The 280,691-nt window shown below is 32.7% G+C and overlaps 30 protein-coding genes, 2 long non-coding RNA genes and 1 pseudogene across 51 annotated transcripts; 10 read left to right on the top strand and 23 right to left on the bottom strand.

The window, feature by feature from the left end:
- Window positions 1–3,230: 3,230 nt before the first annotated feature.
- Window positions 3,231–6,335, bottom strand: LOC118049710 (fasciclin-like arabinogalactan protein 17). Of its 2 annotated transcripts, none has more exons than XM_035059795.2 (3): window positions 4,667–6,335; window positions 3,501–3,636; window positions 3,231–3,400 (listed from the first exon to the last, which is right to left on the bottom strand). In XM_035059795.2, the coding sequence occupies exons 1-2, from the start codon at window positions 5,991–5,993 to the stop codon at window positions 3,563–3,565; spliced, it is 1,401 nt and encodes a 466-aa protein (XP_034915686.1). In that variant the 5' UTR covers window positions 5,994–6,335; the 3' UTR covers window positions 3,231–3,400; window positions 3,501–3,562. The 2 variants fall into 2 exon arrangements, with proteins under 2 accessions (XP_034915686.1, XP_034915678.1); XM_035059787.2 differs by having other exon boundaries at window positions 3,231–3,408; window positions 3,502–3,636.
- A 13,728-nt stretch (window positions 6,336–20,063) lies between these two features.
- Window positions 20,064–24,668, bottom strand: LOC118049721 (E3 ubiquitin-protein ligase RHF2A). 2 transcript variants are annotated; one of them, XM_035059806.2, is made up of 9 exons: window positions 24,449–24,668; window positions 23,553–23,693; window positions 23,367–23,413; window positions 22,318–22,380; window positions 22,124–22,232; window positions 21,623–22,014; window positions 21,392–21,499; window positions 20,895–21,284; window positions 20,064–20,389 (listed from the first exon to the last, which is right to left on the bottom strand). In XM_035059806.2, exons 1-8 carry the CDS (start codon window positions 24,452–24,454, stop codon window positions 20,948–20,950), a joined length of 1,203 nt encoding a protein of 400 aa, XP_034915697.1. In that variant the 5' UTR covers window positions 24,455–24,668; the 3' UTR covers window positions 20,064–20,389; window positions 20,895–20,947. The 2 variants fall into 2 exon arrangements, with proteins under 2 accessions (XP_034915697.1, XP_034915706.1); XM_035059815.2 differs by having other exon boundaries at window positions 20,064–20,382; window positions 24,449–24,667.
- An 11,824-nt stretch (window positions 24,669–36,492) lies between these two features.
- On the bottom strand, window positions 36,493–37,869 carry LOC118049739 (uncharacterized). The gene has a single exon (XM_035059819.2). It carries the CDS (start codon window positions 37,154–37,156, stop codon window positions 36,635–36,637), a length of 522 nt encoding a protein of 173 aa, XP_034915710.1. The 5' UTR covers window positions 37,157–37,869; the 3' UTR covers window positions 36,493–36,634.
- Window positions 37,870–47,890: 10,021 nt separating this feature from the next.
- LOC118049749 (uncharacterized) lies at window positions 47,891–48,916 on the bottom strand. Its single transcript, XM_035059831.2, has 2 exons — window positions 48,553–48,916; window positions 47,891–48,441 (listed from the first exon to the last, which is right to left on the bottom strand). The coding sequence occupies exons 1-2, from the start codon at window positions 48,683–48,685 to the stop codon at window positions 48,257–48,259; spliced, it is 318 nt and encodes a 105-aa protein (XP_034915722.1). The 5' UTR covers window positions 48,686–48,916; the 3' UTR covers window positions 47,891–48,256.
- Window positions 48,917–56,928: 8,012 nt separating this feature from the next.
- LOC118049755 (sucrose-phosphatase 1) lies at window positions 56,929–61,885 on the bottom strand. Its single transcript, XM_035059843.2, has 9 exons — window positions 61,728–61,885; window positions 60,812–60,895; window positions 60,430–60,729; window positions 60,192–60,293; window positions 59,781–59,975; window positions 59,390–59,680; window positions 58,382–58,568; window positions 57,278–57,324; window positions 56,929–57,185 (listed from the first exon to the last, which is right to left on the bottom strand). Exons 2-9 carry the CDS (start codon window positions 60,869–60,871, stop codon window positions 57,093–57,095), a joined length of 1,275 nt encoding a protein of 424 aa, XP_034915734.1. The 5' UTR covers window positions 60,872–60,895; window positions 61,728–61,885; the 3' UTR covers window positions 56,929–57,092.
- Window positions 61,886–64,462: 2,577 nt separating this feature from the next.
- On the top strand, window positions 64,463–69,919 carry LOC118049770 (prolycopene isomerase, chloroplastic). 3 transcript variants are annotated; one of them, XM_035059881.2, is made up of 13 exons: window positions 64,469–65,244; window positions 65,812–66,018; window positions 66,108–66,207; window positions 66,982–67,064; window positions 67,177–67,233; window positions 67,304–67,456; window positions 67,566–67,644; window positions 67,753–67,901; window positions 67,988–68,122; window positions 68,225–68,338; window positions 68,712–68,822; window positions 69,067–69,175; window positions 69,481–69,919. In XM_035059881.2, exons 1-13 carry the CDS (start codon window positions 64,774–64,776, stop codon window positions 69,552–69,554), a joined length of 1,842 nt encoding a protein of 613 aa, XP_034915772.1. In that variant the 5' UTR covers window positions 64,469–64,773; the 3' UTR covers window positions 69,555–69,919. The 3 variants fall into 3 exon arrangements, with proteins under 3 accessions (XP_073261332.1, XP_034915772.1, XP_034915781.1); XM_035059890.2 differs by having other exon boundaries at window positions 65,192–65,248; XM_073405231.1 differs by lacking the exons at window positions 68,712–68,822; window positions 69,067–69,175; window positions 69,481–69,919 and adding an exon at window positions 68,405–68,693 and having other exon boundaries at window positions 64,463–65,244.
- Window positions 69,920–69,977: 58 nt separating this feature from the next.
- On the bottom strand, window positions 69,978–77,192 carry LOC118049761 (ABC transporter G family member 22). 3 transcript variants are annotated; one of them, XM_035059866.2, is made up of 11 exons: window positions 77,064–77,192; window positions 76,076–76,465; window positions 73,862–73,932; window positions 73,024–73,259; window positions 72,639–72,794; window positions 72,312–72,495; window positions 71,896–72,204; window positions 71,524–71,811; window positions 71,004–71,288; window positions 70,811–70,918; window positions 69,978–70,505 (listed from the first exon to the last, which is right to left on the bottom strand). In XM_035059866.2, exons 2-11 carry the CDS (start codon window positions 76,455–76,457, stop codon window positions 70,290–70,292), a joined length of 2,235 nt encoding a protein of 744 aa, XP_034915757.1. In that variant the 5' UTR covers window positions 76,458–76,465; window positions 77,064–77,192; the 3' UTR covers window positions 69,978–70,289. The 3 variants fall into 3 exon arrangements, with proteins under 3 accessions (XP_034915757.1, XP_034915748.1, XP_073261331.1); XM_035059857.2 differs by having other exon boundaries at window positions 76,707–77,189; XM_073405230.1 differs by lacking the exon at window positions 77,064–77,192 and adding an exon at window positions 73,658–73,721 and having other exon boundaries at window positions 76,076–76,091.
- A 3,563-nt stretch (window positions 77,193–80,755) lies between these two features.
- On the top strand, window positions 80,756–82,338 carry LOC118049783 (uncharacterized). The gene is made up of 2 exons (XR_004687757.2): window positions 80,756–81,883; window positions 81,993–82,338. It is a non-coding gene; the product is annotated as an uncharacterized lncRNA (long non-coding RNA).
- Window positions 82,339–83,374: 1,036 nt separating this feature from the next.
- On the bottom strand, window positions 83,375–89,991 carry LOC118049790 (calcium-dependent protein kinase 20). Its single transcript, XM_035059904.2, has 7 exons — window positions 88,642–89,991; window positions 86,494–86,637; window positions 86,237–86,389; window positions 85,712–85,827; window positions 84,703–84,870; window positions 83,814–84,038; window positions 83,375–83,712 (listed from the first exon to the last, which is right to left on the bottom strand). The coding sequence occupies exons 1-7, from the start codon at window positions 89,552–89,554 to the stop codon at window positions 83,632–83,634; spliced, it is 1,800 nt and encodes a 599-aa protein (XP_034915795.1). The 5' UTR covers window positions 89,555–89,991; the 3' UTR covers window positions 83,375–83,631.
- A 2,910-nt stretch (window positions 89,992–92,901) lies between these two features.
- LOC118049797 (uncharacterized) lies at window positions 92,902–99,077 on the top strand. Of its 3 annotated transcripts, none has more exons than XM_035059931.2 (15): window positions 92,902–93,147; window positions 93,422–93,601; window positions 94,449–94,519; window positions 94,602–94,740; window positions 94,841–94,926; window positions 95,013–95,166; window positions 95,240–95,430; window positions 95,932–96,137; window positions 96,233–96,322; window positions 96,701–96,822; window positions 96,950–97,051; window positions 97,498–97,607; window positions 97,738–97,825; window positions 98,264–98,463; window positions 98,578–99,077. In XM_035059931.2, exons 2-15 carry the CDS (start codon window positions 93,482–93,484, stop codon window positions 98,789–98,791), a joined length of 1,893 nt encoding a protein of 630 aa, XP_034915822.1. In that variant the 5' UTR covers window positions 92,902–93,147; window positions 93,422–93,481; the 3' UTR covers window positions 98,792–99,077. The 3 variants fall into 3 exon arrangements, with proteins under 3 accessions (XP_034915822.1, XP_034915817.1, XP_034915809.1); XM_035059926.2 differs by having other exon boundaries at window positions 92,902–93,308; XM_035059918.2 differs by lacking the exon at window positions 92,902–93,147 and having other exon boundaries at window positions 93,323–93,601.
- Window positions 99,078–99,194: 117 nt separating this feature from the next.
- Window positions 99,195–101,664, bottom strand: LOC118049815 (pentatricopeptide repeat-containing protein At5g06540). The gene has a single exon (XM_035059935.2). It carries the CDS (start codon window positions 101,439–101,441, stop codon window positions 99,588–99,590), a length of 1,854 nt encoding a protein of 617 aa, XP_034915826.1. The 5' UTR covers window positions 101,442–101,664; the 3' UTR covers window positions 99,195–99,587.
- Window positions 101,665–103,722: 2,058 nt separating this feature from the next.
- Window positions 103,723–106,460, bottom strand: LOC118049826 (arginine-specific demethylase JMJ22). The gene is made up of 2 exons (XM_035059944.2): window positions 105,044–106,460; window positions 103,723–104,272 (listed from the first exon to the last, which is right to left on the bottom strand). The coding sequence occupies exons 1-2, from the start codon at window positions 106,312–106,314 to the stop codon at window positions 104,032–104,034; spliced, it is 1,512 nt and encodes a 503-aa protein (XP_034915835.1). The 5' UTR covers window positions 106,315–106,460; the 3' UTR covers window positions 103,723–104,031.
- A 1,385-nt stretch (window positions 106,461–107,845) lies between these two features.
- Window positions 107,846–110,284, bottom strand: LOC118049851 (probable mannitol dehydrogenase). The gene is made up of 5 exons (XM_035059981.2): window positions 109,971–110,284; window positions 109,721–109,834; window positions 108,563–109,043; window positions 108,307–108,460; window positions 107,846–108,211 (listed from the first exon to the last, which is right to left on the bottom strand). Exons 1-5 carry the CDS (start codon window positions 110,069–110,071, stop codon window positions 108,171–108,173), a joined length of 891 nt encoding a protein of 296 aa, XP_034915872.1. The 5' UTR covers window positions 110,072–110,284; the 3' UTR covers window positions 107,846–108,170.
- Window positions 110,285–113,694: 3,410 nt separating this feature from the next.
- Window positions 113,695–117,490, bottom strand: LOC118049837 (myosin-binding protein 7). The gene is made up of 4 exons (XM_035059956.2): window positions 117,129–117,490; window positions 115,238–116,846; window positions 114,582–114,628; window positions 113,695–114,144 (listed from the first exon to the last, which is right to left on the bottom strand). The coding sequence occupies exons 2-4, from the start codon at window positions 116,675–116,677 to the stop codon at window positions 114,042–114,044; spliced, it is 1,590 nt and encodes a 529-aa protein (XP_034915847.1). The 5' UTR covers window positions 116,678–116,846; window positions 117,129–117,490; the 3' UTR covers window positions 113,695–114,041.
- An 8,630-nt stretch (window positions 117,491–126,120) lies between these two features.
- LOC118049843 (strigolactones hydrolase CXE15) lies at window positions 126,121–130,332 on the bottom strand. The gene is made up of 2 exons (XM_035059969.2): window positions 129,479–130,332; window positions 126,121–126,611 (listed from the first exon to the last, which is right to left on the bottom strand). Exons 1-2 carry the CDS (start codon window positions 130,147–130,149, stop codon window positions 126,305–126,307), a joined length of 978 nt encoding a protein of 325 aa, XP_034915860.1. The 5' UTR covers window positions 130,150–130,332; the 3' UTR covers window positions 126,121–126,304.
- LOC140954706 (uncharacterized) lies at window positions 127,214–128,005 on the bottom strand. The gene is made up of 2 exons (XR_012168156.1): window positions 127,672–128,005; window positions 127,214–127,572 (listed from the first exon to the last, which is right to left on the bottom strand). It is a non-coding gene; the product is annotated as an uncharacterized lncRNA (long non-coding RNA).
- A 9,819-nt stretch (window positions 130,333–140,151) lies between the features above and the next one.
- Window positions 140,152–150,301, bottom strand: LOC118049858 (D-lactate dehydrogenase [cytochrome], mitochondrial). 2 transcript variants are annotated; one of them, XM_035059991.2, is made up of 18 exons: window positions 150,007–150,301; window positions 149,720–149,822; window positions 149,524–149,624; window positions 148,987–149,035; window positions 148,693–148,785; window positions 146,263–146,377; window positions 145,944–146,004; window positions 145,076–145,112; window positions 144,940–145,001; window positions 144,486–144,582; window positions 144,043–144,117; window positions 143,867–143,975; window positions 142,841–142,950; window positions 142,581–142,643; window positions 141,888–141,967; window positions 141,657–141,787; window positions 141,345–141,388; window positions 140,152–140,674 (listed from the first exon to the last, which is right to left on the bottom strand). In XM_035059991.2, the coding sequence occupies exons 1-18, from the start codon at window positions 150,261–150,263 to the stop codon at window positions 140,555–140,557; spliced, it is 1,707 nt and encodes a 568-aa protein (XP_034915882.1). In that variant the 5' UTR covers window positions 150,264–150,301; the 3' UTR covers window positions 140,152–140,554. The 2 variants fall into 2 exon arrangements, with proteins under 2 accessions (XP_034915882.1, XP_034915883.1); XM_035059992.2 differs by having other exon boundaries at window positions 149,720–149,816.
- Window positions 150,302–153,098: 2,797 nt separating this feature from the next.
- On the bottom strand, window positions 153,099–157,841 carry LOC118049865 (probable E3 ubiquitin-protein ligase BAH1-like). Of its 5 annotated transcripts, XR_004687766.2 has the most exons (8): window positions 157,382–157,841; window positions 156,424–156,668; window positions 156,084–156,332; window positions 155,848–155,985; window positions 154,067–154,360; window positions 153,797–153,861; window positions 153,642–153,700; window positions 153,494–153,574 (listed from the first exon to the last, which is right to left on the bottom strand). XR_004687766.2 is itself a non-coding variant. In XM_035060004.2 (6 exons), exons 1-6 carry the CDS (start codon window positions 157,599–157,601, stop codon window positions 153,469–153,471), a joined length of 1,017 nt encoding a protein of 338 aa, XP_034915895.1. In that variant the 5' UTR covers window positions 157,602–157,836; the 3' UTR covers window positions 153,099–153,468. The 5 variants fall into 5 exon arrangements, 1 of the variants encoding a protein (XP_034915895.1); XR_004687769.2 differs by lacking the exon at window positions 154,067–154,360; XR_012168237.1 differs by lacking the exon at window positions 153,797–153,861 and having other exon boundaries at window positions 153,558–153,574.
- A 3,792-nt stretch (window positions 157,842–161,633) lies between these two features.
- Window positions 161,634–164,651, top strand: LOC118049883 (amino acid transporter ANT1). 2 transcript variants are annotated; one of them, XM_073405471.1, is made up of 4 exons: window positions 161,634–162,211; window positions 162,772–163,419; window positions 164,024–164,141; window positions 164,301–164,651. In XM_073405471.1, exons 1-4 carry the CDS (start codon window positions 161,996–161,998, stop codon window positions 164,426–164,428), a joined length of 1,110 nt encoding a protein of 369 aa, XP_073261572.1. In that variant the 5' UTR covers window positions 161,634–161,995; the 3' UTR covers window positions 164,429–164,651. The 2 variants fall into 2 exon arrangements, with proteins under 2 accessions (XP_073261572.1, XP_034915933.1); XM_035060042.2 differs by having other exon boundaries at window positions 161,641–162,211; window positions 164,024–164,651.
- Window positions 164,652–166,606: 1,955 nt separating this feature from the next.
- Window positions 166,607–174,514, top strand: LOC118049890 (probable glutamate carboxypeptidase AMP1). The gene is made up of 10 exons (XM_035060053.2): window positions 166,607–167,807; window positions 169,117–169,363; window positions 170,147–170,295; window positions 170,421–170,489; window positions 171,273–171,360; window positions 172,722–172,805; window positions 172,906–172,994; window positions 173,644–173,757; window positions 173,884–174,018; window positions 174,131–174,514. Exons 1-10 carry the CDS (start codon window positions 166,851–166,853, stop codon window positions 174,311–174,313), a joined length of 2,115 nt encoding a protein of 704 aa, XP_034915944.1. The 5' UTR covers window positions 166,607–166,850; the 3' UTR covers window positions 174,314–174,514.
- Window positions 174,515–178,341: 3,827 nt separating this feature from the next.
- On the top strand, window positions 178,342–181,327 carry LOC118049911 (uncharacterized). The gene is made up of 9 exons (XM_035060086.2): window positions 178,342–178,504; window positions 178,604–178,807; window positions 179,179–179,323; window positions 179,528–179,598; window positions 179,817–179,865; window positions 179,947–180,017; window positions 180,138–180,238; window positions 180,573–180,678; window positions 180,896–181,327. Exons 1-9 carry the CDS (start codon window positions 178,351–178,353, stop codon window positions 180,988–180,990), a joined length of 996 nt encoding a protein of 331 aa, XP_034915977.2. The 5' UTR covers window positions 178,342–178,350; the 3' UTR covers window positions 180,991–181,327.
- A 1,240-nt stretch (window positions 181,328–182,567) lies between these two features.
- Window positions 182,568–194,207, bottom strand: LOC118049899 (ubiquitin C-terminal hydrolase 12). 2 transcript variants are annotated; one of them, XM_035060064.2, is made up of 32 exons: window positions 193,992–194,207; window positions 193,779–193,842; window positions 193,473–193,623; window positions 193,206–193,363; window positions 192,158–192,423; window positions 191,845–192,063; window positions 191,661–191,769; window positions 191,465–191,580; window positions 190,758–190,856; window positions 190,477–190,586; window positions 189,568–189,642; window positions 189,268–189,346; window positions 189,031–189,177; window positions 188,833–188,913; window positions 188,600–188,719; window positions 188,385–188,507; window positions 187,901–187,978; window positions 187,718–187,806; window positions 187,507–187,615; window positions 187,100–187,168; window positions 186,913–187,020; window positions 186,639–186,694; window positions 186,365–186,542; window positions 186,169–186,270; window positions 186,008–186,079; window positions 185,633–185,698; window positions 185,325–185,390; window positions 184,164–184,250; window positions 183,919–184,035; window positions 183,661–183,735; window positions 183,433–183,519; window positions 182,568–183,208 (listed from the first exon to the last, which is right to left on the bottom strand). In XM_035060064.2, the coding sequence occupies exons 1-32, from the start codon at window positions 194,019–194,021 to the stop codon at window positions 183,167–183,169; spliced, it is 3,348 nt and encodes a 1,115-aa protein (XP_034915955.1). In that variant the 5' UTR covers window positions 194,022–194,207; the 3' UTR covers window positions 182,568–183,166. The 2 variants fall into 2 exon arrangements, with proteins under 2 accessions (XP_034915955.1, XP_034915964.1); XM_035060073.2 differs by having other exon boundaries at window positions 193,473–193,620.
- A 1,363-nt stretch (window positions 194,208–195,570) lies between these two features.
- Window positions 195,571–203,808, top strand: LOC118051183 (universal stress protein A-like protein; the record flags this gene model as incomplete). Its single annotated transcript, XM_035061755.1, has 5 exons — window positions 195,571–195,584; window positions 202,430–202,614; window positions 202,731–202,837; window positions 203,017–203,135; window positions 203,679–203,808. Coding segments are annotated over 5 exons (555 nt in total), but the record flags the coding sequence as incomplete, so codon positions are not given.
- Window positions 203,809–204,203: 395 nt separating this feature from the next.
- Window positions 204,204–206,345, bottom strand: LOC118051188 (glycerol-3-phosphate acyltransferase RAM2). Its single transcript, XM_035061768.2, has 2 exons — window positions 205,673–206,345; window positions 204,204–205,560 (listed from the first exon to the last, which is right to left on the bottom strand). The coding sequence occupies exons 1-2, from the start codon at window positions 206,276–206,278 to the stop codon at window positions 204,661–204,663; spliced, it is 1,506 nt and encodes a 501-aa protein (XP_034917659.2). The 5' UTR covers window positions 206,279–206,345; the 3' UTR covers window positions 204,204–204,660.
- Window positions 206,346–210,986: 4,641 nt separating this feature from the next.
- Window positions 210,987–215,877, bottom strand: LOC118049924 (uncharacterized). Of its 2 annotated transcripts, XM_035060116.2 has the most exons (9): window positions 215,510–215,876; window positions 213,981–214,163; window positions 213,531–213,707; window positions 212,836–212,934; window positions 212,591–212,758; window positions 212,057–212,215; window positions 211,899–211,973; window positions 211,692–211,787; window positions 210,987–211,557 (listed from the first exon to the last, which is right to left on the bottom strand). In XM_035060116.2, the coding sequence occupies exons 1-9, from the start codon at window positions 215,714–215,716 to the stop codon at window positions 211,525–211,527; spliced, it is 1,197 nt and encodes a 398-aa protein (XP_034916007.1). In that variant the 5' UTR covers window positions 215,717–215,876; the 3' UTR covers window positions 210,987–211,524. The 2 variants fall into 2 exon arrangements, with proteins under 2 accessions (XP_034916007.1, XP_073261554.1); XM_073405453.1 differs by lacking the exon at window positions 213,981–214,163 and having other exon boundaries at window positions 215,510–215,877.
- Window positions 215,878–217,171: 1,294 nt separating this feature from the next.
- On the top strand, window positions 217,172–220,502 carry LOC118049936 (exocyst complex component EXO84A). Its single transcript, XM_035060128.2, has 7 exons — window positions 217,172–217,411; window positions 217,528–217,625; window positions 217,736–218,783; window positions 218,991–219,500; window positions 219,685–219,873; window positions 219,977–220,113; window positions 220,273–220,502. The coding sequence occupies exons 1-7, from the start codon at window positions 217,271–217,273 to the stop codon at window positions 220,433–220,435; spliced, it is 2,286 nt and encodes a 761-aa protein (XP_034916019.1). The 5' UTR covers window positions 217,172–217,270; the 3' UTR covers window positions 220,436–220,502.
- A 3,616-nt stretch (window positions 220,503–224,118) lies between these two features.
- On the top strand, window positions 224,119–227,250 carry LOC118049952 (uncharacterized). Of its 2 annotated transcripts, none has more exons than XM_035060154.2 (5): window positions 224,119–224,574; window positions 224,683–224,841; window positions 225,511–225,592; window positions 226,574–226,749; window positions 226,885–227,250. In XM_035060154.2, exons 1-4 carry the CDS (start codon window positions 224,239–224,241, stop codon window positions 226,723–226,725), a joined length of 729 nt encoding a protein of 242 aa, XP_034916045.1. In that variant the 5' UTR covers window positions 224,119–224,238; the 3' UTR covers window positions 226,726–226,749; window positions 226,885–227,250. The 2 variants fall into 2 exon arrangements, with proteins under 2 accessions (XP_034916045.1, XP_034916037.1); XM_035060146.2 differs by having other exon boundaries at window positions 224,121–224,574; window positions 226,903–227,250.
- Window positions 227,251–232,520: 5,270 nt separating this feature from the next.
- LOC118051196 (uncharacterized) lies at window positions 232,521–242,056 on the bottom strand. Its single transcript, XM_035061782.2, has 5 exons — window positions 241,605–242,056; window positions 239,330–240,510; window positions 239,167–239,223; window positions 235,467–235,848; window positions 232,521–234,068 (listed from the first exon to the last, which is right to left on the bottom strand). Exons 1-5 carry the CDS (start codon window positions 241,938–241,940, stop codon window positions 232,836–232,838), a joined length of 3,189 nt encoding a protein of 1,062 aa, XP_034917673.1. The 5' UTR covers window positions 241,941–242,056; the 3' UTR covers window positions 232,521–232,835.
- Window positions 242,057–248,393: 6,337 nt separating this feature from the next.
- On the bottom strand, window positions 248,394–250,417 carry LOC118049970 (small ribosomal subunit protein uS7). Its single transcript, XM_035060164.2, has 5 exons — window positions 250,258–250,417; window positions 250,068–250,176; window positions 249,121–249,389; window positions 248,760–248,963; window positions 248,394–248,641 (listed from the first exon to the last, which is right to left on the bottom strand). Exons 2-5 carry the CDS (start codon window positions 250,161–250,163, stop codon window positions 248,587–248,589), a joined length of 624 nt encoding a protein of 207 aa, XP_034916055.1. The 5' UTR covers window positions 250,164–250,176; window positions 250,258–250,417; the 3' UTR covers window positions 248,394–248,586.
- A 3,489-nt stretch (window positions 250,418–253,906) lies between these two features.
- Window positions 253,907–255,190, bottom strand: LOC118049981 (small ribosomal subunit protein eS28x-like). 2 transcript variants are annotated; one of them, XM_035060175.2, is made up of 2 exons: window positions 255,043–255,190; window positions 253,907–254,383 (listed from the first exon to the last, which is right to left on the bottom strand). In XM_035060175.2, the coding sequence occupies exon 2, from the start codon at window positions 254,380–254,382 to the stop codon at window positions 254,185–254,187; it is 198 nt and encodes a 65-aa protein (XP_034916066.1). In that variant the 5' UTR covers window position 254,383; window positions 255,043–255,190; the 3' UTR covers window positions 253,907–254,184. The 2 variants fall into 2 exon arrangements, with proteins under 2 accessions (XP_034916066.1, XP_034916084.1); XM_035060193.2 differs by having other exon boundaries at window positions 255,033–255,158.
- A 1,120-nt stretch (window positions 255,191–256,310) lies between these two features.
- On the bottom strand, window positions 256,311–259,656 carry LOC118049997 (IQ domain-containing protein IQM6-like; annotated as a pseudogene).
- A 7,932-nt stretch (window positions 259,657–267,588) lies between these two features.
- LOC118050006 (uncharacterized) lies at window positions 267,589–270,327 on the bottom strand. Its single transcript, XM_035060205.2, has 3 exons — window positions 270,178–270,327; window positions 268,866–269,794; window positions 267,589–268,244 (listed from the first exon to the last, which is right to left on the bottom strand). The coding sequence occupies exons 2-3, from the start codon at window positions 269,778–269,780 to the stop codon at window positions 267,972–267,974; spliced, it is 1,188 nt and encodes a 395-aa protein (XP_034916096.1). The 5' UTR covers window positions 269,781–269,794; window positions 270,178–270,327; the 3' UTR covers window positions 267,589–267,971.
- A 218-nt stretch (window positions 270,328–270,545) lies between these two features.
- LOC118050012 (mediator of RNA polymerase II transcription subunit 7a) lies at window positions 270,546–273,039 on the top strand. Of its 2 annotated transcripts, none has more exons than XM_035060223.2 (5): window positions 270,546–270,812; window positions 271,028–271,097; window positions 271,756–271,922; window positions 272,007–272,080; window positions 272,245–272,707. In XM_035060223.2, exons 1-5 carry the CDS (start codon window positions 270,678–270,680, stop codon window positions 272,291–272,293), a joined length of 495 nt encoding a protein of 164 aa, XP_034916114.1. In that variant the 5' UTR covers window positions 270,546–270,677; the 3' UTR covers window positions 272,294–272,707. The 2 variants fall into 2 exon arrangements, with proteins under 2 accessions (XP_034916114.1, XP_034916107.1); XM_035060216.2 differs by lacking the exon at window positions 272,245–272,707 and adding an exon at window positions 272,727–273,039 and having other exon boundaries at window positions 270,550–270,812.
- Window positions 273,040–280,691: the final 7,652 nt, after the last annotated feature.

Below are 280,691 nucleotides of genomic sequence, written 5' to 3'. Positions count from 1 at the left end.
AAAGGATAGATTTATCCAGCCACTCACCTTTTTAGTTATCACAATACTCGACCACAACATTGATTATTTTTAACAAGTTTCTACATAAGACGCAAAGCAATTGTTTGGTATTAAGAAATGGAGAAAGTTGGTTTAATAACCAATTAGGAATCATTTGTTAAAGATATTTAAATTCATTTCATAAATCCCACCTATGATGGCTTAATGGAAGTATTGATTAGTTTGAAACAAAACTCAATAGTTGAAGAATACAAACTCCTGAGTTAGGGGCTTGTCTGATACTTATAGGTCAAGTTGTTTCATTTGATGGCTTAACAAGGAAGTTTGTATTGGCATCAAAATGCTTAATCCCCCTAACTTAGTTGATGCTTATGGGCTTGCACAAATACAAAAGGAAAACCTAAAGGTCCAGTTTTGACATTAAAAGTCAATTGGCAACATCATTTCAGGAAAATTAAATCCAACAAACCAAGTCAAGAGTTTGGTTTCATGGTTATCCATTCAAAGATTAACACCCATACAAATAAAAAAGAAATAGGAGAAAAGTTTATGTTTTAAGTGTAACTAGAGGTGGGGGTTAGGTCATAAGTGTGAGGGTCTAAAGTTATTTTTAATAGAAAAGGTCGAGGAAGATGAGCCAGTTAATATGGGAAACCTAATTGATTTATCTAATTCATTAGAGGAAAATAAAGAGGTCAAAATCTTTATAAATGTCATGTTAGGAAATCCTAGTATTAAAACCATAAGGATATGATTTGTGATTAATAATCAGGTGATGGTGGCATTAATAGATACATGTAATATGTATAATTTCACATACCCCAAGATGGCTTGAAGAATAAGGATAAATATTGAAGAACATTCACTTGTTAGGGTGAAAATTGTTAATGAAATTAAAATTCTTTGTGAAAAATGGTATGTTGGTGATAGAAAATTGGATTAGGAAAAAATGTCCTTACCTTATGGACAAAAAGCTAAAAAAAAGGGAGGGAATGTAACTAAATCATTATACAATATCAATTTTTCAAGGTTAATGAGAAGATAAACTTTGAATAATTAATGGCTAATACAAGGAAGATGAAAGATCACGTAGTTGGAGGAGAAAAGGAGTGAGAAAAGAAGGTTTTTATACCTAGGTTTAAGGCAATCAACGGTGGGAAATCAATAATTGTTAGATAAGAAGCATGTGGTATAGTAATGAAGGGCAATTGGCGAGTATAACAGGAAAGAAAAGAAAGAACATTGTTGTTTAAAGAAATTGAATAAGTCCAATTTGAGAAATTCGGTCCACTTAGGCTATAAACACTATTCAAAATTCAAACCCATTTTAGCTAATTATTTCAAGAAGTTGTTTACATTCAATTTCAATAAAAATGAAAGAGTTTCAATTGTTAAGATTTAATTCTTAGAGACCCAACCAACCTCAAATTTGGTGACCAAATTTACCTTTTCTTGTTTTTCAATCTTTTCAGTGTAATTAGAAGTTTCGATTCGATATAATTACAATTATCATTTCAATCTCTATTATTTTTAAATCTTCTATTATTTCATTATCCTTATTTTCTTCACCACCTAGAAATAATTAGACTTGTTACATATTTTTTAAAATAAAATAATAGTTACAAATGAAGTGTTGTTTGCAAGCCTAAATTCTAATTACTTGAGGGTTGCTGGAAAATCAAGTTGGGGTATTTTGGAGTTTGAAAATATTTTTAAAAATACCTATTTTGACACAAAACTCCAAGGAAACACCCAAAAAAAACTCAATAAATCAATATCTCGACTCAAAACACATCTAAATTGGTTCAAAGACACAACTCATCTCATTGAATAAAACTTTTTTTACATAAAATTTGGTTATTTTTGTTGTTGAAATCGTGACAATCAACATCTTTTGTTTTTTAATCTAATGCTATTTTTCAATGAACATCTTTCTCCTCCCTCAAATTCATGAATTTGAAAATAATCAAAATGAAAATTGTCATAAATTTATGGTTAGTCATATATTTTTTTTATGTTTTTATATTATAATAATTTGTCCTTTAATTATTTCTATTCTAATTTCAAATCTAAAATTAGCTAATTAGGCTATGGAAAGATTCAATTAAAAAATACATTGTTCATATGAATTACGTCCCCTGTTGTTGTATTTAAAATCTGAAATTCGATCAATAATCCATGTTGAGTTAAAAAGGAAAGAAAAAAGAAAAGCCTCCTCCAGTCAAACCCTATAAAATTCCACAGGTGCCACGTAAGGAAACAGCTTTCTAGTGATAGCTAATTAAAAAAGAAGAAAATAGATGCCTCGGGAAGTGGAATATCTTTAGCTGGATCCAGCAAGATGCCTTGCTGTCATGCAGTAGTCTGTCTACCTTCCCATGTTTTGGTTTTTGGCATTTGTCTCCATCTTATTTCTTCGGTGAATTAATTGGACCTTGCTTCTAATTAATGAAGTCAAAAGCAATCCTGAGGCCCATATTAGTTGAAGATAATATTTGTTTGGTTTTTAAAAAAATTAAAATTCTTTTATTTATTTTATTTTAAATTAATATTTTTTTTTATATTTTTAGATAATAATTTTTAAAAAAACTATTATTTTAATACATTTTAAATCAAAAATATTTTAAAAATACTTCTTCTTCAAAAGCTAACATCAAAAGCTTGATTAACAAAAAGATTAACTTCGATCAGAAAATTATACCAATAATTGACAATGATAGGGTTTTTTCCTCTCTTTTTCATGGCACCAGAAGATGCCAACGTTTTTCATGGCAATAGAAGATGCCAACCTGAAGGACCCACCTGTTATTATGCCGTATTAGGGCGTATTCAGCAGCGCAGTCGAATTATTATTTGTAAGAAAAAATAATGTTTTTAAATTGTTTAGATATATAAATGTAAAAAACTATTATTTTAATACATTTAAGAAGAAGAAAATACATAATACAACATCTACTACTACGCTCCAGACAAGCGTGAAACAAGAGCTGCGGTAGCATTATTAATGCAACCACCACCACCACCACCTCACCGTCACCGCAATTAACTCTTTATTTATCAAACAAAATCTCGAGACCAAATACGGGTCTTCTTTCCCAAACTACAATAATTGGAGAAAGTTTCTGGTTGATTCACGAGCGGTGGATCATAAGCGGGCAAAAAGAGGACAGCCCATTATAAAAAACAAAAATGACAAAACGAGAGAGACAGAGAGGGAGAGAGAGAGAGGGTAGCTTTCCAAGTTTGTTCATACATAAAAAATAATTAAAAAATGATGTGTAATTACAGTATTTATAACAAAACAGCAACAGGCTCTTATGGGTGGTGGGATTATTCAGAGGAAATCACACAGTGCAATCTCATCTCTCTCCCATTGTGTTTGTATTTCACAAAGGCGTTTTCCTGCAACTACATGATTATGAAAAAAGCAAATGTTAGCCAAAGAAAAAACATTTAAACAAGATTTTAGAGATTAATGCAGGGCCAAGTGTAGTGATTTACCTTTTCTCTATCGTTTTCATGGTTCCATTTTTACTCTCTTTGAGAATTTAGCTGTGTATGTTCATTGGCATGTGGTGAAATGCGAATCCTGCCCAAGACTTCCGAGCATTCTACAAGCTACTTCCATTAACCTCCCTGCACACGCAAATCAACAATAAAAAAATGTCAGGTAAACTCTTGCTGGTGTATCAACATCACATGAACAGTTGAATTCATAAACTAAGGCTTAAGTTCTCGATTAAACAATGTCTCAGCTAATAAAGGGGCAGTGAGGACAAGACAAGCCATGCCAGCTGAGCTATGAAGGAATGGAACTTAATTATGGGCAAGCTGTTGTTGGCATCTTAGTCGTGGTGGGGTCCAATAATGTGGTTCACAGCTAGGAAACCCTAGATTTTGTCAGCTTTTCAATCTTGGCGTGGGCTTCAAACACTTGGATTCGTCGGTGGCAAGGGCCGTGAGACCCTGGAACTAATAACCCTAGTTTTATGCATCTAAGTGGTAATTGACTTTTTAAAACCATCTTCATCTTCATTCTGCACTGTTTCATCAAGCTTCTGCTGCCCAGGCAGAAGACTATTCCAATGGCGATCCTCTACAGGGCGACAGCAGATCTCCATCACTGGAGCTTGATGCGAATTGGCAGCCTGCTTCCATGGCCCAATTATCTCCTCCCTTCGCCAACAAAAAAAAGGTTGGGAAAGAGAGGGAACCTGACGTTGACAATTTCAGGCACTATAATGCACAGAATCAAGAACAAGATCATGTAACCCTCCACTCAGTCAACATCCAATTCCTTCCACTGCAATCTGGACTCATCACTGCTTGACATCCAAGCTATCTCCTGTTCTTGCATATGCTCAAGCAAAGTCATCAAACGCTAATAGACCACAAGTGGCAGCTGTGTCTGCCCCGTCACCGACACCAATTATTACCACACATACCGAAACTTTTGGCAAGAGTATGATCCTAACACAATTTCACCTCACCACCCATAACATGACCTAATTCCTCACTAACTCCGAAAACAGAGAAAGGGAAGCGTGTCCATAATCTAAATTAAGACTGAAAATTCACTAACTATGCTGAACTAAACTTATCAATAGAATTAAGACCAAGACAAGCAATTAAAACAAAAAATTGACCGAAAATAACAAAAGCATACCTCTTCTTGGCGTGGTAGTGGAAACCTTAACAGAGCTGACGGATTTCTTAACAGAAGTACTTTCTTTCTCAACTTCAGGAAACAAAACCCCATCAATCCCTTGAACTGAAATCCTCCCATCTGTATAGATATCCGGGTCAAACAAATAGGCCGACCCATCACCCGAACCGAACTTAACCGACCCGTCAGCTTCTTGAGCCACAACTTTATGTGGCAACCTCAGTGTATCATACCCTATTTTCCCAAACCTCCTAACAGCATTATACATGCTCTCTTCAGTTTGGTACTCAGGAATTATGTGGTAATAGATGATCTGCTCTGGTGCCCCTGGCTCGCTCAACTGGTCTGTTGTTAGCTTAGCCATGGCCTCGTCATTCGGTGCCAAAACTGTAAGCACATAACCTTCAGAAACCAACCTGCCCATTTCAGTGGCTAATGAGGTTAAGTTCACTAAAATATCAGCCATCTCATTGTAGCCACCATAGTGTAGTAACGTCTGTATGAAGTCTTTGACTTGGCTTTCTCCATCGAAATGGTGGTGAGGTCCGCCGGGTCCTGGAGCTGGGGCGGGAGCCAGAGATGGTCCAGGAGACATGGCATCATAAACGGGCAAAACCGGTGGTGACCCGGCCCGAACTGGTGGTTCGGGTTTTTTCAATCTATGGGTTCTGGGGTCAACTTCCGGTGCTCCTTCTGGCAAAACAGCTGATATGGATCTCAGATTTCTTCTCCTGTTGAAGTCTTCCTGTACTGATTGTGGAACTAGGAGGCGTTCAATACCGTGGATTACTCCATCGGGACGGGTCACATCATCCGGTCGGGTCAACACGGCGGCTCCGACAAGCTTTTTGCCTGAATTCTTGGTGATTAAGTGCAGATGGTCGTTGCAGAGAGTGGTGTGCCTGGTGGGGTTTGCTTTATGACCCGGCCAGTCATTGGATCCGACCCGTTGGGGGATAATGTGGAACAACAAGAGGGTTTGGAGAGATTTGAGATTACCGGGTTCAAGTAAAAACCGTTTGAATTCGGGGTCAAGCTGACGCTCTAAAGCTTCATTTTTTGGTGCGAAGATGGTGATGTTGTGTTTGCCAACAGCTTCTTCAAGGGTTTGCAGAAGGAGAGCCTTCTCAACGAGCTCAGCTAACTCAGTGTAATGCGAGTCAAGGAGGGCAACAAGAACCGAGTTGGAGTTTATCATCTGACCCGTAACCGTACTATTGCCAGTTCTATTCTGATGAGGCAATGCAGAAATGGAGGCAACGGAAAAACAAAGAAGAGTAAAGAGAAAAAGGGTTTTCTCGGAGACACCATAGATGTGAGAATCCATGGTGCTCAAAGACAGACTGGAACTTGGAATTGAGAAGGGTGAGGAATTTGTAGTTTTCTTTGGATTCTGGCTAAATGGGCGCGTGTTGAGTAGGGCACTATTGAGGGGTGCTTGTTCTGGGTTAATGGAGGGTAGCAGAAGGATGGTTTGGTTGGCCTTGAGAGGCTGGGGATGTGGGTAGGGGAGAAGAGACACGGAGGGAGACTTCAACACTTTGGAAGCAATGGACACTTTTATTTGAGGTTTGAAAGGTTAGGACAGGCACAGGCTGGCTGTGGGGTTTCCACGGAAGACGACTGCTTCACATTACACTAACTACACTGGCAATCTAGCTAGCTACCACATGTCATGAGCCGCACGCGGTTTTTGTGAACTCGAGAACTCTTTTCTATGAATTCTTTCTTCCTAGTTTTAGCCACGCCAGGATAGTTTTGTTTTCTTATTTTGACCAGTAACCTTTTTACTAATTTTGTCGTGATGTGTATTTATCCTTTTCCATCTCTTTTATGATTATTTTCATCTCCATTTAACGAATGACTATTTTGTAAAAAACAATGAAACTACAGGGACTTAAATAATTGTAATCAAGAGTGAAATTAAAAAAAAATTAAAATTTTAATAGTCAATTGAGGGTTAAATTGTATAAATCCAAGATCAAGGATTAAAATAAAAAATAAGTTAAAATCTAGGGCTGACATTGAAGTTCGGTAGGGGCAAAATTGCATAAAATTAAAAGTCTAATTTCAATTAAGGGTGCAATTGAAAGAAATTAAAATATGGAGGGTCAAATTGAACTTTGGCCAAATCCCTAAATTAAAACCCTAAATCCCTAAAACGACGTCGTTTTGAATAGTAAAAAAAAAAAGGATCAGATGACATATCATTTAGTGACTCTTCATCTTTTTTCTTCTTCGTTTTGCCCAAAAAAGCTGCTCAAGTGGCGTCGTTTTGAATAGTTAAAAAAAAAAGATTAGACGACACATCGTCTAATGACTATTCATCTTTTTCTTCTTCATTTTGCCTGAAAAAATAATTTGAGTGACCTTCTTTTCAATGCATTTAATGCTTCATCTCTCCACCAAATTTGACAAAACTTGCACGTAAACGATGACCTGACATCTTACTACACCCCAGTGTGGCCCTTCTAGCTGATTGATGCCATAGTGGCTATGGCACCACCCCAAAATGACCAACTTGACTAGCCCTTCTGTAGCAACTTTGATAATTCATGATGGTAACTTTGAGCCAATGTTTAGGATCTTTTGAGGTTGAATCAAGGGTCAAGATTTGACATTATTAAAGATAAAATGTCCATCTTCCACTCCATATAAATAGGGGTGGATTTTATGGCTTGAGAGAATAGGAAATTGTGGGCAAAAAATCATCTTCCCCTGGTTTCTCTTCTGCTAATTTTATTATTTCCCTCTTTCTTTGTCGTTTCAACCACCAACCATCATCACCAAGGGCTCATCCACCACAGCTCCACCACAAGTCACTAGCATAACAATTAGTTGACCACCTTATGTTAGGAGGAGCCACAACAAGCTTCTCGCTCTCCTTTGAAACTTATTCCTCTTCCTCCTCTAGCAGCTAACACCAGCCACCACATCTTCCATCAGCGCCACCAGCCTCACGTAGACCTTCCATATCAGTAGCTCATCTCCCATGCACCAAGTCACCTCCCCTCTCTCCTTCTTCTTCTTCCCTCTATCATTCTTCTGATGCATGAAGAATAGTGGAACATGAATTATAATCCACATTCCACTGTTCATGTAACTTCATCACTGGTCTAGGCCAATGACTAAATTATGATTGGGTTTGACCCGTTTCAGCCCAGCCTCAATGGCTGGGCTATGTCTAACCTAACTCTAAAAAAAGAAAAGAAGGGCATGTTGGGTCGCTAGTCGCCCAACCCAACTAAGCTAGGCTGGATCCGTTTCGGCCCAACCCAATTTATATTTAATGATATAATAAAAAAAAAAAATTCCAAAAAAATCCAAAGGTTGTTTTAAAATATTTGTGATTTTCCCGCATGTTTTTTCTATGAATTTTGCATAATATCAGGCTGTATATTTACACTGTAAGATACAGATACAATATTAAAAGACCCGGTTTCTCTGAAAAATTTCTTAAAATTTTTTGAAAATTCAAAAACAAATCTCAAAACTTTTAAATTAATTTCCCTTTTCAAAAAGCAAAAAATATTTTATTTTATGCATACGGCAAAATCCTAAAAATTTTCCAAGCATATTTTTCATAAAAAAAAAAAAAAAAAAAAAACATTACATCATTCTCATGTTTTAAAAATGCAAAAAAAAAAAAAAAAAGATATCGTGACCAGTTTATGGTTATCCATTAGGAATTTGACCAAAATATCAAAAACCCTTTACCAATTATTTTGTTCATTTTATATTAGTGTTTAGATGTAGATTTTAATATTTGAAGGTGTACAACTACATAATAAAGTATACCTCAGATATTAAAGATACAAAGAAATAAATGTGATGCTAAAATTTAGATTTTAGAATAGTTAGGATTAACCCACTAAGATAGAGATTTTCTCAGGAGGGGAGATTTACCTTTGAACTTAGAAAAAGACCAACGAATAGAAACTTGACTTAGAAAATAACAATTAAACAACAATACAGTTTACCTTATGTAAGGTATACTAGGGGTGATGCATCTTCCCCTTGCACAATTAGTCCTTTACTTGGACTCTCGTAAAGCATAAGTTTCCTAGTAACCTTAATACTAAGTAGTGAATCTTGAATCTTATAATCTAAATTTTATTATTATACTCAAAACCTTTTTTCTTTTACAACAATACCTCATCAGGAGGCACTTTAGTGTATTGTTCGACGTCGCCCCACGACATATTCTATTTACTTTTTATTGAATATATATATTGTTTGCTTCTAAATATATAGTTTTATAACATGTTATCAACTCTTGAAGTGGATAATTATATTTGATTTATGGATAAAAAGTAAAAGGTATATCTATCTACTTAATTATTTTTTTCTAATCCTTCTAGTTATTTAAGTGAATCATTTTTTTTGAAGTTCATAAAAAATTTATTCAATAGTTGACTGAGTGTTTATTCAATATTTATTATAGTGTTTAAACTAGATTTCTAACATTTTTTATATTTTCATGAAGTAACCATTACAAATTTTTCCAAACTTGAGTTTGTGGCACTTGATATTATAAGTAAGAATTATTTATCATGGGTCCTAGATGCTAAAATTCATTTGGATGCTATGGATCTCGGAGACACTATTAAAGATAAAAATAAAACATCTAGTTAAAATAAGGCAATGATCATTATGTACGCCTTCATCTTCACGAGAAGTTGAAAATTGAGTATCTCACAATTAAAAATCCTTTTTTTCTTTAACTAAACTTGAAAGAAACATACGACCATCGAAGAACAATTGTTCTCTCAAAAGATTGTGATGATTGGATACTTTCACAATTGCAGGATTTTAAATCACTAAGTGAATATAATTCTGCAATGTTTAATATCAGTTTTAAATTGAAATTATTTGAAGATAATATCACTGATAAAGATATGTTAGAAAAACTCATTAAACTAGTCAAATTTTATTTTCTAAATCTTAAATTTCTTTTCTTTTTGCTTTAAAGATATCCTCTAATCCACTTTAGTGTATTAAATTATTTCTCTTTCTAGCTAAATTTTGGACATTCAAATTAGTAAGTTCACCGCAAACCAATTAAATTTTAAATACTAATTTAGTTTTTTTACATAAAAAAATTATTTAAAAGATATATTATCAATACAATTAGGTAGCGTTTTGTTTGTCTCGGGACAAAAACAATGTGAAAATAAAGGAGACAAGATAGAAAAGAAGAAGGAGATATAATTGTGTTTGGCAATGATGTATAAGACAATTGTCTCTGTATTTTGCTTGGTTATGATGGACAAAATAAAATAAAATATGAAAAGTCTATTTTATTCTTAATATGTATTGTTGTCAAACTTACATATTTTAAAAAATAATTAGATATATATTACTTTAGTTTATATCAAGTGTTGAAATTAATAATATCATAATAATCATAGTTATAAAACATAAATTCACTTGACAAGGTTGATCTGGGACTTAGATTGGTCGAGTTTAAGAAAAAAATAGAAAAAAAATTTACTTGACTTGACTGTATAAAAAACACATGTCAAAAACCCGTTAACCTTTTTTAAAAATAAATTGATCAAGACAAGGTTGCTTTGATTATTTTTTAAATAAAAAAATTGGATCAACTGGATTAACCATCCCGACCTATGACCTAAACCTTGTCTCAGGTCGACTCTTAAATCATGTTTTAAAACTATGATAATAATCATTTTTATTCATATGTTTACTCGAGTTAACTCATGTTGATCCTTCCGCCTGGTGACCTGGGTCTTGCCCAAATTAACCTCCAAGTCAGGTTTTAAAACTATGAAAATAATAATTTTTATCTTTATATTTATACAGGTCGACCTAGGTTGAGCCTTCTAGTTCATGGCTCAAACATTGTCCTAGGTTGACCATTAAATTAAGTTTTAAAACTATGATAATAACCACTTTTATTTTATATTGATCTGAGTTAACTTAAGTTAGCCCTCTTGACACGTGATTGGGGCCTTACCTCGGGTCAACTCCCGAGTCTAATTTTAAATATATGATAATAACTATTTTTGTCCTTACATTGACCCAGGTCAAAGGTCAAACCCACTTATGACCCGACCTTGACATAGTTTGACCCCTGAATTATGTTTTAAAACTATGATAATAACTATTTTTATTCTTATATTGATTTGGGTCTACTCGAGTCTCAACCAATGACCCAAACTTTGTCCCAGTTCAACTCTCAAGTTGGATTTTAAAACAGTGATAATAATCATTTTTATCCTTTCATGTTTTAGTTGGATAATTTTGAAATTGAGAGTTTTTTTATAGGGATATTTTAGGAATAAAAAATAATAAATATTGTATCTGAAGACATGTTCTCTATGTATATCTTATTTTAAAAGTACAAAAATTCAATCCAAAATTATCTCAAAAACAAATTTATTTTTATGTTTTTGTCTCTTCAACCAAATACATTTTTATCTTCAGTTTCTGTCCCTTTTATCATATGATAGTAATCAAATGCTACCTTCAATAACCTGGAGTGGGAACATAGTGAACCACCTCAAGTTTTGTTTTTTTTCCTTTTTCATTCATTTTTTTATTTGGTCCTTCAAATTTTTTTTACCACTTCAAACATTTTTTTTCATTTGCCTCCTTATTTTTTTATTGGGTTTTTTTTTCTTTCCATTCAACAATTATAGTTAGATTTTGCTAAATTAACCCCAAGTAAACCATGAAACAATGTTTGAAATCATGAGTATGCGAGGCAAAACAAGATGGAAGAAATATTAAAAAAAAAAAACAATGAAAATGCAATATAGAAGAAAAAACACGATCCAATATGGGTTGCAATAGTTACCCATAATTTTTTGTTTAAATTTTTTTTTGTCACTTGACTTTTTTTATTCCTAATTTAATTATTTTTAACATTAAGTTGATTTGGGATTAAATTTGATCTTTTATTGTGATCGACTTTATATGAGACTATCACGATATTAAGAATATGTTTAATGTCAAATTTGACAAAATAAAATTAATTTTATTCATTCAAACCAATTAAAACTTGAGAGATCTAATTTTAAACTAAAAAAATATTTAGCCTCCTTTTTCTTTTCTAAAAAAATAGCATCTTTATCTCAATTTTCTCTTTCAAACTTTGATTGGAATCAACATATTTTTTAATTCTTGATTTATTTTATGGAACAACATGTAAACTTTTTAATTTATAGTTAAGATTTTTCTTGATGGCAAAAAACATTAACAACCCCATATTTTTTTGCATTGAGAAAAAAATGATTCATCTCATAGCAAAGCACGATGAATCAAATTATCAAATTAGTTCTGTGTGTATGTGTGTGCATTAAAAAAGGATAAGTTTGGAACATGATCAAAAAAAAATTATATAAGAAAAATATTGTTAAATTAATTTTGAGATAAAATTTCATTAACTATGATAATGAAATTCCAAAGAATTAGCTCAATTTGTCCTTGTAATCTATGCCTAGTTTTTAAAGAGTTTTTTCAATATAATTACTTGTAATTTGTCTCTAAATATATAATCATTTTATAATCTATCCTTATATAATATATTCTCATCTATGATAATGAAAATACCCTCACATGAAAAATTCAAACCTAATCAAATTTAATAAATAAAAATAACTAAGAAAAATAAATGAATTTCAGTGACATTTTTTTTCAAATGTGTTTTTTATAAAATTATTTCAAGTTTCATAAATAAAAATATTTAATTCAATTTGCATGAAAGTATCTTCTAAGAAAATATATTAAAGAATGAAGCAAAACATAAAAATGATTTAAGAACCATTAAATATAGATAGATTCAAAATTAAGTTAAAATATAATAATAAATTAAAATTGTTATTTAAAATAGATATTTTTATTTATCAACACAATTATAATAAAATATTTATAAAATAATATCGATGATGTTCTAATTAGAGTTTCAATGGGTCTCTAGAATTTATTTATTTTCATCTTTTGTTGAACTCATTTTACATTTTTATTTTTTGAAATATAATGTTTTTTTTTTTGTTATCAACAACAACTTTTAGTCTTATGTTATTTTTTTAAACCGTCTTATTTTAATAATTTTTATCTTAAACATTAGTAATTTATTTAAAATAAAATCTTCAAAAATTCTAACACCACACGAGGGACAAATGTGGGCATAACATAAAAAATGAAAATATCGTAACATGTGATTATGGGGATTCACAAGGCGAGAGAATCTGAGCAGTTCACGTGCGTAGCTGCAACAGTAGAAGTAAGGTTAAAAGCAAAGTGTCGGTGACCCTGTCTGGCCATGAGTTCATCCCATTATTTCTACGCCAAGCTTTTCTCTCTCCACACCTCTACGCGCGCTTCCTTGCGTGAGCGTAGTCTCCGGACACTGCGACGTCTCGCCTGCTGGCAGGTTGCTCGTCACTCTCAGCTGACTTCTTCACATGTCTACTTCCCATTTTGTTTTTCTCTGCTCAAATTCTCATCTTTTGATTATTCGCAGCCCTTTTTTGTTCCTCATTTTATTTTATTCTTCGGATAAATTGGCCAATTAACACATAAAATAAAAATAAATAGCGGAATAAAGTTTTTTTGCTTCAAAGATTTTTCTTTTCTTAGTCCTTTAGGCCCCCCCCCCCTTTTTTTTTCCTGTTATCAAACAATACATCAAGCCCTTGAATTCTCAATGAACCTATCTTGTTCTTTGTTTTATTAATACAAGTGTTTTGAATAATTTATGTGTATGTTAATTAATTATATGAATCTAAAAATAACGATTATATAAGTATTTAATGACCTTAAAAAAACTTAAACTTATTATTATTTTTAAAGTAAACAAAAGGCATGAGTTGATCTATCCCTCAGGTTTTCAATGAACCTATCCTTGATATCATGCTAAGTGCTTCAGTATTTAGGGCTTGTTTGTTTTTACGTTTTAAAAATATTTTTAAAAAAATTTAAATTTTTTTTTATTTTTTATTAACTTTAAATTAATATATTTTTAAATCATTTTAATATACTGATATCAAAAATAATTTTATAATTTGATAGTAATCACAATTACATTACCAAATAAACTCCGAGGCTCCCTTGATTTTAATGGATCATATGAATGTCACCTCCATTTAATATGAAAAATTATTCAAATTGATTACCACCCTAATGATTACAAAGAATTAAGGGCAAGCATGCCTTTTCTAGTAAATACAAGTCATCTATTTGTATCTGTAGTGCTGTTCGTTTCATTCGATTGGATGAAGCAGAAATAGCACACAGGGAGCATCGAACAAAAATAATAATTGGGAGGGAGTCAAAACGTGAACAACAAACGCTAATACAAAATTACTATTTTTCTCAGTAGTCTCATTTTATCGTGACAAAGATAGAGCATCTTTATCTCTCATATATATATATATATATATATATATATTATATAATTAATTGGTGTCGCCATTGTGAATTGTAATATTAATTAAAATTTAAATGTGGTTCCTAACTTTGCTATTAATTTAAATATAGTAGTTATAAAATACAAGATTATTTAAATGTTGTGTTTTTAAAGAGCGATAAAGTCAAACCGTGCTATTTTGTTAAAACAAAATTTAAATTGTGTTATTTTGTCAAAATTTTAATTTTACTATGCTATTTATTAAAAGAAAAAACTTTATTTTTTGGATGTTTGAGATTGTGGTGCAAGTTACCTTTAAAAATAGCTTTTCATTTGAAAATATATTAAAATAATTATTATTTTTTTTTTATTTTTGATATTAGCATATTAAAACTATTAAAAATTACTAAAAAAATATTAATTTAATTTTAATTAACGTGGGTGTCTGGGTCAGTTTGTGCGTACGCTTTAACTAATTCTATGAGCCATTAAAATTAACGACCATGACTTTAGATTACTGGTAACCTCTAGGGAGCAAACCTAGAGCTTGACCAGTTGAGATACACCTCTCAGAGTTATCAAACGCTATATTTTTTATTTTTTATTCATGTTGGGTGCCGAGCCACATTATGCGCATCTTGACTAATCCCCACGATGCCCTGAAAGTTAACGACCAGGTAAACTTCCAGTGACCATTAATACTAGCAACTTACAGGATTCGAACCTGAGACTATAGGCGGAACAAACTCCTTGATTCCAAGTTTTTACCATTAGATCATCTACTAGATGGTTTATCTAACGTCATATTGTTTGCATTAGTAGTGGGAGCAGTGGAAATTACATAAAACCTCCATGGAACTGTAATAATCGAGCATAAATCGTTGGCTTCCATGGTGATTCGCTGGCTGATGATCAATTTATTTGTATATTTCGCATCAAATTGAAGCCCACATTGTCATTCACATATCATGCTATAAGCAACAACATGGAATTATTCTACTCTATGTCAGGATTCATGCATGTAGGGAAACTTTGAAAATGTGCGGCGTAATGAAAGTCCAATTTAATCCAATGAGAACATTCTTCGAAAGCTCGAAAATAAATATATTATTACATATAGTTATTTATTTTATAATCCATAGTTAAAAAAGTTGAAGGGCCCCATATCATCGGATTCTATTTGGGAGACAGGTACAGCCATCCCCCACATTTTAATTAGGATTGGATTATTGATAGGATTCTTCTTGGAAGAGTGGAGGAGGTCAGCAATCAGGATCCTTTGCCTCAAATAAATGAGAAAATCCATTAATATATCATCAACACCAGCACCTTTTTTAGCACATTGTTTTTGTTATTTTAAAAAAATAGATTAAATTGACCAAAACATCTAGATCTCACCGACGCTTTTCCTATCACATTTTATAAACCAAAAGTGACCAAAATGGAGGGCTAATTTTTGTTCCTTTTTACCCAAAAAAAGAGAAGATGAAAACACGGGTGATAGTATCTCTTGGGTCATGACCATAAACCAAAGGCACTGAGAATCTATTTTTATAAAAATATTTTTAATTAAAATTATATTCTTAAAATTTTTTAATTTTAATATATTAAAATCATTAAAAAATAATTTTTTTTTTTTAAAAAAAAGCAATTTGAATTGCAAAAATACATATAAAATCACACTTATGGATGCTATCACTGTCTTAAAAAGAAAAAAGAAAAAGAAAAAGAAAGATGCATATATCTTGTAATCCTCTAAAAATAAAAAAACTTTATTGATATGATGTGTATTATAATCAACTGATTAAAAGTTATATATAGGAATACAACCAAAACATGATGTATTACTTGATTTCTTTTCATAATTGATAATTATATTGTTTGGATTTTAATTCATAATATACCGCTTTGATTTATTTTTTCAACATGCCCCTTTAAACTTATAAAAACTTTAAACAAAAATCTTCATGGTTTAATATCTATATTTAAAAATAATATTGAAATCTTGATAATCATTTTAAAAAATAGCCTTAATAGGCTAAGGCTATTAAAGCTAATAACAACCAACAAAAAAAAAAAAGATTTTATGGGACAATATGTAACTCTCATGCCTCTTAAAAAAATTCAAGTCAAACCTTATTTGAGTTTGTAACTTGAAAAATATAACATGAAGTTAATACTTCATAAACAAGAAAATTGCTATAAAAGGCATCATAAAAAAAAATAGCCTTCAAATTATGATTTTAAAGGAAACAAAAACAAGGCTAATAAATTATAGAATTAGAGGTTAAATCACTTAATCAAATATAGGTTGATAGTAATAGGATTTTCTTGTAAGGGATGTATGGTGATAATAGAAAGAAAAATAGCAAAAACAAAAAGGGTTAACAAAGCAATGGGCTAAAAAAAATTAATTGAGAATAATCGCTTGATCTGATACTATGTTAAAAATAAAATAAAAACTTATTGATATGATGTGTTATTATAATCAACTAATTAAAATGTATTTATAGAAATACAACCAAATAAATGGAAATAAATTATAATCTTCTATTATTTAAAATCCTTGATTTTATATTTTGATGTGGTACATGATTTTTATCTATAATTGATGATTGTATTGATTGGATTTCAATCTCCCATTACCATAGCAACACTTGCTAAAAAAAAATACAACATTCTTGATCCTAACCTAAATATATTAGGTTTGGACAAGTTCGAATCAACCCATGGATTTAGAAGTTGTTTTTCTTGCAAAAAAAGAAAAAGAAAAAGGAATTTGTTTAACGCATATACATGAATGACAAACATATTTTATAACCATGATAGCTACAAAAGTATATACATATTTATATTTTCAATGGCTTAGAGTAAAAAATTAACGGATATCTTGTCAAATAATTTTTACATCACTTAGTTTTAAGAAAATAGCAAAATAAACCTCATGGAAAAGGACTGAAGTAAAATAACAAAAAAGCATCACTTAGTTTTAGTTTTAAAAATATCAAACCTTTTCATATATAGCAAACACAGAAACTTAAACAATTGGATCGAGTTGGATAGGTTTGTGTCAAGTTACCTTGGGTTTGGGTTGTTTCGAGTTCATACTATTATATGCTTGACCGTAATCTAAATCCATCAAATTTAAATGGATTTATATAATTTATGAGCTTGGAAGTTTTTTTCCTTGCAAAAAGAAAAAAAATTAACTATTATTATAAATTAAAATCTCCAATTATGTTTATGAATCTTGAACATCATCCCATACAACCATGATAATTATAAATATATAAACATTTATATTTCAATGGCTTGAAGTCAAAATTTAATGTAGTGATTATTTGTTGAATGACTTTATAATTTTCAAAACAATAACAATTAAAAGAAACTAAAACGTCTTTAAAGTTTATTTACCTCAAGACATAAAACACCATGAATTGTGATAATACTAAATGATTTTTTTTTATTATCACCTGAATTTTTTTTCTTTCAATTTGATCATTTCAAATTTAGTTTTTATAGGATTGGACTTGATGATATTTTATTTTTTGATTAGTTTGGTGTTGGGTTTTGGAATGTCAACATATAAGAGTCTTTTCAATATGGGTCAAACTATTAATCAGTTTTATAAATAAAATATATAACCCAAAGCAAATATATGTATGAGCATAAACACTATCCTTTTATATAAAAAGCAAACTCATGCATAAATAACACAAATAAATTACTAGGAACATCAAGCATGAGCAAGATGTAAACTTTGAAAGACTAAGTCTAGATTTATAAAGACTAAAAAGACTTGAAAACTCATAAAATGCATTCACAATGCACATTCATCCACAAAACACATCATGTCTAAACACACACAAACAAACTCAACTATCTACATACAAATGTAATCAATTCTAAAATTCATTAAATCTAAAAAATCTCATCACAATACACATTCAAATCAACCATAAACTAAAACAATTATTAGAACGATGTTTAGGGTTTGAAAAGGACCTCCCATGGTTGCTAGAATTGGGCTAAAGGGGTTGAAATAATAGTTGAAGGCTACTAGACAATGCTAGAAAATTCTGGCAATGGCAATTCAGATTGTGTCGCATAGTTTGGTTAAATCGTGCAGAAAGGAGATGTGTGGCCTAGTCCACATAAAACACTATTTCCTCTTCTTCTTCATGGTGATGGTGGTGTCGATCATTGCTGTTTATAAAAGGAGATTGATGGCCAAAACATTTTGATTTTGGCCTTTTTTTTTTCCCATGATGTTGTTTTTTTCTAGACAATTTGTCTTACGACTCGTTGTTGAGCTTATTAGTGGGGAGGGGTAGGGCATGAACCACTTCACAGGCTCGACCACCTCTTGTTATCCCTTATAATGGAAATGATGTAGGTCATTGTCGATTGATAAGAGAGATCTAGGGCCTAAAATTTTTGATTGTTGTCTTTTTCCACTACTGTAACTTTGATTTTTTTTTTCCTTTGTTTTTTGGGTTTTTCGATGAGAGAAGGTTGAAGAAGTTGGATAAACAATGAGAAAAGACGAGAGAAAGGTTAAGGTTTCTATTATGGTGGGAGAGAAGATGTTAGGATTTTTGTGTGGTTTCTTTCTCCAATTTTCTGCTTTTTGGTGGCTAGGTTTTCAAATGGAGAGGATAAGGTTGTTTTGCCTTTTTATTTTCTCTCTTTCTATAGTGGCTAAGGTTTCACATACACCTCCTCTCACACCATTCACTCTTCTATTATGCTACTCTACTTAGAAATATTGTTATTGTTTATTTCTTATTCTCTGTATATCCTTATTGTATATTGTTTTGGTCCTTTATTTATTTATTATTTCACTTTAGTTCACTTGTTCATTTTGAATTTTTTTTTTTTTTGCTTCAGATTAATTTTTTTATATATATTTTGGATTATTTTGATGTGATGATGTTAAAAATAAATTTTTAAAAATAAAAAAAAAAAGATAATGTAATTTCCAAACAAAAATTTTTTTAAAAAATCATTATTGTAATTTCAAATATTATTTTACCTCGTAAAAAGAGATAGATGAGAATTTGTCACAATTATATATATATATATATATATATACATTGTTAAAATATAAGGTGATAGTGACATCTTTCCTGTTACAAGTCATAAAAAGGAAAACCACCTAGCCATACAAAGCAACGACTAGAGATGCCAAGAAGAGACAACACAAAGAACGCAAACTTTAAGAATTGTTCATGTTTTTCTGCTCTACCAATAAGAATTACGAAGGGGATAAAAGATTAAGACATAAAGTGATATGTTTTGTTATTTATAGTAATAAGTTTTATTTTTTAAACTAAGAGGTATTCATGGGTTACATTTATCAAACTTAAAAAAGTTTTGGGTAATTTCGAGTTTTAGATTGTAAATATCAAATTCATCACCATAATTTTATAAACAGATTGGCCGATTAGGTTCACATTTTCCACCTATACAACCACATTATTTATGAATTGTACAGAATTATGGCTGAGCCTATTAGCTAGTGCTCCAAACCATAGACAGGCCATTGTAACCATGGCTGAGCCTATCATCGAGGCTTAGGTAGTGCTCCAAAACATGGTCATAATTTGACTTCTACAAGGCTTAAGGAGCACTGTGTACAGGACTTGGGACAGACAGAATTACACCTAACACTCGGGCTCCCCAAGGGGCATGCCTCCTTGGTTAATTCTCTCTTTTCCGACAAACAAATTGGCGGGCGACATGTTGTGTAACTCAATGCACGTTACTGGATCTTCCAGTGACCAGGGAGACAGAAAAATAAAGACGTCCTATTTTGGGGCTCTTTTCAATAATAAAGCCTAAAGGTTATATTACAAGGTTCAGAAGTCATCATCAACTCCCGGAGAACAAGTCCCTACAGCAAATTGAATGGTGTGGACGAAATCTCATTTCCAAAATGTGGTGATGGTTTGTGCAGTGCAAAGTAACAAATCGTGTCATAGAATATATGCAAACCAGTAATTTTCCTTTAAAAGGCCTGGGTTCTGGACTTTCAATGCATGATTAGATAGATGTATTGGTGTTCTACTTGTACGAAAATCCAACCATCCAGGCATGATACATATAGCTCGAATACAATTTCCTCGTGGGATGTTCTGGCTTTAGCTTTGAAACAAATCTGGGTTACAAAACAAATTTACATACATATACCCAATGTATATCTGTCCACATGGAAGTTGTTTCCAAAGACTGCCTCTTTCTTACCTTTTTATTCAATTTCAGGTGAATGCTCATCCTCTGCCTTGTGATACACAGCATCTTCTCCTCAGCATGTCATATTTGAAGTAAAAGAGGTCACAACCTGAAAACTGAAATCGAACTCAGGTTAAATATTAAATGTCTTGAAGTAGCTCATATGATGTGCACCGAAAGACACTTAGAAAAGGTTGGTTGGCCTTGCCCTTAATATAATATTCCCGTCAACAACAAGTGTGAAATGACCGTCTCTTGATAATTCTCACACACTAAGTACCACAGAATAGGAAACCATAGTGATGAATTACATTCACAGCCAAGTAGATGAACACTGTAGAGTCAAAGAAATATCATGCAGTGGATATATTTGCGTGTCTAAATAAAATAGTGTAGAGATGAATGGGATCAACTAAGCAAACTTGTATGGAACATTCAAAGCATCAAATGACCATTAATTTTAGGTGTCAGATGTGCACTCAACTTAACAAAGAGATTGGAAGCTCCTCCTAATTAAAAGTAGTGAAAAAGAGAAAAGAAATACAGATATGGTGGCATCTAATGGCTCGTTGGTAAGCTAGTTACTTTAAAAATGAAAGTTAAACCAAAATCATGACTCACCTTCAAAGATGAAATGCTGAGGACAGATGTAATTGCTGAAGAAACTCTTTAACTTAAGTAGATGCTGAACTTGCAGCACAAGCAGCTGGTGAACTTGCAGCACAAGCAGCTGGTGTACTTCCTTCATTTAATGGGCTCTCCATGTGAGTCTCGGCATTATTCTGGTTGCTCCTCTCCACATTGGAGCGATCAGTCAAATGATTTGACACAGAAACTTGGTTGTCTCCACCGTTATCTCCAGTTTCAAGGCGCTCCATCATACGAGATACAGTTGCAATTCCTGCATTCACTTCTCTTCGAACATCAGAGCTGATATCAGACATTGAACTGTTACGAGAAAACAGCCTCTCCTTCCACCCTCTTGTACTTCTTGAAATTGACTCTTTGTACCTTAAGGACAACAAACGATGACAGTAAATTAGAAGCAACTAAATGATAAAATACTAAATTTCAAACAAAGGAATACTGGAATACAGTGTAAACTTTACATATTATACCTCATTGAAACTGCATTAAGCCTAGATTTTAGAGACTCTGAAAATGACTGGAATTCTGATGGTCCGGCTCTATCTTGATTTGGCGGTGAAGACTGGCTAGAAGCGCTCCTGCTCAAAAAAGAAGGATAGAATATTCAATTCATGAACGTTTATATAGCAAACTGAAGTGCATTACTTGTACACGCAAAAAAAATAAATCATAAATAGATTACAAAAGAAAACCATTGATACCTATTATTAAAGGAAACTCCTTGATTATTTGCAGGCATCGCTGTGGATCCAGATGCAGAGGAACTTTGATCAGTTAAAACAGAAGGGGATTGTAAGGCTTGTTGTGGTGGTTCATCCCCAACAGAAGTGAGCGGTGTGGATGGACTAGCTACAGAGACTGGAGCTGGTTCATTTTCCCCGTCTAGCTGAGTCAAAGAGGAAGAAACATGACCAGAAGGCTGTGCACCAGGATGAGTAGAAAATACCAAGAAGTGTGGACGGCCATGGGAAGATGCCCTGTTTCTCTGCCCTTCCCTCCTACCAAAGTGGCGGGTCCTTCCCATAGCAGCAGCAGCAGCCAGGTGCTGGATTATACGCTCCTCAAGTTCAGAATCACTTACACCAACTGGTAGCTGGATCACAAAGCAAAAGTTATGTCAGGTTTAATCTCCTGAATACAGCTTGTAATGTCTTAACCAAACAGTAACAAACACGGGATTTCAGCAATGATAGGAAACAGACATGCTGCAACTCGAAATCCCCAAGTGTAGGATGATGGAAAATAGTAGCATTTCTTGAAGGAGCAGCCCTGATTTTCCTCTCCCGTTCTACACCCTCAAACAATTCTTGACTGCCACAGCATGAAAACGACTCAGAAATGTAATTGAACAAATAATCACATAAAAATATCAAAATAATTAACAAGCAAACCCAACCTGCTGGGATCTTTAAGACTAATGGATTGCAAACACATGGGACACTCAGAGCTTCTCTGACACCTACAAATAACAATTAGTGAAACATTATCAGATTCTTTCTTCCTTCTTTAACTCAACCATCACAACACAATGATTTGCATCTGTTAACCATTGACAAATAGTCCATTGTGTAGATAAGACTAGGTAAAACTCGCGCAATTTTGATTTCTAATGAACTAAGATAGCTACTAGTTGCAAATTATTTAAGAAAAATAATAATAAGAAGAAGAAGAAAACAGAACACCACAGAGATATTTACACTTTTGAAATTGTAGACTTGTTTGCTTAGTAAAATAGGTACCATCAACTTAGACAGTAGGCAGTAATGAAAGACCAACTAGTTTGGAATCAAGATTTACTTGGGTTGAGTTGTAGGAAAGCAGGTACCACTGACTTTTCAACAGTGTTAGAAATGCTAGAATTACAGATCAAATACTGAACTAAAAACAAATTCAACTCTTCATGTTCTCTCTACCGATGAGAACAAGATTGCATAAGAAAACACTGCTCCAACAAAGGCTTCACCAAGCAAAAAATAAAAGAGAACTGCACATGTAAACCCAGTAGATGACAGTGACAAACAGCAGCAGCAATACAGAACAAATCAGGGGATATTAAAAATCCCTATTAGATTAATTGGACACAGAACAGACCATTTCTTACATCGCACAAGGAGGCAAGAAAGTATAGTCAAATCAAAGTTAAAATGTATTATGAGAATCATGCCAGGCAATATTAATTAGTAGATCTTTGTTCTTTCCAAATCACAATAACCCCTCTCTGTATCTCTAAGTTCATCCCACGGACTTCAATATATGTCCTTACAACTATCTCCAACCAAACCTACCACTGACCCATCTATAAGCATCGATTCAAATGTCAATATAAGTTGAACCTAAAAAAAGAAAGGAAAACCACACAAAGCAAGCAAATATGTTTTGAAAAAGTTAGAAGGATCAGAAAGGGAAAAGGGAAGAAAGAATTGATTGAAAAATATTTCACCATACCATTCAAGGATGCACTGAAGATGGAACTCATGCTTGCAATTAGTCACCTGCCAAGCAAAAGACAACATAATTTAGGACACAAAATAAGCACATAATATATAAATAATTTTTTTTTTATATAGGATTCCATGTGTGCATTAAGGTTAAAGAGGAGGCAGATGAATCAAACATGACAAAAGCTATTACCGTTGAGGGATCACTTTCACAAAACTCTTCGAGGCAAATGCTGCAAGCATCATCACATGAGTCCTGGATTCCCCCCTCCACAAATGCCGCAGCTGATGTCATATGAACTTCAGGTTTCTTTGCTTCATCCATCTCCAGAACCTGCACAACACCAAAACCCACAAAGTTCAAAGCGGTTACAGTCAGCCTACTAAATCACTCAGCACCCAAGTGAAACAAGTCAAATTTACTGTGTGTAGTGTGTCTGAAATGCAGCTTCTGTGCCAAAGAGCACAGGCAGTAATATTGTCAAACAGTTGAAATCGTTAGTTCCTAGCATCAATAAGAAATCGCCAACACATATTACATGTTAAACTGAAAAGAAAAACAAACAAAGCCTGTTGAATTCATAAATTCTTACCATAAATCCAATAGCCAAACTCACCGGAAAAAAAAAAAAAAAAAAAAACCCCACTAGCTAGGCTTATCTACCAGAATAGTGAAACTTTATTCCAAACCCAATAAGGCTGAACAAAAACTTAGCGCCAACATAGAATTAAACATCCATGTTCTCTCTTTTTTATAAGAAAAAATTACTGGTTTTCTTTTTTAACATTGGATATTTATGTTATTTTCATCTCCATCATCAAATAATCTCCCTTAACAGATTCACAAGATAGCTATAAGCAGCTCCTTTATATATTTCATTTCAAAAACAGGAAAATTAAAATCATTTCATTAGTTAGAACATTAACTCACAAGGTAAACCCAGAAGAGAACTTGATCAACACAATCAAAAGATTCGAACTTTACAAACCCATCAAATCAATCCAAGTATTTCAACAGGAAAAAAAAATTAAAGCTTCAAAAGAGAGGGAAAAGGGGGAAAGAATAAATAAAGGTTAGATTTTTTTTACCTCCATTAAGAGATTTGATATGATCCGGGTCAAGAAGGAAATCAACGAAAGCTCATGAAATGACAAAGATTGATACAGTGCCAGGATCCATGAAAGAAACCCTAGAAATTCAAGGAAGCATTAAGAAGAAGAAGAAGATAAAGAGGAATGAGAAGGGAAGACTTGGTCAGGTCCCCCCTGCCTTTAAATCAAGTTTTTATTTAATTTATGGGTTGGTTTTCTTTGTTTGTTTCTGTGTTTCTTGTCCTTTATTCTATTTTTCCTCAATTATAATTTATTTTATTAAAAAAATATTATGTGTTGGAAAACAAAGCCACCACCACTCTAACAGCATCAAAGAGGTTTCTCTTCTTTCACACTCCCTCGGATGATTGAATCTTATCTCATCTTACAAAAGTATATTCTTTGGCACTTAGACCCCACGCCTTCTTCTTCTTTTCTTCTCCTTTTGCGATGCACCCTTCCTATTCCATGCTAGTGGCGAGCCAAAAGAATGGAATATTTGTTGCTCTTTTTAGTTTTTACTTATTCTAATCATGCCATAATCGCAATCTATTTTTAATTAGGAGTGCAAAGAGGGTAACTCGTCTCTATACACCATTGTGATATTCCTTGCTGCCTGTAGAAGATGTTCTTTTCCATATGTCAAATGTGCATTGAGTTCCCTCTTATCTTCCATTGATAAGAGCTTCTATTGCGGGTTATTTGGAGATTGAATTGGTTTTTAAAGTGTTTTTGTATGAAAATATATTTAAATAATATTTATTTTACTTTTTAAAATTATTTTTTATATCAATATATTAGAATAATTCGAAAATATTAAAAATGATTAAAATTAAGTAAAATAAATAATTTTTCATGAATCATGCGCCATAGAATACGGACTTATATTCCTCATTTGATTCCAAATTATGATTGTTGATAGAAATTTCCTTGATTTTCCTCTATAACTTCTCACATCTGTCAAATAAATGATGAGGAGAAAAGTCAAGCAAAATTGGAGCTCCACCATGAGGGCTCTCTCTAGATTCAATAATTTAAAACCCATGACTACTCCAAAGTCACAAATGACATGGGAACAAGTCCTTGACAATTACAGGGAAGACCTGGAATTCGACATCATCTTTGATATGCGTGGACAAGAAAATACGACGAAGGGGAAGGGTTATAATTCTTGTGTTGAAAAGTCAGTTTTACCGGATTTTGAAAGGTATAACTTAATTGGTTAGATTTTAGATTTGTTTATCAATTTGAGTTTTATAAATCTTAAGGCCATTAAAGACTTACATGATCGTTAATTTCAGAGACTGTAGGATTAATTGAGATGTGCTCAATCTGAATCTGGATACTTATATTAATAATAAAAAAAAAAAAATTTTAACCTTTTTTTTGATACATAAATGAAGCTATAATTTTTGTAGTAATTAACTAATTATAATCAAGAATTACCTGAGCTTCTTAATCGCCATCACAGAACCAGATTTTCATCTAAATTTGGTTGGTTTGCTTCAGGTTACCTGTCTTCCATGTCCATGTTATGAGATCCAATAAACAAATACACATAATTATAGAACGTCCTTGTAGGGCAACTAAAGAGAGCTCTCAGCTCTTAAATTTTCCACAGCCTCTTGATGATGGAAATTTCTAAACAAGGTCAAGATCGGAGTGCTCTTGAATTGTTTTTTTTTTTTTTTTTTTTGGATTTATAAGTGGCGGCCATAATAATGAAACGTCTCGCCTCTGGAAATTTCACTTGCGTTTTCGTTCCAAGTTGGATATAAATTCATTCTTTGAAACTTATAAAAATACATTTAGATCATTAAGTTGTTTTTTTTTTATTGTTATTAAATTTGGTGTCATAGTTTAAAATAAAACAATCCCTGCTCAATTCTTTGATATTTAGTTAGTTTGTCAATCCTAGACCTGAGTTATAGACTCCAATAAGTAGAATTAATTTTTTATTTTATTACATGATAGAAAATATTAATAAATTATTATCAATTCAATATTAAACGATAAAATTCAATAAAAACCTTGTATTAAAGGAGGGAATTGACAATAAAAAGAAAACCAAAAGATAAAAAAAAAGTGCCAAAAAATCCAAACTCAATTTTTTTATTAATATTTAGTCAATCCAACAAACTCGTGCGCCGGGTTATAAACTCCACTTGATCAAATTATTTTTTTTATTTTATTGTATGACAAAATATTGATTTATCTTCAACTCAATACTAAATAATAAAATTGAATAAAAGTCATCCTCTAAATAATGAAGCTTAAAGAAAAGGAATTAAAAAAATCCAAAAACAAAATGGCTAAGAAGAAAAAAGTATAATCATATTGGGTTGAGCTGGGTTGGGCCAAAAAAGCTAGGTACATGGACTTGAGAGAGGTCCACGTGCTTGGCCCATCTTCTTCTTCTTTTCTATGTATAAGGTGCAAATGAAAAAAAAATGCTTGAAATAACATATTAGCCTTCTTTTTTTTTTCTTTTTGTTTTTTTGTTAGTTGAGAAAAACTATGGCTCTCCCAAGTCTCAAATTCACGAACTCACATTGAGATACAACATGAATTTGATTCAAAATAATTACAAAAACATATTAACAAAACCAACTCTCAACTTTTTTAGTAGTTAGTATAACAAGCTATCTTCACACATTATACTGAAGGTTGGATGAAATCTTTTTTAAGCGAAAAAAAATAAAATCAAAGAAAATAACAAAAGAACAGGAATTCAAAGAAAACTTGGATGTGGTAATATTGTAATTTGGATTTTAAAAAAATAATTCAACATATCATGAAAACTAATTCAAAATTAAATAAATACTTAAAAGAATTCAATATGGTATTTTTTTAAAAAAAAATACAATATTTAGATAACAACACATTGAATTGATCCAAACTTTGCAATCTAATTCGCTAAACCACAATTTAGGTTAAGAATTCCACTATGTTTTAATAATTTGTCTTATAATCTCTTTTACCTAAATATATGATACAAAACTAGAAAAGATTAAAAATTAAAATGATGAAGTTGGAAAGGAAAAAAATATAAAGAAAAAAAAATCAAGATATATTTTTTTTATAAAAAAAATATTGACACTGCTATATATTTAAAATACTTAAATCAACTTGTGTTAACTTGTTAAACATGTGACTCAATTAATGAGACCATGATAATCTTGTAAAAAACAACTTGGAATAAATTGACCTTACAAAAACTAAAGCCCCAAGCAAACCCAAACAAATATTTTTAAGCTAGGTTAATCTCTCAAACTTGCAACCTATGAAATTCTAGACACGAGCTTAACTAAAAAACTCTAATCCAAACAAATTTAGATGGTGTTCGGCATTGCAATCCAACCATATTTTAGAAAACTATTGAATGTTTTTGCTTCAATTTATTATTATTATTTGTGTGTTTTTCGATTGTGTTTGATGTGATAATGTAAAAAGTTAATTTAAAAAATATTATTTTGATGCATCTCTAAGCGAAAAATACTTTAAAAAGCAACATATATCACACTCCCAAATAGACACTTAATGTTAAAGGGTGAAATTGAGAAAAAAAAATTAATTTAAAAAATCTACCAAAATGAAAAAAAAAACAATAAAAAGAATGAGGATAAAATCTAATAGGAAAAAGAATAAAGGATAAAATCGTAAAAAAAATAATTCTAAAAATTATCTCAAATTAGATAAATAACAATTAAAAAGAATAGGGACCAAATTTGACAAATAAAAAAATTGAAAATAGGATGAAATAAAAAAATTTTAATTTTATAAATTATTTTAAGTAAAACAAATGATAATTAAAAGAATAAGGACTAAATCATAAGAAAAGAAAAATTAAAGGCTAATTTTAAAAATTGAAGGGCATGATGCAAAAATTAAAGAGAGAGAAAATGAAAAAAAAAATAATTGCTTATGCGATTTCGTTAGCGCACGTGTTGTCAAGTTATGGAGGGATCGCTGGAGAAATTGAATGCCAACTCAAAACCAAGTTTTTGTCAAAATCAGCCACGTGCGACATCAAAAAATAGTGATGGGCCTATCACTCTAACGTGTGTAATAAACACGTCAGCTAATTCTTTTGAAAAATATTTTTGATTTATTAAAATACTAAATCACCGTTAACTAAACCCAATAATAACTAAAAAACCAATAGAACAATGACGAAAACACCCTCGGACCCAAGGCGTCAAAATTTGAACTTTAAGGGAATTAGATTTTTAAATTTTTTTATATATATATAATAATGCTCAGCTGAGAGAGAATGATGCCTTGTGGTCTTGCCAATAATGGTTCAGTTTGCAAGGTTCTCAACTGGACATGCTGTTTTGCTCTAAAACGACAAGCCTATTAAAGATTAAGCCTAGACCGTACAGCCCATGACCTAAAATGAATAATTTAGGTCATGGGCTGTGTCGTCTCGGCTTAATCTACACAACTAGGCCTCCTCTGTATGTCCACTGAAATCTTGCCGGACTCCGTCAAGAGAGCCACCCATTCTAGCTTTTGAGCCTCTTCTTTTCGAGATCTGAAAGCAATCATAATATATTTATACTGCTACAAGGCCATGAACACATGGACTTTGAACTTCAATAAAGAAGCTGAATTCTTGTGCAAAGGCTCAAGTGAGCTTTAATAAAGAAACAAAATTATAAAATTTATTTATCAATAAATTTAATATTGAATAATATAATTGAAAAAAAATTCAATTATAAAAATTACTAAAAAAAAATAACTAAAGTCAACCTGCACTAACCTGTCAAACTTACGATCCAAGTCATTAGACTGAGATAACCTAATAGAAATAGAAAATTTAAACAAATTATGAAGCTCAATTTCCAATCAACCGGATTGAAAGATGAATTGATTAAAAAAAATATAAAAAAAAAATCAAATCAAGTCGGATTGAACCGCCAAACCCGTGACTTAAATCATAAGATGAGAATAATCTCATAGAAAACAAATCGAAACAAATCACAAAATTTAATTTACAATTAATCCATGTTAAATAATAAAATAAAATAAAAAAACTCGAATCAATTAAGTTAACTTATTAAACCTCGTAAAAAGTAAATTTTAAGAAAAATTATGAATCTCAACCCTGATAAACCTAACTTTGAAGTATTTAATTAAAATTAAAAAGGGATAAAAAAAATTAGAGATCCTAATAAAATCTAATAATTTTGTAGTGTTTTGTTTGTTTGTTAATGTTAATGTTAATGTTAATGTTAATTAATAGGAATATCATTAAGAAATAAGTTGGTATTGCGACGAAGTTATGTAAAGCAGGAGAGTATAGCTGTATAGGGACGACTTTCACATTATTTTAATTTTTTTATTTATCGCTAGCTATTGGCTGACAACATCCTAGCTTTCATATATCCTGGCGATTGAATTAAATACAAATTATATATATTATACAGTTCACAACATTAATAAATAAAAAAACTATATTAAATTATCAAATGTTCAAGAAAAAAATAATTAAAAAAACTATAAATTATCATAGCATATTGAAAATCTGGTGGAGGTAAAACGAAATCTTATATAAACGTTTCATAAAAAAAACAAAAAAAACAAATAAATAATGATTTTTCCCCAAAGTGAGAGAATTGTGTCGTTAATGTAGGGTGTTCAGAAAAAAATTATAGCCCTAAATATCATTTCAACTTTAAATCTTGAAACTAGTTATATTCAAATCTTGAAAGTAAACATGAAATAAGTGGTTATTTTTAAAATTATTTTTTATGTTGAAATATATTAAAATGATATATTTTTTTATTTTTTAAAAATTATTTTTAAAATTAGACAATCTAAAACATAAAAAAAAAATTTTTTTTTTTGAAATATAGATATAACTATATTTCCAAACACTTAATTAAAAAGAAATAAATTAATTTCAAGTATATTTATACAATGCTTGCAAGCGAGAAGATGCCAACCTAAATTTGGTGTCCCTAACCGACAATAATCCTCTTTGACTCGTTCATGTTATTCCCGAACTCATCATCATCTTCTTCTTCTTCTTTTTCTTACGAACTCACAACAATGATTACTTATTGGTGACAGCAATAGATTTTGATGTTAGTGACGTAGATTAATTTTATTTATTGTGGTGATCTCCATGCATTTTATTAGTGATAATGGTGTTTTATTTATTTATTTATGTATTTGATAGGGATGTTTTTTTAAGATAAGAGAGAGAGAGAGATGATTAGTTCTTTTAGAGAGGGAGAAGGATAATTTATTTTCCTAATTTGTTGTTTAAAATATTAATGAGTATTTTTTTTTTTGCAATAATTTAAAGTTCTATAACTAAATTTAAAGAGCTAAGTTTTTATTATATTTACTCATTAGATTTTATTGAACTTCGATTGAATTCAATAATTAGGATTGGAATATGCAAAAGATTGGGTGCTACCACACAAAAAAAAAAAAAAAAGGAGGGAGAGATGCTGTCAACTCCATTGATTGACAATTATTGTAAACCAACACAATGCCTTAATTCTTAAACCAATAAGATTTAAATTCTACATCCCCTGGATGAAGGCTTTTTATATTTAAATTTGTACAATTTCATCAATATCTTGTAAGAATGATAGAATTAAAATTTAAATATCATATCAAGAAATTATCTTAATAAAAATACTTAAATTGTTAAATGAAAATTTTATATTAATATCTAAAAAATATAAATATTGTTATTTAAGGTTTAAAACAACTTTAACTTATAAGAAGGACGATGAATTAGGTGTGTTACCGAATTAATAAGTAATATAAATTATTTCAAGTTAACGTGATAAACAATAATATAAGTAAAGTAAAAAGATAAAAGAATGGAATATCCAAACTTGTTTTTAACGTGGTTCGACAAATATATATCTATATCTCAAGTATCAAAACATATTTAAGTATTATATTTCTTTACTAGTTCAAGTTCAAGAGTACAATAGACACTTGATGAATCCATATCAAGCTTTTTATATTATTTGAAGATATTTCCGCTTTAATATTTTTTTTTGGTGAAATTACATCAGAAATACCAAGAGTTTTTATCTAACTCTTAAAGGCTTTATAAGGATGATTTTGTTATCACAACTAACTCTCTTAATAAAGTGAACAATACAATTGAAAATTCTAATATTTCTATATCTTAAAAATAAACTTATAGGATTTGAAAGGTGTTTAAATGTAGTGATAATGACATCGAATACTCTTATGTTAGATTATAAGGTTTAACAGAATAAATTAGAGTATAATAAAAAATTGATACTTTTGAAGTGTTTTTTTTTACTTTAGAAGAGTTTTTATATCAATTAGTTCTTGTAAAATTCTTAGGTGTTCATCACTAATAAATAAACGGTCGACTTCTTACAAAATTTTAATTTTAATAGTTTAACCTTAATGAATTTTTAAACCAATGTCTATCTTAGATTATATCATATTATTTAATAAGCCTTTAATGCATGTATAACGAAAGTGTGTGAATTTATTTTATATATGATATCAAGTAGGATATAAAAACTTACATGAGCACTAAAATAAACACTTAATCTAAGTCTTTACCATGTTTTTTTTGTGGATTTCTCAATTGATTTCTTTATGAAATTTATCATGCTTGTTAATATGTTCTTTATATACAATCTTTTTAAAACTTATTCTCAACTAAGCATATTGTCATAGTTTATTTTTTATTTTATTTTTATCATTAAAATATATATAAAAATATGAATGTGTGACATTAAATGTCAACAAATATTAGTGTCAAAACTTTATTGTCACAGCTTTTAGCGCCAATCTCTCCACAAATCAATTACATCATAATACTCACCACGAGGTATTACAACAACATGCACCTCGAGTTATTGCAACTTCAATCACCTTGATGTAATAATAACATTTGTTTTATAAATACCTTGGGTCATTAGATAAATAGGATGATTATCGGATTCAATAATTTTCATTATAACAATTTATTATATGATGATAATACTGGAAGTTCTCAATCTATGGAAATACTAATTTGGATTTTTCTCATACCACAAACAAAGAAGTTAATGATGATGAATGAACAATTTATTTTCCATCTTGGCTAATGACCCATTACATGATTCAAAAGTGTTCAATACTATGCTCTCATAGCATTTTACTTTAAAGCATCCTTCCATCAATTAATGTGGAAGTGTTTTAATTCACAAAATATAAGGGTATGAAGAGCCGAAAGTTGATGGCGGCATTTCAATTTTGCACAGAGACAAGAAGAGTGTCATATATATATATATATATATATATATATAGGGGGATTCTCTTATCAAATAGAAAGGTGCACAAATGGGCCAAAGTGATTATTTTCTTTTTCAATGACTCGTTGGTTGAAGGAAATACAATAGAAATCTTGACACAAAAAATGATGAACCTTACATGGTATAATAGCTCAATGTAATGATACTTGGAATCTGATTTAGACCACCTTTTTAAGTACATAGAATATATGTTTGTTTTTTCATTAAGGATTAACTTTCGGTCTTTGATCATTCTCTTTTTAGTTTCCCAAGTTTGCTTTGCTTCGACAAATTTGTTAAACAGATAAAGCAATTGAGTGCCAAAGTGATATCTTAAGAAGATCTTACGACCCAATTTGATGGAGATCAGTGATAATATAATAAGCTGGCCTCTGTGATTTCTTCAGATCCACTCATTTTCAAATTCTCGTGTGCCTTTTCACACTGGTGTGAGCCAGCAAATCCAACCAGCATCTCATCTAACACAGTGTTCTAACCTCTTTTTTTCCTTGAGAGATTGCTGCCATGGGAGTGTATAATCTGTGGAATCTTTTACTGGTGCATGTTACAAGAGTGCCTTCTTTTTATACAAGACAACTGCAATTTGGCTAGGAGGACAGTAAAAGTGAAACAGCAATGGAGGCACGCTACTCCTCTCGTTCACTCTATGATAGTTGGAGGCAACAAGGCCAAAACAGTGCAAGCCTTCACGACAGGTTAAGGGTCTTTGGTCCCATAAGCAACAAAAAGGACTGTGTACACGCCCTACCCATCTGAGGCTCGCAGTTCAGACTCTGAACCACGTGGGATTGGCAAAAATATAGACCGGGACAGTGACAGTATAATAGAAGGGACAACTCTAAAGTAAAAGCATAGAGCAAGTACATATTACTCTGCAAAACTTGAAGTTACCGTGGGTGTTCGTAACAGCTCTTGTATCTTGATTAATCACAGGGTTTTGAAATTACTGACCACATAAGTTTTAGTAGTTTGAGATTTATAGGAAAATAAATTCAGAATTTGATCAATTAAACTATACTTTTTTAGGAAGTTTAATCTCATGGAAGGGGAGCTCGAGGTAGACATGATTGTAGGGAGTAAAATCAGGTGGGGCTCGTGACATTCCTCCTTTTCTTAATAAAGATGTGGTGAGCTTGTTCACAGGTCACAGTATCAGTAAATCTTCTTAAATATCTTTACAAGTTGAATTGCAATTTGCGTGATGGCGTAGTCTTACTTTGCATTTGTGGATGTAAAGTAATCGAGCCAGTGTAGCTTCTTGTCGTTGTTTTTTTCGGGCATAAAATCAAATTTCATTGACCCCATGATTAGATAATTGAAAAGAAAGCTCTCATTGCGAAGATCTGCAGGATTTTTAGCTGCCCTTCATATGAACAAAGCATGCACGAGCTTCATTATTATTATCGTTATTATCATTAAAGATGCCTCCAGGAGCATGGTTTGCAAAATATTATTATGATCCAAGGAAAACTTTATTGAAACATTAAAGACCAGAGGGTCCCCTTCTGATGCAAATGGCCAAAGACTACCTGTTCGGACCTGATCCAGACCCAGGCCTCTCATTATTCAGAAATAGGTGCTTGTCGCTTGCTCTGAGTTGAGTTTATGCAAAAGGCATTGTGGTCAAAGAAAAAAAGATCCAGCAGTAAAGAAAGTTTAGTGGGTCTTTAATTCAGTGTACCGTATAGTTGTGGTTATTTTTTAAATATTTTTTATTTAAAAAAATATATTTATAATATTTTTTTATTTTAAAAAATTTATTTTCAAGATTCAGCATATTAAAATATTTTAAAAATATCAAAAACATATTAATTTAAAATAAAAAATAAAAAATAAAAAAATTTAATTTTTTTTTAAAATATTTTTAAAACATAGTACTAAACACACCCAGATAAGCGGAGTTCACTTCTTATCCAGATCATCATGACAGCATGTAATTGTCTCATAAGAACTATCCTCACAGTATGAGATGTTTCAAATTTACAATCATTGAACCAGAAACGCCCCTGGCTTGAGGAGGTATTTGGAAGCTCGGTCAACTATATTTTTTTAAAAATTTTGAATTTGTTTTTGTTTTTTAAGTTATTTTAATAGTTTGATATTAAAATTAAATTTAAATAATAATAATAATAAATTATTTTAATACATTTTCATACAAAAACTATTTTGGAAAGCAATCTTTACTGCTATTTCAAGCATCCATTAAACCTTAAGCCTTAAGTTGTGCATCTTGTTTTTTTTTAAGAGAGTGTTTAAGAATATAGTCGCGGTTGTTTTTTAAAATGTTTTTTTAAAAAAATATTAAAATAATATATTTTTTTATTTTTAAAAAAATTATTCTTAATATTACAACATAAAAAAAAATATATTTAATTTTTAAAAAACCGAAAGGCAATAACACAAATAATATGGAAGAAGGGGCTTATCTCAAACTTGATAGCATGACATTATTAATTATATAAATTAAAAAGTCAAAGATCGTACCAAATAAGCCTCCAATTGATGAATTCTATCTTTTCAGTCTTAGTATCAACACCATCAAGTCTTAATTCACATGACCTAATTGTAGTAACAAAAATTACTGTACACAAGGCATATTTAACGTGGATTGAAACAGCGAGATTACACCTTTATCCTTAACAATAATAAAAATCAATGAATTGGCCACAGAGGAGGTAAATGGATTTTTTCTATTAGTTATTTTTTAATTGATTAGGGGCATTATGATCATTTCATTTTTATTTTTTTAGGAAAATAACTTATAAGAGCTTTTTTGTAATTACACTTCTTAAAGAACAGTTAAATTAACACATGTTACCGTTGGATTCAAAATTTTTAAAATAAGACTATGGTTTTTTTGTATTTTCACCTTTGTTTTTTTTGTAATTTTTAGATTAGGTTAAGGGCAATTTGACCTTTTTTTTTTATTATTATTATTATATATACATAAAAGAAAAAAAAAAAGTTGTTGATGTGTACATTGCACATCAATATATAAAGTCGTCTCCTCATCTTTAGAAGACACATGCAGCGACTTACATTGGCAATAAAAAGTTATTCCTGGTCTTTTTTAATTTGTCTCGGCAGCACATACCTCTCTAGATAGAGCGAGTATATTAAATTTGATATATATTTTAATTGCTATTTAAATAAATCATAAAAAGAATGATTAAAACTTAACTCTCTTTTTTTTTTGTCATATTCAACATTTACTATTTGGTTTATTAAAATTAAACTTTTTAATTTATTTTGATATAAGTTTCATGGAGTTATTATTATTTTATATTTTGGATTATAAATTTTAAAGATTAACCTTAATTGACTGATATGGGGCGATCCCGAAAATAATCGGATTCGCAATGTAATAAAAAAAACTAGCATTAATCTATTACAAGTCACTTTAAAGTCTCGAAACTTCTCTAATTTTCTCCAACATCGTCAAGCAATACTTGTCAAAAAAGAAAAAAAAAAATGCCACTGCCAGCAAGCAAGAAAAAAAAACATAACTGCTCCTTAATTAAACACAATCTAACATAAGAAATTAAGGTAGTCTCAGACAGACATTTCAAGGCCATTTTAAGCGTTAAGTAACCAAAACCTTTCAAGCTTCAACACTCTGTACTCTGTAGTCTCCAATTTAGCTGTACAGCACAACAAAAATCACCCACAACCATACAAACAAACACTAGAAAAACAAAATCACTCAACACACAGAAAACAAAAGGGAAGTAAAGGTAAAATAAAGATAATAATAATTAAAAATCAAATCAGAAGACAGGTGAAAAGTAAAAACAATGGTAAATAATAAAAAGAGGCAAAGACCAAATCTTGAGCTCTGCTCATGATTTATTTTCTTAAATTTAATTAGCCTTTAGAGTCTAGCGTTAGGTGTCTCTCCTGGAGAACTAATGCTCCTCTTAGCTGGTAATTCTCTTTGTGAAGGACTTCTCCAGAACCCAGTACCGTAGAAGGTCTCCCACATCTCCTTCTCCAACCTCACCATAGCTTCCTCCTTCTTCACAGCCCTCTCACCGTCGAACTCTCGCAATGAATCCTCAACACAAGCCATTGGATGAACATGTAATTCCGGATCATCGCATGATCCACAGCCATAACCCCTCCCTCGCGGGGGAAAAAGGCCTTTCTTGATCAGTTTTTTCCGTTGTTTTCTTTTCAAAGCACGTCGACATATTCCGGCAGGAATCTTGTAGATAGTGAGAACCAAAAGGTTAACTAATGCACATGGACAACAACAACAAATCGCTGCACACTCTGCTGTTGTCCCTCCCGCTATCTCACCAAAACGCCCGCTGCAGCAGGAGGAACCCGAGGAGTTGGCGTGTCTTAAAAGGGGCCGGCGCTTTATCAATGATGAAGAAGATGCGAATGGCATAATCCACTGATTGTTGGAGTTGCGTTTGTCGCTAATGTTAATAATAATGCTTATCAAGAAATGAAGCTGAGGAGAAATGCTCTCTTGATTCCAGCCGCGACAGTTGATTATAGAAACACAAGACAAAAACCAATAATTCTTGAAAAGAGAATCCGATCCAGTCCAATCAAGAAGATGAAGAGGAGGAGGCCAGAAAAGAAAAGAAAGGAAAGGATCTCTAGAAAGATGACCCTCTGCAGATATTAGGGAGTGGGAAGCTGGCGTACTGGCTCCATGGCTTTGGATGACACCGCAGAAACTAGAAGCTAGCCAAGAACTGGTAATCTATTCGTAAGAGAGAGCAATCAAAAGGGAAACAGAGTCTCAAGTTCAGGCAAGTTTTGCGCTGACTCTGATTGTCGTTTCTGCTCCTTTAGCTTGGAGGGTGTTTTTACTGTTTTTGACGAGGGCTTTGCTTTATTTGGACAGGACAGTGTACTGGTGTAAAATATGGGACACAAAGATTGAATTAAGAGTCCATGGCGTGAGAGAGAAAGGAGGATGGCTTTTCTTCTTTCCTTTCCGACTTTCTTGGTGGGATATGAGAGGTGTTGAACTCGGAGGGACGATGACTCACTGATGAGCTGTGGAGGTTTTTATGTATTTAATTACAGGGGGGAAAGGGATCGATGGCACATAGAGCTGAAAGATGCATAGTTTTAATACTCGGTTTGATGGTAGGTCTGGATCAAGGCTTAGTTTCTGGATTTTGATTGTATCATTGGGTTTTGACTAGGTCACCGAGTCTTGATCAGGTCATCCAGTCGACTAGATTAATTTAAAAGAAAAATTAAAATAATTTTATTTGAATAAAATAAAAAAAATCAATAAATTTACAGTCGTATCAACCAGATCACCAATCAATTTATTAGATCAGCTAAATCATATTAGATTTTATTTTTTTTAATCTAACCTAATTTTAATCCCAAATCAACCAGGTTATGAGTCCACCATCAGCCAGATCGAATTTTCAGAACAATGAAAAAAGGTTTTGGAAGGGGAGTCAACATGTCAGAATATGTGTACAGGAAGTCATTCCACTAATTTAACCGAAAGTTTCCTTTTTTTAATCCACTTTTTTATATATATAAAAAAAAATCAACTCTTTTATTTAATATATGAGAGTTCAAAGTATGAGATTTTTTGGAAAATGAATTAGGGAACAGCGAGCATTATTTTACTTTATTTTAGATAACTAATTTTCCTTTCATGCTCTCCAGCATTATAGAGAAGCACAAGGAGTCTTAATTTGTGATTTATAAGCTATTATTAGTGGCTAATTAATTCTGTGTGTTGCATATTTATGAGTCTCGTGCACGTGCTCCTCCATGTCAAAATAATTATCTTGGAGTGCTATAAAGTTATATTTCAGATAATATTTGCATTTATTTTTCAATTTCAAATTTGAATTCAAGGCAATTTGACTGGTAAATAAATCCAAGCGGTGAAAAAACGAGCAGAAACACATGATAATAAGTCCAAACAAACTTTGTTTTTTCTTTCATCACCTCTAAATTATATATACTTACTAGAGTAAAAAAATTGATAAACCAGTTAAACTGAAAAAAAAAAAAAAACTAAACTAAACTATAAAAAAACAAATAAACCAATTATAATATTTTTTAAAAAATTTGGTTTGGTTCAGTTTGGTTTTATAAACCTGAAATAAAAAATTGAATCAAACCAGTTTTGTTATAAAATCAACCAAACTAAATCGGAAAGAAACTTATTAGAAAGTCCAAAAAAACCCGAAGACAATAAAATTTTTGGTATTTAATAAAAAAATAACTAAACTGAACCGAAACTGGTTGGTTGGAACCGGTTTTAATTTTTAATTTAAAATATTAAATCAAATCGAACCGAAACAAATCGATTAAAACCAGTTTTGAGTTTTTATATATTTTATAAAATTTTAATTTAATTATTTTTATAAATAAAAACTAAATCAAATAAAAAATAGTCACTCCTGCTTGTTATCTAGCTATAGCTATCCGCATCATAGACATCAAAATATCGGCATCACCAATAAAAAGCCAAGCAAGCAATCGAAAGGATTTTCGACATTTCATCAACAACTCTTGTATTTTACTGCGTTGTTTATTTGTTGGAGGAATACACTGCGTGTTCACAAAATCTTACGGTAAGTAAGTAGTGATAATTCAGTAATAACCTATTACTTACTCTGTATATCAACTTCAAGGAAATAAACAAAAATAAAAAGAAAAAAAAATAAATCTATAACCCATCAACTATATTCAAATCTAACGATATTCAAATTCAACTTTCATGAGCAAGTTTTGCAAATCGTGCGTGCAATAAGTTGTCCTTGGCAAGATTTAATGGGCATTGCACACTACGTAGTAACTATCACATGTATGCGGTAATGCAATAATTATCTTTTAGATCAGGAATATCAATATTGATAAAAAAAAAATAAAAAAAAATAGTCTATTTTCAGTAAAAAAAAAAAAATCACTACTTAATATTATAATTACTAAAAAACCCAATACTTTGCGAGAGCGGGATAAAGAGACCCACAAATAATTTCAAAATGATCCTTAAGTTTTTTTACATTTTTAAGGGTTTGATTGACTAGAGACACAAATATAAATATATTAAAAATAAAATAAAAAACTTAGGGCATGTTTTTCAAATGCACACTTGGTCTAAAATCAAAGGCGTAAAAAATATCTTAATGGCGTGTTTCGCAAACACCCTCTAAAAAGTCACACGGGGCTTTATTTCTTAAGGAAAAAACAAGGTGGGTCAAACACGCCTTTAAATATGGGTTTGAGCTTGGCCCATCCACATGAATTGCGCTACTTGGCTCGAGGCCCAAGCCCAAGTATGTGGGTTGGGATCAAGCCCATTCCCACTCATTAGGCTGACAGATGACCCAAGTAATTTTTTTTAAGAGATGGGCTGGGCTGGGCTGAGAGCCCAGCCCATATAAGTCATTTACCGGCAAAAGCTAGCAAAAATAAGACGTGATCACATCTTGCATGCCATAAAAGTGCAAGAGGGAAGCAAGCAGTGGACTTGTCTAGCCAAAAAGAAAGCGCTGCTGGTAGCCTACTTGATGGCTCAAGGTGGAGTTCAGTGTGGCTTAAAAGAAGACTCCGGCTCAAGCCGTAGAAAGCTGGCAGCTGTGAAAGGAAGTGATGACAACACTGCAATGTTGCTGGTGTCTCTGTAATATTTCCAAGCACTTTTTTGTCATTTTGACAAAACATTTTTCGAAACTCAGATTCCACTCATAAATTATATGTGTCACTTGTCACTTCAAATTGCGAAAAATCATCATGAAAACACCTTCTATTTTCATTCTCTCATGATTCTCCAAGCATCAGTTAATCTTATCTTATGAATTTATGAATTTATTATGTTTATTTTTATATTTAAAAAAATATTTTTAAATAAATTTAAAAAATATATTTTTTTTATTATTTTAAATAATATTTTTTGATATTTTTAAATTTTTTTTGATATATTGATTTTAAAAAGTAAAAAAAATATATTATTTTGATATATTTATAAGTAAATGTATTTTAAAAAGTAGCTATAATTATATTTTAAAAAGTAAAATCTTTAAATCTCCTACGAGTGTCTAGATCTTAAAAAAGGGAGATTTTTTTACAAAGGATGCGAGACAGTTAATCTTTTACAAAGAATTTGATTATGATGAAGCTGAGAAATTGAAAACAAGTTCCTTTTATAAGTTCTTAGAGTCCTTTAATGGTTTATTTCCTTCTACTAATCCTTTATTTACTATATATTAGCACCAACATCGTTACTTATATTATTTTACTACTACTACTCTTATTATGGCATAATTTTTTATTTTTTTATGATAAAGTATATCTTTAAACCAGTGTACATATCAACCGAAACTAAACTCCACTTCAAATAATTTTAAAAGCACAACCCCACAAAATCTCATCAATATCTATGTAGGGTTTTTATTATTATTATTTAATTCAAAAACAACATTAATTTTATCTTCGAAAGAAATCTTATCTCATGCTGAAAAGACCTCTTTTGGTTCGAGGAGACTGTCTCTTATTCTAGTTTTTAATATACAAAAGAGAGTAATTAAGGGTTATATCTTAATCCTTAATTACTCTCTTTCCTCCTCCTTTTTATTAATTCTTCTTCTTCTTATTTATTTATATAAACAAGCATGTTTTCTAAATAAATACAGGGAACAAGGAAGACACACACACGAGAAAGCTTTTTAAGAAATTCCATCAATATTGTCCGCTTGATTTCTTCGGGTTAATTTCAAAATAAAGATTTGCTTGGTCGAGAACTTAAGTCACAAATCTTCATCATCCATTACTCAACTTGTTTGTAGATGCTTTCAGATCACTAGACGTACAACGGATATATATTATTCAAGATTTTTGTTACTTTTTTTTATGTCTTAGCTTCCGTTTGAAATTGAAAGATCAATTTATTTTGGACGGATAGAAGAGAGAGAGAGAGAGAGAGAGAGAGAGAGAGAGAGAGAGAGAGAGAGAGAGAATGGCGATAATAGTTTCTTATGGCTATATATATATATATATATATATATATATATATATATATATATAAAAGTTGAATTGTTATTGGTCATTTTGGATATTTTAAAATGAGATTTCTCTAATTCACTCAAATCATTTTTAGGAAAATGAAGGTAAATTGTATTTGAAGGGAGCTAAACCTAAGCATGATGCTATGTGACACGACTAAAAAATTAATATCTTCTTTAAAATATAGAAATGTTGAAATAATAAGGAGTGTCGAAATAATAAGTAATTTTAAAAAAAATGATATTAGCACCATCATTCTTTATTAGATTTTGATTTTAAAAGTGTGGCTTAGATTGTTTTTTAATATGTTTTTTTATGTTAAAATATATTAAAATAATATTTTTTTTATGTTTTAAAAAATCACTTTTGAGATTAGTGTATTAAAATGATTTAAAACATGTAAAAAATTAATTTTTAATAAAAAAATTATTTTTTTAAAAAAATACAAATATAACTGTGTTTTTAAAATGCTGAGTCCGTGATTCACCATTATTACTAGTTGAACAGACTTTATTGCAATTTACAATTAATCTGTATCTAATTGCGTGGGATTTCTTGTATTCTACGCAGCTGTAATATGAATTCTAAACGTTTTAATCCGGCAGATGCCTGATTTCGTGTTTGATATTGTTGAAACTTCTTCTTTAAGAATTTTTATTTTAGAAAAAATATTAAAATAATATTTTAAAATGTTTTTATGGTTTCAATGTGTTGAAGTAAAAAAAATATTATTTTAATATATTTTTAATTAAAAATATATGTTTAGAAAACACCCCCACAAACTAACTTAATTTCAACAACTAGTTAACAATGATTCAAAATAATATATAAAAGTGGTTTGCTCTTCATGTTTAAAAACCAATTTTCATGTTAATTATAAAATTGTGATACGTAAACCGGAATGACACGGATGATAGCTAGGCACTTCAACAAGAATGATGTGACCTGAGTGCTGCTGGCTAGTACTAAAAATTCATGAAACGGCTTGGTTTGGTTTCTAGCGTTCAAAAAAAAAAAAAAATATTATAAAATAATTTGATATAAAAATATTTTTTAAAAATAATATAATTTATAAAATTACCACCAGTAGGTGTCATATATAAACCTTTTCAAATTGTAAAATTTAAAAAACATAAGATATTTAATAAAACAAGAAGGGAGAGAAAATAATAATAATAATAAAAATATCCTGAAGACATACCAAAACTCCAATGACTTGACAACACCACAGAAGGTTACAAATAGTGAATGGAGTGGGTCACACGAGTCGTTCGAAGATGTCAAGGCTCACTTGTCTATGGACCAACTCGGCCAGGTCAAAAAAGACATCTTGTGGCTCACTCTAGTCATCGTTTGTGACCCTACCCGTTTGTTTGTCTCGTTGATATCTTTTCAAGGGTAATGGTGGTCTCATAATCGAATTTTCGGTGTGCTTAAAAGGTTTATTATTTTCTTTCCTTTTTTATTCTCTCTCTCCTCTCTTCTTATTAAATCTTGGGTCTTTCAAATTTTGTAATTTAAAAGAGTCATATATAACATTTGAGACTCATGAATCGCAAAAAAAAAAAAAAAAAGGTAATTATTGCAACTTATAACGGATTGTGTCTTTTTTCTATATTGTATTTTTTTTTAATATTTCTTTTATCGCGTATTGTCTCATGTGTTCATAATTTAAAACACCATTTCAATATTTATGCAACATTAATTTTGTGAAACCTAACTATAATTTATGCTAGAAATAACAATCAAAGGAGTGATAATCAAGTTTTATATAAAAAAGATTAAAGACAATTAGGTACGGAAATCAAGGAGATAAGACGAAATGAGAGAGGAGAAGAAAGAAAAGAAAAGAAAAGAAGAAGAGCCTTTGTCATTACACACCACTAAATAATGAAACACCCACCGTGATGATTCTATCAATACCATAGAAGCCACACACATCGTCATATAGCTTTAACTTATCTAACTTGCTAGCACATGTGTTAGATATACTAGTCATTTTTACCTTGTACGTCCAATCTGATGCCTAATTTGGCAAACAAAAGGGCTAGACATTAGTTTTCAAGTTCAAATTTGATCCTTAAAGTTAAAATTCATGACATCAAGAGCAACTAGCTCTTTGTGAGATAAACCCACATGAGAAAATTGAATTAACAAGACTTTAAGAATGAGAGGACCAATAATTTCTAATGACTATGTTGTATACATTCAAGAGTTTGACTTTGACATTAGATCTAAAGATGATCCAAAAAAGCTTTTTGCCAACTATGAATGGAGAAAACTCTACTCTATGGTATAATACCGTGAAGGAAAAAATGGAGTTTATGTCTAAAAATCAAATTTGAAACCTTGTCAAATTATCAGAAATATATAAAGTCGTTGGCTATAAATGGGTTTATAAAACCAAAAGAGATGTTTTTGATAATATCGAGCGATATAAAACTAGATTTTTACCTAACGGTTATACTAAAAAAGAAGGCATAAACTATAATGAAACATTCTCTCTTGTTTCTAAGAAGGATTCATTTAGAATAATAATTGTATTAGTAGCTTATTTTGATTTAGAGCTACATCATATGAATGTGAAAACAACATTTCTAAAATGAAAATTCGGATAAAGAGATATATATGAATCAACCTGAAGGTTTTTGTGATGACATAAATGACCATTTGATTTGTAAGCTAATGAAATCTATATATAGAATAAAGAAGGCTTCCCAACAATGATATATTAAATTTCCTAATGTTATAGCCTCACGTGGTTTATTGAGAACATTATATATATATATATATATATATATATATATATATATATATATATATATATATATATATATATATATAAAGTTAGTGGGAAAAAATATATTTTTTCTTGTCTTATGTGTAGACGATATTTTGCAAGTAGTGACTTATGTTTGTTATATAAGATAAAGCAATTTATTTCTCAAAAATTTAATATGAATAATTTGGGAGAAGCCTTTTATGTCATTGGTATTAAGATTTATAGAGACAAGTCTCAAATGATATTAAAACTATCTCAAAAGGCCTATACTAAAAAAGTTTTGGAAAAGTTCAAGATGTCAGATTTTACATCTTCAGTAACACTCATTGTGAAATGAGACAAATTAATCAGAATTAATACCTACTAAATGCATTGGAAAAGAACAAATGAGTAATATTCCCTATGCACTTGTAGTTGACAATTTGATGTATGCACAAGTCTGTGCAAGACCTGACTTGATATTTATAGTAGGAATGTTAAGAAGGTTCCAAAGTAATTTAGGAACGGACCATTGGAAATCTTGTAAGAAATTCATTAGGTACTTACAGGAAACCAATGATTATAGGTTGATTTACAGACATATTGACCTCCTGAGGTCATTGGTTATTTATACTCGGATTTTGCTGGTTATGTAGACATAAGAAAGTCTACTTCAGGTGTATCTTAGAGAAATACTAATCAAACTATTATTGCCTCATCTATAATGGAAGTATAATTCATTGCATGCTACGAAGTAACAACATAGACGATCCGGTTAAGGAATTTTATTTCTGATTTTAAAGTTGTTCGTTCCATATCAAGACTAATAAAGATATATTGTGATGATTTGATTGTAGTTTTCTTCTCTAAAAAGACTAAGAGTGGAAGCCAAAACAAGTATATTGACATAAAGTATCATATTGTGAGAGATAAAGTAAATAACCATGAAGTGCTCATTGAACTAATGATTATGGATCCCATGACTAAAGCATTGTCAGCAAAACACTATAGAGATCATGTAGATCGTATGGGTCTAGCTAACTCATTTGAGTTTTTACTTCATTTTCTTTTAGTTGATTGTTTATATATTTTTCTTTATGTTATTCTTAAAGATTAAAGTGATGTTTCATACACATAAAGTATTATTTTCTATATATGTTAGGATACCGTTTGGCACTGCGGTAGCGGTAGCGGCAGCGGCTGAAAACAAAAGCTGAATCAAAGTGTTTGGTTAATCCAAACTTCACATTTTTTTACATGGGTCCCACCTAATAACTGAGGTCGAACCTCAGCTCATGAGAAGTAGATTTTATCTGCTTCTCCTGCGATCCTACCTGCGTCTTCTCATGTGGGGAATGAACTCTCCATTGTTCACTTAAGTGGACAGTGGAGAGTTCCTCCACTGTTCACATGAACAGTGGATACCGGACCTGGTTCAAAACTATAAAAATGTATTGAACCGGGTCTGACCCAGTAAAAAAATATATTTTTTATTTTTAATTGTGTTTTATTTTGAAAAACTAGTGTTTTACATTATTCAATAACACTATATAAATTAGAAGAAGATCGCTTGATGACGTAATATTTGTAGAATTTGATCACAATCCTAATTTTATTTCTGATGATATTTTACCTGATGTTGTTGCACGCTTACAAAACCAATGAAACTATAGTCCTTATCGGATATATTTTATACGTGATGGAATTGTAAATGGTTTAATGAAACAATACAAAATATTTTATATAAAGTATTATTTATTTTATGATGTAATAACAATAGTTAAATTTACAATATTTAAATTAAAAATAATATATATATATATATATATATTATTTTATAACCTCAATTTGAAAAGCATTTTTTTAACCAAACACATTAAACTACTTTTTACTCAACCTCAGTTTTAACCACAGTTTTAAGCAAACGTATATTTTTCCAAACCAACCTCAACTAAAAGTACTTTTTATAAAACAACTTTTTTCAAACCACAACCATAACAGCAACCGCAATACCAAACACACTCATATAATGTTGGACCAAATTGATTTATTACAAGTTCATTCATAAAATTTATTCCCTTATTAAGTGTTTATTTTGATAATGCAATATATTGTAATACATGGAAAAAAGTATTTGATTATAAAGTATTTTACATCTCCATCATTTGTATGTTGTATTCTTGATTTAAATGTGAGTGTTTATACTTACTAGATATTTTGGACTCTATAAAAATATTGTTACTTTTTAAATGATATCATATGAGCTAAATTAAAGAATATTGGAAAAATATCCTTAAGGTGACCATATGACATGTGTATTTAATTATTCTATTCTATTTTTTATATTTATTCAAATATAGTAAAATTTATTCTCAAAACCAATAAAAAGTTTTTAAAACTTAATTTGGCATAATCTATTATTATCATATAGATTAAATGGTAAATTTGTTAATAACAAATTAAAGAGTTGGACCCGAAAGCCCTAAGAAATGCATAGGAATGAAGGTAAGATTCAAAACTAAACAAAGCTGCGAACATTGGAGCTCGAAACTATGATTTTTACCCAAAACAACAGCAAAGAGGATAGTTTCTGCAACCACTCATATGGGCTGCACTTAGCTGTAAAAAATAATGTGGACTGGTACAGGGGCAGTCTCTTGGGCTTTCAATTTCAAAACAACTGTACAAGCTCTTGTATTGTGAAGATTTGGGCATGGATTTCAGCTTCTTCGACAAGCAATACATTGTCTTTTACTTCAAAAAGGGGCAGATTATGAGGTAGTTGACCAGCAAGAATGTGGAAAAAATTGATGCATGGAATATTATTTCAACTTTCTTTCATGAAGTTTCCTTGTTGCTGCTAAAAAGAGCGAAAACAGTTCATTTGGATAACTTTCTTTCATGAAGTTTCTTTGTTGCTGCTAAAAAGAGTGAAAACAGTTCATCTGCATGAAACATGCAAGCTTTTACCTCTATGAAATTTCGTTTCCAGTAATTTAGTCAAACGTTCAGACATGGATGTAATCAAGTGGACTATAAACTTTTGCACAGTTGACGTGCTTAAAAGCTGAAAGTTGAGACCAGTTTTAAACATTTTCTTCTTCGTGGAAACAACGGTTGAGAACTTTTTCAAAAGAAAAATGAATCAATGGCATGCTTGTCCAATCCACCAGATGAATGCTTGTCAATCACAAGATGAACGCCATATGGCAATAAACTTCAAAGCCTTGTCCCCTAAAACATCCTTATATCGTTGTGAAAACTGAAAAGCTAGCCTAACCGATCAAGAAATTGGAGGCATTGAAAAGGAAAAGACAGGAGTTTTGAATCTCATCCTCTTTTTTTGAGAATTGAAAATGCTGCTTTAATTAATGCTTACTTGTATCAATGTGATACATAACGGAAAGGCTGTCCCCCTTCATTAATTTCAAGGGCAACCAACTCGATGGAAAAACGAAAAACTGTAAACTTCGACAGAATCTGGCGATTTTAGCCACTAGATTTTCAATTTTGTTTAGGATAATTTTAGTTATATTTATTCACATCTCGAGATGTACAGCTTGAAAACCTACCCCTCCTGCAGACTAGAGAACTCCAGAATCTACAAGATGAAAGAAAAACCAGCTTCCAGGACAATCGAAGCAGTTTTTGAAGACAATAAACAGGTTTACAAATTGTACCCTTTAAGGGATTTATATTTAACGACTGCTTCATACAAGTTTTGCCTGTTCAGTGCATGGCCTCTAGCAATTTTGCGCCATCACAACTCTGGTCTAGGACAATATCCTCCATTTTCAAGACCTCGTTGTCTCCTTTGGTGTGTCTCTTACGGTACTCCTTGTTATTTGATGATGGCTCCAACACATCATCTGCAAATCGCACTCTCTTCTTGTCTTGACATGATCTCCTTGATCCTGTCGTTTTTTGACAGCCCTTTAGTTTTTTGTTTCTCTATTTTATCAGGGTAAGAAAAACAAAAAAAAACAGAACTTGAAAGGAAAAGGAGAAAAAAGATCACCACATACCCGCTAATTCAAATTCCATCTTCTTCATGAAATCAGAGAGGAGACGTTTGTGGACTTGACGTGCAATGAGAACTACACTCCCTGAAACGGCAAAGGCAGCCATGAAACCAAGCTTCATAGAACCAGCTGGCATGTTTTTTGTATTATTTTTCTCCCTTGTGACTGCTCTTTTCTCGATTGGGCTAAAACTTTTTGGTCTCCAACGCTATAAGAAGGAAAATTTCATGATTTTCATAGGCAAAGACCTGGAAAAAGCCGAAGGTCGGAAAAGAAGAGAGGGAGGAGCGATGATAAACATCGGTAGTCGGGAACGGAAGGATGGATAGTAGTTGGTGTTATTTATTTGAAAGAGAAGAACGAGCCTGGAATTGGACGGTCAAGGAAAATGACCTTTGCCTGAACTATTAAAATAGCACAAGATTGGTGGAGGTTCCCAGAAATTTAATTTAATTTTTATTTTTTTTATGTTAAAAATAAAATTTAAAAACTAAAAATATTATTTTAATACATTTTTAATTAAAAACCACTTTAAAAAACCATTCTAATTTTTATGTTAAAAATAAAATTTAAAAACTAAAAATATTATTTTAATACATTTTTAATTAAAAACCACTTTAAAAAACCATTCTAATCACACTATCAAGCACTCTTGTGCCGAAATTAAACCATTAGATAAATATAATAATAGGTAATTTTCGTGAGAATTGTCCATTTATTCAGCGGGAGGAATTTGACACCTTCATTTGTGAGGTGTTTCTCCTTGACAACAATAGTGACAAGAAATGTCTTTTTTCTTTTATTAGAGTTTGACAGGAAATGTTCAAGATTTTTACTATATGTTTTATTTTATTTTTTAATGGAAGAGGATGGCCTTAAATTCAACACAAATATTTCCCATAATGTTATTTATTTAATTGTTTTTTTTTCTAATATAAAAAAAGAACTAGAATTGTTGACTGCCTCTTGTGTGTAATTAATATTATGGGAAAATAAAACATATTTCCTTGAAAGTCCAAACCCTCTTCGAATTTGATATCATATGAAGAATCTACTCCCTCTAGGTTTCCAGCTTAGGTTTCATGGCTAAGAATGTGAATGGCACTGCATGGAAATTAATGAAGTGTTTGGAAGTGTGGTAATTGTTATATTTTAAAAATATTTAAAAAATATTAATTTGAAGTAAAATAAATTAAAAAATTAAAAAATAATTTTGAAATATATAAATAAATAGATAAAATATTTAAGTAGTTGGTTTTGAAAATGAGTATTCATTTTCTACAAGACCGAAAACGTCAACTGATAAATAGCATTAAAAATCTGATAGCCCCATGACATGCACACGTCACCGCTCCAGCTTCTAGAAGAGGCCGTTTCAACCACATCCATGGCCACTCTATATTCTCAACCATGTTATTGTATAATATTTAATTCTCAAAAGTCAAAACAGTATTAAATCATAATTGACCCTTCAAGTATAAAATAATAAAAAAAATATCAAGTAGGCACATATTCCTTAATAACTACCTTGTTTTTTTTTTTTTTAATTGGGGTTGTATTTTATTTTCTTGATCTCGTTTTTTTCAGTTTTATAAACTTTTAAAAATAAATATTGATATAAATGCATTAAACTCAAACTATTAATATTTTATATTTTAATGAAACCATAACAAGCTGATACAAATATTAAAAAAAAACTAATATTGAGAGGTGTAGTTTAACTTGTCAAGCTTTTGATTTGCTCTCTAGAAGTCATCTATTCGAATCTCATAAATTTTAGAGCTATTAGAAACTTACATGGTCATTAACTTCAAAACCTGTGAGATTAGTCGAGATGCACACAAGCTGCTCCGAACACTAACATTAATAAAAAAAAAATTAATAAAACTGTAATTAACTAGTTAAGCATTTAACATAGCTTATTGATAAGAAAAAAAATTACATAGCTTGGTAAATCATTTTTGCCTATTCTATTCTAAAAAAACAAACCATTTTAATAAGTAATTCTTAGTATATGTTTGGTATAATAAAAATTAAATAATATTACTACACTATTGTTTTCGCCCAAATCATGATGGAATCTTTCTAAATTAAATTTTAATTATAATTTTAAGACAATCATGCAAAGAAAACAAATATATTTGATATTCAATTTGTGCTGATTTTTGGATTCCATTTTGTAGAATAAGTGTTTATGAAATGGTGATGAAATTTATTTTTATGAATTTTAAATATGATTGAAGGATTGACGGTGTCATTTAGACTTTTTTAAAATCTTAGAAGGTCAATTAAAACATGAGAAATAGTCACATCTTCAGTTTTGTTGACTTAGTGAACGGAAATGAAGAATTTAAACTTTGATGAAAGTTCAGGGTAATTTGATAATGAAAAGCGTGTTAGGTGAAATTTTGATTTTTTTTTATTTAAAATTAATTTTTTTAATATTTATGTATTATTTTCATATGCTAATTTTAAAAATAAATCTTATAAAAATATATTATTTTAATATATTTCTAAATAAAAATCACTTTGAAACATACTATTTACTATATTCTCAAATAAATATTTAATGATTTATCAAGTTTTATCCTCTCAAATATTTTTAAGAGTTTCTAATTATAGATATTTATTTAATGTTGGTATTCATAATAAAACTTGAAAAATGTTATCTTATTTACTATCATTTTTAATTTTTTATGTTTCAATTTTGTAATAAAATAAGTTATATATTTCAAAATTAAATTTATAAACAATTTTTTAACATAAAATTAAAACGAGTAATTCACAGTCATTGTGGTTAAAAAAAGAAATGAAGCTCTCAATTTCTATTTTTCTTCTTGTTTGTTAACACGTTAACTTGAAATTAAATTTAATTCTAAAAGTTAAATTAATTTTGGTATTTGAAATTCTTTTGAGATTATTGATTTAAATTATAAATGGAATATAAATCATAAAAAAATAGATAAAAGTACCCTCTAATTTGCAAATCAATTCCTTTAAAATTAACATTGAAAAAATTATTCTAAAAATATTATTTTTCTTTTCTTCAACAAAACCTTCTCTTTACTTTAAATTGTGTATTTTGCTACCTTCTCGTACCTAATATATAATATAATTTTCCAATATCTATTTATGATGTATTTAATAGATAACTATTCTTTTATTCGAACAAAACAAATTTTCTCCATGGGAAAATGAAGATTGATGGATGCTTTTTATTGCTTCGTTTGTATCCTGGTGGTCATCTGGTCTAAGACCCGGGTGTTTTTTTTTTTTTTTAAATTCTAACATGGTTTGGTGGCCGGTCTAATTCAAAGCTCGGGTTATGAGTTTTGGACCGAGTCGCCGGGTCATTTTTTTTATAAATCAAAATAATATCATTTTAATAATAAAAAAAAAACAAAAATTTCAACGTGTTACAACAAGAATTTTTTATTAGGTTACACTAGATTTTTTCTTTTCCTGTTTATTTTTTAACCTGACCCGGTTTCAACTTTAAGTTGACTGGGTCTCAATCAACCTGCCGAACCCGGTTTCAATACTAGGGTTTAGATGATAACAAGGTTTGATGGGTTTCAAGTACTCCTCTCTACTTTGTTTGATAATTAACATGGATAATTGCAAGTTGAGTCCTTTTCTTTTATTTTATTTTTATTCTATTTGTTTATTCCATGGTGACTCCTTTTCTCCACTAAAACAAGATTTTTTTTTTTTTTTTTTTACCAATAAGCGTTTTAAAAGTTAATTAACAAGATTCAGCTGGTCTTCAATACATCCAGTCCAAGAAAAAAAGCGAAGAAGAAGAACGTATTGGAGGGAAAGCAGTTTTTAACTTTTTGTATCTCTTTGATATTGACTTTTATGTGTATTGAATTATAACTATATTTTTATTCACCTTTCCTAATTTTTCATTTCATTGATATTATAATTATTATTTGCAAATAGAGAAACTATTATAATTATTATTTAAAAATAGAGAAACTTAATATATATTTTAACAAGGAGACAAAATAAAAAAAAAATTATAAAGCTTATTTAAATTCTGAATATAATTTTATTTAAATTCTAAATATGATTTTTCTTACTCAATAAATATTTAAATTTGTTCTTTTATATCATCCAAATAAGAGTTGTCACATTGCTTCGCAGTCTTAAGTGGATTTTACTGCATAATTTTTTTTTCCAAATCAATAAAAAGGACTCTTTATATATATATATATATATATATATATATATATATATATATATATATATTTCGAACGATAATGATTTATTCTTCTTTAACCCACATCATTGGTGTGTATATTTTAGATTTAATTTTGGTTTTAAAAAAATTATGTTTCTTGAAAATTTAATTTATTTTTATTTAAAATTATTTATTTTATATATTTTTAAATAAAAAAATCCTTTTAAAAACAACTTACTTTTATCAATGTAATGCATAGAGAAAAGGGTTGTCCCCCTCCATTAATTTCAAGGGCAACCAACTCGGATGGAAAAACCGTAAACTTTGACAGAATCTGGTGATTTTAGCCACTAGATTTTCGATTTTGTTTAGGATAATTTGTAGTTATATTTATTCACATCTCAAGATGTACAGCTTGAAAACCTAGCCCCCTGCAGAGTAGAGAACTCCAGAATCTACAAGATGAAGGAAAAACCAGCTTCCAGGATAATCGAAGCAGTTTCTGAGGACCTTTGAGAAAAAGAAACATGGAAATGGTCAATACAACTTCCTCCTCTTCTTCTTCTTAATTGGAAAACGCAAATGCACTCCCAGTCTCCAACAGAGACTTGAACATAAGATAAGCTCTTCAGACAACATATTGATCAGGAAATGTTTCTCCTTAAACTGGTATTATATCACAAAGTACATGGACACCATTGTAGGAAAACCAAGCAAACAAAGAACAGTAATGAGATGTGCAAGAAATATCATGAAAAATAACACAAAGCACTCAAACTGTGAGGCAAAAGGACGGACTTGCAAGGATACCAGATGACCTTAGTTCAGCTGCATCACAAGCAGTACTAGCAGTAGCAAGAGTTGAGCACTTCAAAGTTCAACCCATCATATAAAGAGATGTACACAAATTAAACAAAGAAGAAGATGTAAATCCTGACCAACCCATTTGAGCTTCTTGCTTACAGATTTGCAAGAAATCATCAGGAAGTGAAGTAGAATACAGGGTGTAGAAAGAGATGGAGAAGCTTGAAGCAGGTACATGAGAAAGAGAGGAACACTATCCCGTAAACAATCCTCATAGCCATCTTCACCAAACTATAGAATGGATCTTGAATTCCAGAAAGAGAGGGGGTTAGAGGTTGGTTTTGAATCTGGATCTGGAATTTGATTCCTTTAAAGTAATAAGCTTTAGCTTTGAATTTGCAATTTGAAAATCGAAAGTGGATAAGGAAAAAACGTATGATCAAAGAAAGGAATTTTCAAGATGTAATGAATCTTCTTCAACGTGTCAATGTCGGGTTGAGTTTGGTTCATTTCCTTTGGGTTGAGATCAAATAAAATATTTAGAATCAGGTTGCGTATAGATATTATATACCGACTTATGGATACTCATTATCATCCTTAACTATATCATCCTTAAAATATTTAAATCGAGTAAAGTGTATTTTCAGTGTAAAATATTTAAAAAAACACTTTCCATATGATACTTAATTATTCTTTTATACACACACTTTAAAATATAATATTATTATAAAATAATAAATTACTAATCTATTTATATAGAAACAAATATTAGAATATATTAATATACAATATAAAATATATTAATTTGATATATTAGTGAATATAATATTTTAATTTAGATAATATTGATAGAAAATATATTAAAATACAAAAAATTTTTTATATTATACAATAATCATACATTTTAAATTATATAAATTGTGTTATAAAATTAGAATATCATAGAAAAGAAATTTATTTTCATTGTTCTCTAAACATAAAAAATGGTTATACGCTTACAATATTATATCAAAAAATATTTATATTATATGTATACTTACATTTTATAAAATAAACTATATATAAATATATGATATAATAAATTCTTATTTTTCCCACCATTACATTTTTTATATATCTTCTTTGTTTTAATTGTAAGTGGTCAAATAAATAGTTATATGTAATGTTCTATATATTTTAGATAAATTTTAAATTAAAGTATTAATAAATGATTTTTCAACTCATTTTTTATGACATAGCCAATCACTGTAAAATATTTTTCATGACACTGTTAAACATCAAAAAATAATTCACTTTTTAAAAATTAACTCTTAATAAAAATTACTTTTAAAAAAAATAATTAACAAGGTCCTTAGTTAAAATCATATCATATTGAATAATAGCTAAACAGTTAGTTAACCTGCGCTTTGTCTTGGGTCATATAAAAAAAATAACAGACATTGATAACTTATTTTCATGCATTAAGAAATTTTTTAATTGTGAACTAAAAAGTTAATACACGTGTTTAATAAAATTGATCAATAATTATATACATCATTTAATGTTAAAAAAAAAATTGTTAATTTTAACAACAGATTAAGTTTGGAAGTTGAGAGATAAATATCGATTAAGATACTTATCTTAATTTTTAGAAAGCTGTTCAAAATTCTTGATTTAATTATACGGAAAAAGATTATTATTGATTTTTGCAAGAATAACACTTATTTAAATTCCATCAAAATAAAAATATTTTTTAGAAAAATCCCTCCTTTTCTTATCACAATTTTATTTTAAGTATAGCTTTTCTAGGCTTATTGTTTGATCAATAAAAACTAAAGTAATTAGAACAGATTAAAAAGCAACATATAAAGATATGAAATAATGAAAAGAAATACATCTCCTTAATTAAAACCCTCTTTATCTTATAAATGCAAACCCTTTTTTACAACATTTTTTTTATCACAATAATTTTTTAAATTAGATAATACATTTTAAATTAGATAAATTGTGTTATAAAATTAGGATACCATAGAAAAAAAATTTATTTTCACTGTTCTCTAAACATAAAAAAATGGTTATACGCCTACAATATTATATCAAAAATATTTAGATTATATGTATAGTTACATTTTACAAAATAAACTAAATATAAATATATGATATAATAAATTCTTATTTTTCCCACCATTACACTTTTTATATCTCTCTTTTTTTTTTTTATTGTAAGTGGTTACATGTAATGTTCTATATATGTTAGATAAATTTGAAATTAAAGAATTAATAAATAATTTTCAAACTTATTTTTCATGACATGATCAAACATTAAAAGTGTTTTCCAATTATTTTTTTTAAAAAAAAAAAAAAAACTACTTAACAAGGCCTTAGTTGAAATCATATCATATTAAAAAACTACTTAATAAGTTCGGAAGTTAGGAGATAAATATTGATTAAGATATTTTATCTTAAGTCTTAGGGAGTTCAAAATTCTTGATTTAATTATATATCAAAAAAATATTTTTAATTTTTTGCAAGAATAGCACTGTGTAAATTCCACCAAAATAAAATTATTTTTTAGAATAATCCCTCCTTTTCTTATCACAATTTTATTTTGAGTATTGTTTTTTTAGGCTTATTGTTTATTCAACAAAAACTAAAAGTACTTAGAACCTTAAACATGTTATTTATAAAAATAATTATAAAAACTAAAAGTAATTAGAACCTTAAAATTATTTTTTTTTATGCTTATTGTTTATTTTGAGTATAGCTTTTTTAGGCTTATTTTATGTGAGATATTAAAACCTTAAATATTTTTTTTTTCCAGGTTTACTTAGATTAACATGTGTAACATGGAACCCGACCCATTGCCTGGATAAACCTCATTTATAACTATAATTACAACACTCTTCTTTTTAATTTTGAAGACAAAAATCTTGAGATAGATTTAATTTTGATAAGTTAAGATACATACACACACACACACGGAAAATTGTTAGAACCCGGGTGGCCTCCTGGTTTTACAATGGACCAACGTTGTCTCGTTGCTTGAAGTGATATTGATTTCATACGAAATTTATTAGATCCAGGGTCTATAGATCAGTGGTAGAGCACTTAGCTGCAGATCAAGAGGACGACGGTTGGGCCCTTGTTTAGCTGTTCCTTTTCTTTTCTTTTTATTCTTTACGATATTTTGCCGTTCTATGTCCACCATGCCATGGTGGTGACTGGTGTGCATCAGCCATATCTTCATCACGGGGATTTTGTGCGTGGACAAGCAACAGAGCTTGGTAGGGCGGCTAATTGGATCTTATTATTGAAGGGGAACAGGATCATACATACATGCTATTAATCTCCAACACACCCACCTAGTGATTAATAATACTAGAAATAAAACGTATTAGGGATATTGATCATGCTAAAATGGTGTACTCATTAATCATGTAATAATAAATCACCATAAAGTTGATGTTCATACAGCAATGATCAAAATTCAAATCTGAAAAGTCATCGTTTGATTAGTTTTATTATGATCGAAGACAGTTATGTGCGCCTCTGAGCTTCGAGCTGTAATCAAAATCTAGAACAGCCAGGTTGATTGATCTTTAGCTCCAGATCCTTCCAGCCATGTTTCATGCACATGCATGTAAGTTGCCCTGGAAACACCGTCCTTCTAAAACACACACAAAAAAAAAAAAAAATTTAAGGATGCGATGAAGAAAGTCTTGTTTTAGCAGAAACTCATTGATTGATCTCAAGGCTTACCTTCATGTTTATTATACATGTGATCACACAACCTTGCTGCTCATCACCTGCAGGAATTGACAAATAGTTATGTTGGAAGAAATGAGAAGGTAGCACACAGAACTCCATTCGTGATTATGGGATCCCTCATATCGAAGCTTTTACTAAGCAGGGCATAAACTAAAATATGCAAGCAGCTAATCTATGTTTATATTTTATCAAAACGTTCTTCAAATAAAAGCATATCTACAAGAAATTAATCGTTTGCAAAACTGATTGCCAGTGCACATTTACCAGCACCAACTCCAAAAACTGTCATTCCATTGGAAGGGTTGAGTCAGATTCTTCACCGTGTGTTAATATGGATTCCACAAGTATATTTCAAGGGGAATGCTAGTGCCAGACACCCCTCCAAATCAGAAGCCACGAGCCAATAATCTATAAATTTGTTACTGGCAACTAGCTTAACCATTTTTATTTTTACTCTTTTCTTCTGACTTCTGAGACATAACTGTTGGCTATTAAATTGACATTCCCCCAAATCTGCTAAGATGCATCAAGCTTCACAAGAGACATCTACTTACAAATTAAAACTACATAAAAATAAATTAAAAAAGCTTGCAAATTAAGATGCACCAGATACTCAAGCTTAAACAATGACACGAGCATAGCAAACTTAAGATCATATTGTGATGTTGAGCTCAAAACTGAAATCACAATGAAGATTGATCATTCAAAATAGATCCAGCAAAGAGTCTCCACGTGGGTAATTAAGAAAGCAAGAACTACAGCTTAACTTTAATGTTTTTGTGAAGGTTTGTGCTAGTCTAACAAGAAAAAGAAAAAGAAAAAAAGAATCCAGTTGCAAAGAGAACCCTGATCAGTTCAAGGTCATTCGGTAAACCAATTACAGCAGAAGTATGGGTTGAAACTTGAAAACCTTGTAATGGGCAAAGCAGAAGAAATTTAAATAGATGAGGTCAAAGAAAAGAGGAAAGTGTACTGCTGTCTCACTGGCATAGAAATATGTCACAAAATGCAAGAGAGAGAGAGAGAGAGAGAGAGGACATCTTATCATCAGTTTTATTGTTAATGCAATCATTAACACTAGGAAGCCGGTCTTACCACATAATTCCCACTTGTTGAACTTTACCAACCATGTATCCAGGCCAGTCTGTGTAGATAGTACCCGATCCACCCATACCCGAAATTGTTGGCCCTGTTTGTCACCATAGTAGCTCCTCATTCCAGTTATAGCACCACAAAGAGGAAGTTCAGCACCAGATGGATGGACAAGAATACCAGATGCATCCTGCCAAGAAAAGGAAAACTTATATCATGCTAACGGAAGAAAGGGAATCTGGAAAAGCAAAATATATGTATATAAAAAACCAGTTGGTGCATTCGTGGACGCAAGCAAATAAGATGATGGTGGATATATTAGACTTTATCAGATGTAAAGGACTTGTGAATTGTTTCAGCTCTGTTCTTTTTGAAAAATTCACCTCCTAAGAGACAACATTCAGGTGACCCAACTAATATGGATACTAATTTATCACATATGCTTTATAGCTCTTCATATTTTTAAATAATCCACTCCAGGGCATTGACTCCAGAGGTAAGTGGGTGGATTGGTACTGTCAATGTGAACCTCCATTCCAGTTTTTAACTAAATTCACTCTTACCAACTAAACAGGCAAATTCAACCCTTCAGATTGTGTAGCAGAACGGATTAAAAACTGTATCAGCCACAAGTTTACTTTCCTGTTCATCAACCACAAGGCTATTGGTTGAGAAAAGGTATAAAAAATTTAATAATCAATCATAACAAGACAGACCTTCCATTTATAACAGATTAACAGTCTTAGCAATGTATTTACCCAACTGAAAAAAGCAAGATAACCAAATAAAAAAAAAAATCACCTGGACAATTTAATGCCTGGAACATTATCATCCTCAAAGAATGTGAAATACGGATGAATCTAATTTATTGTCTATACCAATGAAAAAGGGTAGACATGGTTGTTTCTTGCTTCTATATAATACTCCACAAGGAAAAGGAAACAAAATAAGATCATGAAGTCCTCTAGAGAAACATGTAGAATCGAAAGAAAAAGAGGATAGTAAACATACACAATCAGCTTTCATGCTTGCCAAATATATCTCACAGTTCTCCACCTCTGCACGCCTCCATCTTTCATAGAACAAGAAAAAATTCACTATTTCGCTGCTGGCACTGACATTTTCCAACTCAGAGTCTGAAAAGTTGGTTATATCTCTTGGAGAAGTATTGGGACCAAGGTTAAAGTGACCAATGGCTTGTATGATGCCAGCCGCACACCTCTCAGTCGCATGAATTATTTTAGGATTGCCTTTAGCATTTTCAGCATGCCACTGCAACAACTCTTCTTGTGCATTGCTAACCTAGACAGATAAATAATGAATAAATAGTTAACAAATACACAACTTATGAAGGCAATCTCAATTTCCCAATGACGTGCTCTGGCGGACTGTAAATACCCACCATCACTCCATGTACATCTGGAATGCTGAACAGCTCAGCATCATTTCCAGAATCACCACAAACAAGAGTATTGGTAGGTAGTTTTCCCTCAGCCTTAAATTTCTTATGTAAGTATGCAAGAGCTTGCCCTTTTCCAGCACCTTGGGGTAGTATATCCAAATCCATTCCACCACTATAAATAATTTTGACATCCAACTATAAAAAAGAAAAAAAGAAAGAAGAAGAGGAGATTTGAAAATTAAGTTAGATAAGGAAGCACCTGCTGAACTGTACTAAAAAGAACACAAAATTAGGGGGAAGGAAAAAGATACGAAACCACCCTAATGATGTTTCAAAAAAGCATTGCATGTACTAAGGCAAAGACAAATGATATTCAAGTGCAACTCATTCCTGAACAAACTTGAAACTCACCCCGCGTTTTGCAAATATCTCTGAGAGGGCCTTTGTCACGTCCTGAGCCTTGTCTTTATCAACATAAAAGCTGACCTTGTGAGGCCGTTGCTCAGTTTCTGACTGCATTACCCCATAGATTTCATTTATTCAGAGATTTCAAGTAGCCAAACTGTTTTCTTCAATGTGCCAAACTATATGCTCATTTTGAAAGCAACACACAATCATATAATCAAATGGCATAAGTTTTTAACCATACCTGAAGAGTAAGTTCTGAAAACTTGCTCGCTTCCTTGGTGACTGTGTTCCTATCCCATTTCTGATTCAAAACTTCCACCCAACCATCATCAGGCACCATAGAGGTGCCATACGTGATCTCAGTTCCCACAGACATTATGGTTATATCAGGTGTTAACATGGGTTTCTCTTTTCTCAACTGCTTGTAAAGCGTAGGTGATCTTCCAGTGGAGAAAACTAGCAGAGAATCATGACGATAACAGGCCTCCCATAATGCATTGAACCTAAGAAGAGACATGTTCTCTGGATCATGATGATCGACCTGCGACAAGAGCATATTGTAATTACCACAGCCACAAGAATATAAATGAAACAAGCAGAAACCAAACAATTATGAGACGCACCATTGTATGATCAAGATCCGAAACTATCATGAGGCGAGCAGGAGCATTGAACCTGTTCATTATTTCTTACTCGAAACCTCAACCCTATACAAAAAATGAATCAATTTTAACAACAGCAACAAGCATCAATAACAATTCTTCACTGTCAACTCAAGCCTTAAGTATTATATCCAAGAAAAAATCTTAACTTGGTATTATGCAAAGGTCATGATCTTCTAAGAGAATCACTAATGTTTGTTATTGAAGGTACCGTAAGAAAACAAAAATTTCGTAATTTTGGCTATCCATAAAATTTGAACGAGTACTAACATAGCAACTAGTTAAAGTTTGTTTCTTAGGCAATGATTTTTAAGGATAGAATGGATACATAATATTGAAAATGAGAAATTAAGAGAGAGAGAGAGAGAGAGAGAGAGAGAGAGTCACTGTAAACGAACTGATTAATCCAAAAAAAAAAAAACTAATTCAAAAAGCATAAGACAGCGAATGAATAAAATAGCAGAAATTAGGATCAAAGAAATTCTAATCAATAATAGGAACAATAAACATTTCCATTACCAAAGGTCCCTAATATGACTGAAAGAAATAAAATTATATTTCTGATAAAAAAAAAAAACCCACATCAGTAAAAACTGAAAATAAAAGTCCCATCTTCCATAACTTCACCTCCTTTTTTTCTTTCAGCGCACTTTCTAAGCAACCTATCCAAACTAAATATACACAAAATGGAAGAGCAAAGAGAACCCAGAAAAAAGAATCTGAATAATCTAAAAGAAACATAAGCAAATAAATGAAAATACAAGAGCTTCAGAAAATTATCATTACTAGTACTTATACAAAATTGCAGTGATTGTTATTATGGAACTGAATCAAAGAAACCTGAAAGAAATGGCAGGAAAAGATTATAAAATAATACCCTTTTCTTAATATTTTGTGCAGCTGCTGCTGTGATGTGATGATCTCGTATTGGATCCAAATTCGTTGGCGCTTCGTTCGTTTGTGAAGTGAAAGATTAATAATCCTACACAAGTGGAGAAAGAAAGAGAATGAAACTAACTACACACAAAAAATTCATTAAAAAACCTTTTTTGGACACTTGTGCAAAAATGAGAAGGCCACATGGATTAGTGGGGGCCAGTGATCCCAATGGGAAGCTGGTGATCCTGTTCGTGTGGTCGAATAATATATGAGAAAAAAACTAGAAAAAAATTATGAAGAAGGAAATCACAAAGTAATGGATTATAATAGTTGTTTTTTTAAAAATATATTAAAATTTTATTTTTATTTTTAATATTAATACATTAAAAAATTTTAAAAAAAAAATTCAAAATTTTACAAAGTCATTTTACCACCACAAAAATAAATCCCAGTTATAAAAAATTAAATTTATCATATATTTAGTATGCAAATTTACTTTTTCTTTTTTTATATTATAATTTTTTTATTTTTGTTATTTGAGTGTGTGAAATTTATATTTTTTAACTAATTATTTTTATTAGGTTCCATCAAACACATGCCGACATGTTCTTTAAATTTCTATGCTATTTTGCTGATGTGTAAAACCAAGTGTATATCAAATATTCATTTTATTTCTAATTAAGTTCTTTCGTTTTTTTATATAGTACATAAACTTTTATATTTTTGCTATTTGAGTGTTTATATTTTCAGGAATTTATCATTTGATTGCTTTTAATTTTAAAAGCTAATAAATATCCGCTTCTCATTTTTATGAAGGTCAAGTTTGTCTGTGTTAAATAAAACTTAAAATTAAAACAATAAAGAAATAAAAATTTATTCAAAAAATAAATAAGAATAAAAATGACTTACAAATAAAAAAAATCATATCAACTTAGTTTCCTTTACTTTCATATAAACCAAAAAATAAGGGATGATCATTTTCAGTTCAATTTTTATTAAAAAAAAAATCACAAAATTAAATTGTTTTTCTTTTAAATTGAAACTGAAAATTCACAAGTTTTCAGTTCGATTTTCGGTTTTTTAAGATAAAAACTGGTTCAAATTGGTTTGGCTTGATTTTTTCAAAATTTTTATTGATTTTTTTTAGTTTTTTTTTTCAGTTTTCTAGGTTTAATCGATTTTTTTGGTTTTTTTGCTCATCCCTACCAAAAAGTTCTTATAAAAAATCATTATTTAACCCAAAAAAACTCTTTTGTAAAATTTTATGTATGTAACATTTTTTCTATAAAACCTTTGATCTCATTTGAATACACACACATTTTTTTACATTTTTTTTTCTTTATTTTCTTATCCTAATCAATTATGATCCACAATTTTTTTTGAGGCCTTTTATTCTTTCTTTTTGTGTGTGTGTGTGTGTTTTATTTTCTTACCTAGTTATTACTATTTTGTTGTTTTAATTTTCAATTTTATTTAATTTTAGTCAAATATAGCCTACATTAGATTGAAGGTAAACATTTACTGGCTTTTAAAAGTAGAGGCACTAAATTGACAGAGTTTTAAAATTGTAGACCTCAAATAGTAAAAAAAGAATACTTAAAATAGAAAGAAAAAAAAAACACACTAATTAGAAATAAAGTGAGAATGTTCATACATACTTGCTACACATCAAAACGCAAATGTATCAATTTAATGACTATGTATGCATTTGATAAAAACTTCCATAAATATTTTTTTTAAAAAAAAAAAACATCTCGTAATCTTAAATAGCAAAAATACAAAATAGAGACACTCAAATAAAAAATAAAAGAAAAATTATATAAAAACTCTTATCTTTTAGCATAGTTACACTTTGCAACTATAGTTTTGACAAAATAAATTTTACATTCTATTGTTTACATGGTTATCTTTACTTTATATATCAGTTAAAAAATTTGCCAACTCAGTCAACAAAAGAGTTTGAAATATTACAGAATTACCATTATAATAGTTTTGATATACCAAGTGCCCTTATAACTTCTACATCTTCTTCTTCCTCGAACCACCATTTTTGCTTCTTCTTTTTCCACAATCATACTCCTTTTTTTTCACATTTAGATCCTTTTTTTTTTAGTTTCAAATCCATGATAATAAACTAAATAAATTAAATTAAAATTGAATACAAACCTTTTTTTTTTACAACACAACACACATGAATCAAAAAATTAAAAATAAAAACAACCAATAAATTTTAAAACAAATTCAATTATAATCCATCATCTTTCTCTTTTTTATTATTGCCCTAATCTTATGCTATTAATAACATTTTAAATAAAATATTGAAGAGTTTAAACTGGTTAGGTTTTATAGTTAGAATAAATAATTTTTTTAACATTTATTTTCAACAATAATTTTTTTATTTATTCAATTAAAAACAAGCATCACGTTCTCTATTAAACATGTTTTTTTTAATCTAAAAAATTCATTAACAATATTAAAAGTTTAAAATTAATTTTTAATCTAGCCCGCAACAGAGTGATATAACTTTTTAATAATTACTATATACAATGAAACTTGTGTTTGAGATTTAATTAAAAATATATATTTTTTAATTTATTTTTAAATAAAATACTTTAAAAAACTAAAACTATCAAAATCTTTATTATAGTAGCAACACCACCACTACTCGACAAAATCCCAACGGCCAATGTAATCCAAGCACTACACATCCTCCAACCGTTAACTTAAAATAACACAACCATTTGAACATCGATGGTCCTTGTCTGGTCTCAGAAGACGAAAGAATCATGGACAGGAATCCTTAACCAATATTTCCAAATACAGCAACATCACCTAACTGCTAGCCCCCCCTTCTTTTTCCTCCTCATAAAGAGCCCCAAAAAAGTTTCTTTCTTATTCACTCTCCACCCATTTACTAAATCAAAACAGTAACTATTATTTCTTCGACCCCCCATAAATCAAAACAAGAAAAGATTCTATCTTTTTAATCTTTGGACACCCAAAGAACGTTGGATTTTAGTTATAGTTAATAGCTATTTAGTAACATGAGTTTAGGGTTCAAGAATTCCCTATTTTTTGGCCAGTTCAATACTGTCCAGTTAGGGAGTTCCAAATCCAGAAGCCAAAAACATAGGATTCTGTCTATAGAACCTGTCCGAACCTCAGTTCTCGATGGTTATATTGTACCCAGAAACATAAAAGGCAAAATTGACAATCTTGGTAAAGTAAAGTTGAATAAGGACTTTGTTTTGAGGTCAAAGTCAGTGTTGACTGTGGATAAAGAGGTGGATGTTGATGGAAATGGAGAGTTGGGTAGAGAGAGGAGCAATTACGATGCAATTGTTATTGGGTCTGGTATCGGTGGGTTGGTTGCTGCTACACAGTTGGCAGTGAAGGGAGCTAAAGTTTTGGTCTTGGAGAAGTATGTGATTCCTGGTGGGAGTTCTGGGTATTATGAGAGGGATGGATATACTTTTGATGTTGGCTCTTCTGTTATGTTTGGTTTCAGTGATAAGGTCAGTTGATATTGTTTAGTTCTTCTCTTTCGTTATTTGTCATGTGTGCAGTGTTTTTTTTTTATTATTATTTGTTTGTTAATGAATTGATTTTTTTGATGAAAAAATCGATGTTACTGATCGAGTTTAAAGAAGATTGTAATGCCGTTTGGTCTGATGTTGAAAATTCTAATTGTGTTTGGGAGCACTTGGATGGTTTTTGGGAGAAATGAGAAATTAAGTAACCTGTACAAGAATTCCATCCAATCACCAATGAGCAAATTTTCACGGAGAGAAGATAATGAAAAAAATTATCAGATACAATTTTCTCTTTGATGAATTGTTGGATACAAATTTTTTGGAATAGGTTTAAGTAGATTTTGCCAAGCTTATAGGTTTTTGCTTAAGTTTATCAGACTATAAGTTAGGAATTTGAGCTCAATGCGTTTAGAACTCCTAAACTTAAAGTTTTTTGTTGTTTATTTGTCCTTATTGTGCTAACTGAGCTATCTCTTTCTTACTTCTATTTACAATGTGCTTTGGTCAATCACAAAGGTCTTACGGATTATGTGCCTCAAATTTGCGCAGGGCAACCTAAATTTGATAACAAGGGCATTGGCAGCAGTTGGCTGTGAAATGGAGGTGATTCCTGACCCAACTACTGTCCATTTTCATCTACCCAATGACCTTTCTGTTCAAGTTCACAGAGAGTACATCGACTTCATCTCAGAACTTGCTGCTAAATTTCCCCATGAAAAGGATGGGATCCTTAAATTCTACGGTGAATGCTGGAAGGTACATGGATTGAGGTGAATGCTTACCTATCATCATTTTGCTTCTACTAGTTGATCTTTACTTACACCAGCATATATTTTATCGGGTAGATATTCAATGCCTTGAACTCTCTGGAACTGAAGTCACTTGAGGAGCCAATCTACCTGTTTGGACAATTTTTTCAGAAACCTCTTGAATGCTTGACACTGGGTATTCTTTCTTTCCTTCACTCAAATTTATAATTGATTTGAATGTGAGTTTGTTACATTCTCAATAGGTCTGCATCAATAGATGCTGTTTATGGCTGTTTACTTGCTCCAATCAGGATATCTTTTGTGCATCATTTGATTAAGGAAAACTGTTGCAGATTTTTGCAATCAGGTTTTAATGGAATTGTAAAATTATTTTTGAAAGTGAAGACGATGTAATTATATTTTTTAAGTTCCATAAGATTTTGTAATTACCAAAACTTCTCTTAATGTTCAAAGCTATTGCTACAATAGCTTAAAATAAAGTACTGTATCCTCCACATAAGATTTTGGGGAACTCTCAATTACTTGACAACTGCAGCACTACTTACATTACTTTCAGATTGACTGCTTAAAAGACAACGTGCTGGCCCCAAAAGATTTTGTAGCATTCTTTGATATCATATCGAGAAAATGTTTTGATTCACTTAAACCTGTTACAGATGTTTATCATGATCTTCTGGCTAGTTCTGAGGATGGGGCTTAGGACTGTCAATATTGAAAGTCACAGCACTTCTGGTCCTTGTGTTCTCTTTTCCATATCCTTCGTTAAGTCCCTTTTGTCATACATGTTTTTCCTCTTCGTAGAGAACTAGAGCAATGAGACAAATTCTTATTTTCTAAACCTTTGTTTTCCTGTTCTTTTTACTGTCATGACTTTTTTTATGCATTTAAACAAAAACTAATTGGTCCCTTCTTTGGAACTTCTCTAATGTGACACTTCTATTCTGTGTAGCTTATTACCTTCCTCAAAATGCTGGAGATATTGCTCGGAAGTACATGAAGGATCCTCAGTTATTGTCTTTCATTGATGCAGAGGTGCAATACTGAAACTTCAAATCCTTGATAAAATTCTTTTGATTTTATCAGCTTTGGTTATCTACAGAGAGTTACAATATCAAAAGATGTTCTGTCTGTTGTTTTTCTGCAGTGTTTCATAGTGAGCACAGTCAATGCTTTGCAGACTCCAATGATCAATGCGGCCATGGTGAGCAATTTAAATAACTTTTGACCCCTCTTATGCATGTTCTTATCCTTTTTTTTCCTATTGGCACCAGGTCCTATGTGATAGGCATTTTGGAGGGATCAATTACCCTGTTGGTGGGGTTGGTGGAATTGCGAAGTCCTTATCAAAAGGTCTGGTTGATCAGGGCAGTGAAATACTTTACAGGGCAAATGTGACCAACATCATTCTTGAGCATGGAAAGGCTGTGAGTTTGACCTAGTGGATAAATGATGCTAGAATTGGAATACTTGATTTTATACATGAAAAAAAAAATTGTTTTTGTTATTTATGTTAGTTTCAGATGAATTTGGTAGGTAGGAGTAAGGCTTTCAGATGGAAGGGAGTTCTTTGGAAAAACCATAATCTCAAATGCTACTAGATGGGATACCTTTGGTTAGTTTTGGAAGATTCTGTCATTTTAATTTATTTGATCGTACCATAACCTTCAGCTGCTTTCGCTACACTGGACTTTTAGTTATTATGAAGCAAAATGTGTCGCAGGGAAGTTGTTAAAAGGAGAAACCCTTCCAAAAGAAGAAGAAAATTTCCAAAAAGTTTATGTTAAGGCTCCATCTTTTCTTTCCATTCACATGGGTGTTAAAGCCGAGGTTCTACCACCAGATACAGATTGCCACCATTTTGTGCTTGAGGTATTCATTTGCTCACAAACTGAGACCATTTATCTGGAATTGTGAACTTGATACGTTTAACTTTAATTCTTTCATTTATGTCGTAGGATGACTGGGCAAGATTAGAGGAGCCTTATGGAAGCATATTTCTAAGCATTCCAACTGTTCTTGATTCGTCATTGGCTCCTGAAGGCCATCATATACTTCACATATTTACAACATCTTCCATTGAAGACTGGGAGGTTCAATACCGTAACTTTTAAGTGAACAGTATTACTTAAATGTCTTATATCCCTCCCTCCCCCTGTCAGCTAAATTCCTAATTGCTGGATTAAACTGTTTAGGGACTCTCGACAAAGGACTATGAGGCCAAGAAGAAGGTTGTGGCTGATGAGATTATAAGCAGATTGGAGAAGAAACTTTTTCCCGGGATCAGATCATCAATTGCTTTCATGGAGGTATATATCACATTATTATGCAAGTACATATACATTGAAGAATGTAAAGAAGATAAATTGTGTCAGGTGATGGCCGATGAGAAGGAGATGATCATACCTTATGGACACAAGCCCTGAATGATACAAATAAGTTCATTAACCAACATCAAGTGATTGATCCTTTGAGAGGCTTTAAATCCACGAATTTCTTTACATTTGAATAAGACATCCCTCCTATCCATTTTTTACTTTAATAACTGCATGCTTTATTTGGTGGGAGCTCATTCAAATATCTCATGTTCCAAGTGTCAGTGAAAGGAATACCATGCTTATCTTCGACTCTTTAGTCCTTCAAATCTGATCTGGCCTTTAAAAGTACATGCAATCATGGCAGGTGGGTTCACCCAAGACGCACAGGCGGTACCTGGCTCGTGATAAGGGTACTTATGGACCAATGCCACGCAGAACTCCTAAAGGTTTATTGGGAATGCCATTCAATACGACGGTAAGTCCAATCATGACCTGTCATGAATGTCACAGTAATTGTTGGTTTTGAAATCATTGAAGTAAGAAATACTCTTGAGGCTATTAGCCTCTTCCCTTCACCAATGGCGCATCACTTTCTTACTTGACTTCTCTGGTCCTCTCCCTCCAAAAGTGAAATGCCATTAACACTGGATGGAGCGTTAATAGCCCCTTCCTCTCAAGTCTGTCAATTGGGTTGGGTCATGACATGATGAAACTTGCAGGCTGTAGATGGTCTTTACTGTGTTGGCGATAGCTGCTTTCCAGGACAGGGCGTGATAGCTGTAGCTTTTTCAGGAGTAATGTGTGCTCATCGAGTAGCTGCTGATATTGGTAAGCTAGAAACCTTTTTCTCATTCTAAATAGGTTTTGATAGTTCAGCTAACCATTTGCGAGAGCATGGTTAGATCATAGTAGACATTATAGATATGTAGTATCTCCATTGAGGATGTAATGAATACCAACCCCAATAAACCTTCAAGCCTTCAAGGTGTTTTTTTTTTTCTTTTTTTTTTTTTCCCGAGATCTATTCAAATACTATCCTACCTTTAGGTGCTAGGACAAAAAGTAATTTGCATGTCAACTTTATTAGCCTCTTACATTCTTTTAAATGACTAGATTTTTTAATTTTATCACAGGCATTGAGAAAAGGTCTCCTGTACTGGATGCTGCTCTCCTTCGGCTTCTTGGCTGGTTAAGGACCTTGGCATGAGAACAGAGAAAAGAATAACGTTACCCACATCAAGACATTTTTACCCGTAAAAACACAGGTCAATAATCAATTACTGAGTGGAAATAACCTATAAGAGGTTAAAGCCAAGTAAAATTGCCAACAGGCCTGTCACAAAGCTTGTTGGTCGAATCACTGCAGGTAAGATTTGGCTGGATCAATCTTACAGAGCTGTTGAGGGATGAATATGTAAGATTTTTGCTCTTCGTTTTTCCCTCTCAATTTGGTGTCTGATTAGAAATTACTGGTGGGTCTATCTGTGTATTTGGCGGTTACTGTTGGCAATTTTCTTTTGAGGAATACAGTAATAAAGTACCATCAAATCATATGCCTTACCATGTTCTTCATTCACACACTTTTAGAATTTACTAATTTCAATAGATATGCTCGAGTCATAGCTAGGTATGTAACAATCATTACATTACTGCATTTATTAATATAAAAGATAAGCTTGTGAATTTGAACTTCTTATGACGTGATAACATTTCTAGGAATTCTCCACATGTAAAAATCGTCTCACATGGCTAAGATAATGCATAAATGTTGTCGTTGAGGCCTTTGCTATCCAAAAATCTTCTTGGAGCTGAAAATTTGATATCTCTGGATTGGTAGCCATCGCTTGTATCCCTTTTTCTGATCCGTGGAATGCAAGTTTTCATGGAATAGATCTTTGAAGTCAACGTGGAAGCCCATAATTGCTCTGAATATTGTAGCTTACTACGCACTAAGCTTCATTCTCCGCAAGGAAATATAAGCCAAGAGACGGTAGCCGAAAACCATTGCCACCAGGGCACCAACTTCCGTCAAACCACTGTCTATTCCAATACCATTTATAGCCGGTGTCGTATGTTCATATTGAACCTTGAGAAGCAGCTTATAGGTGTGGTAGTTGAAAGACATATAGCGGATCCAAGATACAAATACTGGAACTTTCTGCAAAAGTGAAGACCATGTGTGATCATTTGTGTCAAGGTAAAAAAATATTGAATCAAAACTAATTCTAGGAGAGAGTTATTATTTAGTGAAGTAATGAATTTCAGTCCTGATTGCTTGCTTTGAAACTCCAATATTGATAGTAGAGGTTATCGAGTATCTTTTTCTATCGGTCAAGCAATGTCAGGAAAATGAGTCATGTGGTGCGAATCCAAAATTCAATATTTATGAAAAAATCACTCAAATATTTCATTAGAGAGGAGCAATATAGAGTAATGTGCGTAATGATCTTTGATGAACTTCACCTTCACAAAATACCCTCCAGCCAGCATGAAGGTCATCACAGTAACTGAAGCCAGAGTTGTGGCCCTCTTTAAGTCCATCAGGGTAGCCCCAATGGCCAGTCCGAGTCCCTGCCATGCAGAAATGCTTGGTTAAATACATAAATTTCTTATGCTTTTGGCACCCTTCTTCTTTAGTATTGCAGAGAAGGCTTACCTGAGCAGCAACAATGCAGAGAAAAACCGTGAGCATGGTTAGGAAAAAGGGAGCAGCACTGATTCTCAAGCCTGCCATGAAGTAGACGACGAGAAGAAAAAGTACTGGTAGTATTAGATCAAGTGGAAGGTCACTTGTAGTCCTCGCCAAAAAATATGCACTTAGTCTGTACATGTCAGCTGCACGTTCTTTACTCAACATGGCTCTTTCTTGGGGAAATGTGAAGATTGCTGTGAATACTGGAAAAAATCCCCAGAAAACAGCAATGAAGAATAGCAGCCCTGCCTGTAATGCAAGAAGGTTTATGTTTCCTAAGTTAGCGAATTGATATAATTAGTGTAAAGGAGCTTCAGGAAACAACGAATATGCTTCTATGATTACGAGCCAGACTAATTTTTTGGTAATTCAGCTGATATTCAATGGTTTCGGATAGGTTTTCAGAGAGTTGCTTTAGTAAACTTTGAGCCTTAAATGGCAATGAGAATGTCCACGGGTTGATCTTGACCGGACCATTATTTACCTGATCTTGCAAACCTTTAGGGCTACTACTATCTGACTTCCACCATAGTAATCCCAGGATAATTGCAGTAGAGAGAACTTGGGTGATTCGCAACCAGCTAAAATAGTCATGCCGCCTTTCTTTGATTCCTCTGCAGAACAATATCGTGTATTGTTCCCACCAGCTTGCACCCCATTGTCGCTTCCGGGAAGATACTTTTGACTTCACCTCTTCATCAAGGGGTATAGGAACCATAAGTTTCTTCTTCTCTTTGTCTGCAACTCGAGTCTCGTAGGCCTCCACGAGATACTGTTTTTTTTACAGAAACATTCTCTAGTTAAACAGCGGCTTTTGTTACAAAAGCAAAAATTCGCGTGCATAAGACTTCGTTACCTCATGTACAACCGCAGGAGATGGCTTCCCGTTTCTCGTTTCAGCCTCTGAATTCCCTATTTGCACTTTATCATCCAGTTCAGATGGGACAGAAACATCATTTATATTGCCATTTGCAAGGTCTAGCAAGAACTCTGCTGGGTTCATGGCAATAAGAGGGTCGCAACCTATAGATGAGAAATACAGCATTGCTTCTGATGCTTTTCCAAAATAAAGCAAACTCCCTTTCCCAAGAAGAATCAACTTGTCAAATTTGTGGAAGAGTCTACTCGATGGCTGGTGGATTGTTGTCACCACAGTTTTCCCACCCTGCCATTAGATTGAAACAGGTAATTAGTAGCATAAAAACGCAACACTCCAACAAAATCTCTTGAGAGAAGGGACAAAAACTTGAATACGTATCCCAAATAGAATACCTCTGCTATATCTTGTAACAACTGCACTGTCCTTAAAGCAGTTGTAGAATCCAATCCTGAGGTTGGTTCATCAAGGAACAAGAGTGAAGGATTGATTATAATCTCATTGCCAATGCAAACTCTTTTCCTCTCCCCACCTGACACACCTCGCACAAATGAGCCTCCGATCATAGTGTCTTGGCACCTGGGCACATCAATTAGCTTTCAAGAATGAGCAAGATTAATCAGAAGCTGCTGAATTTATTTCTCTTATGACCATTCTTGAATTGAATTATGATTACAGTTATGCTCATGGTTGATGATGATATGAAAAACAGAATTCACTACCTCTCTAAGCCTAGCTCATAGATGACATCAATTGCTCGTTTTTGCTTCTGTTCTTTTGTCAATGTCTTTGGCAATCGAAGGAGGGCCGCATATGTCAATGTTTCTTTCACTGTAAGGTGAGGAAACAGAACGTCGTCTTGTGTCACGAATCCGATCCTGCCATATGATTTTGATGTGCATTTGCACTGATTCAAATTTCTATTCGTACATGTAATGTAACAAAAATTTCAACTTAGATGAGTGCAGGTTCTTGTTTCTTTTCATTGATTTTCAGTCACGGATCACGATGAGGAACAATAACGAATAGCAGGTCATTTCAGTTCTATAACAGCCAGTAGTGAAGAAAGTAACTAACCAGTCATGCACTGATATTTAAGTTTCTTACCTACTTTTTAGAAACTTGGAGTATGGTTGGTCATTGTAAGTGAGTGAACCACCAACAGTGGTCTGATTTAACCTTCCGCCAATCAGATTCAAAAGTGTTGTCTTCCCACTTCCTGAAGGTCCCATAAGCGCCAAAACTTCCCCCGGATCTACTGAACCACTGATTCCATTCAAGATATCCTTCTCCTCGGTTGAGGTCATTCCTTTGATAATCACCTTATATGTGACATCTGTGAACTGCAGATTCCGAAAGAAGAACAAAGTTCAGTTCTGTAAATGGTGGCAGCTTTCATTGTTACATGATTATTCAATATATAGCTTGTCAGATATGAAGTCTTGTATGATAAAAACTTAAGAAAAACTGTCCATACCCTTCTTTCCTTACATACAAGCATTGCTTTTTCGCAATGCTTGGGCTCGACTGGGGGACTGGTCTGGGTAGACTAATGAAAACAAGTGCTCTATCCTCAAATGCATGTTTCTTACAAGTGTTAATGGAACTCTCTTAAGACCCCGTTAAATTGTGTCATGGCAAGTTAAGATATTGTGCTGCATATTATTTTTGTTGGAAAGAAGGGAGAGTCTTGTACAAAAATATCATATAGAATGAAACTCTGTACAAGACTGAACCTGACCATGCTAGCTAGCCATATTCTATGGAACGCGTTGATTTGCTAGATCATAATTCCCCGTCCTTGCCTGTCCAAATAGAATGTATCGACATCAACCCGTGTCAGTACCATTAGGAAAGGCATGTTTGAACACTACCGGTGCATGCTGGCTCTACATGGAGAATAATAAACAAGATAGGAAACCTGCAGCATGGCAAAATTTGTTACCTTCAGGTAAATTGGCAAGGTAGGTTCAGTTTGAAATTTCGGCTTCCTGGTTCCAGCTTCAAGATCCTCCGCTGCAACAACCATTGATATAACGCTTTGTGAACTAATGAAAGAATCAAGATTTTTCAATGTAAAACTTGCTGTTGTTTTGCTTCTTGATTTACAACTAACATGGGAATGGGATTGCTATGAAAGTGGTATGTGATGAGCATTATAAGTAATGCCATTTTGGCCAGTTTCTCCCCTTCAAATTATTGGTTCCAGCTTATGCCAGTTGAATGACCGGATAGTTCACATCTGAACTTGAAATGAGAGAGTGATTTGTGTCGTATCTTTTTTCACCCTTTTGTGGTCACAATAATTCCCGAATATGTGGCTGTAATAGTCACAATTCAAAGATCCCAGCAAAGTCAATCAACTCTAAAAGAACCCTTCACCTAAATATCATGTGAGATTAAGAGTTTTATCAACAAAAGCGGATCACAGCAGAAAAGGAGAAGTGTTGAGATCATTTTCAAAAGTCACATTTGATTTAGCAGGCGAATGATTTTTGCCAAGAACATCGGAAATAATAACCTTAATGAAAGTTACTTAAAGGCAACAAGTCAGCAAAATCTGAGAGCTCGGGGCCCAATTATCTATCATTTTGAATTTTGATGATCAAATATAGGATGCTTCAGGGCCCATATGGAAGACTTTTATTCCAGCATCACATTCGTGCCTCCTCCTTATCAGTACTCTCTTGGTACAGAGGATGCAGACAAAGAGACTCGGCTCCTAACAGATTTATTACCCCAGAAGTATCAGCAAGTGAAAACAATTTACACTGTCGGGAAGAAAATGCGAGACTTGCAAACAAGACGCAAGAGGACAAAAATGTTTTTTTTTTTGTTTGCAAAAACAGAAGATGGATTTGATGTGGATTAAGCATATCTATTATTGAAGAAAAGCAAAAAATTAGGATAGGATAAATACCATATACCGATCAAGTATAGTACTGTAGATTTGTAACTACAAAAAACATTTGGATATGCGAAATCAAGCTACCCCGAGCCGGAAATGGTGTAAAGAAAGAAAAAAAAGAGAGATAGAAACTATATGGATACTTAGCTAATGGTTATGAGAAGAGATTGGATATTATCAACCTTCCATAAACACCAGTAACTTTGGATATGAAAAAAAAATCATCAAGTGATCTGCTTGCTAATCTGTCAAACTCAATTTCTAGTTCGATTTGAGTTTTAAAAAAATCAAATTAGAAGCAACTTGATTTGATTCCGAGTTACTTGAAAAAATTATTTAAAATAATATTATTATAGCTTTTTCTCAAGAAGATACTGAAACGAAGATTATATGAGCTTATTTAACAAGTAGCTTATATCTTGAGATTGATCAATAATGTAGAGCGCACTGGGGGGGGGGGGGTGACTGGAAGAAGTGCAGTTTTTTTCTTTTGATTGGTAGGCAAGGGACCCACCACTCTGGCTTCACAAGTGGAAGTGATACCATTGTCACTTTCTTCCCAAGGTCAGAAAGTGGCCCTTTTTCCCTGTTGAAATGTCGCTCACATTTAAAGTTTGGGGAAGCTTGCTGCCTAACTTTCTCGTACATACACTGATTATATATTTGCTCTTAGCTTTACCAATCATATGCTAAGTTCTCAGATAAATGGATAGATTCCTGCTGCTATATTTAGAATAAAAGTGAGTTTAAAGCAGTAGTTTTTCATGGATACAACGAAAAAACATTAAGAAAACAAGTTGTGTTCCTATTTCTGTTGCCCAGATACCAAAAAAACCCAAAAAACACAGAACCAAGGAGATGGACTCGATCATCGATGCCAAAGACACCATTTTCAAACTATGGTGTTTGAAGAAAACTAAGCAGCATGCATGAACACACACACAGAACCAAGCTAGTTTTAAGAAATCCTGAAATCACATTTATGTTGTTCTGATCATCACCAAATTAATATGCAGGTGGTGTGTAACCCATTGTGACTTGTACTTCATGGCTAGCTAAGGGTCTACTTTTCTAGAATGAAACCTTTTCGGCTAGAGAAAAAACTGGTGAACGATAAATAAACCTGTACACCAACCATATATATATTCAAGTGGACCACAAAAAACCATACGAAATTATAATAACTACAACCACATGCTGAGTAGCTGCATGAATTATAAAAGAAAATATATATTGTGTGTGTATACTTACGTATATCATCGTCGCTAAACGGCTTGGAGTCCGCTATATCATCAGGTGGCATGTTGAAGCCAGTGAAGGAGAAAGAGAAGCCCAGGCTGGCACTAGAGGCTCGGCTTAGAGCTGCTCCGCTGCTGACGTCATCCAGGTCAAACTTCATTTGGGCACTCCTTGACTTCCGAATGTGTGTGTTTTTGTTACCACCCGAAGTGCTGCGTCCCGGTGAGGCTGCCATCATCAGCCGCTTGCTAGACTTCCTCGAGAGTGTCCCGACACTGCTGCCATCAGAAACTGCGATTGCCTCGTTGTTCGAAGGAGATTTAAACGCCGCTGCCACTGTCTCCACCAACTGTTCCGATCTTGTTCTCGCTAAGGATGTGTTCCCTTTCTCCATCTTATAATCTTCCAAACAGTATGAAAGAAAATAAAAACATTAGGTTGGTTTAATTCAGCATTAATATGAGATTTAACAATGACAAAAAAAAAGGGTTAAATGTTCAGATAAATTAAGGAATGACGAACATTGCTTGACATTATTCCCGGGCTTGGGAAAAAGTACATAAAAAAACCAGAAAAAAGTTTCTTTTTTTTTTCCAAACGCTGTAAGCAACTAACATAATATAAAACTGTAGACCTTTGTTACCTTTTGAAAATGAAGTTGCTCACAAAATGGTATATACTAACAAGTGAGAATATATAATAATAGATCTCAGTAGATATGTAAGAAGAAGAAAAGACTCAAGATGTGCGTAGCTTGCTGGTAGAAAACGGAGAGCAAGCTAGAGAAAGAGGGAGGGATGGAGATCTTGATATATATAGATATAGACTCAAAGATGAGTTAAAGGAGGAAGCATTCGTTTAAGCAATGAGGGGAGGGGGGGGAATATAAATAAGAGAGAGCTGGCCTCCATGGAAACAGAAAGATCGATGGAGAGCTTTGAAGAAGAAGATAACAAAATATACTGTGCTGGTACAAAAGGACTTGCCCTAGTACTCGTACCTTGAGATTGTAGCTAGCTAGGCTAAAGATTAAGGACAAGAAGGAAGACACTTGAGAGAAGTTATGTCCTTTCGAGGTTATTGTAAAAAAGGTGTCAACTGCAACTCTCCTATACGAACAGTATGGGGGCAGCAGCCAGTCCTTATAAGGTGCATTTAAGAGGGTCAGCCACCTCGTTACCAAAAACACCCCTAGACTTTTCAATTATGCCTGCTAAGTTGTGATAATAACCTCACTTGTTAACAATTAATATGAGCATATAATTCCACAGTTATAGCTGTGATTATATTTTCAGACATCACATTACGAGATTCGAATCCTGATTCCAACGTCGATCATACTCATCCAGCCCTACCATCCTAGCCCTACACGTGTTCGGATAGAGCACCATTGTGCTAAGTCTGAGATCTGCTTTCGATTCTGCATCAACATCCGAGCTAAGGTATACAGGCAAGCAAACGAGGCTTTTAACATTAATTGTGTTCTAGCCTTATTAGGTTGTTTGATGTGCCGGCTATTGGACCGGAGCAGAGCGACGGAGGCCATGGATTTTGTTTCTTGGGGACATATGGGATGGCATCTGTCGAAAACATGAGGTCTTGGTGGCGCTTCACGTTGCCTGCTCAAGAGGGAATTTAGCAAGTTCTTGGAATGTTCAAGCCACATGCGTGTTTTCTTCTCTCTTTTCTCCAAAATGGCTACTATAAATTCCAATGTTATTTATCTGTCCTGTTTGTGACATCATTGCTGAGACTGTTGACGTTAAGCTAAAATCATAGACATGCAATTATATAAACTTTAATCTTATCCGTGATGTCATTAATAGGACAAAACTAACTTTTATATATGTGTGTGTGTGTGTCTGTGTCTGGATTTATTTTTTTAATATATGCGTAATTTGTTGTTATCCAAGGAGCGATGGTGGCAGTGAACTTAAATATTTTATTTTCAAACAGAACAAATTAGAATTTTCAATGATGCAGGAACTACCACCAGCATCTTAGCCACCCCCGCCATCAGAATCATTGCAGTGCATGTTCTTGTCACTACCAGCAAATCACAACTTATTGCCGCCATTAATCAACCCTAGCTATTACCATCACCGTCTTCACCGCCACACTGGTGGTGACACCATGATCAACCATAACTATTACAAGAAAACAATGGAAGGAATTTGCGAGAGGCCCGGTTTCAAGCTTCATTGTCCGGTGTCCCACGATATAAACTTGAGGAAGTACGGGCTCCGTTGCCATCGCTTACACAGTTCTCTTAATCCAACTCATGATTTGACACGACACGGAAATGGGATAGCAGTGGATTCAATATACTAAGGAAATGTCATTTTACCTTCACCAAATCATGAGTTTGGATACGAATCAAGGATGCGAGTGCCTTACGACTAAAATGTATGCATATCGTTGGTGCTTTCTTTTTTCCTGGATCTTTCATCATTTTTTTGTCTATTGAAATAATATATCTGGTAAGCAGCAAATCATTCGTATATTCATAAAAATATATATATATATTTTCGTACTATTTATTTTATGGTACAAACTTTAATAGAAAGTGACCTTACCATCCATCATACTAATCCTTCTAAAAAATATCTTCAATGCATTTCCATGTGCATTGTCTACTGAGATGCAAAGATCAAAGATGTAATGTCTACCTAAAGATTAAGGATGAAGAATATATTGGGTTTCGAATGTCGTTCACGTAATAGAAATAATATAATCAAAATTATTTGAGAGTCTCTAGGATTTTGTTAAAAAAATTTAAAATTTATTAGAAATATATTATTTGAAGATGTGGTTTTTTTTTGTTTAATAATTCTTTAAAGACGCTTAAATTATTGTAAAGTACCACAAGTTATCTAATTATACGGTTTTTAATGGTAATTCATATGAATCACTAATTTAAACATCATGTCATGTATTTAAGAGAACATCGACCAAGAACATTTTAGAAACAATAATTTGATGCAATATGAATATCATAATTCTAATAATTTTATAATTTTTTTTGCAAAGTATTTTTATCCAATGAACTTCATATTTACTTTAGATTCATCAATATAATATTATATGAATATTAAGAATAAATTAAGTTTTTATTAATAACAAATATATATTTTACATGAATATAATAATATCACGTGTAACCAACCAATTCACTACCAGGTATGTTATACTAACATATTAATTAGGCAATTTTAATGAATTAAGAAAAGTCACAAAATTTTGTTTTTCTCTCTCCCAATTGTTTCCTCTATTCTTATGCTCCTTAGCTTCTTTTTTTTCTTCTATCATTCCTTTCCAATTTACTCTTTAGTCCCGCGTCATAAATTCAAGAAAAAAAGGAAGAAAAACATACGTTTGTATTCTTTAATATGTCACTAGAAATCAGAAAGAGGGGCGGTGCCAGCCAGCAGAGGGCAAGCCACGTGACAGGGACGTGACCCGGTGAGGGGCACAGAAAGACAATCAGAGAGCATTTTTGGCAGTTAACAACAAAGCTTAACTAGCCGTCATTCCCTTGCCACGTGTGTACTGAAGAATCAGGATCGCTGACACCTCAGCAGTAGTAAGTGGCTGTGATTAACCTAACCCATTGCCTCGACACGTGGTGTGATGTTACTGTGTTTGCGTCTTGGATGCTTCCACGTTTCTGACATTGATTAATTAGTTAACGTGATCTTTTTGTTGAGTCATAGGCTGTCATTAGCCATTTATGAAAAGATCAAAAGGTTGATATAATCACATTCTCTTGGTGGGTTAATTTTGACGTGGCACTTTTAATTTAATTTTATCACACAGTGGCATTAATGCCATTAATTAATTTGGGGTGGTTCAGGTTATGCTAGGGAGCAGGGATCGGGTAAAACTTAGTCTATGCGGTAAATTGTGCACCCTTTTCCTTACCAAACAAAGAGGATGAAATTCAAAGACTTGTTACACATCAAAGACTTGTTACACAATCAATATGACTTTTTAGTATTACTATATCTGCCTATCCCATATGTTAATAATTGATGATTTGGGAGGTGAATAATGATTTTATATTAATTTATTGTAAATACCATTTATATATATATATATATATATGCGTGCGCTCCAAATTCTCTCGAGCATGTGTTTTTTTTATTGGATAATAAATAATATTTTAATAATAAATAGAAGATATGCACATTCAATTGCTAATAAAAATTTATTTTAAGATCAATTTGCATATTCTTAAGAACTTGCCTTTTATATTTACATAGTGCATTAAAGATGAACTAGCTATTTGACTCTCGTTTTGTTTGCAAGTCAAATATGTTTTTTTAATAAAAAATTGAACATGCATGTATTTGCAATACCAGACCCGCACGAGATATATTGTTTTTATATATATAAAAAAAGTAAAATTTAACAAAAAAAATAGAAAAGGTCAAGTGCAAGGGCAGGTCCGCATGATAGGCCTTATTTTTTAAAAAAAATTCTATTGAGATGTAAAATAAAAGTTTAAGGATTAAAATAAAAAAAATTTAAAAAGTAAGTCCATATTAAAATATAAAAAGGAAAACATTGCATATTTACATAATGTTTATACCACAACGTTTAAAGTACTCTTTATAATTTAATAAAAGAAAAAATTAGATGCTATTTCAAATATTTGAATTTAAAAATTGACAACCCATTTTTTTTCCACCAAATCAATTCTATGGGTTGGGGGATAAAGCTAAGTATATTGAATTGTCATAATACGATTATTTATATTTTTTTGTCTATGTTTAAAAGAAAAGGAAAAGTATTGACTTGTCATAATAAGAAACCAAAAGAAAGCTTGCATCTATGGTCTGCAAGGGCGATCATTAAGTTGCGATGGATCTATCAAGAAAAAGGGCGGAGCACCACCTCGCCCACCACCAGCCTGTTTCCTGCTGCCAAGTATGTATTTCCATGAAGAAAACTATACACAAAATGGTCCATATGAATTGGAAGGTGAAATTGACTTGAGATGGTGAGTGCCAGTTATGGGGACTAACCACGACACCTTTTGTTTCTTTCTTTCTCTCTTTCTCTCTTTCTTGCTCACCCTCTTGATCATCTCTGTTAAAAAAAAGTTTGGTGGGGGGGTTTTGAAAAGTTGATGAAAAAGCTGTAGATCTGCCGGGAAAGATGATGAATGGTAGGTCAAGTATCATGTGGTTTTGTGCCTTTTCGTGAAAAACGAAGGCAAAAAGGAGAAAAAATGGTCCATCCGATTGGAAAACTGATCCTTTCGTATTTCCCAGCGACGGACCTACAGCAAGCTTGTTAGTTCGTAGATCCCTGTGCTTAGTGATGACCACTCGTTAATTTCCAGTATATTCAAAGAAGTCGATGTTTAATTTATTGAGTTCCTTGGAGCATGTTTCTCTAACTCTAAGCATGGAAATTAGCTAGATGCATTATAGGTGATCGTCTAAGTTTACGAAGATGCATAAAATTTCTTAACTCGTCGACGATCGCCAACTGTTTGTTACTGTGTTCATCAAATTTACAGCGCTGTGTGTCTAAATTTCGTCTTCAAGGTTTTTTTTTCAAGAAAAAATTGATTTTAGTCCTTAAATATGCAATTTTTTCATAATTTTTTTTCGTTATAGTTCTTAAGATGGCACCCCAGTTAAGATTTTTCTTTCCTTTTAGTCCCTTTTGGTCCTTGCATGTTTCACATGAGGGCTCGACGCCACCGGCGATTTCACTAAAAGGAAAACGACTGCTTCATTTGATAGAATGCCTTGCACAGTCAAACAACTGGAGAGAGACCCTTCAGCCGTGCATGGCAACAAATTAAATGTATGAATTAATGGTTTGCTTTCTTTCTGTACTGTGAGCATGCTATAATAAAGCAGTACATCAGAAAATGCACATGTAACTGGAACCATTTCTACATGGATGCTTCCAGGAAATTGCGGTGCACCCAGCTTTTTTGACATGGACACAACACAAGAAAATTAGTAGCTTTACTCCTGTCAGACACTGCACGGCTTCGGTTTGCTCGTCCCAGAGGACTGATACATATACGGTGACACGGTGCTGTTCCTGGTGGATCGACAAGGTACACTAAAGATGCCGGACAAGGTACGATGCACAAGTCGTTGAACTCGTGCTCGTGTCGAACACGGTTGCTGCTGGCAGGTGCTGGGCGAGGTGCTGCTGGATTACTGTATTTCTCTAAACAAAGCGACAAAAACATGAACAGATCTGTGTTTTCAGCAAATTGGCAATGAACATATTGATGAACAAATTAATAGCATCTTTTTGTTTTATTCTTTGGTGAATGAAGGATGAACAAATAACGTCATTGAAAAAAAATGTTATATAGATCCAAGAAGATAAATTTGTATAATTGAGTTATACATGTATGCTTAAGATGTGTATTTTGCACATTAGTCATGTTCCGAAACCGGTATATTTAGAAACGAGGTTTTTTCGGTGTTAGAACAATGAATGATAATATATTCATGCCTATATTTCTTTCTTTATGGCTTATAAGATGGATAATTAATGGTAAATTGTTTAACACTTGTAAAATATTTTTTTAAATTTCAATAAATTTAAAAAATAAGAGTATTTATTCTTGTTTTAGTATGATAAATGTTTTGGGATTTGAAATTATTAGTCTCTAAAAAATAGAAATTATGAATTTTTTTTAATAATTCACCTCTAAATTTATTATTTTGCCAGAGTTGAGGGTTGAGAAGTTGGAGTCATTTTCTTCTAATAGCATTAATAAAAAAAAATAAATATTCCTTACACAATATTTAATGAGATGAAAAAAATAGTAAGTCATTGAAAGATTTTTTATATACTTATAAATATATAAAAAAAAATACATCCCTGATATTAACATTTTATTTTAAAAAATCATAAAGATAAACAAGCGAGGCCTTTTAAGGCTCTTCACACACCTTATAAAGATCTCAAAACCTTTAGCCCTTTGCACGCTTGGCACATTTCCAAGCTCATGGTAAATAGATATGGCAATCCAGTTGAGCAACTAAACAAGACAAAAAAAATTAAGAGGGCTATATTTCACTTAATTAAAATTACAAATATTTACAAGGACATTGTATGCAACCAAGTCTAAAATTAATAGGTCAAGAGGGCCACAAACCTTGATGTGCAGCCAAGCCTAGGGGTGACGCGTCTAATAATTCACTAGACTTGTATCCAATTAAGCTTGGTGCACAATCAAATCTAAATATATTGGAATGTAATAACTCGCCAGACTTCATATTGACTTGGTCTACAAGGACATCATCCAGCATTCTTTAGTAAAAAAAAATGATTCAACAGAAGAAAACGGGGGTAAATCATGAACAAAGTTTTCAAACTTGGAAATTGCAATCTAATCCAACTGAATACATTTAACAGAAACCTAAAAGGTGGTAAATACATCCTGGAAGGATACTCAACTCTTGTAACCTCCCTGAAGCCTGTTTCCTCTTTACAACAGTATGCACTACACATTCTGTTAACTTATGACACCTAGAAAATACAAATTAACTCCTACTGCTTAAAGGCTTGTCGGAATCTTACACCTAAGTCATTTGTGATCTTGTCTGGCTAAAACCAGTGTCTTGCATCATTGCCACAAATTCACTATAATCGATGCGCCCATCCTGAGAAGAACATGAAAGTGAAAAATTAAACAATGCTGATGAGATAAACTAATTTCTACCTGAAGGCGAATGAAAATGATTACTGGGAAGAAGATACTTACATTATCCTGGTCAACCTCGCGTATAATTTCTTCTAACTGGACATCTCCTAAACCAAACTGCTCACAGGCCTGTTGGAGCTCATCTTGAGTAATGTACCCGCTGCCATCTTTGTCAAAGTATGAGAAGGCTGAATAGAGATGATCCTCCTTCACAATCTTGTTTAGATGGAGCATAGCTGCTATGAACTCGCCATAGTCTATGGTACCACTGTTGTCAACATCAGCCTGAGAATTTTTATCAGGCAGGAAGCTAAATCAGAATCAAGCTGAATGGATCAGAGGAAACACTGATGCGGTAACATTCAAGACAATCACCTGGGGGATCCCAGATGCTTGAGTGGTGATTCATAAGTTAATTCAACGTCCATGATAAAATCTCAGAGACCATAATTTTAACCAAAAACCTATCAATTTCTACATACAGACATGCGCTGCATTTACATTTAGATATGATAGCAAGTTTCTTATGATCTGTGCACGAGTGCGAACGTGTGTTTGTATCTCGTCCCAAGACTCCCAGGGGCCTGGGCTCTTTAAGCATAACCTACAAAAGCCCTGCTTCATTCTACAATATCTGGGGTTTTTCCTGCTTCTTTCTCCATGTTTTTCTACCTTTTTAGCTAAGTCGAACAACAGCTTGTCTAAGAGTTGTTTAATAGGTAATCAACGAGAAAAATAGAAGCACAAGACTTCAATCTTGGTCACACTAATTTTCTAAGATTCAGCTTGGCTCAAAGAGACTCCGACTAAATTTCATCATGTTTAACCATAGATGACCTGGAAATAAATTTCATTCTGTTGTCTGAAATCTCTTAATGGTTTGCAGCAGAAAATTTCAAGATAAAGAGTTCTCTAAAAAGAAAGAAAACTTTCAAACGAATCTGCTTACAGCTTGCATTAGGCCAGCAAGTTCAGAATCCTTGATATTAGCACCCACTTTTTCCAAACCAGTCTTCAGTTCCTCAAGAGTTATATGTCCACTACTGTCTGTGTCTATCATCTTGAACATTTCTTTCAGACCTGCAATTTCCTCTTCAGAGAGGCTTTCAGCAATGACCTGAGATGAAAAGGAAGTTATCTAGTAAATAAAAGAACAAGCCATACCAATTAAAGCTCCAAGCCTGCATTGTTGTATTAAAAATTAAATGAAACTTGAAGCAATTCAACCAAGAAGTCTCTTTTAAGAGTAAATACTAGGAGAAAGGGATTCTGTAGAACATGATCACACATTTAACATTTTGACGACATCTTTGAAAAATAGTTTTCCTTACTATTTGAAACAATGTACTCAAATGAAAAATGCATTGTTGCAAATTCTTCAGCTAATAAGAAATGCTTAAGTACCTGTGATTAGAGATTTATAATTGTAATGAGACCTTAATTGTATGATGACTTTATGATGATATTTGTTTACATTTTCAACTTGTAATGTCATATTTGTATTTATAAATGCAAAGCACATTAGATTAAAAATTTTAATGAAAAAATAGTAATAAATATCATAAAGATGATTGCATCACGAAGAAAAATGAGCATAAACATGGAATAGTCATAAGGTTTAAAACCGCAATTTTCAGGTTATGATATATGTACTTCTTGTCTGAAAAGACAAGCAACATCTTTTCATTAACAGGTGCAAGAAACAAAGCTGCAGGCGATATTGAACTGCCATAATACCTTTTAATCATCAAATCAAATACAAAATGATGTTTCTAGTATTTGTGTTTTAGTATTGCAGCTCCACTCAAAATAAGTCCAGCAACCAATGATGGAACAGATCCGCTTCATTGAATTCGGTGTTTCAATTATTATGATACAGCATCGAAGTATAACCTAAGTTTTCCACAGTTACCATGCGTGCACAAATTTTCAAGATTTCAGGGATTAGAAAAACTCACCCGAATGGCAATTTTCTTGAGCTTATTCATAGCTGAGAATTTTTTCAACCGACTTAGGACAGCTGGATCAAGAGGTCTATCAAGTGCTACACCTTCCATCTTCACCCAAGGGTGGCCTGCACAAGAACAAATGCATCGTGTAATGATTGCTATTCCTTGGCGACAGAAGAAACCAGTAATATCAAGACAAGTTGTTTACTTTTAGTCTGACTCCTAAACCATTATCTATCTAGCTTAGTACTATGGTTTATCTTCGCATCAAACAGGAACTTAATTTATGATTTTGTAACATTCCTCCATTTAAGCAAAAACTCAACTCAATGTATGAGTTTTTTCCTCCATTCAGTTCTGTTATATGCTCAACTTTCTAGAAGCTATAATGAATCATGATAAAAGAAATTTAGAATTATCATTAAACATACACAACTTAAAAAAGAGACACAACTAACCAAATAATAAGCAATGCACTGGTTTATCTGCCAAAGATATAACAAAAGATTAGATCATAGTGGTAAGCATACTCACAGAGAACTTCATGGGCTGTCAGCCGTTTTTTAGGGTCCCTTACTAGCATTTTTCGAACAAGATCTTTTGCACTTTCAGATATATTAGGCCAAGGTTCTGATTCAAAGTCTAGCTCCCCTTTTAAAACCTGCTCAAATATTCCTTGCTCGGATTCTGAACCCAAACATGACAGAACATAAATTAGATTCAGCCAAAGAATGTCTAGAATCATTAGATAAAACTTAAATATAAACAAATTCCTAGATCATGAATCTCACCATCCCAAAATGGAGGTACCCCGCTTAACAAAATATAGATGATCACTCCAGCACTCCAAACATCACATTTTGGACCATATAGCTTCCGCAACACGTCTGGAGCTACATAGTAGGGGCTGCCAACTACGTCAGTGAAAGTTTCACCTGAGATGATGAAATAATTAGCCAATTCTCAGAAATGGGAAAGCTTAGTGAGGAGGAAACAATTTAATGCTGACTAAATTTTGAATAAGCATGAGCAATGAAGAGACCATGTGCAGACTGCAGGCAAATAAATCCATTCAAAAGCGACAGCCATAGGAGGCATGCTAAAGTAATCTATAGGCGTGGGTGTTGAAATGTTCATGTACTAAATTATGCAAACGTCTAGCATGGTCAACGAAGAAAATCACAGTCTAATGTGTGTTTTTAAGATATTACAAGGAAACAGTATATTTTGCAACCATAGTGTGCGTTGCAATCAATAGATCTTAAGCAACAACTTACAATAGCTTCTAATGAGAAGCCAGTTAAGTATTGGGAACTTAAGAAATTTAACATTTGGCCTCTAGCACTTGTATAGCCCACAGTTATCAGCTCCAGACCTACAACTTTAAAATGGAAAACCATTTCCAGACTTTCAGATGTTGCCATCGAAACTCACTCGGCAGGCTACCAAAATAAAAGCAAATATACACATATTTTGTTGTTCAGAGTCAAAATCAAAAGCAGGATCCTGAACCTTCGATGGCCCTATGTGTGTGTCGCACAGCTTGCTTGCATTTACTGCTCGCACTCTAAATAATATTTGAATGATGTGATTTGTTTCATAGTGTCCAGTCAGGCCTGATCATAGCTCTATGTAGATCTAAGAATCTCTTTCACTCAACTTACTCGTGCACTAATTTCACATGGATATGATTTTTCTGCAATCATGCATCGTTAAGTGGTTCTTGGTTGTTGTCTGGTTTTGTGTGATGTCTCCTTTCCCAAACAAAATCAAAGGGAAAAGGTATGCTTTGAACATAGAAACACATTCTCTGCTTTTGATAAGCAAGAATGTCTCAGTAGCAGGATGCTAGATGGTGAAGATGATGGAGTAAAACAAAATCTTCAGGAGGGTTACGGCCTTAGAGAATTTTCTCAGGGAAGAATCAATTACCTGATCTAACCTCAAGCAAAAATGAACCTACACTGTTCTCTGCATATGACAGGCAGTCAGATAGAGATCGTTGCAAAAGACTCGATTAAGGATTTATAGTTCCAGAGGTGGAATATCAGGCCTGAGAAGAGCATTACCACGTCTCCATGGCCCATACCACATAGTTGATGATGATATTAAATATGAAGAGAAAGGGTTTTGATCATGACTGCCTCAAATTATTAAAGCAAAACGTCTATCCTTGTCTCGATAGCAAGAAAAAAATATTCAAAGCAATTATTTGGGGATAAATTCAGATCTAACAACAAACTATAACTTCCTTAAATTTGGAAGAAGACTTTACGAAACCAATCATACGTTTCGCCTAGCCATTAACGATATCTGTGACCACTGCAGTGACCATACCTCTTCTTTGATAATTATTTCCACAGTTGATAAGCATCGTTTTTCGAAACATGCAAACATCTCCTACAGCCAACCCCCCCCCCCAACCCCTAGGGGGGGCACAGAAAGGGGGCACGTTGTTCTATTCTCATAGTACAAGCAAATAGCATATGAAAATCTTCATAATTAAGAGAAGCTACGTGTAATTGAGCTAATATTCTTATCCATTTAGTCAGTAAATTGTTGGTGCTATACTTGTCAGAAGGAGGTCATGTTAATTATTAGTGGAATTTCCATGGCCGCTCTCAGTTATCTGAAAAACACAAGATGAAGTGAGGCATTGTAACTCACGCTCCATTTCCAAAATCAATCTACAAGCAAGGTATATATCTAAAAGTGCATTATTAGTTCCCGTAAAGCAGGAAGTCATACCAAAACATAATTCATTCAACAAACACCTGATAATAGAACTGAGCAAAAGCATAGTAGGGGAAACTATTTTCAAGAACTCTAAAGCAATAGAGTAAACGAGAAGGCTCGTATAGCTCTAGCTCTAGAATGCTTCAAGTAAAGGGGTCCTAGATCTAACCATTGCAACAAAAAAGTGATGCTCAGACGTGTACCTGGCCTGAAAAACACTGAGAGGCCAAAGTCTATTGTTTTAAGCGGCGAATCCTCTTCCTGACCGACAAACAGAAAATTCTCAGGCTTCAAATCCCGGTGCATTACTCCCAAAGAATGGCATGCTTCGACAACACCAACAATTAATCTCGCAAGCTCAGCCGCCTTTTTTTCTGTATAATGTCCCCTCTGAACAATTCTGTCGAAAAGCTCCCCGCCTGAACAAAGTTCCATAACAACATGGACTGCAACAGCATCCTCATAAGCATCTACAATTCTTATCACATTAGGATGACCCTCCAAATGATGCATTATCTGAATCTCCCTCCTGACATCCTCCACATCCTCCGGTGTCGTCAACTTCCTCTTTGCAATGGTTTTGCAAGCAAACTCTTTTCCAGTAGCCTTCTCAACACAAAGAAACGTAGTCCCAAATTGCCCTTGTCCAAGCTTCCTCCCTAAACTATAAATATCTTTTAAATTCCCAGTTTTCCTCCCCAACACGGATTCCATTTGAAGCGCTATACTCGAAGCCCTCTTAACATGAGTAGGTTTCTTCTCCTTCTGCTCCTCCCCAGGCTTACCAATCCCCACATCTCTCATTTCCGGCTTAATGGATTTTTCATGCTCAATGACTTTAGGTGGCGGCGGCGCCTCATTGAACATTTTAACTGGTTCAGGTGGGGTGTTCTGGACCGGCATTGATGGATGATCAGTTGATCCTTTTCTAGAACCCTCAGATTTTTTTGATCCACCAATCAGACCCGCATTTGAGTCACCATTGTTATTGCTACCATCCTCTCCTTTAGGAGGAGGCAACCTGTCCTCTGGTGGCCGGGAACGCCATATCGCAGCAGTAACACTATTTAAGAATCCCTTATTGCCTAGATTTGGTCCTACACATGTATTCCCCATCAAAAACAACTAGTCCTATTAATCTTCAGGTCCTTATTACCACCTCTCTTCTATGAATTAAACGCAGTATAAAGATTGAATCTTTTTTTATCCCATTAACAGTAAAAAGAAACAATTTGATATTTCTTGGTGATCAGATCACAGGCCTTCAATCAAATCGTAATTTTGCAATTTGGCTCCAAACGACATTAATTTGGAAACAATAATCAAAATATGGCTACAGATTCACCAATAACAATCCCAAAAAAAAAAATCAACAAATTGCAACAACAAAAGCAAAATCCATGCACAAAACTAGAATAAAGAATCAGATAAATAATTTAAAAAATAGAGAGAGTAATGAATGAAGCAAAAAGGTACTTATCTTGAGAAAAAGGAAAGCAAAGAGAGAGATGCAAAGCATTGCATTTGATTGTTCAAAAATAGAGACGGATGGTTGTTTTAAGAGAAATCGAGGGAGATTAATAAAGAAAAAAAAGAAAAAGAAGAAATCCATAATTACGTGATTAAAGCATATAATAACCCATGTTTTTTCATGCATGCACGGGGACTCGTGGACCGTCGGAGAGTGGTAAAAACTAGAAAGGGCGCGCGGCATGCGGGAGGGAGTCTGCTTGCACACGTGCGTGGGGAACCCTGTCATCTCCCAAATTATAAAAATTATTTACCTATGACAATTTAATAAAAAATATATATAGTTTATTGATTTGAATATCTTCATAAAATATTCTATAAACTTCAAGCACATTAATGTATAGAATATAAACCAGCAAAACTAAGAAAACACCCCAGCTGATGACAATTATTTTCCCGTTTTACCTACCTAAGCTATTAATACGAGCAATTAAATAGAGAAGCGAGTGATGGTGATAAAAATTAAACCTCGTTTGGAATTAAAGGTTGAAAGTTTTTTTTTGTCAAAATTTGAATTATTATTTTTTGTTTTAAATTAATTTTTTTAATGTTTTTAAATTGTTTTAATATGTTAATGTTAAAAATAGATTTTTTAAAAAAACTATATATTATTTTAATGCATTTTCAAGTAAAAAATAATCTGAAAAACAACTTCCATTATACTCTTAAAGCACCTCTTTAATTAAATTTATGGTGTTTTTGGTAAAAACAAACTGGAAAAAAAATCCGAAGAAGTAGATTATGCACCTCGTAAGTAAGCATTATTAATAACTTCAATTATAATTATATACTTAAAAAAAAAAATCCCCTCAGTCTTCATCGTAGACTGTAAAGGGGATGCATTGTTCATTTGAACAATGCATAATTTTTTCCTATGATTTTTTACATTCTAGTCTTTTAATTTATTTGTTTTCTTATTTGGTCCCTTTAAAATTGCCCTGATTTGCAAATGGTCTTAGTGATTTATTTGCCATGCGTGTGTATGGGATTTTGAGGCGTCAGGACATTATTTTGTTGCTTGGTTAATTCTTGGTTAGACAAAATAAAATAAAATTTTATTAATTTAAAATAATTAGAGTTTTAAAAATCGGATTTGAAGCTTTAAGAAATGTTAGGAATTGGTCTTTGTGTTTTTATTCCCTTTTCTTTATATGGAGTTATCCTGATCTCATATCTTAGGTTACGAGCACAACAATTTAACCCGGGTTGATTTAGATTTTTTTTTTCAATTTTGCTGTTCAAAATTAAGTTATTGAATAATTGAGGTACTATTCAATTTGTTTTATATAGGGTTATTCTGATATCACAACTATATCGTATATTTTCAAGTGGGGTCAGGATTAAATATAATTTAAATAAAAAACTGGTTAGCACGCGCCTCACAGAAAACTGGTAAGTAGATGCCTCCTTCACCTTTCAGATAGGGCGTGCAACGCCATAAAAATTTTAAATGCTACTTTTTGGGATGGTGTTGGATATGTCTCGTTGCTCATGTCATGTTGGTGAGGCAAAAACCACCAAACAAGTTATAATTGAGCTCTGCCAACATGTTTTCCCTCCTTGTGTCTTTTATCTCTCTTCTCCTTGAACAATACATTGGGCATTGAAAAAAAAACAAAGAAGTCTAGTTATTTATTTGTTGAATTAAATTAGGTCCTTGTTCTTTTAATTGCGATGTATTTGACCTTAAATCCTTCATTAAATTATATTTTTTTTAGTTTCATCATTTGACATTTGTTTTTATATAAAGTCTGGCCTTGTTCTTTTTATTGTTCTTTGGATTTTTTTTCTTATTTTTTTATTTATCAAAATTATTTTTCAATTTCATCCATCACCATTTTTTTTAAAATTTGGTCATCATTATTTTCAAATCTATATTTTTTCTTTTTGATCTTTTTTTTTGAATTTATTTTTTAATTTTACCCTTAATTATTTTGGCTAGTTGAGAATTTGATATTGTTATTTTTTTTGAGTTTGACTTTTATGCTATGATCTGACCTTATGATTCATGTCACGAGTTTTAAAAATTATATCAGGCTGGATTCAATTTTTTTAGATCTTTTTTAAAAATTTTCTTTCTATTGAGTTATCTCAATATCATATTCTGGGTCATAGGATTAAGTAGGTTCACAGGGATTGACTTAGACTTTTTTTATTTTTAATTTTATCATTTAATATTAGATTGATTTAAAAATTTAGATTCGTAATTTTATTCTATTTGCTTTCAATAAGGTTATCCTAGTCCTACAACGAGGTTATAAATTTGGAGTGTTACCTCGGACAGACTTGGGTGATTTCTTTTTTGTTTTTTTAAATTATTTTCTTTTTAATTTATTCATTCGATATTTTATTTGCCTGAAATCAAGATTAACATTATTTTATTTTATTTTTTAAAAATACAATTATCTTGTTTTCATTTAATATTTACCTTGTTAAAAAAATAAAATCATTGAGATTTTTTTAATAATATTATAAATATATATTTTTATAATATTGACAAGTGTACATCTTTGTATTAAATTATTGTTGGTTTTTTTTCTTCTACTTTATTTATTATCAATATATTTTTTTCTAATCATTCTATTAAATTAAACTATTTGATTCAATGATTAGGTCCTCAATTTTTTTTTTTAAATATTTATATTATTTTAATATTTTTTAATAAAAAAAAAATTTACCCACAGCAGACCGAGTGCCTATCCTAAACTAATATTCCAAATATAAGTGAATGGGCCTAATTGGGCTTTTGTTAAAACACTTTTACCAAACGCTTGGCCAATCAAGGAGTAACTAATGGACGCTTCGACTCTCTGCCCGAGACACACGCGTGAGAAAGGCCTAGCGAGCAGTAGAATTAATAACGCCAATCATCAAACTCCTACTGCTAAACGTCACTTTTCAATCAAATCTCTGACAGTTAACTCCTCAAACTAACGGCGTAAGGGACAGGGGGGAAATGAAAACTACGAAAATGTTCAAACCCAAAACATAAACTTTACCGCAACTTTTAAATTCTCCCTCTCTCACTAACCTGCTCTTATTTTTTTATTCAAATTTTGCCCTAACTACACTCTTAATTTTTGGGGCAAATCGATCAAAAACCCCATAATTGAACCCTACCTCCATTTTTTAATTGTGAGATTCAAAAATCGGTTTCTCTCAAATTTTGCTTCGCAGAGGTGACATTGAAAACACATCCTTTCCCTTTTCTCCCCCCCCCCCTCCCGGCAATTTCTCCGTAAATCTGCGTTTAATGCTGCTGCTAGAGTTATAGTTGAAACGACATTAGATTGTCAGAAACTGATTCTCCTCAGCATTAATTGGATTCTTTAAATTATTTGTAGGTTAATAAGAAATTAATCTGTTTGATGTTATGTTTCTGTTAATAATGAGTAAGATGTATTTATTGATTGCAAATTACTTGTTTAAATGTTACGGAATATCTGTTTATAGGTGGTGAGTTGATTGGTGGGAAGGGGGTTGGTTGTTATGAAGTGTTTGTGAGGGTAATTTATGGCAAAGGTTGCTCTACCGGGAGGTTCTTTAGGTTCTGCTAATGTTCAAATTGGTGGCGCTGCTGCTGCTCTAACTGATGGTACAATGGTTAAAAGGAAGACTCCGTCCGAACTGAGAGTAAGTTTTCAACTGTCTATTATGTGTTTTACAGCTTGTATGGAATCAATTCTATGCTAGAATTGATTTCAACTATTTAAGTAGATTAAATTGATTTGATTTGCTAATTGAAGTTTTTTGCTTGGAATAAGTTTTAAAGTTGTGAAATTTATTTGACTTGTGTTAATGAAAATACATCATTTACCTTACTTATCATCATCCCTAATTGGGTAAATGGTGTTTAAATGACTTCATTTCCACTCAAATCTTAAGTTTCCAAACAGCATGTAAGGTCTTGAACTTGGAAGTTTTTATCACTTTTTGAATGGTTGAATTTTGGCATTTTCAACCAAGTGAGATTAGATTCATGCGCATGATGGTTTGTCTTATGTGTCCACTTCCCTTGTAAATGTTGGATAGGAAGGGGTGGAAGACTGATATTCTGCTTACTTGTATGTTCATTAATCAATTTCTGATATCTTTTTTATGTTTTGTTTTTTGTTTGAACCTCTTTATTTCCTTTATTTTTTGGATGTGTGTGTGGAAATGGGTTAATTGACCAGTTTCCTCATAATTCCTTGACTCACTCTCTCATTTTATACCTGCTTAATGCTTTTAGTTTGTTTTATAAACACTTCCATTTTTATGTTACGAAGTGTTTGAGGAGAGGGTGGGGGTAATTGAGAATTACTTTTCATTTTGAATTGCAAGAACTGAGGATTTATATATAATACATCACATGTTACCTCAATGTAATTGGGACTGTTGTTTATTAACTGCATTAAATTTGAGTTCAAGAATCTTTTCAAATCTATTTAGTTGTAGTGGAGGAAAACCTCTCAGTTTTGTCATCATTGTTGGCATGCAGGGAGAGCAGCTGAGGAGGAAAAAGGTTATAGAGATTGTAGATGAATCTCCAGCCCCACTGGGTTCAAAGAAGTAAATTACTCTAATTTTCTATTTCTGAACTACTATTTTTATTTTTTGTTGATCTGATGACCATTTCCTTTTTACCTTCCAGTAATGGTATTGAGATGGATAATTGGCTTAGGAGACCAGATGCATCAAGGACTCCTAGATACATTAACACCCGCATGGATGAAGTTTATCCTATAAAAAAATCCAGGCTTAGGATGCTTTCTGTAAAAGACAATGCAAAGGTTATTGTATTTTCCAGATTAGGATACCGATGTTCTGGCTCTGATTATGTTATCATTAATACTTTATTCATTTGTTCACTATATTTCCATTTACACTCAGGAAAATACATCAACTGAACAAACTAATAGCCTGAAGAATATCTCTGTGCTTTCAACTCTGGCTACCAAGAGACAGCAACTTTCATGGTATTCCTTTTAGCACAGTGTATCTCATCTGCAATATATAGACAGTTCCTTTTTTCCTCACTGGTTTGCTTTTCATCTCATGGCAGTACAGAGAATTCGGTTGCTTCTGACGAAGTTTTGAAAGATGATGTGGTACAACCTCATCAAACAATCAAAAACTGCAGTCAAAGTATATTTCGCAGTGTTACTGAGCTTTCATCTAGTGGTGAAAGGTCATCTGGCTTGGCATTTGTAGAAATGGTATGCTTTGCTGGCAATTTTTCTTTCTTGTTAATCAAAGTCATGTTTGTTCTGACTTGACTTGCTTACATAGGATAAAGCATTGAAAGGACTTGTGGCCCATGAACCGCCTGACACTTCTGGTTTAAATGCTGATTCTTCTGAAAAAGCTGGCAATCATGGTGGCAATTTCTGCTCTGAATGCCATATAGCTGGCAAAAAGGCTCCTCTTGATTTTACTTTGAAAACTAGAATGCGGGTGGCATCCTCCTTTTCAGTTAATTGGTGAGTTTGTAAAGTACTTCAAAAGTTAGTATTCCTTTACTAGTTTGTTCTGCTGCCTCTAATTAAGATAATATCAACCCTTGAACTTATTTGATGGTTGGTTGATCTTTCATCATGTGAGTGTTTTAAACTTCCAGCTAATTAATTTTCTTTCTCAAGGTAATTTTTCAGTCATACTGTTCTATTTTCATTTGTGATAAAAATTTGTTGTTACTTTACCATGCACCTGAAAATCTCAATTAAATGCATTCATGAATAATTGAAAAGGTATGAGTGGCTTATGCTCTTGTTTTCAATCTGGATAAATGTTCTGTTTCTGACTTCCTCAGCTATTGATTCATGAAAATAATCATGAAATATGTGGTCTTTTTGTTTCCTCAATGACTATTTTGCATCTTATCTGATATGGCACACCATATTGGAAACTGTTAATCAATATGTTAGCAAGTTCCATGCTGTAGGTTGTTAATCAGCAGTTAATATTTTGCTTGCAATTTTTAGGATTCATAGGTCAATTATGAGCAGCACCTACAACGGCATGCCACAGCTTGCATCCCAATTTGGTGATTCCAAGGACAGTAGTAGCTCTGGGCAGGCAATGACTTCTCAGATCCTTAGTTCTAAAGCTTTGCATTCATGGGTTTACCCTCAATCTACCCTGCCTCCTGCTGTTATATCAGTGCTAACCTCATCAGCAATTGAGGGAGGTTGTCAAATAAAAACATTAACTCATACGAGACCTTTTCTATTCCCTTCCTCCTTTCCCTTTCTAATGTTCTCGCTTTTTATTTTGTGGGTATAGATTTTTTGAGAAAACGGCAGCTGGCATGGGAGGATTCTTTTCGAAGTCTTTATTACATGCTTCGAAAGAACATTTGCAATATTTTTTATGGTATGTTTCTGCTCTTATTCTATTAATCTATCTCTTTTCTCGTCCTGCTTTAAATTCTGGTTCTTTTTCCACAAACATGGAATATTTTGTGCAAAATAAGTATGTTGTTGCTTCTGGGCATCATTATCATCGAGGCATATTACTTGGATTTAGTAGATGTCAGAGGTTGTGTCTGCATATCAATAATTAGAACTCATACCTCCTTTCTGTGATTCCTAATTTGGTACATTGCATACCAAGAGCTGCTTGTAACATGGCAATCATGCAAAAGCTATTATTTTGAAGTGATATGGTTCTCACCATTTCTTTATAGCCCATGAAAGTATTTTCCCCTCAAACTACAAGTTAACATTGAGTTTTCATGGGAATTTTTTGTAGTGTGCACTTCACAATTTGTGGTGATGTTCACTGGTAGTGATGGCTCAGGATGTAGCAAACACCTATGCAATGCTTACATCTCCCAGTCGACAAGAGGTCTGAGGTCATTGTTGAGAGAACATGTAAGATCTCTGTTGATATTTTAATATTTGCTCATTTATGTTGTTGATAATTTTGCCAGATGTTTTAATTTATGTATGTTTGCTATAAGTTTGTCATATTATGTAACACTATTAATTTGTTGTGTAGGACGTTTGTTTCTCCATGCCACTTTGTTATTCTAAAGTAGAGCAAGTCACCACTGAAGATTTAGTTGAGCTTTCTGAGATTGAGAAACAAAATTTGGGCCAGGTAAGTGAATCCTTTCCATATATGTCCATCTTGCATTTCTCTGGGCTTAAATAAGTTGCCTTCCCTGATTTCATGGTTCATTAAGCTCTTTGATTAGTTAATACTTTGAATTAATATAATCCAACAATTATTCCTCCTTTTGTTCTTTTAATGAATTAATGGTCCTAGTTAAATGCTTAGTATTCTTTAGTTCATGATCATTTAAGATTTGAAAGTTTGGGCTGTAAAGGATATCTAGCAACCTGTAGTAATGATGTATGATTATTACGGTTGTTGGGATTGTGATGATTGTACATCCCAAGCTCCTACTTTTGTCTTCTAATAATTACATTACCTAACTGGAGAGTTCTGTGCAATTTTCTCTTGTCAAGATCCTCTGATGTTTACTTTTAATCCCGTTGCTTGTACTTTATAATTAATATATGGTTCCTGCTAACATGATGCAGACTCGTCGCCTTAGTTCCTTGTCTGATGTTGATAATAGCCCACAATCGCTGCTGGCTTTCTGTGGAAATAAGAATGTAAATGGGTTGTATGATTTTTTGTTAAATTACAGGTAAGTGCAGTGTTTAAGTTTTTTGAAAAAAATACCTTTCTGTTGAGTTTAGCTGTATAGTTCAGAAATTAATTCCATATTTTCTGCATAATGTTATGACTATATCTCGCTTCCTTGTCCTTGCCTTCAGATCTTCCCTTACCTTTTTGTCCGGAGTAGATGTTCCTGTATTGTACTCCCCTGTTCCATTTCAGAATGCTGCTCTTTCTTCTCCAGAGGTGGGTATCGTAAAGTTAATCTTGGACTCAATAGATAGAGCTAAAAGTCAGAGCATACTTTCATCTCTGTTACCATTTTGCCTATATTTGCCTCTATTGCCGAGTCTTTTCTCATAGTCCAACCAAAATTTTTGCACTCTCGTCAATCTTTCATGACAGGACCTCAAGGGTGAAACTTTCATTCACAATCAAATCTGATTCACTTACAGAACATTAGTGCCCTTGTATCGGCAGCTAGATTATCCATTGCAAAGTGTTCTATTAAATATGTTCTCCTTTTATGTTCTCTTTTTAAATAGTTTTCTTTGAAGATTTATCTGTGCTTTTCACCAGTCTTTTTAATATTGAAAATATGAATCTATTCAAAATGATACATGATTCTTGCCTCATGATGTCAGAAGCATGTATGCATAGCTGAGTATTGATCTTGTTTCACAGATAAAATGCGTGGAGGTAAAAAGAGCTCACCATATTGCTGCCTCCCCTAAAGAATCTACAGTTAAAGATACCGAATCCAGTCAAGGTTCATCCACTGGGCTCTTATCCAGCATTGAAATTAAGGATGCATATATTCCATCATGGATTGTTTGCCGTGTATGTGCACTCATGGACTCTGATGGGAGAAGCTTTGAGGCAAGGTATGATAAATTTCTCATAAGCTTTTGTCATCGAGGCCCTTATTTAGTATCACCACAATTACACAGTTATTCGGTGCTCAACTGTTGTTTTGATTTAATTTGGGTAATTTTCAGCTTTACAACAGAACGCACCTCTATTGGCTTGAATGTTGCTCTTGAGACAGCCTCTGAAAAACCTGATCAAGCTGCGGCGGTTGAAGGCTTGCAAGAAAGTAGTCATTCTTTTGGTATTCCAGAAGCCTCCGTTGCTCCTTGCTTGCGTTCAGGCTTCTTAAAAGGCTTGAAGTACAGCGATGGTTCTTATGTGGCTTCCCTCTCACCTGTCTAACATTTTACTCGTGGAGTCTCTGATAGAGACACAGCACTCTATATTTTGCCGATTAAAATCGATCCTTTCCCTGTCTTTCCATCCAATGTAATCTTGTTTCTTTAACAGAATTGAAGTTACTGATTGACACTGTGTAGTCCTTTGAAATATTTATGAAAGTAGCTGGCATTATGCCTTTTCCCGTGCCTGTTATGTTGTGTGCCGTTTACTTTCATCTCCTTCCATTCCCTCTCTGTTTTTTGAGAAATGTTGCTCTTTCGTTCAAGTCTAATCTATTTATTCAACATTTTCAATGTTTTTTTATTTTATTTTTTATAATATTATTCTCTTTGAAACTCGATCGTTCAGCTGGAAAACTAAGTAAACAATCCTGTGATCTTGAATGAAACTTGGAGCTGGACAGAATTATTTGTTTCATGAAGGGGTTATATATGAAATAAAAAATAAAAGCTTTAATTGCCTAACAAAAAAAAAAAAAAAAAAAATGTTGGCTCGGTTTAATTTCCGTAGGCTCCATTTGTCAATTCGTTATCATATTTTGCTTTCTTGTTGCTCAAAGAGCAATATTTACTTGTTTTCCTTTTAACGTATAAGCAAACATCCACTAGTCAAAGATGATTTATGCCTTTTGTGTTCTCAACTCCTGTAACTATACTTTGTCCCCGAAGGGCTAACCATGAAAATGAGAAAGCTCCTGTTCTGGGAGATTATGCCAAAAGTTCAAGTTGTCTCTAAATTTGTCATACAGTTCCATGAACATCATTCAAACCATAATTATATGAACTGCATTTTTTTTTTACCAGTAATCCATGCAAGAACAGGCTCCCCCCTTAAAATGATGGAACCTGTTCCGATCTCTAACAATCAACTCCCGTTCATACACCTTAGAAATCAGCTTTGTAGCGGTGTGGCAGTCTTCACATACCCGCAAGTTCTTCACTATTCGAATGGGATCATGACCTTTAGTTCTCATAATAGCAAATGCAATAGCAAGCTTCTCGCTGTGCCTGTGTATGTTGCTTTCTTTTTCCTCTTCATCTATGTCAAACAATGCATCATCATTATTTCCAGTGTATCCTGCCAGTCTTATCTTCCCAAGGATCTCTTCCCACATTCTTTCAATCTGCTGAATTTCCGGGTGGGTTTTATCACCAATGGTGAATTTATGAACTTTCCCATCCATCTCAAACAGAGTGTAACCTGGTGGTTTCACAACTCCTCTTTCCTTCATCATCTGTCTGATGTTCTCAACATTCTCCCACTTGTTTGTGCGTGCATAGATGTTAGAAAGAAGCACATAGTAACCACTGTGTTCTGGCTTTAACTCAATCAAAGTCTTCCCAGCTCTTTCTGCAATTTCTGAGTTCTTATGAATTCGGCAAGCTCCAAGCAACGCTCCCCAAATTGGTGCATTAGGCTTCATAGGCATTTCATTAACAAATTTCTCAGCTTCTGCTAACCTCCCTGCTCGACCAAGCAGGTCAACCATGCACCCATAGTGTTCCAACCTAGGTTCAATCCTATAATCTCTTTTCATGCTCTCAAATAATTTCAATCCTCTTTCAACTAATCCCCCGTGACTACAAGCTGATAAAACAGCAGTAAATGTTATCTCTCTCGGTGTTAATCCTGCCTTCTCCATTCGTGAGAAGTACTCAAGTGCTTTCTTGGCATAACCGTGCATTGCAAATCCAGCAATCAGAGTTGTCCAGCTCAGTGCATCTCTCCCTGGAAGTTGGTCGAAAACCCAGATAGCTTTATCAATACTTCCACATCTTGCATACATATCTACTAGTGCAGTTCCCAGAATCAAATTCACAGTCATCTTATTTCTCAAAATATAATCATGTGCTCTTTCTCCAAGTTCAAGTGCACCTAAATGAGCACATGAAGCTATAACACTAACCATCACTGTCTCATTAGCTTGCACCCCTTCTGATTGAAGTAAAAAATACAATTCTATTGCCTTGTCAAAAAAACTATTTTTCGCATACCCACTAATCATTACACTCCAAGTAACCAAGTTTTTTTCAGGCATTTTATCAAACAATTTACGAGCAGACGTAACATCTCCTGATTTAATATACCCAGCTACCATTGAAGTCCAAGAAACAACATCTAAACATGAAATTCTCCTAAAAATATAGCTAGCAGACTTAATATCACCTAAAGTAGAATACATAGTAACAAGTGAATTTTGAACATAAACATCATTATCAAACCCATGCCTAATTATTTGACCATGAGCTTGTATACCCATATCTAAAGAACCGTTTTGAGTACAAGCCTTGACTAAAAATGGGTACGTAAGATTATCAGGAACTAAGCCATTTCTCTTTGATTGGACATAAAAATGGAAGGACTTATCCGGGTCTTTGCTTCCAGAAAAACCCCTTATAAATGAATTATAGATAAAAATATTTGGGTTTTGGATTTGATAAAATACTTGTGCTGCATAATCAAGCAAGTTCTTATCTATGCTAATGGAGATTAAGCAACTTGCGGCAAAAACATCAAAGATTGTGTGTGCTCTTATCAAGTGGGCATGTATGATTTTCAGGTGGGAGAGAGTGGTGCAAGATTCTAACAACGAAAGTTTCGGATTTTTTAGCTCTAGTTTCCTTAAAACTAAGTTACTAAAACCACACATGTTTTTCTAAGCAATCTAGTGTCTGTCTTAGATAGCACACAGGTCTTTACTCTTTGGGCCCTGTTTCTCACGGCGGTGGGACTCAGACCCCATTCCAAGCAGATGTCGAATTAGGATCAACTGGTCTAAAAGGGATGATACAGTGGTGGTACTCAATTGTGTGGGAAAGTGTAACCTCCCTCTGTTCCAATGATACAGTGGAGGACTCACCAGTGGGTTTCTCTTTTCACATTATATTGTTTCACACTAGATTCTTGTGCTTGCTACGCTGCGGACGGTAAAATCTATTTATAAAAACACACATTTCAAGGATAAAATTAAAAAAAAAAAAAAATTTCACAGAAGGATAAAAAAATTACAATTAAAAAAAAAAAATCAAATTTGAAAAATAAAAGACAACATGCAATAAAAAACAACTCTAAACTTTAAAAAAGGACCGAGAATAAAAAATTAACAATAAAAAAACAATAATTAAATTAGAAATGAAAATAAAATGAGGGGCAACTCTAAAATTTGAAATGATGAATGCAAATTTTAAGAAAAAGTAAGAGAAACAAGAAAAAAAAAAATCGATAACACATCACCATGAATCAGCCAACATGTGTTCCCTTATATGAAAAAGCATTTCATGACACATCCAACACCACCGTGGATGACCGGGTTAGGCCACCAAAAAAGGTCATATGCATCGCCGAATTGTTGCGGCCTCCCTAACTCTTTAACGCCTGCATTGCATGAGCCAGCTTTTTTTACACCACCCATTAACTTCAACCCCCCATAAACAAGGAAGGATCAAAGAAAAGAAAGAACAACAACCAAAATAAAAATAAAATATTTTCCTTGCAAATTAGTCCCTAATGGAAGAAAATTAAAGGTGCCCAAATTCTTTCAAAGCCTCGAATTCGGCCCCCCAATCTTTAGCTGCTTTACACTATTAAAGTTAAATTTTATTTTGCAAAACTTAGCAATGGAAAATTTTCTCAACACCTCAGGGTTCATATTTGTAGATGGTTAAAACAATGTGTAAAGTCTAAACTCAAGTTATTGCAATATCAAAAGATATATATATATATATATAACTAAATTTAAGTGCCATACTGTGAATTTATTATTGTTGTAATTTATAATGATTTGTTTCATGGCGGACAATAAATTCATCATGAGATAGTTTTTTTTTTTAAATCATAATTGTAATGGAATGTGAAATTCTTGAAGGGCCAATTAGGACCCCTCTTACTTACTATAATTTGGCATCTCATGACCTAAAACACTAAGAGCGTATTTGAAAATATAGTAATGGTTATTTTTCAAATAACTTTTTGTGTCGAAATACATGCAATGATATTTTTTTATTTTTAAAAAATTATTTTTAATATCAGCACATCAAAAAGATCCAAAATATACAAACCGCATTAAATTTTAATAAAAAAAAAAAATTAAATTTTATAAAACCACGATTTACACCACGCTCTCAAAACCGTCTAAACAAATCCTCCCTAAAGTTCACTGGAACCTACCTCCTATTCAGAACCCAAAACAGGAAGGATCCTTCTCACCGAATTTCGAGTCGAAAAGAAACAATGGACGTTCGTTCTTCCCTCACCTGATCCGAATACCTCTAATACTCTTGAAGCCTCATCTCCACTGGCCCAGCTGCAACTTTCACATCACCCAATAGTTCCAATGTCAATTTTTAGTCCTCAAAGTCTTAATTATATTTAATTAAAAAATCAAATTTAATTTTATCAATTTAATGTCAAAACTTTTGTTTTTTAACATTTCTCATTGCAAAGTTGACCGAGTAAAAACAAAAACCTCAAAAACCTTAAAAAATTAATTAAATGTTGAAGTATCATATTTAAAAAAAAATAACTGAAAAAAAAAAAATAACAAAAAATAAAAAGTTAAAAATAACTGTGTGAATTCATAATTTTTTTTTTTTCCAGAGCACAGTAAAATATTAAGCCCTCTTAATTTTCTTCTTAAATAAGCAGGTGCTGGGTTCTCAACCAGGACAGCAGTTATGTTCATTTAGCAGTCTTGACTCTTACGACAACAAATTCTTTTGGTTTTTATTTTCCAATACAGATTTAGTTGTATGAATGTTACTGCCATTTTAAAAAAATAAAATAAAATTCAGCAGATATATATATATATATCCAATTAAGAGAGATGTTGTTTAGAAAGCAAGCTACTACTATAATCTTAAACACCACCTTCATTTTGTTCGTTTCCATTTTTGATTCCTGAACTCCCTCCCATTCACATATGAGACCTGAGATTGACAAATAACCATTCATTTCAATTACTACAATTCTGAGCATCTGAATGTATGTATACCAAAACAATAGAAAGAATGATTCAACATTTCATTCGCAAAAAAAACTGAACAGGGAAAAGGATCCGTTTCCACCAGAAGGAAGAGCGAAGCTCAAGCTTGAATTCTTGAGAGGAAAATATGTTCTTCAAGCATCTACATTCTATTGCAAGATCATGGTTTAACGAGGAGCAGGAATATGACGTACGCCTGTGTTTGTTCCAGAGTAAGTTGTTGTCCCCTTCCCACGCATCCAGCCTTTGTGGGGTTTGTTTAGAAAGAGAACTTGAAAGCACCAGCATGGGAATCAGTCACTGAGTCCCAGAAGGAAAGTTTTTTCTCTTGGGCCTTTTTCTCCTCTGCTTTCTGCACCAATTGATCGATAGTTCCAGGGAAAGTGGACTCAATAGCATTCTCAAACTTATCATGCAAATTCACACGGTCTCGAGTTCCAGACACTAGTTCACCTGCATTTGGCCTCTTAAGAAAATCCAAAACATTCAGCAGATTTCTCCTGCAAGATACTCGATAAGTCAGTTGTGACCAATGGGTATTGGTTTCTCATCTCCTAAAATATGAAGCAACAGTCTTTTCTCTATATAAAAAATAAAGGGTAGAGCTAGGGCTTTGGAAATGGGTAGGCCATGTTAAAAAGACGAGGACTGGGAAAGGAGATTGAAGTGAAGTGCAAGACAAGAATTAAAATAGATTTTCTTATTTTATTTTGTGTGTCAGGTATGGATAAACCAATGTAACTGATTCACCAGCTTCTTATTTAAACAGTGACAACGGAAATTAATGAATTCCCACCCTCTAGAGAATAGTTTCTTCTACTGTTTAGTTTATGTAACATCTCAAGGTATACATGGCAAAGGATGAGATAATCTAATGAAATTCATTACTTTCAATCCAGAGAATCAAAGACTTTACTTGAAAATTGGCTCCAACATATAAAACTGAATAAGCTAAAATAAATTCATTTTCTTAAACCGAGGTCTCAACTATATCAATTGATTCTTGTCACCGACCTACCAACATTGCACTTCCTATCCATGAATACTGGGTTTGCCGTGGTAAGTTTTTGTCATTCAGTTTCATGAATCATATCTCTACTTGTCAGCTTCAGAAGTTGTGTTATGAGAGAGCAACTTCATTCTTTTAAAAGTCTATTCAAGAGCTATCATAAAACCTTTTACTCAACCAATGATGTCCACAGATGAACTTTCTAAAGTTAAATTCTAAGAACTATCTAAATTATAGATAATTAAGAAGAAAAGAAAAGTACCTGCTGACATAATTCTGTGTAATAGCAATGGATTCTTCCAAGTTGATTACCAAATGCCACCAACCATTGGGCACAAAGATCACTTCACCAGCCTTACAGATGCACTCAATAGGTCTCCTTTTCAAGTTCTTTGTTGCACCATAAAAGTTCATGAACCATTCCATTATGGAAACAGGACATGCTACCTCTGCACCATCTGGGCTTGGATAAACACCAGGAGGTATCACATCAGGTGGGAACAAAATCCACTTCTTAGACCCCTTAATCACTGCATTCCAAGCAGATGTAGAATTAGGATCTATGTGAAATGATGAACCAGATCCTGCAGGGCCAATTATGACCCACCTATAATCTGGCCTCTCATTACCTAAAACACTAAACAAATCCTCCCTAAAGTACAATGGAACCTCATATTCAGAACCCAAAACAGGAACCTTCTCAGCAAATTTCGGGTCAAAAAGATACAATGGACGCTCTTCCTTCACCTGATCCGAATACCTAAAATATTCTTGAAGCCTCATCTCCACCGGCCCAGCTGCAAACTTCACATCACCACACACACTAACCAAATAATCCTTGTCCCATTTTTGCAATGCAGCCCAATTATCGATACACCCTTCCAACAATACCGGCTTATTTGGCTCCTCAAAATTCATCACAAATTCCTCAACAGAAATACCTTTCTTTCTAACAACATTATCTCTCTCAAGCCATTCAGGTTTCATTTCAAGACTAGCACATAACCAACTTTGAAAAAGATAATCAGAATAAAAATCTCTAACTTTCAAACTCGAGCAGCCATTAACGTCAAATAAAGGGTAAATGCCAGCAATATAAGTAGACTTCCATGACCCATTAAACAGAAACTCACCATTTAACTTATCCAATACAAGTTTTCTCCATAAAGGCTCATGATTAGTGAAAACGTAAAATGATTTGCTAACAGTAGCTAAAACTCCTAACTGGATTCCATCAAGAAATCCTAAAATATCAAGAACTAACTCATCAGTCAAAATTTGAAGATTACCTAAACCGGTGTTTCTTGAGTTAATAGAGCCTGGATCGAAGTAAAGATTGCCAAGTGGCTGAACCCCATAAGTATTTGATGGAGCTGAGGTTTTTAGATTAAACCCTTCAGTGTCTTCTTCTAGTTCATCTTGTTCAACAGGTTCTTCTTTGGTTTCTTGTCTTTTGTTTCTTGTTTTCGTTTTGGGTTTTTTGTGTCTGTTCTTTTTTATGATTCGAGACAATAAGTTCGTGGAAGTTAGCATTGTAATGAGAGAATATAGAGTGCTGTGGCCGCCTTCTTCAGGTTCTGAAAGGAGGCAAAGATTGAAGACGTTCAAGGGTTTTTTAGTAAAGGATCCACTGGTTGCTTTAGGCGTTTCGTTGTGTCCGTTTTCTCAAGCATGGAAAGAAACGTTTTTGTTCTTTTAAAATTTCTTTTTTCCCCTTATTTTCGCGAGTTAAACACCAGACTTAAAATATAGCATCAAGCAAGGAAAACTAATTTACATTGGGAAAACATGTCATCGCGTTTGTTTTATGTAAAAAACTTTGACATGAATATATATATATATTTTATATTTATACTTCATATTTTATAAAAAAATTAATCAATTTGATCACTTTTAAAATTTATAAATTTTATAAATATTTTCTCATGGTAATTTATTTTTAAAATCATCTAATAATATCAACAACTACTATCATAATCACCACCACTACAATGACCTTCATGCACTATTATTATCATTGTTGTTACCATTATCATTATTGGATTTCTTGAAACATAAACATGTAATGAAAATAATAAATTAAATTTTTTAAAGTCTCAAATATCCTCCATAGACAAATTTAAAGTTATTTAAAGTTTATATGAAGATTACTTGAAATCAAAAGTTCTTTTTGACTTTGAATATTGTATCAAAATTAGATTGTTAAACCACAAGCCGTCTAAATATCCGGTCTAATTTACAGAAACCAATGAGTGAGAAATCTCTTAAACTTTTTTAGGAAAGAGATTGCAATACTTTGAGTTTTAACTCTTTTATTTTGTGATTTTCTTAATTTTTCTTTCTATTAGGTTACCCAATCTCATAACTTCACTTGTGAGTTTAATAGATTAACTCGGGTGAATTCGAGCTTTTTTTTTTTGTTTTTTTTTAATTTCATCTTTTAATATTTGATTAGTTGAAAAATTGGGTTTTGTGATTTTTTTAAATTTGATACTTTTAGTCAAATGACTCGAGTTACGAGATTAATAAGTTAATGCAAGTTGACATTGTTTTTTGGCTTATTTTTTGGTTGAGAATTGAGTTTTTGATTAAACTCTAGTATGAGATTTCTCATATTATAATTTTAAAGAGATTAACCTAAGTTTAAAAGATTCACCTGATTTTACTTTGTTTTTATTGTTATTAAATTAATAATCTTTTTTATGTTGTTAAATCAACTCAATTTATTAAACACAATCAACTCAATGATATATGAATCTTGAATTTTTTTTTTACTTATTTATAAGTTCCTAGCATCACTGTAACTTTATTCTTTTTATGTTTGGAAAAATTTAAACCTGGCCAGTAATATTACGTCGACCTTTCTAATATTTATTTTCTACTTGATAGAATATAATTTAATTCTTAAATATCATTAATATAGTTATCCATGTAATATAATATATATTATTTTGTATATGAAAAAAATAATAAAGTTTATCATACAACCTTTTTTTAAATATGAAAAACCATTTTGGAAAGTTATTCACTTATTATATTGTATCCTGTTTTAATGGATGAAACATGGATGCCGAAACTTATTTTTATTATATTTCAAATATTTTTTATGCACAATCTTATTTGAAAAATATAATTTTCAGCAATTTTGCTGGCACATCCAAACGGCTTCATGTGCGAGTACACTGACAACAAAATCCAGACAATACCCCAGCAGGTACGATGATTCAAACGGCAGGCTTCAGTGTCTTGCCAACGTCGATGACAAATCGGTATCTTACATCTGGTTTTAGCACGAGCTCCATGGCAGTGTTCACGTAGCCCATCGGAATAACTTCAATATCTGCCGTTATCTTATGTTCGGCTGCGAAGTCAATCATCTCTTGTGTCTCCTAGATTCCTCCAAAGCAACTACCTCCCACTGTCTTCCTCCCTGTTATTAATCCACAAAGGTAATAAATATATGCAGTTGGTGTCCTTGTTGCGATTGGCAAGATGAATTATTCCGGGAGACATGCATACACGTACCGGCGATCAAAGGAAAGACGGGCAGTTCAAGAGGCTTCTCCGGAGCACCGACCAAAACTAGCTTTCCATGAGACTTCAATAGAGCAACTAAAGGCAACAGAGGGTGAACTGCGGACACTGTGTCAATGATACCATCCAATGTTCCCATTGCAGCCTACACAAGAAAATAAAAAACCCTAACACAGTATACAAAAAACCCAGGTGATTATTAGTTGAGCTCACATTTGTAAATAAATTGATCAGAAAACAATTGTACCTGCATCTGATCTTGGTCACGACTGACCAAAAACGAGTCAGCTCCAAGATTTTCTAGAGCCTCCTGTTTTTTATCAGGAGAGGTACTAATCACCGTCACCTTGACCCCCATAGCTCTTGCAAATTTCACTGCTACATGACCTAGACCACCGAGGCCAACAATACCCACTTGCATTCCAGGTTTGTCAAGTCCAAAATATCTCAAGGGGCTATAGACTGTGATTCCAGCACAAAAGAGAGGAGCACCAGCATCGGGAGGTAGGTTATCTGGAATACGGACGATGAAGTGTTCATCGGCAACCATACTATCTGAGTAGCCTCCATATGTGACGGTTCCGTCATGGTACCTGCCACCGTAAGTACTATGACAGCTATCGCAAGAGCGGCATGATCCAACCATGCACCCTACACCAACTTTGTCTCCGACCTTGAATTTTTCTACTTTGCTCCCCACCTCTGTCACTACTCCGACAATCTCATGCCTGCATTCAGACAGTTAATTAACTCGTTACTCTTAGATTTTCAATATTTATAGATTCTAAGAGCTATAGCGCTTTAACTTCATAGATGAATGAGCAAAAGGAGTTGATCTGATCCTAGAATCTTATGGAAATTCATTGGAATCATTAAATTTAGTAAGCATCTTCAACATATTTTCTGTTAAATGCTTCTTTGTTTTCCTTCCTAGAAATCCAGCTTCTGGCTAATTAAACTTTTATGTTGTCTTGCTCGTTGTTTAACTGATTTAGCCACAGTTACTTGTTGGCTTCTTGTTATATTTTAATATCATCAATAACAGTAATTTCTGATCTTAATCATTCACAAAAAGGAAACAAAAATTCATGATAGGAAATTCAAAGAGCCATTTTACAGTTGAAAAGGGTTGCTATAGCTAGGATCCTGACAATTTATATGGGAGCAAAGCATTTTGGGAAGAACGAGACCTTGTTTTCTCCTTTTTCCCCCCTTCTGTAAGGGTTATCTCCAAACAATTACTCGCTTTCCAGATTAAATCTCTTCGAATATATTCAAATGAAATTAATTGTGTTCTTATGGCTAAATCCCATCCTCTTCCATTCCAAATTAAGAACTACTAAGACAAAACAATCAATTCAAATGAAAACAAACACACAGGCTACTCAATATCGGATATACGTACCCAGGGATAAGAGGGTATTGAGTAACGCCCCATTCATTCTTGACCATGTGAAGATCGGAGTGGCATATCCCACAATACAACACCTTGAATGCCACGTCCTTCTCCCCTGTTGCTCTGCAAGAAATTAGAAATAGCCCTTCTGTTTAAATTAATATATAAACCGATTTAAGGAACATGTAGAATGCACAAAGGAGATTAAAAAGCAAATAATACGAGACTAAAAGTAAGGTGATGGGGAATGAGGAAGAACCTCCTGGAGAATTTGAAGGGAGAGAGGACCCCAGACTGGTCTCTCGCAGCCCATCCAAATCCCGGTTTTGGATGCTCTTCCTCTGGCAATTTATCTACCATTTTTCTCTATAGTATGTAATACTGTAAACCATGATTTGCCTTCCTGATGCAGCAAACACCAATACAATTTTACAAGCTCGCGTGTGTATATCCACACACACACACACGGTGAGGTGAGTGGTGTAACTCCGGGAGCTTTCGAGCATGATGCATCGGCGCCTGACGTATTGGCAGATATTACTTCAAGGAATCAAAATATTCACAGCCACAGCACTTTAGTCCACATATTTTTCCTTCATCATTATATATATATATATATATATATATATATATATATATTTTGCGGTTGACAATTACATGATGCATGTCCGCAACTATATTTGGTGTCGTCGGGAATGTTTGGCTCAGTGGATGAAGTATTGCTTTGCTACTTTTTTGCTTTTAATTAATTTTTTATTATTATTTTGATATATTGATACATTTTAAAAAATAAAAATATATATTAATTTAATGTATTTCCATGCAAAAATATTCTAAAAAAATATTGTATTAAGTTCATATTCTAAAAATAATGTATTAAAGCTTCTATTATTATCAATTCAATATTCATTTGATTGAGAAATTATTAAGTTGCATGTATTTTTTTATTTTTATAATATAAATTATATATTTAATTATTTAAAATTTTATGCATGTAAATTTTTATATTATCATATCAAATTTTATATAAATAATTCTTCATGCACCAAAGATTTACAAATTTACAAAACAATAATAGTTTCCAATACTTCGAAACCTTTCAGTACAAACTAGTGGGCCATTTCAATAGCCCATCTCCAGAATTCACCATAAATCCACTAGCCCATCCCGAACTCATGATGATGTTTCCCTTGAACTGTGACACGTGCCGGGGCCCATCAAAGAGGACATAGCCAGTGTCATGTCTAGCACGTAGACGACAGGTCGGGTATGGGTGGCCATCCTCCATTAGAAGGTATAGCTTTTGCTGTTCCTAATTTTAAAAGTGTGATTGGAGTTATGTTTTAAATTATTTTTTATTTATAAATATATTAAAATAATATTTTTTTATTTTTTAAAATTATTTTGATATCAGATTTAAAAATATTAATTTAAATAAAAAAAATAATTTTTTTAAAAAGTGTTTTTAAAATACAAAAATAGACAAATTATTAATCAATCAAGAGTCATTCTTTTTATTATGAATATTTTATATAATTATTTCGAAATAAAATATTTTTTTATTTTTTTTTTATATTCTCGAGTAAAAAATATTGAAACCAATAATTTTTTATTTAAAGACCTTGCTAATCATGAAAAAAAAAAGTTTTAGTAGAGAAATATGAAGTATATAAATAAAAATATATTTTTAAAATCATTAAAAATATTAACTAATATTTTAAAAGACGTTTAGCTTTCCCCACGCCAAATGCTTTTTTTTTTATTATTTTTCATTTTTATGTCCTCCGCTCCAGTACTAAATTCAATTAAAAAAGGGAGCTTATTCTACCAGTTGTGGATCCGAAACCAGCCCACCTCATGTTCCCATCATGGATCCAAGCCATCAGAACATGCATTCTCCAGATCTACAAAGTCCTTATGGCTTGCTATTGAAAAAGAATAATCAAATGGGGAAAGTACTATAGTTTTTCACGCCACATGTTTTTTTTTTTTTTTCTATAATTGTTTTTGGCTTTACATGTTTTTTTTCCCCAAAATTGTATTCTTCTTTTATTTTTATATTTTTTAAAAATTATCTTTGTTAACTTTTTTTAATATTAAACTGATTGAAAATTTAATTATGTATTTTTTTTCTTTAAAACATTATGAATTACTACAATGTTTCCCTACATGGCTTTTTTTTTTTATATATATATATCTTTTTAAATGGTTTTTGTTGATTTTGCTTTGTGGTTTTTTTCTTTAAAACACTGTGGATTGTTACAATATTTTTCCACATAGTTTTTGTTTTGCTATAATGTTTCCTCATATATTTTTTTTTTAATTATCTTTGTTAATTTTTTTTTAATATTGAACTAGTTGAGAATTCAGCTTTAATTTTCTCTACATGTTTTTTTTTTTTCATTTTTTGTGTTTTTTTTTTAATTTTTTTAATATGGAACTAGTTGAAATTTTAGTTTTGTAGTTTTTTTCATTAAAACATTATGGATTGATACAATGTTTTCCCATTTGATTTTTTCCCTTTTTCTATGATTTTTTTGTTTTTATTTTTTCAAAATTGTCTTTGTTGATTTGATTTTATTTTTATATTGAGCTGATTAAAAACTTAGCTTCATAGTTTTTTTTTCTTTAAAACATTGTGGATTGCTGCATTGTTTTTCCACATGATTTTTTCTTTTGTTATGATTTTTTTTTAAAATTATCTTTATCAATTTTATTATTTTTAATATTGAGCTCGTTGAGAATTACAACTGTAGATTTTCTCATGAAACACTATAGATTGCTACAGTGTTTCCCTGTATGATTTTTTTTTCCTTTTTTTTTTTTTGTTATGATTTTTTTAAAATTTTATTTATTCATTTTATTTTTTAAATATTAATTTGATTAAGAATTTAGTTTTATATTTTTTTTCTTGAAAACATTATGAATTGCAACAGTTTTTTTTTTAATATATATATATATATATTTTTTATTATTATTTTTTTTTTTTTACAAATTCACAATAACACATAACATCTTATAAGCCCGCGGCAGGGTATGACGCCTAGTTTATTTTAACTACCGTAAAACACACCAAAAATTAATCTCGAACATGGCTTCACAGCATCTGGTGGGCGACTAGTTTGCTTTGGAGACATTCTTTATACCAACCGAAGGAGAAAATGACTGTGAACCAGTACTTTGCAGTGGAAGTTTCATCTCCTCTTTCGTTGCTCTTGGCTGGCATGGGCGAGGAAAGATCCCGGAATCCGACAAATCATCTACACTGTTATCTAAAAAGACAGTCGATGCGTGCGCAGGGCTGCTCTGCCACGAGGCCCATAACACCATTAAACTAACAAAAGTAATCTGAAGACTCTTCAGAGCAACTGAGTGCAAAAGGACAAGATTTGCATCGTGAGCTTGTCGATTACTCTATTATTATTATTATTATTATTATTCAGTCAGAGAACAAAGCATTTGGTAAAATAACTGGATTGATGTGAGGTTGCCTAATCATGGTACGAAGAAGCAGTCATTTCTGAACTGCCCAAAGTAGACTCTGACCTAGCTTCTCTAAGGAAGACGCCTTCGAAGGAGACCTTCCTAGTCTACTCCTCAAGTTCAGGCACACAGGAATTGAACGTCCCGAGGTCGTACAAGGCAGCAGCCAAACACTTTTTCATATTTTTTTAAGGTACGGCAAAGGACCGGACAATGAGAGGGAAAAAAAAAAAAAAGAGGCTGAACAGCGTTTCCTGTTTTTAGAGTAGCCTCTTTATTCATTCCATGACTGAGCAGTAGTTGGATTGGCAATCTTGAGGGATAAACCAGAGCTTACAGCTTAATAATGTCCGAGTAGCTGTCAAAACTAGCTTGTAATTATGTGAAAATAATCTGTCAGGAAACAAAATTTACAAACAGATAGCCCGCTATTTACAGCAATCAACCATGATTAACAGCGTATAAAATTAAAGAAGGAAATCATCAGAGTGCAGCTCAAATGAAAAAAAGAATAGCCATTGCGTATTTAAATGGGAAATCGTACAGGAATCTGTATTCTGAAATATACAGTAGAGGGCTGGATGTCGGAGGACAGATACCTCAATTCAAGCTAGATTTCAACTACACAGGCAGGCATGCCCATTCTAAATTCATGCTTCCCTAATCACCCAGAAAAGAATATATTCAATCCAGATAACATGAAATCAAAAACACTGCACAAAACACTGAATTTTGCGGAAGCAACGAATCCATGAAAAGAACATAACAAATCAGGGCAGCAACGTGACTGCGTCTTCACAATAAGAGCATTGGCTTCAAATGGGTTAAGGAATTTTGACTGATGGTTTCACACTTGTGTGCTCATGAGACATCTCCATTGCCTTGTGCTGGGGCCTTTGTCTAGCAGCATTAGCAAACCGACATTGGTGGCGGAAAGCCCAAACATATACCTGCCATTACGAGATTTGATGAGATCAAACATCAATGCCAGATTTAGACCACAAATAATCCCACCAATGCTAAAAATACGAATCTTAAAACATTATTTCTCAAACTGAATTAACTGAGAAACTTAAGAGTTCAGGAATACTGTAAACATATGCATTTGCTTCTGTAAAATAGTTGAATCACGAATTTCGAAACTGGGAATGCCAGAACAATTACCCCTGGATTCATTCCCCTCTCTTTCTCCAATTTCCACGCAATTACTCTCAGAAATTACAAGGATTTTACCTTCAAATTTGGAAAAAAATTTCTACCCCTGGTTCATTTTTTATCTTGCAAAATACACAGCAAATAAACCCAGTGGAAATTCTGTATATACAATTAAATGGGAGCACTAAAAGAGAAACTATATTATGTCAAAAGTTTATAGCAGTACACTTACTTGCTTCGTTGAGCCTTCCTTCTCCAGAAAACAAAGGACACAACCCACTGAACAAACAAAATGAATGAGGAGTTATTGATGCTAGTACAACAAATAACACACAGCACTGTGCTTAAAAAGTGGGCATATGAGAGAAGAGAGCCAGGTAGTCATTAATGCATACGAGAATTTAAAAAAGTGAGCAGCTGAGAGCTTTTGACATGTGGAAGTCAGGAGAATTAAGGACAGAGAAAATGACAATCCAAGAAAATAAAGAAAACATCAGAAACCCCCTTCAATAATTTTATCTTCTATATGTTCAAGTACTCAATTTACATCATATCTCAGATTTCAATAGACAGTCTTCTACAATGCAGTTCAGTTTATTCAAATTCAAGCCATACCCACAATAATGAAGAATAAAGATTCAAGTGAAAAAAAAAGGTCGGGGGGGGGGGTGTCAAGGAGAGTTTGAAGTATAGGACAAAAGAATAACCGATACAAATACTATAACACAAGAACAATCACCAAAGTGATTACGGAACAGCAGATTTGATGATATATTTTGAATACCAAAAAAGGCTGGGTCTCAGGATCGAAAGGCCTGGCAATCAACTGAATGGAAATCTCTAATATACAGGAAAGCATATTCATTTACACAAAGCATAAAGAACTACCTTAAAGATTGACATGAAGGAAAAGCTTCCAAGAAGAGATGGCTTCTTCACAGGCAGCAATTTTCTTTCTGGAGACATTTCCTTGCACAGATGTTGAGCTATCTCTTTCAACAATACCATTTGTGCTTTATCAGTCCGCATTGAAATAATTGCTTGCCTCATAGATTCCCTGTCAGCCTCAAGTGCCTGAAGTCTCATGTAGAGCTTTTTTATGTCAGGATCACTAACATCAGGTTGATCCAATGTCTCTTTGGGAGTTGAAAGATACTCTTCATAAATCCCAATTCCAGCTTTTGGTTCTGTAACACCATTCTGTGAGACCCCGTTATGGATAGAATCGATGGTATAAACTCTGTCACTCATGTCATCTCCAAATTCTGATGAATTATCCCTCTTTCTTGAATCCGTGTAATCTTCCACTTGCAAAGCACAATCCGTCTTCTTAAAGCTATTGCTTACCTTGCATCTTGGAGATTCAGTGACAAAATCTGGACCAACTTCTCTAGACATCCCCATCAATGAACTTGAACTATCTGCAGAGAACCTCCTGCTGTGCCTTGATCGCCTAGGAGAGTGGCCAACTACAACCTTCTCAAGAATATTCTTTGAACCAGAAAAATCACCATCCTGCTGAATGTTGCGTGGGCTTCTCTCCATCTGATAGATCCTATATTCCAAGTTCTTCAACTGCTCCCGACCATGTGGGGTCTCACTGAATGCATATTTCTCAACATCCACAATATCATCTTCCCCCTCCATGGGATTTGGATTTTCATTCAAATTGCATTTCAGGGGTGGGTATTCATAAGCTGGAAACTCTAATTGAGCCGCATCCAAACTTTCATTTATGCTTGTGTTGCGGCTAAACCCACCCCTCTCACCCTTATCACCCTCTGCCTCTGCCTCTGTAAGGCCATAACTCATCATCCTATACTTATAAGCCTGAATTTCACAAGTAAGTGATTGAATTGCCTGCTCTCTCTTGTACAAAAGATCTTCCAGAGCCAAAATCTCCTGCTGATCATGCCCCATCTTTTCCTCAGCAAACCGCTTAAATTGCCTTGCCTCCATTTGGATCTCTGCCTTCTCCCTCTGCAACCTCAATATCATTGACATGGCTTCATTTGCGGCTGAAGAAGCAGCATTCCTTTCCTCTTCCAATTCCGTGTACAAATCCTGCACCGTCTGCTGCTGGCTAGAAACCATCTCACGCAAAGCAGCACATTCATTCTCAATCTGTACTCGTGGGTTCGAGAAGGAATCAAAGCCAGGTATATAAAACCGATTTCCCTCCTCAAACTCATCATGTTTTCTTTTAACAGACCTGATCCAAGACCCTGAAGATGAACCGGTTATTAAAGAACAACTGCAGTCACAATTACAACACTTCACCAAATCCCTCGACGGTGAAGCCTGGGTAGAAAATACTTCCGAATCCATAGACCAGTTATCATTCAAAACTATTACTTTCAACAAAAAACGATCCCAATTCACATAACAATCAATGAGAGCCTTTTCCCTTGAAGCTCTCAATTTCTCTTCTCTCAATTGAATCTACAGATCCTGTCAGTTAGCAAATCCTTTCCTTCCTCAATCACACCTAAGACTCCTAAAAATAACAAAAATTACACGAAAATTACACCAAAGCACAAACGCTAACAATAAAAAAATAATCACAAAATCACTTTCTTTTCTGCAATGTAAACATTTTGCAGCTTGAAATATGATCGAAAAAAACACAAATTAACACTCTTTTTGGTATTATTAATTTTTTTAAAAATTGAGCATTGAAGGACACATTTTTATTTCCTAGACAGGTTGGAAAAACAATAATTCCAATCAACGCAAACAGAATCTCACGCGCGATAGAGAGAGGGGGGTTGTGTGTTACCTGGGCTTTGAAAAACCGATGCGGGTAAATTTGAGGCGAAGTTTCCCGAGAGAAAACATTTAAAAAAAAAAAATTACCGCGAAAGAAACGAGAAAGTGAAGGGATCACCGGCGGCGGCAAAGAATGAGAATCCTAATCAAATTTTCCCGGGAAAAGAGTAAAACAGAAAACGGAGAAATAGCGTTTGGAGGGAAAGAAATTGGAAGAGAGAGAGGGAGGGGAGAGAGAATTGGAAACCCTAGATTGTTTTTTTTGTTTTCCTGCTTATACAACCCGTTAATGACTGGGTAGTTGGTTTTATCCTTCTCGATTTCCGTGTCGGGGAGAGAGAGAGAGAGAGATTTGGGGGAGCAGAAAAGTGTACGGGGGATAGAGATTTATGATAATTAAATGATGATTAAATAAAAAAGATTAGGTGGAGTGGGACCATAGTTAGCAATTCTTTTTTTACTTTTTACAACTCATAACTATTTTTTATTTTATTTTGGTTTTTGCTATTTTTTTAATTTTATCTGTGGTTTTGGGTAACAGAAACAGACAGGGCATGGTGATTGATTAAAATATGCACTGGAATTAGGGAATTTCTACAGCTAATTCTATAGACCAATTCTATTTCTAAGATTGTTTGATGTAGAAATTAATTAGATAAGACATCACTCAATTCCGAAATTCATTGACTGCCCAGCACGCATGATTAGGCTAATTGTGTATTTGTTTTTTAAAATATAATTTTTTTTTTAAAATGAAATTATATTATACATTAATTAATAACATTATAGTATTGATGCTATACATATCAATAGATTTATGTTAACGAAATTGTTATAGACTTTATGATAAAATCATATTAATATATCAATTTCTGGTAATGGTCTTCTTTACCTTGTAATGTTTTATAAATGAGCATAGCTTAAACTTGGCTAAGAATTGGTTTGGAAAAGTTGTGGTTGTAACTGTGATGATGATATTTTTTTGAAAAATTATAATTTTAATTTTTAAAAATAATACATAAAAAATTATGTAATTATCAAATACTTAAAATCACAATCACAACTAAAAATCATAACCACAACTAAATTAATGGTTTTTAAATAGATAATAAGCTCATTTCATCTTAGAGCTTGTTTATGAGTATGATTACGGTTTTTTTAAAGTGTTTTTTTTATTTTAAAATGCATCAAAATAATATTTATTTATTTTTTAAAATTTATTTTTAAGATTAGTTTTATGCATGGTTTTAATGGACAGCACTCCCCTTACCTACTTATAAGAGCAGGTTAAATATTTAACGTACATGAAACAAACTTATGAGATTATAATTAATTGAGTTTCAGATTTTTAATACTTAGTTCATGAGAAAAAAAATTAGTCTAAATTAAATATAATCAATGAGATTATTATTTTCTATTAATTTTGAAAATATTAAATATTGAAGGGTCTCCTATTCTCAATCTCATTATTTTTTATAGAAATTTACAAGGGGCAAGTTAAATACTCATAAGAACAGGTTAAATATTAAACTTGCATGAAATAAATAAGAAACCCATATATATATATATATATATATATATATATATGGTTTGGAAGTTGGAACAACGACCATGAACTTCTCTCTCTCTCTCTCTCTCTCTCTCCTCTCAATAAAAAAACTAGTCAAATCTTGGGATTATATAACAATATTCAAGTCAGGATTTTGAATTTATATAACATGGAGAAATTAATGATTAAAAGACTAGAAATTTATATAATATCGTTTCACTTAATTTTAAATTTTTTTTTTTTTAAATTTATTTTTTTTAAATTTTAAATTATTTTGATTTATTGATATTAAAAAATATTTTAAAAAAATATTATTTTGATATATTTCTGAAAAAAATTTAAAAAACAACTGCTATTACATTCTCAAATATGCACGAAGTCTTTTTAGCTAAATAAAAGATTTGATTAATAGCTTAAATTATAAGGGTATATTTGGTTGGATATAATGAACTAGTTCATTGCATTATTATATTTAATTGTATAATTTTTAAAAATTATAATATGCATACTAGATTATTATAATTGTAATTACTAATTAAATTACAAGTATTACATAAAAAACCTATATAATGAACTATTACATGATTAATAGTGACCATCCAAGTATCTGATTGCAATTTTTTTTTTAATTATAAGTATCAAAACCACAGTTTTTTATAAAATAAAAGGATAAAAGATTCAAATAAGAACCAATTTGTATATAAAAATAACATGTAGGAATTGCAATGAATTTTTAAAAAATTATAAGGAATAAAATAAAGCTTTAAACACATAGTATCTCGATTTTTACTTGGATTTTCCCATATGCTTTGATTATTTTGAGAATCTAAAAATTACCATATGAATATTAATTGAGTTTAATTTTTCTAATTAATATTTTATATGACCTTTCATTTTATGATACAATTTATAGAGTGTTTAATGCCATTGATTTCACCTATCCAATAATTATGGGGTGTTATTTTACTCGCATAATTTATTTATAATTAAGACCTTACACTTTTATCTAGTTTATTGGCTTAACCTTCCTCGATCGCCTTTGAAAAATCTTAAATCTCTCTCTTACTCTTCAAGCAAGAAGATAGTAATGGAAAGCCATTCTATATATGTTCTTGATGTTATGACCGTGCAATTATTCCTTCTTTTATTTATGATTTGTTTTAGTTGACGGAGCGCTCATTTTTGTTAGGGTTTTCTTTTTTTGGGTTAACGGAGGTCGAAGGAATCCGCTCGCCTCAGTCGTTTTCTAGATACAAAGAAGTAGTCTTGCATTGGTAGCTGAAAATAATCAACAGTAATTCAAGTAATTGAAATAATGATTTTTATTTTTTATTTTGAGCTGAACAGATGCATTCGAGAGAATAAGTTTTGTTATAAGTTAAAACTTTCAAAAAACATAGAATGATTATAAAAATACTATTAAAATATTTAATTTAATTTATTCATGTTTTTACTTGTCAGAAAGGCTTTTACAACTCTTTATATAAAACATACTAGAAAAAACTACTAATAATGAATATGAGAAATAAATTAGAAAAACTATTCCCTTTAAATAAATAAAAAAAACTAGAAAGCATAATAATATATTATGAGGACATAATAATAGGAAAAGATAAAATTAACCATGAAAAATATATATATTCCTAAAAAAGTTCATACATTAATCTTTTTAGGTTAGAAAAAATTCATCATCGAGTTTACTTTTCAATTATAAAATACTCAATTAAAAATATTATTTTATGTGAGGGGCCAACCCATAATGGATCATTAATACTTTTATGAAGGGTCATCTCATTATAAGTCTCTAGCACAATATCTTTGTGTGGGTCATCTCATCATAGATTCTTAACACAATATTTTTGTGCGCTTTGCTTAATCGTGAGTTCCATCACTAAGATTTTCAATAACAACAGCTAATGCAGACAAAACCAACAAATTAAGTCCTGAACATCTCTTTTTTAATAAGAAACCTTCGCATGCATCCTCTCCTATACGAGCATGTCATGTTCTCTAATTTTTTTTAATAATGATTATTTAGCAGCACATAACAAATAAATAACCTGAAATTATTAGACTTTAATACCAACAAACATAGACGAAAGCAAAGAATTAATATCAAGTAACAGGGACATCAGATATATTTATTGTTAGATATATTATTTAGTGGGCTATAAGCCTTGTTTGTTCTAAAGAGAATTTTAATATTCATATGTTATTTTTCTAAATGTTAAATAATTTTTGATAAATTAAATAAAATTTGTAGAGTTCCATTCCCTTTTCTTTCTTTTCTTCAACCTTTTCTTTTCTTTCTTTTGATTTATTCTTCTTAGCTTCTTTTTTTTTTTTAGCTTTAAATGTTTTTCCCCCGCATCAGTTTTGATATCGTAGCATGATTTTTTTTTGTTCTTAGTTGTTACAATTAAATGATCTTCGAGAGCTTTTATCAACCTGTGATTAAAAAAAGTGCATCAAGGTCAGCAGTCACGTGACCTGAAAAAAAATTAGCCTAGTCTTCTTCTCCACACCAACCAGCCACCACTGGTCGACCCTTTACCGAGCCAACAACAGGCCAACCACCAGTCCAATAACCACTCCAGCCAACCCTCTTCCACTAGCCACCACGCATAGCCACTGCCTCACAACCATCAAACACCTTCCAGCCACCAAAACCAGCAACAACCGCCAGATCAACCACCCCAGGAACCAACCGGCCAGATAGCCTACGCCCATCAGCCACCCACCAAGCTGATGACCACAGCCCTCAGAATCCAACACCAAGCCACCCTACCACTGTCCAAAATAACAGCCCAACACTCCACATCCATCCTCAACCACCATAACCACCCTGCCCAAAAATCACCACAGACATAACCATTGCCCCAAACAACGACAGCACAGCCACGCCATTGAACCCATCCGCCATTACAGCTACCACGCAGCCCATCTCAGCCGCTTAACATAGAATACCATATTAATCAGTATAGAAAGATTCGGTTCAATCTCAGTCGAAAAAGCCACATCACTCGGCCAGCAACTCCAGATCACGGCAGCTCCAGTAACAGCAAATCAGACGTCAGAGATCAGCATCATGCTCCAGTCAATGAAATCCCTCGCGTAAGACAGTCAAGGCAGCTGCATCATGCATGGGATTAGAAATCTTTTTTTTCTTTAGTTGCTACAACAACTAATTCACAGTAGCTTTTGTTTTTATTTTTGTTCTCATTTTTTTAATTTAATTTATTTTCATATATATTTATTTATTAAAGAGAAAAAAAAAAAAAAAAAAAAACAGTGACAGAAAATAAAAAGAGACAGGTATAAAACTACGAGGTCCATTAATTTGCGATAGAAATTGATTAGAATCTTCATCGATAAATTACTCGCCAAATTTTACTTTTCTATTTTTTGCACTTGCAATTAATATTATTTTTGTGTCTAATATGTAAATAAATGAAAAAAAGAGCTGATAAGCAAAATAATATATATATATATATATATATATATATATATATATATATATATATATATTTGCTTAACAACCACTATTTTCATTTATATTGAATTTCTAGTTCTTTTTGTTAATTGCAAAACTTGTAAAAAAAAATGGTGAGATATTATAATTATTATTTGATTAATTACTAGCGCTGTATACTTATAATTTTTCCATTGTACTCTATTTTTTTTTTATTGATCTCCATGTTAAGAAAAAATAAGAATAACTTTATTTTTGTATTGTAATTTTACTTGTAAAAATAATTTGTTATTGCAAACAGTATAACTATTATTTAGATTATTCTAGACACGATAAGAGAGTCATGAATCCTAACAAAATAAAAGACTATTTTTAATGGTCGACATCACCCTTGAATTTTTAATAGGTGGATTAATGACATGAATAACTTCTTTGATTAATACTACTTGTATGATAATTGGAGAGTTAAGTTTGCTAAGATACAACTAATTAGTGAAGTTTAACTTTGTTGAAAAAATGTTTAAAGATTATATAGAAAGGAAAGGTGAATCTTTCATCGTTGATTGTACTAAAATGAAACAAAATTACAAGAGATGTACCTATCCCAGTCTTAATTATAGGAATAAACTTTTAGATTAATGAAATAATCTTATGCAAGGAAACATGTCAGTCAATGATTATATAATATAATTTAATAATGACATGATGTGTCACAAGAGAAAATAAAGCCATGACTTTGTGTAAATTTTGTAAAGATTTAAATTATAATTTTTGAATGAAGGTCATGCTTACAGGTGTTTTCACTCTTGAACAAGCATATAATGTAGTGCAAGACTATGTGTTTCTTACAAAGAATCGATAGATAAAACATCAAAACTCGCCTAGTACAACTTTTAGGTCTCAATTTAGGAATAATATTTCTCTTTTAGGTGCTTCATCCTATGACCTAATCCTATTAATGCCTAAATTTATAAAGAAGACAATGGAAAACGAGTTGTTAATGAAATATCTAGATTGAGTTCAAATGTTCAATGTACTAAATGTCAAGATTTCGGTCATATGTGTCTTCAATGATATTTCTAAACTTTTAGTCATCCAAGAGTATAAAGATATAGGTGAAAATGAAAAATTATTGTGTGTCAGTGTATGAACTTAATCTTAAAAATTTTAGTGACCTAGATAAAGAGGATGTGAAAAAAAAAAAAAAAACCTAATATGATAAGTCCAAATGAGTTTGAGATGGAGGTTAATAAAGATCATGATGATTCTGCTTTAGTGGTAGAGGAAATTTTAGGAGACTCTCTAATGAAACCACTTAAAGAGGTAAGCGTAATGCTAGAAGATTTTCTAGATATTTGTCCACCCGAACTACCTAATACTTATGTTTTATATTTGATAATTAGAATGTAATAAATATTTTTGACCAATATATTGAGCTCCCTGATCTTTTACCCCATACATGTAATAAGAAAAGATAAAGATAATCATAATTTATTAAATTGTGTCCAAACCAATACTATACAAGTTTTGAATATTGTTTGTCTAATTTCATACTCTCAGTTTTATAATGTTCATAGTTACAAACCTAAAAACTTGTAGATCTTTTATCCATGTATCTTAATGCTAAGATATTTGAGTTAGCTGAATTATTTTCATATAAAGTTTATAATTTGCATGTCAAGATCATAAAACAAATTCAAACAAGTAAGGAACTGAACCGATATACATAAGTATCATGTTATACTTAACGTTAAAGATTATTTCATGATACAGATTATACTTAACTGATGTCATTTGAAAACTATTTATAAAATACTTCACTTTTTTATAATTATTATGTTTGAAATGAAAAAGTAGATCGTATAATTGAATTCAATGATATAATTGGAATACATGTAAAAATAAACTAAATTATCAATCTTGACTACTTTGTTTTTAATTCAGGAATCATTTTTTTTTGTTGCAAAAAAATATTTTTTGTTAGAAAAACCTTATATTTATTTAAAATAACCCTAATTTTCAAGCACCATTAATTATTTAATTAAGCTATTAACAAACAACCAATTGATTAAATGAATTTATGAATGAAGCAATAAAAAGAGAAATAATGAGTGATTTTTTAAATATTTTTTATCTCTCAAACACGACAATCCAAGTTTTCCTCTGATGATCAAGTTTGAGATTTTGTTCTCTTCATTTATCAAGAAGATGTTTCACTCTAATTTGCAAGACGGTGTTAGAAGAAACTGTGGTATTTTTGAAACATTATTTTTAATGTCAATTTCAAAAGGAATTACTATAGTAAATAAGATGGTCTATTCTGATTTGCTTTTAAATATATTTTTAAAAATTAAATTCCATTTAGAATCCAAATCCTCACCTTAAAATAAAATAAAATTCAAAGCACAAGAATTAACTCAAAACATGTGAATTGAATTGAATTCACATGTTTCTAAACGCCCTGTTAGTCTTCAAGTCCAAAACTTAACTCCCAAGTAGAGAGGCTTAATTTGATGACGCCCTGTGTCAGCCCAAGGCCCAAATCATTTTCAGTTCTCCCCGAGCTGCTGGATTATTAGCTCGGGCCCTCAATGGGGTCCTAACCATCCTATCCTAGGCTAAGTGCCGGGCAGGTGCGGCTACATACAGCCTAGCGTGTACTATTTGATGGGACGAGGGCTCGTGTCTCATTGACCTGGAAATGGACGAAGCAGCAACATCTCCTTTTATTCTTTCATGACCAATCGACTCTTAACGTCAGAAATTTCATTACCCTGTATGGTGATAAAGCCACCATACAAGGGGTTAATGGAGGCCGGCGAGAAGAGAAAATACAACCACTAAATTGCATTATCTTGAACAGACTCACCTTTTCTCCAAGCTTTAAAGAATCAAGATGCCATTATAGTTTCGTTTTAACTGTTGTTTAATAGAGGATAAGGATCACATCACTCGATTATCTGAGCAATTACTACTAGTTCTACCTCCTATGATGGATCTTGAGAGGTCCACAGCCGATCTCGGACCCACCAGATCTCGTGGAAAGGTTTTGCATCATGTGGCGGCACTGCACTAACTTCTCAGATTTTCTACGAACAAGATTTTTGCCTCGAGAGGTCCATAGCTGGAGATAAAGGGATCGAATCCTAATTCATTTGCTCTAATGTCGTCTGCTTGCGCCCGAGGCAACCAAGCACATGAATGTGTTGCCATATTGCTGATAGAGCACAAACTGCTTTGTAAAGCTTCACATGAAGTCATTTACTAGAGGAAACATGCTAATCACAGCGTCATTTACTTGTCTGATATGATTAGTTTTTCTTAAACTCAACTGATTAGTTAATTAGTAAGCAAAAACTCTCTGGATTTTGTTGTATGATATTGCAGAGAAATCATCGTGCGTGACCAGCCAGACGTGCTATTCCTTCCCAGTTTAATTTCATGGCTGCTATCGCTTATAGTATAGTTTAATTAACAAGGGATATATTTGGGACTGCTACTGATATTCCTACTTGACTAGACAAGGTATTAAGTAGCATGATGATGCAGCAACATATCAATAATTGATTCGGGTCACGAGTGCATAGAGCCGATCTTGGACCCATCATCAAATCTTGTGAAAGGAAGTGAATCTGTATAATACATGATGATTAGCTGGCAATACAAGTTCAAGTACTATGATTAATTAGGTAGCTAATTACAGTGAGAAAATTAAAACGAACATGTGAGATCACATTTTGATTCATTTTTCTGCAAATATGATGGGCTTGGCTCGTGGTTTCCAGGTATCATGATTGGTGCCTTTTACTATATATCAGCATATGGTGATCGTGATAATGACTGCCCACAAGTCCCTTAAGCCATGATTAGCTGAAGAATTTGCACTTGGCATTGGTTAATTTATTCGAAATTGAAATTAAGAAGATAATGATGCAAGTCCAAGAAAATGGATTATATATAGCCCTAGGCGAGAATCGCACAAAAAGAAATCAAAGGGAAGAAGATTTACGAGCAAGCTTCTTATGGTATAATCCCATACATGAGTAATAAGTTTATATAATTATAGGCCCTTGCGATAATGAAAAAAGTAATTATTAACAATATAAAGCTAGCTAGCTAGCTAGCCAGTAATGACTGGATCATGAAGACATGAGATATTATTCTTTTAGCAAGAGTTCTCGACCATAAACCTCTTCATGTCTTGAATAACCTCTTCTGAAGCTTCTGAGTAAGGATCATTGGTGAAGAAACCGTGCTGCTTCCCCTCAAATTCAACATACTCAATTTTCTTCCCCATCTCTTGCAACCTCCTCGCATAATCCTCACCTCTATCTCTCAACAATTCACAGCTACCTACAATCACCAAGATTGGATCAAGAGCCACCAGTTCAATATTCAAGCTACCTGGTCCAAATGGGTTAGCCAAGGGGTGGTCCCTACTTGCTCCAGCAGGCATAGAAAGCCTCCAAAAGCTGTACTCGTTTAGCTCAAATTAATTAGTCAAAAAACAAAAAAGGAAGAAGCGGGAACATAAAACTATGTGTGTGAAATGGATTAATATCTCTAAGAATCAGGGTTAAGTGTAATTAATTGCTATATATATATATATATATATATATATATAAACGAGGGAACATTAGAATAAATACAATATTAATTTGATGTAAGGAACATCAAGTCTAGTGGAGAGCTTTTCACAAGATAAGGATACCAGAGAGAGAGAGAGAGTTATTGGAGGAGGCACTATCTAATACATATGGAGGCGGTTCTGTTGATATTGGATTAGGCACTACTACGACTATGTATCTCATAGCTAGCATGTGACGTGCTAAGCAAAACTTTTGGTTTCTCATGTCATCACTTTCAAATTTCTTTCATCCTCGTCTGTTTTTTTTTTTTTTTTTTTAAAAAAAAAGTTACTTCCCTTTCTTTTCTTATGTAGCTTGCGGGTATAGGCTCACTGGCCATCAATGTGTGTACGTGAGAGTCGTTGGAACGACAGTACAACCGCGCTGGAGCAAGACCTAAGCGTAGACTTAGACCTCTTAAAATACTTCCATAAAATCTATCAAAATTATTAAAAAATTAGAGTAGATTGACCACAGAAAACAGGAGATACTTGCAATTTGACCACGAACACATGTATGTAGAGCTACTAGCTACGAACATACATCTAGGGCATCGAGCTATATGGGACCATGGTCCAAGTGAAATATCAGGTGGCGGGACTTGATAAAAGAAGCTGTGGAAACTTTTTGGCACCATGAAGATGAGACTGTACCGAGGACAATCTAACCCAAATGGTGTGTTTTACGATTGGAAAGAAAGCCAAGTGGTGTGCTTTAATTCCTTGAGCTTGACCTCTCTCATGTGCTCTACTTCATTTTGGCCTCTGAAACAATAATTGTGACTTTGAATTTGGTAACGTTTGACCTTCAAAAAGATTGAAATTAACTCGATTATTTGCGAATAAGACAATTTGATTAATTTTGGCTGACCCATTCAAATTTCAAAAAGAACTAGTGCACGTACGTCAAAGAAGAGAGATTGGCCATGACTCGACCGGAGCACACTCAGATAACAGCGAAGCGGAGACATGGCTCCATCATGAACTTTTCAATGAAGGAATTTCCATAGAAGCTGGCCCTAATGTTCCCTTGTATTTGATATCAGCCACGTAAAAATCAGTATCTAGCTGCTCAGTTAGCTGAGATACTTATTCTTTGTTGTGGGTGTGGTAAAAGTTAATTTTTAAAATATTTTTTATATAAAAATATAATTTTTAAAATATATTTTTGATACTAAAACATCAAAACAATTAACAAAACATTAAAAAATAATTATTTTTTTTTAAAAAAAGTTGAAACTCAATCAAAAACTTTTTATTGCGGTCCTCTTAGCTATAATAAATTATTCATAGATATATAAGGGCACACATGTCGCATACATGAATTGAACACCACCATCTGCTACATAAGGTAGGTACTAAAAATATAAATTAAGATCGTTCCTCATCCAGAAAGCCTGCCAACCTTTTCATTTGATCATGGCAGATATCCTAGCTTTTGATTTTTGTTGTGTGGAATACTTTAGATTATCCTACTTTTGCGTCATCTATAGCTATCATTTGTAGATCCTCGGAATCATCATCAAGCAATCAGATTCAAGGTAACAATTAGGAGAACAGGAAATCAAGCAAGCAAGCAACTAATATTAATATTCTTCACCTATATACACTAGACATGTTAAGCTATTGAACCTAGACAAATGATATGTTTCCAAATTGATATATTACTTGACTGCTCACCGTTCACCCCAATTATATGATCTTCCATTATTGCATGGGGTTTTCAGGTGGAAAAAGTACGATGAAATATACTTTAGAAGGCACGATGGAATGAAGGATCAATCTGAGGAAACTACCGCCACAAGAAGTGAGACAAGAAGAAAAGAAATTGACCACAATAATTAACATCGCCAAGCCCCTCAGTACTTATTCCATATGGTTCACAGAGCCAGAGAAAGATGGGTGTGTGCTTTGCGTTTTCCTTTTCTTTTGGCGTGGATCATCGGGAGGGCAAACACGTATATATATATATACACACCATGCATCAATAGAAACCCTTTGTGAAATTGATGGTGTGGTCCAATTCTTACATGGGACTTTAATGATTTATGTATATGGTAAGAAATGATGGGAATTATGTATAGCGTGTGTGTGTGTCTTCCTTTTACTCTTGCGGTTCAATTAATTTCAAACAATACTTATTGTCTTCATCTCTACAAAGACTAGTTGGCAGGCAAAAACAAGGCTGTCATTTGTGAAGATTAATGAAAAAGCCGTATCTTTTTGACTCCGACCTATGATATTAAATTACTTTCCACAAATTTGATTCTATTGCCGTCCTTTTTCGTTCTATTTTCTCTTTTCAAATCAATTAGATATCACATTAAGGTTGACCAATTTCGTTTAGTCTGGTCTGGCATCACTCTGAAGGAGAAATTGATTCAGGATGGAAGGCCCTAAGCAGAGAAAATACAGCACTCATCCCACCAAATTAAGCCTCTTCTTGTGCGTACACTACTTCTCTTATTAACTGTAAGTGTGGCAATTAATTGTATAAAAGTGAAGGTAGATATAAAATTAATTGCAGCCCAGAGATCCATCGATCATATGTTTGTAAATATGATAAATCAAGTATATATCATGTAATGTATGGTACAAGGAATTGTTGTCTGCATCACATCAAAATAGTTTGATCTACGTACGTATACCATTAGAATTAACTGTGAGAGAGAGAGAGAGAGAGAGATTAATTGGAGTAGTATGTTAACGTACCGATCCAGTAATTCCAAGTTCAACAAGTGTTCACTAGGCCCTTCCTCTGATTTTGTCCTGGCAACCCCTCCAAAAAATGGTGCCATTAGGATATATCCTCTTACCCGAACTGGAGCCAACCCAGTCGAACCAGCCCCGATCTGAACGGCTAAGTGGTGTGCAATATTGCCACCAGACGAGTCACCCAAGATAAAAACCTGGTCATAGTCAGCCTCACCACCATTGACCCATGCATCACCTTTGTCGCTCAAAACCTGAGCTTGTAGCCACTGCAAGGCACTAAATCCATCCTCCATGGCCGCCGGGAGCCTATGTTCTGGGGCCAAACGATAGTCCGGGGCCACGACGAGGGCGTTGAGCCCAGAAGCTAGTTTAAGGCAGCAGTTGTGAAAGTTAGGCCACTCACGCGTGCCTACACAAAAGCCGCCTCCATGAAGGAAAAGAATGACAGAAAACTTCTTTGCAGGGGATGACGGTGACATTGAAGTGGGTTTGTAGAGACGGAGGTGGAGGTTGTTTGTTTTGTCAAAGAGGCAGTCCTTGAAGACGACGGACTGGTCATTGATGATTGGGATGGGGAACCCTATGTCCTTGGACCTATAAATGGTGCCATCACTGAAGAGTTGGACAACACCCCCGCAATCTTCTACTACATGAGGGAGGGAACCCATTTCTGCTATGGTTTCTCTTCTCTATAGGAGACGATGATGGTTGGCAATGGAGGTAATGGCCTCATATGGGAGGTATATATAGGCAGAATTAGAAAGGGGAAAGGGGAGGGGGAAGGATGGGTGAGCTGGAGTGGAGAAGGCAGCCAGTTTTTTCGAAATGTGAAGGGTGATTGTGTCATTTCATGAGGGATATTATGGTGGAGGATGATTGCATATGAATTCATGGCCATTGGTTTATCTTATTTGTTTTGAAGAAGGACCCATAGATGAGGTTGGTGGCTGTGGAAATGTGCTTCCCCGTTTAAGACTTGGAATTCTCTTTTTAAAAATTAAATTAAAGTCCATGTTCTAAGAAAGATAGGTTGGGGGATTTTACGTTTAAAGGAAACGTTTCCTTTATATAGTGAAAGACCAATGAATTATAAAATAAAAAATAAAAAATTCTTGTTCTTATGTGTTGTTGAAGATAACTCTCCTCCTCTCTCCCTCACATAACTTATTGCTAAAATAATTGTTTTGTGTTAATATAACCTGATCATGAAAATGTTTACCAATTCAATTTTCACTTCACAAGATATCACTACATAAACCATTTTAAAAATTTATAATATTTTAATGTAAGATTAAAGTCTTCGGTTTGAAAATATTTTTGTTAACAATTCCTCATTCACCATAATTAGTTTTGGACTTATTCTAGGTTGAAATATTTATGTTGAAAACTACTTTTTAACAAAATCTTAATAAAAAAAATTGAGATAGGGGTCAATTTTTCTTATAATTTGCATGTAATTTTTAAATAAAAGTAAATGAAGACAATGAAATTTTGTTTCACGGTGGAGATTGTAACTTTCTTATAATTTTTCTTCCAATAAAAAACAACATTAATAAAGACATATTGATACACAATTTAACGGTAGGGATTGTAACTTTCCATTAATTTCTTATTTATCACTCAACAAAGGAACTTTATTTTTTTCTTTTGATGATCGATAAATCAAATAATATTTTTGTTTCAACATTTATTCAATTAAATTATTTATATATTTTATGAATATATGGATTGTGTTAATGATTCAAAACTCATTTTCATATTCTTTATATTTAGAAAAGATTTAGAAAAAAAAAATATTGGATTTATAATTTTTCTTTGGTAAATTAATTGTGACATGCTTTTCTATTTTTAGAATATCAGATATATGTTTTATGTCTTTTATGCAAAAATATTTAATTTCTATAAGGTCTTCTTGATTGTTCTCCAAGAAACCCCCACAATGTATGTATATTCAACATGTTTAGGTAATTATAAATCTTAGGAGTCAATCTGAATTTGTCAATAAAAATATGTTTCAATGCTATTTCTTTTTTTATTTTTCTTTAGTTTAGCTAATCTATCATGAAAAGCAAAAGAAGGTAAAGTAATCTCGCGGTGGTTTTTTTCCCTTAGTACATGTAGAAAAAGAATAAATAAATCAATCAAATTTCAGGAGACTTCATGAAGTGCTATTTTAGGAGCTAAACTTCTATTTGTCCATATTTTGAGAAAATATATCATTTTCTTTTTATTTTCATTTCCATAAAAATAAACATTATAATTCGCATTTTGAATAGGAATTAATACATCATCTATGGAATAACTTTCATCTTGAAAGTTTTTTGGTAGTTTCATACAATAGCCATAGACCCTCTCGATATGTAATCCAATATGCAAATCAATTGTTTCCCTTAAGCTATATGTTATATATTATCAATTATTTTCATAGACAATGGTAAAATAGACAATGATGTCTTAAGCAGTTACACTTCTAGGATCCTTGACATATATAGATGTGTCACAAGTTCCATATAAATTGCTTCTCAATATAATTTTTATTAAATTCATTAAAATTTCATGTATTAGTTCTTGAATATCTATTATAGTAGAAAATTCATGAGGTAATTTCTTAGACTTTGCACGTGTGATACATATCTCTTCTATTTCTCCAAGCAAAGCTCTTCACAATACTTATTATGTCGGCTTGACTATTCATAAATGGAGATGGAATAAGTGAACTCTAATTTTAATTTGATATTAAATAAATTAATTAATCATATCACTAACCCGTCTTTAACAAAAACTTATCTAAAAAAAAGGAATGTGAAAGGTATAATTTCTTTTATATCAATGGAAACGTAAACCAATTAATCCTCAAACTCCATTATATACACCCAAATATAATGCATCATATAAATATACATTCCCTTCAATTTATAATCTACTATATTCTCACAACAAATATAACATTTATTAATTCCAAACTTGCATCACAAGCAAAACATAAAACAGAGATGTAAATTTTGGTGGTAAATTGTATTAATTCATTAGCCAAAAAAATTATGTGTTATATATAAAATTGTGATTAAAAATCAATAATACAAATGTATTTTTACATTTTAGTAATTTTATATTTGTAATAGCAAAATATGTATGCATCGTTTGGGATAAACCTAACAAGATAAATGAAAGTTATTCTCCCGTCCCAATGCGATGTATATATTAGAATTTGAAAGACATGCTAACTGATTTCAAAGTTGTAATTAGTAAATTATTTTTTTCATAATTAATTGGTTTGCTAGATAGGTGATCACTATTATGCCATGAGATTTTATAACTTAACCCATAAAAAATAAATTGAAATAGAAGAAAAAAAAATGTTCACCTACAACAAACTTTTTTTGAACTAAAAAAATAAAATAAAATTCCAAGATAACATAATTTGTTTTTAAATAATGAGATAATAATATATTGATTCGACTCGAGTTTTGTAACTTAACTCATCAAATTTGCGATCTAGATTATAGACTCCAACATTTTTTAATTTTTTTTAAAAAACTATTTTTTATTTAATTATATAATAAGTGAGCTAGGTGATATTATCAACTTGGTTTAGTAACTTTTTTATTTATGAAAATATATTTTTTGAATTATACGATAAGAAAATAGACATTCATAAAATATTGAGCACCAACTACATATCTAGATATTTATTTGAAATTCTAATAAACTTATGAATATCAAACTGAAACAAATTAATAAGTTACTAAATAGGTGGTTATACTATGCCACGAGCCATACTAAATTTTTTAACTCAAGAAAATAAAAATTCACCTGGGTTTTAAGGCTTAATTTGTCAAAACAAATTTAAAAACAAAAGAGAAGAATTTCCACAACAAAAAAAATTCTTGAACTCCAAAAAAAAAACCGAACCAAAATTCCTAGATAAAAATATTGATACAATAATATAATAGATTGATCTGGGTTTTGCTGCCTAATTCATCAAACCCGAAACCTGAGTTATAGACTTCAATATGTTTAAATTTTTTGTGAGACTATTTTTTATTTAATTATATAATAAGTGAGTCGAGTAATGGACTCAATTTGGTTTAATAACTTCTTTTTTTTTAAAAAACTATTTTTTGTTTAATTATACAATAAAAAATAGATATTTGCAAAATTAAACGCAAACTAAATATATATGTATTTGTTTGAAATCATGATAAACTCACAATTATCAAACTAAAACAAGTTATATTGCCCAATTCAAAATAAGTAAAATTTTGAAAGATAAAATTAAAAAAAAAAAACAACATGAAAAATAAATAAAATTAAAAAAATCAAATGAAAAAAATAAAAGTTAAAAGAGTAGGCGCTCGGGCCAAGTCACCCAAGGGTATTTAAGCCTAAAAAAAACCTAGGTGTGTTGATCTAAAGCAGCCCACGAGCCCTAGTCTGTTATATATATATATATATATAGAAGTAGATGACAAATCATCCACCTTACCTCATTTTAAAAAAATAAATAACGGGGGCATGTTTGCTTATTGTCACAGATTCTAACCACAACATGTGGCCGAAAGTCGGGTAGTCGCTTCCTAAGGATAAAAGCCCATTTTGATCCATTTTTTTTAGCCAAAGAAACCTAAGAAATACCATAGTGACCTCAAAAAATATAGTTTTAATATTAAATCATGGTTTAATCAATTAAAAAAATAAAAATTAACTTGAATCAAAATAAAATCTTATAGCTCAATCTACTTTTTTAGGGGCAAAATCAATAAAAAGGAAGACCTACATGAAACTCTTCTAAGCAAATTGAAATCATTGACATCAATAACTATGAGTTTTGTTGTTAAAAAATGAGTGTTTGTTAACTCTCTCTCTTCTAGCCATAATCCAGTGACTCTCTCCTCTCACTCAAACTCGGGGGGTCTTAAATGGAAGAAAAATAAAGTTTTGGACCTAACCATGTAATTTTCAAACTAAAGGGACCAAACATAATTTTTGACAAAACCCAATGGCAAATATTGTGAAAAAAGCACATACACATTTTCTTTTTAAAATAGGACCTTAAAATATTTCACTAATATAATTTAAGTCCTATCATTTTCAATCTTTCCTGGACAATAAAGCTGAATTATGTTTTGTGAATCCAACCTTGAGAAAAATAGTGACATAGGTTTTTGTGATCGAAATAATGATATTAAAAATAAATCAAAATAAATTATTATTTTCAAGTCTCAATCACACAACATTAAAGGATCCAATTGAAAAAAAAAATGATTGGAGGTTGAAAAAAGAAAAAGGGCTAGAATTGAGACCTTTTTTCATAAAAATTAAAAGGCATGCTATTTTTCATTTCCTTCATTTTTTGTCCGCTCCCTTTTAAATTATTATAAACAATTAAATCAAATCTTTTTTTTTGTGAATCAAAGCACCAATCTGATATTAAGTTGTTTTTCCAAGATCTCGATAATATAAGTATATAAAAGAAAAAATAAAAATAATTATCAATTTTAAATTTCAATCAACACAACATTAAAGAAGAATGGAATTGAAAATAAAAAAAAATCTATAACAAAAAGGAAAAAAAAAAACATATAAAACGCTATTGTAATCTATCTCACATTACATAGTACTGAGCTCCTTCACTCTCTCTTTTTTTTTTAAAAAAATAATAATAATTTCAATTTTAATACTTATAGGAGGTTATCCGAAATCTTAGGAGTAAATGCCAAAAAAATAAATCTGAATTCAGTGGTTTATTTTCATTTCAATGATCGAGTTTCAAATTTCGATAGTTGATGGTTCAGTAACTTGTGACTTGCTTCCATTTTCCATTAATTAAGTCGATAATCTGTTTCCCCATTTGCATGTTTTAGTTTTTCCTTACTGTTGCAGCATACGTGAAGAATAAATCATTTGGAAAAACTGAAGTTTCTATTTCTCCTACGTACTTTATCATGTAAAGAGGATGTATTTTTGTGATGTATTCAATGAAATGATCTTTTATCCATCGTTGTTGACGAAAGAAAGAAAAAATGCTCTTAAAATATATATATATATATATAATATATATATGGCATAACTATGAAGAAAGGAAAACACAAATAAGAGAAATTACGAATCACTAAAGTACCAAAATTTGAAGTTGTCATTAAAATGCCAATAGGTAAGGTCATTTAGTATATATTTTTTCAATGAAAATCTCCCCAGCAATCCACGGCGGAGCCGGCTTCTGTTGAGAAAATAGAGCACAAAACAGATCATAATACGTTAAAAAGAAATGGCAAGAAGAACTAAGAAAATGAATAGAAAACATAATGTATGTCGTCAAAGTCAACTCTAAAATTCATTAATGGACAAATGACCGGTCCATGCCATGCTATTGCCATATTTAGTCTAATATAGAGCCTCCCGGAGGATGAAGAAGTTCTTATGCAAATAAATTTATCTTTTTCTTCGAGAATGCAGACGTTTGGATGTTGAGGTTTTACAAAAGTTATTATGTCGGGAGCCATGTGAGTTTCAATTATAAAACACCATTATTATTTTTTTATGTTATGGATATATGTGACTTAACTTGATCTTGCAGAGGTGGACCTTTCACTGTCTTCCTTTCAACTTGTTGGTGGAGGAAAATAACCAGGAAAATCAGGGGATCGAGGTATTAGTTTACATGTCCTGTTTTGGAACAAGGACCATAGATGAGGTTGGACGTGGAGATGTGTGCTTGTTTTTAGGGTTTTGTAATGGATGATGAGCGTCTGTCCTTGCTATGGCCATGTTTCTTGTCTCAAAATTACAGTTGCATTTACATATTTGTTAAAGCAATAAACAATTGTTGTTCGCCAAATTAATGGTCTCATATGCATGAGAATACTTGTAATTAGCAGACAATTGGATCTTGAGTCTACTGATCATTTGAAGAGGAGTTTACTAGCTAGACGTGTACTCTAAGGAGACATAAAAAAATGCTAGCCAGAAATCCTTGGGGTCCTTGGCCATGTGAGCTTCAGCTCTGAAACATACCTCCTCATTGTATATTATGAACAGACTTTGACTGTGCCTGCCCGTTGGACGCTAGATTAAACTTGTTGGTAATTGAGGAAGCCAACAAGGGAAATGAGGGGAAATTTGGACCGCTATGAAGTGTGTATTTGCATCCTCTTTGTACATAAATTATGCAGGGAAAAGAGGAGTTATCTGGGATAGAGTGTATCGTTCATTTATGTGGATGATGATGGCATGATCTCCAATGGTGATTGCCTCAAGTTTCGGCAGTTGTGACGAGGTAATTGGTTGTCGTGTCGGTGGCTGTAACAAGCTACATCTGTAATTGTATATTACGGGTAGGGCTTGACTAGCTAGTTGCAGGTCTAACCCTATCTCGATTTTCAACAAGGGCAGGTAGCTGGTGGTGAGAAGAGGAAGGATCCAAATCCAGGAATCATATGATGCATGGATCATCAAAAACAATCTTGAAGACATTAGCCTGGCCTGGGAAAAAACAAGAAACTTTATAAAAGCCTATTCATTCGAATCTTGAGTTGTAGCTTGTCCTGCTCTTATTTTGTCCTCCCACAACCATTGACTTGTCTCCATATTCCATGGAGATCTATCAATCAAATGGAAGCACTGGAGCCGACTTCCTTTCTTTCTTTCTTGTTTTTTGTCCTTCAGCACAAGCCTCGGTACTGTCCTTATCTTCCCTTCCATCATGCTCCACTCTTTTCATCTTTGAACCCATAGCTTAACGCGTACGATGTTTGAAACTGTGGGTACTAATGTCAAATAATGCTTGCACATGACATGCTTCCTGGTGACTTCTGTGCTAGCCCTGATGATTCATTTCTGCAATGACCATGTATGTTTAGTTTCTAATCATAAATGCTTCCTGGTGATTTTGAGGACAACGAGCTGGTAAAGAGATCATCAGGGTTTTACAAACTGAACTGTGATGGATTTAACACCAACAAATTTCTGCTTTTGGCTATGTTTACAGAGGAAGCAGAAGGTTTTAACGAAGCAGGCAAGCCCCATCCTTTTCACTTCTGTCTGGCTCTTGCACGATACTGATTCCTAAGTTCCCGAGAACGTAACGTGATGGTAAAAAACCTGAGATGTACACAGTAAATTTTAAGTTTGAATTAGAATATGTATTTTTTATAAAAATTTAAAATAATTGGAATTTTACTTATTCACTTAAACCCATAAAATATACTTTTCAGGGTGGGATTTTCTTAGATTCAAAAAAAGAAAAGAAAAAGATACTGATTCCTAACTTCAGCACCGCCATTACCAATCGGATTCCTTCACCTTACGAAAGAATAAAGTTTCGATTGTTAAAACACTCCGATGAAAGTAATTTAATCAAATATCCAAGTAATTGATATGACTTTTTCTTATTGTTACAATAATTATATTATTTTTTATTCGTTATTAAATTTGCCTAATTTAAACGTGCTTTTTGGAGGTTCCATGGCGAAGCTTCTTTTATCTCGTCCTTCCGACCGCCACAGAATACAACAGCGAACCTGATATTGGGTTAAGCACAGCAATCGTAATGTTATGTATGCTTTGTTTAAAGACCTGCCTGAAAGTGAGCTCCTATTATTCACAGCCACGTAGACACATCAAAAACCTGGGTGGCACTGAAAGGCTGAGGCGCTTAAGTTCTGCTGGGACAGGATGTAGAATAAACTAGTTGCTGCCGCTTAGATCATTTTTTTTATAACTTTATAAAAAATGTAAAAATGATAGGAAGTTAAAAGTTTGATGTATAATGGATGAAGGATTTTTAAAATATTAATATCGTGGCTCACGGGATAACACTTTTATATATATATATATATATATATATATATATATATATATATATATATATAAACATTGATATACTAATATATTTTGATCGAGTAAAGATCAACCATGCATATTTAATTTATGAAAACTCTTGATTTAGAACATGAGTTCGTGATAACATCATAAAATTCAAAAAGAAACCCAAATTCAAATTAATCAAATATTAAAGGCCTGAAATGAAAAAACAAAATCAATAAAAAAATAACTCGAGCAAACCTAGAACGATGTTTTTTTAAAAAGAAATAAAAATTAAAGAATCAGATAATTTACTTGACTTATTAAGTCAGGTTAATTTAATAATATGATAAAAAAATAACAATGAATTATAAATAAAAAGACCGGAGATAACTTATATCATTTTTAAAAATAGTAAAAAAATCATATAGAAACCAAAAAACAAAAAAGAGCTCACTCTTCGAATAAATAAAAACGTTGAAGGATAAAACCGGAAAAAACCTGAAAGGAGGAAAAGAAAAAATTCAATACCTTACATTATGTTGGAGGTTAATTCAAACAACATATTGCAAAAAGAAGCTAGATCTAATATAGAAAAAAATATATATATATATATATATATATATATATATATAAAAGAGGTCAATTTTAAAAGCTATGAAAAAATCCTATACAAAGAAAAAAAAAATATGAAACCCAATATCCAATTAAATCAAATGCTAAATGATGAAACTCTAAAACATGAATTTAAAAATAATAATAATAATAAAAAAATGAACCTAAATAATTCTTTTAGACCTGAGTTAATCTTTAAATTTTTGCAATTCGTTAAATTCTAAACTCGGGATCAATCAAAAAGCTTAGTTTATGATTGAAGGATGAAATGAAAAAAATAAATCAATTTTAAAAGCTTGTCAAGGTTAAAAAATAACAATAAAAAAAATAAAGATAAAATTTGATATGTAAATATAATGAAGGATAATGAAATTGTAAAATAAAAAAATTAATTCCAAAAATCATCCAAAATATAAAAATAATAAGAACCAAATTTAAAATGAAAAAAAAAATCAATGAAGGATGAAATGAAAAAAATAAGGTTAATATGAAATGTTACGAGAGCATGCATGAAAACTCAGAAAGAAAGAGAGAAGAAAAAGAATAAAAAAAAAAAAAAAAAAAAAAAATCAATCACTGCCAATCCGTTAGGAATTAAGTTACACACGCTCCATGAAAAGGTGACTATTGTTGTTGTGAATCAAGAAACATCAAGGAAGCTAGTTTTTACTTGCTATGAGCTATTACATGCATCGTCCAAAAACAATAGAGGGACACTCGTTAAGATGTTCCATGAGCACACCAACTTTTTCTTTTTTCTTTTTTGTTTACTAATCAAATTAACAAGTCACCCTTTGGATCACTTGATAATAACAAAAAAATTAAAACCAATATAAAAATACCAAAACGCCTCTAAAGCAAAGCCTTAAGACCTTTTAATTTCAAGGGCAATAAAATTGGTACACCAAAAACCCTAAACCATATTTAATTATATTTTTTATTATATTTTTTGCTTTTAGATGTGACTAAGTAATTTAACTGTGGAAAAAATTATGAAAAAACTAAGATATCCCAAATAATACTAAAATGATAAATAAACCTAGCAAAAATACAATTTTATCCCTAAAAAACAATCTCCAATTCACTATTATAATCCACTTCATTATTATAATCCACAGCGATTCGAGGTCATACACAGTGAATGCAAAGTAGCTTTCCCACATGAAATAGATTACTTTAATATTAAAAGAACAAAAAGAAAAGAACTACGTATTCAACCTCTAATCAACATTGCCAATCTTTGGTAAGCAATAGAAACTAGAAACTATGTTTTCAAATTACAAATTATTCATTTATCATGATCATCTCATGTCGGCACACACATAATTATTACAGTCGAAGGTTCCCTAGAATAGTTTACATACGAGAATGGAAAGGAACAAACAAAACAAAACGCATAGTTTCTAGGGAATATTCGTGTCTCGCATGCGAGGCGGACGAAAAAGACATCAAATATAGGGAATTTGAGAACCTATTAACCCCAGCATGCTGCCTATTTAAACCTTGTGTATATAAAAAGATTCTAATACGCGCAGGACCAGATCCTCTAAGAGGGTCCAGATGGGCACAGAAATAAGAACCAGTCTTTTTGATAGGCAAAACAGCTCCTACAGAGAATGACAGCATGGGACAGCCCTCATCTCCGCAAGAGCGGTCCTAAAAGCAAACATGGGGTGGAATAAGCTTTCCTGGGTTCATTATATTGTTGGGATCTAAAGCATTTTTAATTCTTTTCATTGTCTTCAGGGCCTCCACTCCAAGTTCTTTCTCGAGATACTGGAAACACAAGCAATTCCACGGTATTGATTACGGTACATATAACAGTGAATCCCATAGTAAAAATTAGTACATTTCAACAAGCTTCAAATAAGTTCCATTGTGTTAATGTGCTCCAGCTCAGTTTTGGGAAACTAACATGCCAAATGAAAAGTTCCATTGTGCTAATGTGCTCCAGCTCAGTTATGGGAAACTAAGATGCCAAATGAAACTAGTGGTGCATTGAATTTGATGGTGCAGCGGCCCTATATTGTGCCTATTTTTTATCCAAACAATGATGATATATAAAGGCATCTTTAACAATGATGTCACCATGTGGTAGTCTGTGCGTGTTGCAGTGCCTAATGAAATGTCCTTTTGGTTTTCAGGAACTCTATCATAAGTATCTCATGAAACGAATCATGCAAGAACGAAGAAATGGCATGGCTGTAATTACGCATTACTATTTTGGTTAATCTGTCGTGTGTGTGCTCATGATGTCACAATTTCGTGTCATGTGTCCTTTTGCTTTGAATTTATATGTTGCATACTGTTGGACAGGCATTGTGCATGATGACATTAAGTTCCAAAACGGTTGATGAAAATCCTTTGTTAAAATAGCCAAAGCACCAAATGAGTATGTGTCAAACTTCATGAAATGCATTGCAGGTTCAAACAATGGATAAGATACCTTCATTTTCCCTGTTCCTACTCCATGTTCTCCAGTACATGTTCCTGCTAGGAAAGAAACAGGGAAATGTTTTAGCACCGGAAATTTTTCAGCATTTTATTAGAATGTGTCCAAATGGTCAAAGATCTGCAACCCTAAGATGGGGAGTTTTATCCTTAGAAGTCAGCATCTTACACACGGATGAAAAGTAGATAAATATTTAGGAGAAAGAATTGACTATGTGAAGCATGACTAACTAAAAAGCATCCTAAGAATTCCATAATATTTTTCCAAATAAAACAGAAATAGCAGACACCAGAAAGGAGCATGCACCTTCCATTGACAAAGCACAATGGACCATAAAATGATTCAATCTTTCTGCCTCCCGCAGGTGCTCTTCTTGTTTCGGGTCAAAAAGAATTACAGTGTGAAAGTTACCATCACCAGCATGAGCAACAACTGTGCTGTTATTTGACACGACAAGAAAATAATTTTCATCACTAGCCTAATTCAATTGAGCGCATATAGAGGAAAAGAAAACAATATGCCTTCAGAAATACATACCAAACCAATGGCGATGCATCCAACTCTTTCTTGGACTTTGATATCAATTCTGCAAGATGTGATAGAGGAACACATACGTCCTGCATGAAATAAGTGGGGAAGGTGACATTAGCAAGAAGCAAGGATAAACATCATCACAAAAGAACAAGAAAAACCTTCCATGCTTGTCTCAGCAGAAGAAAAAAATATAATGAAGTCATTCATATAATAATGTGGCTCGTTGAAAAGAAGATGATCTCTTCATTTATCAGTTTTCACTTTGCATTTGCGTATCCTTTCTTTCATTCTTTCTGGAAACTAACAAGTTCTGTCCATTAAAAAGGGCTGGGATTACGTTTTAAAAAGTCTAGTTAAAGGTAGCAAGCAAGGGTTGGGATGGACTTACCATTGAATAATGTGGATGTCATAAGAAACAATGCAAGTGCATCAATGCAAAAAAAATAAAAATGACAGCAATTATACGAGCAATGTATAAGAGAATTCAAAAAGATGAAAAATGTCCCAGAGCACATGGAAAATAAGTCATATAATGATCTCCATTAGTCAGTTACTGCATTACCCACATGTGTTTTTCAAAATAATCAGAGAAAGTGAGCATAAAGCTGAAATAAAATGTTCCATCAAGCATGTCTCCACTAAAACAGAAGACGTGTGAAACTTGGGTATATATACAAGCTTGGCAAAGTGACTCACTGAAGTCATCGCCTCATATTTTGGTTCCATTGCAAAGCAAGACCATAGAGCCTCCTTCCTTATCTGCAACACACCAAAAAATTAAAATACTATGCATATAAGCTAATCATTTGACAAATAACTGATTTCAAAACAAAATAATTTTCCATGCTAGCATTAGGAATCAGGGGGGTAGCATCCCCAGAAAAGGAAAAGGTTGCAAAACATGCAAAACTAAATCCAAGCACTACCCGCAACTAATATTATCCATGTGACTTTACCTTCCAAAGTTCTTTTTTAGCTTCAGGGTCTTCTGCAAAAACAAAATCTGAACCCCTGTGCTCGGAAATGATCTTCTGAACAATTAGTGTTTGTTCACGTGCATATGCCTCTAATAACAATAAGCAGGAGATGAGTGGGGTAACAATGAATAAAGTAAGAAGACAAGGCTTAAGAAGTCTTTTTTAATAGGAAAAGTGATGCAATCATTTAGATGAATTGGCATCCAAACAACAATTCAACCTGGTTGATATGGAAGTCCCTGAAATATTAATCGCATTTGCTTATGAAAAGTGTGGTAATATACTTTAAAATATCAATATTGCTTTTTTACTATTGATAGTATTGAAAGCAGCTCATAAGATATAAAAGTGTCCGTAGTTCATAAAAAACCAAGAGAAATACGCACTGCCAGATATTTGAACCTCAAACAACAAATCTAGCCAGATATTTAAATTCAACCAGACAGGAACAGATAGATGAACCATGTTGGAATTATTATCTCTTTTTTTCTAACTCCAATTTGAGCATCGTTTATCAGGACCTCATGATATCATGATGCTGCCTAAGTCAGCGATTAATTAGACAATGATTGAAATATAAGCCATAATCTGTCCGGAAAAAGAAAAACAAAATTGCACAGACAATTGATTGTACAAGATAATTCAATTGTTAACTGTGTTTTACCCAGTAAAATCTCAATTAATCAGTAGCTGTCCATGTGTGATGGTAGTTTTCATGAGTAACAACATTGATGCATTGAGATTCAAAGAAATAACAATTAAACTCAAAACAGATCAAGTAACATGGAGCTCGTTTTTTTTTTTTTTTTTGCATTGCCAGCAGAACTGAATCATTCACATAAAGAATATCCACAATTCCATCAGATATTACAAAAATTTCAAATAACTATTAGCAATTGCCATGATACCGAATGGGTTCAATTACTAAATCTCATCCATTAAAATCCTGGATTTTATCCAATACACATAAATAAGCAAGTCACTTGAAAAGACATCCTGCCTTACCTGTGCCTACGAATTCAAACATTAAAGTTGGAAATTCAGGTAAATTCTTGTCATTAGCAATATTGATAGCTCTCACTTGAACCTCGTCCATTAGCTCCACTCTTGACACCTAATGATAGAGAATGGATAATCCATAAAACGGAGAATGCAAGAACACAATTTGCATTAAGTTCTACCTGTATACCAGACAGCATAGTGGCAATGGCGACATCAGCTGCATCCTTAATTGTAGGGAAATTGCACATTGCAACCTGTAATGTTGTGAAACTCAAATAACGAACACAACTAAATTTGACATATGATAGAAACATGTAGTTGAGAATTAATACGAAGAGCAAGACTATCAATTGCCAAAAGAAAATAACAGAAACTTTAAAAGGTGGTTAAAGTAAGATTTTGATGTTTCATTGAAACTTCTTATATTTTCTGATGAATAATGGATGTCAGAGAATTCAGCAAGAAGAACTTCAGGCTCCTAAAAATAACAAGAAACCACCAGAACTGTCACTCTCGCTTGTCTACTGCCATCATTAATCTATGTTTTTGATATTCACCCAAAAACAAATGAAAGGAAAAGGCTGGGTTGGTGGGCCTCAAAACAGAGAGAGGGCAAAGGTACCACTGAATGCTGTGGAATTTTCTGAAGTCGTAAAGTGACCTCTGTTATTACACCGAGGGTCCCTTCACTTCCGATCACCAGGCGAGTCAAATCATACCTATGATAATAGATCCAATATGATTAAGAGTTGACTCATCCAAAAATGCAATAAACAGAAATCCTCTAAAGCAATTGAAATCAGAAAGAGTTGAAGGCATCCTCTGCACATGCACGATGGCCAACCATTTTGAAAGCTTCAGAAACATGAGTATGGTATAGCAAAGCACCATTTAACAAACAAAATCTGTAAGCTAACTCCACCAGCAATTATTTGGTCTGTGATTTTCCAGAACACTCCCCTTAATACGAGGATCAAAAATTTCAGAGATTTATCTTCTCAGGTTATTCTCAAAAAAAAAAAAAAAAAAACAGAGATAAAAATGACCAGTAAATATAGAAAATGACAATAACACACCCTGCAGCACTCTTTCGAGCACGAGAAGCTGTTTTGACCACATCTCCATTGGGAAGAACTACCTGGAACACAAATAGTATAAGAATTACTTTGTCACAAAAATGAACTCGATGCATCCGGAGGTCAGAGAGCAAACCTTGAGACTAATGACATTATCTCGCATGGTTCCATACCTGAACGCTAAAAACCAGATCATTAAGTCAAATAAGAAATAAGACCATTGATTCTTGAACAAGTTTCTTACTTTTGAGGATTAAAAGAATTTCAGGAACAGGAAGATAAGTGCTAAAGGCAATAGCTTCAATGTCAAAGCAAGTAATTTAAGGCAAACATAGAATTTAATAAAGATAAACCTTTGGGGGCTTCTAGTCTAATCATTTGGGTGTTGCAAAATTGTCCACCTCCATACTATATGGATGAGTTGAAGTGGTACCATTTTCATGTTTCAGGAATTCAAGAATAATGGTGCAAATAATCCGAACTTTTAAGCATTAAAAATGTCTCATTGCCAAAGCATAAGCAATTTGAATTTAAACATAAACCCTAGTATAGGGAAAAGTAAAGCAATATTTTAACATTTCCACTAAAAAGTAATGCAACGTTAATCCTTGTTCTAGTGCAGAAGATCGCTTCTCAAAGTAGCTAAATCAGCATGTTTATTATGGTGTGTTTCTAGTGTTATGAGCAATCCCAGTGACAGAAGACAAACCGGGTGCCTACACTCTATAATCAAGTAGTCAATGGAACTGCAGACAAACTTACAGCCACTTGTCAAATTCAAATGGGATTGCTATGGATAAGAAAACTGATAAAATATAGAGGGAGGAAAGCGGATAAAAGATTGGGAGGAAATTCACCTTTATCTTGATTTAGCTGAAGCATTTCAATCAAAACATGAAACTTGAGTTTTATTACTTGTTTTGACTTTCAAGCAACTAATTTATATCATGAGTACTATAACCATCAGAATGAAACAAAGGCAACTGATAAAGCAGCGCAAATACCTCACAGCTAAAGATCCCGAGCAACGTGTAGCACACATTCCCCCTATTGTTGCACCAGGACCTGAATGTCAACATAATGCAAAGAAGATGCTAATCTCAATTGCCAAATGGACCAACAAATAGTTGCCAAAACTGCAACAAACATAAGTAATGACCAAGATCATGCATCATGCAAGACAGTATATACACAATCAAAGTAATTTCAGCCTTACATAAAACACACAAAAATTGAAACTTCATAGTTCATGTATGAAGGAACCAAAATATAACACGTCCCAAGAACATGTTTCATCACTGGGAGAACTTGTAACAAATTTACCTGGGTCAAGGGGAAAGAATAGACCATGAGGCTCTAGATATTCATTAAGCTCCATCCACCCAATTCCAGGCTCCACAACCACATCCATGTCCTCAATATGTAATGCTTTTACATTCTAAAAATTGAACAAGCAGTTACAAACATGAAACATAAGTTTTCAAGTGTTGATAAGATGAGAGAAGTGGCAACAAGGAGAAGTGGCAACAAGCTTCAAATTTTGGGTTATCTAAGAAAATTTCTCAGAGACTTCTAGCTAAAATCAAGTGCAACATCTATTTTTCGTAAGTTTTTCAGCAACTGAAAAAATACTTCGTTTACTTCTTCTCGAGTACTTTAAACAGGAATATAAAAAGCAGAAAATCAAAAGAAGATACTGGCAGTTTTCATCCTTTTAATAGCCAAAATAGAAAAGAGAAGATACGTCTTAGTTCCCCATGACAATTTTTGGACAGGTTGCTTGCACAATATAGAAACTAGAGATTTGAAAGTTAATACAAATGACAGAAAACATTTGTTTCAACATAACAAATATACTAAAAAAGAAAGCGATTTTCCTGTAGCTATTGACATACTTCACTATTCACTGGAATAGTGGAGTGATGTATATGGCCTTGGCTAAAAAAATTGATTGCCTTCGAACTAGGGGTGTTTTGGTATTTTCACATGGTTTATTTGTCATTATTGATTTGTTTAGGGTGTTTCCATCTATTCATCATTTTAATGAATAGTAAAATAACTAAAATATCCCCAAGAATAAAAAAATCAATTGTTTCAAATAGGGGTATTTATATTTTTGTTTTTAATACATAATGCAATTACACATGTACCCTTAAATCAAGGAGATTTAATTCAAAGGGGCCGGGGTCAAGGGTATTAGAGTCTTTTGGTCTCGGGTTTTTTGTTAATTGTTGGTTTAGATGAGGGCAATGTTGTAATTTAACATTAAAATAATATTTTTTTTAATTGGAAAAAAGTTGATGGCGCGTTCACATCACGCGCAAGCACATAGGAGCCGCTGCGCATTTTGAGCAGCTTGTGCGACGGCTCTCAGTGATTAAAAAACTAAGCTTTCGCGGTATCATTTTATTCCTTGTCATCTCCTCTTCCATAATAGGTGGCGCATGTAGTCAAAATGTGGTCTGTTTATCGCCGGTGACCCCCTTTTTTCCATTTATTTCTCTCTCCTACCACTAGAAAAGCACTATGGTCCTCATTTTTATTGGTATTTCAAATTCAGTCCTTTTAGTTTTGATTTTAGTATTTTTATCATTTTTTCTTTTGTTAAAGTTTTATTTGTTTTCAATTTAACCCTTGGTTTCTAATTTGTATATACAATATGTTTCGATTCGGTCCTTTTACTTTGAATTTCTTGTATTTTTTCTTAGTTTTTTTATCAAAGTTTTTATTGCTTTCAATTTTATCCTTCAAATCAAGTTTATGATTTTTTGTTTTTTCAATGAGAATAATAATGGTATCAATTTGATCCATCTTCTTTTAATTTCTTATTGTTTTCCTTGGCCTTTTTGTCAAAGTTTTTATAGTTTTCAATTATATCCTTCAATGATGATGATGATGATGATGATGATGATGATATTATTGATGATAATAATAATAATAATAAAGAATTAGTAATGATAATAATAATGATGATATTGAGTAATAATAATAATTATTATGTTAGTGATGATGATGATGATGATGATGATAATAATAATAATAATAGTAATGGTGATAGTGGTAGTAACAATGATACTATTACTAATAATAAAAATAATATTAATAATGGTAATAATAATAGTGATAATATTTATGATATTAATAGTTGTGATGATAGTAAGAATTGTGGTAATGATAGTAACAATATTAATAATAATAGTGATAGCAATAACAATAATAGCAATAATAAAAGTATTAATTTTAATAATAATAGAAATAATAATAATGATATTAATAATAGTAGTAGTGATTATTTTGATCATCATTTTTCAGATTGCTATTTTTTATCAATCTTTTTGTATGATTGAATTTTATTTTTTAATTTCATCTTTTAATATTTAATTTTTTGGAAATTAGATTTCATGGTTTTTCTAGATTGAGTCTGATGACTTTGATTATAAATTTAAAAAGTTAAAATACTTTTTTTTAAGAGAAAAAAGCTTTATGATTCCCTTTATGTTTTTATCAGATTGTTCCAGTCACATAATATGGGTTGTATGTTTGACAGGATATCCTGTGTTGGCTTAGTTTTAAGTAGCATTGTTATACATTTGTCATGACAATTTTTCATGTTGTTTTTTAACCTCATTTCAATACCTAAACATTATCTTTTTTGCAAAAAAATAGTTCAACCTCATGGCGAAGAGCTTCACCACACCAAAAATATTATGAACTAAAGCTCGTGTTTCAAAGTTTTTGAAAGCATTGGTATACCTGCATTAGTGACATGTCAATGCAAACACCACCATGAGGTGATAAGGTGTGCCCCTCTATTGATGTAGCTCCACCATATGGTACAATTGGAACCTGCTTAAATAAAACTAATCCAGCTTAGGACCACTTAAATGGTTACACCAGCGGAGTCGAGCAAGCAAATGGAAAAGGCACCAAACTTGAGAAGTAAACATGAAGCAAACCAATTATAATAGAAATACAAGTTCTTGATAGCAAAAACGTTCCAAAGATCTAAAAGGATACAAAACACACACACACAAAATGAGCTCAGACCTTATGTTTGTCACAAGATTTCACAATGTTGGAAACTTCCTCTTCTGATCTGCATGCATGAAATATGAATTGCAGAGCATTTTGAGTTTCAGTAGAAGGTGATGTAATGAAGCAAGTCATCCAGATGATCTTAAAGAATAAGTGCAAACAAGGACTTTACACACAACTCCATGATCTATCAACTCTCTTTTCTTGTATATGATATGCTTATTCAGATCAATGTTATGCATCTTACGCACTCATACAGACGAAGCAAATGCACTTGTTTACTTAAAAAGTCACACAAAGGGAGGCATTCTCTCCACTGAATACTTCATAGATTCTCTAACTATAGCATTTTGTTGCGACTGGATGTAGACCTAACTTAACAGGTGTGTATTTCAGAGCTCATTTATAACATTATCGACATTCTACTCTCTTTACTCCTCATCCTTTTGGCCTAAATCATAATTTCACGAGGCACGTTACCGCGAGCATGAATGACCAAAATTATCAAGAACACAACACGGCGAACATAAGATCAATAATCAAGCTCACCTTGGGAAAACAACGACGTCCGGAATATTTACAGCTTTATGAAAACTGTGTTGCGGTTTTCCATGGAAATACCTCTCATCATAATCCATACTCATGTTATCCTACAAGATATTAATTACAAAGCTCAAATTATCTATTTAATGACACCTATGTCATTGCATCTCTAAAGTAAAATTGAAAAATAAAAATAAAATACTTGACAAATAGCTTTTAATTCTTCAATAAGCTCTTGCGGTAAATGCTTGTGAGATCCTTTTACCACAAACTCCGTGCTTCCTTTTCCTCCAATTCCTCTGCTTCTTAAAAACAGCAGGAAAAGGAAAAAACAACATCACTCTTAATATTTAAAATTGAGGAGGTAAATGATTATCCACTAAATTAGAAAAGAAAAAAAGAGAGAGAAATGCTTAATATTTAAAATTGAGGAGGTAAATGATTATCCACTAAATTAGAAAAGAAAAAAAGAGAGAGAAATGAACTGACGGGGAATCGAGAGAAGCATCGCAGAGAGGAGGCGGAGATTGGAAGTGAATAGCGAGCGATCCAGCGAGAGTGATAGGGAGGAGAGAGTTTGAGCAGGTAAAACGGAACGGATTCTGTTTAGAGAAATGATATGGAGAGGTGATTGCTGTAGTGTTTGCTCCTCGAGTTTGGAGATGGTGGAAGAACGAGGTGCGGAGGTTGGTGATGGTTTTTGAATAGGAGGAGCGTAGGCGAGAAAGCCAGCAAGTGAAAGCCATTTGATTTCAGTGAGAGACGCAGGATACTGGAAAGAGAAATGGATCTTATAAATAGGAGGAGGAAATTTTTTTTAAATAATGTAAATGACGTGATGCTTTTTTTTTTTTTTCATTTTTTCACTTGCTTGGAAATTAATTATATACCAGTCACTGTATTTAATCAAAACTAATTAGCTAATCTATTTAATATCAACAACAATTAACATAATCTTTCATCTTAAACGGTTGATTTTACATTTTAAAAGATTTTAAAAAAAATTAAAAAATATTTTTAAAAAATTAATATTTTTTAATATTTTTTAGATTATTTTAATATGCTAATATCAAAAATAATTTTAAAAAATTAAAAACAAATTAATATATTTTTTTAAAATATATATTTAAAAAAATAATTACAACCACAAAAAAATATTTTAAAAAATAACATCAATCACGTTCTAAACATTCTATTAATATTGATCATCTTCAATTTAATAAGTTTTTTACTCTGAAATTGCCACGCTTCCTATCAAGCTTTCCCATCTTATCTACTCTTCTTTTTCTTTTTCAATTTTTCAAGATAAACAAATGGAAAAAAAAATACAGAATTAACAAAAAGGCTAAGTTATAAATAGACTATATGGTTTTTACTTCTTATTATTATAATAATAATAATAATTATTATTATTATTATTATTATGGACCCTACATCCAATAAATAGTGTTTAACAATTAAAGAATTAAATTGTGATTAAATAGTAGACACGAAAGCTTTCCCTTTATAACCACGTCTAGATACATGGACAAGTCCCATCGCACTTCCTTGTCAAAAAGAACTCCATGGTGTCATCCATTATCCAAGCTGGTGGAAAAAGGCAATATGGATGGAGAAACGTTTTTATTTTATTTTTTATAGTGCTCTGTATTTTATTATCTATCATCTTTTTGTTTTTTTCTCACTTAATTTCTTTCTTCTTCAGACTTGCTCTCTCTCCCAATGCTATTCCTTCTCTCTCTCTCTTCACATTATAATATTGTAATGATATTTAAGTTGGATTTATAACTTATTGTTATTTTTTAAAATTATTTTTTAAAAAATACATAAAATAATATTTTTTTATTTAAAAAATATTTTTAACATCAATACATTAAAATAATCTAAAAAAAATTTAAAAAATTAAAACACAGATATTCATTTGAGACTTAGCAGCTGCTTATAGTAAAAACACCATAAATTGTGGTTGCACCGCAGGTTTAACAAAAGCACAATTTATGTGCTTTGCAAACAATAGCTTCTCCATTATTCACGTGAATAGTATAAAATAAAGGAAAACTACAATAAACCAGAAAGGGTAGGAGCAAGCTTTTGTTGGAAAAAAAAAAAAAAAAGCAACGCGAAGTTCATTGAATGTTGATCACTTGCTAATAATATTGAATCTGTTAACAAGAGCAATGAAGAAAATCAGGAGAGGTAAAACGAGAAAAATCCAAGTAAAAGATAGCGAGCGCAACCTACGTTTGAGACCCAATTTAGGATTGTGAAAAATTATCTCGCAAGATGGCATCCAAAGTCCAAAGATTCATTTGAATCGCCAAGCTGCATTTACAAAAAATCAATGGGTTATTCATTCGTAACATAACAAACATATCACTGTGAATCTTCTTCATATGGACCTTTTGCCAAAATTTTCAAAACCCAGTTCCATAATATAATTCACTCTTCATTGTTCACATAAACAGTGAAGAGTGTAATCATTGTTCATAGTCGGACTAGTCCAGCTCAAACCTAAATGCCAAGTGTCTGGGGTCATTCCGATGAAATAAAATCCAAAACAATTTCTCAAATATTATGTTTTATTTAAAAAACTAATGTTTAATATTATTCAATGACACTACATAATTATATTAGAAAGAGATCGCATAATGATGTAGCATTTACAGAATTTGATCACAATTCCAATTTTATTCTTGATGATATTTTACCTGATGTTATTTAACGTTCAGGGAGTCATGAAAACTACAGTCCTTGTCGAATGGATTTCGTACTTGATGGAATTACAAATAGTTTAATGGAACAATACAAAATTTTTTATTTCATGATGTAATAGCAGTAGTTAAATGTACAATATTTTAATTAAAAATCATCAATATTAATACATTAAATTATTTTTTTATTCAACCTTAATTTCAATTATAGTTTTAACTAAATATATATATTTTCAAATCAATCTCAATTAAAAATAACTTTTTTAAATAAAAAATCACCATAATTACCGCGATACCAAACATATATGTATATCTACATGCGAGTGTCTTGTCCATGTACAACATCAAAACTTTGCACTGTCTTCCATGAGTAGGTGTCTGTCATAACACCCGTTTTTGACAGTGTGATAGCGGTTGCTTTTCAAATAACTTTTCGTGCCAAAATGCATGTCAATAATGTTTTTTTATTTTTTTAAAATTATTTTTGACATCAGCACATCAAAACAATTCAGAAAGTACAAACCGCATTTAATTTTAACAAAAAAAAAAAAACTTTCAATTTTTTAGGAATGCGAGTTGAACCGCATTCCCGAACACTGCCTACTGAAACATGCTATTGAACTATGTTGTTTTGAAACATGCGAGTACAAGGATGTGTAATGGCTTGGCTACATTATGGGCAATGCTGTGTTTCTTAAGAAAAAAATAATTTTTTTTAGTATTCTTGTTTTGTTTTAATTGCAAAAATAAATTTTGAAAAATAAAAATATATTATTTTAAAATATTCATAAGATAAAAAATATTATAAAAAGCAAACATCACCACGTAAAAATAACAAGAGGAAAGTGAAAAGCTGTTCAAACTGAGACATGGAAGGAGTCAAGCGGGGGATCATTAAAATTCATTAAAAGAAATCCCAAGTAATTCGATAGAAAGTACTTGGTGCTGACCAAATGGAGGTTCTCTGGCAAAAATTACTCGGTGCTGATAAATATTCACTGTCTTATTTTCTAGTCTTCCTTTCCTTTTCTCCATTGTAATCTCGAATTACAATAGAGGTAGCTAAGCAGGCTGCTCTCTTGCAAACATTCCAAGATGATCTTTAACTGGGTTTCGCTCAAAACCACCAAGAAATCCAGAGTCTGCATTTAGTAATACTTGAATTATGATGTTCATCTCAAGCAACTCTGAGCTCAACCACTTGAAGTATACTTCCAGAATTCCCTTCAAATGACCACAATCAATAGCCAATCGCATATTTGGTCTGCAAATCCCAATACTCCCTGGTTTGCTTCACGGTCTCAGCACGTTCAGCAACCATCCTCTCCTTCCAGTGCTCTTTGCACCTGAAAGAGTTTGAGAATCAGAAATTGTAAAATCTTAAACCAGAGAGTGGAGTATTAGTTTCTTCACCTTCTTCTCACAAGCAGATCAAGTTCCAACATGTGCACTGCGTTTGTGTATACCCCAGCCTGCATAGGATGGGAAGCAAGCTTGAGATCAATTCATGCCAGAAAATTCTTTTTCTTTAGAAACAAAACAACCTGGACAGCAAACAAGCATGCTACCTATATTAAGCAGTGTTCACTCCAACAAAGTAAAATAGCAGATCTCTTCAGGTTGATTAGTTAATCTTATGAAACAGAAACATAGATGTTAGAAACAAAAGAAGGATAATTTTGTCAGACTCAATCCACTCCCTGAAAGGTAAGGTATTTCATGACTGCATTAGTTAGAACAATCCATGCTACCAAGGAAGATTCACCACCTGCAAACCTCTCATGGCAAACAAGAAAGACAACTAGCAACATTGAAGATCCCAAGATAGTTGAACTTACTGAAACCTTTTTTCTTTGTACACACCAAGATATTATAACCATTGCACCCAGTGTAAGAAACCATCCATGCATGGTGTATGACTCGTTCCTTAATTTCTGCTGTTGAAACAAAAGAGGCCCTAGAAGAGCACAAGATACCTCTAGTAATGCACATTGTCTCAGGTGGTAAAACAAAAGCACCTTCAGAGTAAGTAGCCGCTTCAATTTCCTACTTAGAATATGCCTTGAACAATCTTATACACCAGGGGATCAATCTGCGTGGGGCATAACTTAGCCGTTGAAACAAAAGAGGGCCTGGAAGAGCACAAGGTAGCTGTGGTAATATACGTTGTCTCAGGTGATACACCAAAAGCACCTTCAAGTAAGTAGCTGCCTCAAGTTCCTACTTAGTTAGTATATGCCTTGAAAATCTTACACATCAGGGAATCAATCTGTGTGGGGCATAATTGTTTTTATCCAAATAATAATTTTCTGCAATCATCAGAGATTAGATGGTGGGACGGTCACCATTACACTATCTCTTAAAGTATCGAAATATATATTATAATTTTTACGCACGATCAGAGCAACAGTATTGTAATCTATTGAGAGAGGACAACGAATTTATAATGATTTCATCATCCTGTACCTAGTTTAGCACCAAGGAGTCTAGATAAATTGTTTTATCAGCCAGGAGTGATAGGCTATTACTGTTCTACAGTATTCAAATCCTGTAAACATCATGATCGTGAAATTGTCTAATCCTGTAACATCATGATCCTGTAACAATTGTTAGTATACGATAATGGCCTGAGACGTTGTAGGAAGTGATGAACATAAACGCAGCTCGGTAAGGGGATGGCATAAGAGGATTCATATCCAGATCAGTATGAGAACAAAAACAGGAATAAGATAGACCATAAGACTGGATAAGTATGGAGTCATCTCTCAATGATCTAATCCTTGGATGTGGCTGTACTCTACTAAAGAAATAAAAAGGGAGAAACATTAAATGGTATTGGTAGGTGGTCCAAGGAGTGAGCTGGCAGTGACATTAATGGCAACCCACGACCCAATACAGCCTTGAGCAACCGCACATCTCAAAAGGGTACCGATTCAATAAGAAACAATGCATCTTTTCATATTCCGATGGGAGAGACTATCATGGAAAACATCTGATGTCAAAAGTGGAGATCCTAAAACAAGTGTTCTCAAGTAACAACATACCTGTGACTTAATTTCCATCTAATGAAAAGAACACATTGTTTCGGACTCAAAGATGAGAAAAAAAAGAATGACTCTCTCTCTCTCTAAGGCTCTGACGGGATTAAGAAAGTTGCTGTGTTGCTGTTGCAGAAGTTTGGTGTTTAAGTGTATTGAGGTTTCAAAATTAGGTTTTGAGAAGATCATAAACCAGCTTTATGACTCATGATCTACTTTTGTAAAGTCAACCAGAAAGTCAAACACACACTTAATGCAAAAGACATGATTTCCATATTCCATTTAGATAGATTCTCATTTCCCCTAGGCATGTAAGGACCAGATATGAATTCTGAATCGCTCACATTCGAGGTTACTTGTTACTATAAATCCTGTGTAAATCAGGCAGAATCTTGGATGGTATTTCCTTTCCTGGCTAAATGAAAGTTCATTTCTCTGGGAGCACAAAAATTCAAAACATATAAATATGCACAGAAAAGTTTTCACACACACACAAGCAACTATACTACATATATATATATATATAAGGTGGTCTAGTGGAGCATATTATAAACATCAGTTTGCTTTAAAGACATACAAACCTCTCTGCAGACAGGGCACTTTGCATTTGAACTTGCAGCTTTAAGGCCTTCAACCACCAGCACAGAAGCAGCTAAGCAAGCACACAACTTGCAGAAAAGATGACCACAACTCAAAGCACATGGATTAAAAACCATCTCCTGAGAGATAATGATTAAAAAAACAAAATAAGAAGAGACCAACAGAAAAAAAATGTTTATTTTCTGTACCTTGGAATGCACCAGAATTGATATCTTACCAAGCAAATGGCACAAGTCAGACCGTATTCTAATTTTGTATAGTTTGGAAGCATCAGTGTCATAACAGGTTCTGTAGCACTGAGATCACAGGAAAACCGACTGCAAAACTCACTAAACTCCCCTCCATCTATTCCATCAAAATTCAAATAAAAGGCTCCCAACTCTATTAGCCAAGGTGATTGCAAAAGCTCTATATGCTCAGACCGCATCTTGGATTTGAAATTCTTCCCATTTATAGAGCAATGTACCTAAAATTGAAAAAAGATGCCTTTAATGTAAAGATAACATAAACCTACTAAGAAAGATCAAATGATGAAAATGGACTAAATTGCTGCATACTTTATCATATTTCTTTAGAATTTTACGGATAGCAATTGCATTCATGGTAACATATTCAATCAGCATGCGCCCTTCTTCAACCATGATCTGCTGATCATTTATGAAACATTGACGTAGACGAAGTTTATATCTTTGCATTCCCCTGGCAACATGAAGATGGAGGAGATGTCTAACTCTGGAACTAAAGCACCCAGCTATATCTGAAGCTTCCCTCGTCAATTCGGAAAAGAACATCTGATCACACACTACAAAATATAAAAAAACTATTGTGATTATAACACAGATACCAATTACAAACATTCAGCTGTCAAATTATTCTGTTTTAAGTCGAACCTGTAGAAGTTGGTTAAATTTAGTGACCTATATAGTGAATTGTAGCGAACATTAAAACCAAAAGAAATTGAGCATCCAAGACCTTTCCGGAACCCATGCGGCTCGTCACATTTATTATAAATCAGAAGACATGAATGATTAATCGCAAGAACATCAAGCAAAGCTAAATTGTCTCGAGAAGGCAATCAACTAAGATCTTAAATTGATATAGCAATTTTGAAAATACATAAAAACAGAACAAGAAAGCATACGAAATCTCTTTCAAATATTTCCAAACACGAAATCAATGAATAAACTAAAACCCTGGTTAGAACTGAATATAAACAGTATGGTTGTGGCGAAGAGACACCACTAATTACTCCACTCTTCTTTTTATTGCCTTAGTTTCTTTTCTTTTTTTTCACCAACCCGTCTGATAATTAACTCCTCCTATCCTTTCCTGACTTCCAACTCTTTCAATTCAGAGACGAAATCAAATGTCTTTACAAACTAAACTAGGTATTAACAAACATAATAAGCCAAAAGGGTAACTGACAACTATCAGCCAAAGGTTTTCAAGTTTGACAGAAATCCCATATCAAGATTCCATCTTTCCAACAAAAACATGAAAGGAAAGAGAACTTACAAGGGCAAGAGTGGCGATGGCAGAATTGAGACAAGCTGTGATTCTGTTCACTGTCTCTTTCTTGTTGCTGCTCGTCGTTGCAAGAAGTGGATGGTGGACCTTGGCTTCTGCATTTCTTTAACACTTTTTTGAGTCGTTTGTACTCAACATGAGCACATTTGTCCAAACACCCTTCTTGTTCTCCGTGTAAATACTCCATGAATTTCTCTCCAAACTTCATCTTCTTCTTTGTTTCGATGAAAAGAAACGAAGGATTAATAATATTTATTTTAAGGATTAATTAAATGGGATTTGGAAACGAGTTTCTTTTCTATAGAAAGACACAAGCAAGAGGATGTTGCGTGCAATTTGTTTCCGATAAAAAAACGTAACCGCGCTTCTCTTGGGATTTGCACCATTAACGTTAAATAAATAGGAAGTACAGTTTGACCTGAACAAGCAAAGTAAAAAACAATCCAGATGCATTTATGAGAAAATTGGAATCCACCCACACAGCCCACTAACGTAGTAATGGGATGTGATCTGATATGATTCTTCTCTGGTCGTGGGAATTCCTGCTGCCTTATTAATGACCATTGAAAGTGTTTTTTTCAATAAAAGCATTAATTATTTTTTGTAATAATTTTTTTATATTTTTAAATAGTTTTGAGTTAAAAATGATTTTTTTTAATATATATATATATATATATATATATTATTTTAAAGTATTTACAAATAAAAAATATTCTGAAACAACTAGCAGGTATAAAATAAACTCTAAATTAATTTAAAAAAAAACTATTATATATCCACTTTAAAAAATCATAAATTTTTCAAACAAAGTAATGATCCCATATGGGAAAGGCTATCGCCGCCACCTTCTCCCATTATTTTTATTTTCCTTGCTAAACCATGATGACACCGTGAGTCCGTGACACTCCATCTTCACAAAACCAGGTTAATAAGCTCATCGGTCCCTCATTTTCATAATATTATTAACGTGGTCCGACATTAATTAATTTTCTTAAAGTAGACCTTCTATTTATCCTTTATTATTTAAATAAGTCCTTCCATCAAATTTAAATGTTAAAATAATGAGTTTACTTGACAAGTGTAATTCACTTTTCCTTGACTCGTACTGTACTGTACTAATGAGTGGGAGCAATATTTCTTTAATATAAAAAGAGACACTTAGGTATTTATTTTTTTTTCTAGGAAAAAAATTAAATTATATGAAAGTTGACTCAATATACTTGATGAGTTCATAGATAATCTAAACTATCGATAAAAATATAGTTTGACTCACAAAAATTAAAGACAACAATAAAAAAAAAAATAATTGAGACAACAACATATTAATCGACATGTTTAACTTATCAAATCCACATTCCCTAAGTTACGAGACCATGATAATCTTAAATGAAGGATTTAAAAAATAAATTATGAAACTAAAATTCACAATCAACCAATATTAAATGAAAGAATTTTTAAAAAAAAATAAAAAAAAAAGACCTAAAACAAATTACCCAAAGTTAACCTGCCAAACCTACGACTCGAATCATGAAATCAAGATAACCTTTATGAAAAATAAATCAAAATAAATTATGAAACATAATTTTCAATCAACCAAATGTTGAACGGTAAAATTAATAAAAAGAAAATCAACTAAAACAAAAACAAAAAAAACCCAAGTTAACTCAAATTAACCCTCCAACCCATGACCTAAATCATGAGATAAGATAACCTCATAAAAAAAACTAAAAAAATACTTGAGTTAACCTGCCAAACTCACAATTCATGTCATAAGACTGTGATAATCTCATATAAAAAAATCAAAATAAATTATGAAGCTCATTTCCCAATAAATTGATTATTAAATGATGAATTCAAAAGAAAAAAATTAATAAAATGACCTGAGTCCATCAAGGTTAACCAGCAGAACCTATGACTTGGATTATAAAACTAGAATAATTTCATAGAAAACAAATCAAAATCAAAATGAACCATGAAACCTAATTCATAATCTACCTAATATTGAAAGTTAAAACTGAAAAAAAAATTGAGTTAATCAGGTTAATATATCAACTCGCGACATGAGTTATAAGACTAAAATAATCATATAGAAAGCAAAATGCAACAAATCATGAAGCTTAATCTCTAGCACATTAAATATTGAATGATGATATTTGAAACATAAATTGAAAAAAAAAATAAAGGCAAAAAAAATACTATTGCAATGAATAGTGTTTGTGAGGACACCATCTCTTTTTTTGTTATTAATTAATTGTTCACTTAATAAAGTTGCATTAGTCTATCATAATTCATGTTTATCATTATTTTATAATTGAGCAGTAACATAGTAGTACGAGAATAGAAATTCTAATCAACTCAGTATTAAATTAAAAGACATAAATAGATAAAGGTAGATCTCCATTTGTTATGCCAGCTTAACATGTAATGTTTTTGTTTAGGAGATAAGTTAGGAGGGATGTTTGATCATATTAACCTCATCCTACACTTAATGTCAACCACAAAATTAGAACTTTTTTTTTTTATTATTATATTTTTTTTTATTTAAAGTTTCAGTTTAATTCTTAAACGCACATCAGTAAAAAAAAAAAAAAGTCACATAATTATATTTAAATTTTACAAAAAAAAATTGTATTTATAAAAGACATTTGCTTATGTAAAATAACATTAAAATGTAGCACTTTGTATGTTTAAAAGAAGCCCTTGACAATATGTATATAATTAAGATATTGCTATTGTATGATATATAGTTTTAACTAGTTTATGAGTGTGTTTGGCTTGGAGATATGGTGATTGTTTTTAAAAGGTACAATATTCTTTAAGCACAAATATATTTTCAAAAGCTCAAAAAAACATGCTTTTTACTTAAAAAAAAACATAAATTATCTCTCATCCAAACACAAAACTATATACCAAGTTATGATACAATTTGGGTTTTTTTTAATATAACAAAAAGTATATTAATTATAGATAATTATTTGATATTTTTATTAAATTTGACCCTCTAAATTAATCTCAAAACCTTTACATTCAATTTCTTATGTAAATAACCTGAGTTTAAATCAGATTGCTACATTATGATATATAGTTTTAACTAGTTTAAATCAAACCTTTATTAAGAGAAATATTTGTTTTACTATTATTAAATTTTTGTGTTTCCATCAATCAATCAGTGCAGGGCAAATTACAACTCCTCTCCGGCATGCTAATTTTTTTTGTGAAAGCTTCTTGAATGATGCCTATAATTTTAGTGATACCTTAGAAAATAATATACTCAACATTGATGTTTCATCAATTAAATTAAAACTTGTAATTATTGAACAAAATGATGAATGGTTAAAAGCATGATATATATTTATTTTGTTGTGAAGTTGTCACGTGACATGCTGTGTTATTGAATCTGAGAAACTTTTATAGTACTTAAAATGTAATATTGTGACTTATTATAGTTAGTTTATAGTTTTCTATTTTGAAGAAAAACATAGACATAAAGGCAGAAAATATAAAATTCATGGTCCACCAATAATGATAAAAAATATATACACCTAAATAATTTTTTTTCTCCCAATTATATCTCTTTATATATTTTTTTTAAATGGGTTATAAAGAATAACTACTAGGATATCACTATATGTTACTCTCTAAACACTATAAATTTACTCAATAAACACGATGTGAATTAAGAGTCAATCTAGTGACTCGATCACTTGGTTTTTAACTCAAGTTAGAGTTCAAAGAAATCAAATTGGAGTTGATTAAGTTTGACCCAATTGACTCGATGAGTCAATCGTAATCTAGTCAAATTCTGATTTAACTATTTTTTTTTCTTTAAAATGGTATTGTTTTTAATTTTTTAAAATAAAATATAATTTAAATTAATCTGGCTTAACTTATCCATTCCCTATAGCTTGATCCTTAGCCTATGTCACAAATTAAGATGACATTATACCCTGTTTAAAAAAAAAACATGACAATTCAATCGTGTTTTTGAAATTCTTGAATTTTTTTAGCTTTAAATTATTATTTTTTATATTTTTAGATAATTTTGATATGTTAATATTAAAAAAAAAAATTAAAATAAAAAAAATATTATTTTAATATATTTTCAAAAAAAAAACAATATTTTAAAAAATTATTTCTATTCCACTGTTAACTATTACGTAATAAGTTTGATGATGTTCACCTTCATTTGGTGCCAACCAATAGAAACAGACAGGAATGCCATTCCTACCAATCACATGGCATGACTTATTTGGTGAATTACTATTTAACTTTCTTTACAATTCTTGAGCATGTGAATTTCTAGATCTCCAAAACAAAAATAGGAACACCACATCAAGTTTTACAGATAGGGTTCATTGCACATAACAGCCGTTTCCAAAATTTTTTTTTACAGAAAATCCTGAATCTAGCAGCCACAATCCAAGACATAAATTCACCTCCAACTTACCCAAGTTGCTGGCAGAAAGACATCCACCAACATCGTCAACTCCTAAACCCTCCGAACCTTTTGTCTCTGAACAAAAAGACAAAAAGCAGACGAAAACTCCATAGAAATATAGAAGACGATCAGGCAATCAAGAAAAAGGAAAAAAAGAAAAAGAAATGGGAGATGAATTGAAGAGCTCTACAATTCCTCTACTTGAATCTTCATCAACAGGAACAGCTTCTAAAATTCAAACACTAGGGAATATAATTGTTTCCGTGGTCGGCACTGGTATTTTAGGCCTGCCTTTCGCTTTTCGAATTGCTGGCTGGCTGGCTGGCTCTCTCGGTGTCCTCGCCGCTGGAACTGCCACTTATTATTGCATGCTTCTCCTTGTCAGTCAGTTTTCTCTTCTCCTTTTCTTTTCTTAATCCTCTTCCATATAGTTCTTGTTGCCCAGATGCAGTTTTTATTCCAGCAAGATATATCTAATCCAGGGATAAAATTTATTATTTGTTTCTTTAGAGGAAGTAACAATATTTGTTTTTGGGGTTTATTATTCACTACAATTTTCAAAATTTCCTTTTTTAAAACTTTATTTCTTTTTTGGTTCCTTGCTTTTCTTGTTTTCATTTATCTTCAATTTTGGGATCTGCTGTACTTATTTTATCTGGCCCAAAAATTCATTAACAGCAAGTACTTCAGAAAATTCTTTAGGGAACTTGAAATGGTCACAATAATACGATCAACATGTCTGACTTGGGTTACTAACTCAACTTACTGATTTGATTATATATATATATATATATATATATATAAAATTCAAGCTCACGATCCTAAAGATGTAAGATCGAGTCTCGAAGTCAGTTGTTTTATTTGTGGTAAAAATGTTAGAAGAATTCCGTTTCCCTCAATGACGGATTTATACTATTCTTTTCTTGGCCCACTGCTGCAGGTTCAATGCAAAGAAAAGCTAGCATCACAAGAATTAACACCAGAAACAGAAACATATGGTGACTTGGGTTACAAATGTATGGGTAGCACAGGCCGTTACCTCACAGAATTTCTCATTTTCATAGCCCAATGTGGAGGAGCAGTGGCGTACCTAGTCTTTATTGGCCAAAATCTATCATCCGTATTCAAGGGCCATGGACTTTCTCTCTCATCCTTCATATTCTTGTTAGTCCCTATCGAGATCGCACTATCCTGGATCCATTCGTTATCTTCTTTAGCACCTTTTAGCATTTTTGCCGACATATGCAATTTGTTAGCGATGGCCGTCGTGGTGAAAGAGGATTTAGATAAGGTAATAAGCGGTGGATTCAGGTTTGGTGATAGAAAGGCAATCACATCTAGTATAGGAGGATTGCCATTTGCTGCAGGGATGGCAGTGTTCTGTTTTGAAGGGTTTGGGATGACATTGTCGTTGGAGGCTTCAATGAAAGAGAGGGGCGGTTTTGCTAGCTTGCTGGCCAAGGCATTCTCTGGGATTACTCTTTTGTATGTTCTGTTTGGTTTTTCTGGTTATATGGCTTATGGTGATGAAACTAAAGATATTATAACTCTCAATTTGCCCAACAATTGGTCCACAATTGCTGTTCAGGTAATGTGCTCCAGCTTTTTGCAATATCAACATGTCACTTATAATGTAGTAGCATCCTTCTTTTCATCTTTACATACCGCATTAGTACTTGCTCAAGGATTCCCTTTCCTTTCTTTGCTGGTATTAAATTTAGAAATGAATAGCTTCACTAGTTGTTTATTACAAGGAATCTTAATTTATCCCAACACAGCTTTTGGGATTAATAAAATAAAGGGTAGCTTTAGAACTTGGAACCAGTTCTTTATATCCATTGCCTTGGATGCATTAACAGATGCCTTGCTTGCCTGTCTACTCTGTCGTTGTCTAGTATTATTGTTATTCACTGTCATCCTCCATTTGGAACTGATTGTCTTTTTGCATATAATTTTTATCTAAAAGCATAAAAAACCAGATACGTGGGCACGTATTTTTATACTGCACCTAAGACTTTTGTAATTATCTTGCATGTATGCCTACCATAAGACTTGATAATTGCAAAGGTAACAGTGGAATTGGCATGGTAATCTTATCACTGCAATATTGCAAATCCTACTCTACTATATTATTGCTATATTATGCAACATGATGTGATTGCCATGCTAATCTTTGTGCTAATTGGCAACAGGTTGGATTGTGCTTGGGACTAGCATTCACGTTTCCCATCATGGCACACCCAATCCACGAGATTGTGGAGGGGAAGCTGAGAAACAGTGAATGGCTTCGAAAGGTCTGCTATAAAGATGGTGAGAATCCAACATTAGTTGGAAAGTTTGGAACATATCTGAGTCGTGCTATATTGATTGTTGTCTTGGCACTCTTGGCATCATTTGTGCCTGGTTTTGGTGAATTTGCATCGCTTGTGGGGAGTACTGTATGTGCACTAATCTCATTTGTTTTGCCAGCCGCATTTCACCTAAAATTATTTGGTTCATCGTTACGATTCTGGGAGAAAGCCTTGGATTATATCTTCTTGATAGGTGGACTTCTCTTTGCTGCTCATGGTACTTACAATTCCATCGTTGGTTTCTGAAGGAATTTTGGCTTGAATTATGTTTTTATTTTTTCCTTTTCAGTAGCCTAGATTGTCACATAGAGAAATGTAGTTTCATGTAAGAGACATTATTAGCAACAGGTAGAAGGGGATGTATCTCTAGAGATCATTTACTTGGGGACTGAAAATACAGCAACTTGCTTTGTATACTGCTGGTGGCCCTGCCTTTATCCAATCGAATGGAAAGTTCGTCTTCCATGAATTTAGATTGCCTCATTCACCCAATTGACTCTTGATGTCTGTACGGAAACAGATTGGCTCTCTTTTTGTTGCTTTAATGTGCTCCTGCATCTTTTAAAACATGCGGCTTCCACGCTGGTAATGGAAAACTTTGAAACTAATTAAAACTGCAAATTTCTGTCAAGGTTTTAAACACCGTAATGCACTGCCTCCATCACAAATACCAGAATTATGTTGGGTACACTATACAAGTACGGTACACCTAACTACATGCTTTAACAATCGCACCACAATACTGTTAGGTAGGCCTAATTTCACAGATTAGAAATTTAACTCCAGTCCGGTAAGCCTAAACCCTGTCATCTTTTGCTGCTTGCGACTTTGCATACCACTTAAAAAAGGTATCTTTTCTGCTTCCCAAGAAAAGGAACTCAGATAACTCTGATGTGAAATTCTGGAAGAGGCTTAAAGCCAGGTGCTGACATTGGAGAAGACTTGGGACCAGGCTGCCAGAGAATGAGCAAAGATGGCAACAGAGATTCTAATTTTTTGTTGAGAAAACATTGCGAATGACCTGTAACAAAATGCAATCAATGAAAAGATGGGAATATGTAATAATATATCAGAAATTTAAATATCTACTACTGTGGAATATTAGAGTACTAGACCTTCAAAATCTTTCCGGGGCCTGCTGTCTTCCCAGTTGTGTTTTCTCCTTTAGAATAAAGCATCTTTGATGATTTGTATTATTTGTTGGTATATATGTCATCCTTTTCAGGTGAGGGACATTTTAGATGCATCAAAACTAATGATATCCCCACTCAGTCCAGCATTAGCAGTGAGCATCCACTCCATTTGTTGAGAGAGGGCCAGCTTTTGGCAAAGATGACGAAGTGAGAGTGAAAATGAAACGGGGGCAAAAAGACATGGATTCTCATTGCTCCAAAACAACATATTAAAAGATGAACGAAGATCATGAAAAAGCTCCACGTCCTTTTCCAAAATAAAATCCTCGACAACTCCTTTTGTTTTCATTTGTAGCCACAATTTTGGTATTCTTAGTATCCAGTAAAGATATGTCACTCAGAATAAAGATATTCATGTGGGAAGAGCAGTACTTGCTGATAGAGATGGGAATCGCTTCTCTTATAATGACATCCTCACTGCTTAGCGTGGACACCCAATTCCCATGTGGCCTCTCTTCACATCCCTTTCTTCTTAATCCCAGTTAGAAGATTTGTAATCAAACTTTGTTTTCATAAGAAAGAAGAGATCAGATTTTGATAAATTAATTTTCAGGCGATGATTTCAAGGATGCATCTCATGATGATCACAGCAATTGATCAACTTGTAACCATGCTAAAGCAGCCATAAAGCTACTTTGAACCAGTCGCATAGAAAGGGCTCGACTTTCTCCTTACACATAACCCTTACCTAAGTACTTTAGCAAGTGTTCCAAGTGTTTGGACAAGTTGTCGGCCATTTTGATCTTTCGCGGGTGTTATAGATATTAAATTCGGTGCAGTTAAACAAGTTCGATCGGTGATTCATTGATTTAAAATTTATTATAGCAGTTCAATTTGATGATGATTAACTTGAATTTCATAAATTTAAAAAATTATTAAAATTTTATATAATTATTAATTTTAAAAACTCATAAAATTAACCTTACTAAAAAACAAATTTAACAGGAACGAAGCCAGCTTCGATGTAGGACCCTCCTTCCACTTAAGAAACATGGACCCAGTTTGAGGTTGTACTATGCTTACTGTGCCAACATTCTCTCCCCCACCCCTCCTCTGTCCTTCTCCTTGTGTATATATATTTGTGTGCACAAATAAATCCCAGGGGCCCACTCCCCACCCACTTCCCTCCCCTCAGGAAATGACAGTTTCAGGGCCTTTTTCCACGGACAGACTTTTTTTCTTCTGTTCCCAGGTCCTGAAGACTTCTTCGTCCTCTCCTCCCAATTATAGGACAACACCACATCATGTTAACATCCCTACAAGTAGCATTAATAAATCAAATAAAATAACAGTTTCCTGTTCCACCAATCATAACTTCTCTTGCTAGTTTATAACACAACTCTGTAACCAGCCACAGCAAACCACTAAAGCACACCAAAGAAACCCGCCGCCGCCTCCTCCACCACCACCACCACCACCAACAACAACAACAACCCTACAAAAGGAAAACAAGAAACCCTTTCTTGGTTCTAACAATGTCTCCACCGCTCACAAAACCAGCAACAACAAGCTTGATCTTTTTTCCATCAAAACCGCCGCCACCTCTCTGCACTTTCCTTCTCCTGACAGCCCTTTGCTTTATTGGTTTCTTTTACACTATCCACCACTCTCAAAATCCCAAGACTACCCTCCAGCAAACCGCCACCCTCTTCCTCTCTTACTCCTCTAACTCCACCATCTCCTCCTACCTTCACTCCCTCACTCTCCACCCTCATCTCGCTGGCACCAAACCTTCTCTTGACACCGTCAACTATGTCTTCTCCCATTTCAAGAACCTCAAGTTAGAAACACACAAGAAAGAATACCAAGTTTTGCTCTCTTACCCTATAAAATCTTCACTCTCCGCGCATTTTAGCAACGGGAGTGTTGTGGATTTTAATATGAATGAGTTTGTTGATCTTGCTGAATCTGGTAAAATTGTTTCCCCGTACCATGCGTATTCGCCGTCTGGTACGGTGTACGCTAAGGTTGTCTTTGTGAATTATGGCCGTGAAGTGGACTATAATGCGCTTGGGGCTTTAGGGGTGAACGTTAGTGGATGTGTTGTTTTGGTAAGGAAAGGTGAGGGTTTAAGTAGGGGTGGAGTGGTTAAAATAGCTGAATCTAAAGGTGCTTTGGCTGTTCTGTTGTACGCCGAGGAGGGTAGGGTAAGTGGGGGTGTGGAGAGAGGGACTGTGATGAGGGGTGTAGGAGACCCACTTAGTCCAGGGTGGGCTGGGGTTGAAGGAGGGGAGAGACTGAGGTTAGAGGACAGTGAAGTACTTGAGAGGTTTCCTAAAATTCCATCTCTGCCCTTGTCTTTTGGGAATGCTGACGTCATCTTGGGGTCGCTTGGTGGCCGTACCGTGCCTCCGGAGTGGAGGGATTCTGGTGGAAGGTCTAGGGTCTTACGGGTCGGCCCAGGGCCGGCTAAGGTCAACTTCACTTACCAGGTTGGTTGCTTTGTTTGTTTGTTTGTTTGATGAATGTTTCGAGTGTTTTATGCTCGAATGTTGTACTGATAGAATGCTATAGAAGACAAAAAAGAGAATTTTGAAAGGCCCACAAACGTTGGTCCAAAATTATGGTATCTATGAATATTTGTAGTGGCGAATTGTTGAGTTTGCTATTTAAAGTTGGTCAAACTGGTATTTGGATCGGTATATGAGGATTGAATAGTAGTAAATTTGGATGAGTGTTGAAGTTCTTGTTTACGCTTTCTATTTCCTGAGCTATGATTCTAGTTGAATTTGCAAAATCTGGAGCTGAATTAGAAGTTTTGGAAGAGCTAGAAATGCTTTTGTTTGGCCTAGAGCGGCCATGACAGCAAGGACTGGCTTCCCTGAAGCATGTGAACTTGATAACATGCTAGCGTGCAATGACATAGTAACATGATTATTGCAGGCAAAACTCAAGATGATTCACTTAAGCTTTTCAGTTTTGTGATTGAGTTTTCTTGGTTTGGAGAATATGCGCCTGCCACCTGCAAGCTTTTTTTTTTTTTTTTTTCTTGGTGGAGAAGTCTTGACATAATAAATTTGAGTAAATATGACCTGTATTGATGTGACTGTTATTTTTGTGTTTCCTAATCATCCAACTATGATTGGCATCTTACTTTGTGATCTTGCTTATTTCACACAACTAAGATGTTGGGAAAATATCAATATTTATCCACAAGATGATCGATGGAGGGTGACTGTCAAAAATGGTGAAGTCGAGCTGAGTTTTGACAACTTAATCTACTGTATGAGATTCAGCAGATTAAGATTTTCCTTTTTCTGCTATTTGATATGGAGAGTTGTGATTGGTTTTTTAAGTCCAATAACCCCTTTTTTTTCTGGCTGGGGCTTGCGATTTATCAAGGAATTCATTTCCCATATCCGCACTCTATGATTTGTGTTATGTTGGAAGAGGGATATGTCTGTTTTTCTACGTGCTTTGAAAGAGCTTGTTTTCCTGTAGCTCAATATTAATTCTGGATACTATGATTTGATTTGGACGGTTTTTTTTCCAACCTAGTAATTTTCAACGCATTGAATTGAATATCATCTGACATGCTTCTTTATGTATGAGAATTTCAGCTCTCTGCAATTTTGTAATGCTCTCTCTTTGCTATAAATGTTTTTGGCTGCTTATTATTAATGAGGAAACACGGAAAGAAACACAAAAGGCATAATACCTTTTAAAAGCTATTTATTTGACAAGCTCATTCCACTTTTCACACATTTTTTCTTGATTATTGATTTTTCTTCTGTTCTTTAGGGGGAGAAAAAGTTGGTGACAATCCACAATGTTTTTTCTGTCATAAGGGGGTCAGAAGAGCCTGATCGTTATGTGATCCTTGGTAATCACAGAGATGCATGGACATATGGAGCTGTTGATCCCAATAGTGGTACTGCTGCATTACTAGACATTGCTCGGCGATATGCTCGTTTGATGCAGAAGGGGTGGAACCCTCGAAGAACTATAATCCTTGGTAGTTGGGATGCAGAAGAGTTCGGGATGGTAGGTAATTCTCCATCTTTGTTTTCATTTATGTGCAATGCGTGTGAAGTGGATCAAGATGTTAACCTCAGGATTGTTGAATTATAGTTTCTCACATTTACTATTCTGTCTCTGATTCTACAATCTTCTTCTTGCATAGAACAGGATGGAAGGGTACTGGATCAAGTTTGATCCTCATCCATTGATTACTTTGTTGAAAACTGAAGAACCTGTTTGACATGACTCGTTATGCATTATTGATAAAGAATACACTTGACAAAAATATTTTGCTTCATTATTCTGCATTGCAGCTTCTATTGACGCAATGGCAATTCAATTGTCCATGGAAGTGATCACTTTGGAACGAGGGAGACAGATACTTCTATCATCTCCATATAAAATGGATGGACCTTTCAGCAATTTAATGTATTTGACTTTGTGGTCAATTGCTGATCCTCCCATCCAAGTCTTTACATGGATCTCTGTTCTGATTTCCCAAAGTCTGGCAACCGTAACAGTTCTATATAAACAGAATACCAAATTTGCTTGGAGAGGGGTGGGGGATTTCAGGACTGCTATTTATTACCGCATCTAAACATGAATGCAGTAAATTGATAGGTTCCTTGAGAAAAAGAATCTTTACCTGCTCTCTAAATGTTGTTGTCAAGCCTCATAGTTTTTCTTTTTATAGTTTTATCTGAATATGTATCTGTGATAATCTTTGGATTCTGAACCTAACAAGATTGTATATTGAAGTGCTTTTGTGTATTGCAATAATCCAAATTAATGTGTAACTATGATATTATAGGGTCTACCGAGTGGGTTGAACAAAACCTTGTCAATTTGGGTGCCAAAGCAGTGGCGTATCTTAATGTAGATTGTGCAGTTCAAGGCCCAGGATTTTTTGCCAGTGCAACTCCCCAGCTAGATAATCTTCTTATTGAGGTTACAAAAAAGGTAAATTAGAGGAACATTATGTTGTTACTTTTAAGGTAGTTTTGATTAATCTCTTTGGATGTTGCTTGGTTTCAAAACATGACATTTTAACCAGTTATTTCAACTAATACTAAAAATGATTTCAGGTCAAGGATCCTGTAGCAGAGGGTGCAACTGTTTATGAGAAATGGGCAGCCAGAAACCAAGTCAATGCAGTAAGACTGAACAGTATCTTTTATCAAATAGCATTATTTGAACTGCTCAAAGACGCTGCTTCTTCAATTATTAAATGCTAATATTTGAAATGCTTAAAGATGCATAAACGTCCACACACACATATGTGTCTGTGTTTGTGTTTGCACATACACGCCCTTCACTTAAACTGTTGTGTAGCAGCATACCATTTTGGTATCTACAAAAGAATAGGTCAGGGAAGGTTTTTTGCAGGATTATCTAAATCCAAGACCCCATGGAGGATTTTCTCCACCTAGCCCGACCTAATATGTTTTTTTGAAGATCAATTTTACAAAAATAAAATCTAAGCTTAAAACAAACTACTTGTATATTCATGAATCATAAAACCATAAAATAGTGTGTCAATTTTCCATGTACAAAATAATAAAAATCATTTATGAATCATAAGATATAAAATTCAAGCATTACATTAAAATGTAAAATTACAACAAAAAAAAAAAGTGTTGACACCCTAAGCTTGGGGAAGGGGCCTGGTGCATAACTGAAACTAGGTAAGGGGCAGGTTGGGTGATGGGGTGAGGGAATGCGCCCACCCCTGATCAAACCAGATCAGATTTTATCCCTCCATTTTGTGTGAGGTCAAACTGGATAAAAGTCCAATCCAATTGGATCCATGCATGACAGATCAAGTGAAATTACCATCCTTACATGTAGTCATGCTTCAACGAATGATATGTTTTGGCCTCCTGGAGATAAATTTTTTATCAGGCTCTTATTCGGGGACTATCATGTTTGGTTTGCAGATTCAAAGACTCGGTGGAGTGGATTCTGATTTTGCTCCATTTCTGCAACATGCAGGGGTTCCTTCTATTGATATCTATTATGGAAGAGGTATGTCTCTCCTACCTTTGCAGTGATTATTTACTGGCGGTAATGTACCATTTAGGTTTGTGGTCACGCATATGTGAGATATGAAGGTATTTATTTATCAGGCGCTCAAATGGAATCATTTCAGGAATTTGAATAGCTTTACCTGTGTTTTTTCCCCTCAGCCTTGCAAATATTATTGCAGCTAGAGGATCAGAAATAAGGATAATTTTTAGGATTTTTGTTTTTGAACATTGTATCATAGGACACACCATTTGTTTTCATCATCCCCACTTCCAAGTCATGCCTCTCTCCATGTTTTGGCATTATGACACACATTACTGTCTCTGTTCTTGAAGTTTAAGAGGAACCAAATTGGAACAATAAACGTTCCCTGGATTTCCAAACATGATTGTGGCTTGACAGTAAGAGACTATTTTATTTTGCCGCGGGGAATGTCTGAGATGTTCTTTTCATAATCTATACCTTGTTGGTATGAATGCCAGAAACATTATTGTAATTTGATGAATTTTATTTATCTTTGGAGAAGCACGTGAGAATTTTCATTCTCTTGAATCATGGGTACAAAGCCACAACAATTAGAAAACTACCTAGAGAACTCGCCAGGTAGATAAAATCCAAACTAAGAGACAGATAATGATAAATCACTGGATTTTCATCTCTTTGACCAACTTTGACTCTGGTAGCACAGCTACACACTGGGAATTCTGATTCCTGTGAACCTCATAGATGAATGGAGCAGGGCTTTGATATGCCATAAACCAAGGAACAAAGCTTTCTCAATCACAGTAAAACATGAACAAACAGCCCAGATGATGGGCAATAAGGACCGTATTGGTGGTCGCACAAATGGATAGATTTAGCATCATGAAAAACAACAAGGCAGGTCTAGAAAAAACCTTCTAGATCGGAAGAAAACACACTGAAAAGGATAAAAGAAAAGAGAATTGAAAAGGAAGAGAAAAGGGCATGCTACTGGCAAAAGTCAAGCAGTGGCAACCCAATTCTTATGGGCGGGAGGGAGGGAGCGCAGTAGTGAGAGGTTGGGTAGGATTACTAGAGCCGGGTGGTACTTTTCTAAGGTTGGCAGCTACAGTATGTGTTGAGTTAAGCATTTTATTATGTGACTTTGATGGTACAAGAACTTGAGAGTCTGGTGACATGGTTGAAGCCAAAGAAGAAACTGGCAGAAAACCTTGCTTTGCCTAAGTTAAACCCCAGTTGCAAGAAACATTATTAGTGCAATTGAACAGATAATAGCAGAAAATGATTTGAAGTACATAGCTTTCATTTCTTTGCTAACTCGCGAGAATTCTTTGCTAGGGATGCTAACTGAAAGCTGGAAATTTATACTTATTGTTCAGATTTCCCAGTCTATCACACTGCTTTTGACTCCTATGGGTGGATGAAAAAATATGCAGACCCGTTATTTCATCGTCATGTGGCTGGTTAGTGTCCTTTTCTGTCAACTTGTGTGCCTACTGTCAGATAAATTATAAGGGCATTCATAACTGCTTTCAATGGCCTTTCTGTTTTTTGTTGTTTCAGTTGCTGGAATTTGGGGACTTCTAGCCCTTCACCTGGCTGATGAGTCTATTCTCCCATTTGATTACATCTCTTATGCGGAGCAGTTACAGGTGTGCATCTGATTAAAATTTCTCCAACATGTATTTGTTAGTTAAACAAACGATGTTTTAGACTAGCTGTTCACAAATAAGTGACCAAAATGGTTGGAAACTTGCCAATAGAGATGAATGCATTTCTATGGGAAACCTAGGGTGCTTCCTTCAAATTCGTTATGTAACTATTCATATTGCAAGTAAGAATAATTTTTTAGAAAATAGGATCTAACAAGAGGAAAAGACAGGAAAATAACACGGAAGATGCATCATTCTAAACAATTAGCATGGTTGGAAATCATGTGTTATGTTTGACTGCAAAGCTGTTCCATGATGGCTGTACAGCTAACAAGAGGAAAAGACAGGAAAATAACGTGGGAAGATGCATCTTTCTAACAATTAGCATGATTGGGAATCATGTGTTATGTTTCACTGCAAAGCTGTCCTCCTTAAATATGATGGCTGTATAGTATGCATTTGTGAGATTCACCCACCCAACTCCACAACCTGTTGCTCTCGAGAAATGAAACTGGCTATTCAATTTTGAAGGTTGAAGAAATATGGTTACCGAAATCACATTGCACCATATTATTGAACATTTTCTCTGAATATATAGTGAATTTTGTCATTTTCAATCTCAGACTGACATTTTCCCTTTCCTTGGCAGGGGCATACAGGTGTCTTGGGCAAACTATTGGACAGGAACGTATCGCTTCATCCTTTAGTTACTTCAATTCAAGAACTTGCCTCTGCTGCAAAAGAGGTGGAGTATGAAGTAAAGGTGAGCTCTTGGAGTAATTATTGGACTTCCTACATCTTAGTGGAGATGATGAAAACCTACATTTTATGGTCATTTATTCTGCTCTCTCTCGAGTACTCAAGGGGCGTGTATTGGTTTTTAATGCAGCAATTGAGAGAACAAGAGAGGAGGGGGGATTTTATAGATTTGAAGTTGCGAGCATTGAATGATCGGCTGATGCTTGCTGAAAGAGGCTTCCTGGATGTAGAAGGGCTTCAAGGAAGGCAATGGTTTAAGCATCTTGTAAGTGTCCTCCTCGTCCCAGCTCAAGAGCATTAACTTGGATTTAAACACTATTGTGATGAACCTCAACAGCAATTTATGTGTAGAACTGACGTTTTAATCATCTCTGTAGATTTATGGGCCTCCGAGTAGCTATGAAAGCAAACTGGATTTCTTCCCTGGAATAGCAAATGCTCTCTCTCAATCCACTACCAAAAGCCAACAAAATAGGCAAGCAGCAGTTCAACATGAGATATGGAGAGTTGGCAGAGCCATTGGAAGGGCTGCTAGTGCTCTTAAAGGGAATCTCACCTGAATCTAGCAGAAAACATGCATCGACATGAGGCCGTCAACTTGTATATAAGAGTGGTCAACGTATCATATATTTTGAACTTTACTCAAGAGATGCACAAGGTTAACTCTTGTAAATGCGAATTTAAAATCCATGCTGTAAAATTTTGCCTCTTCCACAGCAAGCAAAGCAATTATCAAGAACATCGCCTCCCATGATTACTGATTTGCTGGAAAGATACAAAGATTAGATCTGAAATTGCAGACATCTGAATGTGTTCCACTGTTGCATTATCTTAAATCAGAATATATTGATGCCCTCGTGAATCTTCATAAAAAAAAAAGTTCGAAAAATATACAGATTGGAAAATGACAGGAAATCAGTTAAAAATGACATGGTGGCTGAATAAATTTGAGTGACACAACACGATATAACAGAGCTGCCTTACAGGCATCAACTTGCATGATAAAAACATGGCAGGTTTACTTCCTCTTTTCCAAGTAGCAGTTTCTCTTGCATCTTATAGTTCTATCTCCAACATGGCAATATAATATACTGTTCATTTTGATTTAGTGTAATAAATTAGTTAACTCGTCTGATCTTTGCTACGACTTAGATCGATTTTTTTTAATACCAAAAAAAGTTGTTCATGTATTTTCTAGCAATAAAATAATTTTGATTGTGAATTCAAAATTTAAAGCACAAGTTTAATAAAATTGATTGAGATTTTTATTCATCAATAAATATTAAAAACAAATGTTAACACCAACTAAAGACAAGTTAAGAATTTGAAAAACATAAATCAAGACACTTGATCTTGTTATAATTGCAGGCCTCAAAGTTATGTGTGTGTATATAATTTTAAATATCAGTGCAACCATTGTCGGCGCATTTTCTACTAGCAAGAAAAATTGTGATTGCTAATTCAAAATTTAAAGCATAGGTTTAATATTAAGGTTTCTATGTGCCAATAAGAGTTAAAAGAGATATTAGTGACAGCTAAAAACCAAGTCATGAACTCTTTAGTGACTTTATTAAACTCAGCTTGGCCTGATAAATTAATTTAGAGGCCCTTGATTCAAGTCCTTGTTTGGCTTTGGTTTCAAATCATGTGAGTGTTGATTTTAAAAAAACTTAATTGATTTTATGAGTTCAACCGCAACTCAAGCAAAACCCAATTTGATTAAAAAGAATACTAGATGTTGTCTTTTTATTTTTTTTAAAAAATTATTAATATGATAATGTTATGGGTCAACCTAGATCTTTACGTGTGGCTTCGTGATTCTGTCAACTTATCCAAAACCCGGTTTGCCTTTTTTTTAAAAAAATAAAAACAATTTTAATGTAATATTTTTTATATATAAAAAAAATTAGAATAATGATATTTTAGATAGATTCGGGTCAAATCAAGTTAATTCATAATTTAGGTCATAATTCTTACCGAGTTTAATAGCATTGTTTTTAAAAATATATTTTTTATTCAATCAAACGATTAATAATTTAAAAAATAAGAGGGATGATATTGATTAAAATTTATATATATATATATATATATAAAGCTAATCATTAATGGACTTAATAGGGTAAGCTTGCTGACAAGCACCTCAAATGCCTAGGGTTGAGTGCCTAGGTTTTTTTTTTTAATATGAAGATAAATGACATGTTGTCCATATTTTTTTTTTAATATAAAAAAGTTGACAATGCGTCTTCTTGAAATCAAGTTTTAAACCACCTTTATGGAGGTTAAAAAATCAGGCCCAAGTTTTTTTATTCCAAAAAACTTATTTTCAACTTGTTTTTACATGAAAATACATCGAAAATACCTTAAAAATGTTGATAAATCTTTTGCCAACCTCAGAACACCCTAAATCACTCTAAAAAAAATAAAAATCAACAAATTAAAAAAAAAACTAAACAAATCCCAATTTAATTTTTTTAGCATGTTTATAAGGAAACACCATCCTTATAGAACTTCTCTTGTAAACCTCTTAATAAAATCCATAAAATTAATAAGGTAAATACTATGGTAAGTGAGTAAAGTGAATATCTTAATTTAAAAAGTAACTTTAGATTGTGAGAATTTGAAATAAAATGTTTATGTATTAGTTTAAAAATAAAAATATGAAAAATAGAGGAAAAAACAAAGAAAGACATATAAAAATCAAATAAAAGAGATTCAAGAGGATATCAATGTTCTAGTATACAATATAATAAAATTTGATGTAGTCAGTTAAAACTCGGCTTTAAAAATACATCTGAATCTTGGAAATATAACTTGACAAACATAAAAGATACAATGTACACCTGTAACTCAAAAATTGATAAACTAGTGATAATATAGGGAATTTTCATAAATTTGGACTAAAAATATTTAGAAAAGAATTTTTGAATTTTCAAATAAATTAATGCATGGTTTTATGCGCAAATGATTTGAACTGGTGATATAAGCCCTACGCATAATTACATTGTTTTTTTTAACTCAGAAGAGAACATAATTTGAGGAAAACTTGTATTATAAGTAGGTATGTAATTTCCCAATGAATTAGTTAAAGATTTGGAAAATTTAAGTAGATAAAACAATATAAATTCTTGACTTTTTGGTGTAAAAATAACATGTTATCTAATTTTATGTTATCAAGCATAACTCTTAATTAAACCATTAGATCAGGTTGAAATGTTATGATGAACCTTCTAAAACATAATTCGATCTTGATTTAAAATTTCATGTCAATTGGATGATGGGAAGATCTTTTGACAATATAATATCAAGTAATAATATAGAAAACCTAAGAGTGTAGCTGGTTCATGAGGAAAAGGCCGAATGTTCTTAAAGAAAGTGTTAACACTAGAGTGGTAGTAAACCTTTTCATCAGCTCTTGAAAGATTTCTTCACACTCCTTTGACCATTCCCACCTCACCTTCTTCCAAGGTCAATCAAGTCAATGAAGTTTTTATAATTGAAAATCCCTTAATAAACCTTCTATGATATCCTACTAACTCAAGAAAACTATGAATTTCAGTTATGTTTAGAAGCCTTTCCCATTTCAACACTACTTCAACTTTCTTGGGATCTACAAATATTCTTTCTGTGGATATGACATGTCTTAAAAAACCACTTTCTTTAGCCAAAAATCATATTTTTCCAACTTGGCGTACAATCTATAATTCTTTAGGGTCTACATTACATGTCTTATATGTTATTTTTCCTACATTTTCTCATAGCTACTGAAAATTTTGTATGGTCTTTCCAAACTTTAATTAACCTAAAATTTTAACCCAAAATAGAAAAATATGTTAGGAAAACCACGTAAAATTTCAGCTTGATTGATGGTTATATTGAAAGTTATATTTGGTAGAGTAAAATTGATCAATTGATGATTTTACACCAAAAATCTAAATTTCCGTGTTCCATCCTTACATGACTTGTATTAATTATCTCATTAAATCCTCGAGGTCATTTTTTTATTTCAAAATATATTTAGTTTGCTTTTTTATCATTTATTTCATTGACAGATTCATTATTATTTCATGATAAGATTATCGATTTTTAACCAGAATTTACATCAATGCTTTTCCATCTAATGTTTTCTTAATAATTATTCCTTATTTTCTTTATGATTTCTCATAATTATTTCCTTGTTTTTAAAACACATTTATTTTAATTTTTTTTAATTCTTCAATCCATCAAAATTCATATTACTAGTCTCATCGACGTTATGAATTTTAAAATAAATTTCTTAGTTCTTACTTTCACTTTATAATAACCTTTAAATTTACTTACAAGGGGTCATCCTCTTTATTTATACATCACATGTATTTTTATTTCCATCAATTATTTATCTTTTTTCATCATGATTTTTCATTATTTATAGAAGTCTTGTTACCTTCCATTCTATGTTTACACGAGGTTAACAAACAAAATTCTTATTTAAATAATAAAATCCTTTTCCCTAAAACAAAAATAGTAAAACCAACCGAAAAATACCCAATCCAAACATTTTCAACCCGATAGACCCGGTTTATTGGGCTTTATTTTGAATGAAACAAAAGCGGGAAAGCAAATGCTAGTAAAGACGAAAATCGAAAGAGAGTGCGAGAGAGAAATGGAAGAAACGATATCTGAATTTAGCAAAAGCGTAGGCAGCTTCTGCAACCACCTCCAGTCTAGCTGCGACGCTCTCAAACAATCTATCGACCGCCGCCCCATCCCTCTCGGTAAACACCCCCCCTCCCACCTTCCCCTTCCGCCCCCCTTCTTTTTCCTTCAACAATTTAAACAGTAAATCTTCTTCTTCTTCTTCTTCTTTTTTCCAGATTCGGCTTCATCTACATATATCCAGTGCTTAAACAGAAGGGTAGCGAGCGCAAGCAGCGATCTTAACTTACTAGAATCGATGTCATTTGGTACCGTTTCTTTTGAGGAATTATTAGGTCATTGCAATGAAGTTTACAAGAGCAGTGAGAATCGTATTCTTGATATTCAAGATCGTCTCAGGAGCTTCGGTTATGTTCCTGCTGGTACTTTCATTTTTTACTCTGTTTATTATTTGTGTTTGAGTCTTTAGGAAATTACGAAAAATAAGTTCTTTTTCTTAACAAAAATTTGGGTTTTTTTTTTTTTTTATATAATAAAATTAGAACTGATAATGAATAGTCATGTAATTGGAAATGATGCAGAGAAATCAAGGATGGTAGAAATTAGTGTTTTTGGGTTTTGGATTTTGTTTCATGAGTTTTTATCAAGTTAAGAAATGTAAGTTAAAAAAGCCACATGTTGGATTGAGATATGCGCATTTGTAACTGTAAATGCTGTTTCTCTCTGAAATTTTATGCACTTCTATGACTTGTGTTGATTGCTTTTTTTCTTTTATTAATTGTTTTGCTTTTAGAAGTTGAGATTGATGATGAAGCGGATCTGAGTGTATCGATGGCGCTAAATTTAAACTTGAAGGATGAAATGGACCCTTCTGCAGCTTATAATGAACCGGTGTCTATGGCAAGTTCAATCATGAAGAGTTTGGAAGAGGATCCTTTGTATCCTTGTTTTATGCTATCGCTGTTTCATTACTTCTCTCCTTGTTTCTTTAACATGGACGATTGGAACTTTTTTTCCATGTTCCTGGCAAAGAGTGAACTGATAAGAAGGGTTTATTAGGATTTGATTGAAGAAATTCTGGGTCATTTTCATTATCGCATGAAAGTGGATGAGAATTTTGTTTGCCTTGATCTTTTTTTTAGAATGGACGAGACGTTGAGCTTAAAGAGTCTTGGGCTTTCAGATGTCTGTCTTGCCACTTTAGCAGCTGAAGGTAGTCTCTTGCCACTGCCCCATAGATGTGGTTGATGCTTTAGCACTGTTATAATTCAATTTCAGATTGAATGATTGCAAAATCATATACTGATTTTGCTCTATGTGTGATGGCTAGATGGATTTCTTGCTGTAAATACTTACGAGTACATTGTACAAGTCTACCTAATACATCGCTGCTTTGTGCTTTCTACTAATTTCACCTCTCATTCTCTGCAGCTAACAGTAAGATAAATGATCCCGATATATCTATGAGAGACACAAAGAAGTAAGTTGTGAACTTGTATTTTGTGCTTCGCAAGGAACTTTCAGTCTTTCCTTTGCACATTCTAAATTGTTCATGTTTTAGGTATTATGGTGACAAATTACACAACGTGAAGAGTCTGGACCAAAATACTGCAAATATGGGAGTAATTGAAGGTAGAAAGCTGTCACTGAGATTTAGCTATTAAAGGTTTTTCATGTCATTCCATGCAATTTTCCAATGAAACAATACCAAGCACCAATGAGTATGTGGTTACCCTTCGTTGTAAAATCCAGGTGAACTGGAACCAGCTGAAGCTCTTAGGGCTGCTGTGAAGGCTTCAAAGGATGATTATGAAAGTCTTCCTTCCTACATGAAAAGTCTAACATCATGGGAGGTATGGATGACTCGTTTCCGTCCTTGAGATTGAGCTGATGTTGTTTGATCTTTCCTTTCCAACTGAATATATTCAAGATAGCCTTTCTTTGAATCTTGACTGCAAAGGTTGCTTCATGACAACTGTACTGAATGCCGAGGAGCTAGTTTCCATGTAGCACTTCATTTTTCCCCATAGTTGAAACTTGAAATAATAACATCAGTAGGCTTTTTGAAATGCTTCTGCTTTTCTGTCCTTGGTAAGCTGGAGTTGGTACAAAATTTCTCCAGCTTACTTAACGTTGGGTTTTCCCATTTATGACGTTGTTGATATTTTGCTGTGCTTGAACTTGCAGGATCTGCTTACTGCCGTTGAGAAAATTAACTCCAGCCTGAAGAAGAAGGATAAAACGAAGGGAAATAATTATTTCAGCCAAAATGAAATCACATCAATGGATTTAGGTATGTATTGTCAAATCGCTGTTATATACATTTCATTACTGGTTTGCCACACACATTTTTATCTATTTCGATGTTAGAGATTGATCAACAAAGGTGGGACTCAAACTTGAGATCTCACCCATAGAAATATAGAGGGTAAGCATTTGAAGTTGTGGTTTTTCTAGCCGCAGTCCATTGACGACTCACGTTTTGCTTTGGTGCTATTTGCTTGTTTTAGGGCCTAAAGCAAGAACTTATTTGCTGCTGCTCACACGCATGAATCAGCTGGCTGTTGAAACTGTTGATGGTTTGATATCCTATAAAGTTCTTTAGACGAGATATGACCCCTTTCGCATGCAACTGGTTTAGTCGATTAAACCAACTGTGCTTCAATTTTTATGAAAATTTTCTGCAATTTGAGATTGTGATAAACCAAATAAATATTGTGGTGTTTATTTGAGATTGAAATAATTCTATAAATATCAAACCAAAATAAATTTTATTATCTAGTAAAAATCAACAAAAAAAAATTGAATAAATAAATAAGAAAAATCAATAAAAATCCAACTGTGATGGATCAAATTAAAGAAAACAAAAAGGCAAAAAAAAATCCCAGGCATGTAAGCTTTTAAAAAAATGCTCGACATAACTTAGTTATTTTTAAAATTAGTTAAAATTTTTATAGAAATCAAATAAAAAATAATGGAGTTTGAACTTCAATTAAATAAATGTTAAAAGTTAAAATTAAAATAACATGAAATAAAAAAAAAAAGTAAACTTGAACAAATTTTCTAACCTTGATTAATTTTTCAAATTTATAATTTGTAAAATTATAGATTTATATTAATTAAAAAACTTAATTCTCAACTAATTTAAGGTTAAAAGATAAAATTAATTTAAAAAAATTAACCAAACTAAAAATAGGATCAAAAAATCTAATACGAAAAATCTGAAGGAGGATAAAATTACAAAAAATAATTAATTTTAAAAACTAATTTGAATAATGTAAATAATAATTAAAAAATAAAAACTAAATCTAACTGATAAGAAAATTAGATGATGAAATTGCAAACAAATTTTAATTTTATAAATTATTTTAAATAAAATAAATAGTAAAAAAAATATAAACCGAATTCAAAGGAAGAAACAAATTAAAGGGGTATATTAAAATTTTGCAAGGTCAAAAATATAAATCTAGAAAAAAGAAAGAAAAAAAATCATCAGCACCCACACGCACTGTCCAGGGAAGGAAGAGAAGCTGCCAATACAATTTGAACACTTCCATAAACACTATCATTTAGAATTTTAGAGACCTAAATCCCCTTCACGCTCCCGCCCAAATGGAGCGGGAAGAGCCCATACACTGATGCGTGTTTTTTTTTAATACTAATTATATTTTTTAAATTACGACAATGCCCTAAAATCAACCTAATTATAACCAAGAAAAAAAATCACCGTGAAAAGACCCAGACACTGGGATGTAAAATTTAGTTTTTTTTTTTTTTTTACGAGTGTTTTAGTTATTTCACAGCAGCTAAGGAGAGGTGATCTAAGAGATTGGACGCTGGGTGCATCTTGAAAATCCAATCACCAAGGGACGAGGAAGGCTAGATTAGTTAACATACCAAATCCTATTTCACCAGGCGGCAAACCAACCCACAGCATTCCCTTTGGATTCAGGCTGAGGTTTCAAAGGTGTTAAATATCTATCTATATTGAAGAAATTATCACACGAATCTGGCGACACGCACGCACCAGGATAAAATATTTGGACAAAACGACTGAGTTTGAGATCCACCACATAGGCCGGAGTCAGCATAAAGCGATGTCCCATTGCCACCCAGCAGAAGTGCCACTACCCCGAACTAAAGTGATAGGGCTTTCACATGTGACCTGGATAGAGAGAGAAATACGAACAAAAACTCGAGTGTAAAACAATATAAGGATTTTGTCTAGAACAAGTGCGCCAGCAAAAACCCTTCGGAAACAAATGAGAACCACCACCACACAAAGGTGGTGGTGCTATAAAACCAACCTGAACCACCACTACACTATCGAAGTTCGGAACCGTAAGCCAATCATTTTACAAGCCCATCCCCCAAGACAGGGAAAAAGAAAGAATCAATGTCAAAACGCAACCAACTATACCCCGGTATACATCCCCTAGTCAAAATCTTCTTATGTACTGCTGCTAAATTACCCTGGAGCTGTATATCGTGGGGGAGGTGTCTGCATTAGGAGAAAGGCAAGAAAGGACCAGGAGCTCAAGCAGGGTGTCTCAACCATAACAACACACTACATAAGGGGGACCTCCTCCCACCTCCCCCCGTCACCTCAGAGAAACATATATGGCCTACAAAACCAATTATCAAATCCTACAGAAATCACTTTAATTCGCGCTTCATTGTCTTCTTCCTTCAGATGTACCATCCATTCTCATCCCCTACATTGTAGCATGAAAGATGTCCGACTCAGCTTTACGTGCCAGTGGAGGGTAATCTGCTCTTCCCTAATTGTATATTTTAACAGGCTTCTCAAACGTGTGACGGTTCTGCAACATTTTCAGACCAATCAATGAAAACTCCATGGTTTCACAAGATGAAAAGAAAAAACTAGGGTAATGCTAACACCGACATTTATTGACAAACAAAATGACTCCAATTTTCCATGAGAGTAATAACTGATCTCACAGTCCTGGCTAAGAATATGATCAGTTATGGAGGTGGTCTCAGAAACCACATGCACTTCATTTGTAGTTGAATGAGTGATGCAAACCTGATTTACTGCATAAGACCTTTTAGGAGTGTTATCAGAGTGCTCCAACCCAAGGTACTGCTCCCAAGCACCGTATACATCTCTTCTCTGAAAGACAAGGTAAAAATACTAAAAGCAAATACCCACAAAAAAGAGAGCCAGTAATGGACGCATATGCTAGGAAATGCTGAAATAAAAGGAGGTTCACAAGGGAGGGAGAAAAAAAAAAAAAAAGCCTTGTAACAGCACCTGAAAGCGGGTGAACACAACATCAGAATCCTGCAAGTACTCTGGACGACCCAGTGACAGAAATGCAAATTTCCACTAAGCAACCAAAAGAAAGAGGGTTGATGAGGAATTGTATTCATATTCTGATATAAAACCACTTTATTGAAGGAAGCAAAAGCTAAACTTTGCAATCTAATGCAAGATAACTGGTAAGTGCCAAGCAGGGTGGTTTATATGCTTGTTTCCTTGACCAAACAGTGCAAAGAAAATACCAAATACCTTAGCAAACTCCTCATCAGGAACCTGGAGCTTCTTTTGTATACGCATTTTAACTTCGGCTAAGGTTTCACCTTCATGGATGGCCAAGAAAAAGGGTTCACCAAAATTCTGTACTTGCTATTGAGGACACAAATATAAAAGTATGTAAGAACCTGGAAATTTCCCTATTCAATAACAGCCATAAGATAGAAGCCAAAAATCTAAAACCAAGTAAAATCTGTGGTTGAAGTATCTATAAATCATACCATTTGATTCTGTCCAGACTCTTTCGTGAAGTGATAAATGTGAATCAGGCGATCTTGGGGACCAAGCTTTTTTTCTTCCTCGGGAATCTGCAGAATTTGAGAGAGAGCGAGAGAGCGAGAATGGGGTGTCAAAACATTATCTCATTTCTGAAGGAGTGTCCAGGATTGTTAATCAACTGAAAGTAAACTTCCTGTTTGTTGGCCTGAGTTATCATAACATTTACTAATTACAGAAAGGCAATCACAATCATGCCAGAGGCTGTTTGCAAAAGTAGCCAGTCAACAACCTTCAAATATTCTACTAAATAACATTTGATAAATTATGTTTCATTAACAAAAACTGAATAAGTCAAGATAATATATTCATAATAACCTGGAAGTTACAAGTTCAACAGAAATTTAAGATCTTAGTTTTCATTTTTATTAATAAACTTGAGACAGTTTCTAGAAACATACCATGTAAGAATAGAACACTGATTAATATCTGCCATTTGACACATACTCGGTGGAAATTTTGGCATGGCAATGGTTTATTATAAATGGAAGATTATAATGTTATTTGGCACACACCTATAATAGTTCATATTAGCACTCTCCCAAAACTCCAAACCCAGAGTCACGCATGCTTACACATTCATGCCCTATGCCTTCACATTTCAAATAGTACTTCACCATTGATTGTGAAATATCAGAACCTATGAATTGGGTGAAAATAGGATACTTCAAATTCAGGTATAAGATATAAGATGAGATATAAACCTTGATTTATAATATTTGATATTTGAACGAAATCAATTAAATTAAAATTAATTAGATTGTGCTTCATGCATATAAAAATTAATAAAAAGAAAATAATTAATTCATAAAAATACAAAAAAAAAATGTTGATTGTATCAAAATTATGAAGAAATAAAAATTTTAGTTTATCAAGACTTGCTCATTTTTCTACATAAATTACATGATAATCCACTTGTTTGTTATTCTTATTTTATTATCTTTTTATTGTCTTATAATTTGAATTTAATAAAGAGTTTCTCCCGCTAAGGGCCATGTCCAACTTTATCCCCAGCTTAACTATGATACTTCAAGTTTATCCACAAAATCATAGGCAAAAGGCAGATGAGATATTTCCTAGAGAAGACAAGGAGAAAAAAGACTTGCCTCCTCTGCCCGCAGCGTCCAATACTGGTCATTTATATTCTCAATTTTTTCATTGGGTGGAAAGATCTGCAATGGCAAGATGGCAAACTGAGTCAGAAGAAACCACCCATAAGAGCTGCCAGCAAAACATCTAAAAAATCCGATGCATTAGAATAAAAAAATCTGAAACTCATAGATCAGGTTTCACACACTTTGTTGAACACATTATCATTGCTATTTAACCAGGAAGGATAATTATTGATTAGCAGGAAAAAAAAATTGAGTGATGAAGTCATTATCTTATATATGCTAACTAAACCAGTTAGTACCTTATAAATCTTGTGATAAAAAACTTCAAGCAGTCGAAGTTCAGCATTTGGGTGAGACAATTCTACCTGTTTCAGCATGAGCCAAGCATTAGAAAATTTATCACATGCAGTGACAGGATATGGTGTGAGGAAAGGGGAAAATATAACAAAAAATATGTACTAACAGTAAAATCTATTCAATGGAATAGATTATGAAGAAAATAATTATAAAACAACTATCTAAAACGAAAAATTGGTGAAACTTGAGAATTAAAATGTTTTGTTTCGGTATTATAAATAACTGTCCAGATCAAGCAGGCACATTGAAAACATGCTTCAGGAACAACCACTTCAGTACATATCTTTGCTAAGAGGTTAGAGCTTAAAAGTTATTACCTTAGTTTTAAGTTCATTAATCACATCCCCCACGGTGCTTTGTTTAGGCAATCTAATGTTATGAATTACCACCTGTTAATAGTTGCAATAAGATTAGATGAAAGACATGAAGATGATCAATTAAATGAGGCATGAAATTAACATAGCCATAGATTTCATACTTCATCTTTGGTAGCGTGATGGAAAGCAACTTTCAAATTTTTTAGACCTTGCAACTCTGGCAGAGGAATATCTAGAACTTCGTAATACAAGATATCGGAAGTCTGTCGAAAGAAGAGAACAAATAAATTATTAGCCATGTTGTATAGTTTCATTAACAGTATATGAACCAATGACTGCAATTCATGTAGCAAATACCTGATTGTAGTGAACTAACATATCTGATAGATGCTCCACTCCTCTATATTTAATTGGCTGTGGCTTAGGCTGCTGAGAGTAGCAGTTGTGGGATGTTAACCTGATTTTGGATGGATCGTCCAAACCAATCTGGCGAGCTACTCTTTCGACAACATCATCATAAGTGTGTAATTTTGACCTACAGAAACATCAAGAGTATAAATGAGTGTCTATACGACAGCACCGGAGATTTCTCAACCGAGCATACAACATTACTTGGGATGTGATTACTTACAACTCTAGACAAAAATCATCCTCTTTTGCCTTCTCTAGAGATCGGAAATGAACTATCTATAAAGAATCAAATAACACAAAAGAATTGACTATAAAATTGACAAATCAGGAGAGAGGTTTGATGAAATTGAATAATTCAATATAATCTAACTACTATATAAAAAGTTGAGGAATACAAAAGGTGCCCCTCTTGAACCTAATCTGCCCCCATTTCTAAAATTCTTTTATAAAAATAAAATGAGATGCCTGGAAAATCTCATTCAAGAAGAAGGTACCTGCCGATTGTGCACATATTCCAAATATGAAGGCACATCTGGATTTCGACAGTCTTCTTCATTTTCAGGAGGAGATTTCTGAAAGCATATTATGTCCCCATCTTCAATCTGAGGATAAAGCACCTAAAGGTCAGTGGCTGATCTGATAATCTGATAACATTCTAGCATTAAGTAAAAACACACATACCTGACTTGTTCGAAATGAGGCTCTCTTATCAAGGTGTTCACACATGACACAAGGCTCAAACTTGATTTCCTGAACAGCACACAACAAATATAATCTTTCTGCTAGGGCAAATATTTGAATTAACTTGCGCTCTTGGTTTGGTTTTATGTTTAAGAGGGTGTTTAAGAGTGTGATAATTGTTGCTTTTCAAAGTGTTTTTTACTTGGAAAAACATCAAAATAATATTTTTCTTATTTTTTCAAAAAAAAATTTTGACATCAGCACGTCAAAACGATCCAAAAACATTAAATTTTTTTTTTGACAAAAAGCAGGTTAAAACTCACTCCCAAACACCCCCAAGTCAACTTCCTTGATTGAATAGTTATGTTAGCCAGCTATGATACAAAGTATACTTGATATAGACAAACCTCATAAAGTTCAATCTCTTCCTCAGACGCAAAGCCAGCCATTTGATTAAGCTTTGCTAGAATTTCTATCGGTTTACTAGAATTCTTCACAAAAAGCCTACCAACATATCTGGGATCATGGAGTCATTTGTCATGTCAGAGGCATCAAGATTCAAGAGAACACAATGGACAAAGTTAGGACAGCAAAGAGGAGCCAAAGATTATTAAGTACCGTAATTCTTGTTTTTCAGGGTCATAAAGCTTGAAGAAAAGCAGAATATCTTCTTTAGTTTTTTCAGGTGGAGCAATGGGACATAAATCCTGAGATATTGCAAACCTCAGTAGAAGCATGACATTTTCTGGATAGAAATATAAGTGCAAATGTTAAATTTGATCATTTAAAAAAACAAAATACCAGCCCAAGCTCAACTTCCAAGAACAACTTTAATTCAGCATTATGTGTCTTATTTGACACCTCTCTTAGTTGTCCAACCTACAAACATTAAATGGCTATCATTAAAATTAGGTGACACAAGAAATCTCCAGAAACATTTTAAACCACCACAGTGCAAATTGTTTTTTAAAAAACACTTCAATGTGATCAAAACAATTGTATCATTCCATTCCATAGTCAATGGCCACAAAATTTCACCACTAGTAGTTACAAAAAAAAGGCCTGATGTTGGGATTGCAAACCAAAATGTGTGTTATTTGAAAGCACATGGCCAGAAGGCATCACCCATCACAGTCTAAAAATCCCGAAACCTGATCCCAAGTCTGTTCTTACTTGAAGCAGAAATAATCATGCAAATATCCTAACAGAAATACAAGTCACTCCACAACAATGCAATCACAACTTTGATAAATTAACTTTGAACAAGAAAACAATAGCTAGTTACTGATTGTGCTTCCTCCTGGGGAGTCAATGGCCGATTGGGTCTATATGTGTGGTTCTGGCGCTTTGCCCATATCCAAAATCTCTGAAATTGTACTGGTATACCAAGCTCTTTAGCAACCTCCTCCTGTAATCCAGCTCAACATTAGACATAGAAATCTACAGGCTATCTCATCATCCACAATGTCAAAATGCTTAAAAATCACACCCATTTAATACCTTAAACAGACTAAACTGCGTCTGTTTCTGAATACGGAAGTTACGGACTTTGTCATGATCCACGAGATCAAAATAAATATCCTTTCCAATTTGCTCTTTAAGGTCCTCATCTCGCGCAACCTAGATGCCATACTAAATAGCTTTATTTATGACTTACAAGCATCCCTTGAGGTAGATGCAGGTCATCGCTAACAATATACCATCATAAAAAAATAAAGCTGGGAAAGAAAAACCTTTATAATTGTGTAAAGGTGAGCTTGTGCTTTATATCTTCTCTTGTCTTCCTTTTCTTCTTGTTCTTTCTTCAGCCTTATCTGGAACAAGATATTGAATGAATCAATAACCAGTCTTCATTGCAATGCGGAAACTCTTAAATAACATTGTTATATTTACAGAACTTATTGCAATTATAAGTAAAGAAAGTAATTTACCCTCAAGTGTTCAGCGATGTCTTTCTCATCAACATTACAAATTATCTTGTCCTTGTCACTTTCCCGTATATACACAAGCATGTATGCATTTGAGTATTTTGTGAATTTAAATGGAGTATTGTTAAAGCCAGGATTGGTCTGAGGTAGCTGGCAGACATAGCAGAACAAGAGCACATCATTCACCATCAATCACATGTACCATTCACAGGATTTACAGCAAAGTTTGAGAACCATTACCTCTTCCTCACCACCATACTGTTCTTCCAAGGCCCTCTTCACATCTTCCTTTGTCACGCGTTCATCATCAAATTTGAACCTAAAACAAGAAAATCAAATATCATATGGTGTGAAAAACTATCGAGTTCTCAACATAAGTACAACTATTCAGACACGGGTAAAAATGTGAAGGTTCTGACTAAGGATTATTATACTCATAAATGAGTGTATAAGTTGTTATGGGTTCATTTTCCTAGCATCGATATTATGAGTGAGCATATTATGTGTGCCTATGACCAAGCTTAAGGTTAACAAGCACACCATTGATCAGAGAGGGTAGGCCTGATAAAAGCATAATAATGTCCACCATGCACACCTCCACTGTGAACCAAAACACTGCAAGGGAAAACAAGCATATATAGGAGATGTCAGCACATTGTCAGACATTCCAAAAAACATAACTTCCAAACTGTGGAAGAGAACTATGTGCAATTTATATTAGGTGCATGCAGTTCATGTTTCTCCAACATGTCTATCTTTCATCCACTCAAGCTCATAGAGTTTTCTTTCATTCCTATGCTACTCTAGCAAGTCATGCACATCCCATGTTGCTATTACATTAACAGCAATGACTATTTATGGAGAGATAGGGGAAAAGGAGATAAAAATCTCAAGAAAATATTTAAACAATGCAACATTTCTTTTCTTTTAAAACTAGTAAAGATTTATGATAGTGATAATTATAATATTACTTTAGTTTACCACAAGTTAGAAGCATGCTTCGGTTTGAAGGTAGTTTGCATTTCACTTAGTTGCTCTCGCTGCTGCAGCCAGTTGTCACACTATTAGGAGTTTCTTGAGTAGTGTTAGTTCATGTCATGCTAGCCCTTTTATATGTTGTAACAAGCAATACTATCAGCTGGAATAGATAGACTATCTGATATCCCATTAAGGCTACAACTCTTCATGTAAAGTGTATATGACCGATTCAGTAGCAAAACACAGATTTTTTCCTCCAACTTCATTGCTTTAACTCCAAAAAAAATTAATAGTTTGATTTTACTTTACAAAAAACCATGCAGCCTTGAGAAGCGAGGAAGACATGTTCCAGTCAGTTAAATGCAGCCATACAAGCACAGAAAAAAAAACCATGAATCAAGACATTCATTATAAAAACTATGGCAATGGAATGTGAATTTCTAGGGGCCAAAAACACCATGCAACTGTTACCTGTGAAGTGTGTATAGATTTCGCACACTCCTGTCAGCTTCAGGTGATAAATATTTCCCATTCTCCCTGTCCAGGTCAAGTTGAAGAGGAAATTCATAGCGATCATTAATCTACAAAAGCAAAGAGAAATCAGTAAGTGGAAACAAACATATTTGGATTAAGTAGCAATTTGTCCATCAGCCAGTCCACTACAGGTGTTAAACATATTCTAGCTTATAATGGGCACAAAGCAACAATCCCACATAACATATTTACTAGATCAACCGGTTACACCTACTGACCTTCACCATAGTATCGCGCATAAAATCATATTCAAACCGCTTTAATTGGAGTTGAAGAACAGGGGGGAAGTCGATAAATAAGACACCCTTCTTTGCATCCTGAAACAAATACAAGTTCAAGCACATGCCACCAAAAGAATGACCTTAGGAACCGATCTAAAATAAATGGTTCTAGTAGAAAAGAAACATGGCGGATAACCCAAAAATATGCCCATACCATTTCTCAATGGCCTCATCTTAACTGACAGTTTAAAAAGATGCTTGGACAAATTTCATCACTTCTATGGGCAACTCCTCATACTACCTAAAATATAATATACAGGGTCTAACCAGGAACCACACAGTTTGTCTGGGAATTACCAGAACCATCTCTTTTAATGAAAAAAATTTAACTTGCAGTTTTCTGAATGAAACCGTAAAATTCAGCATAATTATGATACAACAAAAAAAAGTTGGCACCAGGATATGATTGAACGCACAGGATGTAAGACACATAATTGGTCTTCATGCATTTTACAATGGCCTTATAATTGAGCTTCTTGTTTTTTTGTATGAGGCACCGTGAGATGCTAACTAGTACTGGCTTCCACATTTTTATGAGTGTATGTGCGTGAGACAAGAATTGTTCGAGAGTGAATGCATACATTTCAAACTGCTTAAACAAATCATATAGTCTGGCTCCCATCTATTCACAAGCATTGACTGACCTGCAAACCATGTTCTTCAGCATGATATTTGTTATCACCCTCAAGTCGTTCAACTTCCACATATTTGTCAAAAGAAGCATAAACATCTCGACAACCTTTCACATCAAGCTGGAGATCTGCCATGTAATATCTACACATCAGTGTCTTATGAAGACATCATTACACAGAACTTTTAAATGCTGACTAAATATAATACCATAAAATGACTCCTTTCTTGTAGATTTGTATTCCACATTGATGCACTCAATGTAGTTCATATGGTGACCCTCAAACAACTGCTGTATAGTGCCCTCCACAACAGTCCCCTGGATCAGCAGAAAAGAAGTTGAAAACTTTTAAGTTAATGAAAGTATATACCAAAACCACCGAATGTTCAATACCTTCATTTTATCCTCTAGCTTCTCACACAGGACCCTGTTAAGCTCTTGCACGTCATGTTGCATGAAGGAATCATACGTATCCCAGCCAAAAGATTTGGTCAGTTCCTTTGTTGCAACACTGGTATCATTATATTGAAGTTTAAAGAATAAACTCTGCAGGGCCAATGGAATGCTTCCTGTAGGCATGTCATTCTCAGTTGTTGGCATGTGGTACACCGCCTGGAAAAATAATTTTCAGAATGAGGCAATTCCATTTGAAAAATGTGTTCATACAAATCATGATGAGCTTTTTTAAACCTGAGAATGTGCTGACCTTTCGGAAGTAGGAAATATGGTATAGAGTTTGTAGGAGAGAGTTCATGTAACATGTTGCTCCTTGGTTTTTCAGTCCTACATAGCCCGTCTCCTTCTTTGAGTCATAGGACCAATAATCTAAAACCTTGCAAACAGCAACTTCAGCTTCAATAACAACTGTATCATTCACTAAGTATCCTCTGCTAGGATCATAAAGTTCACTCAGAGGCATGAAAGATGTAAAGCCCCAGTCACTCTCTCTTGCATTGAACTGATGTTGTGTGTCTGCGAATGTATTTTTAAAAGAGAACACGGTATTAAATAATATCAAAGTCCACAATAAACTTCAATAAGAGAACACCAAAAAGAAGTTGGCTGTGGTGCTGACATCTTCCTTACACGTCATATTGTTTCCATACATTTAACAAAACTAACCAAGATCCAAGCTCAACCAATCTCCATTATGATAATTTCTGAATTACCTAGTTCAAGATATCCAGAACCTGCTATTTTCCAGGACCGAATTACTGGAATTTTTTTGACAGCTTTTATAGATCACAATGTGTAGAAGTTGCTGCTTTCAGCATAGTGAAACAATAATTTAACAAGCATCCCAAACCCTCAAATAACAAGATAGTCGAGTCTATAATTGATCATATTATTGGAAAACGCTCACAGTGACAAGGATTCCAAACTCTGTCAGGTGTTTATTGTGTGCAAACTGAATTCTAATCTAACCTTGTATATGGATTGCACCACCTTGGTGCATTTACTTTTCTTTCAATTCACTTTGGAAATAAACAGTCATTGGCAACTTCTCTAGAACTCATAAGATTATAAAATAGGCAATTATTGATAATATATCTATTGCGGTCATAAAAGGTTACAAAGAACAAGTGCTCTATAGGAAAAATAATGATGTACTCAGGCAAGTAATCTAAATATAAGAAATTGATCCAATGTATAGACATACGTAATAAATTAAGAACAAATAGAAAATGCCCAACTTGAAAATAAAATTACAATAACAGAAAGAGCCATTAAATGGGGGACGCAAAAGAAGATACCCTTTCTAATCGAGTATTTGTTATGAATTTGATTGACCACAGCCAAACTGAATTGCGCATATCTACTCCATCCATATGGCAAAGCTGTCGAATCCGCAACATCCAAATACATCGACAGGTGGTCCACGTTGTTTCCTTTAGGGAATATCAGTACTCTCCTGTTAATAACACACTAAAAGAAATCAACCACAAAATGATACAAACTCCGACAAATGCAACTCATAAGCAACTCCAACTAGTAAGAAGCTACATTGTTTATCCACCTACCATTTGTAACTGCCAACAATAAATATATCAGAATAATGCTTCTTTGTGTTCAACCTAGTAAAATTCTCAATAGTCCAAGTAAATTTCATCGATGGAGGATCCTCCACAGGCTGATTCTCCACGGTACTAGTTTGCTCCACTTGTGCCACTACTACCACATCAAAAAATTACAATCACCACCAAAATTACCAAACCCTAACATATTAATCAAAACGTACAATACACTCTAGCAGAAGATCCGTTCGATCACATAAAACGAATTATAAAAAAAAAAAAAACAAGAAGAAGAAGATTGAACTCTCTAACCTTCCATTGGCTGAGGACCTTCAACTAAATCTGAATGCGGTACGAGCATCTCCTCGTCTTCTTGCTTTAAATTAGTAAAAAAACTAATAATTAATAAACCCAAGCCTTAAAAAACCAAATACAAAAATCAAACTCTATCGTAAAATCGAGAAATTAACAGAAACCCTGGTCGATCCAAAAAAAATACAAAATAAGGAGAGAGAAGGAGATTACGTCTAACGGTGAAGGAGTCATCATAGTCATGGGTGGATATGGACCGTTCGATCGAGCGAATCAGAGGGACAAGAATGAAAACGAGAGCAGGGACTGAGAATAAGAGAAGAGAAGCAAAAGCGGAATTTTTCTGTGTAGCCAGAAGAGACACTCGCAAAAGCACTGGCTAGAGAGAGAAAGAAAAGAAAGTGGATTTTGGTGTCTGAAGGCTATTTATGTGATTATAGGAAACAAGCGGGGGTAATGTGGGAAAGAGAGGATCGATATTTTGCCTCGTGGATACATTGAGAAGAATGACCAATAGAAGTGTGACGCAGAGAATGAGCTTGGTGATGTACGGAATTGGTGACGTGGCTGTTTGGATCCTGGGGGTCACGTGCGTTTCAGGTGGGTGACATAATCTTTTTTTTTTTTACTAAAAAAGTAGTAAGGACTGGCTCCTTCTTTATTGTTTTTCCCTTTTTCATTCTCAACCACTTTTTTTTTTTTTTAAATCGCAGCTTAATTAATTAACCGATAATTTCTTAACTTAAATAGCAAACTCGATTTTGAGTTTGATTGAGAATACTGATAACATGCAAAGATAATTAACCTCCTTAAAATCACAGAAATAAGATATATTTTGGATCTTTAATTTTTTAAAAAACCTTTTATTCTTTTTTATCATGATTTATATCAAAAGACCATGATTTTTATTGAGTAAAAGCAAGTAGTAGATTAGTCAAATTAATCGAGTATTTATTTTTTGCGTTATAATATTTTTTTAAAAAAAATAAATTATTTTTCATTTGAAAATTTATTAAATTGATATTTTTAAGTGTTTTTTTAATAGTTTTGATATATAAATATTACAAATAAAAAAATATAAAAAAATATTATTTTAATATATTTTTAATTAAAAATCATTCTAAATCAGAATATTAAATACACACACTAAATGATATGTGCGGTCATATGACATTCAAATTTGGATTATCAAGATTAATTTTTAATTAAAACTGTTATGCAGTGATTGCTAGATATTTTTTTCTCGAACAATTTGACAATAAGTGTTTATTATATGATAGAACTAGTTTATTAATCGTGCTCTCCTCGTGTCTAGGATTAAAAAAAAAAAACTTGAATTTTTAAAAAAATAATATTTAGATTGTTGGAAACATTTTGATATTGTTACGAAACTTGGTATAACAATTTAAACTCGAAAGATCTTGATGCTATTTTGTTTATTGGATTTTTAAATTAAATTATATGAAATTGTCTCGCATGACCTTGTTTATTGTGTATGACTAGAGAAAAAAACAATATCTAAAAAAATTAAATAAAAACCAAACTCCATAAAAAAAAAGGGGGTTAAAAAAACTAAAGGAATTAAAAAAAAACTTATATTAAAAGAAGGAATTGGAAAAACAAAATAGAAGATAAACAAAGGGGCCATGAAACGATAAAAAAAATTTTAAAAATTGATTTACTATTAATTCAATAACAATAATAGAATTAAATAAAAGTCTTATATTATAGAATAAAATTTAAAAAAAAGGCTAAAAAACCCCATATTAATTAAAAATAAAATTAAAAAAATAAGAAAAAACTAGAGTTAGGCCCGCGTTTTTATATTTTTAAAGGCAATGTAACTAAGAGTATATTTGAGAATGTAATAACGGTTGTAATTTAAAGTATTTTTCATTTAGAAATACATCAAATAATATTTTTTTTATTTTTAAAAAAATTATTTTTAACATCAACACATCAAAATAATCTAAAAATATATAAAATTTAAAACAAAAAAAATTAAATTTTCTAAAAACATAATTTACACTATATTTCTAAACCAACTCAAAGCTAGCTCGACGCGTCCACCATTGAGCTAGTATAAAAACAATCAAGCAAATATTCGGATCCGTGACCTCCATTAAGTTGATTCAACGCGTTAACCACTTACCTATGACATTCAGTTAGTATTAAGACACTTAAACAAATACTTGTTACTTTTGTCTTCTAAACATTCGTAAGCATTCACTAACGCGGTTTTATTAAAATTATTTTTTTTATTAAAATTTAATTTTTTTTTATATTTTAGATAGTTTCACATTGATCTCAAAAATAATTTCAACACAAAAAATATTTTAAAAAAATAATATAATCATAATCACTCCTGAGCATACCTTCGTTAAAATATTTTGCTTCAATGGAGATTCAAACACGTGATTTATATTCCTCCACACGTTAACAACTAAGCCACAACACACAGCTGATAACAAAATGATCAAAAATATATTTTAACTTGGTTAATTGTTTTTAGTATACTAATAAATATTTAATTAAGAAAGATATGCAGGTTAACTGATTTGCTCACGAGTAACAACGAGTTTTCAAATTAATCAACTCGAAGAGGCAGTTGAGGAGGTTTTTTTTTTTTTTTTTTTTTAATGGAACATGGTTTTGCTAATATTTAAAGCACGTTTTTAAATAGTTTTTATGGTTGTAATTTTAAAAAGTAAATTTTTTTTTAAAAAATAATTAGGTATGGTTAATTGAATTTAGATATGTGTTTAGAAAAAATTATGGTTGGAGATTATATACAAGCAAAAACATGTATAAAATATTTGGTAATTATATGATTGCGATTGTTTTTTAAAGTGCTTTTTACTTGGAAATGTATCAGAATAATTTTTTTATTTTTTAAAAATTATTTTTGATTTCAGCGCATTAAAATAATCTAAAAATATAAAAAAAATTAATTTGAAGTAAAAAAAATTAAAATTTTTTAAAAATATTTTTAAAAACGCAAAAATAAACAGAGTTTTATAAAACTCAGTTACAAAAACATGTAAAAACTGCTTTTCAAAAATTATATTTTAAATTTAAAGTTTTAGTGGACTCCACAGTAAAAAAAACACAATTTATTATATTATCAAATATTTTATTAAGTTTTTTGTATCGCAAACGCAAAATTTGCGAGGAAACAATCGCAGCCTTAATGCTTTGTGATGCTGAGATGTTTTCTTTTTCTTTTTCTTTTTCTTTTTGTGTTACATGCTGAGAGTTTAATTAGTGCGAAAAGATATTTAATGGGTACCCAGCACAAGTTAAAGAGAGTACTTCTGTGTAGACAGTCATGCTGGCAATGATTGTGTGGGTGATTGAACCACAAGCTGGGAGGCTTTGTTGCAGGAGTCATTATTTTGGCTTTGATTTAATTTTTATTAAATAAAAATAATTAAATTAAATTTTTATTTTTAAAATCAAAATTAATACAAACCAACTAGATTTAATTCGGTTCAATTTTTTAGAACAAAAACCGATTCAAACCGGTTTAACTCAGTTTTTTTTAGTCTTTGCTTGTTTTTTAGGTTTGGTTTTTTCGGTTTCAAGCTTATAAAACCAAAACCGAACTAAATCGGTCGTTTTTTTTTTTAAATTCTAATTTTTTTTTTCGCGGATTGGTTTTTCTAATTTTTCTTATTTTTTTGCTCAATCCTACTTTGTTGAGAGAAAAGTTTTTTTTGTTTTTTGTTTTTTTTTGTTTAGGATGTTTGATAAATTAAGATTAAGATCAGGAATAAGAATAGAGATTATTATTAAGGAAAAAACTAAATGGTGTGGTGCAAACATTGTGCACTTAACACGTAGATTATTTTTGGATGGCACATTGTCTATATGTTTTTTCATCTATTAATAAAATTTTCTAGTCTAGTTATGAAATAATAATTTTTCAATTTAGATCTATTAATAAAAAATTAAATTTTATAATTTATTATAATTTATTTTTTGTGAGATTATTGAAATGTGAAAATAACATTTCAATATAAATACTCGATTTAAAAAAATAAAAAAATTGCTTTTGTTGCTTGCAAAGCAATTAACTTTTCATAACCAAATTGAGTTGGAGGCAACAAATTTTTTTTTTTGTTCTTTATTTACTATGAAAAAATGCCTTCTAACATATTGTTATCTCAAGAATTTTGCCATATTCATTTTTTATCATTTTAGTTTTTTAAATTAATATTTTAGAAATGAGTGTGTTGACGAAACAGAGACAAAGTGGTTTTAGTTAGGGAGATATCATTTTTTATTTTTATTTTAAATTGTCTATTTTTTACATGTTTTTTAATTGATTTTGATTAAATAAATGAAATGGAACAAAATGTTATGGGATTAAAAATATTAATAAGAGAAGGAAAACTTATACTATCAAATTAGTTTGTTTCAATAAAAAATTAAATTCTTGCTCTTTTTATATATATAAAAAAGTGGTGTCATGTAATTAAATAAAAATAAATAAAGGGCTTCCCACAATACTAGATTGAATATCTTAATTTGTATATATTTCTCAACTTCATGGCTTAATTTTAGTTAGTGTTAGAATATCTTCATCTATGTATATAATCCTTGTTTATTTCATTAAAGTATTCATCAAATTTTAAGTTCATAAAAAAACTTTTTATTAATGCTAAAATACTTGTTAGCAACATTGGCACATTTTTTTTTAATATTAATTAAATTGTCTTAGTGTAGCCATTTAGTTAGTCTTGAGTTATATAAAGAAGATAAAGTTCTCATTAAAACTAAAAAAAAAAACCTAAGAGGCATCAATAAAAAGTGTCATAGCTTGTGAGGCAAAACACTATGGATTCACATAATTTTTTGCTTAATTTTTTTGGTCCTTTGATTTTTTTTCTTTTGATTCTTCAATTTAATTTAATTTTTTATTTGATCCTTTAACATTGCATTGATTTAAGATTGATCTTAATGAGTTTTGTTATGCTTGCGTATGAGGATCTCATTGAGTTGGTGTAATGTTTTGTCACTTGATTAATGCTTGATTTAGAAATATAAAACTCAATTTCATTGATTTAAAGAAATTAGAGCTTCAAAAACCAAATTTGCAGCTTAAACAAATGTTTAGTCCCTCACTCCCTCTTGTTTGCTAACATTAGGGGTTGGTTTGCATGGCTAGGGAAAGAGTTTTTTTTTTGTTCTTTTTTCTTGTCACACAACTCTTTTTTTATTTGATCTTTTAACATTACTTTTATTTAGAATTTGACTTGGTATTTTATTTGGGTTGCTTAGATATCAAGTTCATTGAGGAAAAATTTCCAACACTCGGTTGATGCTCAATTTGGCAAAATAAAAATAAAATAATGTTGACGTAAAACAGTTAGTAGTTAAGAGACTGAAATTGACACTAAAACAAATATAGTGGGCTAGGGTGGATGGGTAGGAATAAACTATATGGTGAGTGCAGCCTACGCCCCAGCATATGAAGGAAGTCATCGCTTTCAAGCGGCGCATGCTGCTTACTTTGGAAGCCTAACATCACCTTCCTTGGTGGCGATGGAAGCAATGTGGTGAGGCCTTTATGGTGAGGTTATCTTGTCGACATTGGTCTTCGTGGATTGTTTTGATAGGGTAATTCTGGTCTCGTGACCTGATCATAAGTTTGAAAAGTTAACCTAAGTTGACATTGATTTTTTTTAGATTCTTTTTTTACACTGATTTGTTTTTCAATTTCATCTTCCAACATCAAGTTTGTTGAAAGTTGGGCTTCATGATTTTCTTCGCTTTCCTTCTATAGGATTATCTTGGTTTCATCACCTACTTCGCATGTTTGACGAGTTGACTCAAGTGTTTTTTTTGTTGTTTTTTTAATTTTTTTTTTTGGTTTTGAGCACGCAAGCGTGGCTTAAAATTAAAACCACTATACTAAGGCTTATTTATGAAAGATTTATTTTTTTAAAAAAAAAATTCAACCCATCTATTGGTTTTGCTTTTTTTTTTTTTATTTAAAAATTATATAATCTAGTTGAGTCTTTAATCTAGATTACAAGTTTCACACTTCTTTTTGACATGCTAGTGGTGCCTAATTTTTTTTTTAATATTCAAATATCTTTTCAGTTCAGCTTATAATATAACACCGATCACCTTTCTAATCCTTTCCTAAATTGCACCCATTTTATTTTTAAACACAAGGTTATTTTTTTGTCGGTTTCGAAGACAAGTTAATAGGAATTTGAAGTTATTCCCTCCTCCACATTTTGAACATGATCACTAGGGACTTGGTAAAGATTAGAGATCATCATGGCAAAGAGAGGCGAAATTGTGGTGTGAAAGCATACAAGTTTAACGTTGAATTTTCAGGGATCTTGAATAACAAGATAAGGTTGAAATCTAGCTGTCAATTATATCGGAGAAAAATAAAAATCTCAACTTCAAATTATCTGATTTTCTGTCGACCAACGGAGAAGACTGCTATGGTTTTTGCAAATCTGCTCATCCAAGTGGGAAATGCCTCTGCCTAGAGTGCTTCAAAATTAACATTTAGTTTACAGCTCCTAAATTGCCCAAAGTTCTAATAAATAAGATGAGAATACCCACGTGTCAATGTCAAGCAATTTAAGGGAAAATTCTGAGAAAGAATTAACAAATTCCTAAATATAAGAAGGAAAATTGATATGCAACAGGGTACAAAATACCTTTTATTGTAATAATATAATTATAAAATTACTCTTGAGCTATAAAAGCTTTGGACTAGGTATAGAGGTAAGATTGTTTTTTTTACCGTTATACAGTTATTTTTTGCAAAATTTATAAAGATAAATTATCTATTTTATTTTATTTTTTACATAATAAAATTATTAATTTAATCCTAAAATAAAAAAAAAGATTATCTTTCAAACAAGGATATTTTGGTCTTTTACAAATTTTAAAAACAGTGAAATTACTTTTTAACCATTAAAGACAAAATTAACTAAACTCTCATACAAAATGTTTTGTTTTGTATTTTTTTTTTGTCATTTTACAATATATTTTTTTGTTAATATTAAGGCTACTTAGGGCATTATTTTACTTGAATATTGTTAAAAAAACTTGGTAGCTTTTGTACATAATACACGCTAGCAAGTGGGTAGCCCCCATGCCATTAAGGCAACATGTGTGATACCATCTTGTCACCAACCACTGTCTTTTATAGTGGTATTTGAATCGTCTCAGCTTTCTCTTCATGATAAAGTAGTGCGTGTTCCAAACGACCCTCTAGCTTAACACAAATGATCTTTTTTTTCTTTTTCTTTTTTCTCTCCACTCAATTCTTGCGTTGACCCTTAAAATTTTAAAACAGTCCCTTCAATTTGTTTTTCTTCAAATTTGATTATTTTTGTTTTGATTACTATTTGTTTAATTTTGAGTAATTTATAAAATTAAAATTCATTTTTAATTTCATTCCTCTTCAATTTTTTAACCTTTCAAATTTGGTTTTCATTCTTCTAAGTGTTATTTATTTTATTTGGAATAATTTTTTAAATTAATTTTTTTTACCATGTTTTCCACCTTAAATTCTTTTTCTATCAATTTTGATCTTCATTCTTTCACTAATTTCTTAAATTGATATTCTTTTTCGATTTCATCCTTTAATGTTAAAGTTGTTGAGAATTGAGTTTCTTGATTTAACCCGGGTCTAGAATTTCAATAGTTATGAGTTTGAAATATTAGTCCGAGTTTACTTTATTCTTTTTTGTCCCTTTTTTAAGCTTATATATTTTTTTTCATAATTCATCATTTATATTACTAGTGATTAGACTCTATTTTTTCTTTATTTGCTTTCTATAGGATTTGTTTTCATAAAATCTTAAACTGTCTTGAGTTATTTCAGGTTTTTTATTTATTTTAATTTTTTTTTTCAATTAATATTATTTTAATTTTATATTTTAATATTATATCATTTAGTACTTAATTCTCTTTTTCCCCATCCTTAAGGTTAAGGTTTCTTAATATTGGACATCGTGATTTTCTTTGAATTATTTTCTATTCATCTATACCGATCCCATCACTTAGAATACAGGCTTGATGGCTTTTTTAGACTTGCTTTAAAATATATATATATATATATATATATATATATATATATATATATATATATATATATATATATATTGTTTGTGTTCCATCCTCCAGCATTAAGGTTTTTTTTTCTTTTCTTTTTTAAATTGAGTTTTGTAATGTTTTCTTAGTTTATTTTCTATTAGGTTATTTAATTCACATGATTTAGAGTTTGGTTGGTTTGCTGTGTACTTCTTTTATATCGACATTTTTTTAGCTAGATTTCATTTTCAATAGACACACCGAAAGGTCCAAAATATATTTGCTCATGGGTCATGCATGAAAAACTGTCTTGTTTTGGTATGCATAATAAATCTGGAACTCTCTGCCTGCATGAACACCATGTGTCCAAACGCTTGCAGTCGAAGCACCACGCAACACCCTTAACGTTTGACAATTGTTTCATATGATATAGTAATGAAGATGTTGTTGTAAACAGAAGAAGATGTTGGGACAGGAATGATAATGGAGACAGGTGCGAATTTAGATTTAGAAAGAGCACTAATGCAAGAGCAGCTAGTGCAGCAGCCGTTGAAGGAAGTGCAAATCAGAAAGAGAATGAGGATTATGGTGGCCATTGATGAGAGTGATGGGAGCTTCTATGCTCTCAAATGGGCTCTTGACCATCTTGTCGATGGCATCACGCCAACAAATGTACCGAGCCAGGAAGAATCTAGCCTGATCACACTGGTTCATGTTCAACAGCCCTTCCAGCACCACATCATCCCTGCTGGTCCAGGTGGAGCAGGTTTAAGATCCCTTATACAAGATCTTTATGCTTGATGAGCACTGTTATTTGCCAAGTTAATTATGATTTGGAGATTATTTATAGTTAAGCACAGGTTGATTGCTTTCAAATTACAGCAGCTTTTTACGCAACACCTTCGATCGTAGAATCTGTGAGAAAAGCACAGGCAGAAAATGATGCGGCCTTACAGTCCCGTGCTCTACAGATGTGCAAAGACAAGATGGTAAGCCAAAAAACAAATAAATATTGCAATTAATCATATGGTATAGAAGTTTAGGGATCATAGTTTCCTTTCTCCTGTCCTTAACGTTACTGCAAATAAAAATATAATTATTTCCTAGTCCTATACGTCAAGGCCATTCAAGACCCTTCTTCTAAATCATGATGTTAAATGTTGTGTAGATCAAAGCAGAAAGTCTTATTCTTGAAGGGGAGCCGAAAGACAAAATCTGTCAAGCTACAGAACAAATGCAGGTTGATCTCCTTGTTCTTGGTAGCCGTGGTCTGGGCAAGATTAAAAGGTGATCGTTGTTAATTAATTTCCCAACTTGAATACCAGGCCACTGCAAGCAAGTATAGTTCTAGAGCTGTTCACCTCAATTTCTAATGCTTCACAATGTCCAAATAATCACTACTAGCAGTGCATTACATAGCTGCTATCTATTTACTTTTCTGATAGTGATAGAATTTTGCTTGTTGGAGAGCATTTTTAGATCAATCCAATAGTTTAAGTTATTAGATAAGGTCCTAGAATATGATTTATATTATTCTCTAACACACCCTTTGAAGTGAAAGCCTTTTAGATTTGAAACTTGGGGCTTGTGTTTAATTTTTATTAAATAAATGGAGATAGTGAGATTTGAACTCGTAACCGCTTGGTTATCAAGGTTTTGATACCATATCAAAGAACTATTTCAACCTAATAGCTTAAACTCAACCCAATAACTTAAACTGTTAGGTAAGATCCAAGATATAATTTATATTTTTCTCTAGTCAGCAGTACATTACATAGCTGCTATCTATTTACTTGTCTGATAGTGGTGATAGAATTTTGCTTGTTGCAGAGCATTCCTAGGAAGTGTAAGTGACTACTGCGCCCACCATGCAAAATGCCCCGTTCTTATTGTCAAGCCGCCGAAGGAGATCACTAAGGAGGCCAGTAGTAAGAGCAAAGAATGGAACGCTGATAAATGATAAACGCTGCCGTTTCAGAGATCTCCGAGCAGCTATGATTGTGTGATTGTGCGTGCTTGTTGTGTTATGCAGTGTCCTTGTAAACGAGTCAAAAAAACCTACTTGTACCTCCCGGCTATGTACTCTCGTGTGCTCTGTTGTATATTTTTCTTATCAAGTTTGTTTTATGCAACTGCTGAGTTTATCTACTCGCTCGTCAACATGTTAGAGACATAATCCGCAGAATCTATGGCTGATGATTCCATATCTTGGCATGGATAAATAGTATGTGTGTGGTAATATGGTGCAGGTTTACATCAAAACTATCTGAAAGAATCTAAAGCAGCATCAATTTTGTTGTTTTATCCGAAGTACTGTCAAACGATTTAATGCAAAACAAGGTATTATGTGGGATTAATAATTAAATGGAATAACCTTCTGAAGATCCTTGACACTGCACCTAGTGGAGCTAACAGCAATGTTTTTGTTCACATCCATATATTTGCCTGCATTCGTCTCAAGTCTGGATTATCTGCGCCTAGTGAAATTCGTAACACAATTAGCCATCCATAAGCCTCCGGTTCTCTTGTTAGCTCCCTCTGGTGATATACTAAATCGTTTATTGTTCGAGTTAGCTCATTTTGAAAGGCTGACACTCAACTTCAGTGACAACATTAAAACCAGAGGTAGCTATATTTGGAACACATCTTCCCTGAATAAGCTATTGAGCTTGATTTTGCTCATTTATTATTTGCAAATATCATTTCTACCAACTTGAAAACTGAAACAGGTTGTGACCCCAAAGGGCGCAGGACACTTGGTGATTGACTCACAGAGGTGTATAATTAAACTCAAATTGTGGAACAAATATAATCAACACCCCATTACTTTGTTGGCTTGGAGCTTCGTTTTTTCAACCACAGTGCCATCATTCCCAGCAAGTGCCCTGTACTTATCTCTCCTAGTAAAGGAAGTGCATTCATAGGACAGGGTTGCAGCAATCACTCTTTGTATGTAGTTTGCCACCTCATGACTAGATTTCCCACCAGTGCAGGTTAGCTCCTGTGGTAACCTGTTCAAGAAAGTTACTTCATATGCTGGGCTAGGGTTCATGAAGAAGTAAAACGGATCCATCCCTTTCCACCCTCTTGCTGTTGTCCCATGAAACATACTCATGCGATTCACCACAGCCACTGGAACAAGTTGGTCTGTTAATTCAGCAAACAAAGCCGAGAACCTTAAAAGAAAGGGTTCGCGGCAAGTAGTTCCCTCGGGGCATATAGCTAGGTCACCTTCTTCTAACAGCTTCTTGATCATGGATGCGTCTGTAGCACGGTGACGGCTGAGTCTAACAGTTTTGATGGGTGAGATAATTTCAGAGAGACGAGAAACTGAGTACGTGACTGCTGGGATAGGACGGCCGAGGGCAGTGGAGAGAAATATCGGATCAAGCAAGGTTCGGTGAGAGCAAATAAAAAGGACACCAGATTGACCGATTGATTTCTTCGCCAGGGGAGGTGGGGTTCCCTTTATGGTGACACGGACACCGAGTGCCCTGAAAGCATAGTAGACCATTGACATAGGCAGGAGTGACCCGGCTGCAATTCTCAAGCAGGCTAAAATGAAGCCTATGGGGATCCAGAGAATTGTGAGCAGTGCTGATAATGGTGTTGGTTTCTGGACTAGCCGGCCATCATGGAAGATGATTGGTTTTGGGAGCTTGTCCGTTGTCACTGCTTTCACGTCTGGCTTGGGTGGCACCATGTAGCCATCCTGTAGTTTTTCTTATCAAGTCAATCTCTCGGCTACTGCCCCGGTGATATATGAAGGGAAAACGGTTAAGAAAAAGAAGAAAAAAAAAAGACCAGTAGACTAATTAACTAACCTTGCATAAAGCCATGAAGGGTGCATCTGTATGACGATCTCCAAGTCCAATCTCTGGCTGTGCCTCTCCAAAAGCCTTTTTGAGGGCATCTGCCTTGTTCTTCCCCACAAATACTCCTGGGCTAAGAACAAACCCTGTTGCTCTGCCTTTATATGTAGACATCTCTGTCCCCAAAACCAAATCAGCTCCCAAGAAATCTTTCAAAAATGCTTCCACCATAATCCTTGGATTTGCAGTAAGAACGCATCGTTTTCCACAAGAAGAAAACACACGCCACGACTCAGAATGAAGATCGCTAGAGTAAAACTTAGGCAGCACAGCACGAGCCACAGACTCAATATCGGAAACCTTCATTCCGACACATGTAGCAAATATAAGAACCTTAATACCAGCAGACTCGGACACAAAGTAATATAGAAGTCCTGCTAGCGGTGAGGCCAAGAGCAAGAAAATCAGCCTAAAAATCCCACCAGCTTCAAAGGCAAGTAGAGCAAAGTAAGGGAATGAGCTACGACCTCTAAGCAGGGTTCCATCCATGTCAGCTACCACAGTGTGCTTTTCTCTGCCTATGGATGCACATTTGTCAACAGTTGGAAAGCTATCCATTGTTGCAACTATATATGATTGGTTTCTAGTGCCTAAGATTTTGAATGAGCAACTTGGAAGTTGGTGGTGCTTTTATAGAGACGATGAAAAAATAAACTGAAGGACATGAACAAAAGTGAGATATTTACGAGAAAAGTGGATCGTTGGGATCTCAGAGCCAGGGTGACATGGGAGATATCTGGCGCATTCGATATTCCAAAATGCGCTTCAGTATGCTATGGTATAATCGATGGTCAGGTACAATTTTGAGGATAAACAATGCCAAGTTTGTGATCAAATGACTTTGTGTTCATCGCTGCCATGGTTGTCATGTGTGTGTAATAAGCTTTGCAATACATGTCACTTTCATGTCCAATGCTAGTTTCTGGAAAATGGGCGATGATAGAGACGTGGCAATATTTTAACATTTAAAAAACTCACGATTTTTATGGTGTGTTGATTTTGATGATTCCGATTTCTGAGACTTGGAACTTTTTAAGCATCAATCAACTATGTGGATCTGGAGGAAGATTTGAACACATGAGAGAGAAACTTGGAGCTGCAGGGGATATAAAAAGAAAAATATTAGCGAGAGATAGAGAGTTTGATGTGACAGAACAGCAAAAATGTTTTTTTACGGAAAATTAAAAACCAGCAAGGATTAGAGAGCAATTTGGAGTGTAGTAATCATCTTACATAATTTTAAGGGAAAGGTAGTGGAGTTCGAAGTCATTAGTTCTGGCACATACCAGGTAGAGAACTGAGTGGTTGCTTTCGTTTTCGGGAGGCTCTCAAGAACGATGGTTTGGTTTTCCATCAAGCACCCAGTGAGAAGAAGCATTGTTGGGGCCGAAGAGGTCATACAGAGGCCGCTAGCTTCCATTAAACTCACTTTCAGGGAGTTCAGGTAATCATCATCGATCATTGCAAAGAACTGAATAATCAGTGGTTCGCATCTGATGCAATCAATCTGCTTGCAAGAGGATGATCAAATAAATAGAGAGTGATGTGTTTGTCGCCATTGAACTTGCATGGATCATTGCTTTTGTTTCTCGTAAAGGATTGCATGATGTCGTTGCAATTATTCTTAAATTTACACGCTCGTTGCTCTCATCCTTTTGTCAAAAATCATGCTTGCATTGGCTTATTAGTAGATGAAAGACAGATTGATACAGACTATTATCATTACATGCAAAATATTATAGCTTTTATTCTTATAATTGTTACGAGAGCTTTAGATTCAAGAACTCGTGTTTTTCCATTCAAAGATTATTCTTTCTTTTCATTTTTTATGAGCCCTGGATTTTAATGTGGGATTTTATTTTATTAAATGTTTCTTGGATAATATAAATGTTCATACTCTCGTAATTGATGATAGAATAAAAACAATTTACTAATGGATCCAGTGGGGACTCCATTGCTGTTGTTCAAGATTTTTGCAACAACCTACCTTTTAATGCATGGATATGTTAAAAGATTATGTCCACCACACAAGGAAATTATGCGTGGACTGAATTAAAAAAATAATAATTTGCATGTCTTTAAAAAAAAAAAAAAAAAAATCCAATCCGTGAAGACATGTGCTTGTAAATCATGGTGCTAGCTAGCAAGACTTGCAGAAAATTCTCCCATGCGTGTACTTGTAAATCATGGTGTTCTTCCATGCACGATTTTTTCTTTTCAAGTCACATTTCTTTCATGGTAACTTTGTTGTACCCACCACTGTCCGGGACATATTTGAAGGACAGAATACATCATTGATTTTGTTTTTTATTTTATTTTATTTTATTAATGTGAAAACCAATTTACATATATTTTAATTAATTTTATAAATTTTAAAACTAATAATTATATAAACTTCCAATAATCCTAAAATTTATAGAAATTCAAACTTATAATCTCTAAAAATATAAATTTATAGTCTTGAAGTTGAAGTAGAATCTAAAAATTAATTTTTATTTTTTTGCATGATTATTGAATGTTAAATTAGTGGCATGCATATGCATGTGATCTTGCTACACGGCAGAGATCTTCATGAATATGATTTAACAGTCATGCAATTTCAAAACATTCATCATTGTCTGTAAGAGAATTACTGGGCTCTTCAATTTACCTGTCTTTTATTATATTAGTATAGTTTAATAAAAGTTTTTGGAAAATAACACTGGAAAAAAAATATTTACAAAAATAACACAATTTTAACTTAATTGTTTTAATTATGAGAGGTATAATTTAATTAATCAGATTATAAATTTATTTTTTAGAGATTATCAGTTCGAGTTTCATAAATCTCAAAATTATTAGAAACTATTTAGTTGTTAATTTTAGAACTCGTCAAATTAGTTAAGGTATGCGCAAGTTAGTCCAAACACCTATATTGATAAAAAAAAAAAAATGCGGTTTTATTAACGTTAATGATAATAACAATTGTAAATTAGCGTTTTATTAAACATCGGATTCATTTTATAAACATCTGATTCAACATCCGACTCTCCATCCAGGCTTCTGCCACTGTTCATATCCAGAACAGTTTCACGGAGCTTGCTAGTAGGCGCATCAATGCTGCGGTTTATTTTTGCAATCACCTCATTGTAACCACTGAGCTCCTCAGAAAGCATCGATCGGTGAAGCATTCACTCCAGTTGATATATACAATGTCACTGTCACTGTGCAAGGTGACTTCAGTTTCTCTTGTTGTTGCAATTTTATATGTCCTCCTTTTTATCTTGCAATTCCTTTAGGGAAGATCGTGGCGAAGAAGCATCTGAAGCAGCTCCCTTTTCCTCCAGAACGTGCTTTCCATCCCTGCAACTTAAATTACTCTTTGTTTTTGCTTTCTCATTTGAAACATTAAAAATTGAAAGAAAATTTTCAGGTTTGTTAAAATAAGCATCAGTGCAGCTTTCAGTGACATGACTGTTAATATTTGTAAATTTTCAGTGTAATTTTTCTTTAGACGGAAAAGCAATGGCTTCCGCAGATATTAGAGCATATTCCTCAAGTGTGATCCTCTCAAAAGGGAAAAAAAATAATAAAATCACCATAGATGATGTAGTATGTTCCTGCTCACCGAAGCTGCTGAAGAGGTACAAAATTTTATTTCAGAGGGAAACTCTGGCGATGTTTCTCAGGTTTCTGGAGGAACACGCATACATGAACTTTTAAGATGGAGAAGGAACCTGTCTGAGTGTCCCGGAACAAGGAACCCATCAAGTAAAATTGTTCTACAGCCACTGTACCTTTATTTAAATCGTTATTTTAAATAGTGGTTTTTAATAATCGTGATTTAAAATTTTAAAAGCGTGTCATTTCCTCTTAATTTTTTTGAGATTGTTTTAGTTTTTTTTTTTTAAATCTCAATTTATTTGATATATATGAATTCGTTCAAGCCTTTTGAAAGTGTCGGTGCTTCTTTGGAGAAGTGGATTTAACTCTATTGATAAATGTGATGTGAGGAGAACGTGAAAGCTTTTCCATACTCTTGTTTTATATGCTCTTGATTGTTTCTAAAGATAAATTAAGAACATTATAGGTCATGAATCATGTTAGAATATTTATGTTTTAGGATTATATTTACAATTTGGTATTTATATTATGAAAGATTGTTAATCACCAAAATGGTCGAAACTTTAAGATAAATAAATTTCAAAGTATATGATTTTTTTTTAATTATCCATGAATTCCAATGACAAATCTTACTTCATCATTTATAATAAATAAATTTCTTTAAATTTTAATAGACTATTTAACATTAATTAATCCAAGGGTCAAGCATGCTAATTTATAATTTTTATTTTATATATTTACTGGTTAAAATAAAATAATATATTAATTAATTGTTGAATAGTTTACAAATTGTGAAGAATAAATAGGTATTTATTATGGACTAAATAATATGTTTAAAATAACCACATGGAGGAATTTAAGGGATCATGATGGATGATCATCCCTAGTGATTATCTTCTTAACCCACTTTCTTCTCTATAAAAGAGCACCAATTAAATCATAATTAAGACTAATAATAAGAAAATTCATATACACTTTCCATCACTAAAAGAATAGGTGGTAGAGACAAGAAGGGAGTCAAGAATATTTTTTTACAGTGACTGCTTCATCAGATATCATGGCTAATAACGGTACACAATCGGATCATACTATTTTATTTCTGCATATATACAATTCGCTAATAATGGCATGCAATTCCATCCCACATATAGAATATTATAACTTTTATTCTTACATGAAGAACTTCAGGTTGTGTTTGTTTCTGGATGTTGGTGTGGAAGAATATAAATCTGATTTTGTGCAGGGTTTTAATTCTATCAAGAACCCATTATTCAAGTTAAGTGTTAGTAGTAGGATCTCTATTCATGGGGGTGTATGTGAAGTCTTTGGATTGTTCAAGGGTGTGCCAGATCCTGTGGGTAGTGACTCAAGTAAAGTTGTCATGGATGCTTTGTAAGCCTTGTCGGGCGCAAGTATTGGGTTGTTTGATAGCATCATGGATGACAATCTTCTCTCATCTCCTCTTGGATGAAAGCTTGCTTCCCCGACTATAAATTTGTACAAATTCAACCAAGTTCATCCACTACGATTCCAACTGTGAAATAAGAATTGATGTTATCAAGACCTAGGCACCTTAGATGTATATAGAGTTTGGTGTTATACAATTTGTTTTTTTAGTTTAAAGATGAATCGGTTGTGTTTGGTTCAAACACAACCCTCTACAGCAAAATAACAGAGTAAAGCAACAAATTCATGCTTTTTGCTGTTATATTTTTTGTTTTTAGTGATGGATCCATCACTAAAAGCAAACACAGCAGCAAAAACAAACATACATGGTGTTGATATAGTAGTTGATGATATGTTGTGCCCTGAAGGGCAAGAGAAACTTGGATAAATCGAAGAGGGTACCTTTATATTTAAAATGAACAAGGAATTATTTGCCAATGTATGATACATAATGGTAACTCAGGCCTAAAGAAGTTCCGAGATTTTCAATTGTTCACGAGAATGCTGAGGCTTCCGGGAAGGCCTTTATGATGGATTTTGTGGTGGCATCCAATTATTCTTCCTCAGCTTCGCTATTGAACAAGTTCTTGACCGTAGCGATGATCAAGTTACCCTCAACCTTGATTTATCCGTAGTCATAATTACCCTTTCCTTGCAATTCATTTTCTGTTTTCTGGTGTCTATGAAGATTATCATGTCCTCGTTAAAAGATCCCATGAACTTTCTCATTTTCTGTCAAGTCCTTGAAACAGAAGCTAATTGCGCGCTTGTTCTCTTCCCTGTCCACCCTGAAACATACAAGCAAAGGAAGGTTTGCATGACAGCTAAATCATGAAAATAATGCGTGCTATGTGTGTGTTGTATGTGCATGACAGAGAGATTTTCTTGGACAAAAGCAAGCAACTAGAGGCAAGAAACTAACCTTCCCTTGCTTACTGCAATTTCCTGCAAAATGGCCTTCCTCTCCACATTTGTAGCATGTAGTGTAAGCTTTTCCGCTGCCAGTTGCTCCACATGACTTTGTGCATCAAATGTAGAAAAACACCCATTTGATTAGTCATTTTTCTCATTACAGAAAACAAATTATTATACTCGCATGATCTCGATTTCCACAGTTATAACAATAAACCTCTCTTGGATCTATGTCTGGAAAGTCAGCACAGCAGAGATGACCGAAGCTTCTGCAAACATAACACTGAATTTCCTGCATGCAAGAAAGAACACTTGCACTGAGCAGGATGCCAGAACCATTTTTATCACGAACAAGCATCAGGATTGTACACGGACCTTGAGATCACTGGGCAAATAGTTAGCTGTACATGAAAACATATCATGCCCTGAATTTCCGCATTGTAAGCAAATACCATGACTTGATCTTTCTTGGTCCCTTTCTGGACAGTATCTGGCTCGGTGGCCTCTTCCTTTGCAAACAGAGCAGTATCGATTCTGTGATAGGATATCACAGCGTATATAAACTGTGATAAACCATGTTGACAAGGATTTGCATAAACTTTGCACAAACTAACGTATTATTGGTAATTTATAGTTCAGTGGAGAAGTTTTGAAAAGAAACTGATGACGTGTGCTAAAACAGTAAACAAACATGACAGACCTTCATTGCATTTTCCCCCAAATTTCTGAAATAAATTGCCACTAAGACTTTCATCTAGATTAGAGACGTTGCAAATTACCCAGAAAAAAACACGGCTACTATTGCCTGGCACTTTTTATAAGGTAGTTAGTTTTGGATTTACTTTTCCAGTAAAATGTGTATGATGAGAGTGCATTAACTATAATCTCTATAATACATCTGTAATATACCTTTCTACAACGCCTCTTAACGTGATCCAAACTCCCACAAAGGAAGCATAGTTTCTTCTTTTTCCACTTCCGCATCGTGCATTGGCATACCGTATGACCTTCTTGGCCACAATTGGAGCACATCTCCCAACTATTGTATGAAGGACCATCAAAGTACCTTGGTCTCCGCTAAAGGTGGGGGGATGAGCTTATAATAAGATTGAACATTTCAAAATTTTAATCAGAGAACAGAAATTTCAACTCACAAGAAGCTGACGAAGCACAATATTGTCTGTAAACTCAACTTGTTCTCTTTCCATGCCTTTTGCTGTATCTTCCTGCATTTCTTTGCTTGCCCTATCAACCTATAGAAGAGAAATCTCATCTCTATCTTTCTAAAAAAACACTAAAACTTACAATTACTTCCCTGTCCAAATAAAAGGTGGATAACAACTTAGAAGTATCAACTATTCAAAGTAAGAAATGATGCAAGATGTAAATCTAGAGGAATGAACTATGACATAAGAAACTCAACGACCCCTATTTCCACTTCCAGTTATAACACTGGCGAAGATGATATTACCTGGAAAACTCCCATTGCAAGCAGAAACCACATCATAATGCATGAGGGATCTGTACTGGAACAAGAACTATTTGATCAAGCATACTCTATAAGGGGCTATTTGGATTGTAGTTCTTATAGGCTTTGGTAAGACTTAGAAGTCTGGACTGCAGCAAATTATCAATAGACTTTCACAAAAGGCTTTGTCATGGGGTATGTTTAATCTCCATTCAATGTGTGAAACGGTGGGGTGGGGGGGACTTTGATGCAACATCATAGCATTTAAAAACAGTCAAATATGTGTGTAAAAAAGCGTCACTACCCATCTAAGACCAGGAAAATGGTATAAGCCATAAGGGTACATGTATTGAAAAGGAGGTGAAATCAAATTACATTTACCTTCCTCTTCTGCTTCATCGCATTCACCGTGAGTGTCTCTACTGGTACTGTTTCAGCAACACCCCTACAAAAACTAATATTACCTTCCAAAGAAGACAAAGAGACACCAATCGCAATGGAGGAGTTGACCCCATTTGTAGTTGCTGATGCTTGTGTCATTTCCACCATTGTATCCACCTGTTTATGTCCCGAAAAAAAACTTCATTGGATATGAGAGTTCTAGTATGGGAAAGAACTTGGATGCAATGTCACTAGACAAGTAAAAAGGCATAATACTGGTATCCACTCAATCTCTGTCTTGTACTTGAAACAATCTTAGATGCAATATCATAGTGCTAGTAAGAGTGTGAAAAATCAATAACTATGAGAAAATGGAAATTATCCAGTCTAGGATACAAGCAAAGGTTTAAGGAGTGAATGAGTACAAAACCTAGCTAGAACTATAATTACATTTTCTTTCTCTATCCTCTTCTGCTCTGTTTCCTTTGTGGCAGAGCACTCCACCTGCACCATTTCTGCTGTACCGCTGCAAGAAATCACTAACCCAGCAGAGTTGACCGTACAATCAACTGTTAATGCCTTTTCCCCTTCCACCACTGTAGCTTCTCGTCCCTTTACTTTTGCAACATTAACCTAAAATCCAGAAAAAAGGGAGATGATTTTAGGGCAATAGCCCTCAATACAGGAAGAACCATTTCTAGGAGTTGAGATTGCTGTAATTCATCTGTTTACCTAAAGAACAGAAAACCATCAAGTGAAGTGTTTATATTTGATTAATAAGTAAGACTACTAGGAGAGATCGCGATTCACAAGTAGATACGGAACCCAATCACTTCTTCAACTTCTTTCATCTAGATGCAACTACTACCCGTTTTATGCTTCCAATCCAGCTCAATGCGATTAATAATAGCCATTGAAACTGTATCTAGGAAGCTCAAAGGGAATACTCGCAGCGTGTTTTTCAGCAAAGCAGAGCAGTTCCAAAAGGCAAAAGCATAAATATGAGAAATTGAACATTTTCAATCTAAAACCCGAGCAAGGGTTTTTAAGGGGTGAACGAATATAAGAGCCAAGTCAAATACCTAATTACATTTTCTATCTCTATCAACTTCAACTCCGTTTCCTTCCCTATAAAACTATCTGCTGGTGACATTTCTGCCGCACTGCTGCAAGAATTCATATTTGAAATCACCCCATCACCTTCTAACAATGGAAAAAATAGATCGATCACTTCACCATGATTTAATCCATCAACAGCTGTTAATGCTTTAGTCATTTCCACTACTGTCGCTCCTTATTCCTTTTCTTTTACAGCATCAACATAAAGCCAAGCAGTAAAGGAAACTGATATAACTTCAGGTAACAGATTTTAATATAACAAGTCAAGAATCCTTTCATGGATTCATCAGAGACAAGATTTATTTTCTAAAGTAATTGCAAATGGCAGTGCTCACTTTCCAAAAAGAACAGAGAACCATCAAATGCACAAGCTAATCAATTTCCAGCAACTTTTGGCATCATTGGTAAAACACTAATCTATGCCTCCAGCCCAGCTCGATATTGAAAGATACAAAAAGGTAATAAAGAAAGTGTTTTGCCTTTTTAATTCTTAAACAGCATATTATTGATGTTAATATATACTGTAACTTTACAACTGATAGTCAGATTCTCTAGGAGTACAAGATTCATAAGTAGAGAAGAAGTAGGTGTTTGTGCTATACAGAATCATTACAACCTAAGACTTTGTCAGCAGAGGCAACAATACCATATACAACAGAGGTGCCAGATATGATTAGCAACTACTCTACTCATCATTCCATTTATTGCACAAAAAGAAGCTGATTATTAAAAAAAGATAATCAAAGATTCGAATTCAAAGTTGTGAAGAACAGTTGAAATAAAATCTAACTAAGAAAATCAAGATTTCAGTAGTAAATAATTCAGCAATAATAAAAGAGAGGGAGAGAGGTGGCACATACAGGCATATCCTCTTGAGCTTGAAACTGAAAATAACCGTAGTTCTTCCTCTTCTTTGTCTTCAGTGTTCCTTTCCTTCTCCTTGTGATATCCTCTGCCCCCAACATGGCTTTCAAGTTATCAAAGCCAGTCAAATCAGCTATAATTCCATGCTTTTCTTGTTTGGATCTAAGCCATTCACATCCCACATTTCTTACAGTATTCTCCATTTCTTTCTAGCTCTGTCACTTCCCTCTCTTCTTCATTTCCTCAGGCTTTTTGGGAAAAAGTGTGAGGAGACAAACAAGGAGGTGGTTTTGTCGGTAGTTAATGTACAGGTTATGTCAGTTAAAGTACTAGGATTGTGCTTAACCTAAACTTTTTTCCAATTGGTTTCCAAATGTCACTTTCTTTGATTAGGGCATGAAAAGTCATTTTATAAAATTTATTTCTAAACTTTTCAAATGATTGTTTATTATTATAAAACTTCATTATTAAAAAATATTTTTTTATCAAAGAAAAATTTAACTTGATTTTTATGAAATTAATTTTTTTTATTTCACATGGAAAATATTTTCTAGAAATTATGAAAATTCAAAAATATTTTGTTATGTTGATTATATCAAATTAGTTTTTAATTTTTTGATTGCTATATATTTAATTTTGAATCATTTTTTTATTTTTTATTTTCAATTTCATTTTTTTAGAATTTGATTTTTGTGTCAATTTAGGTTATTATTCTTTTAATTGTTATTTTTTTCTCTTATCATTTTCTTAATTGAAATTCTTTATCTGTCATATTTGGTCTATATTCTTTTGATTGCTATTTATTTTAATTGTAATAATTTATGAAATTGATTTTTTTTAATTTCATCATCTTTCAACTTTTTTATTTGTTAGATTCGGTTTTCATTCTTTTGATTGCTATTATTTTATTTAAAATAATTTATAAAATTGGATTTTGTTTTTCAATTTCATTCTCCTTCAACTTTTTTATCTGCTAGATTTAATCCTCGTTTTTTTAATAAACTTGAAAAAAAATTAAAACATTAAAATTTTATTTTTAAACTTATTTTTCATGACATATTAAACACAAGAAAGTGTTTTTTAACTTATTTTTTTTTATTATACTATCAAATATTAAAAAATAATTTACTTTTCAGGAATCCAATTTTTATGAAAATCACTTTCTAAATAGAAATTACTTTTTAGCAAACAAACAGGGCCTAGCTCTTTGATCTAAAATACTTCCCTTATTTTAGAAGAAAAAAAATACACTTTTCTCCGACATCACTTTATTTTATTACTCAATTTATATAATTTAGATAGAAAATACTATTAAACATGAATGTAAATCTTTATTATTATTATTATTTGATGATAAGAGACATTTTTGAATTACCTTGTCATTAATAAAGATTTAATTTTTTATATATATAATTTTAAAAGTGCATCTTCATATCAATGTGTTGCATATAGGAATAAATTCTCCTTTGTATTGGCTCTAAAAGTAAGAAACTAATGGAGAGAGTAAGCATCTTTAATCACATGGGGTTACACGAATAGAGGAGCATATAGGGACCCAATTGAGGAAACTTGTAACTTGGAGACTTGGTTAAGGATTAATGAATAAAGAGAGAAGTGACTGGTTATTTGACCTTCCAGCTAAAATGAAGAGAGAGCGAGTCATGCGTGTTCATTGAAGGCGGAAACAAGGACAAAATATGCCCGCAATAAAAACCAGCGAAATAAGATGATTGTGATCAAGAACAAAATTAAGAATAATGTCGAGAACGTCGAGCATAGGAGACTCAGCGGAGCTGGAAGGAAATCTAACGCTAAGTGATCGCTTAAAGGTCTTCAAGAACTCTCATTTTGATCCCAATGCCTTTGTCACCTCCAAATGCCAGACTATGAATGAGAAGGTCTCTTCTTATTCTTCATGCTTTATGTTTTTATTTATGTATTTACAGGCTATGTCATCACTTGGGATATAGAATGTGAGGGATTTTGATGATTGCGTTGTTGATTAAATAAATAGGAAATAAGGCACTTGTGTTCATACCTCGTGGACCTGAAAAGGGCTTCTGCTGAGGAAATGAGAAAAAGTGTTTATGCTAACTATGCAGCCTTTATACGGTTGGTTCGACCACCCTGTCTATATATGTAGCTTCTTCTGCTTGCGTTTTTACATCGGAAAAAAACATCCTTATTGCTGTCATTTGTTGTTTTTCATTTTCTGTACGTAGGACATCAAGGGAGATTTCTGATCTTGAGGGGCAGCTTATTTCTATGAGAAATTTCCTGTCGACTCAAGCAGCTCTAGTTCACGGTTTGAGCGAACATGCTCGCATTGATTCTTTGTGGGCTGTTTCTGAAGACTCTGTAGCAGATGACTTGTCCAATTTCGACGATGGGGAGCTTTCTGAGTCAGAAGATTGGTTGATTGAGCTCTTGGACACCTTTGAAGTTCTATTGGCAGAAAGGAGAGTGGACGAAGCTATGAAAGCCCTTGAGAAAGGAGAAGGATTAGCTAACGAATCCAGGAAGAAGCACTCTTTGAGCCCAACTGCACTCATTACTTTGGAGACAGCTATTAGAGATCAGCGACAGAAACTAGCTTATCAGCTTGCAGATACCATTAGCCAACCTTCGACTCGTGGACAAGAGCTTCGTTCAGCTGTTTTAGCTCTAAAAAATCTCGGAGATGCTCCCCGTGCCCATACATTGTTGCTTAATTCTCACCACCAGAAGTTGAAGTCTAGTTTGCCGAGTCTTCGCTCATCCAACAATTCATGTGGACGCTCATATACTATTGCACTTTCACAAGTTGTCTTTTCCACCATTGCACAAGCAGCAAGTGATTCTTTGGCAGTTTACGGGGAGGAACCTGCATATACATCTGAACTTGTAACTTGGGCTGTCAAAGAGACTGAGGCTTTTGCTTTTCTTCTAAAGAGGCATGTCCTAGCTTCATCAGCTGCTTCAGGAGGTCTACGGGTTGCTGCTGAGTGCATTCATATATGCTTGGGTCATTGTTCTTTGTTGGAAGCTCGTGGATTGTCCCTTGCTACCGTCTTATTGAGACTTTTTAAGCCTATTATTGAGCAGGCATTGAAAGCCAATTTAAAGAAAATTGAAGAGATCAGTGCTGCACTTGCTGCTGCAGATGACTGGTTGCTCACTTATCCACCAGCAGGCGGACGTTCTTTCTCTTCAAGTGCATCTCTTGGTAGTGCAATGGCATCACAGCCAAAGCTTTCAAGCAGCGCTAATAGGTTCAATTCCATGATTCAGGTGACTATTAGTGCTTTCCTCTATGAGATCTTTTCCTTCACAAATGGAAAGCTTTTAGAATCTTTCTTGGCTTCTTCTTTTTTTTCTTCTCTCCATAATCCTGATGATTGTTGTCATATTCACTATTAAAATTGGCTTTAATTTGCCCTTTCCTTCCTGTATTACTCAAGAAACTTTCACTTCACCAATCATGTATTGTCAATTCAGGACTTTCTTGAGGATGCGGGCCCCCTTGAGAGCCTTCAGCTGGATGGTTCTGCACTGGGAGGCGTTCTTCAAGTGTTCAACTCCTATGTCAATTTGTTAATGCGTGCATTACCGAGTTCAGCAGAGACTGAAGAGAGCTTGGAGGGTTCAGGAAGTAAAATTGTCAGGATAGCAGAAACTGAATCCCAGCAACTAGCTTTACTAGCTAATGCATCATTGTTAGCAGATGAACTGCTCCCATATGCTGCCATGAAGCTCTTGCCATTGCCTCCTAGAATGGACGAGCAACCTAAAAGATCTTCTGAAAGGCAATCCCGTCTTCCGGAACAAAGGGAGTGGAAGAAGAAGCTTCAACGTTCAGTTGATCGCCTGCGAGATAGCTTCTGCAGACAGCATGCTCTTGATCTCATCTTCACAGAAGATGGTGACACTCATCTCAATGCATACATTTACACAAGTCTGGATGACAACGTAGAGGAGCCTGAATGGTTCCCATCTCTAATTTTCCAGGTAGTTAGACTGAGTTGCAGGTCTGTTTTGGAGTGATTATAGGTTGTGCTCTATCCATCAAAGACACCTGAATACATATTTGATGATTATTTCTGGTTTCTTTTATTAACTTTAAGTGGAAATACTTTTCTTAGAAATGAATGTATCAAGATATGCAGATTTACTTGACTGCAATTTCTTCCAGGAACTTTTCATGAAATTGACCCGGATGGCAAGCATAGCAACCGATATGTTCATAGGCCGGGAAAGATTTGCGACCATTCTATTAATGAGGCTCACAGAGACAGTGATCCTTTGGCTTTCTGATGATCAAACCTTTTGGGAAGAGATAGAGGAGGGACCAAAACCTCTTGGTCCTCTTGGCCTTCAACAGGTATGTATATTCAAGAGGATGATCGTTTGCCAATATTTGACGTAGATTTTTCGCGGTAGATTATGCAGTTCTGCCATAATTAACTAGTTCAATTTCTATGCAGTTATATTTGGATATGGAATTTGTGTTGCTCTTCTCGTCTCAAGGACGTTACTTGTCTAGAAATCTACATCAAGTTATTAAAAACATCATAGCAAGAGCGATCGATGCTGTGGCTGCTACTGGTGTAGATCCTTACAGGTATTACATCCTGTTCGCAGTAAACATAATACTATTTTGTATGTTACGGCTGGTATGCCTATTTTCCAAATAAAAAAATATCCTTTCAATTTACTTTACAAACGTTATCGACAAATCAACCTCAGAGAAATGTGTACCATAATAAAATTGTCTTGCCAGTACGTTGCCGGAGGATGACTGGTTTGCCGAAGTTGCTCAAATAGCTATTAAAATGTTGACTGGGAAAGCAAATTTTGGAAATGTGGAACGAGATGTTACAAGTCCTACTGCTTCTGTGTCAGCAAAATCTGTATCTTCAATCGTATCTCATGGGAGTAACTAGAATTCAGCCATTGATCGGTACTGAAAGCTCATCTTCGAAGAAGAGACTAGTAATTCATCAGCTGCCTGCTTCCGCTGTATTTATTTGCCTATTCCGTCACCTTAGCCGACGCATCCCTGGTCTGTGTCTTTTAACATATCATTGTTTCTTTTGTACGTTTTACACAGATGCTATCATCGCTGGAATGTGCAACACTCTTCAAAGCCCCTGACATAGAAGTTGAATTTTGAGTAGGAAGTTGAATTTTGACTTGCAGAATCCTACATACATGACCATATTTCACATCTTCTTCAGCAGGAGCTGCCTTTCCAAGCAGTTTTCTGTTTCCTTTCTTTATTAAATCAACAGTGAAGTTATTCTTCTTTGCATTACACTGAGCTCTTACAATTTGTGTTTTCACATGTATAAGCAGATTTCAACTTATTCAAGATATAAGAATTTTTGTGGCACACAAGTTGAATCAGTACGTTCTATGCACCAGAAAATCAAATTATTCAGATACCTCAGTTTGAAGCCAACCTGTAAACACCGAAAGAAAAACCTTCTTGGGTCTGCATGGAAACCCTTGGGTTTCAGCTTGTATTATGGTGCATTAGGCAACATTACTAGATGTTTCATATGATATGATCGTAAAGAATGATCAAGCTTATGATAGACATAGCCAATCCATGTATGGGCAATGTAATGATCAACAGCCTACTGGTTTCCAGGCCTGCTATATCTTCTCAAATGAAAAAAATGAAAGCAAAACTTGGCATTATATTTTTATGGCATTAATAGGACCATAGAATTTTAAGAACTTGCAACAAGCTAGCAATTGCTGCCTTGAGCAAGTCAATTGAATAAAATAGGAGTGATGGAGCCTTTTGAGTAGGTTTTAGCAGTAAAGGATTCCGAGGTTAAGAAACACAGCTATGTGCATACAGTGGACTCAAACATGATATATCTTTCTTAATTTATGCAGATATTACAAACATGGAAAATAACAACCATGGCAAGGCAGCAGAAGATCCAAAATTCTTGCTATCGCACCAAGCTGTTACAAAAGGAACCAATTATGTTCAGGACAATTGAATTTCAAGGTTTTTGCAACAACATTTCTTACATCCAATTCTTGTACATTCTTAAACAGAAGTCAGTAACTGTTCTTTTCCTAGTTTTTCTGTTCAAAACATTTTCCCTTCCCAGCCCAATTTCTCTGACAAAGATGTCAAAGTAGACCATGGCATCATGGCATCATATATAGACGTTGAAGGAGTAGTGGTATTAGGCCGATTAAACTACGAGGGATCTTTCTTTGAAGAATCGAAGGAAAAGATTGCCTCAGAAATTATCCCTGCACACCAATTGCGATATTTCTTGGGTAAGTACAAGAAAAAACAAACATGAGAACCATGAAGAATGGCGACTCTTACTTACATACATACATCAGCGGCTCGTAAGAATTTCAACTGCTACGTTTAGATCTCCATCAGCAGCTGAAATCGCAACTTCTCCCTGCGTTTGAACCAATCCCAACGCATTTGTTTCGACATAATATATCGATTCTTTTGGTTCCCAAAATTTTGGTTTTTTTAAGTTAATCTTGACATCTCAATTTGATATGCATACGCTACACTTTGCATCAGAAGTTCACTATATCAACTTTTCAATCACAACTCTTAGAGCATGTTTGTATTTGAGATAATTTTTGTGTTTCTTCTAAACGTACTAAATAAATCATTTTGTTAATTATTAAATGTAATTTATTATTTGTAAGATCTAATATAATTTGTATTTAAAATATAGGGTAATCAAAAGCAAGTTGAAGCTATTTTTTTATTTTTTTTTTTTCTGTTGTCTCCACTTGAAGTGGAGAGTGAATTAATTCATTCTTCATTGTTCACATGAAAAGTGAAGAGCTTTTTCATTGTTCATAATCAGAACGGGTCTGGCCTAAATTTAAATGCATTGAACTGGAATCGAACTAGTAAAATAAAATAAAAAACTATTTTTTTATTTTTAATTGTGTTTTATTCGAAAAACTAATATTTATCATTATTCAATGACACTACATAATTAAATTAAAAGGAGATCTCATGATGATATAGCATTTGCAGAATTTGATCGCAATCCCAATTTTGTTCCTAATGATATTTTACCTGATATTATTGTACGCTTTAGGAAACCACGAAAACTGTAGTCCTTGTCGGATGGATTTCATACGTAATGGAATTGCAAATAGTTTAATGGAACAATAAAAAAATATTTTATATAAAGTATTATTTATTTCATAATGTAATAGCAGTAGTTAAATCTATAATATTTAAATTAAAAACCATCAATATTAATATATATCTTTTTTAGTTATTTTATAACCTCAATTTGAAAAGCATTATTAACCAAACACATTAAACTACTTTTTGTTCAACCTCAATTTCAACCATAATTTTAACTAAACATATATAAATATCAAACCAACCTTAACCAAAAATGTTTTTTATAAAACAAATTTTTTTAAACCACAACCACAAAAGCTAACACAAACTCAGTTAGATTTTACGAGTTTACTAAATTTATGATATGAATCAAGTCAGGTCCAAATTTAACCTTAAAATATCTACTGACTAGTTTTGTAAAATTGAGCATATCTTGCAAATCATATATTGGAATAAAGCTAAAATTTTACAGGGAAATATTATATATATGAAAAATATATTGTGGTAAATTTTCAGGTCAAATAAAGTTAAGGAACATAATATTTTAGAGAGTTAAATTTAGTAAACTAATATTGTCATATATGTCAAACAATACATTTGTGTACTGTTTGAGATATATCTAGAGCTACTGGTGGAATTTTATTTCGATTAAAGTTGTGATAGAAATTAGACATTTAAAACTTTCCAACTATATATATCTTAGGTCCAATAATTCATCCAAATGAGAGAGAACGATATTTTTGAAATCAGGAGAGAATGATATGTTTGAAATTAGGATTCAAATCTGTCAAAAATATACAGAAATTAAAAATTTAAGCTACATAAAGGAATTTTAACATGAAGATTTTTTTTATTATTCTATTCTAACTAATTAATTAATTTTAAATAATTAATTTTAATTTTAATTTTTTCTAGCGCATTAAACATTATTTAGGGGTTTATTTCATTATTAAATTTATGTTAATTAATTACTAATTTAAACTCATTAGCTTGCAACTCAAAAAGGGTCTATTAAGACTTATTGTTATAGGAACAACTAGATTGTCATTAGGTTTATATGTGCTTCCTGCCTTTTAGTGATTTCCCTTGTATTGAGAAATTTTATTTTAAGACTTTTTATTTCTCCATGTCATTAATTTATTAATTGATACTAGTTATCTTTCTCATTTTATTTACATCACTCATTGATTATAATATTGTTGACTCATTTTATCATATTTTAATGTAATTTAATTCCTTGACTAAAATTATCAATATATAATTAATTAAAAAATTACTTATAATTTTATGATTTACCAATTCAAGTCTATATTATATTTTTTATATCATGTTAAAAAAAATACTTTTTACAACCTTCATCTACAAGGCAATGGGTGTTTTAATGACAGGGTTAGTGTTTTTTTTTTTTTAATGGATAATTACTCATCATGGGCCCTTTAATTTAGCTTAGGCCTAATTCTTGTTTCCCTTGTATAATACACCTTGTATAATACAAGGAGTGATTGTTTCCCTGAAGTTCGTTTTCCTACTTCAGTGGTTCATCAATGCCATAAAATAACAAAAGCGGCACCGTGTCCCTTCAATTTCATTTTGCAGGGCTCGAAAATGGAAGAAGAGCAAGTGAAACCCCAAAACGACACCGCTTTCACTGAAGACGACGACGACCCTCCAACGTTAAGTTCACACGCTCTGGCTGCTTTGAAAGAGTTCCTCCAACAACAACAACCACAACCCATCACTGACCAAACTTCACAAACCGACGGAGAAGGTTCTGAAACCGGAGAGAAAGTAGCCTTAGTAGCAGAGGACTGGAGGCTTAGCCAGTTTTGGTACGACCCGTTAACCGCAGAGACTGTAGCAAACGAGGTTCTTGCTTTATTAACCAATCCCAGTTCACTCGCAGTTTGTATCGCTTGTCCAACTCTTTATGCTTACATCAAGGTAGTACACAAAATTGAAACTTTTGAACTGGGTTTTGCTTCTTTTTTTTTATGGGTTGATGTTAATTTTCTTGGTTTTTGGGTAAGTGGGTTTTTTTTTTGTTGGCAGAAAATTGATCCGAGTGTGAATGTGCAATTACTGGAGTATGACAAGAGATTTGAGCAATATGGGAGTGATTTCACGTTTTACGATTATAATAAACCAGAAGATTTGCCTGGTCAATTTAAGCATGCTTTTCAAGTTGTTGTTGCTGATCCTCCTTATTTGGTTAGTTATAAAGTTTGCCCCTCTGTTAACTAAAATCTGTGTTTTTTCATTGATGTTGTTTTTGCCATGTAATTAGTATCTAGTTTACTAGTGCCTATAATAAAAATTCGTATAGAGTTAAAAATGTGTTTCAAGGATTATTTTATTAGGATTTTATAGATTCCTAATGCAAGATGTATGGAATGTTATTTAATGGGGTATCTTTTTTTTGTTTTGACTGAAAGATTGAGGATGTCTGTTTTACTTGTTTTATGTTAAGGTTGCCAAGGAGAAGATTTTGTGGTACCTGTCTGTGCCATATTCGGTTTTGAACTGTTGGATTATTGGTTGAATAATTAGATATCCTTTGTTCAGGCATAATGACCTACTTAGAAGATCTCTAATATTTGTTTTTTTTTTTATTACAGATTTTGTTGTGCTATAATTTCTACTTGATCGGTAATTCCTTGTACATGTTTAGTAAGCTACAGGTTTTCAATTTTGTTCAACTGTGTCTTGTAGTCCCCGGTGGATATTTATACAAGGAAGCTTGTTTCTTGTCATTGTGCCATGGATCTTTCCCTCTGTTTTTTTCTTTTTTTTTGTTTCCGTTTAGTTGATAGACTGCAAACTGTTCAATAGTCATGTGAAAAGGCCATGGTCTCATTTAACTGATGCTTATGATGGCAGAGTCAGGAGTGCTTAGAAAAGGTTGCTAAAGCAATTTCTTTTCTTGCAATACCAGGAAAATCATATTTGCTTCTACTCACAGGTAAACATTGATCATTCTCCGTCCTACTCTTTCTCATTTGCAAGCTCTGGTGATTCTGCTATATAATGCCACTAGTCCAATCTCAGCAATCTGTAAATTTGTTGAGACCTGAGATTTTCTATAGAATTAGATATCTAGAGCAAGGGCAAAGCTAGCAGCACTCCCTCCAGCACTTGCTTGTTTACAACATCCACTTTACATCTCTTTACTCTATTTGGAATGACAAAGTGCCTATAGGGTTCCAGATTTTCCTAGCTTTGATTCGTTTTTCCTGTCTCTTTATTTTTTGTCATTTTCCTCTCTTTTAGAATCCCTTCTATTGCACCAAAACTTACTTATGTGATATTACCTTGGTTGACAATTGGATTTGGACCTTTTGCAAGAAAGTTGTGGGATTTTTAGTTTTATTTGGTAGAGAATATGTGAGTTTTGGACCTGATCTCAAATAATACATGGGATGTCTTGAATCTGGGATAAAATACACGTGGGTTTTCACTGGAGATGCTAGTCTCGTTCTTGTTGCTCAAATCTGTTGATGGAACTACCATTAAGTGGATTATTAGCTGGTTTATAGATCACTTTGGTATAATTGATCACAACAAGAAGAAACAATAAAGAGAAATTACCTTGTTCTTTGTTGATGGAAATTGAGGGTTTGGAGAAGATTCTCGCAATGTATTTAATTTAGGAGACGGTAATCTACTGGTATTTGTTCTTGTTTTAATGTGTAATCTCTTTCTTGCTTGGTCTTGGACTGCTTGTAATGATGGAAATTTTTTGTCACTAGCTCTTAGTATCTTTTTCCTCTCGCAATTAATTAGTTTGATTAAAATGAAGAGATGTGATGTGGATCTTCTAGATGCGAGAGTATTGAAAAGCAAGTGTTAGAGCGAGTGTTGCTAGCACTCCCAATGAAGTTGCATTGTATTTTCTTTCCAGCTTTCTGGTGAATCTGATGGATTGTATATTCTTGACTTGTAGGAGACGTGCAGAAGGATAAGGCAGCTGAGCTCTTAGGATTGCATTCATGTGGTTTTAGGCCTCAACATTCTAGCAAACTTGGGAATGAATTTAGGCTATTCACAAACTACGACCCTGGAATGAGACTAGGAGGGTGGGAGCTGGAGAAATAGATCTTATCTCTCTCAATAGATCTGGTGAGTTAATATTTTTGAAAACTTGCAAGTATGTACTATTTAGTAGAGTACCGCATCGCATTTCACATTGCCTAAAAACTTAGCAGAATATGTGAACTGTACATTGTCCAAGCTCAAAGTTTAACTCTGGCTTAGTTCATCGTATGTGGGCAGACTTTGGACCATTGATTCAATGCAGAGAATGATTATAACAGGAGCCTTTCCTTTAATGATAAATGGAAAAGTCGAGGTAGATCGATGCATTTAAGAATGCTTACACTATTGACGTGGGTGTATGGTGCAAAATTTTCAGCATCCTCCTGAACCCCAGGATATCTTCTGCTTATTTTAATTTTTGAACTCTGGGAAATTTTAGTTTGTAATTTTGGATCTGTGAATTAGTCCAATGTAAACTGTCTAGAGAGAATTTTTGAGATTTTAAATTGGAACCACTTTCAGATGTGCTCTCGCTCTAGCCGAGTAAAACTCACAGGTTGTACTTCAATCAACCAGTTTTTGTCACATCCCTCTCCTAATTACCTAGTATCTTTGATATATTCACTATAGAATAGTGCTAGCTAAGTAAACCAACCTCTCTAATTGCTTCTTATTGTTACCTACTCAATTAAAACAAGTATGTATAAATATACATAGCTTGGGAACTTATATGACATCTTGTTGTCTTGTCTTGATCATTCACTTATATTTTACATCTTTACACATAGTTGTCGTATCGAACTATCACACACTATAAGAGTTCATGCATGATATATGTTTACATATGCATTTACATGTGTAGTGACCCATACTAAAAAACTAACCTATAAAAGATACAATTGCACCACTTAAGTTTCAAGCTAGGATTCCAAAGAAACTGTGGTTGGGAAACCATCACACTGAGCCCTCTTTCAATCACGCTTTGATTCTTTGAAAATAATTCATCAACTGCTAATGAGATAACCTAGTGAATGATTAAAGAAATAAGAAGTTTCCAACATTGGTAGCATATGTAATATATAGGTGGCCATGATTTCTTTTAAAGCAAGCTTTACTCTTTTCACATATCATGTGCAATTATATCAACACAATATTTGGGCTAAAACATATCTTCTACTTTAGAAGAACACACATCATAATTCAATCTTTCACAATCACACTCTTATTTAGCAACAATCATATGGTGTTTCTATTGAAAACTAAGGTTATATACATTTATATTATGAAAACCCAGCTAAACATTTAAAGAACTTCTTCATACATAAAAGCATCTGAAACTATAGGATTTATGCATACTTATCAATTTAGTCACTCATTTTAAGCTTTAGCCCTCTTTCCTTTACTTTCTTTTCCTTCCTTTCTCTTATAACCTGACAAACTATCTTTGATTTTCTTTCTAACAACTATTGAATCTAATCCCTAATACGTCACAATTTGTTCTTGGAATATATGGTTTGGTGGTGTTAATTTGTATGATGGTGTTTAGCTCTCTTTTAGATTTGATGACATCTCAACATTGAAAGATAGATGAAAGATGAGACCAAATTATTTAAGGGTAGCAACACAAAATATTTTTTAAGTCAAAACTGTCATTTATTATCTATGTAGTTTTTTTTTGGTTTAGTAATAATATGTCCATTTATTAGCAACATGATTTATGGAATAAAAATAGATGGCAATTAAAAAAAGATATTCATTAAAATTATAGTGACTTAAATTAAATAGGTAAAAAAACATGTCTTCTTAATAATAAGAAAAGACTTCCTTTTTTATTTTAAAATTTAAATAAAAAATAAGGTTAAATATTGTTTAATAAACAGGTCAAGCGCATATGCTTGCTCGCTCGCTCGGCCTAAAAGACAAGGCCTGGTTAAGCATGTCCTAGAAGATCAGGTTCACGTGCCCTAATTTTTTCAATAAAACAAGCAATGCAATGTCTTATGGTTCATATTTCAGCCACCTCTAGTGGCTTGTCAAAGTTATAGTTTTTAAATTCAAAAATCTATTTTTCAACTTGTTTTCTTCTCTAAACACCTAAACAATATTTTAAGAACCTATTAAACCATTTAAACTTAAAAGCACAATCCAATCACTTAAAAACCTCAAAATTAGATTAAATAAAAAGAATGTTCCAGAGGCCTAATTTATTTTTTTGACATGATGAAAAACTCCAATGGCCTCCATGAGACTCCTCTCTATAGGATACAAATATTGACACTAAAATTGATCTTTCTTGTAGCCTGAATGTGCTCATTTTTTCTCTCCTCTCATTTTTAAATGACTTTATTTTTTATCTCTCAACATTCAATGATTGAAAAATAAAAAATAAAGTTTATGACAAAAACATAAAAATTTAAAACCTTAAGGACCAAATACTACAAACAACCTCCATGAAACCCTTCTTTACAAGACAAAAATATTAACACTAAGATAAGTTATTTTTGTAGTATAAATATGCTTGATCGACCTTTTCTCTCAACTTTTATTTTTTTATGACTTTCTCTCTTCTCTTTAACACTCCATGACTGAAACGTGAAAAATAAAATTTAGGGTCGAGATGTAAAATTCTAAAACTTTAAGGACCAAATAATACATAAATTGAAACTTCAAGGACCAAATAGAATAGTTTGGTGTCTTTTGAACAATGTGTTCAATTTTTTGTTTATTTTGATCATTGTTCTCTGATTTCTTTTAATTATAACCCAAAATTCTATTTCAAAACATAATCTTTAATTTAACATCATAATTTTATTCAACATCTCACATATATAAGAGGATGTAACGTGAAAATAAAATCCTTAATAAATAAAAAAAATATTAATATAAAAAATAAAATTCAAGAAAGAAAAAAAACACAATGTATAAATAAATAATTTTGAGTCTATAATGTTTATAGTAAAGGGGCTACATTGCTTGTGTAGTAGTCTAACTAAACGAGGGCTCAAGCTACGCTGCTAGTCCACCCCTAATTTTTCATAAAATAATCAGGCACTGTAAGTGTTTTTTTTAAAAAAAAAAAATCTAATAACTCGAATCATAGCCCCGACCAACCAATTAGCCTTGGAAAAATCTAGTCAAAACTTGTTGATCTTATTCTTTTTTAAAGAGAAACAATGTTATTTTTATATATTTATAAAATAAAAAAGAGGGTTGACCTGGATCAATCAATTTTACTAGAGTTAATTCAAGTCAATTAACCTGATTCGTGACTAGGGACTTGCTTCGGGTTCATCCTTGGATTTGGTTTGGAAAGTATGTGATAGATGAATTTTAAAACTTGAGATACTGGTTATTAGAAGTGAAGCACCATATATTGAAAAATATAAAAGTCTAATCTTTAACAATTCAAATGTTAAAGAATGTAATTGAGAAAAAAAATCAATAAAATGAAATAATCTAAAATAAAAAATTACAATCTCGACCCAACAATTTAAATCGTGAACCAGGTGATCCAAGGCCTCTGTTGGGTCGGGTTCCAACGAAAATAGAAGGATTAACCTGATATCATCCAATTAAAAATTATGGTTGACCTACAACCCAATAAGCCATGAGAAAGCTTATTCAAAACCCTTTGACCTTTTTTTCTCTTTTTTTTTTTAAAATAATTTCATTTTTATATGTTTATATAAAAAAATAAGAAAAAAAAAAAATAGGTTGACATGGGTCAACCAACCTTACACAAATCAACCCACTTGACCTGTTACCTAGGTTAACTCATTAGACATGTGACCGCAGACTTACCCTGGATCGATCTCTAGATTGAGTTTAAAAGTTATGCCATAGATAACTTTTAAAACCCGTGACATGAGTCATTACATCAGAATTACCATACATGAGAAAACCGAGAAGTCCATTCCTTGACAAATTAAATGCTGAATAATAAAATCTGAAGAAAAAAAACAATCTCATGAAAGAATTTAAAATAACAAATAGTAATTAAAATAATGAAGGTGAAATAAAAAACAAAAAATAAATTATAGGGCAAGAAAAAATCTTTGATTGGAGTGTTAAATTGAAAAAAAAAAAGTATAAGGACCAAATTAGAGAAAAAAAAAAACACAACAAACATGGATTGAATGATAAAATTAAAAACTACCAAAATCTTGACAAAAAGGCCAAGGAAAAATTAGAAACTAAAAGAAAAAGTATCAAATTGAAAAATATTATATATGAAAAATTAGAATTGATGACTAAATTGAAAATAAAAAAGGTTTTACAAAAGGATCAAGGAAAAAAAAATCAGAAATTAAAACGTTAAGGACCAAACTAGAAAAAATAAAATACCTAAAATTAGAATTGAAGGACTAAACAAATAAAACTCCTATAAAACTATCAAAGAAAAATTTAAAGAATAAAGACTAAAATTGAAATAACAAACAAAAAAAGAAAAAACTTTAATTTATTGTGAGGTGAGAGAAAAAAAGTCAACCGGTAACAAACTATCACATTATCGATGACACGTGTTGTACTAGGTGAAAAAAAAAACATAATGGCGCACTCAATGATATGATGAAAGAGCTTGTTCATTAACCAGAGAAGGCACTACACATAACCAGAGAAGGTACAACACACAGCCACACACCGCTCAAAAGATAGCGCTAGTAACTTTATTGATTAAAAGATTAATATTTTAAAAGAAAATATCAAATTACCCTCTATGTATTGAAATTTACCATAAAACCTATTTAAAAAGATAAAAGATTCCTGGATCCGTTGTTATTTTTTCCTCAGCTACAAGGGAAAAGTTGACTTTTGTTGATTTTTTATTGTTTTACTGAAAACAAAAGGTATAATTTTATTTTTTTTATGAAATTAAGGATAATTAAATTATTTAATTGTTTAAAAATTATGGAAGAAATACACACACACAATCTTTAAATGATTAATAAACTGTGTAAAAAAAAAAAAAAATACCCCCACTTGTGGTTTTCCTTGGAAAGGATAAAAGCATTATTTTACTATAGCCAGCGGTGAATATAAAAATGTGTATGAATACAGTAAATTTGACTTCTGATTTAATTGTTTTTTTATATAAAATTACAAGAGAAACCACCATAGAACGCAAGGTCAATTACTATTCGTTCCTTGGTGACTGACGTGTCATTCAACTTGGACTAAGGGTCGTCTATGTCCACAAATTATTAACCGACAAAACCATCCTTAAATATTGAACACTATTACAAATACACCCTCACTATAAGAGCCTCCCATCTTTTATCCACGGCTGCGTATCTCCTTCTCCCAAAAGGAAAGGACCCTTTCACTGAATCCAGCCTCACCATCAACCCCTTTTCGCAAATCCAACAATCAAGCATCTTCTATCCACCATACGCTCAGAAAAACTAATTCTTGTGTTTATTTCTCAGCTAAGACGAGAGCTAAACAGATGATTAAGTTTTTTATTTGGGATTCTCCTTCAGAGATTTCTTTTCTTTTGTTTGCTTATTCTACAGGTGCAGCTACTTTAGGAGATGCTAGTGTTTTTTTTTTTTTTTTTTCATTCCACTGTACCCAGAAAAAAATAGACATCTCTATGTTATTATTATCACTCCTGTGCGTGACATTTTTATTATCATTACACCTTCTGTCGATTAATATTACTAGAAGTTAAAAATTAACACGTGTCACATGCTCGCTCCAAGAAATTTCTATTGAAGCATATCTTGAACCCTAAAATTTCTTAAGAAATGCAAAGGGAGAGTTGAAAGTTGAAACACGTTCTAATGGAACTTAATGTGGACCAACAAAACGAGACACTATAAAACTATCAATCCCTAAATGAAAGTTGAAACACGTTCTAATGGAAATCATATCCTTATATGTTATAGAAAAAGTTGTTTAATCTATTATTTTGAGATTCATTAAATTTTTTTATGGTGATAATATTTGTCTTCTTCATAGTACATTGATTGTCTTCTCAATTCGTATTACCTGATGTCTCAAACTTCTGACAGAAACATAGAACTAACAATACGAACACACTAGTATCTGTTATTGATGGATTAGATTGGAACAAGATGGATTTTGAAGCTTTTCTGGTCTGAATGTTCGTAGCTGACAAGGGTTATGGGCAGAAATATGAGCCCTCCCTTGAAGCCTCGGTGCTTTCCTCAACCTGACACCGAATCACTACTACCCTTCTCTGCCTGATCTGGCCTGATTCCATGTAAAGAACTACCTTTGAGTGCACTAAGTGCATCTAACCTCGAGTCCCTGTCTTTAATATAATCCAATAATTTGTCTTGAATATCTAAAGAAATAATATCTTTTTCCCTGAGTAGATTTATGAAGCCCTCTGCATTATCCATGTCTCCGGAGTCTTTCAAGTGCTGCAAACAGGCAACCCAACTTACAGTGCTGGGTCTGCTCCTTGGTCCAGATAAGACTATCATTTCCTTCATTGCTTCCACTGCCTTTGGAGTTTGATTATGTTGTAGATACCCTTTTGCCAATAAATACCATGTATTCGCATTAGGTTTTGTACCATTTGATGTTGCCCTCTGCAGAAGCATTTCAGCCTTCTCCAAAAGACCTTTTCTGGAATAAGCATCAACAAGGAAGTTTGGAATGATGATGTCATCGCATAACTCTTGGGATTCCCACTCCTCAAAAATCTTCTCTGCGCTTTCAAGGTCATCAAACTTCAACAGAGAGGTTATGACACTAATATTTTTCCGATTCCTAACATACTTCTTGTGAAGTTCCCACACCCTCAAGACATCTTCTTTTGTACCAGTTGTGGCATATTGTGTCATAAGGTAATCATATGGTGTACTTCGTCTTTCCCCAGTAATCAGTCTCTCGCATCTCTTCAGCATTTCCAGAGCTTTGTCCAAAAGCCCAACTTTTGAATAGCCATTTGCCACAGTAGCATAAGTGGCCCAGTCCAAAACAACATTGGGATCAGATTCTATCCTCTTTAGAGTCTTCTCCATTCCCTCAATGTCAGAAGCAGCTGCATATGAACTTAGACGTATGCAATACGCAAATTTATCTAAGGAAATGCCATTTTCCTCCATTTCTCGCATCAGAGGGTCAAGTTTCTCAGTGTTCCCGGTCTTGTAATAAAGGTTAAGCATGACTGTGAAAACTAAGGGTTTTCTGGCAAAACCCAATTCCCTCATTCTCTGCATCACAGCCTCTGCTTTTTCCACGGATTTTACATAGGCATAGCAGTTGAGAAGTGCACCATAACTCTCAAGTCCTTTTAATTTTGTTGGAATGTTATTGAAATAGTTTTCTACTTGTTCTATCCCATGAACTTTCGAGATCAAGTCCAGCCGCACTGCAACAGCACGTGATGTCAGAGCAAGATATCTTTTGTCAGTCATCCACATCGAAATCTGGGATAAAATAGTGTGATCCACAAATTAGTAACCCGCATTATGAAATCATAATATCATTAAAAATAAAGATAACATCCAATATATCATCATTTATCTAACAGACATTAGAATCTCTAACATGAATATATTGTTACCCAAGATAAGCAGAAATGAAGGACAACAAAGAAGCAGTGTCAGAATCCCCAGTATCACATGCATATAGAATGTCAAGCATGACAATGCAATTAATCATTAAGTACATTAACTTCAAAGCCTTATACTACTTGTGTGAATTGGCACAATAATGTTATTCAATGACCATTAGCATGCTGGCTGCAAGCTCATTTATGGCAGAGTTTTACCTGACATACAACTGAATTCAAACATAAAATCAAGGGGTATATACTAATTTCATTTCTAATTTTTAAAAAGTCACGCTCTCAAATCACAAGAATATAAAAACAAGAGAAAGATCATATGGTAAGAGACATTCCTGCCATAAATAACATAAACTAGTCCAAACCTTAATTGGGCAAAAAATAATTAGAAATTTATGTTGAGTTTATAACAATACATCATGATAAGATTCCGGTTTACCCGAAGAACTCATGTGGTGCAACTTAGATGTAACTTTGATCATAATGAGAACAATACTTCTTTTGAAAAGAAGAAGAAGATGAATATATTAGTAAAAGGAAGAATTTGTAATAGCATTTTTCTCTTATGGGATAGTAAAATAAAAGTAAACACAGAATTGCTTCTCTGAAAATCAGATAAAGTGATGACACTAAAAGCTCCAGTAGAAAACTACTATTTATTTGTGTAAAACCATTTAATAGAAGTGTGGAAATGCGCTTCATGACAATGCTATAAAGAAGTTTTCTAAGTCATCATCTGTTATTGAAAACATTTGGGAAAAAAAAAACGACAATACTATAAACAATTTATCTAACTCATAATTCACTTCCTGATAATATTTGAGAAAATCAAAATTTGGGATTTCGTCACTATATATATATATATATTTCTTAATTTCTGGTTACCCCATAATTTGAGTAAAAAACTTGGAGTAACTTGTATGCGAGTAACTTTAATTTTTGAGACCTGAAATGGATCAAGATTCATAAAAAAAAAAATTCCAATTTACTTCGCAAGCATGAAACAACATAAGCATCCTAAAAGCAAAACAGTCATCACTAATCTATAAAAGAAAAAACACTAAGAAAATTATTTTAAATAGTTGCTTAATTCAGGAGACCCACAATGGTATCTCAACAAACAAAAGCAAACCCTTTTCATATCATAAAAAATTATGTGAACCCAAAAAAAAGTTTTCAATCAAATTCATTTCTTTACACTTCAAAGGTTCCAACTTTATAAAAAGAAAATTTCAAAAAAATATATGGGATTAAATACCTCAAGAGCATGATGATAACGCCTGTAATGACGTAACTCCTTGATTAGGGCATGGATTAAATCTTCCCAAATAGTTTCTCCTTCTTGAATCCATTTGTCGAGAACTGGAATCACTGAGACATTGTGGTCTCTGATTCTTGAAAGTCGACGTGACAGTCGAGTGAAGGGGCCTTTCCACGGTGGCTCTCTAGATCTTGGGTTTTGTATTTTTGAGTAAAAAAATCGAATGCCCTCTACGTTTTTGGTATTCAAGCGACTGATCGTAGAGGATATATAGGCTAATCGAAGGAGATTCATTTGCTGCAAACAATAGCAATAGCAAGTTAGCAACTGTGAATTTGAGAGAGAAGGGTTCAAGGAGGGTTTTAAAGAAGATAGTGGGCTGATGATTTTGGCCCAACTTGAATGTTATAGTTACAAATGAATATGGGTCTACTTGAGATTATAATAATAAAAAATTTAAATGTTTTTTATTTTTTGAAAATATATTAAAATAATATTTTTTTAAAAAAAATATTTTTAATATTAAAACATTAAAATAATCTAAAAATATTAATTTAAAGTAAAAAAAAATATATTTTAAATTAAAAAAAAAAACACAGGGATATCTTGTATTTCTACAAAATAAAAATAAAAAAATCAAATCATACAAACTGGCACCCCTCAGTCATTTTCCTACCTCAATTTTTGAGAGCCTGATTAACATATATAAACGATTAACAAGCCAACATATCAAATATCATGTCAATAGATATTCAGCAAGTCAACATGCTAATACGCTATTAAGATATAGGATCAACTTTTTTTTTAACATAAAAAATATATTTAAATAGTGATAACACAAATGAATTCAAGTTAACTTGACTAACTTATTATTCAAGATAATTCAAAAACAAAATTGAAAACTCAAGATTCAATATTCTAAATGTCAAGAATAAAATTCAAAAAAATAAAGTTAAAACAATAATAATAAAAAAAAAAATGAAAAACCAAATCTGATATAAAAACTAATGAAAAAAAATAATGAGGGACTTAATAAAAAAAAGATAGAAAAAGAGAAATTAAAATAATGAGAACCAAAATTGGATAAAAATAAATAAATAAAATGTTAAGGGATAAAATTAAAAGATAAAACAAATTAAGAAAAAGATAATACAAAAATAGCAATTAAAAAAATGAGAAACTAAATCTTGAAAAAAAAATGAAATAAAATGTTGATGGGAAAAATTAAAAGAAAAAAATAACAAGGAAAGGATAAAAAAGCAACAATCAAGAGAATAAATACTATATTTGATATAAAAACAAAACAAAATCAAATGAAAAGAGATGAAACTGATAAAAAAAATCTTAAAAAAAATCCAAAACAAAGAAGGACCAATAAAAAAGAGGATCATATTGAATTTTTTTTCTCCATTATTTTTTATCAAAATAATATAATTTTTACTTTTTAGCTAAATAAAAAAATCAAGCATTAGTTAGGAAAAAATCATGTCAATACCAGATGATTTTTTTTACCATTATTTTTTTATGAAAATAATTTTATTTTTACTTCCTGCACAATAAAAAAATCCGATTGACCCCGATGACCCTGATTATTCAACCCAACCCATGACCCAGGACATGATGGGGGTCAACTCTCGGCTAAGTTTTAAAAGCATGATTAAAAAAAAAAACATCAAATATAATATAAAAATTCAATAAAATTAAACAATAAGGGATAAATTATATATATAAAAAAAACAATTAATCAAGAAGAGAACTCAAAATAAAAGGAATTGTAATCAAAGAATGATGATTAAATTCAACAAAAAATTAAATTAAATTAAATGATTAGGGATTAAATCAAAAAATAAAATCCAATAAAAAATATTAAAAACAACATAAACAGGAATCAAAAAATAATGATCAAATTTGATTAAAAAAAACATAAAAAATTAAATGTCAAATAATAAAAATTAAAAAACAAATAAATTAAATTCGATACAATTAAATGATTACAAACCACCTTGCAACTTTGCAAGTCGAGCATATTTTTTGAGGTGGAGAAAACAGAGAAAGAAAGAAAGGAAAAATATTATCGTAGAAGCTCCTATATGTAAAAGGTGAAGAGATGCTTTGAGTGCCGCAGTGGAAGGCTACCAACAGCTACTGGAAAACGCTGCACACACCGGCTATTTTTTTTTATTATAGAAAGACCTGAATATTATTTACCTATAATTTCAAGAAATAAAATGCCCTTTAACCTTAGAGCAAAAAAAATTTGATCTCAAAGAGAGATTATGCGGTAATTACATTATAAAAAATATATATAAATATATTTTTTTTTATCTTCGTATGGCTCATCAATTATTTTAATATAGATTGCATTGTGCATAATTCATGGTAGAATACCGAAGAGTTTTAGTTTTATCTGTAATATAAGATGATTCAGGTATCTGACATCGGCATTATAGTATCTTCGGCAAGCAGCTGTGATGTGGATTGCTCGAGTGTCGTCCATCACTACCGTAGCATGGCATATAAGTTGCCATACCCTTTTCCCTTTTGCATCTTTATACTGCACAGCATTTGATTCTCTTAACTAATTTTGGTCCAAGTAAGATTAAGGAACGCTTCTGTTTTTCAAACAAAGATACTGGATAAGCCACTCCAATTTAATTGTCAATATTCAATTGAGTAAGGGGAAAAAGGAGGGGAAATCGATCAGCTTGGTATGCACATCAGTCATCACTGCTATCCTCCTCCGGACTGGAGGACTCCAGGGTGGTGGTGTTTGCGTCCAGAGAAAAGCCTTTCAGAGCCCTGTATACATCTAAATATGAGTCCCAATCCAAGTCAAAGATCTGTCTTGAATATCTAAAGAAGGAATAAAATTACTGTTATATGCATATAAATTGAAAGTAACACCCTCTGTCTATCTTAATGTTCTCCTAGATGATATAATCCTTGATGGGATGAGTTTAAACCATGATATTGACTGGGATTATGGTCTCCGCCCCCAGTTCACATTTATGGACATCTGATGCATTTCATTTGACCACTAGCAAACCATGAAATGCATTTGCTTGCGAGCTAATTCTGAAACAAACCATCTATATAGCACAAAACAAGTAGCTTGATTTGCAGTATAACTTGGGCTACAGTAAATGGACTTCCCCAACTAAATCCATGGTCCATGTGCTAGTTGGAGCTTTCACTTCATAAAGTTCCCTGGAATTGTATCTGATGTCTTCCTCGTTGCGGTCCTATTTGGTCTGCAATTGCTGTAACAATCTCTGGCTTTAGTTTCGCTTCAATAGCACTGAAGAATCACAATCCAAATTCGAAGAACATGGTGCATCTGAGATTGTTATCAAATGTGTATTATAATTCAATTATCCTGAACATTGACAAAGATGATATCCTTATATCCCGGTTCACAAATTCAACGGCTTCCTCGTGGTCTCCGCTTCCAAGTTTTTCAGACAGGCCTACACACTGTCATTACCTGGGGTCCAGCTGTGCCTAGAAACCAGGGTTGCTTTTTGATCATTTTCGCTCGCCATTGAAGAAACCTTATTGCTGAATAAGACCACGAACATGCTTCAGTTTTCCATGTACTTGACATTTGCTTGTTGATAAGGATTTCCTTTTCTAAAAGAACAGGTAAAAGAAATCATTTTTGCAGGATAATGGGAGTTAAGTTCACTCAGGAGTTTACCCAGCAAATCTGCAAGAAGTTGCTTGATCATGGACCAAATCACTGCTAACTAAAAGACTGCCAGAAGAAACATCATCCCCCAATTTTTCAGATTTCTGTGTGCCTTTTATCTCTCTACCTCATTGCAATAATTGCCAACCCCCTCTGATCATAGAATTCAAGTTAATTGTCATTCAAAGCACCCAGCACATCTGAGCTTGACTTCGCATTCTTAATGTGATTCAACAATCTTTCTTGAATATCCAAGGAAATAATATCATTGTCCCTAAGTAGGTCCATGAAATTCGTCAGTTTCCCCAATTCTCCCTCCACTTTCAAGTACCCCAAACAGTTAGCTAAAATTTCATTGCTTGGCTTCCACATTCGTCCAGAAACCACTACTGCTTTCTTCATTGCTTCCACAGCCTTCAGTGTTTGACCATTTTGAAGATACCCTGTTGCCAAATGGTACCATGTTTTTGCATTAGGTTCCCCTCCTTTTGATATTGCCCTATCAATTAATGTTTCAGCCTTCTCCACGAGACCTTTTCTCGAATAGGCATCAATAAGGAAGTTTGGAATATGGATATCATAACAAGAATGATTTTGGAACTCCCACTCCTCAAAAATCTTTTCTGCATTTTCAAAGTCATCTAACTTCAATAGAGAGGTTATGATACTAATATATGCCTCTTTGTAAACCTTCTCATTTTTCTTGTGAAGTTCCCAAATTCTTAGGACTTCATTTGTCTTCCCAGTTGCAGTATATAGGGTGATTAGAGAATCATATGCTGTTCCCCTTCTTTTACCTGTAACTAGTCTCTCAGATTTCTTCAGCATTTCCAGAGCCTTGTCAACAAGTCCAAGTTTTATATATCCTTTTGCAGCAGCAGTGTACGAGGTCCAGTCCAAAAACACGTTGGGATCAGATTCCATTTTTGCCAGAGTCTTCTCAATGCCTACAACGTCAGAAACAGAGGCGTATGCACTCAGTTGTATGGAATGTGCGAATTTGTCGCAGCCAATACCATTTTGTTCCATTTCTTGCATCAGACTGTCAATTTTCTCAGGGTTTCCAGTCTGATAATAAAAATTAAGGATGACATTGTAAACCAATAATGTGTTGGCAAAACCTAGGTTCTTCATCTCCTGCACGACAGACTCTGCTTTTTCCACCAATTTTGCTTTGGCATAGCAGTTGAGGAGTGCACTATAAACCTTTAGAACTTTTAAGTGTTGTGGAGTGTTATTGAAGAGCTTCTGTGCTTGTTCTATCCCATGAACCTTTGAGATCAAGTCCAGCTGAACAGCGACATCTTGTGATGCAAGTTCAAAGTACCCACTGTCAGTCATCCACGTTGAAATCTGGGAGAATTTTAATCAGACATGCTTGTCAGGAAAAGAGATTGTGAAATAATAAAAAAAAAAAATATTTTTTTTGAGAGATGAAAGAAAGAATCAGCTAAAAGTTTATCCATCAAGTTAAGTATAATGAACTTATTCCCCACGGCCATAGAAGCTAGAATGCTACCATAGTTGAGCTTTTATGCGTCAATTGCCATGAAAGGCACAACAACAGGAAATAACGTGGAATTAATCCAGCATAAATTGCAAATAAAATTTCAAGCAGAATATCTTGATTGTTTTCTTGAATTAATATTACGATTACACATTACTTCCATAATGATATCCTGTGCTCTATCAATCTGCCTTTTGTAGTCGCACATCAGCAGCATAATTTAACATGCAATATCAAGCCATATTGGTCAGGACTGAAAATGTGTCCAAATATCAGTTTATGGACTCCGCCCACCCCCACTTCATCAACCAAGAAGCATAAGCTCTCCGTGATAAGAGTTTTGCTGTTATAAATCAGCCATAATCAACAAGTCTAGCAGGACCACATCATACCAAGAAGGGGCCATTGACAGCAAGCTCCTGCTATCACATTTTCGACTTGGATAAATTTAACTATCAGCACCACCACCACCAAAACTTGGAGGAAAGCAGTAGTTGCTCTACCTAATAGGCAACGGTAGTGAGTTCCAAATGTGTTGCTAGTGGGATGAACATACTTTGAGTTGATTGAACACAGTAACACAACGTGACATTACCCAGAGATACTTAAAACCAGCACAGGACGAACACCCCCCCCCCCAACAACTAATTCAAAATTGAGATTATTAGACTTGTTTTTCAAATAAATCAATAATTAGACATTTGGGGCCAAATCAATAACTTCAGACAATATGTTTCTGTCCTTCATTGTCCTCTTCTCGGTACCCCAAATACATAAACAGAAAGCTATATAAAAAATAGCAAACACTCATTAAGCAATCAAATTGTTTGTTCTCAAGAACCCACTGGGTTCAATCAAAACCAATTTCCGTATGCACGCATCACACACACACACACACAAACATATATATATATATATATATATATATATATATATATACCTCAAGAGCATGAGCATATCGTTTGTGGAACCGGAGCTCCTTGATGAATTCACGGAGTTGATTTTTGTTGACGGGTTGTCCTTCAAGGACCCATTGATTGAGAAATAGTGAAATGGTGATCGTTTGATCTGCAAGTGACGATATTCTGTTGTACAGCACGTTCATTGCATCTGTCCATGGCTTTTTTGTTCTTCCAGTTGGGGTTGTCGAGTACGAACGATTAATGATAAGTGGCTGTCTTCGAGGACCCATTACAGTGTTTCTGATGATCCTGTGGTGCAGTGTTTTAACGGTTAATGGAACAAGTTTCATCGTCTTGAAGACTGACATAGACATGGCTAGCTAGAGGAAGCGAGGGAGAGAGTGAGCCTGGTTTTTAATGAATTATTTATTATTTTTGAGGTGAGTGAGGTATTAAAGGTGTCTGCCATCGTTAAGATCAAGAAAAAATCTACGAGTAGATGTGAGTAAAAAAATTTAAACAAACCGATTAAACCAAGAAAATAAAAAAAAAATCAAAAAAATTAAATAAAAAAAACTCAATTAACCGGTTAAAAATTTACAAAATAATTCTGATTCGATTTGATTTCAGTTTATAAAGTCTAAAACCAATTAAACCAAACTGAACTGAACCGATTTAACTAAGCCACCACTTAAAAAAAAAAAAAAAAGGATATAAATAGCATGTTTTCCTAATCCTAAACCTAAATTAGCTTTCCTCTAAAAACAAAATCAGCCGCCCCCTCTCTTGCTCTCTGCATCTCTCCATTTCTCATTTCCATTTGCTCCATGCTCCTTTATTTGTTAAGCTCTGCTCCATGCTCCTCTTATTTGAAAGGCACGCCACCCTCTTCACTTTTGCAATTTTACATTTAATTGTTTTATTCCTTCTATAGGAGACATATCCCTCTTTATTTTTTCTTTTAATTTTTTTATCCTTCTTTCTATTTTTCACATAATTATGTAATTATTGTATAATTTTTCATGCACATGTAACCAAAGAAAATTATCATGTTGAACCAGTAAAACACTTTCCTGTGTTCTCCTTAATGTTGGTATTGTGAGAAAAAAAATTCAAAATCAAGTTTGGCACTCGATGGATGATGAGCATATAAGGATCTATGTAAACTATCTTTTGATCTTCCTTTTGTGTTTTTTTTCTAGTCGAATGACTTATGTTCTTTCCTTTGTTGTCATACATGCCCAGTCATTTTAAGAAAAAGCCATATTGAGAAAGCCAAGATTTCTCAGAAAATAAGCATAGATCTGTGAAATTAAGAACAAAACGAAGATAGAATTCCTGAAAAAATATGGTCAGTGAAAAAACTTAGAATAAAAACTCAATTAAAATAATTTTGGTTTAAATTGGTTTGGAAGGGAAAAAAACCGAACCGAACCGAATATTGTCGGTTCGAACCGATTTTCGATTCGGTTCGGTTCAAAAACTTGAAGAAAAAAAAATTCGGTTTGGTTAATTATTTTGGCCCAAAACCGAACCGAACCAGAAATGTTCACCCCTATCTACGAGGGCTCTTGATTTTACTATTCATCCTCACACAAGTCTTTGTGAAGTTGTACATAAAGGAATTATTACCAATAGAATTATTACCAATAGAAGGAGAAAAAACTCAATAATGGATTAAATCGAGAAAATTAAATAAAAAAAAATTAATTAATTAATTAAAAAATTATAAAAAATTTCAGTTTGGTTCGGTTTCCCAAAACAAACCGGTTTAATTAGACCAGCATTTAAAAAAAAACAAGTATAAATAGTTTCTAATCCTAAACCTAAATGCATTTTCAGCCCATCAACCACCATCTCTCTGTCTCTCATCTCTCAAATGATTTAGATATGAGACACAGATTGGATTCTAAAGGTCAATGTAAAGGAAAAGTAATTGATTATAGATAAAGCTTTAATATTTCCTTTCAACATAAGAGTCAAATCTATCTTCTTCTCTTCCAATCTTCCATACTCCTTCTCCCTCGTCTCTCATCTCTCAAACTTGCAATGTCAGAGGCAAATTGCTGATGATTCTTCTATCTGGCAAGCAGGGTGGGTGTCTGGAGAGGGTTGTTCGTTTGTTTATGAAGGGCGGGTGACTGAGGGATGGGTGATAGTTTAGGAGTGGAAAGAGGATGTGTGACTAGCCTTGAGGCAGTGAAACGACTGGTGGTGGCCATGGATGGTCAAAAGTAGAAGCTGACAGAAAGAACAGGGATGAGAGCATAACATAACTAGAAAGATATTCTAAGGGCGGTACTTAGATCAAGGAGAGCTTTCAAACATTGATATATTTCAAAGATCCGAACAGTCAGTTTTTAGTGGGGGTTAAGGCACATAACATATCTGAAATTGGAGATGATCCAACGGTGGATGGAGAAGGTGTTCCTCCGGCAAGACAGCCTCTATCTAGTCGTCAATTCCAAAGCTTCTAAATGCATTTCGGTTGAACCGGTTTGGAAGGAAAAAGAATCGAACCCAAATTAATCAGTTTGATTTGGTTTTTGGTTCGGTTCAAAAACTAAAAAAACAAATCAGTTTAGTTGTTTATTTTGGTCCAAAACCGGACCGAACCGAAAATGCTCAGTCCTATGTATATTGACTTGTTTTTTATCTTTTGATTTTTTTATCAATTTTTTTAATTAATTATTAGATATTGTATTTGTTAGTGTTTGAATTTCCTGATTTAATTTTAATAGGTTATCATGTTCTTTAAAAAGTGTTATTTTTGTGCATTTTACAAAATAAAATCAACATTACTATTTAGAACATATTGAAAGTTAGGGAACTAAAATTAAAAAGGATAAAAGATAAATAGCTTTTTTTAAAAAAAAAAAAAGTTGTATCCAAACCTTCATTTTTTTTATTTCTATGTTAAAAATAAGTTACAAAAAAAAAAGATAAAAAGAGTTGGTTGGTCAAAGTTCATAGATAAAAAATAATTAAATTTGATATCAAAATACTCCCCTTGACAAGAGGCGATTGAAAAAAAAAAAATTGAGGTGTTTTCAAGATTCTATGTTATAAAAAAAAGATCATGATTAAGGATTTTTTTTTTCCATATTGATTTTGTGTTATTATATTGATAAGGGTTTTTTTTTTATGGGATTGGTTTTTTGAGGTTATAATGATGTTTTTCAATTGTTTTTAAGTAAAAATAGATTCTTTTTAAAAAATTAGTTTATTTGGGTAAAAATTACCGAGATTAATTTTTCAATCACTTTTGTGGTGGTTGGAAACTGGTAGGTAGGCTGTCATCTATTTTTATGTTTTTCAAAAATAAAATAAAATTAAGGCACATGACAAGTTTTATATCCCTTTCTAATATTAAAAATATAAAAAGTTGGGCTCATGGGTCTAACATTGTTGGCTCACATGTGCTTTTTTGTTTAACAAGATCAAGTTTGTTGGGTCACTTAGGCTCAAGTGTCCAGTTCTTTTTTTTTTTTTTTTTATCTTTCTTTTTTTTGGTTTAAATTTGGATTAATTAAAATAGATTAGTTAAATATGTATGTGGTTTGCCGAGTATTCAATTTTAATTTAAATAAATTGAAATTAATTAATAAAAAATTATGTTTTTTTTAATACAATATCATTTAATTTTTACTTAATTTCTGAATAAAATTATAATACTTAAAAAAATTTAGTTTATGGGCCTTGAAATTATAATATTTAATTTTTGAATAGATTAGTTTCCTTTTGTTTATCTTTTAGCCCTTGAAATTTCATAGGAGATAGAGGACCTTTGAAAATGGAGGAGGAGAAAGAAATTAATGCGCCAACTATATTTCAACTACTGAGAAAATTAATCTTAATATTAATAAATTCATCTTGACAAGAGAGATTCATTCATGAGATGTTGTTTTACCATTCATGTAGCCCCAAAAAATATATATATGGAATTGGGAATTTTTGTTTGCTTCGGTTTAATTTTTTGTTTTTCACATATCCTATTTATATATAATTATTCATAAAGCAATCAAGAATATCTCTGTAAATTTTATTTAATCTTCTTAAAAGCAACAACATTATTTTTTTAGGAACATATTTTTTCTAATAAAATGAGCGATAATTAAAATAAAATTTGTTAAAAATTTAAGCTATTTCAAATAATTTGAAAAAATATATTTTTCAACTCTAAACTCAATTTTTTTATTAATGCATATCTTGATTATTTTAGTAAAAGTTTTTTTTTAATGGGAATAACTATTCAAAAAATATTCATGATTGTCAAAGAAAGTTAAGAAAATACATATCAAAATAATATGTCTATATTTTGTATGTTATTGAAGGCTATAAAAATAATAATAAGTGATCAAATTATATCGAAAAAATCTATTTTAAAATTTTTAAAATCAAATTTTGATTTTAAGGAATATTCTTGAGCAATTTATTATTATTATTATTATTATTATTATTATTATTATTATTATTATTATTAAGTGATTGTAAATTGTTCCTAATTTGTTTTGAATCATTTCTTAAATTGATTTTTTTTTTCAATTCTATCCCTCTATATTTGGTATCATTTTATTTTTATATTAAATTTGACTTCATTTTTTCAATCGTGCTATTTATTTTGTTTTGGATTTTTTTTTGTTAAGATATTTTTTTTTTAATTTCATCTCTCGATTTTTTTATTAATCGTGATTTTGTTAATTAGGAACTTGAATTCATGATTTGTTAGGAAATTTTATCTTATTCTCATTTAATTTTTATTTTATTATCATATAAGATCATGAAGTTCGTTGAAGAATATTAGAGAATATATTTCCATGAAATTAATAATTTATTATTTATAGTTAATTAATGCAATTTTTTTCAATTTATCTTATATTATTATTTATTTTTTATCATATTATTAAATTAACTGAATTTATTGAATGAAATCAAGTCAATAATAGGAGTTTTAAATTTCTTTTTACTTTTTTAAAATCCTACAATCACTTTAATATCATTTTTTTATATTAAAAAAATTAATCTAACCCGCTGTATAATATAGACTATCAATCTAGTTATAAACTAGAAATCTTGGAGACTTTGTATTTTAATTATCACAATGAAGATTTCATGATAAAAATAATTAAAAATTAAAAATAAATACTTTAGTTAGATGAAAGAGTTCTAAATACTTGTTAACAGGAGTCAATCTGAAAATCAAAACTTACTTGCCAGGAGTCATCAAATTTAACCTTTATAAAAATACTAGCACAGCACATTTTCTATAATCGCTTGCCTTTGAGATTTAGGCTGTGTTTGTTTTTTAAAAAGTGATTTTTGGTAAATCTAAATTTTTTTGTGTTTATTTATTATTAGAAAAATTGGTTAATAAAAAATATTTTCCGATTAACGAAAAATACTTTATAGTCAAAGAAAAATTTGGCTTGGTTTCCAGGAAAGTATTTTCCTTTTATTTTAGGTGGAAAAACACTTTCCGGAAGTTGTGAAAAATTTAGAAATGTCATATTATTTACTGATTATATCAAATTTGATCCTCAAACTTTTGAATTGCTATATATATTTTGTTTTGAATATTTGTTTTTCAATTTCATCTCTTAGAATTTAATTTTTATATTAACTTTGATTCTTATTTTTATAATTGCTATTTGATTTTTCCTTATCATTTTTTAATTAAAGTTTTTTATCTATCAAATTTGGTCCTCATTCTTTTAATTGTTACTTATGTTATTTGAATAATTTATGAAATGTTAATTATTATTATTTTAATTTATTCATCTTTTAATTTTTTTTAATTTTTTAGATTTGATCTCTATTATTTTGATTATTATTTATTTTATTTAAGATAATTTATAAAATTATATTTTTTTTTCAATTTTATTCTCATTCAACTTTTTAATTTGTAAGATTTATTTCTTATTATTTTAATAAATTTAAAAAAATAAAATATTAATAAATTATTTTCCAACTCATTTTCCATGACATAACCAAACATTAAAAAATATTTTTTTTTCAAAATTCACTTTTCTCAAAATTTACTTTTAAAAAAAAAAAAAAACTATTTTGACAAACAAACATCCCAAAAAAAATAACCGTCTGGGAGGACAACGTGGGCTAAAATTTAGAATCATTCTACGAAGGTCCATGGGATGTGAAAAATAACCTTGCGGTACAGTAGAATTCTGATAATCAAGCAGCACCTTACCTTTTCACAATTATAATCATCATGCTCCATTTACCAACTTCCATCAGATCGAATGCCTCCAGTATCAATTGGCATGATCCTTCGGTAAATTACAGTCAATTAAGAACTGCAAATTCTGACACCATAAACGTAAAGACAGAGCAGCAAGATTAACCAGGGCAGAGACTTTCCAAACTTCTCCAATTCTTCTACCCTTAAAAGTCATTGAAGCCACTCATCTGTCCACCATCCAGAAACATCCCTTGTCCTCCAAAAGGGAGAGAAGAGAGGCCATTGCTGCTCCTTACAAAAGTGTGTCAAGGATGAAGTCCTTGACCAAATAGTTCAACAAAATAATAATTATAGGTAAACACCCTAGCATTGTTGGCAGTATCCAGAGTTAAAGTCCTACAGGCTACAGCCGGGCTTGGCAATGTTATCATAAGCAAACTAAAACGCCGGATTTCCAAATCAGCATTTGAACTAAGAAAGGAAGGGTTTGGAATTCAAAGGGTGTAAAACAAAGGCCTACACTCGGGAGACACATTAACAAGGCAGTATCCTAAGATAACCAGACCCGTTTAGCTGAAAAAAGATTAGAGATAAACAACCAGCCATCGAAGGAAACCAAAAACCCAGCGAGTAAAAAGTAATGGAACTGAAGTTGCTACATTCTTAACATTATAATGGAACTCCATACATAAAAAGAGTTACTCCTGCCGTCGTACAACAAACAAAACATAAGTATCATGTCTTGGCTGAAGATTTAAAACAAACAAAAGACAAAAATTGTCCGAAAATAACAAAACTCCCTTCCACCATTCTGAAAGAATTCCTCAACGATTGGCCTTAGCAACTCTTTCAATCTCATCTTTCTTCTTAATGGCATAGCTGAAGATAAAAAAAAAACTACTCAATAACGGCAAAGCTGAAGGAAAAAAAACTACTCGGTAAAAATACAGAAAAGCAATTATCAAATAAAAAACAATCAAGGAGAAAGGAAAAACACCTGTTTGACGAACCCTTGGCTGCATTGATAAGTTCATCAGCCAAGCATTCAGCTATGGTCTTGATGTTCCTGAAAGCTGCCTCACGAGCACCAGTAGTAAGGAGATACAAGGCCTGGTTTACACGCCTGAGAGGTGAAATATCAACAGCCTGACGTCTGACAACACCAGCTGAGCCAATTCGAGTGGCATCTTCACGAGGCCCACTGTTATAAACCAACAAAAAAGTTGTGAGATGAACAGAAAGGGAGCAATAACAGAAAAATACCATGTCAAGATAAGAACACAATAAATACTAATCTTCCGCTGATAACTAACAGTGACCAATCTATAAGAAGCAAAACTATGTACTTGATCACAGACCTGTTGACCACAGCATCAACAATAACTTGGATTGGGTTCTGATCAGTCAAAAGATGAATGATCTCCATGGCATGTTTGACAATGGTCACAGCCTTCAATTTTTTCCCATTGTTTCTGCCGTGCATCTGAAGAGAGTTTGTGAGCCTCTCAACAATTGGGCACTGGGCCTTCCTGAAACGCTTGACAGAGTATCTTCCAGCTGTATGGGGTACATATGTTGCGTGCTTAACTTGGACTCCGACATAGTCAGCAAGAGAAATGTCATTTACCTGACCACCGGAATAAAATCAAATCAAATCCAAATTTCAGGAGTAGCATTATACAGCACAATAGTTTATAAGCCAATTTCTAAGATGTTTAATCTATTAATTTCAGAGATCCCAATGGCACCCATCAGTTCCAAATCAAGAATGAATTAGCCATCAACTTAAGACGCAACTACTGATCAGAATGACCAAGACTAACTACTCAACAAACAAAGCCATGAAATAGACAAGCTAAGATTCTCAAGACTATGAAAATATGTACACTTCAGACCCAATTAGCTACAAAAACAACTAACCCACAGGAACCATCATCACTAATTAAAAGTCAACCAACTTCACCTGCCGCTCTACACACCATAAAAACCACAAAAACGTTACATGATTCCCCAACTATGAAAACTTTTAGTACAATTTTTTTATTTAATCTTACCAGTCTACCAAGGATTCTTCTATTAATCCAATACACAAGAAAATAAAAGCAAAAACAATAGAAAACAATCACAAATCTCTTCAAATTTCACTACTTAAAAGATCACATTCACTAGGAAGTAAGCCCAACACGACCAAACATTCAAATCCTAGAAAAGATAGGTCAAATATAACTACTTAATAAATCAACCACGAATCGAATTACAGAACAGTTAATGGTGAGCCTATTAGGGAAAAAGGAAGGAAAAATACATTAATATCATCGAAAGACCAACGATTGAAGAGCTTGACATCGTAGATAGCCTGATTAGGTTCTGGGTTTGGTGGAGCCACCACAGCTGCTGCCATCTTTGCTGGTTACCTGCACAAACAAATACGTTCATAGAGGAAACGCTGTTTGTTATATTTTAAGAGATAGAGAAAGAGACTGTGAGTTGCAGACCTGGAAATCGAAGAGATAGAGAGGCAAGCGGCACTGAGCTCTCGATGCTGGGGATTAAAGAAAAGCTAGAACGACCAAGGCTTTTAGGTATATATAGCGGCTTCAAATGGAATTAGGGTTTTGGTCAGACGTGAAAGCGGGTGCGGGTTGTGGTATCTTGGGCTCTAGCTTGTTGGGCTTCTTCTTTTTATTTAATTAACTGGTTTAGTTATTTAAGCTTAGTAATTAATATCAAAGAAAGAACATTTCAGTAATTTTCTTTATAAAAAAAACATAAATTAGTTGGCATTTCAGTAATATTGATAAATTAGGTGAAGGTGCGGAGTGAGGGATTCGAACTCTCTGTGAACAAAAGTCTACATAATGTTCCAATGCTACCCCTTAAATCACCCCGGTAAAATGGAAAAACACCTGCATCAAGAATTGAACTTGCAACATAAAAATCACCCATCTCCTCAGCCATGTGGAATTGTTGTCCACTTAAAACAAATATTATTTATTGGTTTATTGGCTCGTGCTTAGCTACATATCTACAAAAAAGAAGAAGATAAAAACATAAAGGAATAAAGAGAAAATAAAATACTGAAATTAATTAGTTCAGAAAAATGCTCTTATTCCTACTCAACTTCCAATTGATTTTGAAGAAAAAGAGACTATATATGAGAAAATGAACGGAACTGGAAAAAAAAGAAAGTGTTTTTTTTTTTAACAGAAAGAAAACATTTTCTTTTGGTAACGTTGTTTTTTTTAGTTTGACTGGAATTCAGTTTTCTTTTACTTCTTTTCCATATTGTTGCCAAACATGAAAAAACAAGAAAAGTCACTTTCCTGTAAACAAACACGCCCTACATGTCAACTAAATTTTTTAAGAAGTAAAAAAATAATTAAGAGCATGGATAATTTTTTTAATTATATTGTTAAACTTAATATAATAGATCAATCTTGAAATCTTACACCTTGACTTTTTACTTAACTCGAGTTTTAAACTGCATCATGCGTAAGTTGACTCGAATTAAATTGATTGATTTCATTGATCAAAATTCAATCTTAATAACTAGTAAAAACATGGATAGTTAAGGATGATAATTTTTTTCATAAAAAAACTATAGAGATTATGACAAATTACATTGATCTTAGTCCCAAGCAAATAGTGTTATGTACTCCATTGAATTTAATAATTTGTTTTTTATAAAATATTTTTTTAATTATATGATAAAAATATATGGTAAAAAAATTGAGCATCAACCTAAAAAAAAAAAATGTACTTGAAACAGTGATAACTCTAAAGAAAAAAAATAAATAAATCATGCAATTTATTTTTTAACCAATCTAATATTAAAAGATAAAATCGAGAAAAAATTATTAAAAACAATTAACAAACCAAAAACCAAAAAAACATATCCAGCCAGTAGGTGAACTCGTTAAACCTATGAACTGGGTAATCAGGGCTAACATACCAAACCTATAAACCGGTTATATAGATTCGAGTAGGATTATAATTTTTTTTTCACAACTATTTTTTTTTTTCTATTTAACTACATGATAAAATAAATACATACATACATATATATATATAAACACGATCACAAAATAAAACATCAACTTAATACTAAGATGATATAAAAAATTAAGTGACTAATGAAGATCAAAATATTTAACATCGTTATACGAGTAATTTACTTTGTAGTGTTTAATGAATTTCTCTATCAAAATAAAATTTGTAATAGATATTGTCACACACATAAAATTTATTAAATAAAAATAAAAATGTAATGCTGCACACATTAAAAATCTTATATAAAAATCAATATTAAAAAAAAAATAATCCATATAAAGTTAAGAAAAAATTATTGATGAATCATACTTGTATATTTAAAAATTAAATACACTCAATATCATTAAAAAAACTTTACAAACTAATTAAAACATAATCCCAAATTTTATTTGTAAAAAAAAAATCAACTAATGCACTATTTTTTAAAAAATAAATGATAATAATAATAAAAAAATCAGGATAGGTGTTACTGGCCTGATAAGCCAGCCCTAGCGTATGGCTCAATCAAGCAACGGCTTGCACGTGGGCCTACAAGGCTAGGCCCAATCACATGGGCCTATATTCTTTTTAAGTTTAATGGGTGGACGATGCATGCATCAAGAAAAAAAGGGCATGTTGCCTGCATCAGTAGACGACACGTCATATGTTCATCCCAAACTAATGGCAAAAAAAAAAAAAAACAAGCTCTTTGTTTTTTTATTCAAAAACTCGTTTTCAACCCATTTTTAGCCTAAAGCACCTACCCTATAGACCATATTAAATCAATCCATGGCTATGAAAAACATAAAAAAACTATCATAAAATAGAACCATTTGACATAAAAAAACTGCTTTGGTGGTTGGATTCCTCACTAACGATTTTTTCCCTCTTCAAACTAAAAAAAGATTGAAAAATAAGGAAAATGAAGTTAGGTATCAAAATTAAATTTTGTAAAATTCAAGGGACCAGTCATTTAGTAATTAAAAAATAAGGACTTAAATGAATTTTTGACCAAAACTTTTAATTTGCACCTATATTATCTACTTTTTTCATTTTATTCCTTTTTCTTTCAATCTAACCCTTCTTTAAAAAAAAAAATATATACAATTGGACTTTAATTTGATCTCAAAAGGGTTCAATTATGCAAAAAAAAAAAAAAAAAATTAAGAATCAAATTGAAAATTTTTAAATATTATATTATTATAATCCACAGTCAAATAATATAATAGAAAAAACAATATTTTTATGAACAAATAAAAAACATTAAATATTTATGTTCCTTTACGCCTAGGTTTCTTATATAAGCAAATAATTTATTTATTTATTTTTTAAAAAAGGTAGGCAACTCTAAGAACCAATCACCTGTTAAAGAAGAAAATAAAACTTTCAAACCCTAAAACCCATTTTATCCAAAAACACACAAAACAACTTACCCAAATACTCTCAATTTATAGCCACCAAAAAAAAAAAAAAAACCCAAAAAACTGTTATAAAAAACAAAACTCAACTCTATACCAAAAACTTCTCCAGACAAGATTTTTTTTAATAGATACATCAAATACAACTCAATGCTCAAGACAATATTTTTTTGAATAGATACATCAAATAACACGCCAATCCAACTCCTAAGAGAAATCAATTGAAACCAATAGCAATCTTTTTTCATGGCTGAATCGTTATTAGCCGATGATTTCATCTTTTCGCTAACATTCAAAGAATTTCTCTCTTCTCCTACCAAGGAATGAGAAATAAGAAAAATAAAATATTAAACCAAACTGAAATTTGCTTCGGAATAGGCTGGCCATTATTTTTCTGACTTAAATATTTTGGTCCCTAATCTTCTAATATATCTTTTTTTAATAATATCTGTCAAATTAAAAATCAATTTAGTTTAGAAGAATAAAATTGAAAAAAAAATTGAAGACAAAAAAAAAAAAACATTTTAAAGTGTTTGTCATTGGCGTTTTAGTATATACGTTATAATAATTATAATAAACAAACCGCCTAAATCAATCTCTCTACAACAGGATCATGTGCATCTTAAACAAAAAGTTCAACCACTAGAAACTCTAAAGATTCAAAGAACCACAAAAATGGCTTTCAAGGAACAAGGAATGGGGTTGAATGGAGAATAAATTGCAACAATAATTTTTACTGCATCAAGCAAGCAGAGTAGTGCGACAAAGGCAAATGAGACCCATATATCCCACAACAAGGCAAAATTCCTCAGCAAGGTCGGTGCATTGAAAACAATAAACAGAAAATACTCTGAAGAAAGAAAAAAACCATCAGGGAGCAACTCAAGAACCAAACTTTCAAGTCTTTTGACATCAACCACACAGAAAATACTTCTATATTTCAATTAAAAGAAAGCTCCTGACGCCATTGGCAGATCAGCGGAGTCTCCTTGCTTCTCTTTCAGACTCAAGCAAAGTGAGGACATCCCCTTCTCTCACAGGTCCCTTCACATTCCTCATGATGAACCGATTTGGATCATCAAGAAACTTGACTCTAACCTGAGTCACCTGCCCCCTCGATCCAGTCCTACCCATAATTTTCATCACAACCGCATGCTTAATCTGAGAATCCATCCTGCAAGAAACCAGGAGTTGGGCTAAGAGGACCAGACTTGTACAAGGCAAAAATCCAGCTCAATGTTCATTACCGGATTACATCCACCAGATAGAACAACAGTAAGGCAATGGGTTGATAAAGAGCAACAACAAATTCCCGTTGATAAAATAATTAAAAGGAAAGCAATCAAATCATCAGCCAACACAACATAACCCGAATACAGCAAATGCAATGTAACATCAGCCATCTGATGTTAAGAAAGATATGTCTAACTATCAAGCTAGAACCACAACCTAAATTTGTTTTGTAAATAGAAAGCATATAATCTATCTAATACATTATGCATGGCATTACTCTTTGCCCCGCACAAGAACAAACAGTAACAACAAGAAAAAAATAAAAACTCTATTCATATAAAGCACCTTGAGATTTTTTCATACAGAATTTCCCAGAAACCAAACAGACCTACCTCCTTTCTATGTATTTTCCCAGTAAAACACACGATACTTCAAAAAATAAAGAGAGAAGTGAATAACAAGATTGATTCACTAAACCGTAAATACATGAACAAGAGACGTAGATACTTCAAGGGATCTACTGTGATCAAACCAGTCATAACAAAATATTTAATGGCTAAAAAATACAAGAAAAATGTAAGGAACCGTGCAGAAGAGAACCTGAGAGGAGCGCAGCAGCCGCCTGTAGCTGGTTTTCTGGTTCTTGCAAAGTGGAAGGCAGAAAATATGAATGCCTAGAGTTAGGGTTGTGTTAAGAAGAGTAGGCTTAGTTTGGGGTATTTATGTAATTAGGAATTTAGGTTTAATAAATTGTTCAAAAATACCAATTCACAAAACGAAAAGAGAAAATGGACAGTAGACCTGTGCTACAGGAATATTGAGTTTTATGGAAAATTTGTATATGATATTTTTAAAAAATATTTTTTTATAAAAAATATATTAAAATAATATTTTTAAAATTTTACTATCTGATAATAAAAAAAATTTATTTAAATTTTTTTTAAAAAATATTAATTTAATATTTTTTTAAATAAAAATAATTTTAAAAACATTTTTAAAAATATAAGATATAACACAAGAGCAAGCTCTCACTAGGTCCACGGACATCAATACATGAGAAGCTTCGATTCAAGACAAGCATCGAACTAGCTGGCCTTAGAAATTATGATTTGTTTTTTTTTTTTTTTTTTTTAAGGTTTCAAGTATGCAAAGTGTTTTGAGAAAATTATGATGTTCAATCAAAGATTAATTTTATAAAATTAAATTTAACGTTATAGTTTTTTTTTTCTTCTAAAAAGTGCCAAAATAAACTAAAACGTAGTGCCCATGGTTCCAAAAGGCATGGAGAACTTCAAATTGGTCCCTGAAGATTCAAATTATCCATTATTTGATCCATATTATTTTACACTATTACCTTTCAATCCAAGACTTTATTTTTATTAATTTTCAGTTCCTGAAAGTTAAGTGAGATAGAAAGTCATCATAAACGAATGAGAAGGGAGAATTTATCCAACCAATCATGTTTTATTCATTAAAAAATATCGATTACGATGTTAATAAATTGATTTTAAAAAAAGAGTTCAATAAAGATGACGGTTCTGCATTTAACCAAACTATAAAAAGTACATCGGAACTCGTGGAACCTGGTGACACGGTAATTTTCTGCAGCTCTTTTGCTTGAAAGGGCTGATCTCAGGATTCCCAGGTTCAGTTTTTAGGTTTGCGATCACTAGGTACATGTTTTGAGTTCTGAAAGAAAATATTTCTCCTGATAAAGCTGGAAGGCTAGGACTGACTTCACATTCTCCCTCACAAGACGAGATGTCCCTCGTCTCCCTGGCCAATGGTATTTTAGATGTTGCAGATGACTTCAAGAAACTTTAAGAATGATATAGAAACCCTAAGTCTCAAATATTGGGACAGCTAAGTGCCTGCTTAACTCTTTCCTTTTCATTTCATTTTTGTGTGTCTACAGAAGAGAGGTATTGATAATGGCGTATACAAAGAATGCCCTATATCATTTCTATTCTATCTCAGTAAATAAGCAAAAGAAAAATTCTTGATCCAACAGTGTCTAAAGGTTTGCTGTTTGTGAAAATAACACTTGGTCTGGAGCAAGGGGACTTCTGCATGATGTTTCTTTAAATAATGAAGCTTGTGTCAAAACCATTGGTGATGAAACCTTCGGGCTAAGCCGGGGAGCGGTCCGTGGTGATGAGTTATCACTTCTTGTTCTTGGCGACAAATTTGCATTCTCTAAAACCCGGAATCGAAGCTCTGATGGATAATCCCTCATGCATCCTATCCGTGGCCCTGCACCAGTAGTCCATTTAGAAGATGGTAATTGCTTCGCCAATTGATATGACTTCATTCCTTTATGAGAATCTATCCTTTGGAGGATTTTTTCTTTGGGGACGGGCTCCTCGTTTTCTTCTTCGCTATCTTCGTCAAACAAGTTGAGTTTAGTAATCATGAAATCTTCCTCCGTCAAAAATGAATCTTCTGCCGTTTCATAGCCATCTTCTCCAGAAGAATCAGGATCTTCAGCCTGGCACCTTGGTCCAAGTTGTTCTGTTTTGAAAGTGTTGAACACATCTCCTCTTGTTGGTATTTGAAGTTCAGTAATTTTAAATTTTAATCCACGTGAGAACTTTGATGTGTGCAGATTAGCATTTTCTGCCACGTTAGAATCTTGTTTCCTTGAAACTATGTTCTTTAGAGACAAGACTTCAACATTTGTTGCTTTGGTGTCTTCAAGTAAATCTGCATCAGGTTGGTCTCGGAGACTACTACGAATGTCCTTTTTGATAACAGATTCATCTTCTTCATCAGTTGGGCTTTCCTGAATATATAAGAGAAGAAGAGAAGTGCATCAATGATTCGCCACTATAGTTCCGAAAATGCATAAATGACAGCTTGAAAAATAATGACCGATCTGCTATGAACCCTGGAGCACAAAGTTTCCACATAAAAGCAAGGCATGAGCCTTTGGCTTCCTACAGAGGTGAAATTGTTACCAATGTCAATTGTAGAGACCACCATATTCAGAACAACCCTAATTCATGGAAAATGGTACTAATTTGGATGCTGTCAGCTGATAGTGTACTTTTGAAAAATCTTTTTTTCACGGGGTTTATAGCAGAGGCTAACTTCATTGATGTTACTGAGAGCAAACTTAATAGTTTCTTACCTTTACATCGGTTAGATCTACGTTGTGTTCCCTGAGGAATGACATGAATGCCTGGAAGTTTTCTTCTGTTGGGAGATAATGGCCGCTGTGAGGCCAAACTGCCTGTCAAATCGAAAGAACCTTATAAACATATAGAGAAAGTAAAATTAGGCAGAAAGGAGGAAATTCGTGAAGCTACCAAAGACAGTTTCTACGCTACCTTGAGAACACCATCTTCCACGACTAATCTTCCAGCAGATAGAGTGGCTCCACCAGCCAAGAAACTTGAATGTTGAAATGTTCCCTTGATCTTCAGACCAACATACAATGTCTTTGATGTACTGAGAACAAAAATCCATTTGGAATCCTTCGGTCCTTCTGTTGTATGGAGAAGTTTCCCACTTTGTTTATATAATAATCTCCCATTCTCCACTGCTACATCAAAAGCTTCTCTTTCAGCCTGAAAGATGGACACAATACTTGTAAGCAGATTTTAATAGCTGGGGAAGCCGAAAAAGATGGCCGAATATATAAAAATATCGACGGTCCATTTAAAGTTTCAGGCTTTGGAATAGATTTTAAACTCATGACTACTGGAATAAAAGATTGATAATAAGTGAAGATCCTTACAGGACCAAGATATTTGATGCATTGTTGTTGAAGCTTTGATCTAGGACATCTATCAAGGTTGACTTCTTTCCCAGCTCCAATATCGAGCCTGCAAGTTTAAGGGTTTGAGATCAACTGTGTATGATGTCTTTCCTGGAGCAAAGATGACATTGTCGTATGCAAGTCTTCAATTTCAAGAAAATTTACCAATAGAAGAAAGGCTGCGTGCTCTGGCAATGAAGCCATTTGACATAATAAAATTGAAGGTTATGTCCATAACGATGCCGTGGATCAATCTATTAGAGAGAAAGAGTAAGATCAATATGAGGTAAAGTAAACCAGTAACTCCGTTCCAAGGTTTTATTTCAAGACTCTTTCTTACTGCCTCTAGCCAATGCAGTAAAGCTAGCTTCCGAGCCTTGGCATCCTTCGACAAGCCTTTTCCTACCTGCAAAGGATAAAAAATCTGGTACTTAGAAATTCTGTACAAAAAATTTGATAACACACACACATCAATTTCTTTAGAACGTACCTTAGCAGCTTTCATTCTTGCTCTGGACCAACGTGAAATTGCAGTCTCAGGTTTCTCAATATCAAAAAAAGATATGGAGCTTCTCTTGAGTTCTGCAAATTCCAACAACTTCCACCTACAAAACATATCACAAGAACATTAATCTTCGAAAAGGAGATATCCTACAACAAAAAATTCAGAGAGAAACCTTTTGGAATATGTGTGTGTGTGTGTTTACACAGAGAGGAAAGCGAAAGAAAGATTTGTGTTCATGAAATAGATGCAAAAGGAATTGCAACTTTAGACTAATACCAACCATCTCTGCTCGACAACAACAGCACAATCAGCCAGCTGCCTCCTGGTTCTGAAGCTTTTATACACTTTCTGCAATGTCACCGCGGCCTGGTGTCTTTGGCTCCCTGACTCAAGCAATGACAAGTGAAGTTTTTGGTCAGGCAAGCTATCTGTTCTTGTCAACTGATTACCCTTTTCTCCACCTTGAGGACTAATGATTGATCTAGCGAGCACATCCATATCCGAGGCAGTACTTTTGAAGGAGAATGTGGTACTGAATTCCCTCTCCTTAAAGCTAAGGCATCCTTCAAATATCATTTCCTGAAACATATGATCTCATGGAATGAGGTTCTGAATCACAGAAATTAAAACCGACAGATTGCGAAGCAGTCCCAAAACTAATTGATCTAATAAGAACAGTGTCGAAAGGACTATCCAATTCATCGAATTCAGCAAGGGCACATGGAAAGGCCATTCCCATTTTAGGAAAGGAAACACAGGTATCTTTCTCAAACTCCAAACAAACAAGAGCTATGGGTCTCAATAACTGTTAGAAAACAAGCAAAACAAGGAGAATTGATTCAAAATAAACATACATGGGACTAAAGGCATGGTATGTTAGAGATATCAAGACCCATTCTTTTTTGCATTCTCAAATGCTCACCCACGCCTTTAATTAAGAAAAAAAACAGAGAGAGAGAGAGAGCTCATAAACACCATTTTTTCTACTTCTTCTCCAGACAGCTATTGACAGAGGCAGCAGTGACCAAAATATAACATAGTCCAAGGTTGGAGACGAAAAGAAGTGGAAGCTTTCAGATTAAACAGACAAAGAACAAAGCTTTAGCTCAGTACACTGGAAAGGAAAAAAAAGCATTCAGCTACGTTCCATGGCCCCCCATTATCATTAAAACAACATAAACAGGAAAAATCCATAATAAAAAAATATCAGGGCGAGTTTCATACAAAGAAAAAGTCCATAATGTCCCATTTCCTAACCTTAACAAACAAAAACAACAGTCTCAAAGAAACAATGAATCAAAGGACGAAGACAACAGCATAAGAACAAAACGAAGGGAACGTTGTAGGGTTACCTCAATCTGAGGCAGGACAGAGTAACAAAAAAATCTTTTGCAAGACGGAGAGAGCCAAAGAATGTTGAAGAGAAAGGAGGGATAATAAAAGATGGGAGATTTGTTAAGAAACGTGAGAGGGAGCGAACAATGTGGGTTTTTTTTAATGATTTAAGCAGGTTCCAAGGACTGTTTACAGAATTTGCTCTTTCTCTTGCTCTGTCAAAGGAATTTGTTGTGTTTGTTCTTTCAATGCTAGCCAAATTAATAGGTTGGCTTCCTGTGCTATTCTTGCAATGCAAATCAGAGAGGTTTATATATATAGAGAAAAAAAAACAGCAAAAGAGATGGAGAGCTATGGGTGTGTCACAGCACAGGTAGACATGTTCCAACCATGTGTGTGCTGACTTCAAACCACTTTTTTTTTTTTAACAACTTATATTTTACTCTCTCTTTTTCGAATATAAAGTATGTTTTGAGTAATTTTTTATTCATTCCTTCTCTTTCATATTTCCAATTTTCGACTCATGGGATTTTTTTTTTTTTTTTTTTGAAATTTTAGCTTCGGTGTTTTTATTTTACTCGTAAGAGGGGATGTGATTAGATTGGGTTAAAGTTAGGAATCACTGGCATGATGCGTGATGGTTCAATATTTTCAACTTAATATTTTTATGGTTTTAAAAAGCTTAAAAATAATATAGATTTTATAATAAATTAAACCCAATATAATTAAGTTTAGCTATTAATTGAACCCAAGATAATATGGGCAAAATAATATATTAGATTTAATACACTTATATTCAATTATTAACTGAATTCAAAATAATGTTGGTCTAATAAGTTTTCAGTTTTAGATGTTGAATCAATTTTAATTAATTTTTTTATTCATTCATTCTCTTTAATATTTTTAATTTTAGATCAAAAGGGTTTTTTTTTTCTTTGAAATTTTAGCTTAGTATTTTTCATTTACTTGTAAAAGGGAATGAGATTAGATTGGGAAAGAATGGCATATATATATATATATATATGATATTCCATGCATATCATATAACCAATATATTGGTTTAAAAATGATTTCAGGAACTAATTTAATTCACAATTTCATTTGATAAATCAAAATGTGAGATATTTTTTTTAATTAATATAGGTGTTCAAGTCAATTTGCTAGTTTTTAGTGGCTTTAAAAAATTCAAATATATGATTATTAAAAAATAAATTTAAAATCTGATTACTTGAAACTAATTTTCAAGGTTAAATATGAAATATTATTATTCTGAAAGGAGATTCATATAAAGATTTTTTTTTAAATTGTTACATTGCTCAAATTGGGTTCAAGGAATTGTCCGGCTAAATTAATCACGCCAATTACCTACCATTTTTTTATTGTAAAGACAATAACCTGCTTTAATAAAGTGCATTGTGAAAGAAAAATGATAGAAAGATTTTCTTGATTAATTGTAACGTTTCTCAAAAATTTGCTCAAGGAATTGGTCAACCCTAAATCAATCAAGTCAATTACCTACCATTTTTAATTGTAAAGTCGATTGCTTGCCTTATTTTAGTGCTAGAAACACCAAATTTGTATTCCAAATTCCAAGCCAAGTCATTTTTTATTGCATTTGATAGAGAATCGGAGATATCAAAGGTTGACGTGACTCACGTGGAGTTAAGAGAAGCCTACCGACCATGACCACCTTCATGTTTAATGTCTTTTTCATGAGAATGATATGGTAGTTTAGAATTGCCTTTCAATTTGATTTTTGTTAAATTTTAAAATTTATCTTTTAAAATTAAATTTTTAAATTTTTGGATCGTTTTAATGTGTTGATGTTAAAAATATTTTTTTAAAAAATAAAAACATTTATTTTAATGCATTTTCAAACAACAAAACTCTCAAATATATTTTCTTAGTAATCTAAACACTATTTATACTGCTAGTTTGTAGGGCATTTTTCCTTGCAAGTTCCTCGAATTCTTATTCGTTGTAAAGAAACTTTGAAATTTAAAAGTCCCAAGGCCATTCATAAGGATTTAAAGAAAAAAAGAAAGAAAGAAAGAGTTGCTCCCATATGTGAGCAGGAAGAAAGCAAATTAATACTAATAAGTAATTCTAATAAAAATTTGCAATGAAAAAAATGGTATCGGAAAGGATTACCTCCACCGTCACAGTATATTGATTAATGATACCCTAAAACATAGTTTTGAAACCCGATTTAATGGTTGACCTAGTCTAATGACGGATTATGAGTCAGATGGATTAACTCAGGTCAATGCAAAAAAAAAAAAAAAAAAAACTGATTCAAGAACTTGCAAAATTCAAATAAAATTCAAAGCTTATTCTTTTTGTCTCCCATTTACTAAAGTTCAGGGGAAGGAGAAGCCTCAGCGTATCAAATTAATTCATTAGGTTCAGAGTTTGAAATGGACAGATTCCACATGTGTCTATGAAGAGGAGCTTCGTCGGCCACTTCCTTCGCTATTGTTAGAGAATAATATAAATCATATCCTAGAATCTCATCTAAAAGCTTAAGCTATTGGGTTGAGATGGTTCTTTGACATGGTATCAGAGCCTTATGACCAAGCAGTCACGAGTTCGAATCTCACCATCTCCATTTATTTGATAAAAATTAAGCACAAGGTAATGTGGGCCTGTGCAAGTTTCAAGCCCAAAAGGCTTTCACTTGAGAGGGTGTGTTAGAGAATAATATAAATCATATCCTGGAACCTCACCTAAAAGTTTAAGCTATTGGGTTGAGATGATTCTTTGACAGCTATTGATGGCACATCTAGCTTAGCCGCATCTGCAGTTGAAAGCTAACAGATCTCAACAGAAGGAGTGCTAGCCTCTCTCTTTTATTGTTCTTGAACAACTAGAGGGAGCAGCTGCATCTAATTTCATTAATTCGAGGGAACAGTCTATCTGTTTGATATCCTCGATTTGGTTTTTGAGAAAATGTAAAAATAGAAAATGAGAGTCCAAAATGACGTGGTTTCATGTCTATATATATATATATATATATAGAGGCTGGGTCTCAGCCGGGTTTACTCGAGTTGACCTACTGGGTTAATCGAGTTTTACCGGGCCAACTTCCCAATAAATTTTTACCTAAATTCGGACTGGTTCTAGATCGGAATCAACGGTCCCGAGTCTGAGCCTTCAAATTAGTCTGGTTTCAAAACTATCCCCTAAAATACAATTTTCATCGAAACCTAGATTGCCACGATCAGTGCTATCTCTTGCCATTCTCGCATTCCGTTGAGGTACCTGCCACGCTCCGAGAACTTGCAAGTTGCTCCGTGTAAGAGTGTATGCACGAGACACTGGGTAGCGTGGGAGCTATTGTTATTGAAAGTCAAACAACATAGACATGTGATGATACAGCTATCCTACTGTTGTTTCTCGGGATCCATGCAACAGCTGTGGTACTTGTTATTTACGGACACTCAATTCAGAGACACGTTTTTTTTTTTTTTTTATTTAGCAAGTTAAAAAAGAAAAATAATAAGGATAGAAATATGTAGAAAAGAAATATAGTTTGAATAATTAAATGTTATATCTGCGACCCTAAAAAAAAAAAAATACCCAATGCAATTTTTTTAGCCTCTCAATTTATTTTCACAAATAGCCAACCCAACAATTTATAATTTATAAATACTTTACAATTCAGCAAATTTAACAATTAATAATTCTTATAACATTAAAACACATAAATAAATTGTATCTAAAATTTATCTTAACTAGTAGTCAAGCCTAAAATGCTAGTGGATAAGTGGAGTGTTTCGTGTATGGGTATGCACAATCCCAACGCATCTAGCTCGAGGATAAGCATGCAACACCAAAATCATCCCAGCTCGTAGACAAGTCTTAAAAGCTTTTGTGGATGAGCCTAGATCACTCGTGGACAAACTTGCTTTCTTAACTATATGTACTTGTCCATGATAAGCAATCTCATCTTCTACTAAAATTACTTTGAGACGCTTAGCCTCCTCAAGCTCCTTAAATCCACCCATAAGAATTACAAAAATATTTACTGGTCAAGTTTCTTTATGTCCATACCATAGTTATTACACATTAGATAAGAAATTTAGACATTCATGCCCTAACCATCATATTTCAAATATTCATATGTATATCTATTATTTAACATAATTTAAACCTAATTAATAAAAAAAACCTATTTTTTAAAAAACCTTGATTCTAAATCTTAAAAAAATCAAAATCAACCATTAGCATAAATTAGCCAAAATTATATTAAATTGATAAAGAGGAAGTGTGTAATATACCTCCAAGTTTTGAATGTGGGCGGCGGCGGCGGCCAAGATTGCAAGGATAGCTTGGGTGCGTTGGGGGGGGGGGGAGGTTGCACATCACATTGGAGAGAGAGAGCAAGGGAGAGAGGGGTGGTGTCATTGTGGTAATAAAGATGTTTTACGATGGAAAGAGAGGGAGATGGTGTGGGCAGAGGCAAACCACGAGTTGTGGTGGTAGCTGAGAGGAGAGGAGGAGAGGGGAAATAAAAAAATAAGAAAGAAAATAAGTGTGGTTTTAATTTGTTTTGAGTCACATATGATTCGTGACTCACATATAAGGCATGCGATATGCAAGTAATAGATTTTACATGTGATTAGCTAAACTATATTACTTTTTTAAATAATTTTTATAAAATGTTGTTTTTTTATTTTTTACAAAATAATATATGAAAAAACTCGAGATATAATGAAGCACTGTTTTTTATATGAATTTTAAGATTTTTTTTAAAATGGAAAGTTGTAAAAATTAATTTACAGTTCTCAGAGTTAGGAATTAAGAAGCTCACTGAATGCAAAGATAAGTCAAATTTTGAAACATTATATCATGATGATGGATAGGACGTATCTCAATACATATATATTGATATTGGAAAACCATCAAATTGCGAAATAAACAAACAAATAAATAAAACTCCAAACAAAGGGCAGCTGGAAAGCATGATAGAAAGGCAAGGACATGGAAAAAAACATAAAACGACATGATCGAGTCCATGATCCGACATCCCTTTTCAGTCTCTCGAAGCACCTGTATGAATTGTATGATTGATTAATTATATTTTGTTTTTTATTTTAAAAATATTTTTTTTTTTTTAAAAAAATATATATATATATATATATATATATTTTATTTTTTTATTAACTTTAAATTAATATATTTTTAGTGTTTTTAAATTATTTTGATGTACTAATATTAAAATAATTTTTAAAAAATAAAAAAATATCATTGAACATGTATTTTAATATAAAAAAAATATTTAAAAAACAACTATATCTACACTACCAAAACTCTAAAATTTAAATATTTTTTTTAAATGAATTTTTAATATTAAAAATAAAAAAAAATAAAAATATTTTCATATAAAAAGTAATCATAATCCCAATAATTACTGTTGTTGCATGGAAATGGTAGGTGGTGTATCAAATCAGTCATCAGTTTATCATTGGGTAAACTACATTTTTCATTGCCCATCAAATCTCAAGAGGAAAGTCTTTGAATTCTATCTAATCTTTATAACATAAGTGATAATTATTGATTTAAATTGATAACAACTAAACACGTGTTCTTATGGGTTTTGAATTGATGCGGTGGCCAGGCATGATGATCAATGTAATTTGTTTTTATTTAGTCTATATATAAAATAAGTGTGAGACATAAATGTCATTTTTAACCTCAAATGATAATTCATGAATATGATATCTTTCATAGTAAAATATAATTTTTTGAAAATATGTTTTTAACCATTTTTTTTTTAAATATGTTTAATATTATAATAATAGTTATTTTTTAAAATATTTTTAGCTCCAAAATATATCTAAATAATATATATATATATATATATATATTCAAAAATATATTTTTGATATCAAATCATCAAAACAATTTAAAAATAAAAAAAAATAACTTTTTTTAAAAAAATAAAAAATTTTGAAAACATGAGGCTAACTGCTTTTCTAAACAAGCTTGATCCTTTTGTTTAGTTTTAGTTTTTGCGTTTACGTGTAAAAAACACAAATTAAGTGTTTGGTAATACACCAAACTGCATTTTATTCCACTAAAAAATTAAGTTCAAAACGTAATTTTTTATATGTTTTTTTTAATTGAGTTTTGCAAAATTCTATTTGGTTTTGTATTTCAAAAGTAATATTTTTTTTTAAATTTTTTTTGTCATTTCAAAATTTTTTGGTAAATATACGCCCACCTATAAACAGACAAATGTGCTAAGATCATTAAACATGTGAACTAAGAAGATTTTGTCCACTCCATCCTCGTGAATCAGATAATGTAACTCCTAATGAGATTTGTTTTTTTCTTTTCTTAAATGAAAATCTTTATTTAAAATTAACTCTTTATGACATGTATACTTGAGATTCTAAATATTAAGATTAATTAATTAATAACTTAGTTCACTTTTACTCAATTTAAAACTATTTTTAATATTAAAATGTAGCATCAAACGTTCTTTTGAATGCTTTTGAATTGAACATTTGATATTGTTTGCAGTCAAATCAGTTTTTCTTTTTATAAGAAGTGGGTTTTAACTTTTAACGTGGATCGTGGAATATTCACACAACAAATTTAATGAGGTCATCAGGCAATATGAACCCTGAATTTTCCACAAGGACTTGGTCACGGGCTAGATACTTTTCCTTCCATCAGAGATTAAATATTCTTCCACAAGGACTCTGTAACTTCCTTGAATTTTCAGTTTCAATGTGTTTGATTTGATAATTGAGAAAGTGGAAGAGCTAAAATAATGAAGGATCGAATCTGTTCAAAGACAGAGATTTTGACAAAATCTTAAAGGATTCTGCCTCGAACTCTAAAGAAATACAGTCTCTGCTTCTAGATTGGACGTTATAGCGCGTTCAGAACTTCAGATTCTTACCCCATCTACATTTTATTGCTGTATGTCCATTTCTCCAGCAACCTTCAGCTAATGATGTGGAGGACAGAGCAACGATAAGAAACTAGGCTTCGGCCTCTCCATCAACCCGTAGGCCCATTTGAACAGCCGAGCTTTAGCTATCATGCTGTGGGTTTAACCCTCCATCCATAGGATGGCACAGAAGCTCTCTCTCTCTCTCTCTAACTTTACTTTGATTGGTTTATCTCTTTTTAATTTGTTGATAAATGCGTGCCTATTTTTTTTAATAATAGGTGCTTATGGTGGGTGAATTACACCACACAACCTTGAAATATATTTGCCTTTTTTCGGGTTGTACTTTAACTTTCTCTGGAAATCTAGTGATTGATTGCTTTGTTGACTGCGCAAGGCTGTTCAAGACTGTTAATCATATGGAACGTAACTAGTTTGTAAAAACCTGTGTTCTTTCTTAATCACATATCATACAAAAAGAAGTCGTGATTATGAGGGTAACACCTCTCGGAGGAGGTGTTCAGCTCTTCTTTCCTGAATTTGAAACAGAATTTGGTTTTGTGGTGGATGCAAGGGAATACGATTGTTTATCATGTAGCTTTATATAACAAACGTGGGAAGCATATTTGACAATCTGAACGAAACGCTTGGAAATTATACCATTTTTTTTTCCTATTAAAGCAAAATTTTGGTAGCTCGGACGAAACTGCAAGACGACCTTCTATTTGGGAGTTATTAGACAGGAGACAACCATCATATATTAATGATTCTTCGTGAGAATTAAATCAGAGAAATTGTTTTGCCACTGGAAATCAGCCAGAGTGAACTGCTAAGGAATGATGTGCAACGTGGATGAATCCAGCGACAATGAGGAGCACGATTTCCTGAGAATCAGCTTTTGATGTTCAACAGGACTAGGATGGTTCCACAGTGCTTGGGATTTAATGAAAGCAAAAACAATTTTTCAGCATGGCAGAAGTGTATTAGGTGTCAACTTGCATCCCAGCTTCCTTTCATGCAAGCCCTTAAATTTGAATGCTCGACAGTTCTTCACCAACCTTATTTATGGTCTCATTGGACTTTTCACTTCCAATTTTGTCTACCTCAGTCGATTCTTCACCACCCTTGTTGAAAGCTTCAAAGGGTTCTTCACTACTGTTCTCTCCAGCCTTGTTGGGTTCTTCACTAACCTTTTCAGCAGCTTTAACTTCCAAAGGCCCAAGCTTTGCTTCAACATCCTTGACTTTGAGGATTAGAGATCTCGCATCCCTAGCATCTGCTAGTCGACCAGAGGATGACTGTCATAAAGCATGAAAAAAGTTGCTGCCGGTTAAGTATTGCCAGGAATTTTACATGCCACGTTTGACAAATACAATAAAAGAAAACAAATTGTGCACTGCATTGCAGTAGGTGTTCCATGATCAAAATAAATTTCATCATGCAGTTCCCTCTTAACAAATCAAACCCACTGATGAACAAGAAGCAAAAACCAATATACCAAAGTAGCTTGGAAAATAACGGCATCTGCCACACGACCCTACCCAATGTGGAAAAGCTCTAAACAACAAAAACAACCGATTCTCAAAAGCTTTAAGCATTGATCCAACAAATGTTAAAAATTATGTATGAGTGTGGGAATGCACACCTCGATTCATGTCCTCAAGTCCATTCACAAGACCAGAATGGGTAAGGCTTTGCTTAAAGACATGCGTTCAAAAACTAAAATAGCAACTAGTGGCAGTACAAGTTAGTGTATACAGCCACTCAAGATTTGTCATAGTGAAAAAGAGGAATGACAAAGGTTCTTGATCATGCCTTTTGAGTTAATAATGAAACAAAAACATGGGAAGCTACCGCAAAGCACCATGGATGTTCAAAAATTGTATAAGCGAAACAGCATATAATCAACTAAGACTCACCTCCACTATTTGTTCAACACGTTTTTTCAGATCCTCCTCTGATCCTCCCTTGTGAATACTTTTAAGAGTATATAGTAAGTGTGAATGGAGATTGTCGGAACGATGCTGCTGAATTATAGAATGAGGCATAGTGGACTGACAACCCACTGCATAGAAAGGACAGCTAACAATCTTCATAGGACAGACAGTTATGCAGTGCCGATCCATTTCACGTCTCATGATGTTTTCTGAGCACTGCTGCTCACATGGGATTATTTTGAATGGACAAGCTGAATCATGCTTCTCCAAATGGCTTGCACAAAATACTGTTGAGCACCCCTCATTTGAGCAGTTCATGGTCCTAAATCCACAGTTGACAACATGCTCAACAAGCTCTTCAGCAGTGTTGAACTTCTTGTCACAATGAAAAATGTTCTTGAAGTCAACATTCTTAACCAAAATCTGTGCAACTGCTTCTCTCCTGTCCAACAACCAAAAGCCATTTATTTCCATCTCTTGCACGAAATCATCTATTTTATCTTCTCTCTTTTCACTCAGTAACCATCCTGAAACCCGACTAAACAAATTCCTTTTCAAACTCGCAAAGTCATCAACCATGTTAGAAATGATATCAAATGGATGGTCGGACACCTCCCCATCTAGATCACCTTCTAGGACAACTGATTCCGCAACAAAACTTTCACTTCTCTGGGTCAGATAATCAACCATTTCTTTCCTAATATCAGCAGCCACAGAACCAGGGTTCCTAAACATATCCCCAGTTGTGTTATCAACACAAGCCGAGGATAATCCAGGGAGAAAAGCTTGAGCTATCTTGCGAACTATTTCTGTGTCATAGAGCTCACAATGAAATGTGACTCCTCTCTCTTTCTCATCTTCTCGCACAAGCTCCACATCATTTGTTGGAAGATCCATGCTTATGATTTCACCTACATTAAAGTTCATTCCACAAACCATGAATTAAAGCCAATAAACTATCATACCCACCCACCAATCAGTACCAAACGAATGTTAAAATGCTGGAATCAATATCATGTTTAATTTCAAGCAATCAAATGTGAATTTCTGCAAATCTCCTTGTAAAATTGTTGGCATTTGAGAAAGACACAAACTTTACCACTTGAAAAATAAAAAAATATCCCATTAAAAAACCCTTCACACTCTTGTCAAATCACCTCTTCTTTCTTTAAAATCTATGCATAAATCCTTAATGTACTTTTCGTGATGAGTTAAGAAGAAAAAACATCAAGAGTTTTACCACATACACAGTAAGATACTTCAAAGAAAAAAAAACACTAGAATTTGCATTTACCTGGATTTATTTTCCAAATATGATGCTTTAGAGATCTGAACAGAGAAAATCACCAAATGGGATCTTAAAATTTTAGGATTATTTCCATCTGTCTATTTTTGGCACCGTATGTGGCAGAGTTTTTAGCCCTCTCCTTCTCCCTCTCCCTCTCCCTCCTTTTCTCTTTTGTTATATACGTTGTTAACTGTTATTCAAGATAGTTGCGACCATGTATTTACTAATTGACTATTATAACCCTCATGTTTAGGCTGTAAAGGCCAAGCCTCTGAGGTTGCTATCCATAAAAAGAAAGGCATTAGGGACATTTCCTATCACGGGACCATGCATGTGGACGGTCCAGATTGAAATTGAATAAATTAAAATTAAGGTGAATTTTCTCCATTACATTTTCACTAGTATTTTTCTCGGCAACCAAACAGGAATTGGGTTTTTTCAGAGAAACTTTTTCGAAGAGTAATTTTTTTGTGGTGCTTTTTGGTTGAGAAGAGAAGAGTTCTGCAATGGCAACAGCTACATTTCCACCACCGCCACCGTTTTACAGACTGTACAAAGATTATATTGAAAACCCTAAATCAGCTCCAGAACCTCCTCCTCCTATTGAAGGCACTTATGTGTGTTTTGCTAGCAGTTACACTGTAATCTCTCTTTCCCTCTCATTTTTCTCGAATTTTTTGCTCCAGTTTTGGAATTGCTTCGAAAGGGAATGAAAAAGAAGGTGATTTTAGTGTTTATGGAGATGTTGGGGTTCCAGTTTTGCACATTGTGTGTGTGCCTAGAGGATTTCCTTGTTTCTGTATTTTTGGGAATTAGGGTTTCTCATTTGTGGTTTTATTTTGTTGTTTTATTTTAGACTGATGATGTGCTTCCAAGCTTAGAAGAGCAGGGAGTGCGACAACTGTACCCAAAAGGACCAAATGTTGGTATGTTTTACATCTACTTCATTGCTGCTCGAATGTATTTTTTTTTATGAAAGTACACAATATTAATGATACAATTGAGGAATATTAATGCATGCTGTATTTGCGAAATATTGTTTGTTTTCGTTTTTAATTAAAAAGATTTCTCTATTGAAGGTTGAGAGCTTGTAAGGCCACTAGGTGAATGTTAGGCCTTTAGTTTGATCGTCGCGCGACGGAATCTATTCATGGCTGTTTGAGTGATTTCTATGGAGTTTTGAAGCTAAAAACTTACACCTAGAAAGCAACTGCGTAGCGCATAACCATTCTATATTGTGTACTCTAGTTCCTGATAATACAACAGGGACAATCCAAATGAAAAAATTCTAATTGGACTCACCAAAAAATAAATAAATGTATGGGGATGTATTTTGCCTGCTATTATCCTTTTCATATCGAGCTCCTTTGGTCTAGGATTTGCTTAATGTTCTGCAAAGGGACAGCAAAAGACATTCTTGGTAAGAAATGGATGTAAAACCGCTCCTTATCCGGTTGTTTCCCCATAAATGGATGTTGTTGTTTCTTCTCTATGTTTCTTTCTTTCGTTCTTTCTTTCTTTTTAATGATTTTGGTCTCTTGATATGCAAAGCTGCAGGCTGATTGATATTCTTGTTTACTGTAGATTTCAAGAAAGAACTGAGGTCGCTTAATAGAGAATTGCAGCTTCACATTTTGGAGCTTGCTGATGTTCTTGTTGAGAGACCTTCACAATATGCTAGGAGAGTGGAAGACATTTCCCTTATCTTCAAGAATTTGCATCACCTTCTCAATTCTTTGCGTCCCCATCAGGTGAAGTGCTTTTGAGGTATCTTGCATACTTTGTTCTGGTTCTGTCTGAGAATTACATTCACTGTGTGAATGGTTTCCCCTCAGGCTAGGGCCACATTGATTCATATTCTAGAGCTTCAGATACAACGTCGTAAACAAGCCGTGGAGGATATAAAGAGGTATCTTCTTGAATATCTAATTTAATGTTTGGAGCTTCTTGCAAATAATAGTCCTTTTTTTTTAATTAATTGCCAAAGCATCTTGAATGAGTTTCTTTCATTCTTTTAACATCTTTAGTTCATGGTTAACCCTGAATAACATAACCACCTTATATCCTTTTGAGACCGAGGAACATGGGACTGGGGAAGCAACATGCTGGTATAGTTTCTTGAAAAGTGATCTGGATCTGGCAGGCTGTGTTGGAAAAAAATTTGAGCAATTTTTACCGTGGCTGGAAGGTTTCTATCTCATATGCAAGGAAACATTTATCAAGGTGGAAAAATGTTTCCACATTGTATTAGGCGTATTGGTTTCCTTCTTTGATGACCTGTATCGTAGTCTGAACTATAGCGTCACTACCTGCAACAATGCCCTCTTCCAAAAGCAAGATCGCATAAATCACTAGATCTAAATTGGTCGTGTTTTCTACATTTGGTGGATTATCTTTATCTAGGCTGGTATTATCCATGCTTGGTTATTTTCCTATTATGATATGGAGTGTTTGTTTTTGACCAACAAGGGTTCGTCCTTCTATTCACGTTAGTGATATTCAAATTGTAAATATGCTGAAACATCTCCTTACCACTTCTTCCTTCACTTGTCTAGGCAGAGAGAAGAGGCGCAGAAACTCCTCAAGGAGGCTCTCGGAACCCTAGCTGGGCAGTAGAGCATGGATTTTAGGGTTCATGTACTGCCTACCCTGTTAGTTGGGTCGCCCTGTTCATGTGGATTTTTTCCAAAAGGCGCGTCGATTGCAGATTCAACTGGCATCTCAAGAGGGCCTCTTCATATGACAACCATTTATATTTTCATTTTCCATTTTCCATTTCGCAAACAGATTAGTTTCTGCACTGCGTGTGAAATTGTAGTTTAACAACTAAAGAAGCTGCTTTAACAAGTAAAAGATTGCCTTCACTGACTCGAGAAGCGTTTAATTCTTCTGCAGTAAGATATTGACATTGATGTCAGCAATCAAACATTTCATCAAATCTTAGATTCTCTAAACCCAGTTATGAAGAGCCAATAGTCAACTAATGACACCGAACAAAACCTTAATGTTCGTTTCAATTTGGACTCGATCGAAACATTCAATTAAATTTTGATGATACTTTGAAAAAGGAAGTAGAGTAATTGTTATTTTTCAGAAATTATTTTGACATTTTCATGTGGATCATAACCTAATTCTTATAGTATAAAAAATAATTAAGTAGTCATTTGATCAACTTTAACCATACTTAATTTAGTTTTTCTTGTTTTCCCGATAAAATTTCCAGGTTTTACCTACTTCGCCTTTACCCTATTAGTTGAATTAACTGTGTGCTGCTTCGTAAATAAGTGCTAAATAGACACTAATTACACATTATTTAGACCTTTCCTTTTAGGTCACTTGAATTTTGAGTTGTTTTTTAGCTTATTAGTGCAAGGAAAATGAACTAAATTTGCTAATTTTTGTAATCTTTTATTATTATTATTAATCATGAAGATAGAATTAAATTTCTGTGCTGCGGGTTTGGATTATTTATATATCTATATTAATATTTTTGTTGCTGGAGACGTCAATAGAGTTGGCGATAAGAGGGGAAGATGGGATTGTACAGGCAACATAAGGGAAACCTTTACTCGGCACAATCAAAGGTATTGCTGTTGTCCCGTGGAATGGAAGTTCCATGAGCGGTCTCCGCGGTTGGAGCGTTGAGTCTTTTTTTAAATTAATTTTTATAATTTTTAGATTGTTTTGATATTAAAAATAAATTTTTAAAAAAAAAAATATATTATTTTAATAAAATGAGATTGGACCTTTCATCAACGATTTCTATCAATTTTACCCTTAAAGTTACCTATAACGGTTTAAATTTTACCCTGTTGTTGACTCCCTGTCCCATCCAAGTCCGTTAATAAAATCTATTGAACATCCGCATGGAAACTAAAAAATAATTAAATTAATCTATTTTATATGGTTTAAAAGTTGAAAAAAATAATCAAGAAAAAAAGAACTTTTAAATTAAACAAAGATTTTGTAAAAATCAAAACACCAAAAAAAAGAGTGAAGAAAAAAAGTTTAAAAAATCAAATCGCATTTTAAACTCAATGATTAAGAAAAAAAAAGAAAATTTTCAAGCATCAAATTATTTTTTCAAATTCTTACATTATTTTTCTGTTCATTTCACTCTTTTTTTTAGTTATATATTTAAATCTTTGAATCTTAAACTGTTATGTTAACCAATTTGGGTGGAAAGTGCAAAGAAAGCTAGATTTGATACTGTTAGATGTTGTTAAGGGTGAGATTGATGGATGCAGTATATGAAGGGCAAAATTAATGAAGACTTATACACGAGGGATGATTTTTGCATTTTGGAAGTTCTAAGCTGCTATCCTTACCTCAGTGAATGCTGTTGTGCCACTTCTTCTGTCCACCTTTTCAAATCTTTGAATCGATAATTTAAAAAATATATATTTTCATTTTAATCCCTTAATTTCAAATATGTGCGACCTAGTCCCTGAATATGAAATAATGTTTAACCAACAAGTCAAGCATTAACTTCAATCCATTCGATATATTCCCCATTTTACAAGGTTTTTCATTTTTAATTATAAACTCCGGATCTATTCAATATAGCCTTTATGTATAAATTAGTGCAAACTAGTAAAAAAAAATATGATAAATGATACGCTGGGATTTGTCCATGAAAATCTAAATGATTTATGTGATTGTTTATTTCAATAAGATGCTTTCAAAATATTTATTATTTTTATTTACTTTTAGCTAATATTTTCTTTCCTTTTTAATGCATCTTGTTAAAAAAATTGATTATTAAATTACATGTGATAATCTAAGTCTCAATATAAGAATTTAGCAATTCACTAGATACTTTGCCAGCCGCGGGCTGATAATTTTGTTATTTGGCGTAAAAAAATTTTAAGCTAAAAAATCTAGTTCAGAGTTATTGGTTTAAATAATAATTTAAATAATATAAAAAAACAATAACAACACATAAATATGATAGAAAAATAACAAAACAAAGATAAAAGAAACAATACTTGAGTCTATCCAGATTATCAAACTTTAATATTAACCTAATAGAGAAAAAATCATAAGAAAATAAAAATAAAATTAAACTTCAACTAAAAAAACAGAAACAAATCAAGAAAACTCAGGGAAATTTTTTAAATCTAGTATAGTCTTAAAAACTTGTGACTAGATGAATCGTGAGCTCGAGTTCAATTAAAAAAACTAAATTGTCAACTAATTTAATTTTGAAAGGATGAAATCGTTAAAAAATATTAATAAAAAAACTCGAGAAGGCAAAAAAAAAAAACAAAAAGAATGAGAATTTAATAAATATAACTGACAAAAAAAAATCCCTAAATTCCTTTAAAAAATACAATAAAAAACTAAAGTAAAATGAGGAAAAAAGCCCTTGGATAAGAATTTAATTTGTTTTGTCATTGAAGGACATGAAAATAATTATATTATTCTAAAGGAAATGAAAATAAAAAAATATTCATGAGTAGTAGGTATTAGATTATTTTTATTTTAGAGTTAAATAATTTAACTATGCAAAATAAAACACTATTACCAATCTAACCCCTTATAATTTAAAAGGACAGTTATGTTACAGTGAAAAAAACAATCTTTCCCTCAAAGCTTATCGCATTGTCTTTTTTCTTTTCAAGGGCAAATTCATAATTATATTTTTATAATGAATAATAATTTATGTCTTGGTGCACATTAATTTTCTTAGGGATTTAGTTTTTCTTTGTTAATAGTTTATCAATTCCGTAGCTTAATTAAAAAAAAAAAATTGTGTTAATAAAACATTGAAAACACGATTATATCCCAATTTCAAAACATTAAGAACACGAATTGTCACTGCATGCAATGCAAGCAAATCTTCAAATTGCCTGTCTGGGGATGTATGGAGAGAAAAAAACTAGAGTTGCCATGTAGTTCTTTAAAGAGACTAATAATCTCACGGTATGCATTAGTTCTAGCTACTCGAGTAAGTGATTGGTTATGTTTTAAAAAACATAAAAATTATTTTTATTAAATTCTTTTAAATAAAAGATTATCTTAGACATGTGTTTTTCTAAATTCATTTTAAGCATGCCATTAATTATCCCAATTATTTTTTAAATTTATTTATAAGTTATTTATTGTTGATAAATGATTATTGAGCTAATGTCGAATCATGGATCAAGAGTCTCACAACTCAACAAATTCTCGTAAAGTAAGATAAAACTAGTATTGTACTAAACCTATATTGCTCTCTAATTTCAGGAAAAAAACTCATCGACTCATTACTAAACTTGTTTTAAAATTAAAAACATAATGATAGGTTTATGTCGACTTCTAGAAAAACAGAAAAGATATTAACCTAATTGTTAAAATTTAATCTCAATCAAAACATAAAGATAACTTAACGAAAACTCATTGACTCATCACGAAACTTATTTTAGGTTAAAAACATTGCGTTGGACTTATGTCAATCCCTAAAAACTAGAATGCATGTTGACCTAACTATTAAAATCTAAATTTAATCAAAACATGATGTTATGAAAACTCGTCAACTCATTTTTTAAATCGTTTTGAGGTTAAAACGTCTATATTGGTCCCTAAAAACTATGACACACATTGACCTAAATGATAAAACGCATTCTCTATCAAAACATAACCTTAACATTATAAAAACTGGTATATGATATGTTTATTTGTTTTTTAATAAATATTTACACACATGGTCATTCATAAAAAGATAAAAGTGCAGTTTTACAAAGTAAAACTAACATTTATACAAAAACAATAATAAAAAAAAAATGCATAGGTGAATATTAACCTATTTCATAAAATAATTTTTTACACATATGTGCACATAAAAAGATAAAAGCATAATTTTACCAATCGAAAATACGTGAATGTGAAGTCAAAAGAAAATAAATGAATAGTATAATGTAGATTATTTTCATTATTAATAGTAACCTGCTTTGAAAATAAATTTTTACACTACGTAAAAAGAAAAGAAACTAAATTTTATAAAAACCAAGCTAATGTAAATACGAAAACTATAAAAATGAAACAAAAATGCATTAATTTTATAATGTGAATTATTATTTTTCCCCTCTCTTAGCTCTTATTCAAACAAACTTCAATATCTCAAGCTCAAAACTCTCTTTTTTTCCCCTCTCTCAATCTCAAGTCCCCTTCTTTTGTCTCTTCTTTCACTATTTATGTATAGGGAAAGTCTTCTAGAAACTCTCCTAGGTGGCTTGATTACGACCCTTGGTCTATGAGGAGGAATCCTAGCCCTTAATATAACTTGTCGTTGAACAAAGTATGACCGACCAGGGAAGGGAATGGGTTTTTTTTTTTTTTTGGCTATGTTAGGGAGTGTGGGGAACGCGGAAGTATAAAATTCCATCGTTTGGGAAGGGGTGCAGTAGAGAAAAAGGAAGAGGATGAGCTGGACATGCACTAAAACGGTGTCGTTTTGGTGCTTCATCTTTTTTAAAACTGCGTCGTTTCTCTTAAAGGAGGAAGTTTCTTTTAAAAAAAAGTTGTTCCTCCAAGTTTGTTGATTTTTCAGTTTAAAACGGTGTTGTTTTGGTGCTTCTTCTTTTTCAGATTCTTTTTTCTTGTTATTGGTTTTTTTAATTAATGCTTGCTTTTGCAAGAATAAAAATATGCCCAAATTATAATAACACTCCAAATAATAAAAATTTAGAAAAATTACCGAAATCAAAGTTAAAGTGTGATAAAAAAAAAACACTTTTTTGTAGCAATTTTTGTTTCTTCTTTAGACAAGAATTTTTTTTTCTTTTTATTTGTTTTTGATAGTTAAAGCGTGATCAAAATTGAATTATGATAACCAGAATGAATTAAAAAAATATAATGTTTTTTTTTAAATATCTACAAATAAACATAATAATTAAAAAATTAAAAATTGTACAAAATTATTTCATGTCCTCTAAGTTTTTTTTTTTTTTTTTTTTTTTATCTATAAAGGTGTTTTGTAGTGTGTGATGGTGCTTGTTTTTCAAAATATTTGTTATTTTAAAATACATTAAAATAATATATTTTTTAAATTATTTTTAATATCAACATTATTTAAAAATATAAAAAAATTAATATTTTTAAAAACGCAAACACTTTAATGACATGAAAGACAGTTGGAGACTTGTAAATATGGATACAGTTTAGACCAATCTTCCTACATAGATACAGCTTCCAGTGGCTTCTTTCAACGCTGCTTTCTCCTTCCATCAAGATAACTGACAACGCCAAACCGCAAACAAATTTGACATTAACATTGAATCAAATCTCATTTATTGTTGATGATCATTTGCAAAAACAAATAAATAGTGATAACGTTGGTTGTTGGGTTTTTTTTTTTTTTTTTAATTAAGTTAAAAGTTTTGTATGAATAATACTATTAATAAAAAATTCTGTAAATTAACATATTTTCACCCTTCTAAAGCACAATACTTATTAAACGATTTTTATAAAACAATAAAATAGTTATTTTATTTTTAAAATAATAATAACCTAAAAAGTTGTGTTTTATAAACACGATATATCATTAAATTTAATTATTACGGGGAAACAATAGCCTCTCTTATAAAATTTTAATTAATGTCAACAACAACATCAATTAAATAAGTTAAATATCATATCGAAACATAAAATCTAAAAGTAAGTTATTGCTGCAGTATTAACTCTCGATTTCTTTTCATTTTGAATACGAGTTGCCGAATTTGTCTTGGTTGTTGCACGTAGCCACCAAGAAATAAATGCAAGGATATTGAATACCCAAGATATTGAATGAGGAGGGTACAGTAGTAGCAGAAAGCATCCCTTTACTAGCAGCGTCATTCAATTCAAAAAGCTCTCGCAACAGCCAGCAGTAAACCCTGGGCCGGCAAGTTCGTTGAGTTGTATTTATGGTGTTCTTCGTGTGCCCATAAAAGCACAGCTACTGCTTCTTGCTGACAGCATTGCTTGCGTCACTCGCTCGCGATTTTAATGAGTCCACACACGTCTTTCTCATCGTTTGGTTGATATCAAACGGGGCAAGGAAAGAACCCAGAAGAAAAACTCCATTTCTAGTGGATCATAATGCCTGTGAGGCTGATTTGCTGCGTAAAGCATCCATAAATATTTATTTTTCTTTTGCATTTTGAGTTTCAGCAGTCATATTTCCGGGGCAGATGGAACTTTTAGCCCGATAAATTTGGCGAGCTGGTTTGCTCTTTAATTGCTGTGTTCTTGACTCTGTGTTTCTGTCCTGGTGTGGAATAAAACATGACGAAGGTATCGATCTCCCGTGCATGAGAGAAGTATACATCTCTGTTGCAGGGAAAATGAAACTGCCATAAAATCAAATTAAAGCAAGAAATGGAGTAGTTGTTGGAAAAAAGATCACAAAAACAGCAAATCCCTTAGCTAGTCCATAATCATCTGGATCGCTGCATTGATTCGTATCATTCCTTTAGTCAACATTTCGACCAATCTAATCTTGAGAGATTGAGGAGCCTGAATTTCATCACATATATGTATGAAAAAACTCGATGACTTTGTGAGGATTATAGGGCATGATATAGGATCTTAGCATCCCCTGGAGCTCAAACGCCATTACTCACACCTCGCATGAGCAAGGCTTAATTCCCAGCAAGAATGGGGAGTTGAACCCTAGCTAGACAATAAGAATTTTTTGAAAGCTTGAATCTTCCACACCAATGGTTATTATCATTATAAACAGAGAAAAAATAAACCTTTCATTTACGCTATTATTTCTCCTTGAACTGGAATAGATTCGAAGGCTAAATGCGAAGAAAGAAATCTCTACAGAGACACGGCAGTCCGAGCGTGGATGCATGGAGTGTCTGGTGGCGGATTCACGCTGTGGCCAGGGCCCTGGGTCCTTGTCTTCAACTTTCAAAACATTTTAAATATACCCTTGAATTTAATACTCATGTCAGACAATATTTACACCATACACCCTAATAAGTTAACTTTTTTTATTTATCCATTATTAGTTGATGTTATTTTCAACGTATCTTAATAAATTCCATTTTAAATGCTAGGAAAGAACGTGCTAAATTATGGATGAAGAACTTAGTCTTGTTAAGGAAAAGAAATATATGGATAACGAAGTTATTAGATAAAAACTTTTTAACACAGTGTTAGTTGTATTTAATTTCTGAAAAGAGTATTATGATTCTTTTATAACTCTTTGTTTTATCTTTTATATAGATAGTTTTATTTTAGAAAATAAAAAAATATTTATTTTATAATAATATTTTTAATATGTACAGTCTTGTATAATATTTTTATTATTATATTCAATCAATTTAATATGTACATCTATTTTTATTATCATTTAATTGAATGAAAAAAAAATTTTAAAAAATAAAAAATTCAGTAAGCACAACCAGTTAAATGTTTCATCTTGCAAGATTAAATAACTTGATTTATATTTGTCTCTTGATTTTTTTAATTTTATTTTTAGTTATCATTAATAAATTTTTTTTATTAACATATATAGTTCTTGGTTTATTTAATTATATATATGCATA

The sequence above is a fragment of the Populus alba genome, chromosome 16 (genome assembly GCF_005239225.2).
Source record: "Populus alba chromosome 16, ASM523922v2, whole genome shotgun sequence".
NCBI lineage: Eukaryota > Viridiplantae > Streptophyta > Magnoliopsida > Malpighiales > Salicaceae > Populus > Populus alba.
The sequence above is the reverse complement of the archived record's forward strand: the minus strand, read 5'-3'. Positions and strand labels throughout refer to the sequence as shown.

Coding starts and splice junctions, on each gene's coding strand:
- LOC118049936 (XM_035060128.2), top strand. CDS start 217,271: ATGTCGAGAACGTCGAGCATAGGAGACTCAGCGGAGCTGGAAGGAAAT. Junction 219,501..219,684: donor TCCCATCTCTAATTTTCCAG/GTAGTTAGACTG, acceptor AATTTCTTCCAG/GAACTTTTCATGAAATTGAC. Junction 220,114..220,272: donor ACTGGTGTAGATCCTTACAG/GTATTACATCCT, acceptor TTGTCTTGCCAG/TACGTTGCCGGAGGATGACT.
- LOC118049858 (XM_035059991.2), bottom strand. CDS start 150,263: ATGGCTTTCACTTGCTGGCTTTCTCGCCTACGCTCCTCCTATTCAAAA. Junction 144,583..144,939: donor GCTCGAAAGAGTGCTGCAGG/GTGTGTTATTGT, acceptor CTATTATCATAG/GTATGATTTGACTCGCCTGG. Junction 143,976..144,042: donor CTATGCTGTCTGGTATACAG/GTAGAACTTAAT, acceptor CTCTATCATTAG/GTGTCAAGAGTGGAGCTAAT.
- LOC118049721 (XM_035059806.2), bottom strand. Junction 22,381..23,366: donor CTTCAGTGCATCCTTGAATG/GTATGGTGAAAT, acceptor TGTTATTTGTAG/GTGTCAGAGAAGCTCTGAGT. Junction 21,500..21,622: donor GGAGTTTCCTTTAATAATAG/GTATCAATGGTT, acceptor TTTTTTGAGCAG/GAGCGCTTCTAGCCAGTCTT.
- LOC118049981 (XM_035060175.2), bottom strand. CDS start 254,382: ATGGATTCTCAGATTAAGCATGCGGTTGTGATGAAAATTATGGGTAGG.
- LOC118051196 (XM_035061782.2), bottom strand. CDS start 241,940: ATGTCTATGTCAGTCTTCAAGACGATGAAACTTGTTCCATTAACCGTT. Junction 239,224..239,329: donor GGTGCTTTGAATGACAATTA/ACTTGAATTCTA, acceptor TTCTTCTGGCAG/TCTTTTAGTTAGCAGTGATT. Junction 234,069..235,466: donor GTTATCATCATGCTCTTGAG/GTATTTAATCCC, acceptor ATTTTATCCCAG/ATTTCGATGTGGATGACTGA.
- LOC118049761 (XM_035059866.2), bottom strand. CDS start 76,457: ATGGAGAAAGGGAACACATCCTTAGCGAGAACAAGATCGGAACAGTTG. Junction 72,205..72,311: donor TGTTACAAGATATAGCAGAG/GTATTCTATTTG, acceptor ATCTAATGGCAG/GGTGGGAAAACTGTGGTGAC. Junction 70,919..71,003: donor TCTGCATTGTTGCTGCTCAG/GTAAGCCTTCTC, acceptor TCTGCATGGCAG/GGACTCGGACTGGCCATTGG.
- LOC118049911 (XM_035060086.2), top strand. CDS start 178,351: ATGCTAGTAAAGACGAAAATCGAAAGAGAGTGCGAGAGAGAAATGGAA. Junction 179,599..179,816: donor TGCCACTTTAGCAGCTGAAG/GTAGTCTCTTGC, acceptor CATTCTCTGCAG/CTAACAGTAAGATAAATGAT. Junction 180,018..180,137: donor AAATATGGGAGTAATTGAAG/GTAGAAAGCTGT, acceptor TGTAAAATCCAG/GTGAACTGGAACCAGCTGAA.
- LOC118051188 (XM_035061768.2), bottom strand. CDS start 206,278: ATGGATAGCTTTCCAACTGTTGACAAATGTGCATCCATAGGCAGAGAA. Junction 205,561..205,672: donor CCTTCATGGCTTTATGCAAG/GTTAGTTAATTA, acceptor GAAAAACTACAG/GATGGCTACATGGTGCCACC.
- LOC118049790 (XM_035059904.2), bottom strand. CDS start 89,554: ATGGGGAATACATGTGTAGGACCAAATCTAGGCAATAAGGGATTCTTA. Junction 84,039..84,702: donor TTGCTGGCCTAATGCAAGCT/GTAAGCAGATTC, acceptor AAAAATTCTCAG/GCTGATGTTGACAACAGTGG. Junction 83,713..83,813: donor GCGAGGTTGACCAGGATAAT/GTAAGTATCTTC, acceptor TGTTCTTCTCAG/GATGGGCGCATCGATTATAG.
- LOC118049770 (XM_035059881.2), top strand. CDS start 64,774: ATGAGTTTAGGGTTCAAGAATTCCCTATTTTTTGGCCAGTTCAATACT. Junction 66,019..66,107: donor TCTACGGTGAATGCTGGAAG/GTACATGGATTG, acceptor TTTATCGGGTAG/ATATTCAATGCCTTGAACTC. Junction 67,234..67,303: donor CAATGATCAATGCGGCCATG/GTGAGCAATTTA, acceptor TATTGGCACCAG/GTCCTATGTGATAGGCATTT.
- LOC118049952 (XM_035060154.2), top strand. CDS start 224,239: ATGGAAGAAGAGCAAGTGAAACCCCAAAACGACACCGCTTTCACTGAA. Junction 224,575..224,682: donor CTCTTTATGCTTACATCAAG/GTAGTACACAAA, acceptor TTTTGTTGGCAG/AAAATTGATCCGAGTGTGAA. Junction 224,842..225,510: donor TTGCTGATCCTCCTTATTTG/GTTAGTTATAAA, acceptor TTATGATGGCAG/AGTCAGGAGTGCTTAGAAAA.
- LOC118049970 (XM_035060164.2), bottom strand. CDS start 250,163: ATGGCAGCAGCTGTGGTGGCTCCACCAAACCCAGAACCTAATCAGGCT. Junction 248,964..249,120: donor GTTGATGCTGTGGTCAACAG/GTCTGTGATCAA, acceptor GGTTTATAACAG/TGGGCCTCGTGAAGATGCCA. Junction 248,642..248,759: donor GCCAAGGGTTCGTCAAACAG/GTGTTTTTCCTT, acceptor TTTTATCTTCAG/CTATGCCATTAAGAAGAAAG.
- LOC118049843 (XM_035059969.2), bottom strand. CDS start 130,149: ATGGGTTCCCTCCCTCATGTAGTAGAAGATTGCGGGGGTGTTGTCCAA. Junction 126,612..129,478: donor AACTTGGAATTACTGGATCG/GTACGTTAACAT, acceptor AAACGAGTACAG/CTTTTGGAGGCTTTCTATGC.
- LOC118049797 (XM_035059931.2), top strand. CDS start 93,482: ATGGCAAAGGTTGCTCTACCGGGAGGTTCTTTAGGTTCTGCTAATGTT. Junction 95,431..95,931: donor TCCTCCTTTTCAGTTAATTG/GTGAGTTTGTAA, acceptor TGCAATTTTTAG/GATTCATAGGTCAATTATGA. Junction 97,052..97,497: donor AGAAACAAAATTTGGGCCAG/GTAAGTGAATCC, acceptor AACATGATGCAG/ACTCGTCGCCTTAGTTCCTT.
- LOC118049826 (XM_035059944.2), bottom strand. CDS start 106,314: ATGCTAACTTCCACGAACTTATTGTCTCGAATCATAAAAAAGAACAGA. Junction 104,273..105,043: donor ACACAGAATTATGTCAGCAG/GTACTTTTCTTT, acceptor AGTATCTTGCAG/GAGAAATCTGCTGAATGTTT.
- LOC118049837 (XM_035059956.2), bottom strand. CDS start 116,677: ATGGATTCGGAAGTATTTTCTACCCAGGCTTCACCGTCGAGGGATTTG. Junction 114,629..115,237: donor CCTTCATGTCAATCTTTAAG/GTAGTTCTTTAT, acceptor TTGTTTGTTCAG/TGGGTTGTGTCCTTTGTTTT. Junction 114,145..114,581: donor AGGAAGGCTCAACGAAGCAA/GTAAGTGTACTG, acceptor TCGTAATGGCAG/GTATATGTTTGGGCTTTCCG.
- LOC118049883 (XM_035060042.2), top strand. CDS start 161,996: ATGGGAGATGAATTGAAGAGCTCTACAATTCCTCTACTTGAATCTTCA. Junction 162,212..162,771: donor ATTATTGCATGCTTCTCCTT/GTCAGTCAGTTT, acceptor CCACTGCTGCAG/GTTCAATGCAAAGAAAAGCT. Junction 163,420..164,023: donor GGTCCACAATTGCTGTTCAG/GTAATGTGCTCC, acceptor AATTGGCAACAG/GTTGGATTGTGCTTGGGACT.
- LOC118050006 (XM_035060205.2), bottom strand. CDS start 269,780: ATGGATCTTCCAACAAATGATGTGGAGCTTGTGCGAGAAGATGAGAAA. Junction 268,245..268,865: donor GTGTTGAACAAATAGTGGAG/GTGAGTCTTAGT, acceptor GCTTTATGACAG/TCATCCTCTGGTCGACTAGC.
- LOC118049710 (XM_035059795.2), bottom strand. CDS start 5,993: ATGGATTCTCACATCTATGGTGTCTCCGAGAAAACCCTTTTTCTCTTT. Junction 3,637..4,666: donor CACTACCACGCCAAGAAGAG/GTATGCTTTTGT, acceptor TTGCGTGTGCAG/GGAGGTTAATGGAAGTAGCT.
- LOC118049851 (XM_035059981.2), bottom strand. CDS start 110,071: ATGGTAGATAAATTGCCAGAGGAAGAGCATCCAAAACCGGGATTTGGA. Junction 109,044..109,720: donor CAATACCCTCTTATCCCTGG/GTACGTATATCC, acceptor GTCTGAATGCAG/GCATGAGATTGTCGGAGTAG. Junction 108,212..108,306: donor CGTCTTTCCTTTGATCGCCG/GTACGTGTATGC, acceptor GATTAATAACAG/GGAGGAAGACAGTGGGAGGT.
- LOC118049739 (XM_035059819.2), bottom strand. CDS start 37,156: ATGCCATTCGCATCTTCTTCATCATTGATAAAGCGCCGGCCCCTTTTA.
- LOC118049924 (XM_035060116.2), bottom strand. CDS start 215,716: ATGGAGAATACTGTAAGAAATGTGGGATGTGAATGGCTTAGATCCAAA. Junction 213,708..213,980: donor AGAGGATAGAGAAAGAAAAT/GTAATTATAGTT, acceptor GGACATAAACAG/GTGGATACAATGGTGGAAAT. Junction 212,935..213,530: donor CGATGAAGCAGAAGAGGAAG/GTAAATGTAATT, acceptor TCTCTTCTATAG/GTTGATAGGGCAAGCAAAGA.
- LOC118049899 (XM_035060064.2), bottom strand. CDS start 194,021: ATGACTATGATGACTCCTTCACCGTTAGAC. Junction 193,624..193,778: donor AGGTCCTCAGCCAATGGAAG/GTTAGAGAGTTC, acceptor TTGATGTGGTAG/TAGTGGCACAAGTGGAGCAA. Junction 188,914..189,030: donor ACATCGCTGAACACTTGAGG/GTAAATTACTTT, acceptor ATCTTGTTCCAG/ATAAGGCTGAAGAAAGAACA.
- LOC118050012 (XM_035060216.2), top strand. CDS start 270,678: ATGGCAACAGCTACATTTCCACCACCGCCACCGTTTTACAGACTGTAC. Junction 270,813..271,027: donor GTTTTGCTAGCAGTTACACT/GTAATCTCTCTT, acceptor GTTTTATTTTAG/ACTGATGATGTGCTTCCAAG. Junction 271,098..271,755: donor CCCAAAAGGACCAAATGTTG/GTATGTTTTACA, acceptor TGTTTACTGTAG/ATTTCAAGAAAGAACTGAGG.
- LOC118049749 (XM_035059831.2), bottom strand. CDS start 48,685: ATGCCAGCTGGTTCTATGAAGCTTGGTTTCATGGCTGCCTTTGCCGTT. Junction 48,442..48,552: donor GATGGAATTTGAATTAGCGG/GTATGTGGTGAT, acceptor AAAAAACGACAG/GATCAAGGAGATCATGTCAA.
- LOC118049815 (XM_035059935.2), bottom strand. CDS start 101,441: ATGTGTGGTTTTAGTAACTTAGTTTTAAGGAAACTAGAGCTAAAAAAT.
- LOC118049890 (XM_035060053.2), top strand. CDS start 166,851: ATGTCTCCACCGCTCACAAAACCAGCAACAACAAGCTTGATCTTTTTT. Junction 171,361..172,721: donor TGATATCTATTATGGAAGAG/GTATGTCTCTCC, acceptor CTTATTGTTCAG/ATTTCCCAGTCTATCACACT. Junction 174,019..174,130: donor GGCAATGGTTTAAGCATCTT/GTAAGTGTCCTC, acceptor TCATCTCTGTAG/ATTTATGGGCCTCCGAGTAG.
- LOC118049755 (XM_035059843.2), bottom strand. CDS start 60,871: ATGAACAGGTTCAATGCTCCTGCTCGCCTCATGATAGTTTCGGATCTT. Junction 60,294..60,429: donor TTTCAGAACTTACTCTTCAG/GTATGGTTAAAA, acceptor GGGGTAATGCAG/TCAGAAACTGAGCAACGGCC. Junction 59,681..59,780: donor CAGATGTACATGGAGTGATG/GTGGGTATTTAC, acceptor TTATCTGTCTAG/GTTAGCAATGCACAAGAAGA.
- LOC118049865 (XM_035060004.2), bottom strand. CDS start 157,601: ATGAAGTTTGGAGAGAAATTCATGGAGTATTTACACGGAGAACAAGAA. Junction 156,333..156,423: donor TTCTAAAGAAATATGATAAA/GTATGCAGCAAT, acceptor TTTCAATTTTAG/GTACATTGCTCTATAAATGG. Junction 153,701..155,847: donor AGTGCCCTGTCTGCAGAGAG/GTTTGTATGTCT, acceptor CATCCTATGCAG/GCTGGGGTATACACAAACGC.